The sequence below is a fragment of the Microcaecilia unicolor genome, chromosome 3, assembly GCF_901765095.1.
Source record: "Microcaecilia unicolor chromosome 3, aMicUni1.1, whole genome shotgun sequence".
NCBI lineage: Eukaryota > Metazoa > Chordata > Amphibia > Gymnophiona > Siphonopidae > Microcaecilia > Microcaecilia unicolor.
This window is the reverse complement of record NC_044033.1, coordinates 360,983,158-361,205,497: the sequence shown is the minus strand read 5'-3', so window position 1 is coordinate 361,205,497 and position 222,340 is coordinate 360,983,158. Positions and strand designations below refer to the sequence as shown.

The 222,340-nt window shown below is 43.3% G+C and overlaps 4 protein-coding genes across 5 annotated transcripts; 2 read left to right on the top strand and 2 right to left on the bottom strand.

Moving 5' to 3' along the window:
• Positions 1 to 19,845: 19,845 nt before the first annotated feature.
• On the bottom strand, positions 19,846 to 23,814 carry LOC115466949 (myb-related transcription factor, partner of profilin-like). Its single transcript, XM_030198542.1, has 3 exons — positions 23,649 to 23,814; positions 21,668 to 22,900; positions 19,846 to 21,408 (listed from the first exon to the last, which is right to left on the bottom strand). Exons 2-3 carry the CDS (start codon positions 22,470 to 22,472, stop codon positions 20,711 to 20,713), a joined length of 1,503 nt encoding a protein of 500 aa, XP_030054402.1. The 5' UTR covers positions 22,473 to 22,900; positions 23,649 to 23,814; the 3' UTR covers positions 19,846 to 20,710.
• Positions 23,815 to 23,905: 91 nt separating this feature from the next.
• On the top strand, positions 23,906 to 78,296 carry ZUP1 (zinc finger containing ubiquitin peptidase 1). Its single transcript, XM_030198541.1, has 10 exons — positions 23,906 to 24,002; positions 30,218 to 30,813; positions 34,465 to 34,575; positions 48,438 to 48,559; positions 51,162 to 51,330; positions 59,696 to 59,884; positions 63,726 to 63,894; positions 64,147 to 64,298; positions 71,393 to 71,613; positions 77,045 to 78,296. Exons 2-10 carry the CDS (start codon positions 30,231 to 30,233, stop codon positions 77,090 to 77,092), a joined length of 1,764 nt encoding a protein of 587 aa, XP_030054401.1. The 5' UTR covers positions 23,906 to 24,002; positions 30,218 to 30,230; the 3' UTR covers positions 77,093 to 78,296.
• A 13,454-nt stretch (positions 78,297 to 91,750) lies between these two features.
• RWDD1 (RWD domain containing 1) lies at positions 91,751 to 132,831 on the bottom strand. 2 transcript variants are annotated; one of them, XM_030198540.1, is made up of 7 exons: positions 132,810 to 132,831; positions 128,959 to 129,024; positions 125,293 to 125,423; positions 123,244 to 123,387; positions 121,916 to 122,048; positions 105,879 to 105,941; positions 91,751 to 92,029 (listed from the first exon to the last, which is right to left on the bottom strand). In XM_030198540.1, coding segments are annotated over exons 1-7 (648 nt in total). In that variant the 5' UTR covers positions 132,811 to 132,831; the 3' UTR covers positions 91,751 to 91,919. The 2 variants fall into 2 exon arrangements, with proteins under 2 accessions (XP_030054400.1, XP_030054399.1); XM_030198539.1 differs by lacking the exon at positions 132,810 to 132,831 and adding an exon at positions 132,423 to 132,769.
• A 27,407-nt stretch (positions 132,832 to 160,238) lies between these two features.
• Positions 160,239 to 222,068, top strand: NMBR (neuromedin B receptor). Its single transcript, XM_030195111.1, has 3 exons — positions 160,239 to 160,657; positions 206,146 to 206,494; positions 221,667 to 222,068. The coding sequence occupies exons 1-3, from the start codon at positions 160,239 to 160,241 to the stop codon at positions 222,066 to 222,068; spliced, it is 1,170 nt and encodes a 389-aa protein (XP_030050971.1).
• Positions 222,069 to 222,340: the final 272 nt, after the last annotated feature.

Genomic DNA, 222,340 nt, shown 5'->3' with positions numbered 1-222,340 from the left:
GTTGTGTATACAACTGATAAGTCTACTCTGTTAGGGGTTTTTTTTTTTTTTTAAAGGTGGCAACCATTTTTGCAGTAGCATGACATCCAAGTGCTCTCAAATAAAACTGCAATAACTCAGGCTACTCTCAACTCAGGACACAAGAAATTGGCAGTCTTGAACAGTCTGCTCTGTAATGCAATGGAACAATGTTTAAAGACTTGAAATAAGTGAACTGAATTTTGTATCTCCAATTAATAACCCCAATTGTGAAGCTTAGATTTCAAAATTGACTGCCTCAAACTATGAGATAGGGCAGGGGCATAGCCAGCCCTTCAATTTTGGGGGCACACGGGAGTGGACTTGGGGGAGGGGAGGTTCAACACTCCCCCCCCCCCCACACACACCCCATGAATGCTAAATGTACCTTTGCTGGCAGGAATGCCGAAGCCCTGCCAGCCAAATACAGTTCCTGAGTCGCTCCCCTCCTTGCGTGCTTCTTTGGTGCAGAAGTCAGTGGAGTGCCTCCAGCAACCGGGACTTCTCATGCATGCTCAGCTTGTGCAAGAACTGATCATATTTCAGGAGTCCTAGAGTCATGGCTGGAGGCATGCCACTGACTTCTGAACTAAAGAAGCATGAAAGGAGGGAAGCGGCACAGGAACTGTAGTTGGCTGGCTGAGATTCAGTATTCCCATCAGCCGTTTAAAAAGGTGCTATTGTTCTGGCATTTTTGGAAAGGGCCTGAGCCCAAAGTGGGAAGGGGGGGGGGGGGGGGGGGGGGCAGTGCCCAGCCCCTCCCCCCACCCTGTGACTACACCACTGACATAGGGTGAGATATTTTGTGTCGTGTCACAGATTGGCATATAAAGACATGTTGATTTAATCCTGGTAGAAGAAACTATAATGACTAATTTTAGTCTAGTGCTCTTAGGTCTATCCAATGATATCACCTGCTGAGTTTTATGCTTGAAAGAAGCAGCAATTAAACATACACATAAAGATCAATATGAACTGATGTTCATGGCTGTTGAAACTGGGGGACTCCTTGCCCTTACCTCGGCTCTTAGATTTCAGAACCCAAGGTGTGTTCAAGGAAGTAACACACAACACAGGTTACAACTAAAACTCTTCAGAGGAGACTAACATGCAGACGCAAAATCCAGCAGCTTTACTAGATAACTAAACTGCTTTTATTAGCAAATTTCAGAATACAGACTCAGTCTTTGGCATGATAACATAATTGGCGAGCAACACACTTTTTTCCTTTCTCAGGCCCTCTCTTTTCCATCAATATGTACACTGTATCATGCTGGCCCACACACATCCTTCTTTGGCTGTGCTCAGTCCCTCTCTTTTCCATCAATATGTACACTGTATCATGCTGGCCCACACACATCCTTCTTTGGCTATGCTCCAGACAATTTTTCTCTGTTTCTTTCAGGTCTAGGTTTCAAGGCCTTTTGCTAGTACATTTGGTTCAACAAACAATTAGCCTAAGCCAAGCATTCACAGTTCAAGGTCACTGTTTTGAGTCTCAGAAAAACTTATTCTTCATTATCCCCCAAATTCTGTATAGGGCAACTTGAGTTGCATGTGCAAATCTGGGTATATTCTGAGTTTGCGCATGTAACTCAATTGGTTAATGAGCCAATCAGCGCCGATAAATGGATATTAACAAGCAATTATCAGCACTAACTGGCACTAATTAGAATTTATGCGCATTACTCACTAAGCATATTCTTTAAAGTAGGCCATGTAAATTCTACTGTGCGGAAACCAAAAGGGGGCGTGGCTATAGGAGGGGCATGGGTGGGTCATGGGCATTCCTAGAATTTTCTTGCAGTGTTACAGAATATCCCCATTCCATGTGCAATTTAGGTGTTGGCATTTACACCAGGTTTTCATTGACCTAAATGGCCACGCCTAAATATAGTTGTAGAAAATGAGTGTTGGGCATATCTTATAAACTATGTATACATTTAGATGTGGTTTATAGAATATGCCTAACAGGGGGTTTTTTTCAGCGCCAGTTTTTTAGGCGTCATATACAGAATTTAGCCCTATATGACTAACACAGACAGCCCATTTCTCCCAGATCCCCTGCTAGACCCCAACTCTCTAGTTCTCTTGGGTTCCCTCCAGGGTCCCTACAACAGGGATCTGAGCCTAAAGTAGGGGGGAAGCAGGCCCTGCCCCCCCCCCCCCCCCCCCCCCCCCCCATGGCTACACCATTGACAAAGGGTGAGCTGCTTTGTGCCGATGTGTGTCACAGACTGGCATATAAATACATGTTGATTTAATCCTAGTAGAAGATACTATAGTGGCTAATTTTAGTTTAATGTTCTGGGTCTATCCACTAATATCACCTGTTGAGTTTTATGCATGAAAGACACAACAATTAAACACACAAATAAAGGTCAATATGAACTGATGTATGTGTGGCTTTTTAACCCCTTATTATCTGTGTGTGCATGATATTAAAATGTGCAGCAGGTTATGTGATGTCAACACAAAATATAGTATTAAAAGGTCCTATTTCTATGCTAAGGTTACCAAACTTTCTGTGGACAAGTATCCAGAGGAAAAATCCATGAACCATAATTGGGGAGAAGCAGCATGGAATCATGCTACTTTTTGGGATCTTGCCAGGTACTTGTGACCTGGATTGGCCACTGTTGGAAACAGGATACCGGGCTTGAGGGACCTTCGGTCTGACAATTCTTATGGTCTCATGGTTTTAACTTAGCACATTTGTGGGTTAATGAAAAAGATGGAAGAGGATATGTCTGTGATCTTTATCAGGAGGACACATCATCACCAATCCAGGTTAGGAATGACTTATTAATGTAGGAAAACATATCTTTCAGTCATTGTGAAATTCTGAGCTCAGTGTGTGGTGGTGGGCAAAAAGCAAATACAGTACATTAGAATTATTTTGAAAGGGATGAGAAATAAAACAAAAAAGATCATAATAGCGCTGTACAAAATAAATGGTGCAATTGCACATTGAATATTGTGTGCAGTTCTGGTTGCCCCACTTCAGAACACGTGACGAGGAGTAGTGTGACCAGCAAGGTCTTTCAAGAAACACCAAGAGATGAACAACATGGTGAAGAAGCTTTATTCTTCTAATACCTGACACGGCACCGTGTTTCGGCTAAGTGCCTGCTTCAGGGGTCTTAATAGAATGAACTTCAAAATCTGAGAAAAACAGGTGGAATGTATGTGTTTCTAGTTTTAATATGAGAAAGGCCACACAAGGGTGGAGGTGCACTTGATCCCTACGAAAAACAGTCCAATGTAGAGCAGAAAGGAGTAGGGAAGGAAGGCTCTTTCCAATCAGTGAGGGAGACGTATGGATGATAAAAACTTTATTGGATATCCAATAAGTTTTATCATCCATACGTCTCCCTCACTGATTGGAAAGAGCCTATCTTCCCTTCTAGTTTTAAAGCACTAGCTGTCTTTAAAAATACGGTAAGTGTAATCAAAAGAACACACAGAGTTGGTGATATCTGTGAAAGCTGGGTATTAGAATAAAGCTTTTTCACCATATTGTTCATCTCCTGGTGTTTCTTGAAAGGCCTTGCTGGTCACACTACTCCTCTTCACGTGTATCCCCATTCGTAGTGGACCTTGGTCTTCTGCTTCTGTAGCTTCCCTTGCCCCAAATCAGAAAAAATATAAAGGAACTGGAAAAGGAAGACAAACTCAGTAAAGGAGATGGAATGACTGCTTCATGATAGGCTGAACAGATTAAAGCTGTTCAGCTTGAAGAGGCAGCTGAGCAGGGATATAACAGAGGTTTATAATAGAAGTGGAGTAGAAAAGGTTAACAGGGAACAGTTATTTACTTCTTCAGGTTGTACTAGGGATTGCTCTTTGAAACTAACAGGTAACAGATTTAAAACAAATAGGAGAAAGGTGTGTTTTCTTTCACTCAGGAGTCCTTTTACTAAGGTGCGTTGAAAAATAGCCCGCGCTAGTGTAGGCGTGGGTTTTGGGCGCACACAGATTCATTTTTCAGCGTGCCTGTAAAAAATACCTTTTTAAACATTTTTGCCAAAAATGAACGTGCGGGAAAATCAAAATTGGCGTGCATCCATTTTGGGTCTGAGACCTTACCGCCAACCATTGATTTAGCGGTAAGGTCTCGCATGTTAACTGGGCAGTAATGATCTAAGTGCGTAGAAAGCCACTTGACACGCATCAGAAATAAAATATTTTTCAGATACATGTAGCGGACGTGCGCTAAAAATGAAACTACCGCAAGGGCCACGCGGCAGGCAGGCAGTAACTCCATTTTGGCGCACGTAGGCACCTATGCGGCTTAGTAAAAGGGCCCCTCAATGCACAGTTAAGCTGTGGAATTTGTCACCAGATGATGTGGCCAAGGCATCTAGCACTGCTGGAGTTGAAGGAGACCATTTCATGAATGATCTTATGTGTATAAAGGCCTTTTTACATGCACCACTACTCCTCCACAGGGCTTGATGGCTCAGCATTACAATTCATATGTTCTAATAGAAACACACAAAGCAGGAGCACACAGAAGTGCTGTTGAACACTGTGATGCCTACTTGTCCTGGTGGTTTCAAGATCTGATTCTAGATTTATTTATTTATTTAGAGTTTGCTCACACCTTTTTCAGTAGTAGCTTAAGGTGAGTTACATTCAGGTACTCTGGGTATTTCTCTGTCTCAGGAGGACTCACAATCTAAGTTTGTACCTGTGGCAATAGAGAGTTAAGTGACTTGCCTAAGATCACAAGAAGCAGTGGTGGGATTTGAACTGGCCACCTCTGGATTGCAAGACCAGTGCTCTAACCACTAGGCCACTCCACCACTCCATAAAGTGTGTCTTCAGGGTCCTTTTACTAAGCTGTGGCATTAACGCATTCTTACCGCACATTAAATTGCACTACCACAGGGCACGCGCAGGTGTCACATGGTAGTTTTGAATGTGTGCATGCTACCCAGGCACTAAAAATTAGTTTTTATTTTTAGCACTGGAGGTGGAGAATAGGGCATGTTCTGTGCTAATTGGTTTAACACAGCTACATTCCTGCATGCTAAATTAGTGTGTGGTTAGCACCATCAGCCCTTACCGCTTACAAAATAGGTGTCGGTAAGTGTTTATGCAATAATGGGAAAATCAGCAAATGGCCATTATTGACAAAATAAAAGAATTAACCATTTCCTGGCTTTGCTAAAAGTGGCCTTAGTGCAGGGGAATGACCCACGCTGGGGATAGTGGAGGCTGCTTTTTAGCGCTGCTTCGTATAAGGGTTCCTTAGTGACTTGCCTTATTCTCTTTAAGGAGTCAGAAAACAACAAGGCAAGAGGTCCACCAAATCCAACGTGGAAGATAAAACAAAGAAGCAGACCTTGTTAATTTAAAGCTCCCAGGAATTCAAATATCTGTGCCCGACATGGTCATGTTTCGCCTAAGATACCGGCTGTGTCACGGGCAAGATTAGCAGCTGGTGCAAAGCTATAAGACCTCACCTTGACTGGTCCAAAAGATAAAATGAAGGAAGCAATGCTCCTGTTCCTGGATGCATTTATACAAGGAAAAGTTGCTTCACTTCATGGAGATTGAATACCATCTTATCCATCTCCACCGCTTTAAATGCCCCCAGCCACCTCAAGTTATTTATCAACTGAAGCAGAGGAGAGGGTTTTATATCTGTGTTCAAACGCGCTAATTAGTTTTCCATGGGCAATTTTAGGGCTTTTACAAAGCCACACTAACAATTCCAATGTGACAAATGCGACAAAGTCATTCAATTCCTATGGGCTTCGTCGCATTTGCTGTGCCGGAATCACTAGCTTGGCTTTGTAAAAGGATCCCTTAGTTTTAGCTTTTTTTTTTTTATATGCTACATATATGATCAATTTCCCACAAAGAACTGCTTGTCTTATACCAATGGAAAAGAGAGAGAGACATCCTTATGTAATTCAAGATATTCCCTTATATCTTTCTCCAGTCTACTACGATCCTTGGGTCATGTACTAAGCCAGTACTGTTTCCCCTTCACAATTTAGAAATCCCTAAAATTTACCCACTTTGGTCCAAGCAGCTAAATGGGTTCAATCTCTGCTACCTTGGGAGTAGTGCTGTCTGATTCAGTCAAACATTTTCGATACAGTTCGATTCTTTAAAAAAAAAAAAAAAAAATTGTTTTTCAATTCAATTTGATTCGATTTACCTAGATTGAAATAGTGAGGCCCACATGCTAATAATATTATAACACACAGGGTTAAAAAAAAAAAACAAGCAGCACAAATTGAACAAAGGCAAACTTTAGTGTGAGCACACCAAGCAATGTTACATCATGTGAAAAGTGAAGTCTGGTCAAGTCTTACATCTTCCAGTTTTTATTAAGAAAAATCTTTTTGTCCACTTTGGCTGGCTTCAGACAACTGCGTCTTGCAGCTATAATTTGTCCAGCAGCAGAAAAAATTCTTTCTGAGGGCACAGAGGTGGCTGGCTTACACAGAAACTTCCGAGCAAGCCAATTCAGTGGGAATTTCATTTGACTTTGCTGCCAGAAACAAAAATCATCACCGCCAATTTCCAAAGGATCTTTGTGTTTATAGCAAGTTCTGCACTGCATCTGATACGAATATCACTGTCATAGTCTGATTGTGATGGAAGTTTGACTTTCTTAGCTAAAACATTTGTATATTCCACTGTTTCCCAGAAACTGCGTTTCTGTCGAGGCATATCTACATCCTGTGTTCCAAACTCTGGAACAGCTGGTAATGTCTGAGTGATCTCCATGGCTGTGCTCTGCTGACTGGCAATAATATATCAGTGGTTTGCATTTTTACCATCTCTTGAGTTGCAACTGCAATGACATCTGGTACTTCACCATAGGTTGACTTAAAATCTCGGATCCGGAAGCTGATTAATCTATATAAATTATCAAATAATATATCTTGAAATCTGTGGAGTAAACTTTCAAGCGAGAGATAATTTTCAGGTTTGCTGATTCTATGAGTTCATCTTCAATACCAACTTCCTCTCCTGTATATTCCCTATATGTTGTATCAACTGAATTAATCAGTTGTTCAACCAGTGGATGAACAACAGACACAGTAACATACTGTTCTCCAGATGCAAGTGTTGTGGCTTCCTCAAAAGTCTGCAAAACATCAATGAGTTATTGGACAAGATCATAGTGACATTCAGAAGGAGCACCTTTCTTTGTGATTTTATGTCTGCTGTTCAAAGCTAATGGGTTGCTTCAATTCAACAGCACTCCGCAACATAATGCAAGTACTGTTCCAACGTGTTTTCACATCACCAATTAGGTTCTTCATTGGCATTCCCAGCATTTCTTGAGCAGTTTTCAAGCTTTCTGTAAGTATGGTACTGTGATGGAAAGTTCTGACGATATCACAGAAGTCTAGACTCACCGATTTGCTTCACTTCTTTGTAGGCATAAATAAACATGTGGATAAAGGTGAGCCAGTTGATGTGGTGTATCTGGATTTTCAGAAAGCTTTTGACAAAGTTCCTCATGAGACACTCCTGAGAAAATTAAAAAGTCATGGGATAGGAGGCAATGTCCTTCTGTGGATTAGGAATTGGTTATTGGACAGAAAGCAGAGGGTAGGGTTAAATGGCCATTTTTCTCAATGAAGGAGGGTGAATAGTAGACTGCCGAAGGGATCTGTACTGGGACCAGTGCTATTTAACATGTTTATAAATGATCTGGAAAATGGAACGATGAGTGAGGTGATTAAATTTGCATATGGCACAAAACTATTCAAAGTTGTCAAAACACATGCAGATAGTGAAAAATTGAAGGAAGACCTTAGGAAATTGGAAGACTAGGCATCCAAATAGCAGATAAAATTTATGCAAAGTGATGCACATTGAGAAGAATACAAATTGTAGTTACATGATGCTAGGGTCCACCTTAGAAGTCAGCACTCAAGAAAAAGATCTAGGTGTCATTGTACACAATACGCTGAAATCTTCGGCACAGTGGGCAACGGCACTCAAAAAAGCAAACAGGATAGTAGGAATTATTAGGAAAGGGATGCAAAATAAGACCAAGAATATTGTAATGCCTCTGTATCGCTCCATGGTGTGACCTCACCTTGAGTATTGCGTTCAATTCTCGTCACCGTATCTCAAAAAAGACATAGCAGGATTAGAAAAGGTTCAAAGAAGAGCAACCAAAATGATAGAGGGGTTAGAAATGCTCACATATAAGAAAAGGCTAAAGAGGTTAGGGTTCTTCAGCTTGGAAAAGAGACAGCTGAGGGGGACATGATTGAAGTCTATAAAAAGAGAAGAGTAGAATGAATAAAAGTGAATCATTTTTTTTGTACTAAAGTACAGACTAGGGGACACTCAATGAAATTACATGGAAATACTTTTAAAACAAATAGAAGGAAATATTTTTTCACTCAAATAATACTGTAGTTAAAACTCTGGAACTCGCTGCCGGAGCATTTGGTAACAGTAGTTAGTGTGCCTGGGTTTAAAAAAGGTTTGGAAAGTCCATAGTCTGTATTGAGATGGACATGGGGAAGCCACTGCATACCCTGGGAGTGGTAGCAGGTGCTACTAATTGGGTTTCTGCAAGGTTCTTGTGACCTGGATTGGACACTGTTGGAAGCAGGATACTGGACCTAGTATGGCTATTCTTATGTTCAGAAGACAAGAGCAGCACAATATCAACCAGTGGCCATAGAGAAAAGCAGCCTTTATTTGGAGAATAACCCTTATACAGTGTGTAGATCAAAATCCACTAGCCCCTAGCAGAACATTTGAATAATAAGTGAAGTGCCTGATTTACAAATGTACCTATCTGGAAGCGGTCTAGTCAGCAGAGGGCCTGGTCAGCCCAACCATATCACCACTGCACAACCTGGAAGTTGGCCCTTCCAAGGTGGGAGGAGCTAATTTTAGGTCAGTGGCACCTCCTTGTCACTGCTATTTTGTAAGCTGCCTAGAATTGCTTAGATAAAGCGGGTTATAGAGTTAAAATAAAAAAATAAAATACATTAAAAAAATATCCAATTGTTCAGATCTTAAGACTATATGCCCTGACATGTTTTGGCACACCCAATGCCTGCATCAGGGGCATAACAAAGTTTCTAGGACACAGATCACACCTACAAATGTATTTTTAATGGCTTTTAAGTGTTTTTGGCCCATTTTAGAAATCTGATACCAATTGGACATTTTGATCCACACCACTGTATAAAAGTTGCTCTTACCTATTGCCACTGGTACTACTACTAATCATTTCTATAGCAGTACTAGGTGTATGCTGCACTGTACACATTATATGCAGGTACTTTCTCTGTCCCTAGAGGGCTCACAATCTTAAGTTTTTGTACCTGGGGCAATGGAGGGTTGAGTGGCTTGCCCAGGTTCACAGGAAACTGCAGGGGGAAGTGAGCGGAGGAGTGGCCTAGTGGTTAGGGTGGTGGACTTTGGTCCCGGGGAACTGAGTTTGATTCCTGGCACAGGCTGCTCCTTGTGACTCTGGGCAAGTCACTTAACCCTCCATTGCCCACCGCATAGAGCCTGCCAAGAGTGGGAAAGCACGGGGTACAAATGTAACAAAAAAAAAAAAACAACCCTCAGGTTGCCAGGATCAAAGCCTGCTGCCATAGCCATTAGGCTATTATTAGGCTCCTCCAGCCATAGTATTGTGCTGCTCTTTAGTGGTTGGGAGGCAGGGATAGTGCTGGGCAGACTTACACGGTCTGTGCCCTGAAGAGGACAGGTACAAATCAAGGTAGGGTATACACAAAAAGTAGCACATATGAGTTTATCTTGTTGGGCAGACTGGATGGATCGTGCAGGTCTTTTTCTGCCGTCATCTACTATGTTACTATGTGAGCCCTACAGGGACAGGGAAAAAAACCCAGTGTACTTGAATGCAACTCACCTTGAACTACTACTAAACAGTTATGAACAAAAACCCAAATAAATAAATTAAAAATTTTTAAAAAGGAAGAAAATACACCCAGTTTTTCATTTATGAATATTTATTTTTTAAAAAAATCTGGCTTCTCTTATTTTTTTCATTATCTGGCTTTTTAATGTTTTTTTTTTAAATACTTTATTGTGAAGAGACAGAACAGTGGCATCACTTCTTTGATGAAACAATACAAATTCTGACACAATTGTAACCTACTTCCAGTTTGATTTTTTTTTTAAATTACTGCCATTAATGAAATGGAATTTTCTGCCCAACATTCTCTTACACGCTTCTACTTCTTTGCTCCGATGACTCTAAAACTATTATGTACAGAATGGAAACAGAGATGGAACAAATATATTGTGTGACTATGGGAAATTCTTCACAGAGCTACTTCCATTCACAGCACTGTGTAAAGCACTGATTTAACAGGGGGAGGGGCTACAACACAGTTCTTAAGGGATAACAGCATAGCAGTGGGGATTATAATTACGGCTTCTGATTTTAAGTTTTAACTGATGAACATCAATATAATAACCCAAATATAAAAAAAAATAAATAACAAAAAATATTTTTAAAAAATGCATTTGCTGGACCAACATCAGAACTGCAGCACTTCCCTTGGTACGCCCTCCACCCCTGGTTTGTCTTGAATCCTCCACTTTTTGTGCCGACAACTCCTAAGTGAGACGATAGTTGCTTAAAAATGGAAAAAGATACCAGGCAATAGTGCCTCTGGAATGAAAACACTGAGTTTCGTACACTTGAAGCAACCCCAATTTACTGTAAAACAAACACCTACATCTACAAATAACTCAAAAGCCTTAATTATAATGCCTCTGGGTCTGGTCATTTTGTTCTGGAGGTCATATCAGCCGTCAGAACTGTCAAAGTGCAGTCAGTATTTTCTTACTGAACTCTATGGGGCATAGTTATGAATGTGGGCTATTGATAAGACTTGTTATTTTACCACAACTTTTGCTATTTTAGCACATTTTATGCAATGAGAGCTAGTTACTAACAATTGGGGTTAACAGTAAAATAATACATCTTAACAGCAACACACATTGATAACTTCCTCCCTAAATTTACCTGATACATTTAGATGTATGATCCCTTACATGCTGTATTGGTGTAAGCCACAAACCGTTCAAAGCATGACCTTCAAATGCTCTGTACACCAATACTGGTCCAACCATCTAGTATTGGAAGATTCCACTCCCCACACTAAAATTTCCTCTTTTCCCATGAAAACTGTTTCCAAATGGCGGCTGCATGATCAGACTGAAGGGTCGTCACTAAAACTCACACTACATTGTTTCAGCATGCATGCTAACTTTGCGCAATAGGCAACCCCATGGTTCGAGTTGCAGTTAAGAACCAGGGAATCCAGGTTTCGAATCCTGTTTCTCCCACTAATACTCTTTGTGACCTTGGGCAAGTCACTTCACCCTCCACTGCCTCAGGTATAACTTACACCTGGATAGGCACATAACTTATGTGCCTGCTTGTAAGTCACCTCAACCTCAGATGTGGAGAAGGCAAGTAATTACATCTCAGATCTATTGCATTAAAAATTTTGGTACATGTGTTAAAAAACAAACACAAACAGCCTCAAAAGCACTCAAAAACTACTAGCTCAAAACTGTAGATTCTACAAACTAATAGAATTTTTGTGCTAACTAGCATGAGACCATGACAAAAGTTTTATGGACACACCTCTTTTCCTCATGGCTCAAGCCCCATATAAAAGCACAGTGGGACTGGTTGTCAGGGTTGAGAGCATGAAGCCCTCCAAAGGATGCAAAAGACCTTTATGAGAAGAAATGCCAGCCTAGACACTGTATACATCTGCCACTGAGTAGCATCAGATGGTATCATGCCAGGTCTGGCACGTCCATCTCATTGATGCAAGGGAGGAAAGTCTGAAAGGTCAAGACAGAATACCAACATCGGATCAACCAACCTCTACCAGCATCCTTTAGCGCTGGGGCAGCAAAGGCCCGCTGACTATTCATATACTCGAGACAAAGAATGTCTGGAACTGTCCTTGAGCACACTAACCACAGTTGAGTTCAGATGACTGAAACTACCTCATGCTCTATCACCTGAAGATACTCCACCCCCCTTCAGTGGCATTTAGTCCACTCATTCCATGCAGGAGGGCTATGGACCCAGAGTCTGGGGAGTTAGAGAAGGGCATCCAACTGTGGGAAGGGAGGAAGAGGTTTTTTTTTGTGAGAATTATCTTCTAGTTCTCACTCAATACTTCCTGTGAGAGACTTCTAGCTTAACTGTAATAGCTCTGTCTCCATTGCAACAGCTACACTGCAGACTACAACCAAGAAGGAATTTTTAAAAATCAAAATCATGCACTAGAGAGAATACAATTCCCCCAATGTTAGGTGAAAAGTGTTATCATTAATCCAAGTCATTCATTTATATAATACTAAGCGACTCAGAAAATGTGAAAACCCCCCACAAATAAAATGGTGAATCAATCTGTACTTCCCTAAAACATGACTCCATTTGAAGGCGTATGTGTGAGTCGGGTAAAGGCCTGTTTGTGCGACAATGAAATGATTCGGATAGAGCAAGCAACAGCTACATGAAAGTTAAAGTCTGATGTATGGATGTTGAATTCCGATTCTGAAGCACAGCTGTATGTAATTTTCAACAAGAATTCTGCACAACTGCTCGACACATCATTGCATAGAATTTCCTTCTCATACAATATTTCGCATTTATGGAGTAGAATTTAACACAGGGACTTGGAAAGAGCAAATTAGTGGCAGGAGTGTTGACTCACATGGGTCAGAAGAGGAGTAGTAATGGCAATGACCTGCAGAAGTTAGAACAGTGCTTATCAATCTTTTTGTGGCTATGACCCCATGATCTCAGCCAAATAAAATGGTGTGAGCCCCTGGAGGTGCAGAATGATGCACCTATGGAGAGCCCAAGTGGTGATCCTAAATGCAGATTCTGTGACCCAATTTGGGGTCCCAAACTATAGTTTGGGAAGCTCTGGGCGAGAGTGGTGGCAGTGGCTGCTATTGCACTGTCCCCTTAGGCAAGTACATAAGTATATGTGTTGCCAAAGTGGGACAGACTGAAGGCCCATCAAGCCCAGTATTCTGTTTCCAACAGTGGCCAATCCAGGTCAAAAGTACCTGGCAAGATCCCAAAACAGTACAATACATTTTATGCTGCTTATCCCAGAAATAAGCAGTGCATTTTAATAATGGCTTATAGACTTTTCTTTTAGGAAGCTATCCAAACCTTTGTTAAACCCTGTTAAGCTAACTGCTTTTACCACACTCTCTGGCAACAAATTTCCAAAGTTTAATTACACGTTGAGTGAAGAAATATTTTCTCTGCTTCATTTTAAATTTACTACTTTGTAGCTTAAATGCGTGCACCCTAGTCCTAGTATTTTTGGAAAGAGTAAACAAGCAATTCATATCTACCCATTCCACTCCACTCAGTATTTTATATATCACATGAGTGATACATGTGTATGGGAGGGGGGAATTTGATATGGGGTGGGAGAAAATATTAGCTGGGAAAGTTGAGTTTTAGCAGGTAAGGGAATACGAGGGATGGAGATCTGAGTGGCTCAAGTTGAGGGGGAACAAGTTTGGGACAGTAAGGAAAAGCGTTGGTTAATGAATCCAGCATGGGAAGGAAGGGTGAAAGAAAATTAGCTGGTGGGGTGCTAGATTCTAGGGAACATTATGAAAAACCAAGTTGGAGGGGGTTGGGAAGCAGATGGAAGATAGCAAACTGGGGGAAAGAAAAGAAAGGGAGGCTGGGAGGCAGAAGCCTGACTGAGCAGAAGAATGGGAAGGACTGAGCCAGCTTTGGGAAGGGCCATACTGTATGATGTATTTTTATAGTACTCCTGTAGGAATTCTACATATTTGAGAAACCATGTATTTCCTGTATTGCACTTTAAATTATTATGCATAAAACAATTATGACTGTCATTTAAACAAAATCGTACAATTTTTAAATGTGCACAGAACTTTAAAATTTAACAAAATTTCTCCAGGAGTAAGTGCCTGTTTTTGAGTTATTTAGTTGAACATATCAATCCTGAGAAGTCATCAGGGCTTGAAGAATTTGAACATTCTTCATAGTTCACCAGTCTAGATAGAATGAAATAAAGTCAGGAATGCTACAGTGCCAATTTATTCTTCAAATCTTTTTGTTTTTATTAGTACCTAGTAACTGAAATAATGACTAGTATGTGAGCTTTTGGAGTTTTAAACAGGGATGTGGTACTCCAGCACAAAATTCCCCAGATGGTGAGTGTCCCACACCGACAGTCCAGCCCAGTCTGCTTTAGAGTAGTGAGGCTGACTGTATGATTGTCTCTCTCTGCTGTTGGTGCTGCCTCCTTCCATTACCCTGCTGATTTCCTTCCTAACTAATGAGCCATAAAAGGCGGAGGGAAGAACAGCCTTTGAAAGAAACATGCTCTACCTGCTCTCCCACACTGTTTCTGCTTGTGGTGCTGCTCTGGCACAAGACAGACAGAGATCAGAGAATGAGCAACGGGAGGAGGGAAAGAGACAAAGGCTGGGAGACAAGAGCTAAAAGGGAGGTAGAAAGCAATGGGGGCATGGGAGCTGAATGGAAGACAGGGCAATGGTGAAGATGGGGAATACGTGACTGGACAGCTGGAGTGGGTAAAATGATAAAAAAATGATAAGAAATGGACTGTGGATTATTTGAGAAGAGAATGAAGGGTGGAAAACTACAGAAAGCAAAGGGGTGAAGAGAAATAGGAGTGGCGAGGAAAAAGTAGAGCTCTATACTGATGCAGAGAGGGAACGGTGCTCAGCACAGAGGAGGGAAGAGGAAAGGTACAAGTACAAGTACAGTAGAGGTAGGAAAGAAAAGCTACAGATGAGAAGAGGCAGAAAGTAGGAAACACCAAAAAGAGAAATGAAGGTGTAGTGTACCAGAAACTCACACTTTTACAGGTATGGGACCTATGCACTCGCACAGAAAATCCTAATTTGTTCAATGAGTTAAATGTAAGGAAACAGTGGGAAATGGACTCTGGGTTTCCAAGAACAAATGGAAAAAACTTCAAAAGTTTGATGAAACAATGTTTATTGATGATTAAGGACTCGACACAGTACTGTGCTCAGGCCAAGGACCTGCTTCGGGAGTCTTGATGCTGTATCTGAAGAAAGAACATCCTCTAGTTTCAATATGCCACTAGGTTAAAATACCAAAAGGTATTATTTGCAGGTTAGACCTATATTGTGTAATCTTCCCTGGAATTCCTCCGGTTTCTGAGGACTCCCATCAATAAATTTAAAAGTTTAAGTTTAAATGTTTTTGTACATTTATTTGCATATTAGAGTTCATTATCATTTCTAGGGTTACCTTTTTTTGGTTTTGATATAGACTTCTCCTAAAGCAGGCCCTTGGCCAAAACAGTGCTGTGTTGAATTTTTAATCTTCAATAAACATTGCTTCATCGAACTTTTGAAGTTTCTTCCCTTTGTCCATAGAAAACCAGAGTCCTTTTCCCACTGTTTTCTTAACTTTGTGCCTTTCATGGGATTCCAGTGTTCTTCCACTACAGTGGACTGTTTTGGTGTTTCTCAATGAGTTAAACGTGCCATGTACCGAACCTCTAAATAGGCCAAAACCTTTGAAATATAGCACTACCTCCACTTTAAGCATTACGATGGCCTTATATTCAAATATGTTAACATCCTTGGAATGAGTAGCTTAGATCTTATGTCCCGAAGTACTAGCCTGTAGTAAATTCAACAATGTTTACCATGGTCAAAGGAACTTAAGAGGGCAAAATACAATATAATCCAGCCTTCTGACCTCTACAACTACAGTGAGACTGAAAGGAGGGCATGAGGAAAAGGAAGGAAGTGGAAAAGGTGTTCTCTAGGCCAGGGAAAGGTACACAGACAGAAATGTGCCAGGATACTGCCTCCCTGAAACCTTGACTCTCTGCCCACCCCCCCACGCTTTCCAGAGAGACCCAAATGCAGATTTTAGATAGGACGTACAAATTGGAATTAAGACATCCAGGTAAGGATGTGTCAAATTCCAGTAGCATTTTAGAAAAGGATCTGCCATCATACAGCCTTTTCAAAAATACATGCAGGGATGAATATGAATGTGCTGGCAACACCCATTTTACAAGCATCAATGTTTAAAAACATCAACAGAGGCAACACAGCAACGTACACACCAGGAGTCTGCACTTGCATTGGTATTTCAGAATATAGATGTGTAATTACAAAAAAAAAAATAGACATTTATGTTTGTCATTTTGGGAACCTACTAATCTATTTTTTCTTAATTTAGCATTTTTTTTTGTTACATTTGTACCCTGTGCTTTCCCACTCATGGCAGGCTCAATGTGGCTTACATGGGGCAATGGAAGGTTAAGTGACTTGCCCAGAGTCACAAGGAGCTGCCTGTGCCTGAAGTGGGAATTGAACTCAGTTCCTCAGTTCCCCAGGACCAAAGTCCACCACCCTAACCACTAGGCCACTCCTCCACTCCATTTTGGGAACCTACAAATCTATTTTTTCTTAATTTAGTACAGAGCCCACAATCAAAATACTATTTGGGAGGGGGGGGGGGGGTAAAGATTCTAGGGGATTAAGGGGATGATCTCCCCTAATGCCTCCTGTAGAGAGCTGCCCAAATTAGCACCTTTATAAAATCTAGATATCCTGACATTGATGTCAGAGATCAGAGAGTTATATTATTCCCCTTCTGAAACAGGGAATACACGTTATTTTGGCCTTGCATTTGCCATGCACCCTTGTCATTTGCACATGTAAATTTGATATGCCACTATGGTTTTCTATGAGGAAATTAAAAGCCAAACATTGATCCTCTGATAGACCGGTCTCATGCTATAACTTGCTGCACTAAAATTAATGAGTGTCGCTGTATTAGTGGGACTTACCATGCAAGTGCTTGCATAGGACTTTTACAACATGCTAAAAATAGTGCAGCTTCACATAGGGCTTAACAAACCCCATGGCGACTAGGATAATCCTCTGGCACTGGGGATTTTCTTCCCATGGATGCAGACCAGGCACTTCCTGTTTTCTGAACAACATGGTTCAATCACACAGTGCAGGAACACCAGAAATGTTCTCTGGATTTCAACTCTCATAAAGACCAGGGCAAAAGTTCTTACATCATGGAGCTCAAACTCAGAAATGTGCAGTGCTGAGAAGAGAAAGTTCATTTTCCATGGTGGCAGATAAGCAGATGTGGTTAAACGTGTCATGTACCAAACCTCTAAATAGGCCAAAACCTTTGAAATATAGCACTACCTCCACTTTAAGCGTTATGATGGCCTTATATTCAAATATGTTAACATCCTTGGAATGAGAAGCTTAGATCTTATGTTACGAAGTACTAGTCTGTAGTAAACTCAACAATGTTTACCATGGTCAAAGGAACTTAAGAGGGCAAAATACAACATAATCCAGCCTTCTGACCTCTACAACTACACTGAGACAGAAAGGAGGGCATTATTGACGAAATAACCAACTTCCGCAAAGCTTTGAAGACACATCTCTTCAACAAGGCCTACAAAGAGAACCCATAGCCTTACAAAATTACCTCACCAATCCACCCAGTAAGTCCACCTTCTATCCTGCCTAACACCTTCCGTCTTTCTTCCCTCATTTAATCTTTGTACATTACTAATTGCATCTGATATCATGGAATAATTATGTCATAACCAAACTCTGTAAGCCACATTGAGCCTGCAAATAGGTGGGAAAATGTAGGATACAAATGCAATAAATAAAATAAATAAAAATAGGAGGCAGAGAGGGGGCCTGCTTGCAAGGAGTCAGTAGCTGAGGAAGGATTTAGCTGGCTAAGTGGGGGAATGGGGGATAAAGGCAAGAGGTGACTGATTTCCTGGATGGTGAGGGCTAGCAGGGGAGGGATGACTGAAGGGTCAGGAAAATGGGATGGGGGATTAAGACTGGGGGGGAGGGGAAGAGAGGGATAAGAGAAAGTCTAGGAGATAAAGTGGGAGAATAAGACAGAGACAATGGGTGACAAAAGAGTATTTCTGCTAATGTCCTACAGGGGTGCATTAGGGGGCAAATTTACCAAAATGTCTGTTCTCTTAGGCATGGAACAGGAAAACAGGCCCTAAAGAAGTTGCTGTGGATCTCAGAAGGGATCTACCTCCCCTTCCTTCACCCTGCTCTTTGACTTTAATGGAGACAACAGAGCAAGGGGCAGCCCTCAGCTCCTGGCTCCTAAATAAACAAAACAATATATAAATGCTGAAGCCAGGTTTAGTCTCCTTTACATACCCAAGTGCACTGTTTTCCCAACTCTTGACATAGTGACTTTACTCTGAGGTCATCAGGCATGACTCCCAGGTCTCTTTCCTTTTTGGTAACTTCAAGTTTTCCTTCAGAATGGTAGTTGGCTTTTGGATACGTGAACTCAAATATATGAAATTTTTAAAGGTGTCTTTCACCTTATCTGTTCCTTTTGGAAATTACCTGCAAATGGGCATTCTCTCTTCTGGACCTTCCACAACAATAATAATGAAGACTGGGACTAGCACTGATCCCTAAGGCAATCCATTATCATTTTACTCTCATCAGCCTGCAGCGCACAGAACATCCTATTCAAAATCCCTGTTGAATATGAAACCGTGCAAAAAACATTAATTGCACATCATTTGTAACAGAAGGACCTGAGAAATGACTTCTACTCCACCGTCGCCCATCCAACATAATGGATGCTACTGACTATCCAAGGTCATGAAAGGGAAGCACACTGATGCAACCATAACAACTATCATTCCATCAATACAGAGATGGTGTCTTGATAGGCTCATGAAGATTCTGAATGTAATGGCCAGGTACCTGGGTTTGGATGCCTCCCATAATTTCTATATCTTGCATCGGGAGGGGGCACTATTTTGTCTTTACTTGACTTTTCACGTACACTACCTCTCCTCTATATACACCACGCCTTACAAGAACCAGTCTATTAGGTGTTATCTTTAAAGAATGACCCTCAAACAGGACTACATCTGGATTCTTAAACGGCTTGTTCCAGATGGCCAGGGATACCTGCACTTAACATAACGCTAGCACCCACAGAATGTCCAGCATAACAAATACTTGTTCCTTGATGCCAAATATGGCTGTTGACTGTGGCTCTTCACTTCTTACTGGATCCCAAGAACCACAACAGAAAGAACACACGGGGAACACATGCACGACCAAGTACACAATGAAATGCTGAAAGACCAATTTGGGTTTCTGCATAGACCATGTGATGCCTTATAGTATTCCCCTACCAAAGGGGCTGAGATAATGCTTATCCAGCATACACTTCATAACACTGTGGTCGTGTATCAGATGTCAACTAATGTTTTTTATGGGGATTACCCAGTGGTCCCTACTACGCTCCATGAATGCATAAATCAGGTCACAAGCAAGATGACAGAGAATGACTTCTTCTAAAAGCATTTTAACCATTTATAATACCTATTATTTTGGAAGATGTAAGGTGAAAACCAAGGTTTGAAAACTAAGTATTATTTTTCAGTCTGCTGATGTCCTGACTCTGCCTTCCTCCTTTTTGACTGACCTCTCAGATAACAGGGTTGATGTCTTTGGCCTATTTGGCTGATCCCCAGCATTAGATGGGTAAAAGTGTGCAAGTTTTATGCGAAGCCTGTGGCCTAAGGCAGACCACATGGCAATGATGGAAGGGTGAAGAGACACAGAGGTGGAAGGGAAGGGAAGGGAAGCTGAGTGGAGTATACTTTGTCACCATGCTACTGACCATGCTCCAATCTAAGAACAGCTGGGAGGGGGGCGGGGGGCGGGAATCAATGTCTTGATGTTGCCAAGCCATATTGACAACTGGGGTTGGTACCTACCATTCGAACCTGAAAGTAGCCAAAATACAAGACTACAGCATGAGCACATTTCGCCACAGACAAGTAGTAAAACAGTGGGTAAGACCGTATTCAACAAAAGAAAATAAAGATCAATCAAGAAAGTGAAAACAAGTCACACAAAGTCACTGTGTTCTATTGCTTTTAACCTGCAGTGCATGAATGCACAACACATAGGGTGCCATGGGCAGCTCTGCCATGGAGAAGGCTCACAGGAAACAGTCTGTAGATAGGTCAATGCAGCAACTCAAGGGCCAAAGGGGCGCCACACTCAAGCAGTTCATAGACAAGTAATTTCCAGAATCATTATGAACTACCAAACAGGAAACATTAGGGTTCCAAATAAGACTCTCCAGTCATCCAGTGACAATAGCAGCAAAAGCAGTCCATGACTTGAGAGAGCCAACTCTGGTTGGCAGCCACAAAGAAGTCATCAGCATCAGACAAGAACACCTGGGAGAACGTGTAATGATGGCAGCAGAAGCAGAAGCTTCTGATAAGGGCACTCTACAGTCAACCAGGAATTTCCAGGAAAGGCATAATCAAGGTCCAGATAGCACCAACAGCCTACTGGTTGGAAAAAGATACAGGTTCCCTACAAAACTCAGGGTGTCAGAGCACTACCATAGAGCCCAACCAGCATGCCGCCACACCAGACATCTCATGGAAGTCAACATCTTCTGTCAGGACTGCACCCTCTGACAGCATCTTTCTCTTGGCAGCTGCCATGTCTGTGGTAGATAGTGGAGTCAAGACACTCTGAAAACAAGGCACAGCAGGAAAAGATGAATCCAGAAGCCTCCTCTCTGATCAGAAGTGGTTTAGGAAGGGTCAATAGGCAGTTTTCTGCCCCCACACAAATTGCGCCTCCTGCTATGCCCACTCCTTGTCTTGGGTGCCCTCTGACGGGGGCTGCTGCGCAGTGTCACAGTGCTTGATGCTGACTCACTGGAAGGGGTGGACAGGGGCTGTTGTGGCCGCAAGGCCTCAAAGCCCTGGACAAGGATATGATTGAGGTCTCTGATGGCAGTGGCTATCTGGTCCGAAGATGACTGTATTTGATCTCCCACCTGTGTCAGAACAGTTCTAATGTCACCAAGGGCCTGGTGGAATTGACGTACATCCCAACGTAGTTGGCGAATTTCAGCACGGAGCCCCCTCATTCCAGCACGAACTGTGCTGTCATGGCGTTGCTGTCCAGCAAGGATCTGGTCTTCCACCACAGAAATGGGTGCAGTTGGCTGACATTCCAATACTGTAGGTGGGACACTCTGGTCAGATATGTGTGGCATCACAAGTGGGCTAGGAGAAGGTGCAGCTGACCACTGAAGCTTTGGTGCCATCACACTTCCATTCCTTTCCTTGTCATTCAGCTGCTGGTTTTGTGGTAGAATGTCTGAATCTCGTGCTTCTCGTCCCTCAGAATGCTCTTCTGTGCTCGAGTCAGTGAAATCGGATACATCTTGGGCTCTGGTAGTGGACTGAGCAGCCCCAGAATGTTCCTGTTGCTTACTGGGACCTGTGGAAGAAAGAAAGAAAGAATCAGGCAAGTATAGCTGAAAACAGAGCGGCAACACCTGCCCTCTCCCCCTTCCACTCACAAACATAATCTACCACCTCCCCTCACCACCACTTATGGGTCCTATGTCCTTCATCTCTAGCCTCCCCCCCACTATCAAGATCTGAGTTCACTACCCAACAAGGTTGGCAGTACCCAGGACAGAGGCTATCCCTTCCTGGAGAACTAGATACCTGTGAGTAAAACACTGGGTTCTCACCTGCTTTCTCTACAGCTGTTGCTTCAGCCGTGTCCAGGTCACCCGACAGACCTTCCACAGTTTCCGATCCCAAAACAGCCCAGAAGCACTCCTCTAGCCGGGTTAAGCGAATGAAGCAAGGACCCCCTCCTCCATTTTTTTGCTGGTGTTGATTTATCTTGGCTACCTTGTCCTTAAGTGTCCTCTTGCAATCACGATACCGATGCTTGCACTGCTTCACTGTTCTGGGTGAGACCCCCAAGCTGCTGACTTCTGAGGCAATAGCTTTCCAGATCTTGCCTTTGGTAGCCAAGGACCTCCTATTTGCATCACGTCCAAAAAGGATGCTGTAGTTGTCGATAATCCTCTCTAGCAAGAGTTCATTTTCTTGGGCTGTGAACCGGAGCTGGCGGATGCGTGGCCTGGGAACAGGAGGTCCAGTGCTGGGTCTTGTCTGATTTGCCACTTTTGTCCACTGGATTGGTTGTTGTAGTTCCCTCCCTTCCTGTCTGCTCCTCCCACTCCCCACTCCTCTCCTGTCTTCTTCCTCTTCTAGCTGTTTATCCACCCATCTTCTTTTCTTTCTGAGTCTCTCCTGCTCATCTCCGACCTCATCCTCCTGACTACTCCCTTCACCGTCCTCCTCCTTCACCTGCACACTCCACCACTGTTCTTCACCTTCCTCCTCTTCCTCCTCCTCCTCCTTCACCTGCATGCTCCTCCATTGTGCCATCTCCTCTATCTGCATATCCCCAAATGACATTCTAGCCTCCTGATCACCATCAAGCCCATCACACTCACTCACTTGATCCCTGCCACTCTCCATCCTCTCTACCCAGATGTTCCTCTTTTACACTCTTCAAAACATCAACAGACCAAAAAATGCCAGACAAAAACAAACCAACACACTTGCACACCAAGCATTCCCTAAGACAAACACCAGGCAATGTGATGGAAACAGAAGGGTAGGGGTGTTGGAAGGGGAAGGGGAGACAAAGCCCTCAGGAAGCAAAAACCATTACTCTCTTATCCTATGAATTCACCTGAAAAGATGGTTCCAATTTATGTGCAGATGCAACTATCTTATGTGCTAGAAAACACTGACTGAATTCCCTTAGCCCCTTTACTGCTAATTCTCTCTCTCATTTCAAGGTGACTAAAGTGGGCTAGTGCAGTGTAGTCAGCGTTGAAGTGTCATGGCCATGGTGTTCATAACAAAAGGCTGCACACCTTTTAATCCAAAGACTTGAAAATCTAAGAAAAATGTTGGGGGGAAAATGAAAGAAAGACCTAAGAATAATATCAACAAACTCTGAAACAAGGTAAAGATGGGCAAGTTTGCTATTACGACTACAGTAAGCAGAATAGTTTTTTAAAAAAAATCTTTCTTAATAAGCATGACTTTTCTTTATAGTGTTTCATAAATGCAACTTAATTGAATGCAAGTTTTCCTCCAAATCAAATGTATGCAATTACCTTTGACATGCTACCTGCTAACTCTTTTACATCAAAAACAAATAAAAAAAAACTAGCCAAATTTAGGGTTCAGAAAAGGGCAGATCTGACAGGGGCTCACCGAAATGCAAGTTGCTGCAAAAGTTTACTAACACCACCAGCGTGAATACTTTCCAGCAGCAGGAAAAAACAAAAGCCCAACAACTACAACGCCCCGCTGAGCTAACTCGTAACCTAGCGTTCTTGGTGGATAAGGCATCATCAACATATTACCTACAAATTGTGCTTAAAGCCTCAGTTCTTCCCTAGCAGATCCAAATATATATTTATAATTTTGCAATATACAGGATGTGAGGCTCAATATTTTAATGCGTTTATCATTTATAGCCTATCAGAAATTTAATACTGTGGCCTAAGTCTGCAGTATTGTGCGCACATGCGCTTCTAGGATGCTAAAGACATTTTCGAACGAGCCCTAGGCCACCTCTGCAAACTGCAGGAGCGCGGATTATCTGCAACTAATAAAAAAAATCAGCTCCAAGCGAACCTGCACTGCAAAAGTCCGGGGGCCCCTCCAACACCAGCGGCCCCCCAGCCGGCGTCCTTATGACTCGGATCCCGCAGACTCCTCGCACGTGCACCGCGAATACTCCATCGCTGCTCCCGATCGGCGCGCTCCTCCTCCCGTCATCCCTTCGCCCGCGCTCTCCGCAGCCGGCCGGAGAGACGAGAGGGATTTGTCGCGGACCGATGACGTTCGCAAAACAGCGACTTATCGCCGGCGCCGCCGCCGCCGCCGCTAACGCGAGAGAGAGAACGCGCCTGCGGGCGGGCTCGTTGGCCCGGGCCGTAAAACGAAAGAGAGCGGCGGCAGGGGAAGGGAAGGAGCAGCGGCTGAGAGGTAGGAATTTCGGAACACTGTTTTGGGGGAATACTGTCTTTGTGTGTGCCAGTGGAGGGGTGACTTGTGCCATTGGGTAGAAAGAGTAGGGAAACTCTTGTCCCGGTATAGGGCTGGAATTAAGTCTATACTACTACTTAACATTTATAAAGCGCTACCAGGGTTACGCAGCGCTGTACAATTTAACACAGAGGACAGTCCCTGCTCGAAGGAGCTTACAATCTAAAGGACAAAAAAGTGCAGCCAATCAAATTGGGGCAGTCTAGATTTCCTAAATAGAGGTATAAAGGTTAGGTGCCGAAGGCGACACTGAAGAGGTGGGCTTTGAGCAAGGATTTGAAGGTGGGCAGAGAGGGGGCTTGGCGTATGGGCGCAGGGAGTTTATTCCAAGCATAATGTCCAGAGGTAGAGGACCGGGGTGAGGGAAGGCAGGGGGTCTGCTAGAAGTTGGAAAAAGCAAGGGTTCCCAGGTTCCAGTTGTTGAATGGTTTCAGAATTTGGTGAGTTCTGCTCATGCCTGTTCCTAAATACAACTCTGTTCCAATGTATAACCAGTGTTGCCATATAAAAAAAAAAATTCCCACCCAAAACAGCCCAAAACCTGCCCAAAAACCGCACACACCCCACCCCCGACGTCATCACCCCACCCCCTTCCGTCATCAGCCCCACCCTTCCGTCATCACTCCCGCCGTCATTGCCCCGCCCAATATGTCACCAAACCCCGCCTCTGTTGTCGTTAGCCCCACCCCCTGCCGGCCGAAAAACCGCGCGAAAAAAAAACAAGCCCAAAAAACCGCAACCCGCCGCGGGCAAAAGTTTCCCGCGGCGGGTTGCGGAAAACCGCCCATCTGGCAACCCTGTGTATAACGTCCACGGCCACTGAACGCCCTAGTTCCTACCCCCATCCACCTGTTTTAAATTGAAATGCCAAGCAGGTGGCATCTTGTAGGTGAGCCAGTTTATAGAATCGCGAGTTTTTAAGGACAAGAATTCACTTTTTAAATGCTCATCTATATATATAAAAGGCACTTTGAAGCCTCAAGCCGGAAACTTGAGGTGCCCGAGATATCCGGTTTGGCCTGCAGGCTCCAGTCACTGTAGCTCCGCCCTCGCGTCAAAACGCGATGATGTTGAGGGCGGGGCGGCCCTCGCGTCAAAACGCGATGACGTTGAGGGCAGGGCGGCCCTCGCAACCACGTCACTGAGGGACGAAAGGACGAAGAGGAGAGGTGTGCAACTCGGAACGGAGGCACGGAGGGGGTGTCTGCAACTCTGGAGGGAGGGAGGACGGGGGGGGGGGGGATTACCCTGCTAGCGCCCGTTTCATTTTTGCCAGAAACGGGCATTTCTTACTAGTACCTCAATAAATTGGTTCCTTTATAAGATGTCGCCAGCCTTTGTCATATATGTTAACAAGAAACTATTATTAGCCAGGTTGCCTCGGAAAAGTCACTGATCCCTGGGAAAGGAAAAGATTGATTCCATGGGATCCTGCCAGGGACTGGATTGGCAACTGTTGGACAGCAGCTGCTGGGTTTGATGGACCTTTCGTCTGACCTGGTATGGCAATTCTTAGGCGCTAGAGGTGCTACTGTTAGGCTGCCCTTATGTATTTGTCAAAAAGCTTTTCACAACCCTCTCCCACTATAAAAATTGTTCCAATTGCTTTCCTGAGACCCAGTAGTAAATAGAATCTGTTCCAAGTAATATATGTAAATGCTTGTAATTACCTTCTTTTTAGAAAATAATTAACACCCCATCTTTTCAAAAAAGTCTATAGCTAATGTGTCAGTACCTACTGTTTACTATTTATTTAACTGTATAAGTCAATTGTAATTACCATATTAACTGTTCTATTGTAAGCCACATTGAACCGAAACCTGTTTTTTTGATAATTGTGAGATATAAGAAGCATTTGTTCACGCTTTCCAAAAATACTAGGACTAGGGGGCATGCGATGAAACTACAGTGTAGTAAATTTAAAACAAATCGGAGAAAAGTTTTCTTCACCCAACGCATAATTAAACTCTGGAATTCGTTGCCGGAGAACATGGTGAAGGCGGTTAGCTTAGCAGAGTTTAAAAAGGGGTTAGACGGTTTCCTAAAGGACAAGTCCATAAACCACTACTAAATGGACTTCTGAAAAATCCACAATTCCAGGAATAACATGTATAGAATGTTTGTACATTTGGGAAGCTCGCCAGGTGCCCTTGGCCTGGATTGGCTGCTGTCGTGGACAGGATGCTGGGCTCGATGGACCCTTGGTCTTTTCCCAGTGTGGCATTACTTATGTACTTATGTAAATAAATAAACAGTGCTTATATAAACATGGAGACCCTGATGCTCAAAACTTTGGTGCTGTACTGAACAGTGCTGGAAAAATAGCACCGGAACAGTGTGTCAGAACAACTCCCTAATGCTCAATACTAATGAGATGCAAATATAGGCACACAGTTAACGTTGAGCATTAGGGAGTTTGGCGGGAGGATTGTGCCTGGTGCATGCGATGAAGAATTGTGTGTCAACTATAGCTCTTGAGCACATGCCCACTCAAACTACAACGTTGGAGGGAGGAGGGAAGGAGGAGAAAGACCTGCTGGTTGCTTGTCACCGCTGAAGTTTTGAGCAACTGCCATCAGCTACTGTGAGGTAAAGGGTGTCTAAAAACTGATTTCAAACATATTGCCATGAAACTGAACAGCACCACCCAGAGTCCAATGACACCGGTCTGAACATGTGCAGAAGGGCAGCTATTGCAGAAATCTGTCACCTTTCGATGGCAGAACAGCGGTTGCATCCCATACTTTTGATTGTAGAAGGGGAAATAAATTGTTGCCCTGTGATGCACCTTTAACATTCTTCAAGTCAGAAAATCATTTCAGAGCTAGCTGCCTGACCACTGGCGAAACTTCTTCCGCTTTCCAGCACCACCGATCTCCAACAAGTGCACAGATTTCTTTCCACAAGATGAGTGTGACAGCAGCCTGGTGGGCACCCAGGTACCTCCTGTCCGCAGAGCCTTTTTTTGGAGTGCCTTGGGATTAGTGTTGTTTCAGCCATCTTAATGCCTGCTCCAAGCTGGGGTTAGGTTTTTAGCAGTAAGTGCACGCTTGTAGACTGCACTGTTGTGTGAGCATCAGGGGGAGGGGCTACATTTGCATGCTATTAGTGTTGTCTGGCGAGCTTGTAGTTTCCTGTGGTAGGGCCTTTTGAGCATTGTGTGCCGGTAAATGCGGGCACTAGTGTGGCGCTAGTGGCTTCTTGCGCCCGTGTTTACTTCTAAGCATCAACACCTGAAAGCAGCTTACTTTTCTCTGGGTAGTGAGTGGTGTAATTGTAATCCATGTGCTGTTCCTCTGGAAATCCTTGGAGCCCTTTCAAGATCCTATGGGTGAAGAACCCAAATATTCATTTCCAATCATGCTCTTTTCAGAAGAATTATTTCAAATTGTTTAAATTCCTAATAGTGGGAATGTCTAAATAAGCATAGTTTTAAAATAATTAAAAGCAGTTTTTATTAAGAAAAAAATTGAGAGGAAGAAAGAATCATATTGTTTTAGCCAAATCATGAATGGTTTTTTGTTTTTGTCCTATCTGCTTTCTTCAAGTTTCAAGCACTGAAACCTGCCCAAAGAGGGCTAGCTGTGACTTCAACATTTTGTTTGTAATGATCTGAGGTCCCCGCCCTCTCCTTTTGCATTACCTTAGTGTATCTCCCTATATAATCTAGCCGTCATAGTCTGCAGATGGCTTTCTTCAAGAATCATTATATTTGCCCACCTGAGTTATTTTAAAAATGTTTAGCTCAATACTCTTATTTTGAAAAGTAGACTGTACAGTGTTTTTCTGCCATAATGTTCTATACCTAAGCTGTGGCTACCCCTTCTCCTTCAAGGATCCCTGGTGCTTGTCCCATATTTTCTTGAATTTTATTATTGTAGTTGTCTCCATTAGGAGGCTGTTCATTCATCCACTGCCCTTTCTATAAAGACATTTTTCTTTAGATTACTCTTGAGCCTGCCCACTTTCACCTTCATCTTATGACCCTCATTCCAGTACCTGCTTTCCATTGAAAGAGGGTGACTTTAATGAATTTATATATTTGGAGACATTTCAAAGTTTCTGTTTTATCTCCTGTTCCCAGTGTTTCCTCCAAAGTATAAATGTTTAGTCTTTAAGCCTTTCAGTCAACAGTGTAAACTATACTGTCCCCACTCTGACCTGAGTGCTGCGCTCAAAGAACAACATGTGTTCAAATCTGCATCACAAATTTCACATTCCTTAAACCGTACAGTGCCAACCAAGTATCCATATTCTGGTGCAAATTATCAAGTTCAATGCTTTATAATGTCTCAGAACATGCACAATGAATATCTATATATATAAAAGGCACTTTGAAGCCTCAAGCCGGAAACTTGAGGCGCCCGAGATATCCGGTTTGGCCTGCAGGCTCCAGTCACTGTAGCTCCGCCCTCGCGTCAAAACGCGATGACGTTGAGGGCGGGGCGGCCCTCGCAACCACGTCACTGAGGGACGAAGGGACTAAGAGGAGAGGTGTGCAACTCGGAACGGAGGCACGGAGGGGGTGTCTGAAACTCGGGAGGGAGCGAGGACGGGGGGGGGGGGGGGATTACCCTGCTAGCGCCCGTTTCATTTTTGCCAGAAACGGGCATTTCTTACTAGTAGTTTCATAAAAGTAAATGAATAGAAAATTATCTGTTTCTCAGTGCATAAACCAGTAGCTGCAATGTGGTTGGAATCTGGCTGTAGCCCAACGAGGTGCCTCGTTTCAACCTCTGCTTCAGGGGCTGTCCATGCTCATTAATTCTTCCACAACATACAATAACAACACACAAGGGGAAAAATCTTGTCTTTTAAGGCTGTCACCATTTGGTTTATAATGAAGACTGTTGACCCTTTTAGTAGTCATCCTCTGGACTAACTCTAGAGAAAACCTTTTAGTTCCATTTTTTTCTGCAGCTTTCCTGCCAAATGTTTTTGAGTTGGTGTGATTATATATAGTGTTTTTGAAGAAATGCAGTTTGGTATCAGATTTTAAAAACCGTAAACCAGAAGGATGTATTAAAAAAAAAAAAAAAGTGTAGGATTTTTTTTCTTGAAGGGGTTAGACCAGTTTGTGGATGTTGAGTCTAACCAAAATACTTTCTTTTGGTCTAATTAATGCAAGTAGAATAATGTATGCAATTAATTCACATTTTTAACTGGGAAAAAAAATCAGTTTCTTAGCTTTTATTGTTTAGGGGCCCTTTTACAGAAATGCAGCAAACCGCATGGAAATTTGGGGGAGCCTGGTGGTAGTTCCTCCTCTACCAGGCGCCATTTCCAGCCTGACAAGTTTTATTTTTTATTTGTTTTTTTACGAGTCATCGGAGCCCTTACGGCCTCCTAAATAGGAAGCGGTAAGGGCTCCCCTAGAAAATGGCCACATGCCAATACCTTTGATTGGCACACAGCCATTTCCCTCCCTTTCAGGAAAAAAAGCCTTTTACCAGCAGCAGTAAAAAGTAGCAACGGTGTGCGTCAAACCCACGAGCCAACGCCACCGCAAGGTTCCCTTTACTATCACTTGGTAAAAAGGAGCCCTTAATCTTCTTTCCTCGTCAAAAAAGAAACTTTAAGGAGAGCCATGAATGTTATTTAGACTAGTACAATATGGTCTATGATGCATGTACTATACTAAAATACAGATATGCATGGAAGCATGCACTCTTACTATTGCCATCAAGCCCATAAGAACAAGGTATGTTGGTCCATGGTTTATTTTCCCAAGAAATTTATGTCCCTGGAAACTGGTCAGCTTTCAGAGGAACAGTTGTTCAGTTTGCAACAACATTTGTGAAACTGCTCAAAGGTTTTTACTAGACATTTTTACCATAACTGAAGCCAGATTACCCTTTTCCTAGTTTTTGTAGTTTCCTTGCTTAGTAGCAAGGAAACAAATAATAGTGGTATACCAAATGGCTACAAGTGTAAAAATTGCACAGTATGTAAAATAAAGCTATCCTTTCTGTTCTGTTGTCTTTCAGCAGTTTCAGTTTCTGGTTTTAGCAGTTTCAGTTTCTGGTTCCTTGCACAGACTAAATTCCTATTTTAAAGGTTTTGGGCACTTTTACGAATTTACAGCTGTTTACTGTATTACTTGAATTGAAGCATGATGTAGCATAATTGTTTCTGAGATAAGTATTTTATTTTAGGAAGAAGTGGATCATGTTCACCTGTGATATCTGTGGGGAAGTGATCCTCTTGGAGGCAGACATGAAGACTCATCTTGTAGTGGCCCACATTGAACAGGAGCTGAGCTGCCCTTTCTGTAGCCTGTCTGGTGTGACCTATGATGAAATGAGCCTGCATATCGATACATGTCACTTTGAGGAGGATGAGGCAAAAACGCAGAGTGACTTGGCAGTTCTCAGTGTACAGATCAGGGATTGTGTGCCTCGTAGTGATGGAAAGGAGCAAACTATGCAAAACTGTACTGGTGAAAGTGAGGCTACCGCTGTCAATTATTCTAAGTTTTTTAAAGAGCTGAACCACTCTGAGGAGATACAAACTGACTTCACTGAGCACACACCAATGTCACAGAGCAAACCGTGTTCTGGAACTGTGAACAAGAGTGACAGAAAGTTTCAGGAGAGCAAACAGTCGGTGTCCAGCAGAAAGAAAGTGGTATGTGGCCCGCTTGAACAGAGTCCACCTGAGTGCCCGTTCTGTGGACATTTAGAGACATGCTGTGAAGACCTGGAAATTCATGTTCAAACAAATCATGCTGACCTAGACACACCCATTAAAGGTAAGGAATAGTAAAAATTTGTAGGTTATGGATTGGCATGATCAGATTCTTGTACAGACCAAAGGGAAATGAGACTTCTAGCATAGATACATTGGGGGCAATTCAGTAAGGGGTGCCCAATGGAGCACCATGAAATTGGTGCCAAGTGGGATTCTATAAGGGCACTTATGTGAGTAAGTGCCATTATAGAATATGGGAATAAGGCACCACTTGCACATGGACATGTAGCCGCAATCGGTTGCACCATGTCAATAGCTGGTGTGTTTACCGCTATGTGTCATCACATTCGCACATAATTTAGTATTCTGTAAGTAGAGCAGTAGAGCTGCTCATTTTCTGCCCATACTACACCCATGTGAACGCCCCTTCCCACATGCACTAAAGAGAATACAAAAACAGCAAAGGAGATCAGTAAAAAATAAACATAAATTTATTAAGTGAAAACCAAATATTTGGTTTTCACGTAATAAATTTATGTTTGTTTTCTACTGATCTGCTTTGTTGTTTTTCCATCTTGGAGCTTGCAGATCGTCTGCCTTGTTGTTTTCTTGGACCCTCCCTAAAGAGAATACATTTATATTTTATAGAATTGTTGCTAACAGATACACCAGTTAATGATACCTCTTACCTGCGTATGTGCTAGTATTCTGTAACATATGTTGGTATTTGGTGTCTACCCACAGGCACAGTTGTATAAAATTGCCTTTCAAGTGTTCAGCTGTTTCAGGGTTTCAGTTCATTCCTCAATGCAATGCATGTTCTTTATTGTTTAAGAACCTAAGAAATGCCATACTGTAGTACTAGAGGTGCTGGCAGCAGGCTCTCATTATATAGATTTCAAAAAGCTTTCCACACCCCTCTCCACCTGTAAACGTTATTCAGTTGCCCTGCTGGGACCCACTAGAAATACATGTGAGACATGTAAATTCTTATAAGTGTTTATATGGATGTCAAACGTAGTTTGCTTCTCCATGTCTGGATGATGAGTGGTGTAACTGTAACCCACGAACTGTTCTGGGACTCGGAGCAGTTTTCAATAGTTTTTCTTTCAGCAGAATCATTTCAAATTATTTGTAGCAGTGGAAATGTCTGTCTAAGCATAATTTAAAAGGAATTGTGAATACGGTTCTATTAATAAAATTAAAACAATTTAGAAGAAGAAAGAATCATATTTCTTTTTAGTGCTGTGATCATTGGACTCACTTACTTTACCCGATCCTGCTCCCTGGTTGATTGCAAAATGGAAATGAAGGGATATTTCAAAAGCAGATGCCAGGAAATGGGTCGACAATAATCTGGTAATGCCAGTTAACTGGTCTAGAGTAGACCACAGAGGGTTTGGGAAAATTAAAACTCCAAAAATAAAACTAAAAGTTTCATGGTGCTTATTGTCATACTTCTAACAGTGTGGGGTTTACCGGACTCGTTTGTTGGACCCGGATTGGCTACAAGGTTAGCTCAGCATAAAGCAGAACCCAAGTTTTGCAGTTTTATTGTTACTGTCTGGTAATAGTTAGACACCCATTTGTAGGCAATAAAAATGAAGCAAATGTTTTCTGGAAGTGATACGTGTATGTGCTAAGGTTGGACAATTTGTTTTTGCTTATATCCAGAAATTTCTTATAGCTTCTTTGATTTTCCAGCTCACTTGGTCTGTGGCACAATGAGCCTTTGTTTGCAACCATTTGTAGATGATTTCCTCTATTAAAATTCCCTCCTAACTTTAGTAAGCCATGGGGCAGAATCTATAAGGAATTACCACAACTCCTTTCTCCCTCCCCTCGCTACATTTGCCAAGGAGGATGTGAACACTGTCTCTGCAACTTCCATGATCCCAATCATTAGCCATATTTAGAAACTGAAGACCTGAAAATCTTAGTTTTTGCATTACTTCTGAATCACCTTGATTATTGCCCTTTGTGTTATTAAATTGTCATCTTTCTATCATCTCCAGTTTTTACGTAATATTGCTGTAAGACTACTTTTCAACTTGAAAAATTTCTGACCGGGCATTAATTTAGTTGAGGTGTGATTTATAGGAGTTTAAATTGAATAAGGTCTTGTAAATATGGAAAATATTCCTGATTTCCTTTGGGTTTTTCTTTCCTTAGTTCTCTCTTATCCCGTGATGTGGACTTGATTATTGTTATATTGATTATTGTTTTCTAGTTATAACTTGTTTCTTACATTTCTTGTAGTTTTTCTTGGGAGTCTGTACTCAAAAGCAAATTAACACCCCCCCCCCCCTCCAAAAAACTCTACCATGGAACTAGCACAGAAAAATTGCCGTGGTATGCTCAAAGTAATGAGCATGGAAATTTCACGTTGTGTTAAAATTGTGGCAGATCTGCTGAATGTAATATATGTCAACTTTTTTTTCCTGTCACTGCCTGATGATTTGGCTCGGGCATTGACAGGAAAGTTGACATTTTAAAAAAGCATGCCAACGGCAAGCACCTCTCCCCAAACTTTAAAAAATATGCCCTGGTGATACTGTGTGCCCCCCCCCCCCCCCCCCCACACCTAGCTAGGCCAGGCCTGGCCCTCCCAATCACTTTAGTCTGGTGGTCTAATGGAAACCCAGCCCACCCCTTAGACCGCCGTACCTTGCAGGAGCGATGCCAACTCGCTCATGCTTCTCTGGGCGCCATCTTCAAAATGGTGTTGCCCTGCCCCCACACCATGCATCCTGGGGTGCACTGGGTGGGGCCTAAATACCATTTAAGGGAGTTTCTTCTTGTCATAGGTTGTTAAACCATTCCTCATAAGACAGCCCTTCCATTCCTTTCAGTGAACAAATTAGCCATCTCTGGAACTTTACTGCTCCATTATTCTTGAGATGTGATACTTTGAAACTGCAGTATATTTTGATAGATCTGGAAAAGAGTTATAAAAGGAAAATTGAGATGGTGCTGGCAGAATTAGCAGGTGAATGCATTTTATGCTGGTATGTTTGTTTAAAAGTTAGAGTGGGGGGAGTTATCAACATTTGCCGACGTGAAGAAGGATTATTTTACAGTTAACCTGGGTTGCTAGTAACTAAACCTCATTGCATAATATAGGACCTGTCTTAAAGTAACCCTTCTTAACAGTAGCCTAGTCCACGTTAGCAGCTATTCTCTTTATGGGTGAATTCATCAAGCAGCGTTAGGGGCTTCGCGAGGGAGTTAAGGCATAAAATGGGCTTCTTAGCATTTAGTGCGCGTTAATTCCCTTAGGGGGTCTTTTACTAAGCTGCGGTAGCGTTTTTAGTGCGCACTAATGATTAGCATGCGCTAAACGCTAGAAACGCCCATATATTCCTATGTGTGTGTGTGTCTCCAGCATCTAGCATATTCTAATCATTAGCGCAACTAAAATTATTATGACGGCTTAGTAAAAGACCCCCTAAATGTGCATTAAGGCCCTAACATCCACGTGAAACCCCTAATACTACTTGATGAATTCCCCCCTTAGTGTTCAAAACCCCTCTATAAGAGCAGTGTTGAAATCTGTTCAGACTAGTACTGAGAAATTTTCTTATGTTAATGTTTTGGGGTTTAGTACTTTTTCTTTTATGATAAGCATTTAAGACATTATACAGCTCTCTCGTGTTCTCCTGAAGTTCACACAAATCATGTTCATTACCACTTAATGTTTTCCATCTTACAGGAAAAGCTCAGCAGTTGTATAAATGTCCAATCTGTGCACTTATCTGTGCAAACTGCCAGATTCTGCAGGAGCATGTTGAACTGCACCTGGAGGAAAACAGATTTGCAGAAGGTACAGTCTAATCATTTAATTATGTACCCCTTTTTATATCTTTAGTAGTCTGGACACATTTTGTAGCTGCTTTTGCAGTCTTCGATGCTTACAACATACATTGTCAAACCTGGAAAGGTTTATGACTCAGTTGTCACAGATCTTGTCTGATTTTTAAACCTAAATTCTCTGTGTGAGAGTAACAGACTCCTGACACAGGCCCTGTTGCCAAAACACGGTCCATGTTAAGTCAGATTGATGAATTGTCAATAAAAGATCTCCAGCTATTTTCATCACCTCCGCTGTTGTTTTTTGTTAGAAAATAAAAATATAAAGCTAACTAAAACATCCTTTAAGTAAAGACCTTATATGTGATAGTAAGGAAAAGCATGCTTAAATAATAATAATACATTGATATTCCTTTAAAAAAAAAAGATAAAAATCCCCTGTGGTAGGAATAGTCTTATTTTTTAATCTCTAGTGGTAGCAAATTCCAAAGGGTAGGATCCGCAATGGAGAAAACACATACACGGGCCTGAGTTGTGCTAGGTGATCAGAAGGAATATCTAGTAGACTCTGACCTGATGACTGTAGATTACACAGGGCTGATAAGTGTTTAGGATAAAGTACGTACTGGTGCTTCTTCACTCAGTGCATGGTAAATCAATAGGCTCTGTAACTTAACTCAGTATGGATTAGGAAGCCAGTGTAGCAAGCACAAGACTGGGGTAGTACGATCAGGTTGAGAGACTCCAGAAAACATTTACTAACATTTTACTAAGCTGCGGTAATCACTAACGTGTGCTTACCGCAACTTAAAAAGCCTTGCCACGGTGCACGCTCAGACTTCCATGATAATTTTGGCATCAGCACACGCTACCCACATGTTAAAAAAAATAAAATGTATCTGGAGTCGGAGAGTAGGCTTGTACTAGTGCAGCTACATTGCCACGCGCTAACCGATTAGCGCATGGTTAACTCACGAGCCCTTACCACCTACAAAATAGGTGGTGGTAGGGGCTCATGCATTATGGGAAAATTAGTGTGTAGCTATTAATAGAAAAATTGGTTATCAATAGAAATCAAACAAAATAAAACATGGAAAAGAAAATAAGATGATACCTTTTTTTATTGGACATAACTTAATACATTTCTTGATTAGCTTTCGAAGGTTGCCCTTCTTCGTCAGATCGGAAATGGCTGTATACAAACATTTATATACAAGAAACCCACAGACAGATGCAGCTACCTCCACAACTCCAGCTTCCATCCTTCACATACAAAAAGATCCATCATTTACAGCCAAGCCACAAGATACCACCGTATCTGCTCTGACCCAGGGGACAGAGACAGACACCTTAAAAGCCTGAGTGCATCCTTCAAACAGAAAGGCTACAACCCCAAAATAATCTCCAAGAATATTGCCTCCTCCCTCAAAACACCCAGGGAGAATCTGCTACAGTACAAGGAGAAAAAATCCACAGACAGAATTCCCCTTGTAGTGACATACAATCCAGAGCTGGAAAAACTGAGGAAAATCATAAGAGATCTACAACCTATACTCCAGGAGGATGAATTACTGAAAGAGATATTCCCATCCCCACCAGTACTGGCCTTCCGACAGCCACCCAATTTAAAACACAAGCTAATCAGAAGTAAACTTTCTTCACAGACTGAAAAGGAACAGAAGGGCACACTTCCCTGTAATTTATCCAGTTGCAAACTATGCCAAAATATTTCACAGGACCCCAAAGTCATCCACAAAGGAAAGATATTCAACATAAAGGGATCTTTCACTTGCTCATCTCCAATGTAGTATATATCATTCAGTGTAAAAAATGTAACGACAAGATTCAATTTACATAGACATCACATGAACAATACAGCCAGTAGGGCCCCCACCCCGATGGGACAGCACTTCACAGAACCAGGACACTGTACCAGTGATTTCACAGTGAGAATACTGAAATGTAACTTTAAAACCATACAAGAACGTAAGACCTTTGAAGTCAGAATGATTGAATATTTTAACACCCAACAGGACTTAACAAGGACCTGGGGTTCCTAGCCCATTATAAACCTTAAAGCTGTATGTCTCTGTTGATCACCCCACCCCTCACCTATCCACACCCATCCTGTTAGAATATCAATGATATGCTTTGATGTCCCCATGCATACCTCCGACCCACCCCCATCCTCCCACCCTGTCAGACTGTCGTAGTAATGCTTGATTGTTTTCACTTATATACACTGTCAGCTAGCACATTTGCTTATTTCCGATCTGACGAAGAAGGGCAACCTTCGAAAGCTAATCAAGAAATGTATTAAGTTATGTCCAATAAAAAAGGTATCATCTTATTTTCTTTTCCATGTTTTATTTTGTTTGATTTCTATTGATAACCTTAAGAGTGGACTAACACGGCTACCACACTCCTCTATTTAGAAAAATTGGGAATTCAGATATTTTACCCGTGCGTGGGAATGAGCCATGTAGCACACACTAAGTCCACTTTTTACCTAACAAATGACTTGGGATGATATATTTTTATTCTTATGTACTGCCTGCAGGCCTAAAAGCCCAGGAGGGCTTACAATCTAGGGGGCCCTTTTTACTAAGCTGTGCTAAGAAATGGGCTTAGCATGCCCTTACATGGGACATGCACACTAAGCCCATTTTCAACTTTTTTTTCTATTTGTTGAATGTATGGCCATATGCCATTTAAAAAAAAAATAATAATAATAATGCAGGAGCACTTACTGCCTTCTGTTTAGAAGGCTAAGGACTCCCACATTAAGGGGCCCTTTTACTAAACTGCGCTAAAAAGTGGCTTGTGCTATTTATAGCTATTTATAGCATGTGGGTTTCCCATGTGCTGAGGCTACTTATAGATTGGCAGTAAAATGGATGCAATTTCTATTCCCCCCCCCCCCCCCTTAATGGCCATGCTCTAATTTCCCAATTAGCACATGGCCATTAGCCAGCGAGCCTTTACCTCCACCTATTTATTAGACAGTAAGGGCTCTCGTGCTATTTTTTTTAGTGCGGGATTGGTGTGCACCGATCTCGGAATTATTGCGGGATGCCTGAGCACATTTGTAAAAGGGCCCCCAAGTCAGCATTATTTAGTTAGAATGTTCCCATTCTTTGCCCCTGACACACCCCAGTGAAAAAAAAAAAATACCGCGCATTTAGTGCGCTCGCAAATGGCAAAACAAACGCAGAACGCTTTTGTGTGTTCTACATTAGTCCATGTTTGCTGCATTAGGCACACATTTAGGCACGCATTAAAGACTACCTACCGTTCAGAAAATCTCTGAAAACACATCTATTCAAGGAAGCTTACCCAAACACCACGTCCTAACTCTACGAATCCATCTATTCATTACCTGATCCTGCAACAACGGCAATGACTCAGACCACGTCTCCTCCAATTTTCATTATGCTTACCCTGACCCTATCCCCTGATTATCTCTAGCCTAAAACTAGCACCTCCTCCTACCTCCTTACCCCTTCTCATATTATTACCTACCTACACATCTCCTTTATTCTGCTAAGCTTAGCCTGTACTCTCTACACTTTACTTTGTAATCCTACTACTATGTAAGCCGCATTGAACCTGCTATGAGTGGGAAAGTGCGGGGTACAAATGTAACAAATAAATAAAATGTCTGAAAATCAAGTGGTGAACATGGCCATTTTCTAACAAAACATCTATCTTTTTATTTCAAAAATGGCCATTTTCTTAGATGTTTTTAGATGTTTAGTGCTGTTGAATTACCAATTCCTTTGGGTCATCAAAAATGTGGGTCTTGTAGTGTTTATTAGACATAAAGGAATTCACTCATCCTACTACTGGATGCATTTATAGGCTACAACACACCTCTAGTTGTAACAGTTCTTATGTGGTGTACCTCTTAGTATGTCCTTGTCCCATAATTCACTCATCCTGCTACTGGATGCATTTATTATTGTTTATGGCACTTTTACCCCACATTAGCCCGAGAGTGACTCAGGTTCACTGTGGCTTACATAACAATTAAATGAATGATGCATATTAAAAATTACATAAACAGATTATAAAGTACAATGAGTGGAGTGGAGGAGTAGCCTAGTGGTTAGTGCAGCAGACTTTGATCCTGGGGAACTGGGCTTGATTCCCACTGCAGCTCCCTTCGACTCTGGGCAAGTCACTTAACCCTCCATTGCCCCAGGTACAAATAAGTACCTGTATGTACTGTGTAAACCACTTTGAATGTAGTTGCAAAAACCACAGAAAGGCAGTATATCAATTCCCATTTCCCTTTCCCTAAATAATGCTATAACATTGGCTTTGTAAAATAAATATAACATATGTGGTGAATTAACCTGGATACACCTGTTCTTAAGGGTAAATGGATAGAGAAGAAGATTAAATCATAGCTCCTTAGCATCCCTCCAGACCGGCCCAGTGAGTGACTGATGGGTTGTGCACGCCTTCCAGCAGGTGGAGACTGAGAATTCTGACTCATCAGAGAGAGCCAATAAGAGCCCTTGCCCTGAATAGAAAGATCCAGTATCCTCAGTCTCCAGCAGGTGGAAGGTGGTGAGCCCTTTTCAGTCTCTCACTTTTTTTATGTCAAGCTTTCTTTCTGCGTATAAAATAGAATTTGAATAGAGAGGTTTTCCTTGCTTCTGTGCACTGATTAATTAAGCCTGGTTCTGTGGGACAGAGGTCCAAGGGGGTCTCTTGTTTGCCTCGGGGGTGTTACACCCGGGTGGCCGGGTCCCTCCCCCCTCCTCCCTAGTCCTCCACTGTTTTTTATTCTGAGGCATTTATTGCTAGAAAAGTTCTCGACCTCTTCGGGGGAAGAGTGTCTTGAGTTAGAGGAGAGGCAGAAGCGTTTAAAAAACAAAACAAACACCTGTCTCTGACATCTTGGCTGTCCCGCTTTTCTTCCTGCCTTCCCTCGGGGTTTTTGGAGGTGTAGATTCTTTATTTGCGCAGTAGTTCTGTTTTCTGGTGGCGGATTCCATAATTGTTTGTTTATTTTTCATTTGACGCTTCAGCAGGGAGAGCGTGCACAGCGTAGTATGTCCTGCCGGTATGGCGGAGAGTGGCAAATGCAAGTTTTGCATGGTAATTGATAGCGCAGCTGTTCTGGTTTCCTCTCCCGCGGCGGTCCCGACCATCTCAGCGCCTTCTTCGGAGGCTCCAGTCAGCAAAGATGGTTCTGTGGCGCCGATTTTGGCGGGAACGACCACCATGTTACGTCCCGCTTCAGATGGTGCAGAAAGGCTTCCTCCTAGAGCACCATCTTCAGAGCAGGCTCATTTTTCTGATTTTTCTGTCCTTCCTAACGGTTCTGATGGAGGTTTTCCCCCAGAATTTGTAATGCAAATGTATCAGGCCTTTCTTCTTAAACAGTCAGGTTCTGGCTTGAGAGGAAGTTTCAGGGGGAGTCAGTTTCGGCCATCTACTAGTACTACTACTTATCATTTCCCACACTCATACCTTTACCCACAGAGGAATGTATACCATATGTTTTCTTGTTATTATATATTGCCCTTTAGCTTCCCTTGTTTCCTTCCAATGTTCACTGTTCTTTTCCATTGCTATATTCCTTAACGACATTTGATTTGTCTCGTATAACTCTTCACAATGTAATCCATAACCGAATTCTAACAAATTGTAATTCCATCATTCATAATGTATTGTAAGCCACACTGAGCCCGCAAAAAGGTGGGAAAATGTGGGATACAAATGCAATAAATAAATAAATACTAGATGTACGCAGCGCTGTACACTTGAACATGAAGAGACCCCCATCTAGGAGGCCTAGGGGGTCTTGGGATCAGGAAACTGGCTCTGAATCTGATCCAGATCTGGACATGCCCTCTTTGGAGCAAACAGAATTAGATCAGGGACGTTTGGCAGAGGTAGACCCCTCTCAGGGGGATTCAGAAGGGGACCCTCTTATTCCGGGAGAAGATCCCTCAGTCTTGCACATTTTCCATAAGGAGGACCTCCAAGAGCTGATCTCCCAATTATCTTCTACTTTGCGTTTTGAGGAAGAGGAAGAAGAAGAGGCAGTACCTGAAGCTCCACAAAAGGTGGACCTTTTGTTAAAGGGAGTCTGTAAACTGGGTAAAACCTTTCCCATGCACCAGGATATCAGAGATGTGATCTAGGCGCAGTGGGATGCTCTTGACGCAGCCTGCCAAGTTGATGGTTTGACTTTATCCGGTTCCAGAGACGGGGATACATCCCTTCTGAAACCCCTAGTGGTGGATGCGATGGTTTCGGCGGTCACCAAGCATAACACGGTACCAGTGGATGGTGGCACCACGCTATAGGATGCCCAGGATCACCGTTTGGAGGCCTTGTTGAAAAGTAGTTTCGACGTTTCCGCCTTGGCAGTGCAGGCGGCCATTTGTGGGTCACTGGTGGCTAGGGCTTGTTTCAGATGGTCAGAAAGAATCTTGGATAGGTCCTCAGATGACTTGGCTTCCATAGACGCCGAGGTGGTGAAGCTAGAGATGGGTTCGGCATTTCTGGCGGATGCCTTATATGATTTGCTTAGAGCTTCGGCCAAGTCCATGGCTGTCACTGTTGTTAGAGAGGAAGGGAACAAAGGAACAGGAATATGGGGGGCAATGCTGCACAAGGATGGATGGGAGGAGAAGGAGAGGAAATGCTCCAGATGAATGAAGATGAAGAGAAGAAAAGCGGGGAAAATGCTGCACATGGAAGGAAGGGAGGAAAAGAGAAGAGGGAGGAGATGCACACGGACAGAGGGGAAGGGAACCCTGGGCATCTAATTTTAAATTAAAACTCATACAGAAAAAAAAATAAGTTCTAATAGTAACTAACCCTCACCACCCTATAAATCTTAAAAATTTTACATTAGAGAACATCACTTATCCCCTTGACTCATCAATGAAAAATATTAGGAATCACGATTGATCAATTCCTTACCCTTGAAACTTCTTTCTAAGGTGGTCTCAAGTGTCTTTAGTTTCCAAAGTGAATTGAAGTGTCTTTAATTCACTTTGGAAACTAAAGAGATTAAGATCTTTTTTTCACTAAATCAGTCTTTCTTACTTTGGTTCAATCCCTAGTGCTAACAAAATTTGACTATTGAAACTCCATTTATGCAGGAATTAAAGGTGGCCTTATCAAAAATTACAACTGCTCAAAATACCACTGAATGCCTCATATGTAGATCACCTCGCTTCGCCAAAATGACTCCTCTTCTGTATAACCTACACTGGTTACCAATAAAAGATGGAATATCTTTCAAATTCTGTGTTTTTATTCATCAAATTCTATATGATTCTGCTCCATCATATATGAACAATCTCATTGAATTACCCCCACATAATGCTGTATCATCATCCAGAGAATCTCTCATTCTGCATTTCCCTATTTGTAGGAATGTAATCTATAAAACAATTCAAAATGCCAGTTTCTCATATCAAGGTACAATTCTCTACCAAAAATAATTAAATGCACAGATGACTACCTGTCCTTCAGAAACCTACTAAAAACTAATTTTTTAAAATTTAGCCTTTCAGAAAATGAAGAATTCTATTTGAACATTACCCATTCATACAATTAATAATTTAATTTCTTCTTTCCTCCCTAATCCTATGTAGACCTAATTGTACCCATATTTATTCATCTTCACTTCTTTGTTTACAAACTTAAGGAGAAATTAGGCCTTACCTACTGATTTGCTTTCCAGCGACTTGCCGTGTACCCGACCCCATGTAGCAGGACAGGGACGCTAACTGAACCTTGAGCGAGGATAATGCAAAACCTTTGTCTAAACACACAGTGGATCAAAAAAAAAGGTCCTCTCACAATGAGTGTCTTCCTGAACAAGGTCAATTCTGCTACTGTTAATAAAGACCTTGTTCAGGAAGACACTCATTGTGAGAGGACCTTTTTTTTGGATCCACTGTGTGTTTTGCCTTTCGTTGGTTTTCCTGTGGAGAGCTCACCTTCTGTGGGTGTTTGAAACCTTTGTCTAAGCCATTCTGTGTCTATGTCCCTCCTCATGTCTAGCTTGCCCTTCTCTCTTTCCAATCTCCCCAATCCTTCATTGGCATCTCCCTCCCTCTGTGGGTCCAGAGTATTTCCCCCTCCTCCCCCCAGCCCTGTGTCCCTTTGCATTATACCTAAAATTGCTGCTGCCTGCCACTATCAGAACCTGAACCTCCATTTGAGCTCCTGGTCCGCCGGCAGCGGCAGCAATCAAAATACTTCTTGCCCTGTGCTGTCATCTTCCGAAAACCCTCCCTGGTTCTGCCCCCTCATAATAGGAAGTTTATGTCAGCGGAAAGGGGGGGGGGGCAGAAAGGGCCTTCTGGAGATGAGCACAAACTGTGAAGTGTTTTGCTGCTGCTGCTAGCAGACCCAGAGCTCGAGTGGAGGTGCTAGTTCTTGCAGTGATCAGCAGCAACGTGAACAGAGATCAGCGTGGGCCAGTGGAATAGGTAAACTGGGTCTCGGCTTGTGGCAGCTCTGGCGCCCTGCAAAGGTCAGCGACCTCTGCCACGCTTACTGCGCTTACCATGTTGCGCCGGCCCTTCTCCAACAGCAATGTGGGAAAGGATGACAAAAATTAAAAAGGAAGAAAATAATTAAAAAATATATCTACTGAAGGTTCATTATAAATCTAATGTTGCTGACTATAACATATATCTGTTTATGATACCACAGCATCTTTTCCAGCAGCCTTTTCTTAGAAACATCTCTTCTTTTTTTTGTGTGTATTTAGTAAGTTGTAAAATGTTCATCAGTTTTGTTTTGTTTTTATGTTAAGGGGGTATGTCAGAACAAATTCACAATCCAAAGCCAAAACTTCTTAGTAGAAGTGCAAATATTATTTGTGTCTATTTTGGCATCTGTTTGACAACTTTCAATGCATTTGGCATGCTTAAAGGTCTATGAATTCTTCATCCTCCAGTGGTTATCTCCATAAGCAGAAAGCATCCTTTGTTTAGATTAATGGGGATTCTACACGAATTACAGCACAGGTAAACAAGTGCTGGAGCACACCAGCTTGAAGAAAGGTATCATTTTGTTTAATGTCACAGCTGCCTATTATAATGTGGCGCTTCCGAAATGGATTGTAAAAGTTATTGGAGAACTTCTCGGTGATTAAAGATTTAGAGTTAATTCTTTGAGAAAAGGCTCTATATCAGCAGATCCTTTTCAGAGATGTTACTGAAACTGTACATTTCTTAACCCAGATGTATCGGTTCTGATTTTTTCATTCTTTGTAAAATGGGGGGCTAGATATCGCACGCTGTTGAACTGTTTCTCTGTCAAGTTTAGGGGTGGTCTATTGCTCTGCTATTGGTTTTACATTTGCTAAATAAGTACTGGTTGGAATGCAAATCCTAGATGAGATAGGGGTTTGTATTTGGAGTTCAACAACACTGCTTTATTGGTGCATCAGGCTCTTCCCCCCCCCCCCCCCCCCCCCCCCACACCTACCTGTGGTGCTTGGTTATACCTTTTTCCATTTTGTAGCAATGTTAAGACGCAAGGTTATACATATGTTTGGTAATTCACCCTTCCCTTCCTGAGCACACTACCAGAACCCTCATCCACATTCTTATCACCTCTCGCTTAGACTATTGCAACTTGCTTCTCACAGGTCTCCCACTTAGCCATCTCTCTCCTCTTCAATCTGTTCAAAATTCTGCTGCACAACTAATATTCCGCCAGTGTCGTTATGCTCATATTAACCCTTTCCTCATGTCACTTCACCGGCTTCCTATCCGTTTCCACATACAGTTCAAACTCCTCTTATTGACCTGTAAGTGCATTCACTGTGCAGCTCCTCAGTACCTCTCCACTCTCATCTCTCCCTACATTCCTCCCCGGGAACTCCGTTCACTGGGTAAATCTCTATTTGCACCCTTCTCCTCCACTGCTAACTCCAGACTCCGTTCCTTTTATCTTGCTGCACGATATGCCTGGAATAGACTTCCTGAGCTGGTACGTCAAGCTCCATCTCTGGCCGCCTTCAAATCTAAGCTAAAAGCCCACCTTTTTGATGCTGCTTTTAACTCCTAACCCTTATTCACTTGTTCAGAACCCTTATTTTATCATCATCACTTTAATATTCCCTTATCTCTTGTTTGTCCTGTTTGTCTGTCCTAATTAGATTGTAAGCTCTGTCGAGCAGGGACTGCCTCTTCATGTTCAATTGTACAGCGCTGCATATGTCTAGTAGCGCTATAGAAATAAGTAGTAGTAGAACAGTCTACTTGGCATGTTCAGGAAGAGTGTTTGGCTGTGATTTTCCATTCATCATTTTGCTTTGCATATTCATATTAACTGACCGTAATCAAATATCCCTTCTGAGATATCTTTTAATGGTTGCTTATCAAAGTAGGTCAGCTGGTAAGGGCACTGAAAATGAAGAACATATTTCATTTAGGATGATTAGATCTGCATTGTGTGTTTCACCAGGGACCTGGGAACAGTTTCCTATAGGTAAACTGGAGATCATATCTGTGTCTCTAGTCTCCCTTCTCCACCCAATACGTTTTGAAGCATTCTTTCAGTTTTGTGCCACAGAAGATGATAGAATACCTGTGACTCAATGTGACTATCACAGTGCATTGTTACATCTGTTTTGCTGTTTTAGTCCCTGTGGTCCCCAACTGACTTCATTTCTTGCCTATTTGCCTATGTAGAATAAACATAATGATATACTCATTACACAAAACTTCATTCTACAAATCTTGTCATAACTATGTGCAAGTTTGTTTGTTTAATTATTTTATTTATTTTTGTTAAATTTGTACCCCGCGCTTTCCCACTCATGGCAGGCTCAATGCGGCTTACATGGGGCAATGGAGGGTGCCCAGAGTCACAAGGAGCTGCCTGTGCCTGAAGTGGGAATCAAACTCAGTTCCTCAGTTCCCCAGGACCAAAGTCCACCACCCTAACCACTAGGCCACTCCTCCACTAAATTAAATTTAACCAGCCATTCTGACTGGTTAAATAGCGCTGAATATCGGGGGGGGGGGGATTGTAGGTATTTATGTAGCAGAGATGGGAACTACATACCATGAAATACACATGCATCTTACTTTTTTATTTTGTAAAGAGATGGACTTTCCTTGTCATCAAGACCAGTCCAGGCCAATGGGTTATATCCATCCACTAGCGGAAGGAGACACAAAATAGTTCCCACAATTTTGCCTCAAGGGTATTGTGCAGCCTGGCATGCTCAGTATTTTCTCTGTCTCCTAGTGGATGGTGAACGGATGTGCAGCTGCTTGTGGATTTCTGGCTAGCTCCTGCCCCAATTCGGCTAGAGACGGTTGAGCAGGGGTTCTGCTGGTAACCCAGATATGGGTCTTGTATAGATAATACTCAGTGCTCCTGGTCCCCTCATCTGCCAGCTAGGGAATGCTTAGTGTTACTAGGTCCTTCCCCTCCTCTCGCTCACTTGAGGCCTTTGAGGCTCAGCGAATTTGCATGTGGCATGGTGCAGGTTGAAAAATGTCCTGCTTCTGGGCAAGTATGTCTGCTCTTTTCTGCCTCCAAGGTGAACTGTGACAGCTGTGTGGTTTTTAACTCCATGTGAGGTAAGCTGTTCTTCCATTACAGAAAGAAAATTTAAATAAAAATAATTTTAAAAGGAAACAACAAGGAGAGTTACTTTATTTCCTTAGAGGTTTGCTGCTTTCGGAGCATTTTTTGACAGAATGGTGCGCTTTTTATTTTTGCTTTTGGCAGGTTTCCCATATGTGGTGACAGGATTTCTTTTCGTGGTCTGCTGGGCCACTATGTTCCCTGCACGCTGGTGCCAATTCATTTCTTTTGGAACCTTCTTGTGTTTTTTTTCCCCCTTAGGGTACTGTTTTCAGCTGTACTGCAGGCTTAGTTTCCTTTGCCTTTCTTTGGGATATCTCCTGTGGAATTCTGTTCCCCTTTGTCTCTCATCAGAGATTCCTGTCCTTCCTTTGTGGAGTTGGCAGGACTTGTGTGCGGGTGTTCTGTTTGATTCTCAATCTATGGTCTGTTCTCTTTGCCTTGCAGCCCATTTCTATATATGGGGAGTTTTGTGCCATTTCTGAAGTTTGGTGTTCCTTCGTTTCTGGCAATTGATCCTTCTTCCTACTCTGACTTGCGGACCTTGCTCTATCTTTGGCTGGGAAGGGGAGGTCTTACTCCATCTCTGGCTGTGGAGTTTCCTCTGGGTCGGGCCGCTGGGCCTTGCTCCAGCTCTGGGTGTCAGACCTTGATTCATCTGTGTGCGCCAGGCCTTGCTCCGTCTCTGGAGGTCCAGTTTTGTTGTTTATCTGCTGGTTGACCGAGTGCTTTTTCTGGACCATAGCTACGAGGTACACTACTCTCTCTAGGCGAGTGACTATAGTTTCATCTCTGGTGTTTTCATCTGGTACTGTTACGGAGTTGGAGTCTTGCCACCTTTCTCCTTGTCTGTTTATTTTTCTTTCACTCTCCTTTGGAGGTGCGTTTGTTTTCTTTATTTTTTATTTTTGTTACATTTGTACCCCGCGCTTTCCCACTCATGGCAGGCTCATTGCAGCTTACATGGGGCAATGGAGGGTTAAGTGACTTGCCCAGTCTTATTTGGTGATGGTGTCTCCTCATTCTTGGAGGTGGTTGCGTAGCGCCCATTCTTTCTTTTCTGGGACTGTGGGTCCATCTGTCCTTTGATCATTCTCTTTCTCGGCCTGTGGAGCTGGCCCTGGTTGATGGCCAGTTGCCGGGTCTCACGCATAGCCCTATTTTTGTTCCTTTTCCTATGAGGAGGGGTTCCCTCTGGGTTCCTCTTTGAGTTCAGTTTCCTTTCTTAGGGGGCCTTTCATTTAGGTGGTACCTTTCTACATTCTTGCTGCTGGGCCATAGTTCTCTGGGACTTAGTTCTCTAGGTCCACTCTGTTGTTGCGATGCCTCTTTTGTGTTTTGGGCCTTTAGAACTCTCTAGATTTTTTTTCTTGAGTTCTCTGGGTCTCTGGGTACTGGTTTTCTTCCAGATGTCTCTGCCTCGCCTTTATTTTGAGGATTTTCTTTTCCCCTGCAGTTCGGGGACCTCTGGGTGTCTTGCTTGAAGCGGGTTTTCTTCGGAGGTTAGTTGATGTTTTCGTTGACATTTCCATTGTGCTTTGGTGATTCTTCTGTTGATATGAGTGCTTTGCTATATGCCGTTGGTCTGGAGTGGTCTGGTATTGATGACAAGGAAGGAAAAATTATGTTTCGTACCTGATAATTTTCTTTCCTTTAATCATACCAGACCAGTCCAGACGCCTACCCTGTCAGTTTTCTTGGTTTGCTTCCGTATTGTTCTTTTACAGCTCGACTCTTCAGTGTCGGTGATTGGGTACATTTTCAACTTCTGAAGGTGGACGCCTCTTCAGGATGACGGGATTAATCCTTATTTCTCCATGCCACTTGGACAGATTTTGATCCTTGTTCCATGATGAGCCGCTTCTCCTGCTACAGAACAGCGTCCTTCCCTTTCGATGGGTGGTTGGTAGCTTTTGGTCACGCCAGAGCCCAGAAGGTTTCCCATCTGATCATTTTTTTTGGAGTACTGGTAAATCCTGTTTCCTGTCTTCTAGTTTGTTGTAGTTGAGAGCACCATTTCTTGGCTATTCAACATATTGAGCATGCCAGGCTGTACGATACACTTCAGAGGTGAAGTGCTGGGAACTATTTTCTCTGTCTCCTTCCGCTGGTGGATGCACATATAACCCACTGGTCAGGACTGATCTGGTATGATTAAAAGAAAGAAAATTATCAGGTAAGAAACATAATTTTTCCATACTAGTGAAATAAAAAGAGCCCTTTAATGCATCAGCGTAGTTGATCTGTTGACGTGTGTGTTCTTTTTCTCTGTTTGTTCAGGAGCAAATTCAGGTAGATTTTCTAGAGATTTGGAACTGGCAAGGTGGTTACAGGATGAGGAGGATAGTTGGAGGAAATCTCAAGAATCAAGAAAAGAACAGGAAGAGTTCCAGAAACTCCAGGTACAAAAAATTTATACTAGTTTATAAAGCAATTCACAAACTGGACAGCCATGTGATCCTACCTACATTAGAAACCTATACCCTTAAAGAAGTAACATAGTGTTTGATAATGGTTTCTATGGATGATCCGCAGGATAGTTTATGTATATATGTGATAGAGGTAGGCCATATAAATGTAATGTTTTGTTAATTCATTATTTGAGGTTGTTCTTAAAACAAGCATTTATGTTTACTATTTGATCTAGTTAGGCTCTTGTGTTCCTAAGGGTCTTCATCAATACAAATTTGATAAATTTCTGTTTTCATTGTGGGGTCCAATTTCTGTTTATGCTGGGTTTCACTGCTTGGACTTCGGCAAGCAACTTAAAAGGTGCTACTTTTATTTGAAGAAGAAACTCAGGAAAGCACTAGAAAGATTTACTTTGAAAAACCAAGCAGAGAAGGGTTGGAGTTACAGCAAGGACATTGACGGAATGGATTTTTTTCACTTGATTCAAAATTTGTAGGATTTTCTTGTCCTTTTTTCCACATATGGGTGAGGTCATCCGACAGAGCCCCGGTGCACACACTACCCAGAACTGGCACTCTCGCCTTGAGTCTAGGCATCAGTCTAGTAGACGGAGGAACACTAAACTCAGACTACTCTGTAGGAGTACTTTGCTGAGTCCGGTTCAGATAATTGCTGGATATCTGAGGTTGAGCCAGATGAGATCTTGGAGGAGGGCCCCCTTGGTTTACGATCAGACCCCACCCCAGCTCAGGAAAGGAAAAAATCCTCACCAAAGGAGAGCTCTTCTTTGTCAGTTTTTGAGGTAGATGCCTAAGTGTATTCCATTTTATTTATTTATGACATTTGTATCCCACATTATCCCAATCAAGCTCAGGTTCAATGTAACTTACATTCAAGAAAAACATCAAAAATATGATAGATAATTATAACGTTTAACATATTAGGAATGATTGTGTGTTTGTCATGAAGTTGGGCTAGAGTATTGGTTATGCTGAAACATATAAGAGAAATGGCAGCATTAGTTTATTGTCTTTTGATAAGATGTGTACTTAATAGAAAAGCCTTTAGTAATGCACATAATCTCAGATAATCTAAGTACCTTAATTGCTTGGGTAGAGAATTCCAAAGTTTGGTACTCTGATATGTGAAACCTGTGACAAGGATTGATTTGTAAGAAAGACCTTTGCAGTTTGGCTAATGGAGCGCGAGATATTCCCTAGATGTTTTTACTGTATTTAGAGGTTGAGGATAAGCCCAGGGCTGAAATGTTGGACATCCTTGACTAAGGTGATCCCCCTAAGGAGGCTGTGACAGTGCCAGTGCATTTCATTCTTCGGCAGGTGCAGATGAAGAATTGGGAGACCCCCCCCCCCCCCTCTCTGTTCTGCCAGTTCCTAGGAAGGCAGAATCTATGTACAGAGTTCAAAAGGCTCCTGGATGCAAGAAGCAGCAGCTTAAATCTCCTGTTACCACCTGATATTGAGTGACACTAAAGTGGGTGGTGCTGCTGAATATTGCCTCTGACAGTCAAAAAAAAAAGTGGGCAGGTCAGGGGTGGTACACAGGGCAGCGTTAGGGAGGAGCCCAGAGTTATGCTGGTAAAAGCCAATATTCATCACCTTCTGATAGCCATTTTTATTTAGCAGGAACTACATGGACCACTAGGGAGGATAGGTAGGCCCGGTGGAAGGTGGGGGTCTTTTCTCAAGCAGGCTGGGGGGGTTATGGAAGGAAAGGAGCCGCTTCGGGGGCTGAAGGGAGCTGGGGAATTTTAAAAAACAACAACAACAAAAAAAGAGTTATATGAGTCCTGGCCGATATTCAGCCAGGGCCCACATAACTGTCTTATGCAGGCCCCGGCTGAATATCAGTAAGGACCCACGAAAGTGCCAGCGGCTAGCATGCCCAAACTTAGCCCCCGATATTCAGTGCCAGTACCTGAACATGGCTTGGCACTGAATATCGGGCTGATCTAGCCAGCGACGATCAGTGTTTAAAAAACAAAAACGTTAAATGGGATTTTTAAAGAACCCAGTTGGCTCAACAGTTTTTAAGGGTAATATGTTGGCTACTGCATTTAAAGCAATTTAATTTCCTCTGGGCATCTGGAACTTTTTTTAGCAGCCTGTGATGTACATCATTCCATCATGGGAGCAAATCACTATATGAAAGTTTCAATACTTTATTTTAGCTAGATTATCACTAACAAAGTTTGTGTTGTACTCCAGCTTTGGAACATGAAATATGATCGGAAGCCAATGAAGTCATTAATCAAAATAGATTGTTCATGTTAGTGTAGCCTATCCAGTTCCTTGCCTTCTTTGTTATGCATATGATGCCATTTACAAAGTCCAACAGAAACCTCAAAAAGCACAATTGGGCCTTCAAGTAGCAGCTTGCTATCTTATGTGGGTTTATTTTTAAGTTTAAAAAAAATTATGTATATCTATCTATTTATCTATATAATACAAGTCTTGAAATGGTCCACCTGTCACTCCCTACTGATTTCTTGATGTCATCAAGTCTTTGATAGAATGGATATGTTTCATGTACAATAAAGTTTAGACCATTTTGATACCATTCACTTTACAGAAACAGTATGGAGTGGATGGATCAGGAGGATACAAACAGCAATCCTTTCAGAGCATGGAACGAGCAGTGGCAAAAGGTAGAATGGAACCCCTTGAATATCACAGGCGAAAGGCTGAGATAATGGAATGTTTAGCACTTGGTGTAGATGATGGACAAACAAAATCCTCAGGTGAGTAAAAGTTTTTGAAAAAGAAATCCCTTGTGTGTGTATTGGGGGGGTAAGGGGAAATGGAATGTTCGGTGTGTGTACAGAGGATGGGTTGATTGATTCAGATTAGACATTGTATCTAACTGAAATAAAATCTAGGCAGTGTATATATAATGTTAAATAATAAAAGAAAACCAGTGTTCAAAGTACTAGGTTAAAGTACTTAAGTAAAAGTACAGTGAAGGATATATTAAAACATTTACTTAAGTGAAAATAAAAAAGTTATTACTTATTATAATACTTTTTAAAGTACCACAACTACAATGAATGCAACGATTGTTAATGTTTTGTACTATTCAATGCACTTTTTTGAAAATGACTGTCACTCATGCCAAGTGTGTTGCAGCCTGGCCTGATTTGAAGAAACTTTGTATCAAACTGAACAATCTACTTCCTGCTAGGGCAGTTGTTGATTGCCTTTTTAGCTGTGCTGGAGTAATGATTCACAAACACACTTGCACGAGTGACGGTCATTTTAAACCACAGGGACAAGTAATTAGATACACCACCGCTTTAGAAATACAAGAAGTTGAACATTTAATATAAACCCATTTTTTGTTGACATCATCCCAAAATTTCGAAGTTTCCTCAGTGACATCACAGATGATACATTGTCCACATTTTAAATGTCTCGGATTCCGAATAGATTTATCTGACCAAATATCAGATTTACACATTAAATTAGCAAACCTTGCTCCTCTTGAATAAAATATCATACAACTCTTTTGGGCAAAAACATTTTTGCTGGAGGATGTGGTAACAGCAGTTAGCATATCTGGGTTTAAAAAAGATGTGGACAAATTCCTGGAGGAAAAGTCCATAGTCTGCTATTGAGACAGACATGGGAAGCAACTGCTTGCCCTGGGATTTGTAGTATGGAGTGTTGCCATGATTTGGGCTTCTGCCAGGTACTTGTTACCTGGCTTGGCCACTGTTTGGAAAATAGGATACTGCGATAGATGTGTCTAAGCTTAGTAGTAGTTTTTTACTGTGCAGGTGTAAGCATAATGTTTTCAGCATAATGATGCTTTCTTAAGGGAAGAGTATCTTAGGAATTTGGTAACATGTTTTCCTCTGTTTTTTGGTCACACAGGTTTTTTTTTTCTCTTTTAGAGTTTTTTTTTTTTTCTGTAAGAGTTGTTTTCTATTGTGGTTTGTTTCAGAGGATTGAGAGAAACCTGTGATAAGAGCCGTTATGGGAAGGCCATCTCTGCAGGTGTTCTTGGCTAGAACAAATTTTGAGTTTTTGGTTTCATTTGTTAATTTTGCTCTCCAGTTTATTTAACTTTTTGAAAATTAGCACATGACCATTTATTTTTAAAAAAGGAAAATCAGCCATTTTCTGATAACAGTAAAAATGACCTTAGCGTGTGTGAAGACCCACAAAAGGGCGTGCTAATGTCACTTTTTTTTTTCCGCAGCTTAGTAAAAGGTCCCATTATTTACTATACAACACTAAAGAAAACTAGGGTAAAGAAGGAACGCTGTCAGAAAGGCAAATACAGGTCACCATACAAACTACTACTACTTATCATTTCTATAGCAAACAAAAAGAATAAACATAACCAATCCAAATCAATCCAGTTGCAGGCAAACACAGACCTAAAAGGTGGGTCTTCAGAAGTGTCTTGAAGGTTTTAAAATAATTCCTGTAGGGGTAGTGTTAATTATTCCAAAGTGCTGAGCCCAGCCGAAAGAAAGCATTCTTCCAGGTAGAGTCAAGATGGGCTTTGAGGGAATTGGAAACACCAGTCTATAAGCTGAAAGTGATCTCGAGGAATAATGGAATAATATGAGAGGCCAATAGCGCGAGTTGCTTTCATAAAGAGCCTTAAGAGCCAACATTAGTACCTTAAATTTTAACCTGTAGTGCTCTTTGAGCCAGTGACACTGTACCAAAAGATTATTTATGTGATCAAACAATGTGTTTCATATAACCTGACAGCAACGTTCTGGAGAGTTTGAAAAGCACTTAATATTAGATGGAAGAGTTCCAGCATAAAATATATTTCAGTAGTCTAAACATGAAATTGTTAGTGCATAGAGCAAGTTGTATAAAGACATATCATGGAAATAACTCCTAACAGACTGCAACTGACAAGTACAGAGAAGCCCTTTTTTTACGACACAAGAAACCTGCTTGATAAAACAATTGATAGTCAATCACAACCCCTAGATATTTGATGGAATCCACTACATTCACTGGAGGATCAGATTGAATAGGGACTGCCCATAATCCAATATTCCGTAGTTTTTATTAAGAACCAGTCGTTCTGAAAGCCAGTGAGCTACTGCATTTTAAGCACTGTTATGGGGCAAGATCCAGGGCATTATGTAGTGTGCATAAAAGTAAAAACTTAACCTGAAGACTTGAATAATTGTGGCCAATGGACTGAGGAAAGTGCTAAAGTTGGTGACAGGGCAGAATCCTATGGAACTGCACAAATCAAGGAACAAACTGAGGAAACAGCAGCACCAGTTGAGACTGAAAATTGGATAGAAACAAAGTAAACCAATTCAGTACCTGGTCTCTAATTTCAATAACATCTAATCAAGAGAGCAATAATTGATGATCAAATCAGATACAGCTGTGAGATTTAAAGAAACTGCTAGAGCAATACAACCATAGGTCAGCATACTGTGAACCATTAAGAAAAGAGGTGAGAATGGTTATGGTATGATGTCTGGACCAAAATTGAGATTGTCGTAGATGAAATATATTATTAGAATAAATGAAAACTATAAGCTGTTTCACAATATACTAGTAAGAAATGCCCGTTTCGGAAAAAAATGAAATGGGTGCTAGCAAGATAATTTCCCGCCCACCATCCTCCGTCCCTTCTGAGTTCCAGACCCCCCCGCCGTCCCTCCCTTCCGAGTTGCACACCCCTCCCTCCGTCCCTCAGTGACTTGGTTGCGAGTTTGTGATTAAAGTTCGCAGCGCTGTCCCCGCTGCTGTCACTGAATGTGTGGGACTCCCCGCTGCTGTCACTGAATCTCTGGAACTCGTGCGTTCCCCGCCTCGCCCTCTGCGTTATCACGTTTTGACGCGAGGGCGGAGCTACACTGACTTCAGGCCAAACCGGATATCTTGGGCACCTCAAGTTTCCGGCTTGAGGCTTCATTGGAACGTTGGAGGTGCCTTTTATGTATATAGATAGGCTTCTTATGGGGGTATAGGACCTTATATGTGGAGGTAGGATAACAAATGTGGTGTATCTGGATGGGTGAGGAATTACGGAGGTGCTGTGTGTAGAGAAATTTGTGGGTATGTGTTTGGACAGGTTCTGCATGTCGGTTTGGGATGTGAGGGGGTAGTCTTTCATTGGTAGGTCTTGTGTGTAGGAAGTTATGGAGTGCCTGCATTTTTTTGGGGGGGGGGGGATATGGTTTGGGTAGGTATGGGGGGTCGGTCACTAAGGTGTAAAGAGGTGGCTTGGTAGGTGCTTTTCAGTACCATCCTTCACTAGTTGTTATCCCTGTCTTGGGGTGGGAGGGGGGAGAATAGGAATCTGCAGATTTTAAATATTTTGGAAGGGGGGTGGTGACTTTGAAGGTACCGTTTAGCATTATTCACAGTTATTTCTTTTCCCTGCTCTTGTCAGAATGCTGGAAGAATGGGGAAGTGGGCTTTTGAAATGGAGTGTTGGTCAATATTTTGTAGTCTGTAGCTATTTTTCAAGTTGTGTTATTAATTTTTGGAGGCTTGGTTTTTGTCAGTCTCGTCTGAGATATTCACATTTTCTTCCTGAATGTCAATTTTGTTGGATTTTCTTTTTGGGGGGGGGGGGGGGGGGGGGGGAAACCATTGTGTCTGCAAACATTGATACAGTTCATTTATTGGAAAGCATGCAAAGAGAATTTTCACTCATAGGGAGGACTCTGCACATTATGATGCTTTTATGAATTTTAAAAACTGTCCTGCATTTGTTGGCACAGGTTAGTAGTCTGAACAAAGTGCAGATTTCTGTACAAAGAAGGAATCACATGAAATTCTTACACATCTCCTTGTTCCCTTAGTTAAACATGTTGACAGTTTGATGAAAATTAGACATACGAATAGTGACAAAGTCTAAGGAAACAATAAAACTGCACAATAAACCAAATAATTTTTGAAGGCAGAAAGTCACCCAAATAATTATTAATTTATTTTAATGGCTACAATTTGCAAAACCAATCAGATTGCAGTGTCTGAACAGAAAGGTATATGTTTGCATTCTGGAGGAATCTCAAGAGAAATTTGTAACCAGGAAATAAGTATTACTTGCAAGGATAATACTGCTGATATTGCAGAACCTTAGATCAGTACTTCCCAAACATTTTTCCTAATGTGATCCCATTTTACCAGCTGAAAATTCATGTGACCCCCAAAATGGTAACTAAATGAAATGATCACTCCTATATTAATATGTACTCCGATGTACTCACCATGTTGGAGTTGCATGGTCCTAGAAGTTAAAACACAGCTTCATGAACATTTGCAGTGTATGTTGCAGATCTAACTGAAGGCAATATATGAGGGTGCTGAGGCTGAGTGACTGAAAGTGGTGTCAGTGTTGGTGCCCCCTCATTAATATTTCTTCCCCAGACTCACCTCCCCCTCCACACTCAACAGCCTGACCAGGCTCATGCCCCTCCCCCATTCAAATCATATCTCTCCCTTAGATTCATATTCCTGGATAGGCTCATATCCGTGCTCCAGACTCAACTTCCCCTCCAGACTTATGCCCCCTCCCCCTCAATTTTACTCCTCCCCTGATTCATCTCCTTGGCACCAGGCTTATTTTCTCAGTCATTTCCCTCCCCCAGACTCCCCTCCCCCGTACACTAGCCCTCTTCCACTATGACACCTTATTTTCACCCCATCGTTCCTTCATCCCTGTCCCTCCCCCTCCCCCAAACACACATACACATTTCCTATGCCGGTACCTTTTTAACATGAGCAGAACCAGGAGGAGGAGAAGGAGGATCAGAATCTAGATGCCTCAGGCAGCGCAATATTGAGTAGGAGGCCAGTGTCCAATCTGGTACAGCAGTAAAGCAGATATGTCCTGGGGAGGGCAGCAGGGCCTTGTGGTAGGCAGAAAAGGACTCGGTGGGGGGGCAGTGGCAGCCAGAAAACACCTCGGGGGAGAGTGGCTGGGTCTGAGTCAGCTGCAGAAGTAGGAGTGGATATGGTGATGACATGGCCTTCCAGCAGGAGCAAAAAAGGGCTGGGGAGAACAGAGGTTCGGCATAGAGTCATCACTAGGAGTAGCAGCAGACAGCAAAGCAGAGCAGCTGGGCTCTGCTGTTCACCCAAATAAAAATAATTGGATCCTTTTCACCATACTGTGAGCAAGTGACACCTGTTCACTCTCCAGCACAGTGCTGTGAAAGTCGCAGGTTTGATACGGCACCTTGTGACCTTAAAGCAAAGCAAGTGGTGGGTTTTTTTTCTCACTTAGAAGCAGTGCTTTTTTTGTGCCAGTGCGTACCGGTATGGTGTACTGGCACCTTTTACTGAGGGCCGGCTCACCTGCTGGCCCTCAGGTCCCAGACTTTCCGTTCTGCCCCCTACAAATCTTCTATTTACCCGAAGTCACAGCGTGAACCAGCAGCAGTAAAAGCAGCAAGCAAGCAGACTCACCTCCTCGTCGCTTCCCTGCCCTCTCAGCGTCCTGCCTTCCTCTGATGTAATTTCCTTTCCGCAAGGGCGGGACGCTGAGAGGGCAGGGAAGCGATGAGGAGGCGAGCCTGCCTGCTTGCTGCTTTCATTGCCGCTGGTTCGCCGCTGCGACTTCAGGTAAATAGAAGATTTCAACGCAGGGGGCAGAACGAAAAGTTGGGGAGCTGAGGGCGGGCAGGTGGGGACGGGGTTGGAATGATCTCGGGGGCAGGTGGAGGCTGGGGCGAGTCACTGGACATGGAAGGGAGGGGGAGAATAGAGGCAAAGGAGAATCGCTGGATGTGGAGGAGAGGGCAGAAGAGAATTGGTGAACATGGATGGGAGGGAAGGATAGGGGTAAAGGAGAATCACTGGACATGGGTGGGAGGGGAAGGCAGGGGAGAGAGGAGAATTGCTGGACATGGATGGGAGGGAAGGATGGGGCAAAGGAGAATTGCTGGACATGGATTGGAGGGCAGGGGAGAGAGGAGAGTTGCTGGACATGGATGGATGGAGGAGAGGGAAAACAGGAAGAGATGCACATGGATGGAGTGGAGGGAAGAGAGGAGAAATGCTGGACATGGATGGAGTGAAGGGCAGGGAAGAGAAATGTTTGAGGGAAGGAAAGACAGAGGAAGGAGATGCACACGGATGGAGGGGAAGGGAGAGAAGAGAAATGCTGGACTTGGATGGAGGAGAAGGAGATGCACATGGATGGTGGAGAGGGGAGAGAGTTGAAATGCTGGACATGGATGGAGAGGAGGAAAGAGAGAGGAAGTGAGATGAACATGGATGGAGGGTAGAGGGGGAGGAGAAATGCTGTACATGGATGGAGGAGAGGGAAGACAGGAGAAGATGCACATGGATTTAGGGGAGACGAGAAATTCTGGACACGGATGGAGGGCAGAGAGTTGAAATGCTGGACATGGATGGAGGGGAGGGAAGAGAGAGGAAGTAAGATGAATATGGATGGAGGGGAGAGAAGAGAGAGGAATATGGATGGAGGGGAGGGAAGAGAGGAAGTGAGATGAACATGGATGGAGGGGAGGAGAGGGGAGAAATGCTGGACATGGATGGATGAGAGGGAAGAGAGAGGAAAGACAGGAGATGCATATAGATGGAGGGGAGGGACGAATTGGAAGGAGATGCATACTGACGGAGATGAGGGAAAGGGAAAAGAGGAGAAAATAGGCAAAAACTGGATCCACTCTATACTTCCTCCAGTCAAGTCTGCGAAGGACCCAGCTTTTACCTATGGATGTAGAGCAAGAAATGAAGAAGAAAGGAGGAAAGTAAAGAAATAAATGGAAAGGAATCCCTGGAAACTGAGTTAAGGGAACAGATAGAGAGCAGCAGAATCAGAGACTGGGACTGACATGATCAGAAAAACAAAGGTAGAAAAAAAAATTTTATTTTCATTTTAGTGTTTGGAATATGTCCAATTTGAGAATTTACATCTGCTATCTTATTTTGCACTGGGTATACTGGAGCTGTAATATCTTACAGAAATTATTTATAATGAAAAAATTCAAGTTTTTTTCTGCTATATTGATATAATATTTTCAATGATGCCTGTATATGTGTGCCATGGTTGGTATAAGGGGTGTGGCTAACATGGGTGTGTCTATCATAGGGGCGGATCCATGGATGGTGGCCCCACCCATAATGAGTACCGGTACCTTTTTTTCCTACAAAAAAAGCACTGCTTAGAAGGCACTTGTTTTGGTATAGCAGGAGCATAAAAACAGGGTGGTCTTGCAGTAGTGTCATATAGTCAGGAGCTGTAGACAATTCTCAGTTTCAGAAAAGAGAGATTTTATTTTACAGCAGTAAGCACTTTGCAATCTTACATCTTTGTACATAGAAGTTAGCTTGAGGTGTCTATGGCCTGTAGAACTGGATGGTACCTTGTCCTATGTGCTAAATACAGTGCATAATTCTGTAGAACTAAACCTGTCAAAATGTTGAAAAGACATTGCAAATGTGGAGACTAACTGACTATTGAATGCCTTTATTCTAATTCTCAAATTGCTTAATTATATATCTTGAAATGAGAGAACTAAAGAGCCAGCTTACGGTAGAACCTTATAAGTTTATTTAGCACTTGATATGCTGCAATACATCAGTAATAGATATCTATGTGGTTTACATAGGTTTAAAACAAATTATAAGAGGAGAGACAGGGGAAGTTAGGAAGGGACTGGTAGAAGAAAGAATCAGGGCTATTTATTTATTTATCTAGTTAAAGTTAGCCAATTAACATATATGGTTAACCAGTTATATGTGACTGGATATCTGGCTAAATTTAAGTCAGTACTGCTAAATACTGCATGTTAAATTTAACTGGAATCTTTATCTTGTTGACTTAGTCCTGCAACTTAATATCAGTGCTATCCAGTTAACTTTTAACCTTGCCCTGACATACTACTACTACTACTTAGCATTTCTATAGCGCTGCCAGGGTTACAAGACCTCGATCTTAACTAGTTAAATTTTGGCCTAAAATTGAGTTGTCCAGCCAAAGTGGAATTGTTTGCAGGCCCCAGAGTTTAAAAGGAGCTATTGATATAGTCTATTTTCAAAGTTAACTTCATAAATAGCTTTTAATATCAACCCCTGAGTTTGCGCTGGATGATTGTCTTTTATGCAAACAAACAGATGTGTATTTCCCTGTTATAGGAGTGTTGGAGGCACTGAATAGGTATTACCAGAATGGCAGCAAAGAGTTTCGCCGTGTCTGGTTATCCACACCATTGGATCATTATCATTCCTCTTTGGGAGACAAAGGCTGGGGTTGTGGCTACAGAAACTTCCAGATGCTTCTTTCTTCACTTTCACAGCATGCTGTGTACAAGGACATTTTACAAGGTAACTTACATTATAGCAGTTTCTGTGCAAAATGTATTACGGCCATAGTGGTAACTGCTTGTGTTAATAACGTGAAGCATAAATGACTAAATTTATTACTACTGATTGTTACTTGTGATTGTGCACTGAGAGCAGATACCACCTCTTCTGGTAAGTGAACATTGCTTTGCTAGAAAATCTGGTGACTTGAATCCTGTGCAAAAAGAGAGATTATGGATTAATTGCTAAATTAAAAGAAACATTTAAAGGTTAGTTATTGCCTTGTTCACTTCAAAAGAAATAAACATAGGTTTTTTTTGTGTATATGTAATTGGATGGAGGGGTGTGTATATGTATAGGTATTTGTAGGAGTAGAGAGTTGTGTAGGTGCAAAGTGTCATGTCAATGAAGTTTTCTAAATTGGAATCTGAGTGAATTTGGCTATGATTCCGGGGGGGTTGAACTTATTGGTGTGCAAAAGTTCTAGGACTTGCCATTCTGAGCTCTTCTTCTGACAGAGAATATGTGTATGCTGTTTCTCTCTCTGAAGAGCTCCAGGTGCAAGGCTGTACCATTTACAGGCAGCAGTCTCAATTCTTCCACTAGCTGAAAAGTTAGTGTTCCATTCCCGTGGTTGCCATTATATTTGTTTTGATTTGTAAACCACCTCCATTGGGAGATCCAAAATGGTGGGCACACACCTAAAATAACAAACAATAATACCACAGAAATTATCACCCTACCCAAACAGATGCTTACTAAAAGTCATCCACAATCCCTGGAGGTGCCTACCTAAAAAGCCACATTGTCAACCCCCAACAGAAGTCGCAGAAATCAGTGCTACTGTGAAGGGCCTCAGGAAATTCATTTCACTTTTTGGATGCAGCTACAGAAATAGTGAGCAGTCCAGTTACCTCCAGTTAGGCATCTCAGGGGCCCCAGCACTACTAGCTAGCTTCAAATTTTGAGACCTTAAAAGATCTCCCTAAAATATATGCACAAACCCTATCTTACAAATAAGAAGGACCCAACTCCCTCAAAATTTAGAAAACCATCAACATTTTAAACTTCACACTAAACACAAATCTAGCAGGACGCCCTATAATTTCTACCAGAAGTTCTCTTTTAGAACCCTTATCTATGTATGTGGATTTTTTTTTTAAGACCTAGAAGTTGAAAATCACAAAGCGTATGTCATAGATACAACCCACTTTATGAACATTTTGTGAAATATTTGTATGATTGATGGACCTTTCTTAGAGGTGACCTTAGACATCTCAGCATTATATACATCATTACCGCAAAGTGATGCTTTGGAAGTGTTTCAGGTCATCTTAGAACAATGTGAAAGACCTCTTAAAATGCCTACTGATGTTATTATTATCCTGACTAGATTAGCTATGAAGGGAAAAAAAATTCTCTTTACAGCAGCTATATTTTCAGGTTTCTGGTGTGGCGATGAGTGCTACTTTTGCATATTCAGTAGCATGTGTTTTTATGCACACGTGTATCCTCTCACCAACTGGGAGATAATCGTGCATGTGACATTCTGTGCAAAAGACTGGATAGTTCCCATCTCACTGCTGGACTGCTATCATCATCTTGGTTAGTTTAGTTATGTAAAGTTGTGTATATATTTTAAGGTGCATTTATCCCTCCCAATACCTAGGAGTAAATGAATCACCCAAGGCTGTATCAGTTTGCTCTTTATTAAATATCTTATCAAGTATTTGTGCAATTAACAGAACAGTGATATCTCACTGGGAGTACAGAATATTGCTACATGAAATTACCTCTATATCTGAGACTCCAAAGAATATACAAGAGACATGTACAATCAATTGGTTATGGGAATATAGTACCCCAGCTACACATAGGTGTTTTCTAGGTCTGAGTCTTTAATGTTATATTTTACCACTCAAAGCCAATTTGTAGATATAAAAGACTCATGGTTACTTATGAGAAAGCGATCAGATTACTTGCCAATTCAGATACAATTCATTGGTTTCTCATAGGAGAGAGCAGCTCGGCTGTCTCTCTGCCTTGAAGTAGGAAGTACACTCATTTTTATATGCCCATTCAGAATACAGGTAATATGACAGTAATCACATCTTATTGGATCTATGCTAATATAATGGTTAAAACTGGTTGGCTATGGTAATGAGTTGGTTAGTTCTTCTGGGAAATGCTAATAATGGACTAGCTTTTACTGGAAATCTGTCATTTTCCTGAGAAGCCATCTTTGTTCTGTTTTTCAAGAACATTTGTGACCACACTGTTGCTAAATTATGCCACTCTGTTCTTTCCCACTCACGCCCATTCCTCATTCTGCTGCATGAGAATGTCACAACAGATCATGAGTTCTGCAGTCACACTGGAATTCGGGTTAGAGTCATAGGCCTATAAGTTTTTCTCTGATTTTGGATCCTGAACCAAAGTCAGGCCTGGGACCAAATAAGGTAGTAGGAATAGTTAAATTAATTTAAAGGGCCTTTAGATTATTTGGTATATTTTATTCTTTTATTTGTGTTTGTTTCTAATTCAGATAATTGTTGTTTAGGGTAAATTCAGCACCCCCAATCATTTTGAAAAGTTGGCTCCTAGGATGTCAGTGTCACAAACATGACAGAAGGGGTTTTTTTTTTGCGTTTCATAAAATATACTAAAAAGCATCACATTAATACTATTGACTGTTTTATTTCTTATTTTGTAGTTAGTTCAAGAACAATCAAATGGTTTAATTAGCCCAACTTTGAAACTTGTATGCAATAATGCCTCACCGAGGTGGTCGTTTACAAAGCTAAAACGGAAGTACTGCTGGGCTACCGCAGCAGCCCGGTGGTAGTTCCCATCCCCACCGTGTGCCATTTTCGTGTGTACCCAACAGTACCCAGTGTGTACCCAACAGTAATCGGGCACTGCTGCATGCTGCCTGGTTACCACTGGGTTAGCGTGAGAGCGCTTACCGCCACCTCAATGGGTGGTGGTAAGTGCTAGCCCCCGAAATGGGCACGTGGCAAGTGCTTCACTTGTCGTACGGCCATTTCTTTAAAAAAAAGAAAGACCTGCCTTTTACCCGCTGTGGTAAAAGGGGGCATTGGCGTGTGTCAAAAAAACATGCGTTGACTCCAGCACAGGCCCCCTTTTGCTACAGCTTCGTAAAAGGACCCCTGAGGCTTTAAATTGAACTGATGAGCGTTCACTCTTCTTCTCAAAGAATGAAGTTCTTTTAAACTAACATACAGCAGGAATTTGGGTAGGGAGCAGAGGATAAGATTTGGTAAAGGAGAAGGTTTCTTTTTTTTTTTCTCGAAGAAGGAAATTTGGAACTTGGAATTGTATATTCTGAAAATCAAGAAGTTGGAAGGGGTGGTGGTTATGGGGAAGAATATGCCTGCAGCACAAAGCAACAGTGAAAGGTTTAATCACAACAAATGACTAGATTGATGTACTTTGAAGTTTTATCTAGGCACTGGTATACACTAGTTTCAGACCTGCCATTTTCCCTGCATTTTATCACATATCCAAACTGTGCTTTATATTGTGTCTATATCCTACACCAGGAGTTCTCAATCCAGTCCTCAGGACACCTAGCCAGTCAGGATTTTAGGATATCCACAATGAATATGGATGAGATAAATTTGCATTTACTATGCAAATCTATCTCAGGCATATTCATTGTGGATATCCTGAAAACCTGACTGACTGGCTCTGTCCCAAAGACTGGATTGAGAACTCCTGTCCTATACCTATGTAAAGTTTATTTGTTATGTATGGGGAAAGGGGCAATTCAAAATTGTTTCTGAAAACAGACAAGATGCAGCCTAGTTTCTCCATTACCTTTTTTTCTGCCCTTTTTCAGACTATGCCTCAATACCTTGTATTCCTAAAATCCAGTCCATGATAGAAGATGCCTGGAAAGAAGGGTTTGATCCTCAAGGTGCATCCCACTTTAAGGGCAGGTTACAAGGCACCAGGGCCTGGATTGGAGCATGTGAGATCTATACACTTTTAACCTGTCTCAAATTAAAGTGAGTATTGGGCCTTAAAAAATAAAGAATATGATATTTTACTAGAGTGCTGCCTGTATTTTGCTGTTGCATACTAATGGGAACATAGTAAGTATTTGGTGAGTTAGCATACAGTTCTTAAAGTAAAAAAAAAAAAAATACTGATATTGATGAGCCTTCAAAGCACTTGCAGTTGGTACAAACTCATAATTGCTTTTTATGAGCAACATTTATTTCTTCAATTTTTCACCCTTTTGTAATATTTTTTACCAGATGCAGAATTCTTGACTTTCACCGTGCCACTGGCCCAGGTGGTACGCATCCTCGATTATTGGAGTGGGTGTGGAACTACTATTGTCCAGACAAAGAAGAAGGACCAAGAGTGATGTGCACATCTAAACCTCCAATATACCTTCAGCATCAAGGTAGTCCTGAGGAAATGGGGAGAGGGGGAGTGGGGATAGAGAGATCTGTATAAATTGGGAGCGGCACAAAGCTGGGTTACAACACAGGAGAACAAATAAACCCACCAAGGTCATTATTGGTCATTGACCAGCCCAGAGGCATAAAAAAATCCTTTTGACGTAAAATTAATTTTAGCTCTCTTTGTTATCCACCTAGGACAGTTATAGATGATGATTCCTCTTTTTCTTCCAGTTCCTTTTTTTGTCCATTTTAATGCGAGATCAGTGCATAATAAGAGCATTATAATAAAAGACCTAATTGAGGAACTAAAGGTTGGTTTTGCATTTATTATTGAGATAATGGTCCAATAATACTGACTCCTCCATCTTAAATGATCTTTGTCCACCTGGCTATAAGATCTTGAGCTCTCCTAGATTAGAAAAAAAGGGTGGTGGCTTAGCAGTGATTTATAAAGGATTTTTAAAATGTTACTTGACTCTATTTTTACTCAAGGACATGAGATGCTTTCCTATAAATTACTCAATTCCTCTTTTTCAGGATCAGTTGGATTTATTTTAGCTTATCGACCTCCAAGTCAGTGGAAAAGTGTGAAAGTTATTTACTGAGTTTTTGTTAAAACAATCAGTAAGCTTAGATTTTTTTTTTTTTTTTATCATTAGGAGATATAAACCTTCTTTTTGTCAGTAAAAGGTGATCTGAAATCAAGGAACAACACTGAGCATAGCTTGTTTACTTGCAGATACAATCTATTCTCAGCGCTGTTCCTGGATTTCAGATCACATAGGTCTTTTTTAAGACCCCTTTTATACCAGGACTATACATCCGAATACAGCCCATCAAAGACTCCTGAGGCAGGCCTGTGGCCGAAACACAGATCTGTGTTGAGTCTGCATTAAAGTTTGTTTATTGTTCAACTCAGTTGCCCCAGTTTTCTGGAGTCATTGGTCCACTTCCCACTTTTTCTTTGTGTTTTCTCCCTATGGGATTTGTTGTTCATCCACCGAGGTGGATTACCAACCCCCCTATTTTGAACTGGTCTGAGTTGCAGCGTGTGCAGCAAGCTAGTTCAGGAGTGAGTGTATAGTTAGTCACCACGTGAATTAAAGACTTGTGAGGAGAGCTAGGCTTTCACCTGCTTTGTGAAGTAGAGGTAGCCTCGAATTAAATGTATCCTTTCTGGGAGTAAGTTCCAGAGTGTGCAGCTACTCCTGAGAAAGCTCGCTGGTGGGTATAACATCGTACAGTATCTTTTGATGAAGGTACAGAGGTCTCAAAGAAGTGTAGAGGGCTAACTTATTCTTTAAGTACTCTGGCCCATTTTATCTGAGGACCATGAAAATCAAAACAGAGCTTTAACTTTATCCCTGTAAGGTACTGGTAGCCAGAGTAGTTTTTGCAAGAATGGTGCAATATGGTCACACCGCTTGCTGCCTTCTGTCATGCTGCAGCATTTTGAATTAGTTGGAGCTGATGCAAGCTGTTTTTGGTTTGTCCAGCGTACAGGGCATTACAGTAGTCTAGCCGTGGTGTTATCATGGCATTGCCCACTGTGGTCAGACTTGTCTTTTCGACATATGGAGAGAGATTTCATAGTTGTCGCAGGTGATAGAGGCAATTTTTAAAGGTTGTTTGAATTTGTGGGATCAGAGTGAGCGAGTCCAGTAGTATCCCAAGATTCCTGACCTGTGAACTTCAGAGGGAGTTCATACTTCGCAAAAGATATTTGTTCTTTTGTGTTAGGTACTCAAAGAATCTCTGTTTTGCTTGTGTTCAGGCAGAGTTTGTTGTTTTTTTGCCCATTAATGAGTTGCAGGTAGTTTATTCAAAGCTATGGGTAGATCTGGTTCAATGGGCATGAGTAGTTGCACATAATCAGCATAGGTATAGAATTTTGTGTCTGTCGATCGAAGCAGCTCAACCAAAAGCTTGAAATAGATATTAAATAAAATGGGGAACTTTATGGATCCCTGTGGCACCCCACAGTTCATTGCCCAAGGAAATTATGTACTGTTGCTGAACAGAACTGATTGTTATCTGTCTGAAAAATAAGATTTGAACCGTGTAAGTACCGTGCCAGTGATACCAGTTTTTCTTCCATCCTCGTAAGCATGATATGATCCACAGTGTCGAAGGCTGCTGAAAAATCCATCAACACTAGCATTGAGGCAGATCCCTCGTCATGGTTTCTGTGCAGATCATCGAGAAGTTACACAAGAAGTGTCTCTTTTTGATACTCAGGTCTGAAGCCAGATTGACATGGTAGCCAATTACTTTCATTTAGCTAATGGTTGAGTTGAACGCAGACCGTCTGTTCTATGTTTTGCCAAGAAAGGAATGTTGGAGACTGGACAGTAGTTTTCAAACTTGTCCTGATCAAGGGAGCTCTTTTTAAGTAGGGGGCACACCTTAGCTCTTTTTAGTGTTGTTGACATCTGCCTTTTCACAAGAGAGGAGTTAATTTTTGTGGCCCCTTCAATGAGGCCTGTGCCTTTTTGCAAATATTTAAAAACTTACTTGTTTCAAAAATCATATCTTTAACCATATAAATTAATGTGTTTCCCCCCCACCCTTCTGTTTTTCCCTTTGAACCTAAGTTATGGGAGTTGGCATAATACAAGCATCATATCCTATCGTGTAACAAATAGCAGTACCTCCAAGATTTTCTGCTAGATGTTTGCCATTTGGTATCACTGGTATACGCCCTTTTAAATCTTGACACTCTCAAGTTCAGCTGCTCCTTCACAGTCTGTCAGAGGCCTAGTCATTTCATTCAAAAATAGTTTTTTTCCCATTTGGGGGGACAAAATTCCAATCCAAGGAAGAGCAACTAGCCAGCATCTCTATTTGATTTCATGCGTGTTATAGAATTTTGATAATACACAATATTGCCTTCCAGTATTTGAAATTCTGTGTCTGACTGGTGAAATAGCTTGTAACGGCATTTTGTTGCATGGTTGGAGTCCATGCCTTTGGAATTGGGAACAAGCCAGTGATTCTCGTTTATTTTTTGTTTCTGTTGTTGAGTTTTCACACTGATCTTTCATGTCAATTTCTCCTGGTTTTAAAAAGGAAGAAGGTTCAGCAGTACACTTGAGGGAGAAAGCCTCAAGACCTGTTGCTGTATGAAATCTTATATTTTTAGGTTTATTTCACTAGGGTGGACAGATCTTTTGTGGAGAGAGTGTCCTGTCTGTGACTGATTAGTGTAAGGGGCACATGCATAGCCTCTGTACCCAGGAAGAAAGAAAAGGAGCAGAGGGTGGAGGGATCCATGCCACTCATTCCCATTCTGTGCTAACCCAGCAAACTTTTACCAGGGGTTGAGATATGAATGAAAGGAAACCTGCCTATGAGGCTCTATGATTGAGAAGCTCAACCACCCCTTGAGATTTACAAATATACATGTAAATTCTTGTTTTTGGGTGGGTTAATACTCTGAGAGCCCTCCAATATATAGTATATACGATATAGCGAAAGACATCAGCAAGGGTCCTATGTGCAGTCAACCTTTCAACTGAACTCCCGTATCCACGTTTTTAGCTTTTGGTTTACTTTGTATTCTGCAATATTTATAGCATACACTTTCCAAATTGTTATACTAATGTCAACATTATTGTGCTGAATTTTTTTCTTTTTTTTTTTTTTTTCCATATCTGCTTCCTTCTTAAGTTTGGTGGCTCTTTTTCTATAACACAGTCAAGATATGATTTGGATTTACTACTGGCCCTGGCCAGAATCCTAATTCATCACTGGATCTTTTTTTCTTTTGTTTGGCTGTGTCATCTCCCAGTGTCCTTTGATTGTTTTATAGTCTATATATAATTATGATTGTAGGTTATTCTGTTTTAAATTTGATGAATGTATTTTATATTTACACTGTTGAGTGCTGGTCTAGAAAGGCAGTGTATAAAAAAATGAGCTAATCTCTATATATAAAAGGCACCTCCAACATTCTAATGAAGTCTCCATCCGGAAGTTTGAGGCGGTCTAGATACCCCGTTTCACACAGTGTGTCTGCCCCGCCCTCGCGTCACAACGTGATGACATTGAGGGCGGAACAATGACACTACGAATAGCAGCCCAGGCACAGACCCAGAGACACTGACACTCACAACCACCCGCTAACTCACTGACGCTAAACCCTTCCACACTGATGGGGCCCTGTCCGTGGTCCAGCCGGTCACAGGCCTCTGACCCGGCGCTCCAGGCGGACTCCGCGCTGCCGGACGCTTTCCTCCTACTGTACTTCCCTGAACAGATCGGCTGTGTCGCAGCACACATCCAACACCTGCACGAGCAGCAGCAGCAGCAGCAGTGCACGTATGCTCTGGCCCCTCAGTGACCCGTACTCTCCGCCCGCCTCTGGCGCAAGCAGCTGCAGCCCCACCCTCTCCACTGTGCGCTTCGGGAAATGCATGGCAACAGAACAGTCCCGCTCCCTCACAGCGATCGCTGATCAGGCCGTGCTCGGCCTGCAATGCTGCCACATGCCGCCGACTGTGAGCTCCGGGGGGGGGGGAGGGGCACTGCACTCAAAATAAATCGCGCACACTGTCTCAGGAGCCTGGGATGGGGCACAAAAAGGAAAGAATGGAAAAGCGGATTGGGGCAACAGCACTGATTGATACACACTTTGTATCTCACACACACACACACACACACAACATGTGTCTTGGGGGTCCTGAGACCACAGCGGGGGGGCCTGAGAATAGAGGGGGAGGGACAATCCCTAACCCAGAGGTGGGGGAGGGGGGCCCTAACACCACAGACGGGGGGAAGGGGGGTCCTCAGACCACAGGGGAGGGGGTCCTGAGACCTAAGAGGGGGGAGAGGGGAGAACCTCACTGTCTCACATACGCACTAGCACACACTCATTCGCCCATACACACTCTCTAACACACACACACTTGCACCCACTCTCAGTCTGTCACACACACACACACACACTTGCACATTCACTCTCTCGCATACAGTCACTCTCACCGACACTGTCTCAAACATACACACTCCGCGGAAAACCTTGCTAGCGCCCATTTCATTTGTGCCAGAAACGGGCCTTTTTTACTAGTACATGATAAATAAATACAGTGGGGGAAATAAGTATTTGATCCCTTGCTGATTTTGTAAGTGTGCCCACTGACAAAGACATGAGCAGCCCATAATTGAAGGGTAGGTTATTGGTAACAGTGAGAGATAGCACATCACAAATTAAATCCGGAAAATCACATTGTGGAAAGTATATGAATTTATTTGCATTCTGCAGAGGGAAATAAGTATTTGATCCCCCACCAACCAGTAAGAGATCTGGCCCCTACAGACCAGGTAGATGCTCCAAATCAACTCGTTACCTGCATGACAGACAGCTGTCGGCAATGGTCACCTGTATGAAAGACACCTGTCCACAGACTCAGTGAATCAGTCAGACTCTAACCTCTACAAAATGGCCAAGAGCAAGGAGCTGTCTAAGGATGTCAGGGACAAGATCATACACCTGCACAAGGCTGGAATGGGCTACAAAACCAGGAGAAGGAGACAACTGTTGGTGCCATAGTAAGAAAATGGAAGAAGTACAAAATGACTGTCAATCGACAAAGATCTGGGGCTCCACGCAAAATCTCACCTCGTGGGGTATCCTTGATCATGAGGAAGGTTAGAAATCAGCCTACAACTACAAGGGGGGAACTTGTCAATGATCTCAAGGCAGCTGGGACCACTGTCACCACGAAAACCATTGGTAACACATTACGACATAACGGATTGCAATCCTGCAGTGCCCGCAAGGTCCCCCTGCTCCGGAAGGCACATGTGACGGCCCGTCTGAAGTTTGCCAGTGAACACCTGGATGATGCCGAGAGTGATTGGGAGAAGGTGCTGTGGTCAGATGAGACAAAAATTGAGCTCTTTGGCATGAACTCAACTCGCCGTGTTTGGAGGAAGAGAAATGCTGCCTATGACCCAAAGAACACCGTCCCCACTGTCAAGCATGGAGGTGGAAATGTTATGTTTTGGGGGTGTTTCTCTGCTAAGGGCACAGGACTACTTCACCGCATCAATGGGAGAATGGATGGGGCCATGTACCGTACAATTCTGAGTGACAACCTCCTTCCCTCCGCCAGGGCCTTAAAAATGGGTCGTGGCTGGGTCTTCCAGCACGACAATGACCCAAAACATACAGCCAAGGCAACAAAGGAGTGGCTCAGGAAGAAGCACATTAGGGTCATGGAGTGGCCTAGCCAGTCACCAGACCTTAATCCCATTGAAAACTTATGGAGGGAGCTGAAGCTGCGAGTTGCCAAGCGACAGCCCAGAACTCTTAATGATTTAGAGATGATCTGCAAAGAGGAGTGGACCAAAATTCCTCCTGACATGTGTGCAAACCTCATCATCAACTACAGAAGACGTCTGACCGCTGTGCTTGCCAACAAGGGTTTTGCCACCAAGTATTAGGTCTTGTTTGCCAGAGGGATCAAATACTTATTTCCCTCTGCAGAATGCAAATAAATTCATATACTTTCCACAATGTGATTTTCCGGATTTAATTTGTGATGTGCTATCTCTCACTGTTACCAATAACCTACCCTTCAATTATGGGCTGCTCATGTCTTTGTCAGTGGGCACACTTACAAAATCAGCAAGGGATCAAATACTTATTTCCCCCACTGTATATCTGACTTGAAGTCTTCTATATTTAAATTCAAGCTTCTCCTCTTTCTAGCCTCTGCATTCCTATGTCCTGTTGTCTACCTAAGCCTTTATTTCTCATTAAAGTTCCCTTAGTCACACTTACACATTCACATTCTTTTTCCACTCAGTGCAGTTTCTCACCTCTTACTGTCTTCTAAGATCACCTCAGCTTACTCTCATCTCAGAACTATTGCTACTTATTTCAGTTGTTCTACTAGACTTACAGAGCACTATCCTCATCTTGAGAAGTATATCTGTGCCTCCCTCAGTGCACTTTGTAATTTCTCTTCAAGATGGGCTCCTTCAGAAAGGCATTCTTCTATTTCCTTTGTGCTGGATCTCTATGGCATCCAGTAATAGTAAGTTATTTGTTTAAATTAGTTTTTAATTACAAATTTCTTTTTGTCAGGTCACAGCCGTACTATTGTTGGAATAGAAGAGAGGAAAGATAGATCCTTTTGTCTTCTTATATTTGACCCAGGATGTCCTGCTAAAGACATGCAAAAGTTACTAAGGCCACAGATTGATGGATCTGATCTTAAACTACTGCGCAGATTTGTGGGTAATTTAAAACACAAGCAGTACCAGCTAGTGACTGTAGAGGGAATACTTTCACTGGAAGAGAAAGCCGTAAGTACTCGAGTAAACTGTGAGATGATGATCCATTTAAACAAATGAAAGGATATCAGTATTTCAAAATAACCCTTTTGGAAGCAGCCGGATATGTTTGTTAGTACATGGCAGGGTGCACATTAATAAGTTTTAATGCATATCATCTGTTTTACAAGACATGATCCCTAAGACCTATAGTATCCACGAAGAGAGCCAACATGCAGTATATTATTACACGTTTACCCCCCCCCCCCCTTTTTTTACAAAGGCACGCTAGCAGCTGCCAGTGCGGTAATGCCACCACAGCCCATTCAGAGTGGCTTTGTAAAACAGGGAATTAAATTGTTGGTTATTTTGTTTTGTGTGTTTGTTTTTTTTTACTTTGTGGAACACACAAAGGGTCTGTCTCACTCCATTCCATGTACAGTGCACTCCATTTAAGTGCACGTCGGATAAGCGCATGCTCTGTTTAACTGCATGCCATACTTCGGTCCCGTTTTTGGTGCCATCAATTTCTATGGGGACAAACTTCGATTTAGGTAATCTTGCACTTTATATGCATGGTTTAAGACTGCTCCTCTGCAGGGAAGACTCCGCATAAGCCCGCGCACGGAATATGGAAGCTGATTTGCGCGTGACAGCCAACGAGATTTCAAATTTACCACCCCTTTAGCTGCCACAGGCAGAATAAGCGAAAGAATGTTGTTAGAGTGTACACTGGAGGAGTCGTCACGGCGGAACTGTAAGACTTTAACACTGGCTGAACGAATAGAAGTTCTTAAAAAATTAGAAAACAAACAGTCAAGCATCTATTGCTAAAGAATATGGTGTCAATCCCAGTCAAATTTCACGTGTCTTGAAGCAGAAAGACCAGCTTCTGGAAGACTGGCAAAACAATACAACTCCACAATGGAAACAAAAACGGGCGGAAAAGCTGAGGAGGTAGAAGATGCTCTTCTTCGGTGGTTTTCTCAAGTCAGGAGCAGACAGTTTCCTGTCAGTGGTCCACTGCTTATGGAGAAAGCTATAATAATACAAAAAGTGTGAGGACAACCAAGGATCCCAAAGACTGAGAAAATGTATAATAAAAGAGAAGTTTATTGTGATATAAAGACTCGACACAACGTCGTGTTTCGGCCTTTAGGCCTGCATCAGGAGTCTTATTCGCAGATAACTCCTTTTTCCAGCTTCAACGGTGGTGTATCTGTTTGCGAGTGTTAGGAATCACAAGATCTGCTGTATGAGCTGGTTTTTTTCATCTATTACGCACTACAATTGTTCCTTTCAGAAGGTTTCAAATTAGCCCCTGATGCAGCCCTTGGTGGGTGAAACACGGCCTGTGTCGGGCAATTTGTTTATATACGGTATCTTCAATAAAATCTTTCTGATGTTATATTGATCTGCTGGCTTTCTTTCCCATATTGGGTTTTGCAGATTGCTTGCCTTGTTGTTTTTTGGGACCCTCCAGACAGAGTATGCAGTGGTGGTTGTCACCCAGGAATTTGACTGTTTGAGCTCCCTTTCCGATAACACAATGGGAGGTGGTGACAGCAGAAGCCAGCAAATCGGGTTGGGGAGCTTATTACAAGTTCCATCTAGCATAGGGCACGTGGATAAAACAGGAGTCTCAGTGGTCGATAAATCGCTTGGAGCTCAGGGCATTGCAGAATGCCTTACGTGACCCCGGTCTGAGTTTTCTCCAACAAAGTGACAGCAGTGACTTATAATGACAAGCAAGGTGGGACCCGCAGTCATCCAGTGGTGGTGGAGGCAACCTTCCTCATGAGTTGGGCAGAGAAAAATCTCTGCTTGTCAGCAGCTCACATCGCTGGGCCTTGAATGTGGAGGTGGACTTTCTCAGCAGGCACTCCTTGAACCCAGCAGAATGGGAACGAGCCAGACAGGTTTCAGCTGATACTGGACTGATGAGGTTCTCCACTTCTGGACTTGATGGCAAAGAAAAGGAATGCCAAAGTGCCCATGTTCTCCATCCATTGAAAAGAACCGGGCTCGATGAGGATTGTGGAAGATTTCTGGGTCTCTGAGCCAGCAGGGGTTGTCTCTAATCTCACCAACACTCACCGTTGCAATAATACACGTACACTCCAGAGGTTTCCTCACAATTCTTCTCAGGTTTATTTAGCAAGCAGAGAAACACAAGACAGCTTCTGTAATTACAAAGACAGGGTTAGGAGATGGAAAGGTTGAAACGGGCTAACTCTTCAGCCAGATGCACCTGGTCCCCACCCCCTTGGCAACTGCATATGTGACTGCCCGTTGTTAGAATGTTCTCAGGCCCAGACTGGAAAGTCTCAGTCTCCGAGATCCCACCCTCTGAGTTACCACCCCTTAGCAAAGTTCAGGTGGTTTACAAGAAACGGCCAAAACAAAAAAGGAACTGAAGCAGGCTGTGCAACCAGCCATTACCCCATACCTAGCTGTCAGAAACTGTATCTGATAATAATGTGGAGCGCAGACTATAGAGACTTATCATTGCTGCCTGCCAAGGTGAGATGCTGGTGGGGCTTGACCAAAGTACCACGAGGCTGCCACTAGAGGTCGCTGCAGCCATTCAAGAATGGCTGCTGCTAGGGGCAGGAGCTAATAAGTTTCACTTCTACCCCCTCCACCTCACTAGATCACCAAAGATTGCATATAGGCCTACAGAGCCTATCCTAAATGTTGCAAAAGGGGGGGGGGGGGGGAGGGGGCAGGCCTTGAAGGTCTCTTTAAGGCTTTTCAGTTATGTGAGTCCCGGCCAATATTCAGTGCCGGGGCCCGGATAGACAAGCAGGTGAATTTAGGACAGCCTTTGAGCTGTCTTAAATTCTCCCACTTATTTATGTGGGTGCCAGCACTGAATATTGTTGGCACTCGCGTACCTGCCGGCTTCTCCCCAGTGTTGCCCCCAGTACTGCCTATGAGATGGCTGCTTTTTTTGTTGTTGTTGAGCAGTTTGAGCCAGTATTCAGAGGCAGTTACTGCAGGATACAAGAGCGCATTCTGTGGTATGCCATTTTAAGCTGCATTAGGCACACCATAGTAAACACACATTAGTAAAAACACCTTTTAGCATGTAAATGCAAGGGGTGGTTTATGGGTGGGACATGGGCATGTCCATCAATAATGCAGCCAACTTACAGAATACTGTGTTATGCATGAAGGGATAGATTATATATATTGTGACTCGATTTATGCGCAGAAATCAAAGCGTATTCTGTAAAGTACGCTTCAATTTAAGTGTACATTGTAGAATACGCCGAGTGCTTCTTCGTGCAACTAAATTTAGTCGTGGTCAATTACCCAAATAAATCCTGGTGTAAATCCCGACATGTAGATGAGGTGCGGAGCGGGTGTATTCTGTAACAATGTGCATCAATTTTAGAAACACCCACGACCCGCCCATTCCACTCCCATATCTGTGCCCACTTTTTAATTTTGTTTTTTTTACATTTGTACCCCGCGCTTTCCCACTCATGGCAGGCTCAATGCGGCTTACATATTGTATACAGGTACTTATTTGTACCTGGGGCAATGGAGGGTTAAGTGACTTGCCCAGAGTCACAAGGAGCTGCCTGTGCTTGAAGTGGGAATCGAACTCAGTTCCTCAGTTCCCCAGGACCAAAGTCCATCACCCTAACCACTAGGCCACTCCTCCACTCCATTATGCAACTTGGAATTTACCTGCACCATATTACAGAATTCGCCTAGCGAGTTGTTCACATAAATCTTATGATTTATGCAGCGCTGTCGAGCAGGGACGTACAGCGCTGCGTACGTCTAGTAGCACTATAGAAATAAGTAGTAGTCTTATTGCCAATTAGTGCTGATAATTGCTTAACATCCAATTAACAGCGCTGATTAGCTAGCTAAACAATTAAGTTACGCGCATTGTTATAGAATACGCTTTAATTTCCTCAGTGCCATATACAGAATTCCAGGGTAAGTGCCACATTTAAGAGCGCACATTTATACCTGACCTAAATATAGACACATTTTTGCTGCCATGCTAGTATTCTGTTAAATCAAGTGTGTAAGTGTTTTGATAGAATAATGCTCAGCGCATATAAATCTGATGTTTAATTTCTAGCATCCAGTTATAGAATTGCCACACTTGGTTGGTTTGCTGAACCAGCTACCCCTAAATAAATCCGCTATAATGGTGGACTTTCAGGGGTCACTTCCTTTTTCTGAGGTAGCCTCATAGAAGCCTGCTTCTTTCAAGATAGTTCTTCAAGGCTACTTTTGGTGCTTCTAGGGTGGCACCTCAACAGCCTCTGTTTTTTTTGGAAGAGAGACTGACCATCAGTGCATATCCTTCCTGTGATGGCTACTATCTGTTTGCAAGGGCTTGCAAGCTGTCTGGATTTATTCATTTATTTTTAGTGGGGTTTGATATCCAGATTTAACACACTGAGGTCAGAGTAAGTTATAATAAAACTAGTAAAAGAGGCCCATTTCTGGACCAAATGAAAACGGCGCTAGCAAGGTTTTCCTCCCCAACACCCCCCCCCCCCCTTCTCCCTCCCTCCCTACATACCTACCGACCTCTTGGTCGTTCAGACGCCATTGCTCCACGCACAGTACGCCATTGCTCCGCCCTCGACGTCATCACGTTTGACGCGAGGGCGGGGCCCGGCGACTTGGCGATTTCAGTGGCTTCACCACCACAAACCCTTCGAACCTGTGTTGAAGGAAGTGACGTCAGTGGCTTGGTTTCACTGACGTCAGTGTCTTCAGAACGTTGAGGGTGAGTTTTATTATATAGGATAAAATTGCAAGTACAGTCACCATGATATTTATGTAATCAGTTCAAACATATAAGCCTGTCTATAAAACCCAGTGTAACCAGTGCGTTTTTTCTAGCAAAAAAGGTGCCGGTACTCAAATGCTAGGCCACCTTTCAGGGGTGGGGTGATCACTGAGGGACTCATCCCACAATGGCCAGGCCCCCTGCAACCAGTCACAGAATCTATGTCAAGGCAGAATTGGTGTGTAGAGCCTGAACTCTTTCATTAAAACTTGGAGACAATGGATCAATTTTAGAAGACAATGGAAAAGGTGCCGGTACTCAGTACCCCCTCAAAAAAAGCCCTGAGTGTAACAAACAGACCAAGATTGCTTCACCTCCAACTGGAGGCTGAACAAAACTGAGGCAGAAGAAGTAAACACATTCTTTATATAGAAGATAAATATGCATCAGTATTGGTCCACCTGCATCATAGTGGAAGGAAGGGGCAGCCCATGGTTTGGGGGTGTTCTTCATAGAATGTCGAAGAAAGGAAATAGTTTAAGTGTGTTTACTTGTAAAGACGTCTAATTAGCTTTATTTTTAAAATAAAACTATATTAACCATGCTGTTATATATCCTTTAAAAAGTTCATTTTGTAAGTATAAACAGTATAATAGTGGTAATTTGGATTTCTTTCTTTTTATTCTTTATTTTAAGGTTTGCCAACAAGCTTCTAGAGTCTTCACAGCAGAGAAAATTCCTTGAAGAATATGTTGGGTTTTTTTTTTTTTTTCTAACCTGTTTGGTACAATGAGTCTGGACATTTTAAAACATATATTGTCATTTCTGCTAAATTTTTACTAACATGTAAATATTACTAGGAATACCAATATAATAATCCTAAATAAATTATTTCAAATATAGGTCACCTAAATGCTGACCAGAAAACCAGGACCATAGAATACTGATGTATATTAGCCATAGGGACCATTGTTATCAGTTTTTATTGTAATTATTTTTCACAAGAATTTATCAGTGTTCATTTCAAGAAGACAAAACTGGGAAAAATCAGCTGTAAAAATGTGCTTGTTTTCTGGGTAAATACCGGAACCTAGGGGCCCTTTTACTAAAGGGTGCAAAGCCCTAATGTGCAAGAAAACGCTTACTGCAAAACATGTTGAAGTGCTTTGCACTGATTTCCCCTTTCCTGTGCAGTAACCGTTCGTTATTTTTCCTTAAGTAATTTTGGATGGGCATGTCATGGGTGGGGAATGGGTATGGAAGCATTATTCAGCTTATGTGTTCTGATTAGCATGTATTAACTGGATAACGCAGACTTAATGTGAGTGCACTTAGCACATTCTCAGTAGCGGGTGGTAAGTGCTCCTGCATTAACTTTTAGTAGATACCATGCACTAATGACAACATTAATGCATGGCCTATTATTTTTTTTTAAGTGTTTAAAAAAAAATGCTGTCTTGAATCTGGGTTTACTGTGCAGAAAAGTCCCGCGTTAAGATGCTGTAAGCCCAGTTTTAATACCCTTTAGTAAAATGCCACTCATTTTGGTAGACAGATAATATTTTCCGTTGAATCAACTGTTTACATTTTTTAGACGGCAATAGCTGTCCAAAATAAGCACTCAAATGGAGTAGGGAGGAAGAAGAATGCAGCAATTTGCTGTATTTTACTACAAATATAATACATAGTTCCACCTAAATAAATAAATAACCTGAACAAAATGCCAATAAAATAAATCTACATGCTCTGGAAATATTTTGTTTTGGTGGATCTATATATTTGAAGTACAATAGAGGAGGTTTCCATAAAAATGGACTACTGTAAAGGAACAAAGATGCATTACAGAATATAACTGAACTGGTTGCCACATTCCTACTTTTATAATGTGTGTTAAGCTCTGGATCATTTTGTATGTACAGACATAGTAAAATTTCATTAAAGATAATTGATGGCATAACTTAACAACTTTTTTTTGTTTCATCTTGTTTGTATGTGATATTGAAATTGAGTTTGTTTCTTTTTTTCCCCTCTGGACAATATGGCTTTTATAACTCTGCACTACAATCTTGTTCTCAGAATTATGCTGAAGACTTAAAACCTGGCTAGAAGTGCCAGTATTGGGATATCAGTCTTGTATTGAAACCTACAGTGGTTATCAAAAGTTTTAAGTATGCAAGATCAAATTGTATGTTTCAATCCATAAGTGAACAGAAGCTGACACAACCTCTACAGAGTTAAACACAACATCTTTCTTTAAATGTTAATGCATAATTACTATTTATTGCTGATTTTAACAGATTTAAAAGTGAATATGGCATGTGAAAAAGTTTGGACATCCTGCATTTGTTTCATAATTACATTTTTTAAAGTAGTAACTAGGTTTCTTTGCATAAAATAGGGTCTGTGCAAAAATAGCATGACTTAATAGTAAAATAACATGTTTTAACTATGGAGCCCTTTTACAAAGGCGTGTAAGAGCTTACGCACGTCAAGCATGCGCCAGATAGGTATTACCGGCTGCTAGTGCATGCTCCAGGTGGTAATTCTGAATTTGGCACATGCTGAAAACACGCAGTAGAAAATATTTTCTGCTTTCTTCCCTGAGGCGCTTACCCAGCAGTAAATGGCAGTTGACACGCGCTGCATGCTTTCCTCCTGGGTAGCGCGTGAGACCTTACTGCTAAGTCAGTGGGTGGCGGTAAGGTCTCAGGCCAAAAATGGATGCAAGCTGGTTTTCATTTTGCCGCATGTTCATTTTCCAGCCCCTTAAAAAAAGGCCCCTTTTCAAGAACGTGGTAAAACAAATGGCCCAGTGTGCGACCAAAAGACGTGCTTGCTCTGCCGCAGGCTATTTTTTGCCACGGCTTAGTAAAAGAGGCCCCTATGTACCTAAATATATATTTAAGGTGATTCTGTGAAGGGAATTACACTAGATGGCACCTCATAGATAATCACAATGGAAAAGGATGAAATTTACAGTTCCACAAGACTATTAATATACAAACACCTTTTTAAGCATTTGCATACCACTTCTTATTTCACCCAAAATTATTTATAAAAGGAGGAAAAAGACCTCAAATGCTCCAACATTGCCATTTCATGTTGTTTTATGCTGCTGTATAACAGACTTCATTTTTCTCATCATTCTAAAAAGAAAAATCTTCTTTGTTTTTTACCAATATTGTGCAGTCCTATCAAATTCCCAAAATGTATCAAAATCTTTCAAATATAGCTGTAATTTTTCTCTCAGTTTTTTTTAATACAGTAAAGCACTTAGCTTTAATTTCTCTCCTAACGGAGACCTTCATTTCACTTGTTCAAAATCTACATCAAGGGATTGTGCTGATATCATAATCATATCTATCAAAAAAACTGTGCACTCGACTAAAAAGTAGAACTTTCTTTATCAAAAGTAGCATTGAGCTTCAAAAAATTGTGTTTACTTGGTTAAAAGATAGAAAACAGAGTAGGGTTAAATGGTCCGTATTCTCAATGGAGAAGGGTAGTTAGTGGGTTCCCCAGGGGTCTGTGCTGGGACCGCTGCTCTTCAACATATTTATAAATGACCTAGAGATGGGAGTAACTAGTGAGGTAATTACATTTGCTGATGACACAAAGTTATTCAAAGTTGTTAAATCGCAAGAGGATTGTGAAAAATTACAAGAGGACCTTACAAGACTGGGAGACTAAATGGCAGATGATGTTTAATGTGAGCAAGTGCAATGCATGTGGGAAAGAGGAACCCGAATTATAGCTATGTCATGAAAGGTTCCACGTTAGGAGTCACAGACCAAGAAAGGGATCTAGGTGTCGTCGTTGATGATACGTTGAAACCCTCAGTGTGCTGCTGTGGCTAAGAAAGCTAATAGAATGTTAGGTATTATTAGGAAAGGAATGGAAAACAAAAATGAGGACGTTATAATGCCTTTGTGTCGCTCCATGGTGTGACCGCACCTCAAATATCACTGCATCTCAAAAAAGATATAGTGGAATTAGAAAAGGTACAGAGAAGGGTGACAAAAATGATAAAGGGGATGGGACGACTTCCCTATGAGGAAAGGCTAAAGCGGCTAGGGCTCTTCAGCTTGGAGAAAAGGCGGCTGAGGGGAGATATGATAGAGGTCTATAAAATAATGAGTGGAGTCGAATGGGTAGATGTGAAGCGTCTGTTTATGCTTTCCAAAAATACTAGGACTAGGGAGCATGCGATGAAGCTACAACGTAGTAAATTTAAAACGAATCGGAGAAAATGTTTCTTCATTCAACGTGTAATTAAACTCTGGAATTCGTTGCCAGAGAATGTGATAAAGGCGGTTAGCTTAGCGGAGTTTTAAAAAGTTTGGATGGCTTCCTAAAGGAAAAGTCCATAGACCATTATTAAATACTACTACTACTACTATTTAGCATTTCTATAGCGCTACAAGGCGTACGCAGCGCTGCACAAACATAGAAGAAAGACAGTCCCTGCTCAAAGAGCTTACAATCTAATAGACAAAATAAATAAATAAATAAAGTAAGCAATTAAATGGACTTGGAGAAAATCCACTATTTCTGGGATAAGCAGTATAAAATGTTTTGTACTTTTTTGGGATCTTGCCAGGTACTTGTGACCTGGATTGGCTACTGTTGGAAACAGGATGCTGGACTTGATGGACCTTTGGTCTGTTCCAGTATGGCAATACTTATGCACTTCACCAGAAAAAACCTTATAAAATCTGGCATCCATTAAACGAGGCAAGGCCACCTGCAATAGACAATCCTGCATGGCGACCACCTCAATAGTACCCTCATCACAACTGTAATGCTGAGAATAAAAAGTAACAAAGAAATCCTCAATTGGTCCTGGTAATGCAGAACGCTCCTTTGAGTTTAGAAATTGTGGGGTCCTTTTACCAAACCGCAGTAAAAGGGAGTCTACACTGGCATCAGCATGTGTTTTTGACGTGCGCTGAAGCCCCCTTTTACAGCAGCAGGTAGATTGGGTTTTCTAAAGAAATGGCTGTGCAGTAAGTGAAGAACTGGGGTGGGGGGGGGGGGAGTCGAAGCACTTACCACCACCCACTGAGATGGTAGCAAGGGCTCTCGCACTAACCCAGTAGTATATGGGCAGTGCATGGCACTGCCTGATTACCGCCAGGTAAACAGCACTACAGAAATAAAAATGTGTTACCAGTCAACATTGGTATGTTGAGAAAACAACCTGCAGTTTGCATCAAAGTGACTGAATATCGATCCTGCATTTATAGAGAGAAGATGGGAGCACCTCTTGTATCACATTGTACTGCTAAGAATCACTCATTCCAGGGTCTGGAGCATTTCCATATGGATGTGATGCTTATTAATATGTATTAGGAGATCATTTAAATAGACTTCATCATTGGCATGGCTCCTTTTCTAACACTGAGCTGATGCCTTCTGGTAACGCTGTGTATTTGGATTTTCTACTGGTGTCACTGCCTTTTATTTTTCCATCTTAGCAGTTACACAGAGGTTTATGAGCACTTAATTTTTGACATTCCATGCTGTCACCACATGAGATTAGTTCCCTTTTGTTTTGATGTATATATCCCTTACCGTCTTCAGTCAGCCTTTTTAGTTTTTTTCCTCTTCTCTTCACCAGTGCTTGCTCCGTTGCACCTAGAACTTGGTCTAAGCAGTTTTTGTTTTCATAGCTCTAAGCGACAGAGCATTATTTCATTTTTGCCATCACTTTAATATTTATTTCTACATTTTTAAATATGAGCAGTTTGCCCACATTTCCTTTGGGTTAATGTTTTTGCATCATACTGGAGGCACTTCGAGTACAGCTATCTGCTCAGCTTTTGTTTTGTCTAACGTTTCTGCACCTTTTTTTCTGGCGGTGATTTTTCTTTTAATATTTTTAGAAACACCCAATTAGTAATGGCTAAGCCAATCCTGTTTCATACTAATTTTAAGTTCTTTTATGGTACGCGGTGTGTGGGGTTACTGCAGGGTTTTTCTTATGCCATTTGTTGAAACATATACGATTAGGTGTCTTTCCTACAGTCACACATTTTATTCAACACACATGTTTTCATGCTAAACCGCTTTTTTTATGCGCCTAGGGCTTTTTTTTGTTTTTTTACATGAATAGATAATTGTTGTCTGATCTGTTTTTTTTCACTAATGTAGCCTTTTCCCCTAAGCAGTACCTCCCGTTTATGTATGTGGCACATTTATAATATGTATACCTTCCCCCTTTTTTCCAGGATAGTGGCTCTGGCTTTTATTTAATTTTATTTATTTATTTTTTTGAATGGCATTTACGCCTGCCTTTTACTTGGAAAGTGCTTAAATGTTCAATGTCAATGACAATGTGTCAATCAATTCTTATATACTGCAGAATTCCCCCAAAAGGATTTAATGCGGCTTACAATATATAGCAACTTACAATCACAAATCAATAAATCCAGAAACACAATACATCATACAACAACCCCTAATGTTACTATTAAATTCTTCCCATGAATAGCATTAACCGAATAGAAAGGTCTTACATTTTTAACGAAAGGCCATGTAACTGGATTCTATTCTGACACCAACAGAATGAGTTCCATCAAGAGATAGCCGAGATAAAAAAAAAAACTAGAATCAGCTATCCTAGAAAATCTGATTCCCTTAAAAACTGGAGGGCATAAAACCCACAAACTCTGCGGACAAACTGAGAATCTAAGCATAGGGATACAATGTTGGCGTGAAATGCCAGCTTACGTTCTATTCTATAATGGAATCTGGATGCCCAGATACCATTATACAATTGGTGCTCAGCATTTTGGTGCCAAAATTTGGGCAACCTTTATAGAATTACCTCTTAACTATATAAGTCCCCTGCCTGTGAATGTTAATCCTTATTTTTTTATAGTGTTACTGAGCATGCCCTGCACTGTATAATGGTAATAAGTACTCAAGTATGATATCCTCCTACCCCAAGCAGCTTACATTTTAAGTACCTGAGACATGGGAGATAAAGTAACTTGTCCAAGGTTACAAGGAGTGTCAGTAGCAGAAACAAGATTTGAAAGCTGGCTTCATTGGTTCTCAATCTACTTCACCACTGTCCATGTAGTGTTGAGGCAGAATGAGGTCAGTCTGGGCATCTCACAGAATATTCCAGGTATTCTCGCAAACTGTATAGCTCTGCAATATAGTGGCTGCTACTGTTGAAGCTACAGTAACCAACCTGGTGTACAGCAAAAATAATAGACACAGGCAATTGACAAATTACCACTGTAAAAAGTCAAAACAGTACACATTATGGCATACTTACAATGTCAACACAATACACATTAAAACATCTTAAAGTACAACATAGTATGTAAGTGGAGGTGAAGCATATACACAGATAACAGGAGTTAGAAATAAGGATGACAACCAGGTTGCATGATACATGGAAGTCAGTAAAGGTACAGGAAAATGATTTCACCTAGAGTAGGAATCCAGCTAGTTAGTAGATTCTTCCAATAAAGGCCTGGGAGAACAGCCAGTTTTCACCTGCTTTCTGAAGTAAAGATAAAGATAAAATACATATGGTGACCGACTATACACTCACTCGTACCTGGACTAACTTGTGCACACCCTGTAACTTAGGCCAGTTCCTCATATCTTGTTTAACTGTTGAAGATTTTGCCTCCAGTTTAGCCACCCATCTGTTTATCCCAATGGACTCTGTATTATCCCATCTTATCTCCATCTATATATATCTGCACTTCGCCCCTCAGCTACACAGAAAAGCATAAGCATCATATCTATGCTATTTGTGTTTCATTGGTGGTATGCTGACATCGTATTATATCATATTGTTTGAATATTCTTCCATGCTGTTCATTATGGTATGTTTGTATTGTACCAACATCATATATCCAAGTTTACCTCATTTAATATATATTTGGTCATTTTTACTATTATGTTAACAAATTGTAAGTTTTGTGTAAATTGGACCTGCTGTATGTTGCATTGGGTGAATCTTTTTATAAAGGCTGTTAATAAATCCCAATAAATTACTAAGAGGCCCCTCTAAAGAGCAGTGGTAAGCCCAAAGCGGGCTTACCGCTCCCTTTCGGGGACTGACGGCCAGCCCCAACGCAGCCACTGGCGATAGTCCCACCCGAGTGCACTCAATTTCCAGGGGAAAAGAAAATCCCTGTAAATGGCTTGTGCGGTGGTAACCTGGCAGTAGTTACCGCCGGGTTAGCGTGGGAGCCCTTATCATCACCTCAGTGGGTGGAGGTAAGGGCTCCCATTGCATGGCTATGCAGTAAGTTCTCTTACTGCATGGCCATGTGTGCTAGGGGCTTTTTCATCTGCTGCGGTAAAAAAAAAAAAAAGCCCCCCCCCCCCCCAGCGCAGGGTCCTTTTCCCCCCAGCTTGGTAAAAGGACCCCTAAAATAGGCTTGTCTGCATAGGCGCCCGGTATAAGAGGCTAAGCCTCCCCTGCTGTTCTCTGAGGGGTTTAAATTGTTGATTTACCTCCATCCTCACAGCAGGAGCTGCAGTGAAAGCCCTCTAGCCTTGTGTAACCAGTTGTAGAAATTGGTTTATGGTTTGTTTACCTTACTGCTGGGAGAGCGGGGGGGGGGGGGGGGGGGGGGTGGGGTTGGCTGGAGGTGTCCTGGGTTGCTAGGGAGATATTTAAGGAGGATGGCTTCCTGACCTGCACTGAGGACAGATAACAGCAGAATCTGATACTGGGCCAGCATGATCAGAAAATGTAACCAGACAACAAAGGTCGAAAAGATCATTTTATTTTCATTATAGTGTTTAAAATATGTCCACTTTGAGAATCAGGTGCTCAACATTAAAGTTTATATTTACTTATTTATGGCATTTTATCCACATTAAACATGAATTAGGGTGTTTTGGGCTCTACATGAGATTTGTGATATGATCCCTTGTTTCATATTGTTGACGGTCTGCATTTTCCGTAGGGTGGTATATTGGTGTATTAGGTTCTGCCCAGTGTAATATTTATGGTACAATAAGGTTCTGAGTGTGTTTTTGCACAAAGTTGTGCATAGTGTTTTGCAGTTGAGCGATTGTGCTTAGAATATGCTTGAGCAACCACTTTATTCTTGACATATGATACATATCTAATATCTAAATTTAATAAAAGATATTGTGACTTATTTTTCTGTGTGTTATTAGACAACTAGTAAACAAAGGCCATTTCTGAGCGCAATGAAACGGGCGCTAGCAGGGTTCATGGCTGCATGGCTCGTCGCTGTTTTACCTGGTTCGTGGCCTGCACCGCAGCTGCCTGTTTCCGTTGTAGCTCTGTGTGGGTGGCGGTTTTCGTGCCCCGCCCTCGATGCCATCGCGTTTTGACGCGAGGGCGGTGCAGAGCTACAGTGTGGAAATCCGGCGTTTGTGGCCTGAGTAGATTGTTGGAGGTGAGAATCTGCTCCGCCCTCAACATCATAACATTTGACATGAGGGCGGGGCCTAGAGACTGTGATTTTCGTGGCTTCAAACATACGAACCTTGGTTTCAGTGATGTCAGCAGACAATAGAACGTTGAGGGTGAGTTTTATATATATAGATTATGGATTTAAGCTCCACCCCCCCCCCCCCCCCTTTAGCCTCCCCAAACAGTTGGGCCACCGACCGCCTATGCTTGTCTGGGAGTGCATTCAGGAGTGTTGGATCTACTCTAGAAAAGGCTTGTTGGTGGCCGTCACTGTACAAGTTCTTTTGGAAAGGGTGCGGTTAGGGATATTCTTTAAGAAAACCTTAGTAATCCTAGAAATGCATAGAGGAAGATTATGTTCAAGCCTTTGAAGATCAGTTTTAAATTTAGCCCTATATTGTACTGGCAGAGCTTTTTTTTTTTTTTTTTGCAGAAATGGTGTGAAATATCTATGAAACTAACATCACATATTAATAAACAAGCTAAAAATAAAGATTTTATAAAATGGTGTTGATGTGGTCACATTGCTTACAACCTTCTATCAGTCGTACTGAGCAAACTGGTACAAACCCTTTGTAGTCAGACCACTGTAGAGTGCATTTACAGTAATCCAATCTTCATGTCATCATGGTGTGAACCACTGTGAAAAGATTTGCCTTCTCAATGTATGGATAGAGAGAGAGCACAGTTGCCACAGACGATAGAAGAGCTCTGGAAGGTTTCTTGGATTTGGGGGATTAGTGTAAGTGTTCGTCTAGCTGTACACCCCCTCCCCCAATTTCTTATCTGTGATTTAAGGGGGAACATGCAGCTCTCATGAGATATTTTGATAGGGACCCACAGGAGCTCAGTTCTACTTGGTTTCCGGTGAAGGTTATAGTTTTTAGCTCATTCTTGAACTGCTGTTAAACAGGTAGTCAGTTTATTCAGGGCTGTAGGTAAGTCTGGTTCAGTGGATACAAGTAGCTGCACATCATCCATGAAGATGTAGAATGAGTAGCCATCCAAGCAATCAGCTCAGCTAGTGGCTTGAATAGATATTAAACAGAATAGGCGACAGTATTGATCCTTGTAGTACGCTCCAGGTCAGTGCCCACAGTAGCATTGAGGTAACAGTCCATAATGTTCAGCAGCATCTATCTAACAGGAACTGAACAAGCAAGTACTTGTCCACTTCTTCCAGTCATGAAAGCACACTGCTTGCTGCCAGGTCTCCGTATTTCACCACTAGGATTCACACATGCATCTAAACTTGAATCTAGTACACATTTACATTTTAAACCTGAGAAGAGGAATGAAATTATCATCAAACTGAGTGGTAATTTAAGTGTAATTTTATAACTGAGAATATGGGGTAAGAGTAATGCATTTGCTATACCACCTTTTTGTGGTACAACCAAAATAGTTTATGAATTATATATACAGGTGGTACTTTTCTCTGTTCCTAGTGCGCTCACAATCGAAGTTTCTGTTACCTGGCGTAAGCATGACACACACACTGTTACCTGTGCGGAATCCAATTTTCAAAACAGAAGTACTACTACTACTTAACATTTCTAAAGCGCTACTAGGGTTATGCAGCGCTGTACAATTTAACATAGAGGGACGGTCCCTGCTCAAGGAGCTTACAATCTAAGAGACAAGTGAACGGACAGTCCGATAGGGGCGGTCAAATTGGGGCAGTCTGGATTTAGTGAATGGTAAGAGTTAGGTGCCGAATGCAGCATTGAAGAGGTGGGTTTAAGCAAAGACTTGAAGATGGGGAGGGAGGGGGCTTGGCGTAAGGGCTCAGGAAGGTTGTTCCAAGCATAGGGTGAGGCGAGGCAGAATGAGCGGAGCCTGGAGTTGGCGGTGGTGGAGAAGGGTACAGAGAGGAGGGATTTGTCCTGTGAACAGAGGTTACGGGTGGGAACATAGGGGGAGAGGAGGGAGGAGAGTAGTGAGGGGCAGCAGACTGATGCATTTGTAGGTAAGAAGGAGAAGCTTGAATTGAATGCGGTATCTGATTGGAAGCCAGTGGACGTGACCTAAGGAGAGGGGTGATATGAGTAAATCGGTTTTGGCAGAATATGAGACGTGCCGCAGAGTTCTGAACAGATTGAAGGGGGATAGATGGCTAAGTGGGAGGCCAGTGAGGAGTAAGTTGCAGTAGTCAAGGCGAGAGGTAATGAGAGCATGGACGTGAGTTCGGGTGGTGTGTTCAGAGAGGAAAGGGCGAATTTTGCTGATGTTAAAGAGGAAGAAGCGGCAGGTCTTGGCAGTCTGCTGGATATGCGCAGAGGAGAGGGAGGAGCCAAAGATGACTCAGAGGTTGCGGGCAGATGAGACGGGGGAGAATAAGGGTGTTATCAACTGAGAAAGTGGAGGAAGAGGAGACGTGGGGTTTTGGTGGAAAGACGATGAGCTCGGTCTTGGACATGTTCAGTTTCCGGTGGCGGTTTGGACATCCAGGCAGCAATGTCGGATAGGCAGGCTGATACCTTGCCTGGGTCTCTGCGGTGATGTCTGGTGTGGACAGTTATAGCTGGGTATCATCAGCATAGAGATGATACTGAAAACCATGAGATGAGATCAGGGCACCCAGGGAAGAGGTGTAGATTGAGAAGAGAAGGGGTCCAAGGACTGATCCCTGGGGAACACCAACAGATAGGGGGATAGGGGTGGAGGAAGATCCATGAGCGTGAACTCTGAAGGTGCGGTGGGAGAGATAGGAGGACAACCAGGAGAGGACAGAGCCCTGGAACCCAAATGAGGACAGTGTGGCAAGAAGTAAGTCATGATTCACAGTGTCAAAAGCGGCGGATAGATCAAGGAGGATGAGGATGGAGTAGTGGCCTCTGGATTTGGCAAGGAACAGATCATACAGACTTTAGAGAGTGCTTTTTCTGTCGAGTGAAGAGGGCGGGAAACCGGATTGAAGTGGATCGAGGATGGTATGAGAGGTGAGAAAATCAAGGCAGCGACTGTGAACTGCACGCTCAAGTATTTTGGAGAGGAAGGGTAGGAGGGAGATGGGGCGGTAATTGGAGGGACAGGTAGGGTCAAGTGATGGTTTTTTGAGGAGAGGTATGACTACGGCGTGCTTGAAGGTGTCAGGGACAGTTGCAGTGGAGAGAGAGAGAGGTTGAGGATATGACAGATGGAGGGGGTGACAGTATGAGAGATAAGTTGGTGGGGATGGGATCAGAAGAGCAGGTGGTGGATTTCGATGAGGAAAGAAGGCGAGCGGTTTCCTCCTCGGTGATGACAGGAAAGGAGGAGGAGGCGGCCTGGGTTGGTTGGGTGAGGGAGAGGGTTGCAGGGTGAAGAAGAGATGGCTTGGTAGTGAACTCAAGGTTGATCTTTTGCACCTTGTTGCGGAAGTAATCAGCCAGTGATTGAGGAGAGAGCGAGGGTGGGGTGGGAGCGGAGGGCACTTGAGGAGGAGTTAAGGGTGGAGAAGAGACGACGGGGGTTGGAGCTGAGAGAATTGGTCAATTGGGGTAGTGAGTCTTGGTTTTGGCAAGGAAAAGGGAGGAGTGGAAGGAGGATAACATGAATTTGTAGTGAAGGAAATCTGAATGGGTGCGGGATTTCCTCCAGAGGCGCCTCCGCAGATCGGGTGCAGGAGGCGAAGGTGAAGGCATTGCAAGGGGTCAGCCAGGGCTGGGTGATTAGTACGCTTTGTGGGACGGGAGGTTGGAAGGTGCGAGGGTGTCCAGAGCAGAGGAGGAGAGTGGCATTGTAAGTCGACAGACTCGGAGGACATGATGGAGGGGAGGAGATTAGAAATATTAGAGGATAGGGTGGGAGGGCGATGGCCTGGAGCTTCCTGAGGTAGTGGTTAAAGTTGGACGGGGGCTGAGGGGGGGTGAAGAAGTGTGAAGGTGATTAGGTGATGATCGGAGAGAGGAAGAGTTGAAACATGGAACTTGGAGGGAGAGCTGAAGAGGAGAGCACGAGGTTCAAGACAATGGCTGTCTCGGTGAGTAGGGGTGGTGGGAGCAAAGCTGGAGGTTGAAGGAGGAAGTTAGATTGAGGAACTGAGAAGCGTGTATGTTAAAATCTCCGAGAATAAGGGACGGAGATGAGGGTTCAAAAAAAGACGGAAAGCCAGGCATCGAAGGCGGTGAGGAAGGAAGAGAGGGGTTTATTAGGGGCGCTGGTAAATGACAGCCACTCTGAGTGGTAACGGGTAGAATAGCCGGATGGAGTGAGCTTCAAAGGATGAGAAGTAGTGAGACTGCGGTAGGAGGGGTTGGAAACTACAGGAGGGTGAGAGAAGTAGCCCCACACCTCCACCGCGGCCAGCTGGGTGGGGAGTGTGGGAGAAGAGATAACCTCCATGACAAAGGGCCGCGACTGAGGCAGAGTCATCAGGGGAGAGCCAGGTTTCAGTTAGGGCGATCAGTTGAAGGGAACGAGAGATGAAGAGATCATGGGTGAAGGGCAGTTTGTTGCAGACCGAGTGGGCATTCCACAAGGCACATGAGAAGGGCAGGGAAGAGGGGGGGGGGGGAGGGGAATAGAAACGAGATTGGAGACATCACGGAGTCATTTGCATGATAGGAGGAGGACAGGTTAGGGGGGCCTGGATTAGGATTAATGTCTCTCGCGGATAGCAGGAGGAGGAGCAAGAGAGTGCGGAGGAGGGTGGGGGAGGTCGGGCGACGAAGGACGGGGTGCATGAGGAGGAATGGTGCTGGGTTAATGGTAGGAAGGAGGTGTGAAGGTTAAGAGCGAGGAAGGAGGAGGGGGCCAAGAGAGATGAGGGATGCCGAAGTGAGCAGGACGGGAGGGAACCACGGGTGGGCAGTGAGTTCCAGCGGTAAGGGGAGGGGAAAAAGATTAGGAAGGGACAGGGCAAGGAAGAGGATGTGGACAGGGGCCATAAGTAGTGATTGCGGTGTAACAGGTGTATGTGTACTGATAGAGGTGAGAAGCAGATAGATAGAGCAGATAGCTGGATTGGAGGCTTGGAATTGAAGGGATTGATGGAGAGCAGGTAAGTCAATGGCTGACAAGTTAGCAGCATGCAACTTGCAGGCGGGCTGGAGCAAGCTGGTGCAGATGGACAGGAACGAAGTCAATGGCTGGCAAGTTAGCAGGTAGGCAAGAAAGTCAGTGGCTGAACAGCTAGCAGGCGGGCTGGAGTATGCTGGTGCAGTATGCACATGGTCTTGTTTTGAAAATTACCAGAGGGCCCTGCTGCAGATAACTCAAGCTAAGCTTTAGTAAAAGATCCCCTATATGCTTTAAATTTATACCTGCACTTTATGATGCACAAATTTTCAAAAGTGTGTATATAAATGTAAAACCCTCCTGAACACCACAAACACCTCTCTGCATAAGATATACAAGTTTATAAGCTTCCACTGTAGTGCATAAACACTGCTCTATAAAATTGCCCTCAAATTTTCTTTGCAGACATTAAAAAAAAATAATCTTGGATTTCCCTGAACTCAATGCTCACTTATTAAGCTTTATCTATTTTGTAATTTCTACTCGCCACTGTTCATAAACTGGTAGCATCTGACTCTAATCTCAAGTTTAATTCTATGTCATCACCGTAAACAAAAAAAATTTAATAGAAACCAACTGCACACTGTGGTAGCCCTCATCTTACAGTATGATGTGTGGATCAGAATAAATCAACCCTGTTGAAAGCTCCTGTCATGTTTGTGTAAATGCACTGTATCTTCCACAGGGTCACATTAATAGCTTTGTATTTCTTTGGTAGGTACAATTCCATCATGGCAAGCACATATTACATCCAGTATTAAATGATGCCAAGGGTCATGGATTGACAAACTGTCTTTCTGTGGTACAATCAAAGCAGTTTACATTATTATAGGCTGTCCGAATATCTAGATGGAAGCACTTTCAAGGAATGTATGAATATTTTTTTTGTTTGTGATGCTGTCTCAAAATGTGGAGGAAAGCTGCCTTACAATTAAAAGGCTGGGGAAAAAAACAAGACCATCAAATGCAGATCCTAGTACACTTGAATTGTAAAGCAAATTATTTAGAGACAATGATGTAAATACATCAGAAGTGTTATCTCCTGAAATAAAGAAAAATAATTCAACAATTGCATGCTAGATAAAGTCACAGATGCTGCGACTCCCCTGTCTCCTTAAAAATAAGGGCCAGTTCCAGGAACTGAATTTATTCACTGTCTAAATTGACTGTATTATAGTCTGGATCATCATCATCTTCCAACTCCAAGTCATCCATCTCCTGGAACAAAGATTCATCCACTTCTACGCTGTTTCCAGCTGTAAAGCAGAGAAAAAAAAAATAAGCAACACTCTTATTAAACATACTGGGAGAAAAAAACTTGTTCTTGCCATTTCAGTCAATACAAATGGCTCCCATTGATCAGTAGACATGTTGCATCTGGCCAGCACAGAAAAAAAACATATAAAAAAGGCTCTTATTGAATAAAAGCCAAAGCAAAACTTTGAGTACGTATAATGCAACCCAGCTGTAACAAACCTGGAGAAGCAGAAGATTGTAACATAAAGTTGGTGTCTGTATGATGCACAACAAACAATGAAATAAGTCTCTGGCATGCTTAGTCAGACTAACTTCCCACTTTTTCCTTTGTGCAATGTACAGCTGCTAGGCCTTCTGTGGCTTTGCAAAAAGCTGTGGTTGACTAGTCCTCAATGGTACCAATGAGACAGAACAAGTGACTGGGAAGGGGGATGGTAATCAAAGCAGTTTACACATTATATACAGGTACTTATTTTGTACCAAGAGTCACAAGGAGCTGCAGTTCGAATTGAACCAGGTTTCCCTGGTTCTCAGGCTACTACACTAACCATTAGGCTACACCTCCACTGCATTAATAAAGCACAGTCCTCCTCCAAAGGAATGAGGTTTCATTGTACCCAAAGAGCATCAAGAGAATTGTGTTATCTCAGCAAATATTACTGAAAATCTGCAGGGAGATCTCAAACACACAGTTCATAGGAGGAGACCTAAGAATACTTCTGACCTAAAAGAATGGGGGAAGAAAAATTTCAAAAAGACAGACTACAGCGACTTAGCTGGCTAAACTAAGTGCTTGGAATCTGTTATTTTCACCAAAGAAGATATTACTAAGTAATGACTGAAAGGATGTCCAAACCTCTGCAACTGCCATATTCACTGTTTTGTTTTGTTTTTTAAATTCAGGGCTCTGTTTACTAAGGCGCGTTAGCATTTTTAACATGCCTATAATTAGCGCACGCGCTAACCATGTATGCACGTACATAGTTAATACACATACTGTGTTTCCCCGAAAATAAGACAGTGTCTTATATTTATTTTTCCTCCCCAAAACGCGCTAGGTCTTATTTTGGGGGGGGGGATGTCTTATTTTCTGGTAAACATCGGTCACCCCCCCACCACCCGAGGTCGCCGGGCCCCCCCCCTCCGTCGCTCCTGGAACTAACCTTAAGCTCCTTTCACCTTCGCAAGTTCAGATTCGGATTCGAAGCAGCAGCGCAGCAGGGCAGACCTCTCCTTCCTTCCGTGTCCCGCCCTCGCCTGACGTAACGTAACGTCAGGCGAGGGCGGGACACGGAAGGAAGGAGAGATCTGCCCTGCTGCTTCGAATCCGAACTTGCGAAGATGAAAGGAGCTTCGGGTTAGTTCCGGGAGCGATGGGGGGGGGGGGGGGGGGGGCGAACTTGGGTGGCTCTCAGCGGCCCTGCTTAAAAAAAAAAAAAAGTTTGGTAGGTCTTACTTTTGGGGGGATGTCTTATATTTTAAATTTTCAGGAAAACCCCAGTAGGTCTTATTTTCGGGGAAACACGGTACGTAGTTAATGTGTGTTAAAAAATGCTAACACGCCTATAAAGTGGCTTAGTAAACAGGGCCCTGAACTTGTAAAACAAGCAAATAAAAATTTAGAAAAATGTTCTGTTGCAAACAAAGGCTGTTTCTGGTTCTTTATTTCTTTGCATTTAGCTTATACATTTTTCAGTGGTGGCTCAAGGCAATTTATTCATGTACAATAGGTATTTCACATAGGGATCCATTGAAACATACAATGTAACCAGGGATTGCTCTGCAAAATTTATTTACACCACACTTGAGTATCCTATAGTTTTAAGCAAGCAAAGTGATATGTAAATTTTAATACTAAATAATCTGCTGTCATTTACAGTGCTAAGAAATGTCTACCCAGACTAGTGGAATCTGTCTGCTGAGCCCCAAGCAGCATAGAAGCACGGCTTTTCTAGATTATATCATGCTGGCATTTGCATGGTTACATATTCCTTTCCGCTCACTAAAAAAAAAGTTTCAGCCTACAATTAAGTGCAGGCTAATTAATCTACATACTGCATGTTACTCTAAGGGAGAAGGGTTTGCTACTGTTTTCCTTATGTCTGGCCACAAATATCAGAAAGAAAACAAAACAGAAATTATGAAACTAATGCAGTATATTCTTTCGTAGAAAATATTGTGCCTCAAAAAAATAAACAGCAAGATTAACAGAAACACTATTATTTGGTATGTGGTATATGTATGTGTGTGTGTGTGGGGGGGGGGGGGGGAGCAGGGAGAATGTGAGTATGCATCCACTGATTCTGAAGTTTGTTTGTAACAGTCCCCCCCCCCCCCCAATTTGAAATAGAGTCATCACATAAGTGGAAAGCGAGTCTGTATGATCTGAAGTTTCATCAAATGCTAGACAAAGGAATTAAAAACTAGAAGGTTAACAGCTACCAAACCCTGACTAAAATAATTTACAGTCGATTTATATCACCCCTCCCCAAATCTGTGCATCTTCATCAATACTGTGGGCCTCAGCATGCTTTTTCCCTTCTTTTCACCTGAGCACAACCATGCCAAACGTTTTCCTGAAATCTCAGTGCAATATTCTCCTTCGATCCAGCTCATTCATCACCCAGTCAAGAGCCCAGAATCCACTGGATTCCAGAAACTGCATTATTCTCTGCCTTAACAGCATTTCTATCAATTTACTTACCATAGTGATCAGACTAACTGGCCTATGCTTCCTAACTTCCAATTTTGTGGAGAGGGACCACACCCACAAAAACACCCTTTCTACCTTACCCTATGCTTTCTTGAACTCAGACACTGCCTTAATGTCTACTACCTTTACCGGGAGGCTGTTACACATATTCACTATCTTTTCTATAAAGAAATATTTACTTATATTACTGCTGATTCTACTCCATTTCACCCTCATCCTATGATCCCTTGTTCCACAGCTTCCTTTCAATTGATCAAGGGATTCTTCCTGTGTGTTTACATTATGAAGATATTTAAATGTCTATCATCTTTCTCTCATCCTGTTTTTTCCCCCCATAGTATCTTCTTCTGTCCCATTTGCTTTATGATGAAGACCACCGACTATCTTAGTAGCCACTTTCAGACTTCATCCTGTTTATATCCTTTTGAAAGTGCGGCCTCTAGAAAAACACAGGGGTCTTTTTACTAAGCCGTGTAAGCGTCTACACGCACCAAAATGGAGTTACCACTCGACTACCATGTGGCTCTTGTGGAAATTTCATTTTTGGCGCGCGTCTGAAAAATATTTTTTTATTTTCGGACGCGCGCCAAGTGGCATTTGATGCGCGTAGGTCATTACTGCCCGGATTCCCTACCACTAGGTCAATGGCTGGCAATAAGGTCTCAGATCCAAAATGGACACGCAGCAATTTTGATTTTCCCGCACATCCATTTTCAGCTAAAAAAAAGGGCCTTTTTCACAGGCACGCTGAAAAATGGATTGGCGTGTGCCCAAAACCCGCGCCTACACTACCGCAAGCCATTTTTCAGCGCACCTTTGTAAAAGGGCCCCACAATATCCGAGATGAAGTGTCCGACAGAGGCCGACCAAAACTTTTTTTTCCCCAGTTTTGACTGAAACTGCTACCAAAACTGTCTACTTTTCACCAAAACCAAAAATTTAATTTTGTGAATGTGACCCTATGAGGCCCACTTGGGATTGTCAGATCTTGCATTCGGCAGCCCTCTGCTAAAATCACAGATTATCATCCTCCAGTTCCAGGAACTACAAAACACAGGCTGACAACCAGGAGAACCATTTTAGCAAGGATTTCTCAACAAGCCTGGCATGTTTAAGTAACACTGAGATGCTTCCCATTTTGATTAAGGCCAAGCATGATATATAGATTTTTACTGAAATAAGTAAAGGAGTCCAGACACTAGTCTACACTGCAGACATTATACCAGCCTGATGCACAATCCAGAATAATAAAAAAAAACATACAGTGATGTTACTGAATGCAAGCACTACATACTCTGAAAAATTACAAATCAATATATATATATATATATATATATATATATATATAAACTTAATTCCACTGTAATATTTCCCTACTAACTCTATAATATTGTATATTCCTTAGTTCCTTGACCCTTGTTGTACTTGTATACCCTAACCTTACCTGACCCTTATTTTAAACTGTATTTGTTTAATATTTACTGGACTTGGCGATCGCCTTGATGGTATTATGTAAGCCACATTGAGCCTGCTAATGGGTGGGAAAATGTGGGATAAAAATGTTACAAATAAATAAATAAGGTGACCAGTACTTCTGCTTTAAAACAATCACTGCAAGTTCCTCTCATAGAATCAAGATTCTGCCGCCACAAGTTTGATTAAAATGCTTCATCTACATCATGTCCAACAGAGCCTGGAAATTCTTTAGAATCACACAAATATTAAATATACTAGGATAAAAGACCAGTTTCTGAAACCACTGAAACGGACGCTAGCAAGGTATTGCCTTTCTGCAATTAATGTTTTGAAAGGGATTGTTAGGCTAAATGTGTTCTCACCCTCCCTCCCTCCGAGTTGCAGGGCCGTTCCCTCTGTCCATCCGAGGTGCAGGGCCGTGTCCCCCTTCCCTGCCTACCTCCGTCCCAGTTCCAGGGATGTCCCCTCCCTCCCTCCCAGTTGCAGGGTCTTCCTTCCGTCCAGGGTCCCCCCTCCCTCCAAGTTGCAGTGTCCCCCTCCCTCCAAGTTCCAGGGTCCCCCCTCTTCCTCCCTCCCTCCCTCCCAGTTCGAGGGTCCCACCTCCCTCCGATTTCCAGGGTCCTCCCCGCCTCCCCAAGCATCTTGTACCAGGCACCTATGGTCAAAGGTGTGTGTAGGTCTCTTGTACTGGGCACCTATTTTCAAAGGTGTGTGTAGGTGGGGCTAGAAGTGTAGGACATCTCTTGTCATCCATGTCCACGTACTATTTCGTACCCTGTGTGTGCACCCGAAATTCCCTTACCGCCTGCCTTTTCCATGGTGTTAGAAACATCTGCAGTTACATCCACGTTGCCAAGTTGTACGTGTTGATTTCGCCGCATGCTGACAGTCATTTTTAGGCAAGCGATGTGATTCGGTGAGTGTCAGTGCTCCACCCTCGACATCATCACATTGTGACGCAAAGGCGGGGCAGACACTCATGGGGGAAAAGCGATCTACACAACTACATCTTCCGGTTTCAGATAGCCTTCCGGCTTCATTAGAACATTGGAGGTGCGTTTTATACAGAGAGATATTCTGGCTTGGATACTAATTTAAATGATGAAAGGCCATATTTTACCTCCAAGCAAAATAGCCTCCACACATTGACCTCAGTTAATGAAAACTGAAACTAAAAGCCACAGTGCTTTTACAATGGCTTTGTGCCACATTTGGAGTGTCAGCTGATGTCCTATCGCTACAGTGAGGCTAATTCCTAAGGAACTTATCGCAGATTTACAGACAAATTCCTGCTAAACTTCTGTATCAAAAGCATTTATTTGGAGCACTCTATTTACCATATAAACTGCTATGCAAGACCATAACTGCTTACTTGCAATCGCATTACACACAAAAAAGAATGCAAAGAGTACCTCCCCTGACTACCTTACAATCCCCTTGTGGTCTAATCGAGGCACGAGTGATTCCAGTTGCTCTTGTCCATGTCAGCATTATTCTCAAAATGGCTGCTGTGACCTCTTGTGGCAATCTCATCAGATTGCCACTAGAGGTGATGGCAGCCATTTTCAGAGCACAGCCAGAATGGCCAGGAGTGACTGGGGAACACTCTTGCCCCTGACAACATCCCTAGACTGACAGGGACTATAAAATAGGACCAAGGGAAGTACCTACATATAAGGGGGAGGGAGGCAACTCCTGCTCAGAGGAGGGGGAGGGAGGGAGATAAATGGAACAAAGCCCAAATTTTCAACTTCTACCAATGAACAGTCAGTTTTGGCCAAAACTGAAACCACGGCCGTAGCCTTTTGGCTGAAACTGGGCAGAAAAAGGATTTGGGGCCAGTTTTGGCACTAACTGAAACCAAAATTCGGTCAGCCTCTGGCGTCTGAGACTTATAAAGAATTATCACCTCCATTGCCTGCTGCCTATTTCTCTCCTTATGCATTAGCATCTTTGTCTTTTGTCATCACCTTATCTATTAGGATCAACAGTAATTTTAGCCAGAATTAAATTTTTGGGAGAGGCAGAGTTTATGAAGTGGTGGTGACACAGAACCCCCCCCCCCCCCAAAAAAAAAAAAAAAAGATTTTAAAATGCCTTAGCTGGCGGGGATCCCTACATCCTGTCAGTCGAAATCCGGAGCCACCCGCCCCAACTACATGGAACAAGTAAGCTGGCAGGCAGCATCTGCTGTCACATGATGGCAGGAAAGTACTGCCTGATGCTGATCTTGCGAGATTATCATCAGGCAGCACTCTGCAGTACTGAGCATTATATCTGTGGCTTAAAGTGCCGCCTCCTCTGTATTTCTTCAGTAGGCAGGGCTTGTGGATAATGGCGTGATTAGATGCTGGGTGGGCCAAAGGAAAAAGTGGAGGGGCCCAGACCAGCTCAGGCTCACTCATGGCTATGCCCCTGAATCAGATACAAAAATCACCACCCAAATTCTGCTCTTCTTTCCTACAGAGAAGTACTCTACTCCCTATACTGTACTGCTCTCTTAGGGTTTTGGTTTTGTTTGTGTTTTTTTTCAGAAGTTTGCTGCTATTTGGGTTTCTACTTGTGACTTGGATTGGCCACTGTTGAAAATAGGATACTGGGCTAGATGGACCAGTCTATCCTAGTATAGTTATTCTTATAGTCTCAGTCAGACAGCACAGTCCACTCTGCTGCATTATGAGGAGAGTTATCTTTTCCAAATGGAAAATGTAAATCCAGTATCAACATCCAGCACTACTACAGAATTACATTGCAAATTAATATTGACCAATTCAGCTTGGCTAGGAGGACTAGTGGAGGAGTGGCCTAGTGGTTAGGGTGGTGGACTTTGGTCCTGGGGAACTGAGTTCAATTCCCACTTCAGGCACAGGCAGCTCCTTGTGACTCTGGGCAAGTTACTTAACCCTCCATTGCCCCATGTAAGCTGCATTGAGCCTGCCATGAGTGGGAAAGCACGGGGTACAAATGTTACAAAAAAAAAAAAAAAAAAGTCCACACTTTAATATCAAATCAAGAGAACATCTGGACTAATAGTGACCTCTGGTGGCCAATCAGAAGAAAATAGATATGTATTAAAGAGAATAGAAATCATACAAAATAAAACATGGAAAAGAAAATAAGATGATACCTTTTTTATTGGACATAACTTAATACATTTCTTGATTAGCTTTCGAAGGTTGCCTGACGAAGAAGGGCAACCTTCGAAAGCTAATCAATAAATGTATTAAGTTACGTCCAATAAAAAAGGTATCATCTTAATTTCTTTTCCATGTTTTATTTTGTTTGATTTCTATTGATAATCTTAAGAGTGGACTAACACGGCTACCACACCTCTCTATTAAAGAGACAGAAACCCTATAACAAAGATAGACTGTATACATGCTTATCTTATCAGTTTTATAGCTTAACCACTCCCCCACCACCAAACCGTACAAATGAGTGTAGACTGCAATTCCACTTGTCTCGAGTAAATACATTGTACATTATATCTGGTAAGCTTGGTGGGAGAATGGGAGTGGTACAATTTGTACAGATGCTAAAAAAAAATACACTTTGCCATAAAATATCTTCCTCCCTCACAACTGAATACATTATATTGAAAGTGGGACTGGGAGGGGAGAGAAAGAGAGCATCACAGTTCTGTCAGAATTTCATCAAATATTTTAAGGATTCCACATGAAAGAAAAACTGCGCCAAAAGCTTGAAGGTCAAGTTTTATTTCCTTAACATCTTCCAAGTGATCAGTTTTCAGGATACCTTAGTGAATATGCATGACAGATTTGCATTCCTCCCTCGTTTATGCATATTCATTAGAGGTATCCTCATTGGGAGAGCACACAATGTATTTTGAGAGAACTCCATTCATTACCGATTAGAGAACGCCATTTGTTTAAATGGATAGTTTTGATATTTAAATTATTCTACTTTCAAAAATTGGCTTATCTGCTAGTGACTATTCATCAGTATGATCTTTCACTCATTATCAGAAGTTCTGACTTTGGAATTTTGTCTGAGTGTTTTGGGTTCTAGTTATGGGAAATGGAAAGATTAACATCTTTTAGAAAGGGTTTGAAAACATTTTTCTCCTTAATTAAAGTAATTTAATATTTCAGTCTAGAGAGGATAGGGTTATGGACGGGGAACTTCTGGATGGTGGGTTATTTTTTCATTTTGAATGGATTTGTCCATAAGTGGTATAAAGCCTAAATGATTGTTTGGAGGTTTATTTCCTTGTTCACAGATTTAAAATTCTGCCCCGACCATTCATCAGACTGAAAGTCAGAGAACAGTGTGCTATCCACTAACAGCATGAGAGGCTGGCTTTGATTAAATCATATAGGGCAAGAAACTTACTCTATTTTCTGTTCTGCTAACGATACATATTTATGATCAACAGTATAAACATCCACAAAAGAAAATAAATTTGTGACAAGAGTGATATTAAAAATAAATACCCCCCCCCCCCCCCACACACACACACAACACACATTGCAAAGGAGTCTCGCATGTTCACTGCATTCCCCTATAATCGTGCAGAAAGTAATGCCACACTTGGAAGTCCAGTGCCCCCTCTGAACCATGTACTTAGCTATACCAGACTCACCATTCCTAAACTCTGCCTCCTTCCCCACTCCTCTTCTGTGCAAGGGGACCTTTTGGGTTTTCTGCATAAGTTCCGTTACTTTCTTGATGCTGAAGTCTCTCTCCTGACGTTACCTTTTTACGTACTATACATTCCTTTTGCTCGCTGGCATGCCTCTTTTAAATATGCAGAAATTAACGCAACACGCAAGCTGGCGTAACTATAAATTTGTGCCAGAATATGAACATTAAGCTCCTTTTATTAAGTCAACATGAAAGGCATCAAGGAGGCAGCTCTCTGAATATGCATAGAGATTGTTAGATTATGTCCACATTCAGGGAACACTGTTCTTTGCTAACTAACCTTTCGCTACCTACAGCCAGGTGAACCAATTATGTAAAATAAATCTCTAGCTGAATTTAATAAAGAGTGCGAGGTATAAAATTATTACTTTATCACATATAATGTAAATTTTTATTTTGAAGCAAGAGTTTGTACATTTTTACCAACGGACCACCCAAAATTGCTTCCAACTCTACAGATATCGTTAACCTTTCTACAGCAAAATAATTTCTTCCACATGTGAATTCCAAATATCAAATCAAATAAGTATTAATTTTTTATTTTTTTAAAAACACCAACAGTTTTTTTTATAAGTCACAAACAATATGTGTTTCTTTCCTTAAACTCTTAACTTTCAGGTTTCAAATCAAAGTTTTTGTACGTAAGTATCTGTTCTTTTTAACCCTAGCTTCCCTTAATTATCAGTGTGCACTAACAGAGATATTACATTGTGATGTATCAGTCATCTATCTTTATTCTAATTTCTTGTCTTGTGATAGGTGCCTCGTAGTGGTTAGGTTCATCACTCCCCAGGTACAGTCTCCACTTAAGCCTCTTTCATTTGCAGCTTTCTGAGATATTTACTATCCTAACTTCAAGTTATATCAGTAAAGAGAAACCTTAACTTCCTACTGTTTTTGTACGCACTATGCTTGGGTGTGCCTCATACTGATAAAATGACTTGTAAGCAACAACTAAATCCCAGAAACAAAAATAAATTACAAGGATTTCCTGACTAAATTTCCCAAAGTTTTGTTTGGTTTGAGTGAGCCACAACCACATCATTCACATTCTAAAATACAACACCAGCATAAAAATCACACATACAGGCTTATTTTCGAAAGAGAAGGGCATCCATCTTTCAACACAAATCGCAAGATGGGCGTCCTCCTCCCAGGGTCGCCCAAATCAGCATAATCGAAAGCCGATTTTGGGTGTTCTCAACTGCTTTCCGTCGCAGGGACGACCAAAGTTCACGAGGGCGTGTCGGAAGCATAGCAAAAGTGGGACTGGGGCGTACTTAACACACGGGCGTCCTCGGCCGATAATGGAAAAAAGAAGAGCGTCCCTGACGAGCACTTGGCTGACTTTACTTGGTCCATTTTTTCTTGTAAACAAGCCTCAAAAAGGTGCCCAAACTGATCAGATGACCTCCTCTTACTACCCCAGTGGTCACTAACTCCCTCCCACCCTCCCAAAAAAAATTTTTTAAATATTTTTTGCCAGCCTCAAATGTCATACCCAGCTCCCTGACAGCAGTATGTAGGTCCCTGGAGCAGTTTTAGTGGGTGCAGTGCACTTCAGGCAGGCGGACCCAGGCCCATCCACTCCCCCCACCTGTTGCACTTGTGGTGGTAAGTGTGAGCCCTTCAAAACCCACTGTACCCACATGTAGGTGCCCCCCTTCACCCCTTAGGGCTATGGCAGTATTGTACAGTTGTGGGGAGTGGGGGGGGGGGGGGGATTGAGGGGCTCAGTACCCAAGGTAAGGGAGCTATGCACCTGGGAGCAATTTGTGAAGTCCACTGCAGTGCCCCCTAGGGTGCCCCATTGGTGTCCTGGCATGTGAGGGGGACCAGTGGACTACGAATGCTGGCTCCTCCCACGACCAAATGGCTTGGATTTGATCGTTTCTGAGATGGGCATCCTCTGTTTCCATTATCGCTGAAAACCGGGGACGACCATCTCTAAGGACAACCTAAATGTTGAGATTTAGGCGTCCCCGATCGTATTATCGAAACGAAAGATGGCCGCCCATCTTGTTTTAATAATATGGGTTTCCCCGCCCCTTCACGAGGACATCCTGCGAGGACACCCTCAGGAATACCGTTCAATTATGCCCCCCATAGGCTCTCAGTCTCATTCCGTTTCTTCTGGACATTATTTTAAAAGAGCCCAAAGAAGGATGATGGCCTGGAGCATTCCAGACCATCTGCATGCAGTGTGGTGGATTGCCTTCTTGTTCTGGACTCTTGCTAATGTCCCAGACTCCAGTTACAAAGGCGTGTTCCTGCCGCAGGACACAGGCATGTGCCCGGAAGGGCAAATTCCACCTCCCCTTTGGAGCCAACTCGGAGCATCAAGCATGGCATTGTGCTCTGCTCAGATGGGGAAGTGAAAGGGTAGATTCAAGAAGGCAACAGTCCTGGTAGTGGTGAAGGGGCCTATGGATTTTCATCTGCAATCCACATTGGCCAGGCCTCCTTAAGCTAATTCGAGCCTCTCCTCCCTGGATGTTTCCCCACAATCTGAGGTTTTGATGGAGAACACCAGAAAGGGTAGGAAGCTCAACATCACTTACAAGAAATATGGATAAAGTATGAGACCACACTTCACATCGACTACTTGGAATTCAGGGTGATCTTTTATGTCCTCAGTATTCCTTCATTTCCTTCACAATTCCGGTGTGCTTGTTTATAATACATTGGAACTTGATTGCCTGTTCAAACAAGCAGGGAGGCTCAGGATCTCTGTGTGTCTGCTCTACAACAGCCAGAATCTGTGATTATATCTATATCGCTCTCAGAACAACTCTTTAGCCTCATGAATAGTCTCAGTATTACTCTTCTCAATTTCCCTCTTTAGAAGTGGGGAGTGCCTCAAATTGACCCGTTTGCCAGGAAAGAACACAAAGCTTCCTCTTCCTCCTCCTAGCACTAGTTCCAGTTGCCCTGATAATTCCATGGACTTGGTCGCTTCTCTATACTTACCTTCCAAGTTCCCTTAAAACAAGAATCCTGCAAAGTTCCAACAAAGCCAAAGCACCATGATTCTCACAGTGCCTTATTGGCTGTCGCAGAACTGGTTTCCTTTTCTCAAAATCCTAGTTGCTCTACCCCCTTACAAGCTGCTTTGATTCCCAACACTAATAAGGGGACCATCTTATTAATCTAGCCCTTAAGTCTCTAGCTCTCACATCATGTCAACTGAGTCTTGTTTATGCCCTTGGAGTTCCACAACCTATTCAGGACACCCTGACAGATAATTGAAGACCTTCTACACAGATAATTGAAGACCTTCCACAAGAATCCTCAGGACACACCAAGCCGGTCAGATTTTCAGGACACCCACAACATACCTATATGCACGACATATACTTGCATGCAGTGCCTCCACTGCAAACCTATCTCATACATAATCATTGTGGAGATCATGAAAACTAGACTGGCTTGAGATATCCATCTAGTGCAGGGGCTATGCGCTTTCAAGTGGAAGAGATTTTCAATCTGGTGTTTCACTAAAAGTCATGGCTTGCGACTTATCAGCTTTTTAAATTTGCTCTATTCCATGTTTAAGTTGATGGTGTGGGTATGACCTGAGCATTCATTTAGTTCTTCAGTTATTATACTATCCTCCCTGAACACTGGATTGCTGGTTTAATCAACTATTGACCATGCATGTGAGTACACTGCAACCAAAATCACAAACCCACTCTTCCATGATTGTGTGACTGCTGTACTTGTGATGCCAGTATTTGATCACGATGGTGTAACCTGCACAGAGTGGAAGGTGCTGCTCTGGCCGCCTTATTGTGCAGACTAGATCAGTGTTCCCCAAGTCCGGTTCTGGAGTACCCCTAGGATATCCACAGTGAATATGAATGAACTTGATTTGCATATACTGCCACCATTATATGCAAATCTCTTTCATGCATATGTAGTAGTCTCTTGGCTGCTGAGTCAAAAAAGTAGGGGGTTCAGCTGCAGCCCAGCAGAGACTACTAGACAGTAAGATGAGGCTAGGTGGAAAAACAACTGGGAATTTAGAGGAGGATGATGAGGACAATGAAATGAAAGGAAAATAGGAAAGAAGACTGGGGAAGGGTGAAAAAGATAGTAACCGAGGTAACAATGAACAAAAACAAAAAAGTCATCCCCCCCCCCCAAAAAAGCAAGTAAAATAAGCCAAAAAGTGAGCAGATAAAAGTAAAATTTAAGGGAACATATTTTCTAAGTTTTCTAAATATTTATCCACTGTCCCTTCTTTTATTTATCTCTCTCTCTCTCATTTAAAGGAGGAAGAGAAGGGGTATCACATCAAACCAATATGAGATCAGCTAACTGAAATAATCTTCAGATGCTGTTGGTTCAACAAAATCAAAATTCTCCTCAATTTAAAATAAACCCCAAAATGGATTTTTAATATAGAACTTAATTCCTAATCCTAACACCATTTCTTGGTATGCAAATAAAATTTAGAAAGCTACAACTGCCTTCAGCTACCACCATGCCCACTACACAGCAGCTGGCTTTCTTATGGGAGTTGTATAAATACTTTTTTAATGTGCTTTTGAATTGCTTTTACATGCTGTGTGTTGCCTCCAAGTCACTAATACTAAAGTAGTACTGAATGTTGCAAATACCAGAGAACTTCCATGTTAAAGGTGTCTGAGTGGTCACACAGGCAGATTATGGAACATCTGGGATGTTCACACAAAATGTAAATAAAACTAAACAAGTCACCTGCACACAGTCTGTTTAAATCAAGCGTGCTATCATCAAGTCTGCATGCTCAGCATTTTTCACATAACCCATATAGAGGTGATCAACTGTATGCTTCTTAATACTGTTGTGGCCATGGCAGCAAGTGCCTTGCAAGCTGTTGCCGGCCACTAAGATGCTGTTTTCATCTTTAGTGGCAAGTTACATTAGTTCCCTGCTCTTCAGCGCAACATTACAACCCAGCAGTTGACTCAGACCTTATCCAAAACACAGAATCTATGAAACTGGCTTACCTTCTTCAAGGAATTTAATATCAGATGTGTCCAGATTATGATCTGTTTCAAACAACTGCTTCCCTAGGAGACATAAAATATTTCTTGTGAAAATATGTACATATTCAGAAGTAAATTAACAGCTACTATAACAAAGGTACAGTTTTGTAGTCTGCATGTTAGTGGATTCTGCCCCTTATAATAGCTTATGTACCTTATAACAGTAGGAACAAAGGAAGCATAAGAGATCTGAATATCAAATATTTGGCATCAGCTCAGTTGTACAGTGTACCACTGAGAAGTTAGAATACTTGTAAGACCACTGATTCTCAAACTTTTTTCAGTTGTAACACGCTCGACAGATAATGTGACCCTCGTGGACCTTTGGTTTAATACAATATGGTAGTTCTTGTGGATAAGAACGTAAGAATAGTCATACCATCTAGCCCAGTATCCTGTTTCCAACAGTGGCCAATCCAGGGCACAAGTACTTGGCAGAAACCCAAACAGTAGCAACACCCCAGGACAAACAGTGGTTTCCCATGGACTTTTCCTCCTGGAACTCGTCCAAACCTTTTTTAAACTCAGATATGCTAACAGATGTCAACACATTCTCCGGCGACTATTCACTGAGTGAGAAAATATTTCCTCCTATTTATTTTAAAAGGATTTCCATGTAACTTCATTGAGTGTCCCCTAGTCTCTGTACTTTGAAAAGAGGAAAAGGTTGATTCAATTCTACTCATTCTACACCACTAAGGATTTTGCAGACCTCATATCCCCTCTCAGCCATCTCTTTTTCAAGCAGTAGAGCCCTAAACTTTTTAGTCTTTCCTCATATGAGAGGAGTTCCATACTATTTATCATTTTGGTCGCTGGTCTTACTTTTGAGAAAAAACCCTTCCCCCCCCACCCCCACCCCACCGTCTTACATTTAATTCAGAAAAAAAAAACCAACACATTTTTCTCCATGGACGTTTTCCCCTAGCAACAACACAGTGTACAAAAAAAAAAAAAAAAGAGAGACGTATGGGGTAGACCAAATGTGTATCCAAACAGCAGGTATATTCAAACAAAGTGGAGGAGTGGCCTAGTTGTTAGCGCACCGGTCTTGCAATCCAGAGGTGGCCGGTTCAAATCCCACTGCTGCTCCTTGTGATCTTGAGCAAGTTACTTAACCCTCCATTGCCTCAGGTACAAACTTAGATTGGGAGCCCTCCTGGGACAGAGAAATATCCAGAGTACCTGAATGTAACTCACCTTGAGCTACTCCTGAAAAAGGTGTGAGCACAATCCAAATAAATAAATAAAGTCCAAAGACTCGACACAGTCCTGCGTTTCGGCACTAAGTCATGCCTGTCTTTGGTTGACACACACATTTTACTTTGACTGCACTACTGTGGCAATACTTTATTGCGTCTTTGTTGAATGCAGTATTATTGGATTCTCCAACCCATTTATGTATTGTTATCATCAGTGGCTGAGATATTGACTTCTGAGGCAGGCGAAGTGCAGAAACGCAGGACTGTATGTTTGAATAAACCTGCTGTTTGGATACACATTTGGTCTACCCCCTACTGCTCTCATTTTATTTTTTTGTACTCTCCATGGAAGCTACCATATGAATTAAAAAAAGTTCCGATTCTCATGTCATCTGAGTAATAGCAACAAATCTCTCCACTACCAGGTACATTGTGAAATATTACAAAACATGAAAAAAATCCTAACTCAACATACATGTAGCAAACCTAGTATACAACAGCAGCACTAATTTCTATGATTCAAACATGAACCCTACCTACGAATGGGCAGCACTACAAATATTACACAGGGCTCTAGAACACCAATATACCTACTACTAGGGTGCTGTCCATTTGTCCTGACTCCTTCCAGTCCATCAATACATTCATCTCTGACATATTTCTTCTCCTTCCTTTTCTTTTTTTTAATGTTTTTTATTTATACATTTTCCAATATCATACAAATTCAGTAGCCATATCTTACAGTTCCATTTTGTAATCATGACAACCTAGCATCTTTAACATGAACATTGATTGAAACCTCTAACATCATCACCTATTATCGCTCAATAAACCCGAACCTCTTCCCCCCCTTTCCCACCCACATTCCCCCCCCCCCCCTATGTCTGTGTGTTTAACATAACTGCTGCCATATTCTTGGAAGACCATGTAGTGTACAAATCCCAAATTTTATGGTATTGAGCAATTTGCCCATTACGCATTGCTGTAAGCTTAGACATCAGCTGAATGTACCTAAGTTTGTTTATAACCACTGGTAAATCAGGTAAGTGTGATTTTTTCCACCATGAGGCCAGGACCATCTTTCCTGATAAACACCTGTGTGGCAAATCTGTGAATGTGGTTTCTGATTCCTGATGGTTTAAAGTGTAGCAGGCATGTATGCATTGTCATTGGGTATTGTATACCCGTCACCTCATTAACAAAATCCCCTACTTTTTCCCAATATCTTTGCGCCTGATCGCACGCCCACCATATATGATACATATCTCCTATCTCTCCACACTGCCGCCAACATAGAGCAGAGCCCGATCGATACATGGTGGTCAAGCGACTTGGAGTGTAATACCAGCTGTATAGTACTTTATGCCCATTTTCAACCAATGAGCTGGATATCGATACTCTTAATAGGGATCTAAAGGCCTGTGCCCATTGTGTAGGTTCATATGATACCCCCATTGCCAATTCCCATTTTCTTGTGTAATGTTCCACCGGCTGGGATTGGGATAACAAGGCCCTGTATATCCTGGAAATGCTACCTCTATCTCCTCCTCCCATCATCCCCTTTTCCAGCGTTGTCTCGGCTAGGCTCAGCTCCTCTCCTGCATTGCGATAGACAAAGTCCCGCACCTGGTAATATTGAAACACCTGGAGAGGTGAGAGCCCATATTCCTGACGCAACATCTGAAAGGAAGGGACCTGTTCTTCCTCGCACATTTGCCCCAATGTATACAATCCCATGGCCTCCCAGTCTTCATAAGCTTTATCAATTGCTCCTGGTCCAAATTGAGGTGTAAATCTAAGGAATGCATGTTTAAAGTATTTCCTCTCTGGAAAGAATTTCTCCCTAATCTTATACCATGTGTTTAGTGGCCATTGGATCAGGGAAGGGCTGTCTCTTATGACCTTTTTCAGTTGTTGCTTTTGTAGCCAGGGTATAGCCCTAAGTGGGTATGACTTTAGCCAGCTCTGTTCTATGCAAGCCCATATCTTCCCCCTATCTTGTAGCCAGATCGCTAGAATTCGTAAGTGAGCTGCATGGTAGTATTCACGAAGTGCAGGGACCCCCATTCCCCCTCTGTCTCTTAATTGACACAACGCCTCCCGCCGGACCCGGGGTGGCCTTTTCCTCCAGATAAAGGAAAACAGTTTTCTTTGCAGGCCCCGGAAATAGTCTTCCGGTATGTCAATTGGTAAGGCCATAAATAAGTATAGGAGCTTCGGGAGAACTATCATTTTGACAGCGCTGATCCTGCCCACCCAAGATAATGTTAAGCCCTCCCATTTCTCTAGCTCCCGAAACAATTCTAGCGCCTTCATTGGGAAGTTGCTTTTAAAAATTTCTGCTAGACTACGAGGTATATTGACCCCTAAATATCTGATGTATTTATTAGCCCATCTGTATGGGAACTGGGATTTCAGTTGTTCTAATTGAATATTAGATATGTTTATGTCCAGTGCCTCTGATTTGTCAAAGTTTATTTTAAAGCCTGATACAGCTCCATAAGCCTGTATTTCCTCTCCGATCAATGGAAAAGCTGAAAGGGGATCTTTTAAGAGCAGCAGGATGTCATCTGCGAAAAGAAGTATTTTGGTCTCAATCCCCCCCCCCCCTCAAACCTCGGATTCCAGCATTTGCTCTGATTTTGGCTGCAAAGGGTTCCATCACCATAGCAAACAACATTGGCGACAGTGCGCAACCCTGCCTAGTACCTCTATGGAGAGAAAATGGGCGAGACAGGATCCCGTTGATTCGCACCGCTGCCCTCGGGAGTTTATATATAGTTTTTAGCCACTCCGCAAACCTTCCCTCAATACCCGCCTTCTTTAGTACTGCGAAAAGAAAAGGCCAGCTGACACGGTTGAAGGCCTTTTCAGCGTCCAGGGAAAGCATACACAGGGGAGAATTAGTGATCTGTGCCCCTTGAATTACCTGCAGTGCCCTTCTAATGTTATCAAAGGTTTGGCGGTTCTGTACAAAACCTGCCTGGTCCTCATGCGTGAGCATGGGAAGATATTTCTGCAATCTATTGGCCAAAATCTTAGTAAATATCTTATAGTCTACTCCCAATAATGAGATGGGCCTGTAAGAGCTGCATATGAGGGGATCCTTGCCCGGTTTGGGAAGTACTGTAATGGTCGCCAGATTCCAAGTCGGTGGTAGGCCAGTAACCTCGTCTATGGAGTTGAAGACTTTTAACAAGATGGGGGACAATATCTTCCCAAAGCTCCTATAAAATTTGTTGGTAAACCCATCAGGGCCCGGAGCTTTATTAGGTAACAGTCCTTTGATCGTCTGCTCGACCTCTTCAACTGTGATGGGACTGCCCAATAACTGATCAGCTTCCTTTGTAAGTGCTGGAAGGTCTATATCCGCCAAAAAATTGGCTACCTCCTCGGGGTTCTGTGTTATTTCTGAATTATAAAGCTTTTCATAGAATCCCCTAAAGGCCTCTTCTAAAAAATCTTGATCAGTATGTACAGCTCCCCCTTCATCTCGCAACCCTCCTATCACATTTCTAGTATTATGTTGTTTTAATTTATGGGCTAACAATTTACTTGGTTTGTTGCCAAATTCGAAATGTGTCTGGCGTACCCTTTGCAACTTCTCATTGATATCAGCTAGCTCAAGGTCATGTATCTGTGTGCGTAGATCATGTGCCCGTATCCTGAGAGTCGTGAGGTCTGTTGTCTCTCCCCTCTGCAAGCTTGCCTCAACCTCCACTAATTGCTGGCGAATGCTATTTTCCTGCGCACATCGGGCCTTCCACACCCGTGACTTTAATGCTATCAGATGGCCCCTTATCACTGCTTTAAGGCCTTCCCACAAAACAATTGGAGATACTTCTCCGTTATCATTAAAATTAATGTACTCTTTAATAAATTGTTCTACTTGAGATACATTATTTGGGTCAGTTAATAGTGCGTCATCCAGCCGCCAAAGAGGTCTCGGCCTTTCAGGTCCCACTCCTCTGATCTGCAATATAACCGGTGAGTGATCTGACCAGGTATGGGGAATAATCTGTGGGGTTTCAGCTCGTCCCAGAAGGGAGGCATCTCCTAGCCACATATCTATCCTAGATGAAGTATGATGTACTGTTGAAAAAAATGTGTAAGTGCGTTCCCTGGGGTTATCCCTACGCCAATAGTCTATTAATTGCCAGCGCGTAAGGAAATCTTGAAAGTTTCGCCTATCTTGCTTGGCATAATTTGCCACAGTTGAGGAATTATCCAGACTTGGATTCAGTGTAAGGTTGAAGTCCCCTCCCATTAGCAAGGTTCCTTCTATATTTCTACTAAGCAGGTGGTCTAGCTCTTTAAAGAATTCCGATTGTTGTGTATTGGGCCCATATATATTTACCATGGTATAGGTTTGGCCTGCTAATTCGAAAACTATTAACAGGTATCGACCTTGCTTGTCCTTTATCACTTTCTTTATCCCCCAGGGCTTGGTATTTCGAAACACAATTAGCACACCCCTGCTTTTCGTGTTATCCTTGCTGGAGGCAAAGTGGATAATTGAATATTGCTTGTGTTTGCAAAGATATTCATACTTTGCCTTCAGGTGAGTTTCCTGAATCAAGCCCACATCTATTTGCAGTCTTATCAACTCCCGGAACAACAACTGTCTTTTCCTGGGGATATTTAGCCCTTTTACATTCAAAGACATACATTTAAAATCCCCCATACTCTTGTAGCAGTGTTATGCTTTCCTTATTATTCCTGCTTACCCATTGGTCATTGTGCTCCAATAGTCCTTTGTCCTTTGTCACACAGATCTGAACCCCCTCTTTTTTCACACAGAACTGATCCCCCTCCCTCCCCTCCCTCCCTTGAGTAAACCCCATCCCCTCCCCCCAAATACCCCTAACAATTATGTAACACCCCGTGGAATACCAACGGGTGTCTACTTGCGAAGGAAGCAACCGCCCCGCTTTCTACTCACCCCACAGAGTTGTCAATACTTCGTGCCGGAGAATAATATAACATATGCAACTTATGCAACAACATTAACCTTAAGTCTAGCTTTTTGCTCCAAATTTGATGTCTGCAGACTCTCAGGTGATTCGTGTGGATGATTGTTGGCGTTGTAATCTCCTGGGGCCTTTCCCCGCTCTATGCCATCTTGGTGGCAGGGATCGGGTGTTAGTCTTTTTCTCAGGACCTGCTATTCTCCTCTCTTCAGGTTCCGGTGCTTCTGGGCATATAGCTCTTGCTTCCTCTATAGATTTTATTTGATGCATAGTTCCATCTTTATAGAAAGCTAATGCAAAGGGATGCCTCCACCTATATTGAATGTTAAGTTCTCTCAAATGTCTGGTGAAAGGTTTCAGGTCACCCCTCCGTTTCAAAGTCGCTGCCGCCAGGTCCTGGTAGATTTCGATAGCGTAAGAGTCCCATTGAAAATCCGGGGTCTGGCGAGCCATTTTCAACACCCGTTCTTTTAGCTTAAAGCTGGAAAAGCAAGCAATGATGTCTTTTGGCTTGTTGTTCCGTGCCGCTCCCAGGGCTCTGTGCGCTCTCTCCAGCTGTATAGTTGTGGCCTCTACATTATCTCCGTTAGTTGATAGTAGTGCGCTAACCATTTGTTGTACCACGTGCTCACAGTCTTGGTAAGTAGGCACTTCTGGTAGGCCTCGAAATCTTAAATTATTACGCCGGCCCCGATTTTCCAAATCTTCTATTTTTTCTAAAAGCTGTTGCTGGCTCCCCTGGATGTCACCAATCTGTTGATCCATGTTTCCCATGGCTTCATTGTGTGTCTCCACCTGTGTCTCAATGTCCTCCAGGCGGGAGCCCAGTTCCCGGATCTCTCCTCTCAGATCCTCCTTAAGCGTCGCCACTTCTGCCCGGAGTGCTTTCAGGTCAGAACTAATGTCCTGTAGCCAAGCCTCTAAATTCGGGGGAACCTCTTCCTCCGCTTCTCGCTCACTGCGGTGTTCCGAAGCGCTTCCCGCCGTCTTTGTTTTCCCTCCATTTGCAGGCTCCGTTGCCTTCCGTGTATCCGCCATTTTAGATCGGAGCGCCGCTGCTCCTGCTTTAAAGGCAAAGCGGGAAAGATCCGCCACGATGGATTTCGTTTTCAAATGTGGTCGCCGCTGTAGCGCTTATATGAATCGCCAGCTCCGTTTTAACTCTCCTGCAACGGTATATCCTCTTTTTTAGCTTAAATTCTCCGTGGGGCTGTAGGAGCTTAGCTCTCAAGCGGCCATGCTGCTAGATGACCCTTCTCCTTCCTTTTCTGTCTACTCACTCAAATTTCACCTTCTCACCTCTTCCACCCTTACCTATCAACTTTCCATCTCCTCCTCCTCGCACCTTCTAGTTCTCCTGTCTCACGCCTTCCCTGCCTCCTATTCTCTTCTCCTTCACTCCCACTCCCCATTACTACACTTCTAACCTCTATACTCACCATCCTCCTCTCACTCACCTCCTTGAGAACGCTCATGGTCTCGCCAACATCTCCTCCCTCTTCCTTCCTACACCCTTGTAGCCTAGTTTCCCCTCTTTCTCCATCCACACTTCTTAGCTTAGCATCGTCTGTCTCACCCACTCTTCTTTCTATTCCACTCCTGTGGTCCAGCAACTTCCTGTCCCCTCTTCCCCTCCATGCCTATGGTCCAGCAGCAACTTACCCCCTCTGCTTCCCCCCCCCCCCCCCAAAAAAAAAGGTGCAGTTTCAATATTCAGCTGGACAGTGGATCGGAGGATAGAGGTTTGCAGAAATCCAGCCTGGCAGCAGGAGAAGCAGCTACATGAATCCCCATATATCCCAATGCCCTACTCTATCCCACTTGTGCAGCCAGCAAACCACGCACCAGAAGTGAATGCCTACATGTTTACTACCTACACAACTCAGAAAGGTGCACAGTACTGATTTTGTGTAATGTAGCCGCATCTCTCCCTCCATCTCTTCCAGTCCAGCACCTTTCCCCAGCCCCACCCCCCAAGTCTGACATCTCCCCCCCTCCCCCGTATTTTGGCATCTCTGTCTCCCTCTCTCTAGAGGTCCAGCATCTCTCCCTCTCCATGGGTCCATATCTCCCTTCACCCCTTTCCCCATGCAGGTACAGCACCCCCCCCCCCCCAACCCCAGGTCTACCATCCTGAGTTGTTTGCTAGAAGCAATAACATGCTGCTTGGGCTGACACAGAGCCTTGCCTCTGCTGTGTCCCACCTGCTCCCGGCAAACAACTCAGGTGTGGCAGAATCGGGGGTGGGGGGCTGAGGGAGAGGTGCTAGACTCGTGATGGGAGGGGAGAAGAGGGAGAAACATGCTGTAGTGCAAACAAGCTGGTCAATGTATCTCAAACAGATGTAATGGAATTAGAAAAGGTACAGAGAGGGGCGACAGAAATGATAAAGGGGATGAGACGACTTTCCTATGAGGAAAGGCTAAAGCGGCTAGGGCTCTGCGGTTTGGAGAAAATACTGCTGAGGGGAGATTTGATAGAGGTTTATAAAATAATGAGTGCAGTGGAACAGGTAGATGTGAATCGCTTATTTACTCTTTCCAAAAATATTAGGACTAGGGGGCATACAATGAAGCTAAAGCGAATGCTACATACCTGTAGAAGGTATTCTCCGAGGACAGCAGGCTGATTGTTCTCACTGATGGGTTGACGTCCTCGGCAGCCCCCTCCATCGGAAAGTTTACTAGCAAAGGCCTTTGCTAGTCCTCGCGCGCCCATGCGCGGCCGTCTTCCCGCCCGAAACCGGCTCGAGCCGGCCAGTCCAGTATGTAGCAAGACAATACACTTCAAGGGAAGACTCAACTCCAAAGGGGAGGCGGGCGGGTTTGTGAGAACAATCAGCCTGCTGTCCTCGGAGAATACCTTCTACAGGTATGTAGCATTCGCTTTCTCCGAGGACAAGCAGGCTGCTTGTTCTCACTGATGGGGTATCCCTAGCCCCCAGGCTCACTCAAAACAACAACCATGGTCAATTGGGCCTCGCAACGGCGAGGACATAACTGAGATTGACCTAAAAAATTTACCAACTAACTGAGAGTGCAGCCTGGAACAGAACAAACAGGGCCCTCGGGGGGTGGAGTTGGATCCTAAAGCCCAAACAGGTTCTGAAGAACTGACTGCCCGAACCGACTGTCGCGTCGGGTATCCTGCTGCAGGCAGTAATGAGATGTGAATGTGTGGACAGATGACCACGTCGCAGCTTTGCAAATTTCTTCAATAGAGGCTGACTTCAAGTGGGCTACCGACGCAGCCATGGCTCTAACATTATGAGCCGTGACATGACCCTCAAGAGCCAGCCCCGCCTGGGCGTAAGTGAAGGAAATGCAATCTGCTAGCCAATTGGATATGGTGCGTTTCCCTACAGCCACTCCCCTCCTATTGGGATCAAAAGAAACAAACAATTGGGCGGACTGTCTGTGGGGCTGTGTCCGCTCCAGGTAGAAGGCCAATGCTCTCTTGCAGTCCAATGTGTGCAGCTGACGTTCAGCAGGGCAGGAATGAGGACGGGGAAAGAATGTTGGCAAGACAATTGACTGGTTCAGATGGAACTCCGACACGACCTTTGGCAAGAACTTAGGGTGAGTGCGGAGGACTACTCTGTTATGATGAAATTTGGTGTAAGGGGCCTGGGCTACCAGGGCCTGAAGCTCACTGACTCTACGAGCTGAAGTAACTGCCACCAAGAAAATGACCTTCCAGGTCAAGTACTTCAGATGGCAGGAATTCAGTGGCTCAAAAGGAGGTTTCATCAGCTGGGTGAGAACGACATTGAGATCCCATGACACTGTAGGAGGCTTGACAGGGGGCTTTGACAAAAGCAAACCTCTCATGAAGCGAACAACTAAAGGCTGTCCTGAGATCGGCTTACCTTCCACATGGTAATGGTATGCACTAATTGCGCTAAGGTGAACTCTTACAGAGTTGGTCTTCAGACCAGACTCAGACAAGTGCAGAAGGTATTCAAGCAGGGTCTGTGTAGGACAAGAGCGAGGAGCTAGGGCCTTGCTGTCACACCAGACGGCAAACCTCCTCCATAGAAAGAAGTAACTCCTCTTAGTGGAATCTTTCCTGGAAGCAAGCAAGATGCGGGAGACACCCTCTGACAGACCCAAAGAGGCAAAGACTACGCTCTCAACATCCAGGCCGTGAGAGCCAGGGACCGGAGGCTGGGATGCAGAAGGGCCCCTTCGTCCTGCGTGATGAGGGTCGGAAAACACTCCAATCTCCACGGTTCTTCTGAGGATAACTCCAGAAGAAGAGGGAACCAGATCTGACGCGGCCAAAAAGGAGCAATCAGAATCATGGTGCCTCGGTCTTGCTTGAGTTTCAACAAAGTCTTCCCCACCAGAGGAATGGGAGGATAAGCATACAGCAGACCCTCCCCCCAATCCAGGAGGAAGGCATCCGATGCCAGTCTGCCGTGGGCCTGAAGCCTGGAACAGAACTGAGGGACTTTGTGGTTCACTCGAGATGCGAAGAGATCCACCAGGGGGGTGCCCCACGCCTGGAAGATCTGTCGTACCACACGGGAATTGAGCGACCACTCGTGAGGTTGCATAATCCTGCTCAACCTGTCGGCCAGACTGTTGTTTACGCCTGCCAGATATGTGGCTTGGAGCACCATGCCTTGACGGCGAGCCCAGATCCACATGCTGACGGCTTCCTGACACAGGGGGCGAGATCCGGTGCCCCCCTGCTTGTTGACATAGTACATGGCAACCTGGTTGTCTGTCTGAATTTGGATAATTTGGTGGGACAGCCGATCTCTGAAAGCCTTCAGAGCGTTCCAGATCGCTCGCAAATCCAGAAGATTGATCTGTAGATCGCGTTCTTGGAGGGACCAACTTCCTTGGGTGTGAAGCCCATCGACATGAGCTCCCCATCCCAGGAGAGACGCATCCGTGGTCAGCACTTTTTGTGGCTGAGGAATTTGGAAGGGACGTCCCAGAGTCAAATTGGACCAAATCGTCCACCAATACAGGGATTCGAGAAAACTCGTGGACAGGTGGATCACGTCCTCTAGACCCCCAGCGGCCTGATACCACTGGGAGGCTAGGGTCCATTGAGCCGATCTCATGTGAAGGCGGGCCATGGGAGTCACATGAACTGTGGAGGCCATGTGGCCCAGCAATCTCAACATCTGCCGAGCTGTGATCTGCTGGGACGCTCGCACCCGCGAGACGAGGGACAACAAGTTGTTGGCTCTCGCCTCTGGGAGATAGGCGCGAGCCGTCCGAGAATCCAGCAGGGCTCCTATGAATTCGAGTTTCTGCACTGGGAGAAGATGGGACTTTGGGTAATTTATCACAAACCCCAGTAGCTCCAGGAGGCGAATAGTCATCTGCATGGACTGCAGGGCTCCTGCCTCGGATGTGTTCTTCACCAGCCAATCGTCGAGATATGGGAACACGTGCACCCCCAGCCTGCGGAGTGCCGCTGCTACCACAGCTAGGCACTTTGTGAACACCCTGGGCGCAGAGGCGAGCCCAAAGGGTAGCACACAGTACTGGAAGTGGCGTGTGCCCAACTGAAATCGCAGATACTGTCTGTGAGCTGGCAGTATCGGGATGTGTGTGTAGGCATCCTTCAAGTCCAGAGAGCATAGCCAATCGTTTTGCTGAATCATGGGGAGAAGGGTGCCCAGGGAAAGCATCCTGAACTTTTCTTTTACGAGATATTTGTTCAGGGCCCTTAGGTCTAGGATGGGACGCATCCCCCCTGTTTTCTTTTCCACAAGGAAGTACCTGGAATAGAATCCCAGCCCTTCTTGCCCGGATGGCACGGGCTCGACCGCATTGGCGCTGAGAAGGGCGGAGAGTTCCTCTGCAAGTACCTGCTTGTGTTGGAAGCTGTAAGACTGAGCCCCCGGTGGACAATTTGGAGGTTTTGAGGCCAAATTGAGGGTGTATCCTTGCCGGACTATTTGCAGAACCCACTGATCGGAGGTTATGAGAGGCCACCTTTGGTGAAAAGCTTTCAACCTCCCCCCGACCGGCAGGTCGCCCGGCACTGACACTTGGATGTCGGCTATGCTCTGCTGGAGCCAGTCAAAAGCTCGCCCCTTGCTTTTGCTGGGGAGCCGCGGGGCCTTGCTGAGGCGCACGCTGCTGACGAGAGCGAGCGCGCTGGGGCTTAGCCTGGGCCGCAGGCTGTCGGGAAGGAGGATTGTACCTACGCTTACCAGAAGCATAGGGACCAGTCTTCCTTCCCCCGAAAAATCTTCTACCTGTAGAGGTAGAGGCTGAAGGCTGCCGGCGGGAGAACTTGTCGAATGCGGTGTCCCGCTGGTGGAGAGACTCTACCACCTGCTCGACTTTTTCTCCAAAAATGTTGTCCACACGGCAAGGCGAGTCCGCAATCCGCTGCTGGAGTCTATTCTCCAGGTCGGCGGCACGCAGCCATGAGAGCCTGCGCATCACCACACCTTGAGCAGCGGCCCTGGACGCAACATCAAAAGTGTCATAAACTCCTCTGGCCAGGAATTTTCTGCACGCCTTCAGCTGCCTGACCACCTCCTGAAAAGGTTTGGCTTGCTCAGGGGGAAGAGCATCAACCAAGCCCGCCAACTGCCACACATTGTTCCGCATGTGTATGCTCGTGTAGAGCTGGTAAGACTGGATCTTGGCCACGAGCATAGAAGAATGGTAGGCCTTCCTCCCAAAGGAGTCTAAGGTTCTAGGGTCTTTGCCCGGGGGCGCCGAAGCATGCTCCCTAGAACTCTTAGCCTTCTTTAGGGCCAAATCCACAACTCCAGAGTCATGAGGCAACTGAGTGCGCATCAGCTCTGGGTCCCCATGGATCCGGTACTGGGACTCAATCTTCTTGGGAATGTGGGGATTACTTAGTGGCTTGGTCCAGTTCGCAAGCAATGTCTTTTTCAGGACATGGTGCAAGGGAACAGTGGACGCTTCCTTAGGTGGAGAAGGATAGTCCAGGAGCTCAAACATTTCAGCCCTGGGCTCGTCCTCCACAACCACCGGGAAGGGGATGGCCGTAGACATCTCCCGGACAAAGGAAGCAAAAGACAGACTCTCGGGAGGAGAAAGCTGTCTCTCAGGAGAGGGAGTGGGATCAGAAGGAAGACCCTCAGACTCCTCGTCAGAGAAATATCTGGGGTCCTCCTCTTCCTCCCACGAGGCCTCACCCTCGGTGTCAGACACAAGTTCACGAACCTGTGTCTGCAACCTCGCCCTGCTCGACTCGGTGGAACCCCGTCCACGGTGGGGGCGTCGAGAGGTAGACTCCCTCGCCCGCATCGGCGAAGCTCCCTCCGCCGACGTAGTCGGGGAGCCTTCCTGGGAGGTGGCCGCGGTCGGCACCGCACGCGGTACCGACGTCGGGGACCTCAACCTGGGCGATGGGCCAGCCGGCGCCACGCTCGACGGTACCGGAGGCGCAAGCACCGCCGGTACCGGAGGGGTAGGGCGCAACAGCTCTCCCAGAATCTCTGGGAGAACGGCCCGGAGGCTCTCGTTTAGAGCGGCTGCAGAGAAAGGCTGAGAGGCCGATGCAGGCGTCGACGTCAGAACCTGTTCCGGGCGAGGAGGCTGTTCCGGGCTGTCCAGAGTGGAGCGCATCGACACCTCCTGAACAGAGGGTGAGCGGTCCTCTCGGTGCCGATGCCTGCTGGGTGCCGAATCCCTCGGCGACCCAGAGCTCTCGGTGCCGACATGGGGAGGAGACCGGTGTCGATGCGTCTTCGACTTCTTCCGAAGCATGTCACCGGAGCTCCCCGGCACCGACGAGGAGGACGTAGAATCCATCCGTCGCTTCCTCGGGGCCGAGACCGAAGAAGGTCGATCCCGGGGGGGCTGTACCGCAGGAGCCCTCAGGGTAGGAGGAGACCCACCCGAAGGCTCACCGCCACCAGCAGGGGAATGGACAGACCTCACCTGCACTCCTGACGATGCACCTCCGTCCGACGACATCAGCAGACGAAGTCTCGGTACCACCGACGTCGATACAGTCGCCCGATGCCTCGGCGCCGATGCAGAGGTCCGATGCCTCGATGCAGTCGATGGAGCGGCAGCCAAGGAAGATGGTCCGGACGCTGACGACGTCGATGCACTCGATGCCTCCGGTGCTGATGCCGACGAAGAGCCCGAGAACAAAACGTTCCACTGGGCTAATCTCGCTACCTGAGTCCGCCTTTGTAACAGGGAACACAGACTACAGTTCTGAGGGCGGTGCTGGGCCCCTAGACACTGAAGACACGCAGAGTGCCTATCAGTGAGCGAGATTACCCTGGCGCACTGGGTGCACTTCTTGAAGCCGCTGGAAGGCTTCGATGTCATGGGCGGAAAAATCACGCCGGCGAAATCAAAAGCCGAAATGGCGAAAATTGAAGCACCAAAATTTAGAGGGAGAAAAATCTCGACCGAGGCCAAAAGAGGCCTACCCCGACAACGAAAGAAAACTTACGGGGCAAAAACTGAGAAATACGGGAAGGGCAGAAAACCCGAAAGGGTCTTCCGGAACACTACCGGAGCGCTTCCCGAACTTTTTCAAGGAAAAAACAGCAAAAAAACACGTCGAAAAGGACGCGCGAGGTCGACTCTCTGGGGCACGAACGGCGTAACACGACCGTACCGAGCGCGGACGAAAGAAGACTGGCCGGCTCGAGCCGGTTTCGGGCGGGAAGACGGCCGCGCATGCGCGGTGCGCAGGGGCGCGCGAGGACTAGCAAAGGCCTTTGCTAGTAAACTTTCCGATGGAGGGGGCTGCCGAGGACGTCAACCCATCAGTGAGAACAAGCAGCCTGCTTGTCCTCGGAGAAAAAGTAGTAAACTTAAAACAAATCGGAGAAAAACTTTACTCAACGAGTAATTAAAATCTGGAATTTGTTGCCAGAGAATATGGTAAAAACAATTAGCTTAGCAGGGTTTTAAAAAAGGTTTGGATACCTTCCTAAAAGAAAAGTCCATAAGCCATTATTAAGATGGACTTGGGGGAAAAGTCACTGCTTATTTCTAGGATAAACAGCATAAAATGTATTGTACTGTTTTGGGATCTTGCCAGGTACTTGTAACCTGGATTGACCACTGTTGTAAACAGGATGCTGGGCTTGATGGACCTTCGGTCTGTCCCAGTATGGCAACGCTTATGTTCTTATGCTATATATTTATCTGCTTCATATAGGTATTTTTTTTTACTTTGTTCTTCTCTTGTTATGATTTTCTCTTTGGAATGCCATATGGTTTTCTTAAATCCTTTTTAAAACACACACATTTCTAATCCTTACTGCTGCTTCATTTGTCACTTTTCACATCTTTTTTAATATGTATTTTTTTTAAGCAGCACCATTTATTATTGATTTATGGATTGTAATTCACGTCACATTTTTTCACACTTTTCAACTGATTTTCTTCATATTTTAACACTTTTTCTTAAAGTTTCACATTATTCTAAGATTACTCACACTTTTAATAACAATATCAATTTATGGATAAAATTTCATATGCACTGATACTTACATTCATCAGTTTTACATTTTTTTTGTCTTGATATTTGTTTAGTTTTTCTCATTAATGTTTATTTATGTTTTTCCATGAGGACCCCTGCCGAAGACTAGCATGCAGAAACTCGGCCTGTGTCGGGTTTTGCCTGTATCTAGTATTGGTGAATAAACACTTTGCAACATTTCAACTGAATGTCCTTGAAACCTGTGATCTTTATATAATAAACATAATCTCTCCTGCTCTTCCACTCCCTGATATTCAGGTGTTTTCTGCAATTTTATAAAGAGTGACAATCTTCTGAAGTGTAAACATCAACAAACCAAAGTATCTGAGGATCTGGAATGAAAAATGCATGGCTACTAACTTACCAGTTAGTTTAATTTTTCCCGCTTGCTCTTCTTCCTTCTGTTTTTTTCTTTTGTGTTCTGCTAATTCTATGTCAAATTTTGCTTTCCAGCTAAGGAAGTTTTCAATTGTAACAGGAGTGCCATGGAAAAGTACCTATAAACAAAAAACTCAACAGTAAGAAAGCTGCTCGGCACTAAAGAAAAAGAAATAATGGTTTTCCCCACGTCCTGCACAGCATCTTATCTACCCAGACTACATTTATTTTCACGCAGTTGCAGCAGTAAATGGCACAACTAAATGCTGGTATGAACAAAAAACTGAGAGAAAAAGCAGCTTCCTGAACAAGGCATATATTCAAACCCAGGTCACACAATATCTGCTCTCAGTGACCAGAGCTTATGTTCACCTGTGTTAATTGGCTCAAAGCTTCTCCATTTCACTATAGGTGCACCAAAACAGTGAGTTTAAATAGGGCAAACCAACTTATATTGATTTTGTACAGTTCTTCACCTTTTATAGTAGGGGTGGAAAATTAGATGTCTGGGTGAACCAGTGGAGCCCCTGTGGCTTGCCTGGGCCTGAAGGGAGATGTTGCAGCCTAAGAACTGTTTCTACTCATATGGCAAAGGAAAGAAAAACAGCAAGGAGAGGACGAGGAGACAAAAATTAAACTCCAGACAAAACAAGAAAACAAAAAGCAGCAGAGGAAATTTAAAACAAATATTTTTTCCACCCCTAACCTTCAGTATAAGAAGCTTTATGAATAAAAGCCCTAATTTTTATTCCACAATGCTCACCTGACCAACAGTGAGACCAGCGACATACGGCAGTAACTGAAGTCTGCTATGCCTGGAAACAATCTATGGTGATCAACTGGATTATTTAGAAACCAATAACCTTTTGACATATCACCCGTTGGAAGATGTGTGTGTATACTGATATAATTGTTTTTGCCACATTGTAATTGTTTTTGCAACGTGCAGCATCAGACGGATCATTTAACAAACGGTCTTTTTAAAGACCATTTTAAAATCCTTGTCTGCACTTTTCTCATTCGTGACTTGAGTTCTCTTCATCACGTCACTTGATGATCATATTTTATCATTGTCACTAGCCACAAGACTCTGATGTAGGCCATCCGGCCGAAACACAACGTTGTGTCGAGTCATTTTTAGAGTCATTTTTAATGTGGAATTTTGTTATTATTATTTGTTTGGATATTATTAAATTTTGTTTATTTTAAACTTAACTTCAGGTCCAATTATTGGATAGCCTGGCTCATATTCCCACCTTTTTGTTTCTACTGATATAATTACCAAAGACTGACCAAAGACAGTATTTACTGCACCTTTTCTGCTTCCTCTGCTTCCTTCTCTCTCTGTAGCTTTTCCTCTTCTTTTCGTGTCTTTATTTGATCTACAATTTCATTTAGCTTTTCCTGTACAGCCGATACTAAAGTAAAGATCATTACCATGCCCAGGTTTTCTTCTGCCTGCAAAAGAAAAAAAAAAAAAAGGCAAAATATTAGTCTGCCAAACAGACTGTCGGCTTTATCTGCTAGTCACAAACAGAAGGCATTAGATGGACGTGTGCCAGTCACTCATAATATTTAAGATAAAAGCACATATGCTTATACAACTGTGACCATTAAGAGAGAGAAATGTTTTATAGAAACACACAGGCTTCCTCATATTAACAAGGATGTGCCTTACAGTCCTAACCTATTATCAAAAATAAAACCCCTAACACTGACTACTCAAAACATTCATTTCATATAAAAGAACACTATAAACCTTTAAGGACTTCAGCGGTGAGACTCTTCACATGAGGAACATGCCCCATGACTCACCTTACTCTTCAACGGAGTATACAAATTGGACCGATGAGGAGTAAGGCAATTCATGGAGCCTGTTCCTCATGTAAAAAGATCCACCGCTAAGGTCCTTAATAAAGGTTTATAGAGTTCTTTTGCACTAAATGAATGTTTTGAGGTTGTACAGTCAGCTTTGAGGGTTCTACTTTTGATAATCAGTCCTTTGAATCCCCTTGTCATATAATTCTTGACCACACAAAGGGATTTACAGTCCTAACTTATCAGCCAATTTCCTTACTGCTGCTCATCTCTGGCTTTTCCGCCACATCCTTGGAAATTAGGGAAGCTCAGAGTATCATGCTTTCTTGAATTCTGTTTATGTTTTTGCCTTCACTTCTTCCTTGGGAGGCAATTCTATAAAGGGTGCCTATTTTTAGGTGGCAAGAACATGCCTACTTTACTTTATAAAATACTAGCCTAACAGGACAAAAATTCACCTATACTTTAAACAGCATTTACAGTGGCCTCAAATCTGATGCAATTGTTCACGCCTGGATTGCAGAGTGTGTAGATTATAGTATTCTTGGACCTTAGCTGGAAATTATCCACAAATTTGCATGAATAGCATGTTTGCTTCTTAAATCTATGTGGCTCTTCATAGAATGATCACCTTATTTCTTAGGGTTTTTGATGCATTTTCTGTCCCTACTTCATCCATATCTTTTCAGAGTTAAAATCCCTAGAACTGGACAAAACACTTTAGTTGAGGGGGTCAAAGACGCCCACAGTTGGAGCTACAAAGAAACGCTTCTGCTTTCTGACCTTAACTGTTGGATAACGCTGAAGGACTTCTTTGGTCAGTCACTACAGTCAAACTCTACAAGGCTTATCAACATGATGAGGACAAGGCAACAGCCATGCTTACGTGCCAAGGACAGCTCTCTCTGAGGGGTATGAAAATGAAAACTAAGCTTGGAGGACAGAAAGAGATGATCTGCATTGTGCTCAGGTTTTACTTTCATTTACTACATGCAAGAGTCAAGTATAAGGGTGGGATCCATGAAGTTCTACAGCGAACCCAGGACCACCAATGCATTTTGGACTATTTTTATAAAACTGCAGATGTTTATGTATGTTCATTTCCTGCTACAATTTATCTAGAAATTCGCTATTTCCTTTAAGCAGGTGTACATACTTGAAGGCACCCACAGCATTGTGACAAAAAAACAACAACAACAAATAAAAACCTAACAAATTAGTCAAAAATTTAAAAACTGGAACCAATATAACATAGTAACCATATCTGTAACAAAACACTACTAACTCTAGTTTCACTAGCTCCATGTGCTACTACTTCTCTGACCAACAACTGTCACTGAGGAAAATGCAATGCCACCAATCTGAAACAGTAGCTTAACTTCATGACTTTTCCACAGGTTCAAACAGGAGGATGTAAGTACGCAGTCCACACAGTCATAGAATGGTATGGGGTGCAGACAATCAAAAGGAATGGGGCAGAAATAATGTTATCATGCCCAATCTGGAACATTTAATGTCCACAATCTAGAGCAAGGGTGAGCTTACCTGTTGATCCAGTAGTGTTATTATGTCTGAGATATCATTATCTTCCAAATTCTCCTGGGAGTCTATTTCATAAGAAGGTGCTTCATCTGGATATTTATCTACATAGGTGAACTTAAGGGTTGCTTGGACAGCTGCAGTATAGAAATGAGAAATGCTGTGAATACCATCATATGGCCCGACTTGACTCACTGCATGCAGGCATAAAGTTATACAGATTAGCTGTAAAAAAAAGGTGGCAGACAGTACAGGCACATATAACCATCTTACATGACTGAAATAGTGTGTATATATATATATATATATATATATATATATATATATAAAAGAGAGAGAGAGAGAGAAAGATATATATATATATATAGAGAGAGAGAGAGAGAAAGATATATATATATATATATATATAGAGAGAGAGAGAGAGAGAGAGAGAGAGAGAGAGAGAGAGAGAAAGATTTGGGCACACAGAGATGCTCCATTAAAAAAATTCATCATTCTGTATTTACTACTATAAATCATTTCTATAGTGCTACCAGTCGTACACAGCGCTTTACAATTGGAACATGAAGAAAAGACAGTCCCTGCTCAAAAGAGCTTACAATCTAAATCAGGACAGACAGACAGGACCAATAAGGATAAGAGTAAGACAGACAGAAGGACACATAGGGAAAGGGACTATTGAAGAGAGGAAGACAAGATAAAGGTTATGAGGAAGTGACAAGTTAGGAGTCAAAAGCAGCATCAAACAGATAGGCCTTTAGCCCGGATTTGAAGGCGGCCAGGGATGGAGCTAGACGTATTGGCTCAAGAAGCCCATTCCAGGCATAAGGTGCGGCAAGACAAAAGGAATGGAGTCTGGAGTTAGCGATGGAGGAGAAGGGTGCAATTAGGAGAGATTTGCCTAGTGAACGGAGTTCCTGGGAAGGAGTGTAGGGAGAGATGAGGGTGGAGAGGTAGTGAGGGGCTGCAGAGTGAATGCACTTATAAGTCAATACACGAGGAAGCCATGTGACTGAAGTGTAGGGCATACAGAATAGGTGGTATTTTGTACCCTTGGACATTTTAACAGGTGGATTAGGATTCCTTGGGGTAGTAGAAGTCAGCTATTGTTGGGGTTGGAAGGGTAGAGGGTGGTGGGAGAGTTTATTATAAATGCTTATCATTATTTTCTATTTGTAATTTATACACAACAGTTGCACAGAATATTGTTCCTTTTTATACTTTAATAAAAAGATTTAAATATAAAATCATGTGCTCAAGGTTTCTGCAGATGAGAACAGAGCCCATGGGGAAGGGGCAGGAAAAGGGACGGATAAAGAACCTGCGGGGACGGGGCAGGGACAAATTTTATCCTCGTGTCATTCTCTACCTGGCAGAATCCCATACATGGCAGCAACTTCTTAACAATGCTGCACAACTGACAAAGCAAAAAACAAAAACAAGCAAACAAACAAAAAAAAGAAACACCAAGGAGAAAGGCCTCAGTAAAATTAACACATACACCTCTTCACAATGAGAGGTGTAAGCAAGTAAAAAGGAGTTTTTGCCCAATGATTATTATCAAAACATACACCAAAGAAGGGTTCGTATTTCAGGCAAAATATATCAAAAGGGACATTTTCGATATGATGTCTAAATCTGATTTTTTATTTATTGGGATTTATTAACCACCTTTATGAAGAGATTCACCCAAGACGGTGTACAGCAGGTATAGTTTAACAAAAAAAAAAAAATTACAATTTTGTTAAAAGCATCACAATAGTAAAATAACCAAGAATAAACATAAATACAATAAATGAGGTAAACTTGAAAACAGTAAATTGAAACCTAATAAAAGAACTATCGTGAAACAGCATCAAAAATATACACATTTAACAACACTGGAATTTCATGTATAAGCCCAAAAATCCAGGAGCAAACATTGCCATTTTTAAACCAGAAAAACATCCAAATTTTGTTTCAAAAATGCCCACTCGCAAGATGTTTTTGTGCTCAGAGTGCATCTTTTAGGACCAGTTATTTCGTATAGTAAGCCCTCCAAAACCCCAAAACTACTGTAAATCACACTACAATAACCCTTATGCCTGCAGGTGTCATCTATATGTAGGTCCAGTAGGTTTTGGTGTGTTTTGGAGGGCTCACACTTTCCACTAGAAGTATACCAGTTAGAGTGTGATATGGGCCTGGGTTACCTTCTCTACAGTGCACTGCACCAATTCTTTCTCATCTTTAGGTGGTGGGAGGGAGGTCATGCCTTAATCCCTTCAGTGGTTATCTCGTCATTTAAGGCAACATTTTGCGACTTAGATATGATTGAAACAGGTCTAGACCAAACAAATTTTTAGTCCCGGATTGTTTTCTCTTTGTTCCATTAAGGCAGAAGAACGTCCAAGTTTTGGGAACGCCCAAATCCTACCCCAACATGCCCCCCATGTTATTTGGACGCACTGCAGAGAAAAATGTCTGAAATCAGAGTTTCGAACATCATGATTTGGATTTTTTTTTTTAGAAAAACGTCCAAATGCCACTTTATGTCATTTTTTTGGAGACTTTTTCCCTTTTGAAAATGAGCCCTAAAGATCTCTGGGTCTCGGTCATAAAACATACAGGGACAGGCTAATAAACCTCAACATGTGTACACTGGAAGAGAGGCAATATGATAGAGACACTTAAATACCTCAGTGGCATTAATGTACAGGAGGTGAGCCTTTTTCATATGAAGGAAAACTCTGGAATGAGGGGGCATACAATGAAGAGGAAATAGGCTTAGGAAGAATGTAAGAAAATTCTCTTTCACGGAAAGGGTGGTGGATATGTGGAATGGCCTCCTGGTGATAGTCCTGGAGACGAGGTGTGTGTTAGAATTTAAGAAAAGCATGGGACAGGCATGTGAGATCCCTTAGGAAGAGTAAGTGGTTACTGAGGATGGGTAGACTGGATGAGCCAGTTGGTCCTTATCTGCCATCATGTTTCTATGTAGCTTGTTCAGGAGGGTCAAATCAATATCAAACATTAAATATGTAGTGTTTAGCAAAAACGTAAGCTTTACAAACTCATCTAAAAACTATCCACTGATCTTCAAAACTTCCCTTTCACTTGACAGCTATTTCAGGGGAACTCCTGAGAAGATACTAAAAATCAAAAATGTGTTCCGTTTTAAACATGAACACTACTTTAGTGTATGTTTTGATATAAAGGAGTTTTTTGGCCAAAGATTATAGTAAATTGCCTCTCGTTATTACAGTCAAAAGATTTGAGCATTGTTTTAATGAGGCCTTTTTTAAATTAGAGTGATTAAAGTGTTGTTGCCTTATACATTAGAGATTGATTTTCTAATAGCACTTGTTTATATAAGTCTGTGCACACAATAATCCAATAATAGCTCCTCATAAAAGCAAAAAAATGGATTTTGTACCCTTTTAAGCCAATTGTGATGTCTCACTCTGCTGTCAGCTAGCATTAAAATGGTCTGAAGCAGCTCCTTAAGAGTTCTGAGCTTGCTTCAACAAGTGAAAATTGTTTACAGTTGTGTGCTTTCACATACTTTCTATTTTTCATGCCACAATTAATGTAAAAACAGAGGCAAAGAGAATATTATGCAATCTCTGCAATTTGCTGAATGAGAGACACAGACTATCACACACTAGAGCGTACACTTAACTAAAAACTTACTTTCATCATTCTCTCCGGCATCGGATGTCACAGTGATGGTGAAACATGGTGGTGCATCAGATAACACTGAAAGACAAAGCCCAAGAGTAGAAAGGAAAGTGTGAATAGAAAAAATCAGAAGGATGTTGCTTATGAAGCCTACACAGTTAAACCTACAGTACATCATTTACCTCAAAGTTGCAGCTGTTCTGTGAACGTGGAAGCTCGTGTGGACCCACTACTGTCTATAAAAGATCAAATTTTACATGTGTTGAAGTCAGCGTTTTACCAACTTCTTTGCTGGCAAAGTTAAAACCTATGTTGTCACAATATGATTTTTGATCAGTAGTGGTGATCAAAGCATGGTGATTTCTTGCAATGCGTTGTACTTGGGTTTATCCAAATCCAAGATGTATGTGTTGCAAATAATACAGAACACCTCTGCCAGGTGTGTCTCAATATGATAATATAGCTCCGTTCCTTGCACTGGTTCCCCATCCACTCCAGGATTCAGTACAAAGTCATACGTTTAATCCCTCGGGCATTGTATTCCGGTCGTATTCTGCAATATTTAAAACATGTGATTCAGGAGTATCAGCCATCCAGATCTTTGAGATCTGAGAATGTCAAATTTTTGGCATGTGTCTTAGAGAATTCTTGGCAATGCATGGAAATCAGCTTTTTATTTATTTATTTGTAGCATTTGTATCCCACATTTTCCCACCTATTTGCAGGCTCAATGTGGCTTACATTTTGCTGTGATGGCGATCGCCATTTCCGGGTACAGGATTACAAATGGTATTACATTAAGGTGCATACATGCATGGTTAAGAAGAGTGCACTGTGGTATTGCATAGTGGTTTCTGAGTGACCTCCTTTTCCGGGTACAAAATTACAAATGGTTTTGCATTAAGGTGCATACATACATGGTACAGAGGAATACATTATGGTATTACATGGAGGTTTCTGAGTGATAGCGAGTTGTAACATAGGCTAGTTCATCGACTACAGAGTTATCATTTTCAGCTTAGGAAATGAAGTGGTATTGCGTATTGTGTAGCCTTCATTGATAGCAGTGAGGTTAAACAGTCAAGCGACAAGAGTTCGGTTTTGTCTAGCAAGACCACAAATTTGGAACAAATTGCCAAGTCATCTGAAACTAAGTAGCAATAGGGTTCCATTTATTAAACTATAGAAAACTTACCTATTTGAACAGGCATGGAATTGATATCATTTGCTGATCAGTCGGAATACTGTATTATTTTGCTTATTTGTTTTATTTTAAATTACATATGTTGATTTTGTTACCCACTTAGTTGTAGGCGGGTTAGAAATTTTTAACTAAATACTTAAATTAGATGCACTTGGAATAGATAAAGGTACGGTGATAAGAACTGATTGGCTAGTGTATGACGACATTAGGGAAAAAAATCTATTAAACAGTTCACACTTCAGCAACAGAGTAGAAGACGATGGGAATGGTGGAACCCTGTGGGAGAGGCCAAGAGGGAGAGGAGGGGATGGCAAGGAAATGATTGAGAGATAGTGATTACAGAGGGTAGAAATATGGTAATGGGGAAGATGAAAGAGAAAGTAGGGATGTGGAGGAGTAAGATGGGAAATGGGAGAGCTAGTGGATGAAAGAAGAAGATGGAAATTTGATATATAGTTGAAAAGTAAAAAGGAGGAGAAGAAGGGTGAGAGAGAGGCAGAAAAGAGCTAAAAATCAATGATCAATATGTCAGAGGCAGGAATAGTGAGGGAACAGACAGGAGAGAGGAGAAAAGACAAACAGACTGTAGCCGCTTCAAGAATTAGCAGACGACAGAGAGGAAAGCAGAAAAGACAAATTGGAACCAGCAAGATGGAAAAATAAAATATCCAGTCAACAAAGGTAGAAACAAAGCATTTTAATTTGAATGTTTTAAATGGAATATGTTAGATTTTGGAAATGTGCATAGCAAATGTCTTTGTGCTGTGTTCTGTAGAAAAGGAAATGCATCTCTGTTTTAAGTCTCCAGTGTTGCAGTAATGTTATGTTTAACTTCTTGGGGTTCCCTTTCAATTTTTGTCTAAATATTTTTATTTCTGATTTGTGATCCCTTGTTCTGTATTTGGTGAGGGTCTGTTGGTGTGATAGTAATGGCAGGTGAGAAATTGGAGGGGAGGCAGAGAGGAGACAGAATCGGGGAGGGGAGCCCTCCTTTATTTTCTGTCCTGGGCCCAAGCAGGTCTAACACCAGTCCTGACCCTTACTGTATAGCTGGTGAGGATCCCCAAGCATCCCCAGCTAAGGACCTCCTCCAAAGGTGGCCAGAACTCCCTTCTATCAAGCTCTGTAGTTGGCAACAGCATCCTTGAGCCATCGACAACTAAGCATGTGTGGAGAGCCGGCATCAGTGGCTTAGGGTCATTGCTGCTGCCTGCCAAGCTTGGTAAAAGGGAGTTCTGGCCACTTTCAGAGAAAGTCTTCAGCTGACAGAGCTTGGGGATCCTCATTATTTATATTTTGAGGTTGGGGGGGGGGGGGGGGGTGGGAATGAGTGCTGGATGCATGTGGCTGCAAAACAGAATCAGTGCCCGGGAGGATAAACCCTTCTAAAGAGAATTGGTCCTGGATCCAGGTAGGTGCAACCCTTCTGGCGGTAATGTTTGCAGGATCCAGTAGGGCTGCAGCACTTCTGGAAGAAACAGTGCTGGATCCAAGGAAAGGCAGCCCTTCTTGGGGGGGGGGGGGGGGGGAGGAGTGGTGGATCCAGGGGAATGCAGCCCTTCTTGGGGGGGGGGGGGGGGGGGTGCTGTTGGATCCAGGAGAAAGCAGTTCTTAAGTGCTGGATCCAGATGGAAGCATCCCTTCTGAGTGAAAACTGGGCTGGATCCATGCAGATACAGGAATTTTTGAGGTGAATGGGTGCTGGAGTTCTTCTGGGGGGTATAAGTGCTGGATCCAGGTGGATGCAGCCCTTCTGAGTGAAATCAGTGCTGGATCCAGGTAGATGCGGTAGTTTTGTCAAAGAATCCAAACGATCTGGAGGATCTGGGTTTTACCTACACCCGCCCTCCTGGGAGAAAATAGTGCTGGATGCGGCCCTGAGTATAGGTAAAATCCAGATCCTCCACAGATTTTTAAGTGAAAGAAGTGGGGCCTTGAGTTTTAGACCGCGCATAATTCATAACTATGCATGTTGGAGTAGAGTGCTAAACACAAAAGACACAAACGACTATCAGTAAAGAACACAATTAGGAATAACAACTACACTGTAAGTTCACAGCAGTGACACACTGACAGTGGGTTTACACTTTGCGTTTGCTCCCCGCTCCAAGTGCCATAGAAAACACGAAAATGGATTTGGGGGGGGAGCAATCAGGCACGGCCAGAGATTATCCTCCGGTACCGGAGCTCCCCCACCTCTTCCGGACCCCGGCACGTGGACCAAGCGGGAGGAGCCGCCCTCCCAGTCCAGAAGAGCCCCAGCGACTCTCACCTCGAAAAGAGTCGGGGTAGATAGATTCCAGAGCCTCCAGCTCGTTCCGCTGCTCCTCGCTGTAATCCGTCATCTTCCGCGCGCCCGCTGGCCATGGAACGCCGGCCCGGTAGCGCAGAAGCGCGCACACAAACCGAGTTTCACCGGCTCACAGGCCGCGAGAAAGCTAGCAAGAACGTCCCGCACGCGCAGGTCGCAAGGCTGAGGCGAGGCGCACGTCGGCCGCTCTAGCATCAATTGCTTTAGCCTGTCTATCCGCCACAGCTCAGCCTAATGAGCTGTTCGTTTTCATCCAACCTCCTTGGGGGAGCCCTTCGTATTAACCACAGTGTTTGCTCCCCTCAAGCCTACTAGAAAGACTACAGGTAGCAGAAAGACCTTGCTTACTGATCGCATGCCATCGTCGATTCGTCTGTGGGCAGGTTAGGTCTGCCGTAAAGTAACAGTGAGAGAAGCGCCGGATGCGTTGTCGCCTAAGGAGGGTTGATTGAGAACAGGACAGGAGTCGGCATGACATCAAAAAGTTGAAGCCATTTAGTTAGTCTGTTTTTCCCCTTCCCAAAAAAATTTCCCGCGTACACTCATATCTAGAATTGCCTTATAATATCATGCTTTATCACTTTCACGTTACCCAAGATCCTTCTGTAATACTAAATGTGTATTTCCTTATGTATTTCTAATATTCATAATGTATTATAAGCCACATCGAGCCTGCAAAGAGGTGGGAAAATGTGGGATACAAATGCAATACAATAAAATAAAATAGCTAAATAAATAAATAAAACAGAGCAAACAAACCTATGAGTTGCTGCATCCACATTGTTGTTCTTTATTGCTGGTAGCATTTGTATATAATCACACATTTTCAAACATGCCAGCTTGTACCGCATACGGATGTTCACAGAGGAAGTATAATAACGGAATAACTTTTTATAGGTAGTGTAGTAATTTGTTACAAATCGTAATCAGTGTGGAGGGGCTGACTATAGGGACTCCCTAGCATGTGTTACATTCAGGGCCAGTGCTTGGGTCTCAGGTGCCAGGCCCACCTGCAAACTATCAGTTTATTTATTTATTTATTTGCTGCATTTGTATCCCACATTTTCCCACCTATTTGCAGGCTCAATGTGGCTTACGTTGTTCCATCATGGTCATTGCCATTCCAGAGTGGTGATACATAGAAAGCATGAATAACTTAGTAAAATTAATCAAACAAGTATGAAGAGATCACAATTCGGGACCAGAGAAAAAGTAGTATTGCATTACGGTTTATATGATGGATCGTTGCGGTATGCTTTGATGAAGAGGAAGGTCTTCAATGATTTCCGAAAGTTGGTTACCTGCAAACTATCAGTTGGCGCCCCGCCCACCCGCAAACTATCAGTTGGCGCCCTCCCCCAGCATCTCCTTTCTCTCTTCTCTCTTCCCCCTTCTGCCACCCCGCACAATTTTTCAGCCCTGTGCCTTAAAAGGTGAAGAACAAAAGTTTTGTTTTTTTTTTAATGTCCTAGAATTTTATTGGTTTTAGAAAAAGACAAACAATTTATCAAACAATAACATCAAGTAATAACATCAACTGTAACACAGAATTAAAAAAAAAAACACCTGCAAATCAAAACAGTAAATTTTAAACTAGTTACCTAAGATTATAAGATTTCAGATAATTATCCACATGAGACCAAATTTTAGCAGTAGAACTTCTCAACCGTTTTGTCTGCAACAGAGGTTTCAAATTTATGAATCTGTAAAATTGAATGCCACCAAAAAGTAGAATTAAGATTAGAATTATCTTTCCAATGCATAAGAACCAGTTTCAGCGCAGCAACAACTAAAATGTTCAGTAATTTTTGTTGGGAAATGTCCAATTGATCTTGGAATAGCACAGAACCTAACATAATAATTGAATGAGTAATTGGACCCTGTACAGGAAGAATATTTGAAATAAAAGACCATACCGGACACCAAAAGTCATAAGTTATTCTACAATCAAAAATCATATGAAGCAAAGTACCAGCGTGCGAGCCACAGGACCAACATTTGTTGTTATTCGAAAGACCAGCTACCACTAATTTATGAGGAGTCCAAATTGCCCTATGACGAAAGAAATATAATGACTGCACGTAGCTGGCCAAAGCTATAGGCCTATTCACTTTAGACCAGAGATAAAACCACTGATTGGGTGATACCTGAATTTGAAGATCGTTTTCCCATACTGAGCATAAGCTTAGTTTGCTGTTTAAACACTTTTGTATAAAAAATTTGTATAATTGTGATACAATTGTGTTTTTTTTTACTTGACAGCTTGTTAATTTATTTGAAAACTTTCCATGTGTAGATATAAATATCATGAAATAAAATTGAATATCACTAAAACTGCTTTAGGACCACTGGTGTTTGCAACTAGTCCTAAAGCCTTAAAGCTAAGTTCTAAAAAAAAAAATTCTAAGTATACAAAGTGTTCATTTTTTAAGGTAATGAGCCATTTTTTTTTTTTTTGGGGGGGGGGGGGGGACGTACAAGTGAAAAACGTTGAAAATCAAGCTATTGGGATGTAGAAAGGGCCAGCATGTTTAGCAGACTAGACCCCCAGACATCCCAGGATGGGGCACTTTAGAGGTCACTGCTGTGGACTTCATATAAATGCTCCCAGGTACACATCTCACTGTTTCTGCTGAGCCCTCCAAAACCCACTACCCCCAACTATATACCACTACAATAGCCTTTATGAGTGAAGGGGCACTTATATGTGGTTTCTGGTGAGTTTTGGAGTGCTCACAGTTTTCACCACATGTGTAACAGGTAGGGGAAGGTATGGACCTGGGTCCACTTGTCTACAGTGCACGGCACCAGCCACCTCACTACTCCATGGACCTGCATGCTGCTCTAATAGACCTGGCTGTAACATCTGATGCTCTCATAGAGGCTATATTATTTTTATTCACATGTTTGGGGGATGGGAGGGAGTCAATGACTACTGAGGGAGTAAGGGGGGGGGCATCCCTGAATCCCTCCAGTGGTCATCTAGTCATTTAGGGCACCTTTTTGTGCTTTGTTCTAAAAACAGGTCTAGGCCAAAACATTGAAGTTTTTGACCTAGATGGTTTGATTTTGTTTCATTGTGTTTGTAACACATCCAAGGTTTAGGCATGCCCTAAGCCTAACCTAATCCCACTTTCGAAATGCCCTTGACATGCTCCCTTGTGATTTGGACGCATTGCAGACGAAATGCATAGATAAACATCTGCAAAATAGGTTTCAAAAATACCAATTTGGACGTTTTGAGAAGAAATGTGTCCAAATGGTGCTTTATTTTTATTTTATTTTCAGCACTTGATATACCGTAAGTGATCCCTGAGGTGACTATGAAGGGCATAATCGAAAGGGGCACCCAAGTTTTCCTGAGGACGTCCTCGCAGGATGTCCCGGCGAAGGGGCTGGGAAACCCATATTATCGAAACAAGATGGGCGTCCATCTTTCGTTTCGATAATACGGTCGGGAACGCCCAAATTGCGAAATTTAGGCCAACCTTAGAAATGGTCATCCTTAGAGATGGTTGTCCCCGATTTTCAGCAATAATGGAAACCGAGGACGCCCATCTCAGAAACAACCAAATGCAAGCCATTTGGTCATGGGAGGAGCCAGCATTCGTAGTGCACTGGTCCCCCTGACATGCCAAGACACCAACCGGGCACCCTAGGGGGCACTGCAGTGGACTTCATAAATTGCTCCCAGGTGCATAGCTCCCTTACCTTGGGTGCTGAGCCCCCCAACCCCCCCCTAAACCCCACTACCCACAACTGTACAACACTACCATAGCCCTAAGGGGTGAAGGGGGGCACCTACATGTGGGTACAGTGGGTTTGTGGTGGGTTTTGAAGGGCTCACATTTACCACCACAATTGTAACAGGTAGGGGGGATGGGCCTGGGTCCGCCTGCCTGAAGAACACTGCACCCACTAAAACTGTTCCAGGGACCTGCATACTGCTGTCAGGGAGCTGGGTATGACATTTGATGCTGGCAAAAATATTTTTAAAGTTTTAGGGTGGGAGGGGGTTAGTGAGCACTGGGGGAGTAAGGGGAGGTGATCCCCGATTCCCTCCGGTGGTCATCTGGTCAGTTTGGGCATCTTTTTGAGGCTTGATCGTAACAAAAAATGGACCAAGTAAAGTCGCCCAAGTGCTCGTCAGGGACGCCCTTCTTTTTTCCATTATCGGTCGAGGACGCCCATGTGTTAGGCACGCCCCAGTCCCGCCTTTGCTATGCTTCCGACACGCCCCCATGAACTTTGGTCGTCCCCGCTACGGAAAGCAGTTGAGGACGCCCAAAATCGGCTTTCTATTATGCCGATTTGGGCGACCCTGGGAGAAGGACACCCATCTCCCGATTTGTGTCGAAAGATGGGCGCTCTTCTCTTTCGAAAATAAGCCTGTATGCAGTTTACATTTTCTATTACAGGTACTTTTGGAACATTTTTCTCTTTCGAAAATGAGTCCCAAAATTACCATAGTAACCTATGCTACTTTGTGTGTCTAAGTATTTTGAAAATGAGCCCCTATATTTCTTAGGTAGTAAACAGATTCCCCCAATTCTAAAAATGGTGAACAAAGATGTGTTCTGAAATTTGTGCACATTGCTGCTTGGTGCGCAGAAGTTAGTTGAGCCAATCAGCGTTGATAATTGACCCCTAACAATCAATTACCAGTACTAATGGGACTTTATGCACATATTCCCTTATGTATATTCTAGAAAGTAATGCGCTATTTTCCAAGGTGTATACCTGCAAAAGGTGCATGATGAGGGGGCATGTCTAAAATGTATGCATGCTTTAATAAAATCACACCTGACTATGCAGAAAATGGCCATACACTGCTGGTGCATATTGTTCAGTGCTTAAGTGTGATTCTGTACAACGTGCTTTTTCAGTGTGGTTTTCCCAAACCTTCATTGCTGGTTAGATGAGCTTCAAATGCATTGAGGACCTCAGATGTGCTGGAGGGTTTAGGGTCCTGCTTGGAATATTGGTGATTGGGCCATGGTATAAACAGCTGTTATAACCTGTGGTGAACCTTGCATCCCTTCCTAGGGGGGCTTTGTGCTTGGCCCTAGATTTGGGATGTCTGCCATATGCAGTGCTATGGGTCCGTCATTGGAACATTAAAGAGTGTTTGCAGACCACTGGCCTAGTGGTAACAGCTTAGACCCAAGGGTTAGGTGACCAGGGTTCAATTCCCACCTGATCTACAGCTGTCCTACTCCCCCCACTCCTGTGCTACTGTTTTGGTACTGATAACCCAGACCTTGCGGAAATATGTGCTCAGGGAAGAGGTGTTTTAGGTTGAATATTGGGAATAGGCTACATGACTGTTTGGTCTTCAGAAGGATGCCTTAGGTTCTTTGCCAAAGTGACCTCATGGAACCTCTCCTTTGCCACATTGAAGGACGTCTTATAGTCTGGTGTAGAATAGGTTGGTTGGTTGGTTGCTCTCTCGCTCCTCCTGGGAACCTCATTGTTGGGGTCTGCAGACTATAGTCACTTGTCCCCCAGAGATATCTGCACTTTGTCATTCAGAGATATATATGTGCTCCTCCAAAGGCATCAGTACAGATGTCCGTGAGTTACAATTCCAGAGCAACTGCAGTGGCCTGTTGTTCAGGGGTGGTGAGTTCAAAATCCCAAGGAAACCAGCCAGCTTATTTTCGAAAGAGATCGCCAGCCATCTTCTGACACAAATCAGGAGATGGCCGGCGATCTCCTGAACCCTGCCAATCGGTATAATCGAAAGCTGATTTTGGCCGGCGCCAACTGCTTTCTGTTGCGCAGCCGGCCAAACTTCAAGGGGGCGTGTCGGTAGGGTAGCGAAGGCGGGACGTGGGCATGCTCATGAGATGGCCGGCTTCACCCGATAATGGAAAAAAGAAAGCCGTCCTGACGAGCATTTCACTGGCTTCACTTGATCCCTTTTTTTTTCCAGGACCAAGCTTCAAAAAGGTGCCCCAACTGACCAAATGACCACCGGAGGGAATCGGGGATGACTTCCCCTTACTCCCCCAGTGGTCACCAACCCCCTCCCACCCAAAAAAAATATATATATTTTTTGCCAGCCTCTATGCCAGCCTCAAATGTCATACCCAGCTCCCTGACAGCAGTATGCAGGTCCCTGGAGCAGTATTTAGTGGGTGCAGTGCACTTCAGGCAGGTGGACCCAGGCCCATCCTCCCCTATCTCTTACACTTGTGGTGGTAAATGTTAAGCCCTCCAAAAACCCCCAAAATCCACTGTACCCACATGTAGGTGCCCCCTCTTCATCCCTAAGGGCTATGGTAGTGGTGTACAATTGTGGGGAGTGGGCTTTGGGGGGCTCAGCACCCAAGGTAAAGGAGCTATGCACCTGGGAGCTATTTTTGAAGTCCACTGCAGTGCTCCCTAGGGTGCCCGGTTGGTGTCCTGGCATGTCAGGGGGACCAGTGCACTACAAATGCTGGCTCCTCCCATGACCAAATGCCTTGGATTTGGCCGAGTTTGAGATCGCCGGCATTAGTTTCCATTATCGGCGAAAACCGATGCTGGCCATCTCAAACCCAGCCATCTCTGACATTTGGCCATCCCCAACTGTATTATTGAAACGAAAGATGGCCAGCCATCTTTTTCGATAATACGGTTCGGGACTGCTCTATGTGGCGCCAGCCAAATAGATGGCCGGCCATCTATTTGGCCGGCGCCGTTCGATTATGCCCCTCCAGGTATGTTAGCCACATAGAACATGCATGCAGAAAAAGGTGTTTGTTTGTTTTTAATAATGCATGGAAATGGAACCCACCCTGCATTCTGATGACATCTGAATTCTGCATCAAAATTTGCACTCTTAGTTGATGGCGGCCAAGGTGAGTAGTGTTTGTTCTTTGGGGCTTCAGACACTGTGTTGCCATGTTGTAGATGTAATTAGGAATTCAGATGGATGCATGCCTTCAGTGCACTGTACAGCCTGTTCACTTGCATTCTGTCCTTGCTACTGTACCATATTCTCATCTGGCCTCTCCTTGTCCTACCTGTGTCCATTTCTCTGTTCCCAATCATCTCATGTCCCTGAACCCCATACACCGCTCCCATCCCTGACCTTCCTGTGTAAGATTATATGTGTGTCTCTATGTGTTGGTGTGTTTTGGGTTGTCTGACTGTCCTTGTAGCTACTGTTTGCTTGCAGACCGTCTGTGCAGTGTTGCTGCTGGAGAAGGCAGAAGTGCTGTCCATATCATAGCTACTGCACTTCACAATCTGCAGTTCGTGAACCTCACTGATAGCCAGTGTATACACAGAGAACCCCTGTGATAGGGAGACCAACATCTGTAGGCAGCTGCAGGCAGATAGGGAGGTCAGTATTTCAAGGGGACATGCCCTGCCCCTGGCTTCCCTGGATATAGGAACATGGCCACCTCCCCTGGGAGATGGTCACAGGCCTTAGGCAGCCAGCTACATTGCATTGTTGTCTAAACAGGCCTACTCAGAGCAACAGCAGACCATGACTACCTTGTATGAATTGGCAGGTCCCCAAGGTGGGGAGGGTGCCAACCGTGCTATTCAGGTGAATATTCGAATTGTCAACTGCATTCAGAGTCACCTGACTGGGTTAATCCAGTTCTGACTTGACCCCATTGCACATGGGGACTTGTAGTCTGGCTTTTCTTAGGGAGTGCAATAGGGATTATAAGCTCTGTCGAACAGGGACTGCCATATGTGTTTAGTGCACAGCGCTGCATACGTCTAGTAGTGCAATACAAATGAAAAATAGTAGTAGTAGGATAAACATAATGGAAACTAGAGTGGAAAAACTATACTACATCAATAATTATCCTGACAACTAAATGGTAGCTCCCTTTCCTTCAAGAAAAAGTCTTAATTGAGAGGATTCATAAAATATATAACGTGAGTCTTAAAAGGAAATAACACATAGAGGAAATTGTAACTGAAAGGTGGCTTCCAAAGAAACAACTGTCTGTTTCAGCTCAAGAAATTTATTACTCCTTAGCTGTGTCCATTTAGAAACATCTGGAAACACTTGAATCTTTGCACCAAGAAAGTTGGTACCTGTAGCTCACTAGTACAGTCTTACTATTGACTATCTTGCTGAAATACAAATGAAACCAAACGCGTCACCTGCCAGTGACTTCTTCGTCCAAAGATTCTAAGATAGCAGATACATCCAAAGGAGGAAAAGAAGCCTGTCCAAGTGAAGTATTCCGAGTCAAAAAATAGATTTTTTTTTTCAGAGGGGGTGGAACAGTTTCAGGATATCTCAATACAGTTCACAGGAAGCAAACAAGGAAGTCCTTACAAGATAATTTATAGATATACACTTTTTTTGGACCAGTAATGTCTGGCAACGGTATATTTTAAACAATGCTGTTAGGTGGTTTTATAGTTTGATTATTTATCTGAAATAAGAGATTATAGTTTTCTGACATTTGATTACAAGATATAACATGTATTAAAAAGGTAATTGTATACTTACCAGAAGATATATGAATATGATGTTTAATTCTTGATTGTTGAGTATATAACAGAGTTGTATGACTAATTTAAAGTTTATGTGACTGGAATTTTACCAAGGCAACATTATCTCTTATTAAGATTGAATAAATTCATACATTTTATAAGATTGCTTATTGGCTTGTATATTTGTTATTTCAGGTAAAGCCAGTCTTGGCTGAATTAAGCAATATTGTGGTCTGATCATGTCTGCGGTAAACCTGATGAAGTTCATCGTATTGAGCAAAATGGGTCCTGTTGGGATTATATTTGGACATGTAACCAATTGATCTCTGAATGGATATTATGAGTGTACAGAAGTTTTGCAGTGGAAACCAATAAATGATTTTTATATACAAGATGAAAGTTTTTGGAATAAATAAAATTTTTTACAAATGTATTTACTTATTTATTTGTTACATTTGTACCCCACATTTTCCCACCTATTTGCAGGCTCAATGTGGCTTACATAGTCAAATGAGGTAGGTGTGAGTCAGGTGTCATGAGGGTCGAAGGGAATGAGGATTTTAGATTATCCAGTACGATCATTGGTAATGCTGTGTTGCTGGGTGTGGGGATTTATGTTGGATCGGTGAGATAGGCCTTTTTGAAAAGGTTGGTTTTTAGTGGATGGTCATGGATTGTTTTCACAGCTTTTGGGAGACTATTCCATAGTTGTGCGCTTATGTAGGAGAAGCTGGATGCATAAGTTGTTTTGTATTTAAGTCCTTTGCAATTTGGGTAATGTAGGTTTAGGTATGATCGTGATGATCCGATTCTGTTTCTGCTTGGTAGATCTATGAGGTCGGTCATGTATCTTGGGACTACGCTGTAGATAATTTTGTGGACCAAAGTGCAGATTTTGAAGATGATCCGTTCTTTGATTGGGAGCCAGTGCAGTGTTTCTCGAAGGGGTTTAGCACTTTTGAATCGTGTTTTACCATATATCAGTCTGGCTGCTGTGTTTTGGGCAGTCTGGAGTTTTTTTGTGAGTTGTTCTTTACATCCCTCATAGATTCCGTTACAGTAATCTGCATGACTTAGGACCATTGATTGTATTAGGTTTCGAAAAGTTTCCCTCGGGAAGAAAGGTTTTATTCGTTTGAGTTTCCACATTGAATAGAACATTTTCTTTATTACGGTGTTTACTTGGCTCTCGAGAGTAAGGTTGCAGTCAATTGTGACGCCGAGTATTTTTAGGCTGTCTGAGGTAGAGAGGGTGTGTCCTGGGGTGTTTATGGTTGTGGGTTTGTAGTTGTTATGTTGAGATGAGAGGATGAGGCAGTGTGCTTTTACAGTGTTCAGTTTCAATTGGAATGAGTTTGCCCAAGAGTCCATGATGTTCAGGCCATCATTGATTTCATTGATTATTTCTGTCAAGGCATGTCTGAAGGGAATGTAGATTGTAACATCATCTGCATAGATGAACGGGTTTAGACCTCAATTGGATAAGGATTTTTCCAGTGGGATCATCAGCATGTTACAGAGTATAGGTGATAGTGGTGATCCTTGAGGTACTCCATAGGCTGCTTTCCATGGTGGTGATGTGTTTGAATTTGATTTTACTTTGGTATGTTGTGGTGGTTAGAATGCCCTTGATCCAATTAAGTACATTTCCATCAATCCCGAAGTGGCCAAGGAGTTTTAGTAGTATGTTGTGGTTTACCATGTCAAATGCGCTTGACATGTCGAATTGGAGAAGTATGCTTTTACCTTTGGCTATTTCCTGCTTGAATTTGGCCAGGAGAGTGACTAGGCCAGTTTCAGTATTATGGTGGGAGCGGAATCCTGATTGTGAATCGTGTAATATTGAGAACTTGTCCATGTATTCCATAAGCTGTTTGGTCACCAAGCTCTCCATCAATTTTACTACTAGAGGGATGGACGCAACTGGGCGGTAGTTGGTGAGATTGTTTGTGTTTTTCTTAGTGTCTTTTGGTATTGGGGGGAGTAGGATGTTATCATATTCCTCGGGGAAGAAACCTTGTTGTAGCATGAAGTTTAGGTGGGATGTAAGGTCTTCTATGAAGTGACCGGGGGCGGATTTAAGTAGATAACTGGGACATATATCCAGTTTGCAGTGGGTATTGGTGAACCTATGAATCGTTTGTTTAACTGATTCAGTGGTGAGTGGATTAAATGTTGACCAGATACGGTCAGCTGGGTATCCGCCTGGGATTAGGTCCAGGTCGTCGAATAAGTTTTCGATGTCGTTGTTGTGATGAGGTAGAGTGCTACGTAATTTTATTATTTTTTTCGCTGAAGTAGGTATATGCAATCTGCTATCTGAACTCATGAGTAAGCTTTTATAACCCTGAAGGTTTTGTAGATTAGATTTTTAGGCTTTTGTGCTATGTCCGCTGGCCTCCTTCTTGTGCCTCAGGGGCCTCTCCAATGGTGTCCTCAATCCTGGGAAATATCCCCCACCGCTCTCCACAGATCCCCAGGAAGCCCTCTCAAAGCTCCAGGCCAAAATATAGTGCACAAATGCTGTTTATTCATTCATATAAGTCACAGTGAGTTACTGAGCATACACTGTCCCTCCCCCCCCCCCCCCCCCCCCCCCCCCCGCTGGCTAGGAAACTACCCTTCTTCCACTGCTTCCCCAGCGAAACACAGTCCATGCCCTAGTTTAAATCCCCAAGCACTTCCTTGCAGTGCACAGGTTCATGTCACAGTTCCAAACCCCAAACACTTCTCAGCAAGGCACAAGTCCACGTCATAACTCAGAACCCCAAACACTTCTCAGCAAAGCACAAATCCATGTCATAGTTCAAAATCTCAAGCACTTCTCAGCAGGGCACAAGCCCATGTCATAGTTCAAATCCCCAAGCACTTCTTCAGCCCCTCACCTTCTCCTTGATGGTAACAGCTGCTTGATTCTTTTTCCATGTGCGAACAGCCTCCCAGCCAGGTTTGCTAAGAAGCCCTTTAATTTCTTCCCTTGTACCAGGGCCAGAGCAGTCATGTCCATGGGCTCATTACCCCAGGTCTCTCCTGCTTGAATCTCCTCTCCTTCTCCTCCCTCCTCCCAGTCCATTAGTTCCGCTCCCTTTATGTTCCTCAGCTGTTCCTCCCCACCCTGATTATCTCTCATTACTCAATCTCTCCCTTCCCCCTCGGTCTCCTGGGACTTGTAGTTCTCTTTCTGCTCCCTTTCTTCTTGCATAGGTTCCTGGGACTTGTAGTCCTCCTTCCCCTTTAGATCTTTAAGATACTTATACTTCCCCAGAGGAGTGGCCTCCCGGCCCCTGTGAACTTGGGATTTGTGGTTGGACTCAGGGCGAGAACATGTTCCTGTCCTGCTCCTTTCTCTGGTCCCTTCTCCCTGTATCCTCATGGGTTCCTCACAGCTATCAGCATTCATATGGTTCAAAGAAAACATACTTTGGTGATTGTTACCTCACCATGCATTTGTACAGCTATCTAAGAAAGAAAGTAGCCCCAATCTGAAGCACTCCAGGTCTTGTAAGTATGAACTGTCTCTGGGTATCTTTAGAGACATCAGGGAAAACTCTAAAGATCATAAAAAGTTTCTCTCTCTCTCTCTGAAGAATAATCTCAATAGCCAATGTTCTTTCTTAACAATTTAGAAGTCACCCTGTTTTTCTCAACATGTTCAACAACAGCAAAAACAAAAAACAAAAAAAAAACCCAAACAAAAAATAAACCCCCCAAAACAATAACAACAACAAAAAACGTACTGGTCTTACTGTCTGCCCTTTCTCTTTCCAAAGCCTTACTAAAGGAGCTTGTTCAACTTGTTGGTGTGTGGATTAGAAATGCCTGCATAAGCAGAGAATGCTCTATTTGATCATTTGTTTGTTTTTCTTAAATGATTTGTAGTTACGTATAATGTTTATTTATTTCTTGCATTTGATATACCGCTAGGGCCTGCACATAGGCATCTAGGCAGTGTACATCTTAAAATAAACAGAGCGTAAGAAGAGGGAGAATGAAAGAGAGATGTATTATGGAAAACAACCTACCATAGAGGGAAATATATACTTGTTAAAATTGTTTTTATTGTTCTGTAGGGTAATAAAGTTTCTTGAGAAAGCCATAAGGTCAAAACTACTGGCCAAGTCAAAGCCAAGAAAGCCATGAAGGGAATTGTGAATCTAGTTGTGGATCTATTTTCAGACTTGATGAAACGTCTTGTGCATATCTGGAATATACTGCTTCTCTACTTCTGCAGAGAAGATACGTTTTATTTTGCTTTCACTTTATTGAATTTTATTGCTGAGAGGAAATGTTTAACTTTTTATGGTGTGTGTGTGTGTGTGTGTGTATATCTATTTATATAAAATGGACAATAATTTGAGTATTAGCTTTGCTCTGTTGAGGTAGTGATGATATCTTTACCACCATTGTTTATACTTATGTAGAAGAGTGACATACGTGGAATCATTTTATTTTATTTATTATTTATTTGTTACATTTGTATCCCACATTTTCCCACCTATTTGTAGGCTCAATGTGGATTACATAGTACCGAAGAGGTCTTTGCAGGCTCTGGTGTGAACAAATACAGGGTGATGTGGTAAGATCAAGTTCATGTGGCACAGCCACATTAGGGAATTGGAGAACGGAAGAGTTGTGTTATGTCCATTACGTGCTTTAGTTTGGTTGTGTTGCAGAGATTAGGCATTTAAGTTGGAATGGTAGGGTATGCCTTTTTAAACAGGTTGGTTTTTAGTGATTTCCGGAAGTTTAGGTGGTCGTACGTCGTTTTCAAGGCTTTTGGTAATTCGTTCCACAGTTGTGTGCTTATGTAGGAAAAACTAGATGCATAAGTTGTTTTGTATTTAATCCTTTGCAGCTTGGGTATTGCAGATTTAGATAAGATCGTGTTGATTTGGATTTATTTACTACTACTACTACTTATCATTTCTATAGCGCTACTAGACGTATGCAGCGCTGTACACTTGAATATGAAGAGACAGTCCCTGCTCGACAGAGCTTACAATCTAATTAGGACAGACAAACAGGACAAACAAGAGATAAGGGAATATTAAAGTGAGGATGATAAAATAAGGGTTCTGAACAAGTGAATAAGGGTTAGGAGTTAAAAGCAGCATCAAAACGGTGGGCTTTTAGCTTAGATTTGAAGACGGCCAGAAATGGAGCTTGACGTACCGGCTCAGGAAGTCTATTCCAGGCATATGGTGCAGCAAGATAAAAGGAACAGAGTCTGGAGTTAGCAGTTGAGGAGAAGGGTGCAGATAAGAGAGATTTACCCAGGGAACGGAGTTCCCGGGGAGGAATATAGGGAGAGATGAGAGCGGAGAGGTACTGAGGAGCTGCAGAGTGAATGCACTTATAGGTCAATAAGAGGAGTTTGAACTGTATGTGGAAACGGATAGGAAGCCAGTGAAGTGACTTGAGGAGAAGGTTAATATGAGCATACCAACACTGGTGGAATATTAGTCGTGCAGCAGAAGTTTGAACAGATTGAAGAGGAGAGAGATGCCTAAGGGGGAGACCTGTGAGAAGCAAGTTGCAATAGTCTAAGAGAGAGGTGATAAGAGTGTGGATGAGGGTTCTGGTAGTGTGCTCAGAAAAAAAAGGGCAAATTTTGGTGATATACAGAAAGAAACAACAGGTTTTAGCAGTCTGCTGAATATGTGCAGAGAAGGAGAGGGAGGAGTCGAAGATGACCCCAAGGTTACGAGCTGATGAGACAGGAAAGATGAGAGTGTTCTAATTGGTAAGTCGATCAAGTCTGCCATGTAACTCGGGGATTCAGTGAACCAGGGTGCAGGTTTTGAAGGCGATGCGTTCTTTGATTGGGAGCCAGTGTAGTTTTTCGCAGAAGGGGTTTTGCGCTTTCAAATCGCGTTTTACCAAATATAAGCCTAGCTGCCGTGTTTTGAGCGGTCTGAAGTTTCTTTAAGGTTTGTTCTTTACATCCCGCATAAATTCAATTGCAGTAATCTAAGTGGCTTAGTACCATTGATTGTATTAGGTTGCAAAATGTTTCCCTCGGGAAGAATTGCTTCATGCGTTTGAGTTTCCACATTGAGTGGAACATTTTCTTTGTTGTGGATGCCACTTGGCTCTCTAGTGTTAAGTTACAGTCCATTGTAACGCTGAGGATTTTCAAGCTGTCTGAGATAGGAAGGGTGTGATCTGGGGTGTTGATACTTGTGGGGATGTCTGCGCTGTGTTGGGATGAGAGGATGAGACAATGAGTTTTTCCTTTATTGAGTTTTAGTTGAAATGCATTTGCCCATGAATCCATGATGTTCAGGCCAAGCTTGATTTCGTTGGTGATTTCTGTCAGTTTGGTTTTATAAGGAATGTATATTGTGACATTGTCTGCATATATGAAAGGGTTAAGGCCATGGTTGGATAAGGACTTGGCAAGTGGGGTCATCATTAAGTTGAATAGCATCGGTGATAGCGGTGATCCGTGCGGTACTCCACAGTCTGCTTTCCACGGTGATGATATGTTTGAATTTGATTTTACTTGATATGTTCTTGTGGTTAGGAAGCCCTTGATCCAGTTAAGTATGTTTCCACCAATCCTGAACTTATCTAGTAATCTTATTAATATATTATGGTTTACCATGTTGAATGCACTAGACATGTCGAATTGGAGGAGAAGGATGTTTTTGCCTGTTGCTATTTCCTGCTTGAATTTGGCTAGAAGAGTGAGTAATACTGTTTCCATGCTGTGGAGGGGGCAAAAGCCTGACTGTGATTCGTGTAATATTGAGAATTTGTTTATGTAATCAGTAAGTTGTTTGGTTACCATGCTTTCCATCAGTTTGAGCCTCAAAACTTTATTTAGGGTAGTGGTATGATTGGTTATATTTATTAATGAATTTGATTTCACAAAGGTTTTTTGAGGACATGTATTGATTTTCCAATTATGGATACAATCTGTACATTCAGACACATCATTTGTTTTTTGCTCTTAGGGCCCCTTTTACAAAGGGGTGGTAAAAAGGGCCCTGCGGTGGCGTTGGCATGAGGGTTTGCCGCATACTGAGGCCCCCTTTTACTGCCATCTGGTAAAAGTTTTTTTTCTTTTTAAAAAAGAAATGGCTGTGTGGTAAGTTGAACATGCTGGGAGGCAGTAAGGGCTCCTGTGGTAGCCTGGCATAGCAGTAACTGGGCAGCATGCCCTAATACTGCTGAGTACACCCCCACTGTACAGCCCTCCTCCCCCAAATTTTTCCAGTAGGAAATGGCGCACAGTGGGAGCTGGAACTACCAACAGGCTCTTGCAGCAATTCCGAATTGCCAACCAGCAAGCCTTAAGTAGGCTTTCCAGGCTTTAGTAAAATGGCCCCTTACCCTGGGATTCTATATATTGCACTGAGATTTCCATGCAGAAATCGAAGCTTATTCCATAACAATGCACATAAGCTAATTGATTAACGAGCTAATCAGCATTGATAATTGGATGTTAACCAATTAGCACTAATTGGCGTTAATTAGAATTTATGCGCAGAATTGTCTAAGCATATTCTGTAACTTGGTGCATGTAAATTCTAAGTCACATAGTTGTAAAGTGGGTATGGCCATGGATGTGGAATGAGCAGGTTATGGGCATTTCTAAAATCTATGAGCATTGTTATAGAATACACCTGGTTTGCACATAATTTAAGCATCAGGATTTACGCCAAGTTTTACTTGGCATAACTGCCTGCAACTAAATTTAGTTGTGCAGAACAGTGCTTGACATATTCTATATACCACACAGAAATTTAGGCTTATTCTATAAAGTACGCCTAAATTAAGGCATACTTTATAACATATGCTTAGGCAAATTTCATTTTGGTGCTGTGATATATAGAATGTTGTCCTTAATGCAATGGTTCCCAAACCTGGTCATGAAGGCACCCCAGCCAGTCAGGTTTTCAGGATATCCACAATGAATATTCATGAGAGAAATTTGCATGCACTGCATGAAAATCTGTCATGAATATTCATTGTGGATATCTTGAAAACCTGACAGGCTGGGGTGCCTCTAGGACAAAGTTCTGGAACCACTGGCTTAAATGTGTTTATAGGCCTTGGCATTAGTGGAGTATTGGGAAAGATGAAATGTTAGATGTCTAATCAAGTGTTTTTAAGAATGCCAGTTGTGTAGTGGCGTAGCCACAGGAGGGCCAGGGCCCACCCACTTAGGGCTCAGTTTTCAGCGCATGCCTGCTGCAGACTGCCAAGGTGGACAGAAGCATTTTCCTGCCAGCTGAGATATTTTTTTGGTGGTGGTGGTGGTGGTGGTGGTGGGGGGGAACATTTGGTGCCCACCCACTTCCTATCTAGGCCCACCTAAAATCTGTTGTCTGGCTACGCCCCTGGTGTAGGTGGTTAGCGCAGCAGGCTGAGAACCAGAAAAGTCAGGGTATAAATCCCATTGACTCTCCTAGTAATTGTGGGCAAGTCACTTCACCCTCTATTACCTCAGGTGCAAACTTTAAAGTGTGAGCCCTCCATAGATAGAAAAATACCCACTGAACCTGAATGGAACATATTGAGCTACTCAGTGCATTTTTTCTGGAGCTACTAGTAAAAAAGGCATGATCTAAATCCAAAATCACTTTCTAAATCCCTGAGTACACCAGTTGGTCTATTGGCACATTATGGCATGCTATGACTGTGTTAATTAATGGATAAGTGCTTTATCATAGCATCTATGGCTCCACAACTTCTGTTATTATGAAAACCAACGTTGGAATAGTTGATAAGATCAAGATGAACTGAGTTGTTTTGAATTGGGAACCTGAAACTATTGCAGTGTATTCTACTTGTGGTCAGTAGATGGCGCTTAGGAAACATGTAAAGTTGCCATAGACTATGTTCTCAGCCTTTTGTACTGAAGATAGTGCCCCCTCCCCAGTACCTCTTCAAATATATTTTGTTTGTTAGCTTGCATATTCATAATTTGTAGCTTAAAATGGAGCTTACTGTGTAGCCTTTCAGAAGTTCATCATGAAGAACTTTTTTGATTCTAAGTTGGCCATCTGACATCTAAGGGCCCTGTTTACGAAAGTTCGCTAGCGTTTTTAGTGCATGCTAAAAATCAGCGTGTGCTAATATTAGAGATACCCATATATTCCTATGGATGTCTCAAGTGTTAACGTGCACTAATTTTTAGCGCACGTGAAAAACTCTGCTGCCCGTCTCATCTTCCGCCAGGGTCGCTTTACTCATACTACCCCTCTCCTCAAGACCCTTCACTTGCTCCCTATCCGTTTTCGCATCCTGTTCAAACTTCTTCTACTAACCTATAAATGTATTCACTCTGCTGCTCCCCAGTATCTCTCCACACTCGTCCTTCCCTACACCCCTTCCCGTGCACTCCGCTCCATGGATAAATCCTTCTTATCTGTTCCCTTCTCCACTACTGCCAACTTCAGACTTCGCGCCTTCTGTCTCGCTGCACCCTACGCCTGGAATAAACTTCCTGAGCCCCTACATCTTGCCCCATCCTTGGCCACCTTTAAATCTAGACTGAAAGCCCACATCTTTAACATTGCTTTTGACTCGTAACCACTTGTAACCACTCGCCTCCACCTACCCTCCTCTCTTCCTTCCCGTTCACATTGATTTGATTTGCTTACTTTATTTATTTTTTGTCTATTAGATTGTAAGCTCTTTGAGCAGGGACTGTCTTTCTTCTATGTTTGTGTAGCGCTGCGTATGCTTTGTAGCGCTATAGAAATGCTAAATAGTAGTAGTAGTAGTAGTAGTAGCTTAGTAAATAGAGCCCATAGGAATTGAATGGACTTCCTCTCATTTGCCACATTGAGAAACGGTAGCATGGCTTTGTAAAAGAAGTCCTAAGTTTCTATTGAACCAATTTCTGAACTCTTCTGCAATATATAGTCTGTTTCCCCCAAATAAACTCTTTTCCCAGTTTGATTTGTCAATTGCCCTGGAATAAACAGAAGGGTTTCTAGTATTTCTTTGACTGAAGTTTATGGGGGTTACTTTCTTTTCTTTTTGGAGCTCATTTGAAAGAAAAACATTTAGGAAGACAAAACTGTGTTCAGCACAGGGCCTTCTGGGGCCCAGGGCAGAAATTAAGGAGGGGGCCTTTCTGATTCCTTCTCCTCCCTGCCCCCCCCCCCCCCGATCTCTCTAAACACCACTACTACTCAACATATTACAACTTGTACTAGCAGAATCCTTCACCTCGGTGGACAGTAATAGCAACGCAATAAAAAGATAGCAACCCTCATGTCCTGCTAGTTGAAACTGTACTGGAAGCCAACAAAACCCGAGAAAAACTTTCAGACAAATCCAGAGAACCAGGGCTGGATTAAGGCAACTGATGCCCTAACTAAGCACAGCTCAACAATGGTACCCCTCGGCCCTTCCACTGCTTAACTAATGGACATTAACCCTCCATTTACAAAGCTGCGCATCAATTCTGACACAGTCCATTCAAAGTGAATGGGCTGTGTCGGTGCTAGCGTGGCTTTGTAAGCAGAGGGGTAAGACTCAATAAGTGCTGAGAAATATCATTGTATCAGGGATCAGGCCGGGGGTTATAGGGGTGTGAAGTGGGGAGAGGGATTGGACCATAGTCATAGGGAGGTTGCATGGTGGGGAGAGGGATGGGTGAAACTATCCAGAGCAGCAAGCCATCAGACTGGCCAAGGGGAAAAAAAAAGAAAAGAAAAGGAAAGAAAATTCTGCTTATCCCAAGGTACCAATTTGCTGGCACAGGACTTCCTTTAGGTTTCTTGGTGCTAACCACTTGGTGACTCTTACTTGACTGTCTGGATCATTCTCTGGTGACTGGTCAGGTACTTGCTTTGCAGGCTGCAGCTGCTTTAGTCTGCGTTCTCAGTGGTGGGAAACTGGAATCCAGGAACCAATCCAAGCAGGCTGCAGCACACCACGTGCAAAAAGTACTCCAAAATCACCCCACCACCCTTCTGAACTTCCCGTCTCCCCCATGCATAGCATAGCATTACAACGTGCCTGTCACAGGCACATTGTACTGTTATGCTATGCCTGGGGGAGTGGAGGAGGGAGGCATCAGGCATGAGTATTTCCAATTTCAGAGTGGCCAGACCCAGCCTGAAGTTCAAAGGGTGTGGGGGTGGTTAGTTCTTTGCCTGTTCTGTGCTGCAGTTGTGGCCCCCCTCCTCCTTCTCCCCCCTCACCTCTCTGTCTGAAACATGATCAGTGATTCAGCGCTGACAGCACTTCCAAATTTGATTTCTGCTGCCGGCTTCCTGGCAGTGATCTCATTTAATAGTTCTTCTTACTGCTACTGCCCGCCGATGCCACACCACACCACTCCCGCGGACTTTGTGCTGCGCTGCATGCACTCATTCACTGCACTGATGCTCTTCTCACACACTGGTGTTGATGCCACTCTTGATTTCCGCTGGCCCAGCTGCTCACTACACTACCTTTATTCTCACTCACAACACTGTCCACTGCTGCTTGATCGTGCCACTACTGCTGATTGCCACCGCCGCCACTCAGACTTACTGTGCACCAGGGGCGTAGCTACAGGGGGCAATGGGGGCCTGGGCCCCCGCAAATTATGTCCAGGCCCCTGGTTTGGATGGCAGGGGTCCCCAATCCCCGCCAGCAATGGTATTTGCGAGGTGAGGGGGTGTGCAAGGAGGTGAGGGGGGTGCAAGAAGGTGCAAGGCGGTGGCGGGGGGGAGGTGAGGCGAAGCAAGGCATGGCGGTGGGGCGGCACTCAAAATGTGCCCCCAACCTCGGGCTCTGGCCCCCTCCCACCGTAAGGTCTGGCTACACTCCTGCTGCGCACTCACTATGTGCCGGTGTCGCTGCCGATTGCTCCCACCTCTGCTCAGGCTCGCTGCACTGCTGTTCTCACTGCGTGTCCCTGCTGATTGTCGCTGTGAACTGAAGGTGGCATGGGAGCCCCTTGAAGCTGGTTGGCCCAGGGCAGCTTCCTTGTTTGCCCCCCCTCCCCACCCTCCCATAACACCGGCCCTGGTCACCGTTGCCTTTGTACAATGAAGCAGTCACATAGAGCTCTGGCCATATCTGTCCTTTTTCCGAGTTCTAAGTGAAATGCAAATTAGATATTCTTTTGGAATTAAATGATGTAAGGAAGCCTTTTTAAATTGAGGAAGACAACCTCATTCAAATTTAGACCAGTAGTTCCTGTTGAATCTGGCAACATATCTATAAAAGGTTCAGATTGTTTTCGCTATGCCTTCACCCGTATTTTAATGAGCATGGTTCAGTAGCTATTATACTAATATATTTTTGATCACAGTTTTCAGAACAAAAGCATACTAAATCTAGATGAATTTGCAGGTGCATTCTTATCGTGCCTATCTCTGCACAGCAACCTTATGTTTTGTACAGTGTGAATGCAGAAGGAATACAGAACTGAATGAATTTGCGCATATCTCTATGTCTTTGATGAGATCATTTCCAAATAATAACAAAAAGAAGCACCCATCATTTTTTCTGACGTGCCATTGATAACAGAAATGGGGCAGGAGGTCGACTTCAAAGCAGATGTCTCATTTAAAGAGTTTGCCATGCAGAAAGTCAAAGGATATGTAATTGCCATTTCAAACAAATACGGAGACATATAGGTAGCAGAAGTAGTTATATTTACACAGTTATTAGACATAGGGAGAAGGGCTTAACCATCGGAGATGGGACTATTTCACGTTGCTTAGATAACAATACCCCCCTCCCAAATAGTCTTTCAACTGTTAATAATAACAACTGATTGGTATTAAAATTGGGCCACAGCTTAATTTTTATGTGAACACTTAACAAGTAAATAACAACAAATTATTCTACATATAATAAAGCAATAATTACATCACCCTCACTGCTCGCTCTGAGCAGCACTCGATCCCCAGCCCTGCCTTAACAGCTAATGCTAAGTGATGGTATGGACCTCCATGCAAATCTGATCTGAGCCAAATGACCTCCAACTAGCAACTTGATCTTGCAGGAATATTTGTGCTTATGGCTCATCGCCAATACCTCATAGTTCAGGTGTCCTTCAACTGTGACAAGTAACATGAAGACATCCAGAAAATGTAACAAGGAAATGTCACTACAAGACATAAAGAAAAATAAATAGGGTGGGTGGGAGGGAAAAAGCCGCCTCCAAGGAGCAGAGAGAAAAGCCCTATACCTTCTATAAATATTGCATAAGTCATCTTGCCCATCCAACTTCTGCATGGCCAATTATGGCATATGAGTCAAAGCGGGAACTTGAATCCAAAAATATGGCTTACTTGCCTTTGCCCCCAGTGCTTCTTCAACCTCCCCCCTCCTTGGTTCCTTTGCCTCAGGCCAAATTTTCCAGACTTTGGCTTCCCAAACTTTCTGAAAGCTAAAGAAAACCCTACACAGGATCAAACCTCAATCAAGGTGAGTCCCCCACCCCAAGCTTAATGTTGTCCCTGAGACAAGCTCTTCATATCCATTCCTTTTTGGAATTGTGTGTCCATTTACCATTCATAGCAGCATTCCAATCCCAAGCAAAACTAGGTGATTACATCAATGCATCAGTGTAAGGAATAATAATGAATTGTACCTACTGGAAAATTAAGAATGTTCTACTGGCAATGTGATAGCCATAACCTACAAACCTGCAAACATTACTGTCAAAGATTTTGTTTTGGATGCTATGTATGCAAATTAACAGTTTACAGCATATTTAACACTTTCTATACCACTCTTACTGACAGGCAGTGCTGAGCAATGCACAATCTAAAAGTATAGAAATAGAAAAGAACTCCAAAAAATATAAATGACAGATGTATATCCACACAAAGGGACAAAATCAATCATAACTTAAATATATTACCAAAGATACAACTTTCAAATATTTAAAAGGTATTAATCCGCAAATGAACATTTTCCAGAGATAGGACGGTGGTAGAACTAGAGGGCATTTAACTGAGGTTGAAAGGGGACTGACTAATGTCAGGTAGAATGTGTGGGACAAACACAAAGGAATCCTTTTTAGAAGGAATGGATCCAAAGAAGTTTAGATGAGATTAGGTAGGAGAGTTGGTGCTGGGCAGACTTCTACAGTCTGTGCCTGATCGAGGCTGAATAGATTTGGATGGGCTGGAGTGGAACTGTTCAGGGGCTTTGAGAAGAACTTCAGAAATTTTAGAACGAGGCTAGTGCCAGGCAGATTTCTATAGTCTGTGCGCTAAAAATGGCAAGGATAACTCAAGATCAGGTATACATATGGTGTATCATACCATACCATATGTAATGAGTTTATCTTGTTGGGCAGACTAGATGAACCATACAGATTTTTATCTGCCATCATCTACTATGCTACAATGTAACTCCTGAGAGAGAAAAAAAAATCAGTGCGGAGATACTATGGATATGTAATGGCAGATTATTCCAGGTCGCAGGAGCTAAAAAATAAAAGGCACTATCCAGCTTATTTTTGAGAGTGATCGCCGGCCATCTTCCGACATAAATCGGGAGATGGCCGGCGATCTCGCAAAAGCGGCCAAATCGGTATAATCGAAAGCGGCTTTTTTGACAGCATCGCTGCTTTCCCGTCGCCTCGCCGGTGAAAGTTCAAGGGGGCGTGTCGGTGGTGAAGCGAAGGCAGGACATGGGCATGGCTACCAGATGGCTGGCTTTTGCGGATAATGGGAAAAAAAGTGGCGTTCAGCAGTATTTCGCCAGGTTTACTTGGTCCTTTTATTTTCACGACCAAGCCTCAAAAAGGTGCCCCAACTGACCAGATGACCATCAGAAGGAATCGGGTATGACCTCCCCGTTCTCCCCAGTGGTCACCAACCCCCTCCCACACTAAAACAATAAAACTAAAAACCTTTTTTGCCAGCCTGTATGCCAGCCTCAAATGTCGTACCCATCTCCATGACAGCAGAATATGTTCTATCCTCTGACAGCCTTTCCCTGGTTGTGATGTGGCTCTCGGGTGAGTGTGACAACTTTTCTGTTAGGTGCACTGCAGAGTCACATCAGCAATGCATTGTGGTGGGTGTAGGGTAGTGGGCTCTATTCCCATGATGCTTTTCCCCCTGATAACTGGGTCAGAGTGTGTCCAGTTTTGTTTCTGGTAGTCCATGAGGTAGTGGCCATTTTTGTCAGCCACTTTTAGATCCCTTTCATGTGTTACCCACATTAGAGAACTAAGTTATTACCTTGAATGTTGCTGAAAGAGGGCATTGTACACCATTCTGCCAGCTCTGACCTACTGCTAATCTCAGTACCAGGGAGACACTTTGCCAGTGGGACACAACCTCTGATCTGCAGTTAACTGTGAGTAAACGTGCTTATTCAAATAAAGGACTTTTTCAAAGAGATTAGTCTTCAGGTGTATGCAGGTCCCTGGAGCACTTTTAGGGGGTACTGCAGTGCACTTAAGGCAGGTGGACCCAGGCCCATCCCCCCTACCTGTAACATTTGTGCTGGTAAATGGGAGCCCTCCACAACCCACTGTACCCACATGTAGTTGCCCCCTTCACCCCTAAGAGCTATAGTAGTGGTGTACATTTGTGAGCAGTGGGGGGGTTTTTGGGGGGGAGTTGGGGGGCTCAGTACCCAAAGTAAGGGAGCGACGTTCGATTATGCCCCTCCATGTCTTGTAGTTTCCAGTCATGTAAAGGAGCTGCCCATGCTTGTAGGGAACCCCCCCACCAGAGCTCCCCGTTATAGCACAAGAAGGCTGTGAGTGCCCAACAATCTGAGACGCACTCTCCGCCCTTGGTCTACCCATGGGCTGTGAAACCCCAGGAGGCAAACAGGCCAGGCCACCGTGCGCCTCGTCTGGAAAACCAGCCGCCCTCTCCTCCACCGAAACCTCCATGCAGGCAGCAGATGGAAGGGGAGGATCTACCACGGACTCCCTGCACAAGCCCCCCTCATCGACCCCCCTCTCTCAAAGCCAGCCTTCCCAAGTCAGAAAGGGCAGCTGTGCCCACTGGCAGCTCCACAGACCCCGATCTCCATGACCCCCTCACCTTAGAACCCACCCCCTGCTTGCTTTACCTGGCTGGAGGAGTTTTTTCCTGACGCTTCCTGCCTGCCCCCATCGTAGCTTCTACTGCAATTGCAGACCTGGCTATTTCCTTAGATCTGTGAGTATATAAAGGCACTGATACCTCCCCTGCACTCACCCGCTCTGGACTCTTTTCAAGGGAGTCACTAGCACAGTGGGACACCTCTGAAAAGCATGTCCTCCTCTCCAGCAGCTCCAGCACCGGACGCCATTGCCCAAAGCCACCTCCGAGGATCAGGAAACGCCCTGAGCCTCGAAGGAAGCCCAGCCTTTATTCCCTCCCCACTGCCCCGCTCCGGCAACCTCTCCTCCAATCGGATGCAAGAATCGGGCACAAGGGCTAGCTGGCTTCTTTTAAGCTAACCAATCATTCCAGCCCATGAGCCTGCTGGCCAAGAACACTGACCCCCCCCCCCCACCCACGCACTCCCACCTTCTTGCCCAGAGCCTTCCCAAATGGGCCCAGCCCTCTTTTAACTGGGCCCATCGAGACAAGCTCTCGGGCCTTTCTTTATGTTGATATCCGATTAGCCCAGATAAATAAATAAACGTCCAATTAGAGATCTGAGATTCTTCTTAGTTGTCAAGGAACTTTTTTTTTTTTTAATGAATTAGGGGACTGCTGATCCTAATGCTGCAGAAGGAATGAGAGCCTTGTTAACATTGAAATAAAGGTGGAGACCATGTCTTTAACCTGTTTAGTAAAGTTTATGGTGTACACCCAGAAGTAATATTTTATATATATTTGATCTAGTTAAGAATATCATGGTTTTTAAAAGAGAAATAATTTCTAGGTTTGCGAATGTCTTTGCCTTACTAGTTAAAATATGGCATTATATAGTTGACTTACCCCTGGTCTGTTACTCAGTATTGACGGTGTTCAAAAGGCACAGTTTCATTAGTGTTTCTGTTGGACTGCTGTAGCCTAATGATTAGAGCAGCAGGCTTTGATCCTGGTAACCAGGGTTTGATTTCCACTGCAGCTCTATTGCCCCAGGTACAAAAACTTAAATTATGAGCTCTCTAGGGACAGAGAAAGTACTTGCACATAATGTGTATAGCATTGGGTATGTCTAGTAGTGCTATAGAAATGATTAGTAGTTCTCTGGTTTTCATAGCCCCTTTCTCAGAGTATTTCTTGCTCAGAGCTATTATTTAAAAACTAGTAAAAGAGGCCCGTTTCTGGGCGAAATGAAACGGGCGCTAGCAAGGGGATTTGAGGGAAAGGTTTCGAGTGTCCGCACCGACTGCACCCCCTTTCTACCCCGATGCAGGTCGTGAATACCGCTGCTCCCCCCTCGTGTCCCGGCGACGCACCTAACATACCAGGGGAATCAGGATGAGCGGTTTCGTTTTGTCACGTTTTCGAAGGTCGTGGTGGGCACCATTTGTGTATCGCTGGCGCACTGGAAGGTCATTGTGAGGCAGGGGGTTGTGTCCACAACGTTCAGCAAAATGGCTCTGCCTGCCTTCCTGTTGTTCCTCTGGCTGTGGTCGCGACGTCACGGTTTTTGCGAAATGGGTCCGCCCCCGACGTAACGCGAAATGGCTCCGCCTGCCTTCCTGTTGTTCCTCTGGCTCTGGTCACGATGTCACGCTTTTGGCGCAATGGCTCCGCCCCCGACGTAAGGACGTTGTACGCGAGGGTGTGACAGACAGACAGAGGCTTCACCACCATGAAGTTACGAACCCTTCACGGAAGTGGCAGGAGTTTGTGGCCTCAATGGAACGTTCAGGTAGAGAATTATATCCGGAAGGGGCGTGGCTGGGGGTGTGGCTGAGGGCGGGTGTATGAGTGACAGTGAGAGTGAGTGGTGCTGACAGGCAGCAACAGTACAAGGCTTCAGTGTTTCCCTGCCACACTGTGAGCTTCAGAATTGGAGGTGAGATTTATTAATATAGATGCAGAAAAATAATATTTAAAGAGAATTATCTGTAATAGTTTTGAAGCGTTATAACTTTAAGTGTTGGTTGCATGGGACCTTTCGTTGTCCAACAATATAAAAAAAAACAATAGGAGGTAAATTCAGTTCTCAATTGTTGAGTAAACATTCATTTTCCCCTTTTCCTGCAGGTACATAGTCCAAAATTTCAATCCTCTCACTTCCCTCGTGCATAGTCTCAGAGCTTGACATCTCCTCATTAGATATATTTTGAAATGCTGATGCTTAAGTCTAAATATTTTGCATGGTTATTTCCCCCTACGTTTGTGTACAGAATAATTAATTGTTTTGAACAAGACAACAGGCAAGAGGTCATGCAGGGGTGCTGTAGCTCTAAGCAAAAGTCGTGAGCTTGCAGAACAGCAGGGCTGGATGAACACATTACTTCTGGCTGTCTGGATAATACCAGGCTGATCAGGTTCAAGAGCCAGACAGCTGTTAACAGTGTAATTTTGAGTAGCCCAGGAGTCAGGGTTGTCTGCTTATAGCTGTTTAGCACCACGGGCTGGACAGCTCCTTTAGCAAAAACGCGGGCTCCTGCTAAAGCGCAGAGAATGCACACACACTCATGTACGTGGGAGGTTAAACAGCTCCTCCCATCTCTAGTCTATAAAAAAAGAAGCCCAAAGGAAGAAAACTGCAGATGGACTGCCTTTCCTCGGTTCTTAAGTCAGAAGACGGCCGTGCCTACAGAAAGAAGGAAGAATCTCAGAAGCTCCCGCAATTATAACTTAAGCTTTTTTGCTGCAGTATTACAACCACCGACGAACAATTTCAGAAGCTATTGCTGTGCTGGGGATTCATGTTGGTTAAATTTGAAAAGCAGTTGTTCGGTGGACTAGTCCAGGCTCCCTTCCCTGCCTGAATTTGGAAAACTTTAGTCCAGGCTCCCTTCCCTGCCTGAATCTGGAAACTTAAGCAGAAAGAAACATCTTTAAAATTACATAGACCTGTACAGAGCACTTTCCCAGTGAGCGTGCACAGGGCTCCAGCTCATTTGCTTTCCGATCGTGTCTTTTAAAAGAGTATAATCAGCAAGAGAAACTATAACTTAAATGCTTAAACACACATATTTTTGTTTCTTTGCTTAATTTAGCACCTTTCTCGGCGAGTAAACTGCTCAGGAAGTAAATCAACTCCCCAATGAAGAATAAAATAGCTTAAAAATAACTAAAGTTTTATTCTTACATTCTCCTTACAACCTATTTCCTTTTAAATCGTTGCTCAAGACAGAAAGGAGGAGAAGACCCCCCCCCCCCTTCATCCTTAAGTGTGTTGCTACAGTTTTGTGTCTCTGTTCGTTTATTTCTTGCACGGACAACGTGTTCTATGAAAGAAGCGGCTTCCTTCTGGGAGAGAATGGTGGAGGACTGCGTTGTAAACAGCAGCCTGCCGCCCGGGACTGAAAACAACGCCTCCTCGCCCAGCCTGCTGCCCGAGCTGGTGGTAGCCACGGACCAGGAGCCGGCTGCTTTCATCGTCCGGTGCGTGATCCCTTCCCTCTACCTGCTCATCATCAGCGTGGGCTTGCTGGGGAACATCACCCTGGTGAAGATCTTCGTTACGAACAGCGCCATGAGGAGCGTGCCCAATATTTTCATTTCCAGCCTAGCGGTGGGCGACCTGCTTCTGCTGGTGACCTGCGTGCCGGTGGACGCGTTGCGCTACTTCTTCCAAGAGTGGATGTTCGGCGAGGTGGGCTGTAAACTCATCCCGGTCATCCAGCTGACGTCGGTGGGGGTCTCCGTGTTCACTCTCACCGCCCTCAGCGCAGACAGGTAAGAAAGAGGCAAGGCAAAAGGTCAAACTACTTTGGACCTACACTCCTGGTCCAGGGTCTGTAGTGCACACTGAGCTGGACACTGTGCTAGTTCAAGGACCTTATCGGGGGGGGGGGGGGGGGTTAGGGCATGGGATGGAGAAGGACGACTAACTTTTGTTTTTAACATTGCACAGTGTGTGACGTGTTTGTTTGGGGAAGAGGATAGAACCCAAGGCAGATCCGGTTCTGTTACTTTAAGACGGGAGTAGTGCTGAATGAGTCCCTCGTGTTTTGACATTTCAGGGCTGCAGCTGCTCGGTGACTTGCTGATTGCTTTGGGAAATGGACTTTAGACAATATTAGAAAAGCTCTCTGGTTTTATTGCTCATTTTAAAATTTGAAAGTGCAGATTTTAAAATCATGTAGACCCTCTTGTTCACTTACTGTACTACTACTACTGCTTACCATTTCTATAGCTGTACTCAAACAACTTGAAGCAAGCCGTATAGTCGAGGGAGAATGAATTAAATACTGAACCCCCGTTAACAATTTATTAACCGAACTGAGGGCTTATAACACAGAAGCACAGGTTTTAAATTTGATTATGTGAAATACTCTGCCAGCAGAGTGATTTCCTTTATTTGCCCGACAGCATTTCCTAGCTCCTTCAAACGTAATCAGAACCCCGACCCTTCTGGGGCTAGAGCATTATCCCCCAGACTCTATATATGGCACACAAATTAGTGAGCATATCTGAGATGCACGTGCAAATTAATAGAAAAGCCCCTTAACTACTAAAATTGGCTGCTAACAACCTGATTTTAATTGGTACTCCTTACAATTTGCAGCACATCTGGCTGCACAGTATTCCATAAAGCATGGCACCTAACTCTAGTAGTGTAGAGTGCAACTCAAAAGGTGGCATTCCAAAAAGTTGCATGCGTAGTTATAGAATACTGGGTCAGTGCGCCTAACCTGGGCACCAGCATGTGCACCAGGTTTCAGCAGGCATGAGTCTGGCAGCTAATATTAGACATGGGGAGTGATGCTAAGCGCTGTTCTGTAAAGGGCACGTACCCTTTATAGAGTAGCCTTTAGCACTGATTTTTTTTCAGCGTCCAATTTTGAGAGCCCTTTATAGAATTTCCCCCTATGACAGTGGTTCCCAAACCTGGTCCTGGAGGCACCCCAGCCAGTCAGATTTTCAGGATACTCACAATGAATATTCGTGAGCGAAATTTGCATGCAATGGAGGTAGTGCATGCATGTCTCTCATGAATATTCATTGTGGATATCCTGAAAACCTGACTGGCAGGGGTGCCTCCAGGACCAGGTTTGGGAACCACTACTCTATGAGCTTTCATTTGCAGTTATGCAGATGTTTGTCTCAGTTTTTATTCGTTCTTCCCACTCTTCTAACTCACTTAATGAGAACAACTCTGTAACCTTCTGAGTCTTGAGAGCCAGCTCTTCAGTAGTGGCTGGGACTCCTTTCCTGTCCTGATTATCAGTGGCTGGTGGTTTAACTATGCAAATATGATCATGCTTCTTCCATACACCCTTCTGCACATTGTGCCCTAAATTTCCTTAACTGTGCCAACATAATAGCTCCAGTGGTGTTCTTTGGTCAGCTGCAACCTGGGGTGGATTACTGCTGTGCAACCCCCAGATGCACTGTCATTCCCCCCCCCCCCCCCGAGCTCATCACCTCCAAGCACCCCCTCCCCCCCCCAAGGTGCACTGCTCTTATCTCCTGGGGTGCTGGGAGCAGCCACACGGCTGTCAGCTCCACCAGTTCCCTGCTCCCTCTTCCCTGGAATAGGATGTAACATCAGAGGGAGCAGGGAATCGGCAGAGCCAACAGCCGCTCATTTATAAGAGCTATTTTACTTCTGTGATTTAAACACACCCACCTCTTGTTCATGTGGCTAAAGGTAGGTACACCATGATTAAACACTTAGGGGTCATTTTACTAAGGTGCGCTGAAAAATGGGCTGCGGTAGTGTAGGCACGTGTTGTGGACGCACACATATCCATTTTTCAGCTCACTTGTAAAAAAGGCCTTTAAAAAAATTGTGCCAAAAATGGACGTGCAGCAAAATAAAAATTGGCGCACGTCCATTTTGGGTCTGAGACCTTACCGCCAGTCATTGACTGAGTGATAAGGTCTCTCACGTTAACTGTGCTGTAATCACCTACGCACATGAAGTCAGAGTTACCGCCCAATCTTCACCACACACCAGAAAATAAAATATATTTTCTGACTCACGTAGCGGATACGCGTAAAAAATGAAATTACCGCATGGGCCACACTCCAAATTGATGCACACTGGGCACACATAGGCGCCTATGTGGCTTAGTAAAAGGACCCCTTAGCTGCATTTATTGAACTTCATGCTGTAATGTCAAACTAAAAGACTTCACATAAATAAACTCTGTCAAGTTTGTAGTAGTCATAGCCACTGTGTTAATTTTTTAGAAAATCTCACAGCTTTAAAACATCAATGGTTAAAACACCTCCAACTCATTCTGTGAATTCATGTATATAACTTGTGATAATTTATGTTCATATCTTGTGAAAATTTATCTTACAGAAGTTTGGCTTGAAAATTTATCTTACAGAAGTTTGGCTTCTTCAAAATTGCACTGCTATGCCAGTGTTATGGAACTGTACTAACAATGGCCACGTTTTCATCTGTTCAGGCTTCCACAAAATAAACAACTCTTGTACACAGTGCTCAGGCTTTATGTCAGCATGCTATCCTCTGCCCATTGATGTTTTAAAGCCACATGATTTGTTATTAAAAAAACAACACACACACACACACACACACACACACACACACACACACAGTGGCTATGACTGAGGTCTTTCCTCTTCTATTTGGTTGTGTATTTTTTATTGGAGTGCTAGTTTCAGTCAGGGTGTTTCACTCAGGTGAAATGTGATAAGGAAAAGATAACATTATACATTACATTACATGTTATGCTTTTCTACCGCAAAGAATTCTCTAGGTGCCCAATCTAAAGAATCAGGACAGAACTCTGGAAATACAATAATTAAAAACTAGAAGCTAAAATGCAATCAATACAGTTTAAAAATCACAAAAATAAGTTTTAAGAGTTTTCTTAAATGTGGAATAATAAAATATTTGCTGAATATTTAAAGGTAATAAATTCCACCAATGCAAAGACTGATAAGAAAGCGTATCGTTAAATAAAGTTTTGTATATCCATCCCTTTGGACTAGGAAATTGCAAGAGAAAAGACAGTCTGCTACCTGAGGAGGTAGTCCTAATTGATAATTGAATTAGATCCCCCAAATATAATGGGTATAGTCATGAAGTATTAAAAAATAGCCATGGAACAGAGTTTTAAAAGAATTTGAGCCCTAACCGGGAACCAATGAAGCTTCCTCAATAGAGGAGAAGCTGAAACATAACTGGAAGAACGATAAACATGCTGCAGTGTTCTGCAATATTGGAAGTCTTTGTAAGAAGACCCTCATTTAGGCCCACATGCAATCCAAATGAGATAAGACTGTACCAGTAATCTATAAGCAGAAAAACTGAAAAAAAGATCTCATCTTTCCCAGTTTATTTGTTTATTTATTGCATTTGTATCCCACATTATCCCACCTATTTGCAGGCTCAATGTGGCTTACATAGTTTTATTATGACAGTAACATTACAGGATAACAGATACAATTAATGATGTGTGGAACTTGTGAAGGGGAAGAGGGAAGTGATAAGGGTTAGATATAAATGTTAGACTTTCATAGCTGAGTGGGATGATGATCTTAGATAGCACATCTATGGGTTATCTTTGTAGGCCTTATTGAAGAAATAAGTCTTTAGAGATTTGCGGAAGTTATTTGTTTCGTCCATTGATTTCAGGTCTGTAGGTAGTGAGTTCCATAGCTGTGTGCTCATGTATGAGAAGGAAGTGGCATGCATCAGCTTGTATTTTAGTCCTTTACAGCTGGGGAAGTGCAAGTTGAGAAATTTGCGGGATGTTCTTTTGGCATTTCTTGGAGGTAGGTCCACAAGGTTTAGCATGTAGATTGGGGCATCTGCGTGAAGGATTTTGTGTACAATCGTGCAGATCTTGAACGTGATGCGTTCCTTGAGTGGGAGCCAGTGAAGTTTCTCTCTTAGGGGGTTGCACTTTCATATTTAGTTTTTCCTCATAGTGTAGAAAGCTTTCATAGTCGATTTAATATGGGGTTCAAATGTAAGATGCTCATCGAAGGTGACATCCAGAATTTTTAATTGTCTTTCCAACTGAAAGGGAGTTTCTTGTGTCATTAAAATGATAGGGCATGGAGAAAGAAGGCAGGAACTAGCGACATTACAGGTTGTGGGATAGCCTGACAGAAACTAGCAGGCCTCAACTCCCTTGAAACTAACTGGGAAAATTGGCAGATTAGTACTGGTCAAGTATTTTCCAGGAAGGCAATGAGGACGTGGCTGGATATTAGGAAAACAGTTTTGTTAGTCTGTATTAGGGATGGGCTGTCATTTGCAATAACATGGGAAATATCAATGACGTATCCCATGCCACTGCATGTTGTAAACAAGGAAAAACAAACAGAAAATCCCCACATTTTTGAGTTTTTTTTTTATGTGCCGATAGCGGTGTACACTTTTTGCAAATTTCCATTAAAAAACATGGGAAGCGACATGAAATGAAAACTTTCCAGCTCTCCACCTCTAGTTTGTGTTGTGATTTTGTTTATTACAAAGCTTGGAGGTAAGTCATAAGAGTAGAAAAAGGGCTTGGATTTAGCTCACTCCAAGTGGAGGAGTAGCCTAGTGGTTAATGCAGTGGACCTTGATCCTGGGGAACTGAGTTCGATTCCCATTGCAGCTCTTTGTGACTCTGGGCAAGTCACTTAACCCTCCATTGCCCCTAGTACAAAATAAGTACCTGAATATATGTAAACTGCTTTGAATGTAGTTGCAAAAACCTCAGAAAGGCAGTATATCATTTCACTTTCCCTTCCCTTTTCAGTAGTAATTCATGGTAAGCTAGAGGTACAGTAGGTATTTTTTCTGTTTCTGGAAGTCTCACAATCTAAGTTAAATGGAGAGTTAAATGATTTCCCCATGATCACAAGGAGCATTATTGGTATTTCAGCCCTGGTTCCCCTGGTTCTCAGCCTGCTGATCTAACTATTAGTATGGGAACTTGCAATCATTTATCCAGGATGGCAGAGATCCCCAGAGAAAATGAATTAAATCTAACTTTAATAAAAAGCAACATCCTATAAGAAATGTAACTTCTATAGCTGGCAGCTGGAACACGTCCTTAACAGTGCAGACTAGATAAACTTGGCAGACTGGATGGCTGATTGGTAAACATATGTCATCATCTACAATGCTAGAAAAAGTAATCATCTTCCCCAATTTTTAAACATGGGCTTGATTTATCACAGAAAAACTGTGTTTACAAAGCTACTGATACAATTTTTTCCTAGGAATAAATAAAACTTACTTTTTGAAAATCTGCTCATACTATATCCCAGTGGTTCTCAATCTAGTCTTCGGGACACACCTGGCCAGTCAGGTTTTCAAGATATCCATAATGAATTTGCATGAGATATATCTGCATAGAATGGAGGAAGTGATGCAAATTTAAGAACATAAGACTAGCCATACTAGGTCAGACCAATGCTTCATCTAGCTCAGTACCCTGTTTTTAACAGTGGTCAATCCAGATCACAAGTACCTGGCAGAAACTTAATTAGCAGCAACATTCCATGTTACCTATCCTGGAGCAAAGCAGTGGCTTCCCCCATGAGCTATGGACTTTTCCTCTTATATATTTCTTAATCTACACTTCCCCAGCTGTAAAGGATTAAAATACAAGTTTATACATGTGACTTCCTTCTCTTACATGAGTACACAGTTGTGGCACGCACTACCAACTGACCTAAAAACAATCGACGAAATATCTAACTTTCATAAATCCCTGAAGACGTATGTCTTCAACAAGGCCTACAAAGAGGACCCATAGATTAACCATACCACCCCACCAATCCACCCCAGTCTGAAAGTCATCTTTCTATATCTATTCTCATAGAACCTCTCTCCCATCCTAAATCTCTTTGCATCACCAACTGTACCTGATATCCTGGAATGGCAATGCCATAATAGATCTCTGTAAGCCACATTGAGCCTGCAAATAAGTGGGAAAATGTGGGATACAAATGCAATAAATAAATAAATATAGCAACCACAAGTACATCACAACCTGTCACATTAATGGTTAAGGAGAGATGAATTTAAATCTAAAGATGAGAGGTTGATAATTGCAGCCCAGGATAGTGGACTACTGACAAAATGTTTCATAGCTAGTATAGAAATAATGGAAAAACAACTGCAGATTTTGAAATGCTAAAAATCTCATTACTGGATGTGGTATTCTGATGTCAGAAAAACTATATACAGAAAGGCACTGCAAGATAGGACACCTCGTCCACTGGTATCTATGTAACCACTATAATATTGCTGTGCCTGAAAAATACTGGGATCATTAACCTGGCAGAATTGTGGAAAATAAAGAAGTTGTGATAACCTGGGGCAGTCCTAGTCCCACCAATAAAACGTTTGATGCAATAAAACTGGGCCTTGTGGTAAAATAGAAAAATACAAGAATAACACTGCAAATAGAAGTGCCAATGCCAATTGACTATTCTGTACTACGTGTAGAGAAAGAGAAGAGCCTCAAGTACTAAGAAATGCAGCCAGAGACCAAGAAAAAGTGGCAGAAAGAAATAGAAATTGTCCTAATCATATTGGTTGCCATCAGCTTGAATAAATAGAATTTCCAGTCTCATCTTGGTATGTTTCCTGTGCAAATATTACACCTTATAAACTCTATAAGTAGGCTCCTATGGAGCAATACGAGGACTAAGTTGTGCATTAGCAGTGAATCTGAGAGACTGAGATCATCTACAGTATACACTGGCATAATTGTAAAGTTCATTCCTGTTGTGGTATGCATGGCATTAATCACAATAGAAATTCTTGCTTCCAAAGGACCTGTAGGAGTAAACAGTAATCATCATGACCTCTGCCGGACAGTGTAGAATAAGACATACAACTAATACATTTTGAGTAGCCCTTTGGGATAAGCATGACCTCTATATATTACTGATCTTAGTTCTAAACTGATAATTACACTACACTACATTACACTAGTGTCTTATAGCCCACAAAAAAACATAAAGTTTAATGCGAGTAACATTAACTAAAACCTGAAACATACTTCAGGAATTAAAATATCAAAATATCCGATAACCAAATTAATCATAAAAAAGTATCTACTATAATAAAACTCACCCTCAATGTTCTGAAGACAACGTTCTGAAGTCACTTAGTCACTTCCTGAAGGGTTCGTCAGTTCATGGTGGTGAAGCCACAACACTGACCATGTCACTCTGCCCCGCCCTCGCATGACGGACCAATCAGAAAAAAAACCCCTCAACATTCTGAAACACAAAGGACCATCACAACACCGTTCTCAGGCAACGCTAGGCAACGTAAGACGGACCAATCAGAGGAAACTACGTGACAATAAGGGAGGAGCATTCCCTAGCAGAATGGCTCATTCTCACCACCAACATTCTGACTTGCTGCCTGGGACCGTGGCTCATTCCGAGTTGGTCAGGACAGCTCCGTAGATCAGGCTGACATCACAGTAGCCATTATGATGTCAACTTCAGAACCCGGGGGAAAAATAAAACATGCCTCACAGCTGATCCATGTCCAGAGGAGGGTCGCTGGACATGGGTGGCTGGAGGGGGGGCAGGGGAGAGAGGAGGGTCACTGGACATGGGTGGCTGGAGGGGGGAAGGGGAGAGAGGAGGGTTGCTGGACATGGGTGGCTGCAGCGGGGGCAGGGGAGAGAGGAGGGTCGCTGGACATGGGTGGCTGGAGGGGGGGCAGGGGGAGAGGAGGGTCGCTGGACATGGGTAGCTGCAGGGGAGCCAAGGAAAACCTTGCTAGCGCCCGTTTCATTTGTGTCAGAAACGGGCCTTTTTTACTAGTTTCTTACATAAAAATGTCTTAGACATTTTTCTAAACTTTGATAGTCTCCTGACCTTCTAATAAAAAGGGGAAAGGGAATTCCAACATAAAACTACTTGATAAACAAAAGAAGCTTGTAACATTCTATTAAATTTAACTTCTTGAACTGAAGGAAAATTTAAAAGGTATTGATTTCTAATAGGTCTTAAAATATTTTCAGTTAAGAAAGAGAAACAGACCATCAAATAGGCAGGGAGTTTTCCATGCAACGCCTTAAAAGCTAAAACAGCTATCTTAAATTGAAATCTTGCTTCTAAATGCAACCAATGTTATCATAACAAAAGAGGTATAATATGTTCATGCTTGTCAGCAGCAAATATTACTTATACTGCAGCATTCTGTACCCATTACAACTTGGACTTCAACATCTTAGAGCAACTACTGTAAATAGAGTTGCAATAGTCCAATTATGAGAGTACCAGAGTCTGGACCAGTAACCTAAATACCAGCACATCAAAAAATGTACTAATGATTTGCTGTTTCCTGAGTAGCATAAAGGAATTTCTTACTACCTTATGGACCTGATCATCTAACAATAGTTCATTATCTACCATGACTCCCAGAATTCTAGAAGTTATTAATCTGAAGTGCATTATCTCTCAGTACTGCAGGCACACCCACCCACAAAAATCTGTTTGTATCTTTATTTAGCTTCAAACTGTAAGATACAACTCATGAGTCCACCAATTCCAAAAATCTAATAAGGTTGTGTTCATGCTGAGGTAACAAGATGGTGATATCATCTGCAAAGATGCAGGAATAAATATAAAGGTTGCATCCAAATATTAAATAATGTCAGAGATAGTGGGGATCCTTGAGGCACCCCACAAGAAACTTCAAATAAAAAGTCAACTATTCCTGCATTTTTACCCTGTAGGACCTCTTTGAGAAACCTCAAATCCAAGCTAGCACTGAACCAGAAATACTAATATAAATCCAGAAGATGGAGCAAGATTGCATGATATACCAGACTGAAAACACTAGAAAGGTCAAATTGAACAATTAAAGAAGTTTGACCCCAATTCAGTAACTTCTGATCTGAACTAATCAATGATGTAACTATGGTTTCTATACTAATGATAATAACAAGGAAAAATTTATTTACAAGAATAAAATATAAACAAGAATGAAAATGGTAACAATTAGGATGTAAAAGCCATGTATGTAAGTTCTGCATGTAACAGAATAAGCTCAGAATAAAAGTTCTTTTCAGTTCTTTAAACATTAGAATGAACACTTGTCAGAAATTAGTTGGAATATATACACATGCCCTATTGGCACAGAAATTAAGCTAAAAGTTTGAACCCGATCATGACTACATGATCTTTCCTGCCTGCCCCAAAGATTTCGTTAAACACAACCTGGGTGGATGAAGGAAGGGCAGGTGAGAGAGCAGGGTTGCTGGACATGGGTGGCTGGAGGGGGGCAGGGGGAGAGCAGGGTGGCTGCTGGACATGGGTGGCTGCAAAGGGGCAGGGGGAGAGGAGGGTCTTAGGACATGGGTGGCTGTAGGGGGGCAGGGGAGAGGAGGGTCGCTGGACACAGGTAGCTGTAGGGGTGGCAGAGGGAGATGTGCTTCGGGTGGGGGGAGGGGTGTTTGATATGCCGGGGGGGGGGGCTTGGGTGATGTGCTGGGGGAGGGGGGTTCTTTGTTTCCGTGCTTGTAGTTTTTTGATGTGCTGCTCCCTGCCACTTGCTCCGAAGTGGCAGGGAGCAGCGCACTGACAGCTGATTCCCAGGCAGGGGAAGGAGTAGGGAAACACGCGGAGCGTGTTTCCCTACTCCTCCCCTTGCCTTGGAATCAGCTGTGAGTGACGTAATCCTGGCTACGGAGCCTTGCTCAGCAACTCCAGGAGCCACAAACACAGGCAGTCCTACATTAGAACGTTGGTGGTGAGAAATATTATATAGGATGTGGAACAGAATATTCTACTATACCAACAACAATGCAAAAGCCAAGCATAAAACATAAGAAAATGTAGCACGAATAGGATGTGTAAGACATTTTTCAGGTTACACTTGTATCAGAAGAAATAACAATCATGGTGTACAGATAATACATTGGTACCAATGTACTATACTAAAAAGCACCTCCAACGTTCTGAAGCTGACTCCGTGACAGTGAAGGGTTTGTAGGGTTCGTGCTGCCTGTAACGCTGTATCCATCTCCTGTCCTGACGTTAGCGTGCTTCCTGGTTCGTCACGAGCAGCACTGACCAACCACACAATAACATAACATAGCAGCATGAGGCACACCAACGGACTCAAAGAATAGCGCAACCCATGTGCCCGGAATCAGATTCACACACAGAACTTCACCGAAGCAGAAAGACAACAGGCCTCAAGACTGCCGATATCACTGGGTAACCCCCCTCAGAGACACACCTTCTCTCTCCCCGCCCCCCCTCCAGCCGCCCATGTCCAGCAACTCTCCTCTCTCCCCTGGCCCCCCTCCAGCCACCCATGTCCATCGACCCTCCTCTCCCCCTGCCCCCCTCCATTCATCCATGTCCAGCGACCCTCCTCTCCCCCTGCCCCCCTTCCAGCCACCCATGTCCACGACTTTCCTCTCTCCCCTGCCCCCCCCTCCAGCCACCCAGGTTGTCCAGCGAATTCTTCGGGGAAGGCATGAAAGATCCCTAGTCTTGCCTGCCTGCTGCTGGTGCTGACCCTCCCCCGCTGCTGGATCGCTGTTCAAAATGGCCGCCGAGACTTACAAGGGAGGCCTCCAAGACTTCAGCAGAAGTATTGCGAGGCCGCCGCTGGAAGGGGAGGAGGGGGTCCTGAGACAAGGGGGAGGGGGAGAGAGGGGGAGGGGATGGGGGGAGGGGGAGGTGGGGGGAAGGGGAGGAGGGGGAGGGATGGGGTAGGGGGAGGAGGGGGGGGGGGAAGAGGGGGAGGAGGGGGAGGAGGCCATGGGAAAGTGCAGAGTTGATGCACATGTAGGGGGGAGGGCAACGGACAGAGGAGAATTGCTGCACCACGATGGATGGAGGGGGCAGGGGAGAGATGCTGCAAATGGATGCAGCACAGAGGATGTTTGCTGCATATGGATGAATGCAGGGGAGATAGCATAATTGGTGCACATGGGACACACACTACACTCCTCACTCACACAGACAGATACACACATTCTGTCTCTCTCTCAATCACACACTGTCTCTGAATCACACACACTCTCTCTCTCTCTGACACAAACTCTCTCTCACACATACTCACTCTCTGACACATACTCATTCACTCTCTCACACACACATACTTGCTCACTCTCTTTCACACATACTCTCTCCTAAAATTTCCCTTATAAACATAATTGCCATTAGAGGACAACCTTGCTAGCGCCCGTTTCATTTCTTTCAGAAACGGACCTTTTTTACTAGTTGGCAATAATTTGAATTTATGTGCATAACTTGCCAAGTGTATTGTGTAATGCACTGCACCTAAATTCTAATGCATGCAGTCAAAAGGGGCATGGTTATGAGTGGGGAAATGGGCATTTCATGGGCGTAGTTATAAAATATGGCCCAATGCACCTAAATCTACATGCTGGGATTTATGCCACATTTTCATTAGTGTAAATGGAGGCACATAGTTTTAGGCTATACTGCGCCTAAATATAGGCATCCCTTATAGAATATGCTTAGGTGGAAATGTTTTCTGTGCGGATTTTCTAGGCACCATGGGGCCCTTTTACTAAGCCGCATAGGCACCTACTTACACCCAATGCGCACCAATTTGAAACTATCCCCCGGCTACCATGTGGCCCAGGTGGTAATTTCATTTTTTATGTGCACCGGAAAATATATTTTATTTTCTGGCACGTGGCACTAACCGGGCTGTAATTGGCATTGTACGAGCGCTGATGATTACCGCCCAGTTAACACGTAAGACCTTACCACTAAGTCAATGGGTGGCAGTAAGGTCTCAGGCCCAAAATGGACCTGCGCCAATTTTCATTTTGCTGCATGTCCATTTTCAGCCAAGAAGAAGGCCTCTTTTGCAGGCGCACTGAAAAATGGACCTGCGCTTGTCCAATACATGCGTCTACAGCAGCGCAGGCCATTTTTCAGCACACCTTAGTAAAAGGACCCCCACGTATAGAATATGACCCTAAGGAGGGAATTCTATATATGGCGACTAAAGTTGCGCATGCAATTTCATTGTTTAACAAGCCAATCAGTGTCAATAATTGGCCACTAACAAGCAATTATCAGCACTAATTGGCACTAATTAGAATTTATGTGCACAATTTGCTAAGCATATTCTATAAAGTGATGTGTGTAAATCCTACCGTGCAGATCTCATAAGAGGGCATGGCCATGGGAGGAGAATGGGTGGGTCGTGGGCATTCCTAAAATTTATGCGCACTGTTATAGAATATGCTCAATCCATTCCTAAGTAAGGCGCATTTACACCAGATTTGAGTTGGCATAAATGGCCATGCCTAAATTTTCATCATGGAGACGGCACTACGTGTATTCTATAAATCATGTCTAAATTTAGGTGAGGTTTATAGAATAATGCTGTGTGGGGTTTTTTTAAGCGCCAATTTTTTCGGCATCATATATAGAATCCTCCCCTAAGCATGCCCCATTATGGCACCTACATTTTATGCCAAGCTATAGTTGTATATGAAAATAACATACACTATTAACAACATTCATTTCAAAATGAAAAAAAAATAAAGGAAAAAACAATGAAAACATTTTTCTTGCTGCTCATATCTAATAAAGAATGATCAGTGATTCAGTGCATGGGAAGAAACCTGATCTGTATTGCAGGGGCGTAGCCACGGGTGGGCCTGGGTGGGCCCAGGCCCACCCAGTTTTGGTTCAGGCCCACCCAGCAGTGGAGGCAGCGGAGCGGAGGGAGCAGGCTGAGCTCCGATCCCGCATCTGCCTCCCCAGCCCGCCACTGCCCCGCCCCCCGCCGTACCTTTAAATATTACAGTTTTGCTGGAGTCGCGGGCAGCCGGCATTGAAGACATCGGCAGGCTTACGCCGGTTCCAGCAGCCTTCCCTCTTCCCTCGTTGCAAGTCGGATGATGGCTCCGCCCTCTTCTGACGTATTTCCTGTATCTACGAGGGCGGAGCCATCATCCGACTTGCAACGAGGGAAGAGGGAAGGCTGCTGGAACCGGCGTAAGCCTGCCGATGTCTTCAATGCCGGCTGCCCGCGACTCCAGCAAAACTGTAATATTTAAAGGTACGGCGGGGGGGGGGGGGGGGCAGGAAGGAAACAGGGCAGACGGGAGAGGAGGGTTGCTGCACATGGTGGAAGAAGGGGAGAGGAGGGTTGCTGGATGGAGGGAAGGGGAGAGGAGGGTTGCTGGACATGGTGGAAGAAGGGGAAAGGAGGGTTGCTGGATATGGTGGAAGAAGGGGAAAGGAGGGTTGCTGGATATGGTGGAAGAAGGGGAGAGGAGGGTTGCTGGATGGAGGGAAGGGGAGAGGAGGGTTGCTGCACATGGTGGAAGAAGGGGAGAGGAGGGTTGCTGGATGGAGGGAAGGGGAGGGGAGGGTTGCTGGACATGGTGGAAGAAGGGGGGAGGAGGGTTGCTGGATATGGTGGAAGAAGGGGAGAGGAGGGTTGCTGGATGGAGGGAAGGGGAGAGGAGGGTTGCTGGACATGGTGGAAGAAGGGGACAGGAGGGTTGCTGGATATGGTGGAAGAAGGGGGGAGGAGGGTTGCTGGATATGGTGGAAGAAGGGGAGAGGAGGGTTGCTGGATGGAGGGAAGGGGAGAGGAGGGTTGCTGGACATGGTGGAAGAAGGGGAGAGGAGGGTTGCTGGATGGAGGGAAGGGGAGAGGAGGGTTGCTGGACATGGATGGAGGGAAGGACAGGGGAGAGGAGGGTTGCTGGACATGGATGGAAGAGAGGGAAGGGAGAGAGAAGAAATGCTGGACATGGATGGAGGGGATGGAAGAATGAGGAAGGAGATGAGATGAGGGAAAAGGAAGAGAGAACTGCACATGGATGAAGAAAATAGACAGAAGCTGGATCCACTAGACAGTCAAGTCTGCAGAGGACCCAGCTTTTACTTATGGATATAGAGCAAGAAATGAAGAAGAAAGGAGGAAAGTAAAGAAATAAATGGAATGGAAGCCCTGGAAACGGAGTTAAGAGGACCGATAGCAGCAGAATCGGATACTGGGCCAGCATGATCAGAAAAACAGTCACCAGACAACAAAGGTAGAAAAAAAATCATTTTATTTTCATTATAGTGTTTGGAATATGTCCACTTTGAGAATCAGGTGCTCAACATTAAAAGTTTATATTTATTTACTTATTTATGGCATTTTATCCCACATTAAACATGAATTAAATTGGAACCTGGGATCATTTAATTTTTTTTTCCTGGAGACAGTAATGCATTGCCCCCCCCCCCCAGGCTCTCTCCCCGGCTATAGCCAGCTCTGCAATTTTGAGGGGAGGTGCACAGGTGGATGGGGGGGGGTGCAGAGGTGGACCGGGGAGAGAGCCTGTTGTTAAACATTTACCAGCACACCACTGTCTAGTGCCCACCCATCCAACCTGTTGGCCCACCCAAAAATTGACTTCTGGCTACGCCACTGCTGTATTGTATAGAGACTTTAGCTGTTCATTAGAATTCTAGTATTCATTTGTTGAGCATATAAGAGAACAGTTTGCTGATGTTACTAATGAAACATATCCCTTTGTAATTATTTGGGTTAGTCGAAGCCCCCTGTTTATAGAATGGTGTAATTAGCCCTTTTGATCGCAACTTAGGGAAATGAACAGAGAAAAAAATCACGTCAAATAGTTTTCTTGGTGTTTCCTGGATTTGTAAATTGCTGTATTCGAGTATAATATTCTATCAGGCCTCATGCTTTCCGGAGTTTAAGTGTTGGAGGCCTTCTTTCATTCTTTCATTTCCTGTATATAGGGGTGTCTAGATCAGGGGCATAGCTACGTGCGGCCATGGGGGCCTGGGCCCCCGTAGATTTGGCCCTGTCCCCCCTGCTGACGACCCTCTTGACCCCCTTCCCGCCGCCAACCCACCGTCGCCGTCTGCTACCTTTGCTGGCAGGACGTCAGACTCAGAAACAGAACGAAGGAAGAAGAGGACCTCGGCTGGTGGGGGTTGGGGTCCCCCACCAGCAAAGGTAGGCGACGGCGGGGGAGGGTTGGCAGAGGGAGGGGAGTCGAGAGGGTTGTCGGCGGGGGGGGGGGGGGTCAAAGTTGGTGGTGGTGGCGGCGGTGGGGGGAGGGCTAAAATGTGCCCCCTTCACCTCGGGCTCTGGACCCCCCTCTCACCGAAGTCTGTCAACGCCCCTGATCTAGAGGTGTTTGGTAATCTTTGAGAATTCATTCAAACAGATCTAAATTTCTGCTCTTGTTAGACGTTTTCAGATTTGATCTCTTATAGAGGCAATCAATGTGTTTAATCTAAATTTTACCAGTTTGGATTGCTAAAACCTGATTTTGCTTTGGGATTAAGGGACCCTTTTTACAATGCTGTGGTAGAGCTACTGAGGCACTGTCATGCACCAGTCTGGCATTACCGCCAGCTCATAGCAGGAGCCGGTGATAGTGCTGCCCGCAGCGCACACCATTTCCGCTGCGACCGGAAATATTTTTTATTATTAGTGCCGGTTTAGCGCGGGAGCCCTTACCGCTTCCTAAATAGGAGGTGGAAAGGTTTTGTACCTATTACACAGCCATTTCCTTTCAAATAAAACACTGTGGTAAAAAGGGCTACCACAGGGCCCCTTGCACCGCAGTTTTGTAAAAGGGGCTCTAAGTCTCTTTCGCATGTCCCTGAAACAATTATCAAAAATATTTTTGTCTACATGCATTTATTTTTTTTTTTTTCATGTTAGGATTTTGTAATTTCTAGGCTGTGGGAAGTAGGTGTTGCGTAAATCTTTTCTGAGGGTCTCTGTGTTTTAGATTGGATTATTTTCTTTTTTTTGTTTTGTTTAACTTTTTACATTCTATTTCACACCAGTGTGTTTTGGGCTTGTTGTATTTGATCTGTATGTGTGTGTGTGTGTGTTTTTTAATGCTGGTTTACTAGTTAATGCCTCCTTTGCTACTCTGTGGAAAATTATGTTTTCATCTGTTACTACTTGGTCAGTATGAAGTGAGGAAAGACTACATTCTTTACGAAAGTGTTAATCTGATTTTTATGTCAGTCTTTTCTAAGAATATTTCATATATTCCCTTACTTTGCTTATCCCATATGTATTTTGAAGGGAATATTTGAAGATTTTGGGATGGGGCAGTACATGGAGGAATTTTCTTTGATGTATTGATGTAGAGGACCATTTATCAGTTATCTGATAGATAAGACTGAGATCTTAAAGTTAGGGTGCTAATATCTATGATGTCTAGGTATGTTATGGAATAGTTCACCGTGCTTTGCCCTTGTTTAGCAGTAAAAGTAAATCTTTCAAAGGAAATCTCCTCTAACGAACAATTTAAAACATGTGGAGGGGCAATTTCAATATGATGCCTAACTGTGACTTTGGACGTTTTGCAAAAAATGTCCAAAATCTGAATAGGAAAGAAGGTAATTTTCAAAAAAAGAAACACGTCTGTCTTTTTTTTTTTGAAAATACTGTTTTGAACAAGGTTTTGTGATTTGGACTTTTTGTTTTTGGGTCCATTTTCGAACAAAAGAAATGCCCAAGTGCAAAACACACAAAATCAAGCCATTGGGATGTAGGAGGATCCAGTATTTTTAGTAGATTGGTCCCCCAGACATCCCAGGAAAGCAATAGGGCACCCTAGGGAGCACTGCAGTGGACTTCATAAAATGCTCCCAGGTACACATCTCAACATTGCGCCATTATCTTGACTGTTGAGCCCCCCCAAAAAGAAATCCACCCAAAACCCACTACCCCCAACTGTACACCACTACTATAGCCCTTACGGGTGAAGGGGGCACCAGCATGTGAGTACAGTGGGTTTCTGGTGAATTTTAGAGGGCTCATAGTTTCCTCCACAAGTGTAACAGGTAAGGGGAGATATGGACCTGCACTGCACTACACTCACCACTAGACTACTCCAGGGACCTGCATGCTGTTCTAATGGACCTGAGTATAACACATGAGGCTGGCAAGTGATGTTTTAAATCACATTTTTATTTTGGGGGGGTGAGAGGGTTGGTGACCACTGGGGGAGTAAGGAGAGGTCATTCCTGATTCTCTCCAGTGGTCATATGGCCATTTAGGGTTCCTTTTTTATGCTTTATTCATAAAAGCAGGGCTAACTCTTAGTTTTAGTCCTGGACAGTTTTGTTCCATTATGACTGAAAAACTGTTAGGAACGCCCAGATCCCACCCTTAACACACCCCTGACATGCCCCCCTTATGATTTGAACTCACTTCTGACAGACTTCATAGAAAAATGTCTAAAAATTGGTTTTGAAAATACCAATTTGGATGTTTTTGTGAGAAAAATGTCCATGCAAATTTATTCCACTTTTTGGATGTTTTTCTCTTTTGAAAATGAGATCCATAGGCTTTTGTATATGTTAAGGCATCTTTTCCTATTTGCATTAATTAAACTATCAATGCTATATATATTTTTTTATAATAATGCTTAGGTAATTTATCTTGTCTTCAAATATGGAGTTTGGAGATGAAACCTACCATTTTTCCTGTGTGCTTATTTGAATGTCTCATCTAATAATGTCTCATTAGATGAATTTGCCTATTGCTTGTAAGGTGACAGTTTCAGACCCGATATTTGTAAAATATTCAGGATTAAAATAGGGGGGAATTTGAAGGTGGTATGTAGAGGGCACAGAGACAAATGTCTTGTTGCATCTGGAGTAAATTTTTTTATATTTTAACCCACCAGTTTGTGTTACTTTTTTATGGTATGTATATGATTTGCCCAAATTCCTTCCCTGTTTATTTTATTTACTAGCTGTTAAGCCCGTAAAAACGGGCGAGTATTGCAGCCCTCCTCTCTCCTCTGGCCTCACCCCGTCCACCGATCCTCCCCCCCATATCCAGTAACCCTCCTCTTTCCCTTGGCCTTCCCCCTCCCCCATGTCCAGCAACCCTCCTCTCTGCCCTGCTCTCACCCCATGTCCAGCAACCATGCCCTCTCCCCCCTGCCCTCCCCCCATGTCCAGCTACCCTTCTCGCCGCCGCTCCCTCCCCCCTCCGTGCCAGGCCCCCTGCACTGACCTGACAGCGCCTCTCACCTCCGTGTGAAAGCGCTACAGGCAGCAGCAGATTGCTCTGCTGCTGCCTGCAGCCCTTCCACACGGAGGTGAAAGGCGCTGTCAGGTCAGTGCAGGGGGCCAGATACGGAGGGGGGGGGGCGGGGCAGCGGCAGGGATGGGGGAGGGTGTAGGTTGGTTTGCGTGATGTTCGTTTCCAGGTGGCAGCAGCGTCGTCTGACAGTCTGACTCCGTTTCCCTCTCTGTTCCGCCCTCTGATGTCATGATGTGAGGGCGGGACAGCGAGGGAAGTCTGTACTGTGCATTTGCAGGTGAGTCGGCCACTTGCCATTTATATGTTTGATGGAAAGAATGTACCATTGTTTGAAACCTGTGTGACGGGCTGTGGTTGAATTTTTGCCAAGCCAGGTTTCCTGTATTATAGTCATGGTTTATTATCCTTTCAGTAAAATCTGGTTCTCTGTTTTTATGTCCAAAGGCTGATGATCTTAAATCCTAGATGTTCCAGCTACTAATAGAGAAAGATTTCATTGTATAGGTGCTAACATTATATTATACAATATGGTTACACAATGACAGAATAAAATATACCTACCTTTCTATATGGGAAGCTGACCACCTAGTGGTACTACCACAAGACAACCGCTAGAGGTCATCACTGTCATATGTGTACTCAGAGCTGAATGGGGTGAGATTGAAGGGTGATTGTTCTTGTCCCGATCCAATACATCACCAATGGCTACCTTTGGGTAAATCCCAAGAGTTGTGGGGGTCCAAGGAGCTAAGGGGGGGAGCTAAGGGAAAGGTTTCCTTTGGAACATGTGTGCAGGGTTTGGTTTTAGAGAGGGGCTTATTAGGGTCAGATCTAGGAAAGTATGAGGAACCATAAGGGGGAATCTGATAAGTGGATTGGGGGGATAGGATCATGGGGGTCTAACAAGGAGATCAGTGGGGGATGGAATCAGGAGGAGATGAGATCAGACTTTGGTGAGATTCAGAGTTGGATTGCGGAGCTGGGAGGAGATCCAAAATGGTAGGAAACCAGATTTGGGGAGGGGGAGAGACAATCAGAGCATCAGATTGGATGAGGGCTACTTTCTATCAGGGCTCTGGCTGTATACTGGACTGTCAGTAGCATGGTTTCATTACCACCTCCTCTTGAACCTGTACACTAGCTTTCACAGCTAGCCACTCCTCTAACCCATCCATGTCACACCCAGCTCCTATCCCTACCTGTATTAGACAGGACAGGGTTTTAACATACAGTAGACATTAGTGTACATCTGCGCTAATGACGTCTACATGGTAAAACCCACATCAGCTGCTTAGTGAAGCTTAGTAATGACACACTGTGGGGCCTTTTTACTAAGCCACATAAGGCTCTACGCACGCCCAATGTGCGCCAAAATTGAGTTACCGCAGTTACCACGTGGCTGTTCCGGTAAGTTCATTTTTGGCGTGCATCCGATATGCACGGCCGAAAAATAATTTTTATTTTTGGCCGTGCGTAACGGACACTCACCAAGTGGAATTTGGTGCACGTAGGTCGTTACCACCCAGTTACCGCGTGAGACTTTACTGCTAGGTCAATGGCTGGCGGTAAGGTCACAGGCCCAAAATGGACGCAAAGCAATTTTGATTTTGCTGCTTGTCCATTTTCTGCAAAAATAAAAAAGGCATTTTTCACAGGTGCGCTGAAAAATGATTCTGCGCACACCCAAAGCCCGCGCCTACACTACCGCAAGCCATTTTTCAGCGCACCTTAGTAAAATGACCCCTTAGTTTCTTATAAAATGCTCATCATAGCCTAAGCACACCATGCATTAAGGGAAGAAAAACCCAAATTGCTAATGCAAAGCAAAGAAGTGCAAAGACAAAAAGGAACATGGAAGTCTGTTTTTAATAAGTAAAAAGGTTGAAAGTCAAGTTCTTATATTTGTCTCATAGCTAATATGAGAAAAATGAGTGCCGAGACTGTCTTCCATAGACCATACCAACTCAAAAGTTTTTTTTTAAGTAATCTCAACAAAGTAAAACCAAGATCTTTTATCCTAGCCTTATTAACAAAATAGCTGCAAGTAATTTTTCATTCGATAAATATGACTGCAGCTGTGCACGCTGAACTTAATTAGACAGACAGCAGATAGTGTTGGAGGAGAAAATCTAATTCCCATAGCTGTTGCTTCTTTTTTTGCCTGGATAACCTCCAGTTATGTAGAGAGCGATGATGTATGTGGTTCTGACACTGCCCATAGCCATACGATCCCAGGCAACTAATTCCACTGCTCATATTTCTGCAGGCATGTGCAAGCAATGAACCAAAAAATTAGGGGAATGTCTCAATCCTTTGTGTTGCTCTGATGTTAATGCTTTTAGTGGCAACAGAAATGATGCTTAATATGATGTTTATATTATTATTGCATTTTCTGTCACTCTATTTATCATAAATTTTATGCAGGGTTTCATTGCAACACCATGTCATACATATTTCATAGTGCATCAAATTCAAAAATAGAAAAAAAAATAGTACAACTCTGTTTTTTCTTCTTCACAGAGACAGAATAGATTGATACGATGTTTGTGAATAGTTATGGTAGATTTTAGAGGGGTCCTTTCACTAAGATGCATTGAAAAATGAGCTTCACGAGTGTAGGTGCGTGTTTTGGACACACGCAGATCCATTTTTCAGTGCACCTATAAAAAAGGCTTTTTAAAATTTTTACTGAAAATGGACTTGTGGCAAAGTAAAAATTGGTACGCGTCTATTTTGGGTCTGCGATCTTACCGCTAAGTCAATGGGTGGCGGTAAGGTCTCACATGGTAACCGTGCGGTAATCATCTATGCATGTAGAATGACGATTACCGTCCGGCATGCATAGCGGACTTACATAAAACACAAAATTACCTCCTAGGCCATGCGGCAGCCGGGCGGTAACTCCAAATTGACATGCGTTGGACCCACAGAGGTGCCTACGCGGCTTAATAAAAGGGCCCCAGAATCTTTACTACCATATTTTATCAATTAAGATTATATGTTAGCAAGAAAGACTGAATTTTATACCTTTAATCATTTCAGGACAGCAAGGGTTTGAATAGCCTATTCACTCATCCAGGCTGGTGAAAGCAAGTATTCACTATTCAAAGACACAGCGGGGAATATACAGGAGTCTGAATAGGAGTGAATAGAAGGGAGCTCGCTACACTATTGGTGTACATTAATACAGGGCCCATAGGAATACAATGGACCTTGAGGTAGACAACACACTTTCTTGATGTTAGTAAATGATCCCCTTAATGAGGTATCATAGGACTGCCTTGCTCTGAATTATGGAATGTATTTCTCTGGGGTTATTTCACTGACTTGGTGCATTGGGCTATACAGCCATGTTCTGATGCTCCCAGGATGCCAGATCAGGATCCCCCCTGGCATCTGGGCCCCCCTGGCTTAAGGCACCCCCCTGATCTAAGCCTCACCCACCCCCCACAAGTACAAGCACCCCACACCCCACCCTTAAAGTAGCCCTTGCCCTCTCAACGGGCTACCTGAACAGCATTGGTGGCCTGGGGCAGATCTCCTGGGGGGGTCACCTGCGGGTCTTCCAGGGGTTTCTGGGGGCCTTTGGGAAGAAGCGATGCCCAGTTGCACATGCCCAGTTGGGTGCCACATCCAAAATGGCACCCCTAGTGATATTCTACCAACTACTGCTAGGGGGGGGGGGGGGGGCATATTTCCATATAAAGAAATATTTCTTTATATGGATATATGACCCCTAATGGTGGTCGTGCCATTTTAAATGTGGCACCAGACTGAGCAGGAGAAACTGGTCATCAATTATGCCCAAAGACCCCCAGGAGATGCCAAGAGACCCCAGGAATATCCTCAGAAGACCCCCAGAAAAGCCCAGGAGAGGTCTGGGAGACCACCAGAAACTTGCCCAGACCACCAATGATGTTCAGGTAGCCCTTTGAAGGGGCAAGGGTTACCTTAAAGGTGGGGGAGGGGTGGATGTGGCTTGCATCAGGGGGGGCCTTAAGCTGGGAGGGGCTCGGATGCTGGGGAGTTCCTGCTCTGGCTTCCTGGGAGCATCAGGATGTTGCTTTGCAGCCTAATGCTCCCAGGCATTTAAACAGTTGTAATAAGCATTATCAATTTGAATCAAATGTGTTTATGAATGAACCTTTCCCAACATTCAGTGTTATCCTGATGACATTAGACCTCTGTGGAGAAAAATTGAGAAATTACTCTGGGCATGCTAGGTCTAGGTTTTCGGTGCAATATGGACAAGAAGTAAAATTTTAAAAATCCATATTTTTATGTCTAAAGTGCCTGATTTATGTACTCCCTGAAACAATTTTTCAGCACAACTCCAAAGGAATTGGTGGGGAACTCTTAGCACTACCACCCATTCAAATATATGATTATTACAGTCAGAAAAGAAATGGCTACAGGCTTAGTAAGCTGTTGGGTTTGAGGAACTGCTGGCAGAATCAGCATGTATCTTAATGTGTATTCTCACCATTTCAATTTGTACAAATGTTATTCTGCATCTTTCATTCATAATTTACTCCTGGGGGAATTTTGTGCTACTGCGCAATGCAGAAAGTATACAGAATTCCCCCTCTGCAGATTGCACAGAATTCTGCTTTTCCTGTGCACACTCACTGGTCCAGAGGAGGAGCTGCACAGCCACAGGTTGGGCTGGTTCCTCATCTGCTGCCTTGGTTCCCGATGGTTCCTTTAAGTCACCTGGCTGTATGGAGATCCGTGCGGCTCAAAGGAACAGTCAGGCTCAGGATGGCAGTGGTGCAGAAAACAGCCCGACCTGTGGTTCTGCAGCTCTTTCTTCTCCTCCTACAGCACTGGACTGGTGAGTGTACAGGGGAGAGGGGACTGGAAAAAGGTGGAATGTGGGTACAAGGAGGGGAGCTGGAGTGTGGGTGCAGGGAGGGGGGCTGGAAAAAAGGTGGATGCAGGGAATGGGGCTGGGGAGGGCTGTAAATATATGGATTGTGTGTGTAGGGAGGGGCCAGGAAAAAAGGTGAATGGAGTGTGTGTGCAGGGGGAACTGGGGAAAAGATGGATGGAGTGTGGGGAGCTGGAAAAGGTATATAGGGTGTGGATACAGAGAGGGGGCTGAAAAAAAGTGGATGGAATACGAGGGCTGGAAGAAGGTAGATGGTGTTTGTGTGTGTTTATGTGCCGTGGGGGTGGGGGTGAGGGGTATTTCATGTCTGGGGGAGTTGTCAGTGCTAATAATAGGGAAATTCTGCACAAACAAATTACAATAAACCCCCCTCTTTACTAAGCCGTGCGCTAATACAGACATAACCCTTTCACTTTGAATGGGCTGTGTTGGCATTGCCATGTGGCAGGCCACTAGCACAGCTTAGTAAACAGAGGGGAAAGAGTGCAGAATTTGGCAGAATTTTCAATTCAGTTTACAAATATAGTGCATAAAACTATATTTGATGAGGAATTTTTCAACATTATATCGATCAGCTCAGTTCCGTCTGGTTTCTAACAAAGCATTACACAAAATAGTACAGTTGGATATACTTTTCTTTTTTAATAAGTACATCGTAATAGCAAGTTCCTGTGTTATAACTAGCTTTTTAACTGTTCTTTAAATATATGGTTCATTTGGATGGCATTCAGGACTTAGTTTCAATTTGACATATGTCATTTAATTGATTGAGACGGTTTGAGACGTCATCTTATTTTATTTTGAACATCAGCGCTCTCAACCAATATCAGCTCTTACACACTGTATACGTCACTAATTGATTAAAATAACAGTGCTTCTCGCTACTGCCGGCTATTGCAGACTGGCAAGCCGACTTTTTATTTGAATAGCATTAGCGGTAAAATTTTAACATTTTTTCCCAGAGATTATTGTTACATTAGTGCTTCTAACCGTGCACTTGCATATGGATAGTTTTCGCTATTTTGTTACTGATATCTTATTTTATATTACATCGATGTTTCTTATTTATCCAGTTTTGAGGTACATGTTTATATTTGTAGGCTTTATATCAATTTAATTAGATTTCAGACGGCCATATATATATATATATATATATATATACATTTTTTCAAAAAAAGCTATATTTTTCAAAAAGCTATATACCCTTTCATTTTAGCACTTAAAGTACCCGTGATAAATATATACTTTCACATTATATATATATTTTTTACACTACATGTGGTTGCCATCTGCTCAGTATCTTTTTTTCTAGTATTATCTTTCAACTCTTTATATTTTTAACATTATCATCATCTTTATTTTTTCCCGTTTTTATTATTTTTTTCCGTTTTTATTTATTTTTGCATTTACTTTTGTCCAGATCGTCTCATTTGTGTGAGATTCTTTGAAGGAATACTTGTATATGCCAATTTGAAGGTATGACAAATTTTGAATAACATTTATGCAAGTGTTGGTGTCTTTGTAACTATCATTTATCTCTTGAGTATAATATCACCTTCATACATTCGCCTGTAACCCCGTTGTTTGTATTCTTAAATATATTTTTAGTAATTGTACGTACTCCTATAATTGTAAATCTCATATTTTGCCTCTGTATGTATAATGTGCATGGCCACCATAACATTACTATTTCCATAAGCCTTTCCGCCTTTAAGACGTGAATTTAATTTTAATTTTATCTGTACTTTTTACTGCATTCTTAGTTATCTTAAATGTCATATTTTTATGTTTTCATACACTCCTGTTTTATTATATTACCAGTATAAAAGGCCCGTTTCGGTAGGCAATGAAACAGGCGCTAGCAAGGTAATCCCCCCCCTGCAGCATCCTTCCTGTCTCCCCTGCCCCCCCTGCAGCCACCCATCTGGTCTCAGGACCCCTCCCCACCAACCCTCCTCTGCCCCTGCAGCGGCCCTCCTCTCTCCCCTGCTCCCCCTGCAGCCACCCATGTCCAGTGACCCTCCTCTCCCCTGCCCCCCTGCAGCATCCCTTCTGTCTCCCCTGCAGCCACCCATCTGGTCTCAGGACCGCCTCCGCACCTCCCTCTTCCCTACCCCCCTGCAGCCATCCATGTCCAGCGACCCTCCTCTCCCCCTGCAGCCACCCATGTCCAGCGACCCTCCCCTCCCCCCTCGGCGCATCACCCAAACCCCTACCTCCCCAGCGCATCACCCAAGCCCCTACCCCCCCCCCCCGGGCACATCAACCCCCTCGCCACCTGCAGACACCAATACTAACGCTGTCCGGCCGCTGCTGCGTCTCCTGTTGAGCAGCAGCGGCCGGTACAAAAAGAAAAAAGCCAAAAAAAGATTTTAAACCTGAAACACGGCTCCGTAGACAGCCATCTGGCATTGGCTGTCATCTCTGCAGCCGCTCCTCCTCTCCCCTCTGACGTCGCTGCGCTCCTCCGGGGTCTTCCTGCAGGGGCAGTGACGTGGAGGGGAGAGGAGGAGTGGCTGCAGTGACGACAGCCAATGCCAGATGGCTGTCTACGGAGCCACGTTTCAGGTTAAAAATCTTTTTTTGGCTTTTTTCTTTTTGTACCGGCCGCTGCTGCTCCAAAGGAGAAGCAGCAGTGACCGGACAGCGTTAGTATTGGCGGCTGCGGGTGGCGAGGGAGTTGATGTGCTCGAGAGGGGGGGGTAGGGGCTTTGGTGCTGCGCCGGGGGGGGGGCTTGGATGCTGCGCCGGGGCACAGGAGCTTGGGTGTTGCATCGAGGGGGGGGGCACTGAGAGCTGATTGGTAGGCAGGAGGAGGAGTAGGGAAACACGCTTCGTGTGTTTCCCTACTCCTCCCCCTGCCTGGCTCGCGGTTTTGCAGGGCAGGGGCTTGGGTGTTGCGCCGAGGGGGGGGGTACTGACAGCTGTTTCCCAGGCAGGGGGAGGAGTAGGGAAACACGCGGAGCATGTTTCCCTACTCCTCCCTTTGCCTTGGAATCAGCTGTCAGTGACATCACTGACATCAGTGCATTCTAAACTGCCTAGCAGACCACCTCCGAGGGAGCCACAGTCCCAGGCACATTAGAACGTTGGAGGTGAGAATTATTATATAGGATATATCTGTATAAATGGTTTGCAATTACGTATATGTCCTTTATATGTACATTTTTACTATTTTAATGCCACTGTTATATACGAGATATGTTTTTATATTTTTATTATATATATTTCTGTTTTAGACCCCTGAAGAAGGCCCTTTCAGCCGAAACATGGACCGTGTTGGGTCCTAATAAATCATTTTGGTTTTTAACATCTGTGGCTTCAGTCTGGTCCTTCTGGATATCTTCCGCTTGCTTTGTTGTTTTCTTGTCAAAGTTTTACATACATCTGGCCCGGAGCCACCAACCACCTAAGTGCTTTTGAATATTGATCAGATCGTTTTACTGCAGATTTCTGGCTGTGAGTGGTATTTCCAACAATCTGGCAGTAATGTAGAGCAGGTTGTATGAGCAGCAGCTTGTCACAAACACAGTTTGCTACAGTGCTTTAACAAAAATAAGAACTGAAACTCTGATAAACAGTTGTTGTAGCAATTGCCAACCAGAGACAAATAGCTTGAGAAAACACTAACATCATTATACTTCAGAAATGCTTGTGTTTTGCAGATTCTTATGCCAGCAAGCCTGAACAAGATGCCACGCTTTGAGTGTCTGCACAATCTCAAAACCAATTTTACTATTGGCTTCGGTCATACGGAGTGAAAAGTGGATCAGCTCACTCCTGCTACCCTTAATACTATGAGTACAATTAACAAGACAGCAAATCAGTAACCAATGGCCTAAGACAAATTGATATACATTTTTAGAACACCTAAGAGCCTTTTTAAATCTTCCATAATGAATATGTTTACTTTCCAATATTTGTCATTCCAAAAAGTGACAGACAAAATAAAGTATTTCACTGGGTACCTAGATCTAAAAATGATATGGCTCATTGTGATGTTCTTTTCCTAGACCAGTGATATTCAATTTCAGTACTTTGAGGGCTACAAACAGGCTACATTTTCATATTATAATGAATATGCATATGATAGATTTGCATACAGTGGAGGTAGTATGCTTACAAATCTCTGGTACAAATTCATTAGGAGTGTCTTGAAAACCTGAACTGGTTGCAGTGCTTCAGTATTGTCAATGGAAGCTGTGCCTTGGTTATAGAGCCAGCGTGTTAAGAGTCCTGAATCTCTATGCTGAGGCAGTAAACTATTGCTTGTTTTTTCTTCTCAGGGTAGCAATTCATAGTGATTTTTTACCTGACTAGCTGTACGGTTGCTGTGGTACTGTTAGTGCTGTGTTTCAGTTTTTAAAGTGCCAATCACTGACAGTTCTTCCCTTTGCAAAGGGGCTGATAACAGTGCAACTGCGATTGAGTTGTTTATCTTGCCATCAATTGTATTACATAAAGATTGGGACAAGGCCCCTCTGAGGGATACCACCTTGCAGTGGTAGAGGGGCTTCTGTGTTTCAATGCCTCAGAGGGCTATGCTGAAGGGTTACCCATATCAGACAGGTCTCTGAGGAGAAACCAAAGAGTGTCCCAAACTAGGGAGAGTGGAAAGATGGCAACCTGAAGCTCGTATGCTCAACAGTCCAGCTGTCCTCTGAAGTTCTGTCTCTGTTTACTTGAAATTTCCTCTCTGCAACTGCAGTTACCTTAACTGAGAGGAAGGGGACAATCGGGGATAAGCCGCCGATGGCCAGAGTTTTGTCCCCTGTGCAGCAAGTGTGGGACCGCTGCGTGACGAGCTGCCCACAGATGATTGGGTTGGTGAGTCCTTTGATTAGCGCCGGCGAAGGAGCGTCCACGCTCTTGGACCTGGAAACAACTTCATCACTCCCAAATCATTTAACCACCATGTCCAAAGGAGTGGAGGAGTGAGTTAGGAATCCATGCTATCAGCTTGGAGTTTTTGGCTCCCGTGGAGGTTACATTGAATATCATCTGGAAGGCGCTACAGGACCTAATGGTGGTAGTAAATAACTTTGCTTCAGATATAATCTTATTAGTGAGTTACATGGATAACCTAATCAAACCCTTTGAGAATAAAAAATTGATACAGCAAATTAAGTTCTACAGGAGTAGGAAACAGTTAAGATTTTGAAAATGATAATAGATCAGAAATTTGAACAAAATGAATATTATTACAGATGATTAATATTGAGATTGTTGTTTTCCCAGAGTTTCTGGTATGACTCCTAAAGATTTCTTCAGAAATATTTCCTGAAAATGTTGTTATTTTCCTTTGTAATGATTCCTGGAGTGGCCTAGTGGTTAGGGTGGTGGACTTTGGTCCTGAGGAACTGAGTTCAATTCCCACTTCAGGCACAGGCAGTTCCTTGTGACTCTGGGCAAGTCACTTAACCCTCCATTGCTGCATTGAGCCTGCCATGAGTGGGAAAGTGCGGGGTACAAATGTAATACAAATAAATATAAATTATTACTTAGTAATATTAATTCAAAAGGAGTGAAGCCTGTGAAACTGGGATTACCTTAATCAGTGGGAATTGGATTAGAGACTCAAGTGTTCGCATTGTTAAATAATTTCTGGTTTTAAAAGAGAAAAAATGAAATTAGGTGTATTATTTCTACTAATATTGGACAATAAGTATGTTTCCAACGAAATAAATTGAATATACAACGTTTTGAGTTTGAAGAAGCCAACCAGACGATCAATGTGGAATAATGATTCAGATAAATAATAACTGGGGATAAGCAGGTTAATACCACGTTTTTTTCTGTTTACTGTTGTTTAATTGATCTCCTTGTCTTGTTTCACTGTCCCTATTTTGTGGTCTAAGGAAAAGTATAGAATTACCTGATTGAAATAATTCTTGTGTGTTACTTTCTATGTATTTCTGGCAAGTTATTTTATTGCTTGTAAATTTAAATTCTTATATTAAAGAAAAGGATGAGAATCAATTCTTGGTAACAAGCCTCTGGATATACAGGGCCAAAGTTAGTACCTTGTAGAGGCCAGAAAGTAAAAATTCACTTCATTATATAGTGTTATAAAGCATTCTACATCATAAAGCCTCAGTGATACAGAAACAGAGTTGTGTCAGCAGTATTCAGATTGGCGTCAGTGAGAGCTAATTTCTAAAGAAATCAGTCAATTTGTGGAAGATTACTTGCTGATTCGCTGTGATAACTGTATGAGAACTGCCAGGATTGGAGTGTGATCAGTATAAATTAATTTGATAATTCAAAGTTGGGAAAATAACAGTGTGATCAGAAACCGACAGAAAAGCCTTTGACTGCAGAAGCTGAGCAGTGTTAACAGCTAAGTGTGCCATATAAGGAAATCTATGAGCAGTCCACTGTTCTACCTTGGCAACAAATATTGTATCATTTCGGGCACAGCCAAGCTACATCAGTGCTCAGAGCCTGAAAAAAAAAAAAAGGTTTATTCTTGTCAGTGTGATTGTATATGATGGAACAGCTCAGTTCAAAGGCAGAAAGTGAGCTGGCTGAGCAGCAAGTTCAGGCTGAAATGCACGATGAGGCTCCACACAGAATAAAAGAAACCCCTGGGATTAAAGAGGAGTTTGTTTCCAGACCTCACAGACTACGGGGCTCATTTTCAAAAGATAAAAGCGTCCAAAAAGTGGCATAAATCTGTATTTGGATGTTTTTTCTCACAAAAACGGCTAAATTAGTATTTTCAAAACCAATCTTTAGACGCTTTTTCTATGAAGTCCATCAGAAGTGCATTCAAATCACAAGGCGGCATGTCAGGGGCATGTTAAGGGCGGGATCTGGACTTTCCATTATGGCAGAAAAATGTGGATACTTGGACATTTTTCTGCCATAATGGAACAAAACTAAAATATCCAGGGCTATAAGTTGGACGTTTTGGTCTAGACTTGTTTTATTAACAAATAAGTCACAAAAAAGTGCCCTGAATGACCACTGCAGGAATACTACTACTAATCATTTCTACAGTGCTACTAGATATATGCATTGCTGTACACATTATATGTAGGTACTTTTTTTTAAATTTCTATTTATTAGTATATAATCAATTTACAAGTCATAACACTTGAACAAGCAATTCAGAGAGGTAAACGTTACATCCAATAATACAAAGAAAAGGCAAATGCTAATCTTCTTTTAGACCACAATTTATGGAGGCCTGTATAACATATAACTCAGGAGATAAGCTTCAAAATATTATTTCACAAATAATGCTATAACACACTATTACCCTCCCCTTATTATTTAATCTCAACCATGGGTAATATTGTGTGGACCTTTTTCAAAATCTATGAAGGCACATAATTGTTCTGGATGAAAAAAGACGTATTTTATCCCAATATACTTAACAACACATTTGCATGGATAATTAAGATAAAAAGAAGCCCCCAATGCCAAAGTGTCCATTCTTAAAGCCAAGAACGCTTTCCTCCTCTCTTGTGTTTGCTTTGTAACATCTGGGAATATCCAGACTTTTTTTTACCATAGAACAAAGTTTGTAAATTTCGGAGGGATAGCCTTTTCACTGCTTCCAAGTCTTGCTCGAACACAAAATGAAACCAATAAGGTCATCCTTTCCGAATCTGCTGATAATGATGTTTCTAAGAGTTCAGATATATATGTAGGTACTTTGTCTGTTCCTAGGGGGCTCACAATCTAAGGCCCCCTTTTACTAAGACGCGCTTACGTTTTTAGCATGCGCTAAAATTGTGGGCGCACTCAACGTTAGAGATGCCCATAGGAATGCATCGGCGTCTCTAACGTTTAGTGTGCTCCTCAGGATCTCCGGGTACCTGAAACACCCGAGAAAGGGCATCCGCCTGAACAGTCTTCTCCGCTGACCGAAACACCAGGCAGAAATCGAAACGTGCAAAGAGGAGGGACCATCGAGCCTGGCAAGGGTTCATTCTCTTTGCGTCCTGTAGTTACAATAAATTCTTGTGGTCTGTCATGATGATGACAGGATATGCGGCCCCCTCTAATAGGTATTGCCATTCCTGGAGGGCCCACTTGAGCGCGAGCAATTCCCGATCTCCAATAGTATAGTTTTTCTCAGCCGAGGAGAACTTACGTGAGAAAAAAAAACATGGATGTCTCTTCCCTGATTCCCCAGTCTGGGACAGCACCGTCCCGGCCCCCAGGGATGAGGCGTCCGCCTCTACCAAAAAAGACTTAGCTGGGTCAGGACTGGAGAACTCAGAAAAGCCTCCTTCAGCGTGGAGAAAGCAGCCAAAGCTTCTTGCTTCCAGTTCTTCACATCCGCTCCCTTCTTGGTGAGGGCGGTTCTTGATTGTGATGCTATTCAGACCCCGGTAATCAATACAGGGCCGTAAGGACCCATCCTTCTTCGAGACAAAGCCGGCGACGAAGAAGGCCTGATAAACCCTTTTTTCAGCTTTTCTGCAATATAGTCCTGCATGGCCTGGGTCTCATTCTGAGATAGAGTATACAGCCTGCCCCGGGGCGGACTTGTTCCGGGAAGTAGTTCAATCGGACAGTCAAAAGATCTATGAGGCGGGAGGACATTTGCCTCTTGAGCACTGAACACATCTGCAAAGTCTTGGTACTCTTCAGGAAGAGCCGCCTGGACTGCCCGCAAGATTCCAGGAAGGACAGGCAGAGTCTTAGTAGGAACCTTGATAGTCGAAAGACACTGCTGAAAACACCGCGGACCCCATTGGCCGATCTCACCAGTGACCCAATCAATAGTAGGAGCATGGAACCGCAGCCAGGGTAGTCCCAGGATCACTAGATGAATAGCCTGGGAAAGTACCAAGAACTGAATCATCTCCTGGTAGAGAATCCTGACCTGCATCTGCAAAGGTAAGGTAATCCGGGTAACTGGTCGAGGCAGCGTTGATCCCTGGATAGAGGTCACTTGAAGAGCTGGTTGACAGGGAGTCGACGTCCCCCCTAGTTGTTTCAGAAGGTCGGTGTCAATAAAGTTCCCTCCAGCCCCAGTATCTAAGATTGCCACCGTATGAATGCGGAAATTCTGCCACTGCAGCAGAATGGGGACGGAAAGCATGTTTTGAGGAAGGGAAGGAGACTGACCCAGGCCCATTCCCTTCACAGGTCCTGGGTGGTGGTGTTTATTGGAGCAAACATTAACAAAATGTCCAGCCTGCCCACAGTACATGCAGAGGCGGTTTCTCCGGCGATGAGACTGCTCGGACGCGGAAAGACAGCGTCGCCCGAACACCATAGGCTCCTCCTCAGATCTGGAGGTCCACTTCCCGGTGGTTTCAGGCGAACTCGGGAGCGGTGGTCGATGCGAAGACTTCTGTGTGTCCTGCTGATTACTCCGCTCTTGCTCACGTTCCTGAAATCGAATGTCTATCCTGGTGCATAGGGTGACGAGGGCATCCAGCGTCGAGGGCAGCTCCCTACCTTATAGCTTGTCCTTCACCCTGCAGCTCAACCCCTGCCAGAAGATAGCCATCAGAGCCTCCTGATTCCAGCATAGTTCAGCTGCCAGAGTTTGGAACTAGATGGCATAGGACCCCACAGACCCGATGCCCTGCTGGATCTGCAGTAGCTCGGTAGCAGCCGACATTGGCCACCCCGGAATATCAAAAACCATGCGGAACCGCTGCAGGAACTCTCCTAAATCCGAAAGAATGGGATCCCGTTGTTCCCAGAGGGGGGAGGCCCAGGCCAAAGCTGGTCCGGTCAGAAGGGAAATGATTTAGGTGGTCTTCATTCCTTCCGATGGAAAATATCCTGGCTGCATTGCAAACAGCATCTGGCACTGATTTAGAAACCCTTGGCACATCGAAGAGGTTCCATCAAAACAAGGTGGCTCTGGAAGCCGCAGGCCCACCGCCGGAAGAACCGGTCTGGGAACCGGAGCAATTTTGAATGGTAACCAGCTGAGAGCAGACATCCTGTAACACACTGGAGATTCGGTTCATCTGAGTCTGTTGTTTATTTATTTATTTATTTATTTATTGCATTTGTATCCCACATTTTCCCACCTATTTGCGGGCTCAGTGTGGCTTACAATAAGACATGAATAATAGAAATACATTTGTTACGACTAGGTTATGGATTACATTGAACAGAGTTGTGCGAGACATTCGAATATCAATGGGAGTATAACAATGGGACATCAACATAGAAACATTAGAAGGAGACAATGGGGAAAAAAAAGGGCATTGTTAGAAACCTAGGCATATAATGTACATAGTTCCGTGAGTAAGTGAATGGTTGACTGGATAAAGGGATGAGGGATCAGAAGTGGATGTGTATTGAGTTGGTGAACAGTGAGTGTGGTTTCTATGTGTTTTGGCTCTTTCCGTAAGTTTGTTGAAACAGGTGAGTCTTCAGTAGTTTACGGAAGGAGGCTTGTTCGTTAATCGTTCTTAGGTTGCGCGGTAGTGTATTCCAAGACTTCGTGCTCATGTAGGAAAAGGTTGACGCGTGTATCGTCTTGTACTTCAACCCCTTGCAAGTTGGGTAGTGAAGGTTGAGGTGAGTTCGGGATGATCTTTTGGCGTTTCTGGGTGGTAGGTCTATTAAATCAGTCATGTACGCTTGGGCTTCACCGTGAATGACCTTATGCTGTTGTTGCTGTAGTACCGGGGTTAGGTCTGCCATGTCAGTCTTGTTCGGCGAACTCATGGCTTCGGCTTGCTGTTAAGGCTGTGAGTTCCTGTGCCCCACGCAGCACAGATGAGACAAGCTCAGACCTGAGCTCCGCAGGGCAGCCAAACAATTCCAGGACTTCACCTGGAGCAACCCCTTCCTCCCCGGTTGAGCCCCCAGGACCAGGGGCCAACAGGACTTCTGAACTCCAACCGGGAGTGGTCAGACGACAGGCAAGAGATGGAGATGGTGGCAGATAAAGAAGTAGTCAGGACTCAGGCAATGGTCAAGGCAGGCACCAGACAAAGTAGTAGTCAGGATTCAGGCAATGGTCAAGGCAGGCAGCAAACAAAGAAGTAGGATTCAGGCAATGATCAAATCCGCAAAACACCAGGAAACACCATGAACTCCACCAAGGTAGAAGCCGAAGCAAACTGATGGCCGTGTTCTGCTCTTAAATAGGCCTCTCATCAGGAGTTCCCTTCCACAGCTGACAGGTGAGGAACTTCATTGGGCACGCCCATAGGAATAAGCCTCTCAAGATGGCTGCCCCTCAGGAACCGATGCAGATGCTCCTCTCAAGATGGCCGCCCCTCAAATGAACCTTTCAAGATGGCCGCCGCCAGGAGCAGCTGGGTAGGAGTGTAACAGTAACAAATCACCTGGCCTGGATGGCATTCATCCCAGGGTACTGAAAAATCAACTTGCAGAACTATTGTAAGTAATATGTAATTTGTCTTTAAAAATAAGCATGGTACCAGAAGGTGGCCAATGTAACACTGATTTTTAAAAAAGGTTCCAAAGTTGATCTGGGAAATTATAGACTGGTGAGTCTGACGTCGGTGCCGGACAAAATGGTAGAGACTATTATAAAGAACAAAATTACAGAGCATATTCAAAATCATGGATTAATGAGAGAAAGCCAACATGGATTTAATGAAGGGGAATCTTGCCTCACCAATCTTTTAAATTTCTTTGAAGGGGTGAGCAAACAGGTGGATAAAGGTGAGGAGGTCGATATTGTGTATCTAGATTTTCAAAAGGCATTTGACAAGTATCTCATGAAAGACTCCAGAGGAAATTGGAGAGTCATGGGATAGGAAGTAGTGTCCTATTGTGGATTAAAAACTGATTAAAAATATAGAAAACAGAGAGTAGGGGTAAATGATCAGTATTTTCAATTTAGAAGGGTAGATAATGGGGTTCCCCAGGGGTCTGTGCTGGGACCGCTGCTTTTTAACATATTTATAAATGATTGAGAGATAGAATAACTATTATTAGGAAAGGAAAGGAAAGCAAAAATTAGGACATTATAATGCCTTTGTATTGCTCCATTGTGCAACTGCACCCCAAATATTGTGTGCAATTCTGGTCACCGCATCTCAAAAAAGGTATAGTGAAATTAGAAAACGTACAGAGAAGGGTCACAAAAATGATAAAGGGGATGGAACGACTTCCCTATGAGGAAAGGCTAAAGCAGCTAGAGTTATTCAGCTTGGAGAAGAGATGACTGAGGGGAGATATGATAGAGGTCTATAAAATAATAAGTGGAATGGAACGGGTAGATGTGAATCACTTGTTTACTCTTTCCGAAAATACTAGGACTAGGGAGCACGCAATGAAGCTACAAAGTAGTAAATTTAAGACGAATCAGAGAAAATATTTCTGTACTCAACGTGTAACTAAACTCTGGAATTCGTTGCCAGAGAATGTATTAAAAGCAGTTAGCTTAGTAGGGTTTAAAAAAGGTTTGGATAGCTTCCTAAAGAAAAGTTCGTAAGCCATTATTACAATGACTTGGGGAAAATCTACTGCTTATTTCTAGGATATGTAGCATAAAATGTATTGTACTTTTTTGGGATTTTGCCAGGTACTTGTGACCTGGATTGGCCACTGTTGGAAACAGGATGCTGGGCTTGATGGACCATCTGTTTGTCCCAGTATGGAAATACTTATGTACTTATGGGTATCTGTGGCTAGTGGTGCTAATGACTGGCTTGCTATTTGCGTGTCGTGATCATGGGGTGATTGCTGGTTCATGTCAGCCTTTTGGTTTGAGGTGGGGGGGGGGTTTCGGGGGGGCAGGTATTGGTTTTATGCCTGTTTTGGCACATGGTTGTGTCTTTCTGTTTGTATTTTCATTAACACTCAATAAAAGCAAAACTTCTGAAGGTGATGGGTACGGGCAAGGATGGAGGAGATTGCTTGTGGGGATGGGTTGGATTTCCAGTGGGGACAGGTTGGATTTCTGTCCCCATGTCATGTCACTCTCAACTACACAATTCTGGTATCATTGTCTAATACTATACAGCAGCTGACAACCTCTGATGAAGCCTTTATAGTTACATGGCCACCTGGGGTGTTTTGTTTCCTCTGCTGAATAAACCTTGGTTTAAATTGTTTGGGTTTGTCATTACTGGGTGCTATTCCTTTTCCTCCAGATGCTGAAATGTTTTTCTTTCTTTCTTTCTTGGATAAAAAGTCATTCGTACAGATGTTTTATTACGGCAAAAAATCTGTGTATAATTTTCATTTCAGATGAATAATCCCACTTCTCTTTTTGAAAGCCTTGATGGGATTGATGTAGTGCATTCAGCAGACAGATGATTATTCATCCTAGTTGTCAGGTTACTGTCAAACAACTCAGATGAATAGGGCATGTGTTCAAATAAATGAGACTGAAATAGATGCACCTCAGGGACTCATACTTAGATGAGTCTTATTTAACTGCTGTTTAGAAGATTTGTCTATAATTTGTTCTCATTATATTTTATTTGTATGTAAATTGTGTTGTAGTGGTTGGCGGCAGCAAATATATTTGTAAACATTTCTGAAAAGCATTTAAATGTTTTGATGTGATTATGTTTTCTTAGAGCCCAAATCTGTATTATGTTTTAAATCCTAAAAAAAAAAATATGCATGGCTGTGTATCAGCCATTGTTGATTCAGCATTGTAGCAAATAAACTCATGTTTTCCTGATTGTTTTCTCACTGATAAAAAAACAAATATAATGGCAAAAATAGACCAATTGACTCAACTGCTGTGCCTTGTGTTTTTTCTCCATCATTAAGGGGCCCTTTTACTAAGCTGTGCTAAAAAGTGGACTGGGCTATTTTTAGTGCATGGGTTTCCAATTTGTGTGTGGCCATTATTGCAGGAGCTTGTACTTCCACCTATTTTGTAGGGAGTAGGGGCTCCTGCATGCACCTATACTCACACCAGTGGTGTAGCTATGTGGGGCCACGGGGGCCTGGGCCCCCATAGATTTGGCCCTGGACCCCCCTGCCGATGACCCTCTCGACCCCCCATCCCATCGCCAACCCGCCGTTGCCATCACCTACCTTTGCTGGTGGGGGGACCCCAACCCCCGCCAGCCGAGGTCCTCTTCTTCCGGCGCAAGGCTTCATCCTGCAGGATTTCAGACTCAGAAACAGAATGAAGCCTTGCGCCGGAAGAAGAGGACCTCGGCTGGCGGGGGTTGGGGTCCCCCGCCAGCAAAGGTAGGCGACGGCGGTGGCGGGGGAGGGTTGGTGGTGGGAGGGGGGTTGAGAGGGTCATCGGCGGGGGGGTGGGGGGGTCAAAGTTGTTGGTGGTGGCGGCGGCGGCGGCGGTCGGCAATGGCGGGGGGGGGGGGGTTAAAATGTGCCCCTCACCTTGGGCTCTGCACCCCCTCCTGCCGAAGTCTGGCTACGCCCCTGACTCATACGCTAACCAATTAGAGTAGGGCATGCCTACTCTCCGCCTCCAAACTCGCCCCCATGCTAAAAAATAAAATCTATAGTGTAGCATGTGGGAAGTATGCACCAATTCAAAACTACTGCAGGATGCTTAAGCGCATCCCACAGTAGTGCTTTTTTAACCTGCGGTAAGGCCAGGGGTGTGCTGGTAAAATTTTAACAACGGGCTCTCTCTCCGGGCATAGCCGGCCCTGAAATTTTTTGGTGGGAGGGGGAATACATGCCTCTCTCTCCCCTCCCTTGTGTGGGCACACTAGGCATACATTTGCCGAGCCCCACCAGCCAATAAATGGACTGCCACCATTCTCTGCTGCTTGTTTCTGGCTCTGAGCAGCATGATGGAACCTTCTTGCGCTTGCATGAAAAGTCCCAGTCTGATGCTCAGAGTCGGAGACAAGGAGCAGGGAGCAGCAGCAGTCTATTTACTTGGCTGGTGGGGCCAGCATCACTGCCAGCAAAGTAAAAGAGAATTCAGGAGGGGGCCCAAGCCCACATTTTGGGAGTCAGTTGTTAAAGTAGCCATGGGGAGGCCCACTTTAACAACCGGCTCCCAAAATTCTTAAAAACTTAACAAACGGCTCTTGCGAGCCTGTGAGAGCCCGCTCCAGCACACCACTGGGTAAGGCTTTAGAAGTTTGATGGAATTGCCTCTTATCCAAGTCAGATTTTGTTCTCTTTTCATTCTAGGCAGATGACCATGCATGATCCTATAATTTATACGTCAGCCAGACTGTTCCACCTCTTAAGTCTATTTATTTTATTTCTTACATATTTCCTGCAAACTATCAAAGCAAATTACATTTAGGTACAATAGGTATTTTTTCTGTCCCAGGAGGTCTCACAATCTGACTTTGTACCTGAGGCAATGGAGGGTTACGAGGGTCTTTTTAAGACTCATGCTAAAAAATCAGCTGGCGCTAAATGTTGAGATGCCCATAGGAATATAATGGGCATCTCAGGGTTTAGCGCCAGCTAATTTTGTAGTGTGAGCTTAAAACAGTAGTGCACCTTAATGCACTCTATCGCCTTCTCTTTTACCAATCCTATCATCTCCTTGACTGCCTCCCCTATTCCAATTCATATACTCTTGGGCACTGTTGCCATTATGTTTATCACAGGTTATAATATTCTTCTTATATATTTGTAATGCTTTTTTTTTTACTATGTAGGCCGCAATGAACCTGCTATATGTGGGAAAGCGTGGGGTACAAATGTAATAAATAAATAAATAAATAAAAGAACCCCCCTAAGGGATTTGCTGCAGATCACAAGGGGCAGCAGTGGGATTTGAACCAGGCACCCCTGATTTTCAGGCTGCTGCTCTAACCATTGGGTACCCCTTCCACTCTTACCATGCTGAACAGCTACTTATTTAAGAATATTTGGTAATGATATGATAAAAACATAAGAAATACTAAAAACAAAAAAACAGTAGATAATACAAAGATGAAAACAATGAATTAATAAAGCAAAGTAACTGTATAGGAATGCATTGGCATCTCTAATGTTTAGCATGCCCACAATTTTAGCGCGCAAGCTAAAAACATGAGTGCGCCTTAGTAAAAGACCCTCTCAGTTAGCTATCTAATATTAAGGGGCAAATGATTCCAGACAAGGAAATGAACTAAACAGCATTTTGTTATGAATTTTTGCCCTATGGACATTATTCATTAATGGCACGGATAATTATGCTTGAGTTTGAAATTTCAGTGCATGGGAAGAACAATAAAATATTAAGAGAATCAAAATTGGCATATATATATACATAGTCTTAACATTTTTAAAATCAACAAAACAATTAAAAAAAAAAAAAAACTTAAAAGAATGTGCAATTTCACAGGAAGTCCATGAAGAGAATATAACTGGAGAAATATGATCATATTCCCTCTTTCCCATGAAAAAGAAGCAGCTATATTTTGAATTAGTTGAAGCATTTTAATAGAGGAAGCTAAGAGACCATAAAGGACTAAATTACAGTAATCCATGGGGGATAAGACCAACTGCTGCAGAAACAGTTCTGAAAGTTTTAGTCTGCAGAGCAGTCTTTAAAAAAAACACCTAAAAAAAGATTTTTAAAACGATTTACGCGCAATAGGGTTTATTCTACAGCTGAGCACCTCCATGATCACTAGGTGTCATTATAGAATCTATCACATAAAGACTCCAGTATTTTTTAAATTATCAAAAAACTTTTATTCGTTATGTCGAGCTAAAAACTTCCACACATACCATTCATTCACCCTTCTCACCCTGTACTGCAATAAATTATATTATAATCATGTAGTGTTTCACTTGTTGAATTAATTTACACTTTACACATTTTTCACTGTTAACAACTGAAGGAACACAATTCAATCTGTCCAATGCAGTGATTAACGCCACGTTTTCCACTTGGCCACTGCATTCGCATGACAGACAAATACTGATTGTTTTAGTCCCAAATATGTCAAACACAGTTCAAATGTGAATACTCTGTCAACTCCTGGGGCGGCGTTCTGTGGCCCACGCCTGAGGGAGCCTCAATCCGGCACGCAGCCGTTTAGATGAGTTTTATGTGGTGGTGGTTCCTCCTGAGGAAGATCTTGTGAAATGCGGTCCAGCATGGGGGAACCGACATAAGTAGGAGACACCAAGGGTCAATTAATGGAGTGGTCACCGATGTCTCAGTACCTGCATAGCGCTGCATAAGGACATTTGTTGAAGAAGTGGACTGCTTGTTACATGGAGAGTCAGGATCTCAGACACACACACCCGCTCAGGACGCCGTCTTGCCTCCATCCCTTAATTTTATAAAAAGGGAATGCAAATTTGGGCACGTGCCCAATTTGCCCGCACATTTTAATTGAATAACAAGCTAATTAACACCAATAATTGGCTTTTTAACAAGCAATTGATGGTACTAATTAGATTCAATTAACATGAGTTGGGAAAGAGGGCATGGAAATGGGAGGGTAGGGGGCATATCAGGGTGTGACCTTTAGTTATGTGTGTAATTATTTAACAAGAGGGCTCAGCGCCTAAATTTAGGTGTGGGCATTTACACCACATTTTTATCAGTGCAAATGGCCGTGTCTAAATGTAGACGCAATCTCTGGGCTTAAGCATCGTCTATAACCTGCACCAAACTTTAGGCATGGTTTGTAGAATACTGCTACATGTTTTTCTTTTGTACCAATATTTTAGACACCATTTATAGAATCCCCCCTCCCATGTAATTAAGAGAGTATTTGCAGAACAGAACTTAGGTGCCCTGTTGACACTGTCTTGGGTATAGATTCAATAAATGGTGCTCAAAAATGGATGCATTTGTAGCAAAGAATGTGCCTTGAATGTAGGTGTGATAATTCACACCAGCTTATGTACTGGTGTAAGTAAACATGTGAAGATTAAGATATTTTGTAATCTATGTGGGCTATTATATAACTTGACTCTTCCATTAGGCATCCCAGTGCTCTCCGGGCATGCCTGTTCTATAACATCATTTGGTTACACTGATATTTTTTAAATATTTATTTATAGCAATATTTGTATCCCATATTTTCCAAACATGTTTGGTTCAATGTGGCTAACAATGGAAGATCATAGAGGTAGAGAATTAATGTTACATGGTAAAGAGATACATTTAAGTTGAAAACTGGATAGTGAATTGTGTTTAAGATGAGCATAAGATACTAGGTTGCATTAGTACCTTGAGATAGAGATTAATTTTGAGACGAACATACGGTACTGGTTTGCATCATGGTAGCTTCAGGGTAAGGGGGTAGGGGAGGAAGTGAGCTGGAGTAATGACTTGTTTGGTTGGTATTAAGTGGTTTGAGGGATAGGAGTTAGTCATTTTTTTTTGTTACATTTGTACCCCGCGCTTTCCCACTCATGGCAGGCTCAGTGCGGCTGTTGGGACGTATATTTGGGTGTCTTGGTGTATTAGGTTGATTTGTGAGGAGGGGGATTAGTGCTTGTGTTGACTATGTGGTTGGTTGGTTTGTTTTCTTTGGGTGAAGTTGATTCGTTTTTGTTGTCTGTGGTTTGGAACTTCTTGAACAGGTATGAAGTGTTTCCTGAAGGTTGTGTGGTGTGTTATTGACCTTAGAGATTTTGGTAGAGCATTCCACGTCTTGGTGCATAGGTAGGGTAAGTTTCTAGAGTGAACGGACTTGTAGATGAGTTTGTGGCAGCTGGGGTAATGAAGGGTCAAATAGTTTCTCGCCTATTTCAGTGAGTTCTTAAGGGGTAGGATGATCATGTCCAAGAGGTAGGCAGACGCTTCACCAGACCATGGTGCAAAGCTTGAAGGTTATGCGTGCTTTGATTAGGAGCCAATGTAGAGCTTGTAGTAGAGGGCTGGCCCTATCATATGGTTTCCTGCAGATGAGTCTGACTGCTGTATTTTTAGCCATTTGGAGTCTCTTTGTGATCTACTCTTTGCAGCCTGCATAGAGTGTGTTACAGTAATCTAGGTGGGTGAGGAAAGTGGATTGCACTATGAGTTGGAATACTTTATTGGGGAAGTTGTTCCTGATTCTCTTCAGTTTTCACATTCTGCATTGGTGTGCCTACATTTAGGAATGACCATTTATGCCAGTGAATGGCAGGCATAAATGGACACCCCTAAGTGTGCCATGCAACACTAAAAACTTATAGTGTTCCATAGATGTGAGCATTAATTGGAGACACACCAATACCCTTCTCATGCTGCGCCCACATGTTCTATAGCACATGCAGTTATGTGCTGTGGAGCGTATGTTATCTTATATGCCAGTCCTAGCAGCATTCATTGCTCAAGTTAAGTGAACTTTTAAATGAATTAAAAAATTTAAAAAGTAGAAAATTTATCTAAATGTGGAATTAAAAGGATGAAAATGGACCAATGAAGAAGCAGGCAAACTGTGAGTTGGCTCTGTAGCACATGTGTGTTTATCTTGGGCAGACTGGATGGATCATACAGGTCTTTTTCTGCCATCACCTACTGTGTTACTATCCTGCTTATTTTCGAACGAGAAGGCCGGCCATTTTCCGACACAAATCGGGAGATGGCCGGCCTTCTCCTAAAGCCGGCCAAATCGGTATAATCGAAAGCCAATTTTGGCTGACTTCAACTGCTTTCCATCACGGAGCTGGCGAAAGTGCAAGGGGAGGTGTCGGCAGTGTACCGAAGCCGGGACCGGGGGAGGGGGGGGGGCCTGGTTAAGAGATGGCCGGCTTCAGCCGATAATGGGAAAAAGAAAGCCGGCCCTATGAGCATTTGGCCGACTTTACTTGGTCCCTTTTTGTTCACGATCAATCCTCAAAAAGGTGCCCCAACTGACCAGATGACCACTGGAGGGAATTGGGGATCACCTCCCCTTACTCCCCCAGTGGTCACCAACCCCCCTCCCACCCAAAAATAAAAAATAAAAAAACATTTTTTGATAGCCTCTATGCCAGCCTCAAATGTCATACCCAGCTCCATCACAGCAGTATGCAGGTCCCTGGAGCAGTTTTTAGTGGGTGCAGTGCACTTCAGGCAGGCGGACCCAGGATCATCCCTCCCCCCTACTTGTTACACTTGTGGTGGTAAATGAGAGCCCTCCAAACCCCCCCAAAACCCACTGTACCCACATGTAGGTGCCCCCCTTCATCCCTACAGGCTATGGTAGTGGTGTACAGTTGTGGGGATAGGGTTTTGGGGGGCTCAGCACACAAGGTAAGGGAGTTATGTACCTGGGATCATTTTGTGTAGTCCACTGCAGTGCCCCCTAGGGTGCCCAGTTGGTGTCCTGGCATGTGAGGGGGACCAGTGCACTACAAATGCTGGCTCCTCCCATGACCAAATGCCTTGGATTTGGCCAGGTTTGAGATGGCCACCATTAGTTTCCATTATCGGCAAAAACCAATGGCGGCCATCTGTAATGCCGGCGATCTTTAAGAGATTTGGCCGGCCCTGACCATATTATCGAAACGAAAGATGGCCGGCTATCTTGTTTCGATAATACAGTCAGGTACGCCGCTTGACGGGGCCGGCGTTAGAGATGGCTGCCCTTATAGATGGCCAGCCCCGTTCGATTATGGCCCTCCACGTATGATGTTGAAATGCTGCTGAGGTCCAATAAAGTAAAAGAGAAAGAAATATACAATATTACCTGCTGTGTATAGTCAACAGTTGAGTACATATGGCATTGGACCTTTGTTAGAAAGACTTTTCTATGCAAGGCACGCATAACTACACATGCCCAGTTATAGAATTGCCTTTCATGTGCATATGTGCTAACACTGCCCATGGTCCACCCAGACTCCATCCCTTGTACAAGCACACCTGCTAAGTATGCACCATCATATCATAGTGTGCACTTTTACTCCAGTGACCACATACACACTGGAATGACTTTGTAAAATGACCTTCCAGAAGAGGAGCTGAGCTGGTTCTTGGTCCCTTCTATGAGCAGCTAAGCCTCATGACCCACTGGTGTTTTTTCTGCAAACCTTTCATCTCTGCAACACAGCAAATTATGGATCCTCAGGCTGCAAGGATATCAGGAAGACACAAACACTGTTTTTTAAGCACTGCTACATTAGCAAGCATGGCCAAAAGCATATGTGCTATGGAACTGTATGTGCACTTTTAGCTGGAATGAGCGACAGCAGTTTTCAGCGAGCCACATTACCTGGGTACATCATTCACTACCATAGTAAATGGTTTTGAAAAGTGTCTTCAGAGATTTCGATAACCGGAAAGTTACTCGCAAAAAGATCAGAGTTTCAATCAGTGGCTTGCAAAATAGGTTAATCCCAGTGTTAGCCTGGTTGGGGGGGGGGGGGGGGGCACTATACTGAAATTTATATCAGCTGATATTTAGCCATTGACAGTGATCATTTTACTGACTGCTGCTGGCATTATTCCCGGATATTCAATGCTGGGCGCTCTCTGGATTTCAGCATTGAATATTTATTTTTTTATTTTTTGAGCCAGCTATAACATAAGTGGTTACATCAATATTCAACCCTTCACCACATAAATCAAACAGCTTAAAGAAAGGAATGCTATTTATATGGCCCAATTTAAGCAGTTTATTTATGCGGTGAGGGTATGTAGCCATGTTTCACCCAGGAACGCCTATGAGTTAGCTGCTATTGATTTCGGCACTAACCAGCTATTTTCAGTGGAGATAACTGCTTAATTGCTGTGAAAATGACCGGATAGCTGCGAACAAGCGATTTAACCAGTCGGTGGCTGCTTCTGGACGGTTAAATCATTTGAATATTGGCCAAATAGTTTTCAGCATGCCATACCAAAGCACATTCACTTAATGTATATTGATAAAAACTTAACATTATCTAGGTCAGTGTTTTCCAAGTCCGGTCCTGGGATACCCCCGTGCCAGCCAGGTTTTCAGGATATTCACAATGAATATGTATGAACTTGATCTGCATACACTGCCTCCATTATATGCAAATCTCTTTCATGCATATTCATTGTGGATATCCTGAAAACCTGACTGGCAAGGGGTACCCTGGACCAGCTTAATTCCACCAGATCACCTACAATACTCCTGCTAAGACGTCGATGCTTACTCTGACCCCAATGTTATACTCAATCCCTCATCTTCTTCCCTCCATCATTTACCATTTCCCTCCCATTCTCCTTCCCTTTCACCTATCATATCCTTGTCTACCTTCCTTATTCTAATTCATTACGTTCTTTTCACATGTCCTTTGTAATGCCTTTGTAATGATCATCACAATTTATAATACTTTTCCTACATTTCCTTGTTTTTACTGTATTCTTTACCATGTAAGATGCTTTCTTTTACTATGTAAGCCGCACTGGACCTGCTGTATGTGGGAAAGAGCAGGGTACAAATGTAATAAAAAAATAAATATCCCAGGACTGGACTTCAGAAACTCTGATATAGTTCATTCATGCAACTCATGCTGGATTTTCTATCTAAAGCCAGATTTCAAACAAATCTTTTTTTTTTCCTCCCTCAGGTATAAGGCAGTTGTAAATCCAATGGATATCCAAACGTCAAGTGCTGTTCTCTGGACCTGTATTAAAGCCACAGCCATCTGGATCATTTCTGTGCTGTTAGCTGTTCCGGAAGCTGTGTATGCCGAAGTGGCCCACATAAATGACACTGATAATGTCACTTTTACGGCGTGTATGCCATACCCTCAGAATGATGAGATGCATCCTAAAATCCACTCTGTTCTGATCTTCCTGGTCTATTACCTTATCCCGCTTACCATTATCAGTGTTTACTACTATCACATTGCCAGGACTCTAATTAAGAGCGCCCACAATATCCCTGGAGAGTACAGTGAACATTCCAAACGTCAAGTAAGTGCTTTATAGGCTTTTTCAATCCAGTGGCAGAAAGTAAAAGGACAGACAAGTTAGTTTGAAGCATCTAGGTTGATAACTGTTTTATCTGCCAAACTTCAAGACTCTAGGAGAGAGAAGACTGCAGGAGCGGATGACTATGGTGCACTGCATAAAAGGTCCAATCCAAGGAGTAGTGTGGGTCCATCAAGGCACTTCAAATGACACCAGGAAGATGGAACAATAGTAAAAACAACTTTATTTCTAATGCCCAACACGGCACCCTGTTTCAGCAAAGTGCCTGCCTCAGGGATACACTGTTCTATGGCGATTACCCATTTTCATGCTCCTCTTTTGCAATGAGCTTAAGAAGACCTTGCAGTACTGGTGTGGGGTCTTATTTCAAATTCAAATAGATTTTGTCCCAAACACTATTTTGCACTGAGTATATTTTTCAAGAAAGACAGTAAGTGCTAAAACTATCAAGTCTACAGATATTTATATCAAGGCACCTGAGGCAGGCACTTTTCCAAAACACGGTGCCATGTCGGGCATAATAAATAAAGTTGTTTTTAACTATCGTTGCGTCTTCCTGGTGTCATTTGAATTGCCTTGTTGGTCACACTACTCCTTGGTTTAAACCTCAAGACTCTAACAGACTAGTATTCAAGGGATTTAGGCCCCGATGCACAAATATCATCTTTAAACACTGTGCACGTTTCTATCCACTGGTGAATGTAACGATTTTGAAACAGTGACCGATGCACAAAGGAGATTGTATGCAAATCAGGTAGGGAAAGTGCCTAGCTCATGCACAGAACAGTCTCTTGGTTAGCGTTGATGTTCTGCACATGTGCTAGGTGCTTTTCCCTGCTTGGCTTTCCACTCCTGCAATGCACATGACCAGCTAAAACATAAAAACATGTCTGTTTATTTCATTTAAAAGGCTATTGCAAAACAGTTGGACTACTTAAGAATTGAGGCGGGGGGAGGAATTTGCTTTGTCCACAAATTGCACTATTGAAGTGTTTTTTTTTTTGGGGGGGGGGGGTTGCTTTGTTTATTTATTTATTTATTTGTTACATTTGTATCCCACATTTTCCCACCTATTTACAGGCTCAATGTGGCTTACATAGTACCATAATGGCGTTCGCCAGTTCCGGTATGAACAAATACAAGGTGTACTAGTGGTAGAATAAGGTTCATGTATGGTAGATACATTGGGGGAACATAAGAGAGGAAGAGGGAGAGTTGGGGTGTGTCCATTACGATCTTTGGTTTTGTTGTGTTGCAGGTACTTAGGTTCTTATGTTGGGTCGGTGGGATATGCCTTTCTGAACAGGTTTGTTTTTAGTTCTTTCCAGAAATTTAGGTGGTCATCAGGGCCGCCACCGCCTCCCCCCCCCCCCCGAGGTCATCGTCATCGCTGCCCCCCCCCTCCACCCGCCCCCCTCCAGCCACCACCGGGCTGGGCACCCTTGAATTCAAATCATAGCGCCTCACCTCGACCTCACTCTGGGTGAAAGAAGCACAGCAGCGGCAGTCTGCAGATTGCCTCCCTTCGGGCCTTCCCTCCCTGTGTCCCTTCCCTCTGCTAAGTAAGCTTGGGAAGCACTTGTGTAAGGTGGTTGTATGATTACTTTTAGGGGTTCACTTTGCTTTGTACCCCTATTAGTTTTTTGTACCCCTGATGCAGCCTGAGGGCGAAATGTGGCCACGTCGGGTAACCTTGTAATAAACCACTTCTTCTGTTACCTTCCTGTTATTATTTTTTTTTATCTTTTTTGATCTGCTTTTTTTCTTTGAGTTTGCTATTTCTATGGCAGATCTTTGCCTTTTTTTGTTTCTGTCTAGGGGCTCATATTCGGCCAACGGGAGGCAGCCCACATAAGTGCCACGTTTGACGCTGACCCCGGATATTCAATGCCGGAACATTTTCGGTGACCATCATTGAATATCTGGTTTCAGTTTTGGCTAGTTAAATTGATATTCAGCGCTAACTGATTAGAGGTTAAAGATAGGACTGCTATTTATGTGGTCCTATTTAACCGCTAAATCCAGCACTGAATATCACCACAAACCGGCTATATCATATGATATATAGCCAGTTAGCTGTTATGGACCAGATTCTATAAATAGCGCCTAAAAACTCTGAACAGAATAAATTTCTACCTAAGCATATTCTGTAAGCGGTGCCTATATTGATATTACAGTGCTCAGTTGATTTTACAGTGCTTAAAACTATGTGCATCCATTTATACCTACAGAAATGTGGTGTAAATGCTAGCGCATTGATTTATGCGCAGAAGGGCATATTCTATAACAATGCACATAAAATTTGGAATGCTCACAAAACACCTATTTTCCCATCCATTACCATGTCCCTTTTCGTCTGCGTGTATTAGAATATAGGCGCAGTGCATTACAGAATACGCTGAGCGAGTTGTGTGTAAAAATCCTAATTATTTCTAATTAGTGCTCATTATTCCTCGTTATCGCTGATTAGCTGGTTAAATCAATTAAGTTACACGTGTTGTTCTAGAATATGCTTGGATTTGAGCGCAGAACACTAGAGGGGTCCTTTTACTAAGGTGCTCTGAAAAATGGCTTGCGGTACTGTAGGTGCGTGTTTTGGGCACGCGCAGAATCATTTTTCAGCGAACCTGTAAAAAATGCCTGTTTCAAATTTTTGCTGAAAATGGACATGCAGCAAAATGAAAATTGCAGTGCGTCCATTTTGGGTCTGAGACTTTACCGCCAACCAAAGACCTAGTGGTAGTTTCACGCGGTAACCGGTCAGGAATGACCTACTTGTGTCAAATGCCACTTGGTGCGTGCCCAATACGCGCGTCTGAAAATAAAAATTATTTTTTGGATGTGCATATCGGACACGTGCCAAAAATGAAATTACCGCAAGAGCCACATGGTAGCTGGGCGGTAACTCCATTTTGTTACACGTTGGGTGCGCATATACACTTACAAGGCTTAGTAAAAGGGCCCCTAGGTGCACTATGTAGAATCTGGGGGAATGTGCTAATTGCAAATATTCATTATAGATAACCAGTTATCTCCCACTGACTATTTGTGGTTAGCCAGTTAAATGCTATTTAAGTGGTTAGCGGCCACTGCTGACTGGTTAAATAGCACTGAATATCAGGGGGTAAGTGCTCCCATATTAAATTTTGCAAGTCCCACATGCTAATGGAAGAAATAGCATGGGACCTGGAAAACTGTTTTAAAAACCCTTAAAATAGTGGGGCTTTAAATATTGGTTTAGGATTGAATTCTATATAAGGCAGTGGTTTTCAACCATTTTCATCTCACAGCACACTTACAAGGTGCAAAAATTGTCAACGCACACCACTGGAATCTAACCTGTCCTCACTAAGATCCATTTCATCCCCACAAGTAATCTCCTCCATCCCCACCCATACCTGTAACCTTCAGAAGTAGTTATTTCAATTAATTATGCTACTGAAATACATTAGAGCACCAATACACCTGCTACTGTGAAATTGGAACAAGATGGACTGTTACAGATTCCTACATAGAAACCACATGCCAGCAGAATCCTTCACCTTAGATGCAGATGCAGAACATGACTCTCGCCTAATACAAAATAGGGGACCACAAAAAATATGCAGGCAAAACCTGAAAGCAGAGATACCAGACTCTGTGTGATGTACAACACTAGCGAAATAGAAAAAAATGTATGACCCATGTACAGTGCAAATAAAGCTGACAGATGTAAATTCTCAACATCAATATAATTCAATCATTAAGCTGAAAATAAAATAATTTTTCCTACCTTTGGTGATTCTACTTTCCTCAACCTGTACTCTTAAATCTGTTTCCAGGGCAGTGGCGTTTCTAGGGGGGTGGACACCCGAGGCGGCGCCCCGCCCCCCGGGTGCAGCGCCTCCCCCCCCCGATGCAACGCGGACCCCTCCGGCGAAAGACCCCCCCCGCGAAAGAGCCCCCCCGGGTGCATGCCGCTGGGGGGGGGGGGTGCCGCAGCACGCGCCTGCTGCGAGTTTACTAACTTTGCTCGTTCGCTGCAGCTCCCTCTGCCCCGGAACAGGGTAACCTGTTCCGGGGCAGAGGGAGCTGCAGTAAACGAGAGAAGTTAGCGAACTCTCACAGCAGGCGTGCGCCGCAGCACCCCTCCAGCGGCGTGCACCCGGGGAAGACTGCCCCCCCCGCCCCCCCCCCCCCCCTTGGTACACCACTGTTCCAGGGCTTCCTTTCCGTTTGCATTTTCTTTTCTAACCTCCTGCCCTGTCTGTTTGGCTCTCATCTTTCAAGTTCAGCTTTCCTTTATTTCTCTGCCTCCTTCTCAAATCTATCTTGTTTTCCCTCTCTCTTCCCTTCATGTGCAGCCTATCTCCCCTCTTCCCTCCCACACCTGTGCAGCCTGTTTCCCCAGAAGTAGGTCTTTTGATCGAAATGCTGTATTTGATATGAGCATCAGCCAGTGCTGAGCCTGCTAATGCAGTAAAAGAAGTCGCTATTTTTCCTTACTTTACTAATTTGTGTGTTCAAATGAAGTTTTCATAGGGCCTTATGTTTAATGCCTCCTACGAAGCAACCTTATAAGTAATTCATATATGTATACATTTTTTGTTTGGAAGAATTTTTAAGACATTTAAATTTCAAATGCATTTCAATTAAAGTTTAAAATAAAGGTTAATCAATATTGTAGAGGTTTTGGTTTCTGGAGGCAAATGATCGATTACATGCAGTAGGCTCAAGGGTTTGAAATAGTTTTGGGCTGTAGGAGACCACATAGCTTTGCCACTGATGGTCATCTGATGCCTTCAGGGAGCCTTTCCTCTTTGCTTTAGTAATATGTCACAGTGTTCTTTTGTTCCCTTGGGTATACAATGATTTTTGTGGAGCAAGATTTATTGTTAGATATTTGCCCTTTCCCCCCTCTTTTTCCTGTTCATTACAAAGCAGTTGGTGGCAAGGTCTCACATGATCATTTTTGGTAGTGGCTGTGCAGTAATGGCAACATTAGTGCATGGCTATTTAACTCAGAAAATAGAAAATCAGTCATTTTCTGGCAGCTGTAAAACTGGCCTTAGCGTGCAAGAAAGACCTGCACACAATGGCTACTTTTTACCGCAGCTTGGTAAAAGGACCGTTTAGTTTTACTATTTTAATGAGAGGGTCACACTAAAGTCCATTAAAAGTAGTTGGGCTAATTTGTTCCACTATATTAGGGAGCTTGGTAAAAGGACCCCATTGCGTACAATATGGAGCACCTTAGTTTATCTTGTCAATCCATCTGTATTTCGTTATATTTTCCACCATTTGTTTTGCTCCTGTTTACTAAAGTCAAAGAATGAAATGAGCACGGTTTGACAAGAGAGATAACAAAAGCTAGGCTTTCCTAGGCTATTTACACAGCAAAGAGATTTCGCAACATCTTCCTTTGAAAGCCTAAAAGTTGATATGGTGTGCAGTCTGCAGAAACCTATTTCACGACTGAAGACTCTTTTTGGCTATTGCTTTATTTTCTTTTGAGCCTGTTACTATTATCTGCTGTGATAGATGTTAAACTAGATTTAAAAAAAAGCATACATTTTTGTATTGACACATACTAGCATTTGAAAATAAAACAAGAAAGGAAAGTAAAAAATCATAACAATTCTACCGTCTGGAATTTAGGGCTCCTTTGACTAAGATGCTCTAATGGATTTAGCATGCGCTAATGATTAGCGCGTGCTAAATGCTAAAAGCAGCTCATTTTATTCCTATGGGCTTCTTAACATTTAACACGTGCTAATCAGTGCATGCTAAATCTATTAGTATACCTTAGTAAAAGGAGTCCTCAGCTTGGAGAACATACGGCTGAGGAGAGATATGATAGAGGTATATAAAATACTGAGTGGAGTGGAATGGGTAGATGTGAATCACTTGTTTACTCCTTCCAAAAATACTAGGACTGGGGGGGGGGGGCACACAATGAAGCTACAGAGTAGTAAATTTAAGATGAATCTGAGAAAATATTTCTTCACTCAACGTGTAATTAAACTCTGGAATTCGTTCCCAGAAAATGTGGTAAATGCAGTTAGCTTAGCAGGGTTTAAAAAAGGTTTGGCTAGCTTCCTGAAAGAAAAGTGCATATGCTATTATTAAAATGGATTTCAGAAAATCCACTGCTTATTTCTGGGATAACCAGTATAAAAAGTATTGTACTGTTTTGGGATCTTGCCAGGTACTTGTGACCTGGATTGGCCACTGTTGGAAACAGGATACTGGGCTTGATGGACTCTCGGTCTGTCCCAGTATGGCAACACTTATCTACTTATGACACTAATATATGGAAATAAACAATTAGTTATAGTGTAGTGTGCTTCATAGAAGGGTTGATTCATTTATGACCTTTAAGTCCTCTTTGATGAAAACAGAAGCCAAATATTGAGTTTTCAAGAATATCTATTTCCATAAAAGGGGATACTCAGCCACTACCTAGTGTGGTTTTTTAAGTTATTTGCAAGGACCTAAATAAAGATAACTTTAGGGAGCAAAAGACAAAAGCTGCCTGTATTGTCCTAGGTCAATATTCAAATGTCACGATCAGCTTTCTTTTTTGGTGGTGTTTAAATGTATTCTTTATTTAGCACTGCTATCTAGATAATGGAGAGTGGTGACCACCATTGTTCCCTCTAAGCTGAGCTGTAGTCATCCAACTGCATTGATGCCAGTGGTGGTGGTGGTGGTGGGGGGTGTCAATATTGGGGTTTCAGTCACAAGAGACAGGTAGGTTCCCTGGAGTTCTGCAGAACTTGCCTGCCCCTCACTATTGTGAAACAGCACCTCCCACTGGCAGGTCTGTTGGTGGAGGACTCCTGCTCAGCTTAGTGGAACAGTGGTGATTGTCACATCTCTGCAGAGAGTGGCAATATTCCTCTGCTATCCATATAGCTGTGCAGTTTTATGGGGTCCTTTTTACTAACCTGCAGTAACAGACACGTTAGGATACATGTCCATGGGTCATTCCCGTTTGCTAAGGCTATTTTACTGTGGCCATAATACCCCCAATTTTTAATTTATTTCATTAATCGCTGCGGCTAATGTTGTCATTAGTACATGGCCATTTAGAAAAATTACTGTGGGAGCACTTACCGCTACCTATTTTGTAGATAGTAAGGGCTCCTGCATTTTTCCAAACTATGGAGTGGAGGCATGGCCTAGTGGTTAGAGCACCAGTGTTGACATCCTGAGGTAGCCGTTCAAATCCCACTTCTGCTCCTTCTGATGTTGTGCAAGTCACTTAGGGGTCCTTTTACTAAGGTGTGCTGAAAAGTGGCCTGCGCTGGTGTAGACGTGTGTATTGGATACATGCAGGTCCATTTTTCAGCGCACCTGCAAAAAAGGCCTTTTTTTAGGCCAAGAATGGATATGTGGCAAAATGACAGACAGGAGGGGAAATACCTACAGTGTTGAGCTACCTACTGAAAAGGTGTGAGCAAATCTAAATAAATAAATACGGTATTCTTTGTGATTCAAACCACAATGGGAAGGAATAAATGATCAGTTTCTGGGAAAAGAAAAAGGGAAGAGATAGGTAGATAGTCAAGGAGAGGAAAGGCATAGGGAAAAGGAAGAATAGAACAGGGTTGGGCTGTTGTTTGCAATGACATAGGAAAAGTCAATGATATATCCTCTGTTGTTACACATTATTACCATATGAAAATGAGCAGAAAAATACATTTCATGTTTTGTCATTTGCCAATAATAATGCAGACTATGTGGAAGGAAGGCACATTGTTTGTCCATGAATGTGCAAAGTATTATGCATGCACACCTCGGGGCTCATTTTCAAAAGAAAAAAAACATCCAAAAAGTGGTATAAATCAGCATTTGGATGTTTTTTTCTCACAAAAACGGCCAACTAGGTATTTTCAAACCCAATTTTTTGACGTTTTTCTATAGTCCATCAGAAGAAGTGCTTTCAAATCACAAGGGGGGGGGGGGGGGTGTCAGGGGTGTGTTAAGGTTGGATGTTTTTCTGCCATAATGGAACAAAATAAAAACAACCAGGGCTATAAGTTGGATGTTTTGGTCTACACCTGTTTTATTAACAAACTAACCATTAAGCCCGTTAAAACGGGTGAGTATTGGTATGTTCTATTTTGATGTCTAACTCCCTCCCAGCTCCAAAACCCCATTCCCTCCCCCTCCCCTCCCAGCTGCAAGGTCCCCCGCCCTCCCTCCTTCCCTGTCAGCTCCAAGGCCCTCTGTCCCTCCCTCCCAGCTCCAAGGCTCCCCTTTGTCCCTCCCTCCCAGCTCCAAGGCCCCAGTCCCTCCCCCCTCCTCCCCCTCCCCTCCCAGCTCCAAGGCCCCCAGCCCTCCCTCCCAGTTCCAAGGCCCCATTCCCTCCCAGCTCTAAGGGCCCCCCTCCATCCCTCTCTCCCAGCCAGCTCCAAGGCCCCCCTCTGTCCATCCCTCCCAACTCCAAGGCCCCCTCCTTCTGACCTCCCATGTCCAGCATCCTCCCTCCTTCCCTGCTAGCTCCAAGGCCCTCTGTCCCTCCCTCCCAGCTCCAAGGCCCCCTCCCCTCCCAGCTCCAAGGCCCCCGCCCTCCCTCCCATTTCCAAGGCCCCTCCTCCCTCCCAGCTCCAAGGCTCCCCCGGTCCCTCCCTCCCAGCCAGCTCCAAGGCCCCCCTCCTTCCCAGCTCCAAGGCTCCCCTCCGTCCATCCCTCCCAGCTCCAAGGCCCCCCTCCTTCTGAGACCTCCCATGTCCAGCATTTCTCCTGCCCTCCCCTCCCTCCCCTCCAAGGTCACCACCACCCCTCCCCCCCCGAGGCCGCTGCCACTGCTCCCCTCCGGGGTCGCCGCCGCCCCCCCTCCACCCAGGCCGGGCCCTCTCCTCTCCATTAAACGTACAGCGCCTCACCTCCGAAACCGCAGCAGGATCGCCTCCCATCAGCCTTCCTTCCCTGCCTGTGTCCCGCCCTCGTGTGACGTAACGACGGCGAGGGCGGGACACAGGCAGGGAAGGAAGGCCGACGGGAGCTGATCTGCATGCTGTGGTTTTGGCGCTGTAAGTTCAATGGAGAAGAGAGGGCCCAGCCCGGGTGGAGGGGGACCGGCGGCGACCTGCGGGGGGGAGTGGCAGCGACCTAGGCGGTTCCCTCCCTCCCCTTCCGTGTGGTGCACTCCTCAGCGCAGTTTCCCTCTCTGTTCTGTCATCACGTCTTGACGCGGGGGTGGGACAGAGAGGGAAGTCTCTACTGCACATTTGCAGGTGAGTCAGTCACTTGCCATTTATATGTTTGATAAGCCACAGAAAAGTACCCTAAATGACCAGATGACCTCTATAGGAATAAGGGAATTATACCCCATTTCTCCTTCAGTGGTCACTGACCCCCTTCCACCCCACAAAGATGTAAACAAAACAGTACATACCAGGCTCTATCACAGCTTCCGATGTTATGGTCATTCCTGTAAGAACAGCAAGCAGTTTTCTGTAACAGCCTAGTGGTTGGTGCAGTGCACTGTAGAGAAGGTGAACGAGGCCCATAATCCACTCTAATCATTACACTTGTGGAAAGTGTCAGCCTCAAAAATCCCAAACCTACTGTACCCACATATAGGTGATAACTGCAGCCATAAAGGCTATTGCAGTAGTGTATAGTTGGGTACAGTAGGTTTTTTATGGGTTTTGAGGGGTTCGCCATTCAATATAAGGGGGTAATGGTGTGTACCTAGAACCTTTTATGTGAAGTCCACTGCAATGCCCCCTAAGGTGTCCCACTGCTCTGCTGGGATGCCTGCATGGCCAGTCTACTAGGAAAGCTGGCTCCTCCTATGTCCCAATGGCTTGATTTTCTACGATAAAAGCTTTGAGCACAATACATCTAGAAAATAGCCGTTTTCAGAAAAAAAAGATAGATGTTTTTCTGTTTTGAAAATGCTATATTCCTCACTTGAATTTTGGAAGTTTTGCGCAAAATGTCCAAAGTTGGACTTAGACATCATATCAAAAATGCCTCTCTCTATCAGTAAGAGAGTGCACCCTTTTCCACATAATGCACTCTATTAATGGTGAATGGCAAAATGGCCAAACAAACATGAATAAAATGAAAATTCCTGTAAACAACATGGGTAATGAAATGAAAGTTTTCTGCTTTCACATCCCTAGAGAAGACTCCTATTTGCCTACCTGATATACTCAGATCACTCTTTCTCAATTAGCTGCCTGCAGGGGCTCCCTTGAGAAATCATGATAGGAACTCACAGGCTGCATTTATAACTTAGTTTCCCAATTTGCTGTTATTTTTATTTGAAACAACACGGCCTGTTATTTAGAGAACTGATGGAATCAAAGTCAGTGCAGCTTTCATTTTTCTCATCCAGCAAATCAGAGGGCAGTAACAACGACAAAATAGGAAAACGCACAACTTGTAACTCATGAAAAAAGCAGCGGCACTCTGCCAGCATCGCTAATCATAGATTTTTATATTTTCCTGTATTGTTGCTGATATGAAGGATTTTCCAATCAATGTTTTTAACTCTGACTGACCCCTGATGCAGGCAGTAGCGGAAATATGGGCCGTGTTGGGTTACGAATAAAACATCTGCTTCCTTCAATTCCTGAGTCCACCTCCTTGTTTCGTCTGCGGCCTTATACACTTTTATTTATTTTTATTTTTGGCATGCTCATACACATTACTAAAAGCCAAGCCAGCTTCATATTAGTTTCAGGACACCACGTTCCACCACTTTTCAAGTAATAATGCATTTTCTCAATTAACGGTTTTTCATAAGTGGATGGGTTGATTTGTTTTACTACAATTAGGGCAGTGATTTCTGTAACATCATTCAACACGATTTCATGTTCACACCCATTGTTACATCATCACAAGTTCAGAGTTTACAACCAAAATGTTTTGAAATAATTGTGCAATTTATATATATTGCTCATTTTGCAAACATTTTTTTAAATTTGTCGCTTAAAGGGCATTTGGCTATTTAATTTTAGCGATAAGAATAGTGAGCTCTATCATTCGTTTGTTTTTTTTTGTTCTTGACTAACAGCAGCAAGAATGAAATTTCTTCCTAGAGTAAGGTTTTAATGATCGACTATGTTTGAAATGTTAATGGTTTTGTTCTTTCTGACACGTTATGCTTTCATTACATTTTTAAATATCCATTTATTTATTTAAACATCTAGTTTTACAAAGCTGTGGTAGAAAGTGGTCTTAGTGGGCCCTTACATGAGTCTTTCCCGTGCACTAAGGCCATTTCTACTGTAGCTAGAAAATGGCTGATTTTCCATTTTTTTTTAGTTAATAGCAATGGATCAAATTCTATCTATGGTGCCTGAAAAATTGGTGCCGAAAAACCACATGCTTAGTGCTATTCTATAGACTATGCCTAAAGTTAAGCCGCACTGTATAGAATACGCGCATGTGTGTGGCACTTCCCGATTACCACCAGGTACACTCCAGTGCTTCAAAAATAAATAACTGCTTGTAGCGCAAGAAATGACGGCGCGCTAGGGGTGGGAAGTACCACCGAGCTACTGCGGTAGCCTGGCGGTACTTCCTGTATAGTGAGCGGTAAGCCCACATTGGGCTTACCGTCACTTAGTAAAAGGAGCTCTTAGTGTGTGAGCCCTTACTGTCACCTGGGCCTTCAGGATTGAGATAATCGATATCCTTTTTATTCTGAAAAAGACCCGACACGGGCCGTGTTTCGGCGCACAAACGCCTGATTTTCCTCAGGGGTCAGAAAGTTCTTATTGTTATTTTCAAGGAGCTTTGCAATTGACCAAACTATCAGGATATAGTGCCAGCAGGCATTATCGATTACAGCTTCCTGTGTTGTGTATGAACGCAACAGATGAAAGCTTCGGTGCTGCTGTAAGCGTGTTGTGTAAAGTGCTGTTGTCCATTGCAGGCTAGTTTTCATTTTTGTCATACACAACACTGGAAGCTGTAATCAATAATCCCTGAAGGCCCAGTGTTGCTTCTTTTTTGTTTCTGTTTATATTTGGATGCTGTTTGACCCTCTCTTTTGTGACTCTGGAGACAGAGAGTAGGCATGTCTGTGGTAATCAGTTAGCGTAGCTACATTGCCGCAAGCTAACTGATTAGCGTGTGAGCCCTAGTAAGGCAGTGCATTCCAAGTTGTGTGCTTACATAGGAGAAGCTGGATGCATAAGTTGATTTGTTTTTGAGGCCTTTGCAGTTCGGGTAGTGGAGGTTTAGGTATGTTCGTGATGATCCAGTTGTGTTTCTGATTGGTAGTTCTATGAGGTCTGTCATATTCATTGTATAAACCCTGAAAACCAAGTTGGTTTTCCTTTCTCGAAGACTTGATTTGGGGACTTTTAGCCTACGGCGTGCCCATCATATTTATAATTCACGTTAGAGAATAAGCTGACAGAGAATAAAGAATATTGCTGCAGTTTAGACACATTAGAAATTCTGCTATAGTGAGTTCTAACCTCTTGACCTGTGCCTCCCTCTTCCAAATCTGCTGCTCCACTGGCATTGGCCATTTTTATAGAAATTTCTCATATCAGTATACTACAGCCATTTCACTAATTCTCACATTACTCTCACTATACCTTGGAACAGATGTGTTATCTATTTTACGGTAATCTCTCAATGGCACCTAACTACTGTACGTGGCTAACTGGTTAGAACAGCAGGCTGTAAACCAGAGAGCACTTAATCACAACAAATTGCCAGAAAATAATCCACACAAATATATCCAAACTTGAAACTCAAAAATGGAAAAAGAAGATTCATACACAAATATTATTTAAAGAATTATATCAAAAACATCACTATACCCTGGGATCCAGCCATTACAGAAGTGTCACTATGGATTTCTCTATTGATTGCTACTTTATTTTACCATGAAAATAGAGGGTTGAAATTGTTTCTCTTTCTGAAATAATTGTTTTATATATTTAAAAAAAAAGACAAAAAATGCAAGTTATATTGATGGACCAGCATTAATAAAGTTTGGAATGATAGCAGGAAGGAGGTTTTTCGACCTGTGATTGATTCATCGTTAAAAGATTGTTATCCCAACCTGTGATTCACTGGATGGGTAAAACCTCTTTGAAATTTCTGAGGTCTTTTTCCTCCTGCCATGTCAGGGTATAGTGATGTTTTTGGTATAATTCTTTAAATAATATTTTTGTGTGAATCTTCTTTTTTCACGTTTGAGTTGTAAATCAGAGAGACCAGGCTTCAGATCCCACTGATACTCCATTTGGCCTTGAGCAAGCAACCTAGGGTTTCTTTTACTAAAGTGCATTAACTTTTGCAGTTGCTGCACCATAATGCAGGAAATTAACATTTATTTAGATTTTCTCACATCTTTTCAGTAGTAACTCAAGGTGAGTTACATTTAGGTACACTGGGTATTTCCCTCTCCCTGGAGGGCTCATAATCTAAGGGGCACTTTTACAGAGCAGCGGTAACACAACGTGGGCTTACCGCTCGCTCTTCTGGGACTGAAGACATGCCTTTTCAAAAATGTTTATGGATAACTGGAGGTAGTTTGTGATGCTTCTTGACTTGCTACTCAATTAAATTGTGTGTGAAAATTGGGCAAGTGCTAAGATTTACATGCACAATTTTATATGCCATATATAGAATCTAGGGGTAATGTGATGCCTATTTTTTGGCAGAGTGACCCTATGCAATGCATCCCAGGATGGGGTCACGTGCTGCCATTTTGCAAGACGATAGGGAACAGGCAGGATCAAGAGGATATCACTCCTACTTCCCACCTTCTAGGCCATGATCCTCCGGTCCCCCACCCCTTCACACCCCCACCCCTTCACAACCTTCTGTAGTAGTTGTTTATGATGAAATGTGAGAAGCCTGCAATATTTCACTACACCATGGATCAAAATACAAATAACTACACCTGGAAAAAAGGAGGACACAGTCAAGGACATTTAATCCAGGAGTAACAACAAATGTGTTGAAAATCTTTGCTACCAGTGGTTCTCGCTCACGGCATCTAGTTAGTAGGAGTCACTGAAAGGTGACAGTATTGAATGCAGTGTTGTTGAACATATGGCATTTAATACGCTGGGAAGAACATCATGCATATTTATAGCCACTAAATGACCTGTGCTTTGCATTACTTCTGAAGGCATGTTTCTGTTGTTTAACATGAATAAAAGAGCTGCAGTGCAGAAGAGTCAATCTCTCAATCTTGATTCATGCATATACTGCAGAGATTCATGATTATCCGTGATGCCTGTGTCATTCACACAGATTCTTCCTGTCGTTCAAAACTAACTGAAGTGACAGAACGCAAGGGGAAGCAGCAGTAGGTTAGAAAGGAGGGAAAAAGTTCTAAATGTCTGAGTTTACTGCTAGCTCACAGGTCTGAATTAGAAAAGGAAATATCAGAGGTAATGAAAGCATGCCTGTTGTTTACTATATCGAGAAAATTGGAGCACTTTTTCCAAAAGTTCTGCAACAGATGGGGTAACGGGAAATGATGAATTCTCAACCTAAAAAGAAAAGACTGAATAGTGTTTCACTATCAGCCCAGTATAGTTCAGTAAATAACAAAAAATGTGTACAATCCTTAGGGGCCATGACCAAACTGACCAAAATCAATAGATTGCTCCTAATCATTTCTATAACTCCAATAGACGTAGATGACAAAAATACAAAGAGAACTTAGGGGCCCTTTTACTGAGTTGCATAGGCACCTATGCGCATCCAATGCATGCCAAATTGGAGTTACCGCCTGGTTACCGCGTGGTCTTTGCGGTAATTTCAATTTTGGCGCATGTCAGCTACGTGTGTCCGAAAAATATTTTTAAATTTGTGATGCACGGCAGCTACGTGCATAAAGTGGCATTTGATGCATGTAGACCATTTCCGCAAGGTTACCGTGTGAGACCTTACTGCTAGGTCTTAGACACGCAGCAATTTTCATTTTGCTACACGTCCATTTTTGGCAAAAAATTTAAAAAAGGCATTTTTTTGTAGTGCGTTGAAAAATAATTATGCACGTGCCCAAAACAGGCATCTACACTACCACAGGCCATTTTTTCAGCTCACCTTAGTAAAAAGACCCATTAATCTTAATTGCATTTAAAACAATGAAACAGGCTTTGAATTATTGTGTTCTTTGTATTACCAGATAAATTCACTAAAGATTCTTATTTATTTTTTGTTGTTGCAGATGGAAACACGAAAGCGACTGGCAAAAATTGTTCTGGTCTTTGTTGGCTTTTTTGCTCTTTGTTGGTTCCCTAACCATGTGCTTTACATGTACCGCTCCTTTAACTACAATGAGATCGACCCTTCCCTTGGCCACATGATCATCACTTTGGTGGCCCGAGTACTGAGCTTCTGTAACTCCTGTGTCAACCCATTTGCACTATACTTCCTAAGTGAGAGCTTCAGGAGACACTTCAACAGCCAACTCTGTTGCCGAAAGAAACGACACCGAGAGAGGTCTACCAGTTACCTACTCAGCTCCTCTGCCATTAGGATGACCTCTCTGAAAAGCAATGCTAGGAACACTCTGACAAGTACCAGTCTCTTAAATGGGCAGAGTCTGAGGCAGGAGGTATCACTCTGAGCTCACCAGATACAAGCAAGACTTTGAACTGATCCTTGTCATGTTGATATGCAGAAGAAATTATCACATGAAGCCGCACATTTTTTGACAAACATCATATTGCCTTTTTGAATCCTAAAACTGAAGTAACTCCCAGGCTTTATGAAAATCGATCTTGTATGACTTGAGTGTAAAATAGACTACCAAAAAGAAATCTTTTGATACACCGTATCCTAAGGCTATTTATTTAAATGAATAGGAGACAGATCTTTTTTTTTTATCGTAAGAAAAAC

Bases quoted from the DNA above. Each gene is read 5' to 3' on its own strand.
- LOC115466949 (XM_030198542.1), bottom strand. From the start codon at position 22,472: ATGGAGAGTGGCAGGGATCAAGTGAGTGAGTGTGATGGGCTTGATGGT. The intron at 21,409-21,667 runs GTGAGAACCCAG...TTTCTTCCACAG, and splicing joins AACAGCTGTAGAGAAAGCAG to GTCCCAGTAAGCAACAGGAA.
- ZUP1 (XM_030198541.1), top strand. From the start codon at position 30,231: ATGTTCACCTGTGATATCTGTGGGGAAGTGATCCTCTTGGAGGCAGAC. The intron at 30,814-34,464 runs GTAAGGAATAGT...TCCATCTTACAG, and splicing joins CCTAGACACACCCATTAAAG to GAAAAGCTCAGCAGTTGTAT. The intron at 48,560-51,161 runs GTACAAAAAATT...TTCACTTTACAG, and splicing joins AAGAGTTCCAGAAACTCCAG to AAACAGTATGGAGTGGATGG.
- RWDD1 (XM_030198539.1), bottom strand. From the start codon at position 132,495: ATGACGGATTACAGCGAGGAGCAGCGGAACGAGCTGGAGGCTCTGGAA. The intron at 129,025-132,422 runs GTGAGAGTCGCT...TTTGTCTTTCAG, and splicing joins CTACCCCGACTCTTTTCGAG to TGTTATCTGATGCACCACCA. The intron at 122,049-123,243 runs GTGCAGTAAATA...TTTTGTTTATAG, and splicing joins AAGCAGAGGAAGCAGAAAAG to GTACTTTTCCATGGCACTCC.
- NMBR (XM_030195111.1), top strand. From the start codon at position 160,239: ATGGTGGAGGACTGCGTTGTAAACAGCAGCCTGCCGCCCGGGACTGAA. The intron at 160,658-206,145 runs GTAAGAAAGAGG...TTCCTCCCTCAG, and splicing joins ACCGCCCTCAGCGCAGACAG to GTATAAGGCAGTTGTAAATC. The intron at 206,495-221,666 runs GTAAGTGCTTTA...TTGTTGTTGCAG, and splicing joins GTGAACATTCCAAACGTCAA to ATGGAAACACGAAAGCGACT.